This window comes from Hemiscyllium ocellatum, chromosome 4 (genome assembly GCF_020745735.1).
Source record: "Hemiscyllium ocellatum isolate sHemOce1 chromosome 4, sHemOce1.pat.X.cur, whole genome shotgun sequence".
NCBI classification, from domain to species: domain Eukaryota; kingdom Metazoa; phylum Chordata; class Chondrichthyes; order Orectolobiformes; family Hemiscylliidae; genus Hemiscyllium; species Hemiscyllium ocellatum.
The window spans coordinates 33,884,710-34,095,688 of NC_083404.1; the positions used below are offsets into that span (position 1 = coordinate 33,884,710).

General features: G+C 40.2%; 3 protein-coding genes across 5 annotated transcripts; 1 reads left to right on the forward strand and 2 right to left on the reverse strand.

The window, feature by feature from the left end:
• Positions 1-19,604: 19,604 nt before the first annotated feature.
• On the reverse strand, positions 19,605-57,195 carry LOC132815175 (serine/threonine-protein kinase DCLK2-like). The gene is made up of 6 exons (XM_060823988.1): positions 56,743-57,195; positions 40,891-40,914; positions 30,203-32,007; positions 24,386-24,518; positions 20,843-21,010; positions 19,605-20,132 (listed from the first exon to the last, which is right to left on the reverse strand). The coding sequence occupies exons 1-6, from the start codon at positions 57,077-57,079 to the stop codon at positions 19,915-19,917; spliced, it is 2,685 nt and encodes an 894-aa protein (XP_060679971.1). The 5' UTR covers positions 57,080-57,195; the 3' UTR covers positions 19,605-19,914.
• A 7,519-nt stretch (positions 57,196-64,714) lies between these two features.
• On the reverse strand, positions 64,715-147,561 carry LOC132812112 (TPR and ankyrin repeat-containing protein 1-like). Of its 2 annotated transcripts, XM_060822894.1 has the most exons (25): positions 147,427-147,561; positions 133,028-133,120; positions 124,514-124,653; positions 116,779-116,893; positions 116,010-116,160; positions 114,112-114,212; positions 112,250-112,336; positions 110,492-110,633; positions 106,960-107,100; positions 103,717-103,884; positions 103,450-103,620; positions 101,409-101,654; positions 101,039-101,212; positions 95,049-97,913; positions 92,375-92,574; positions 90,601-90,738; positions 90,162-90,302; positions 86,384-86,540; positions 84,460-84,548; positions 82,434-82,537; positions 81,021-81,153; positions 79,551-79,696; positions 71,405-74,445; positions 69,492-69,587; positions 64,715-66,981 (listed from the first exon to the last, which is right to left on the reverse strand). In XM_060822894.1, the coding sequence occupies exons 2-25, from the start codon at positions 133,043-133,045 to the stop codon at positions 66,860-66,862; spliced, it is 8,886 nt and encodes a 2,961-aa protein (XP_060678877.1). In that variant the 5' UTR covers positions 133,046-133,120; positions 147,427-147,561; the 3' UTR covers positions 64,715-66,859. The 2 variants fall into 2 exon arrangements, with proteins under 2 accessions (XP_060678877.1, XP_060678878.1); XM_060822895.1 differs by lacking the exons at positions 116,779-116,893; positions 124,514-124,653; positions 133,028-133,120; positions 147,427-147,561 and adding an exon at positions 114,561-114,611 and having other exon boundaries at positions 116,010-116,074.
• A 279-nt stretch (positions 147,562-147,840) lies between these two features.
• mlh1 (mutL homolog 1, colon cancer, nonpolyposis type 2 (E. coli)) lies at positions 147,841-205,655 on the forward strand. 2 transcript variants are annotated; one of them, XM_060822896.1, is made up of 19 exons: positions 147,841-148,041; positions 156,678-156,768; positions 158,931-159,029; positions 161,326-161,399; positions 162,122-162,194; positions 163,831-163,922; positions 167,960-168,002; positions 169,563-169,651; positions 173,875-173,987; positions 182,146-182,239; positions 182,314-182,467; positions 186,538-186,878; positions 188,466-188,614; positions 189,687-189,795; positions 200,126-200,189; positions 200,273-200,437; positions 200,763-200,855; positions 203,559-203,684; positions 205,444-205,655. In XM_060822896.1, exons 1-19 carry the CDS (start codon positions 147,929-147,931, stop codon positions 205,603-205,605), a joined length of 2,244 nt encoding a protein of 747 aa, XP_060678879.1. In that variant the 5' UTR covers positions 147,841-147,928; the 3' UTR covers positions 205,606-205,655. The 2 variants fall into 2 exon arrangements, with proteins under 2 accessions (XP_060678879.1, XP_060678880.1); XM_060822897.1 differs by having other exon boundaries at positions 205,447-205,655.
• Positions 205,656-210,979: the final 5,324 nt, after the last annotated feature.

The window sequence follows — 210,979 nt, forward strand, 5'->3', positions numbered from 1 at the left end:
TTTCATCATAATCCAGAATTGTGCCATATGGATGATGGACAGGCTTTGGAAAATCAGTATGTGAGTCACTTGTACCAGAATTCATAGCTTCTGACATACTCTTGTAGCCATATTATTTAGATAGTCAAAAGTGAGGACTGCAGATTCTGGAGGTTAGAGTCAAGAGTGTGGTGCTGGAAAAGCACAGCAAGTCAGGTAGCATCCAAGGAGCAGGAAAATCGATGTGTTGGGCAAAGTTTAGATGGCTGGTCCAATTCAATTTTTGGAAAATAGTAACTCCGAGGATATGCCATTGCATGTCAAGAAGCAATAGTGAGGTTTTCTCTTTTTGGAAATGGGTATTGCCTGATAATTGAGTATCACATATTGTGGTATGTGATGCCTCCCATCAGCCTGAGCACACTCAAAACATCAATTCTCCTGCTCCTTGGATGCTGCCTTGACTGGCTGTGCTTTTCCAGCACACACTCTTCGACTCTGTTGTCCATATGTTGCTGAATATAGGCACAAACTGGTTCAGAGCCTGAGAAGTCATAAATGGTGCTGAACACTGTCCAATCATCAGTGAATATCCTCACCTCTGACATCATGATGAGCTTAAGTTCATTGTACCAACTGAAGATGGTTGAGCCATCTTGCAGTTATGTATCAGACTTGAGCTCATTGATTTCCAATAGCCATCAGTGTCTTTCTTTGTGAACGGTATGAACTGAACCAGAGGGGTGTTCTTCCCCAGTTCCCCTTGATGCAACTTTTGCTAAGGATCCTGAATACCACTCAGTCAAGCACTGTCTTGATATCAAGGGGATTGACTCTCACCACCTCTGGAAATTGATTCTTTATATTCATGCTTAGTCCAAAGTTGTGATGAGATCAACAGCTGAGTAGATTAGATTACTTACAGATTAGATTAGATTAAATTACTTACAGTGTGGAAACAGGCCCTTCGAGCCAACAAGTCCACACCGACCCACCGAAGCGCAACCCACTCATACCCCTACATTTACCCCTTACCTAACACTACAGGCAATTTAGCATGGCCAATTCACCTGACCCGCACATCTTTGGAATGTGGGAGGAAACCGGAGCACCCGACGGAAACCCACGCAGACATGGGGAGAACGTGCAAACTCCACACAGTCAGTCGCCTGAGGCGGGAATTGAATAAGTAGCCCTTGTGGATCCTAAACTAGGTGTTAGAGAGCAGATCATTACAGAATAAGTGCTGTTTGATAAAATTGTCAACAACTCCTTGCATTATTTTGCTGCAGATCAGGTGTAGCTTAATGGAGGTGATAATTGGTTGGGTTGGATTTTAATTTATTTGTAGCCGTAATGCTGATGTGGTTAAACATTTGGTCAATGGTAACTCCTCAGGTGCTACTGAAAAATCAGAAGAGGTGGCAAGCCATTTTTGTCAGTGGTTATCATTACCTGGTGGTTATGCAATGTGAATGTTGTCCTTCACTTGACAGCCCTAGCTTAAATGTTGTCCAATTCCCGCTGTAAGAGCTGCTTCATTATTAGAAGTTTGCAAGCAGAGTGAAAAACTTTCAAATTGTTGGCCCCATTTCCAACATTTATGACTAAAAGATGGTTGAGAAAATAGTTGAAGGTGGATGAGCAGCAGATGCTGCCCTGGGATAAACTGCCATAATATCATTTAGCTGTAATGTTTGGCCTCTAACAACCCCAATCAATTCTTTTCTCATGGCTTGAAACCAGTCATTGGATAATTCTTGGCATAATCTCACCATTATGGGTTTTGCCAGAGTTCCTTTTTACCATATCAAATTCAATTGTACCATGAAAATGGAAATAGCTACTACATCATCAGACATAGCATTCAGCTCTTGCACCCAAATTTAAATCAAGGCTGCAATGAAGACTGGTGGCTCTTACAAAACCAAAATTGAGGTTATTAGTGATCAGGTTTGGCCTGATAGGATAATAGATTATCAAAAGCAAAGCATGAAGACTGGTAGCCAGGTATATTTTAATTCCCTGCCTGTTCTTTCATCCTCCCAATGAGCAAATAATCTCATCCTTTGTTAGTGTACGTTCTTGTACAAGACATACACTTAAGTGTCAGATAAATATATGAAGCAATTAGAAAGGAAAGTGATTTGTTGGCCATTATTTCAAGAGGCATGAAGTTCAAGTGTCGGGATCTCTGGCTGCAACAGTACTTCATTTTGATGAGACCACAACTGGAGAACTATGTAACTAGCTTCTTAGACATGTTTGATTTTACACAGTCCACCATTGGAGGCCATATCTTCAGCTGCTAAGAACCTGATCTCTGGAATTTCCTCTCTGCCTCTCATTCCTTGTTTGAGATGCTTCATAAAACTTATTTTTGGCCAATCTTTTGTTCATTCACTTTTAATAGAGCTTGGTATCAAATTTTATTTAATAATTACTTTGAATTGGTTTCCATCTTTAAAAGTGCTGTATAAATTTAATTTGCTTTTAATGTTGCATAGGACCTAGACAGAGACCACAGATATAAAGAAACTATGCAACAAGCTATCATTTCCAACAACGTTGCCTGTTAGCATGGTCATGACATGTTCATCTAGGGTCCTTTTAATGGCAACATTTGTGGTGGCTTACAGTGGGAAACAAACTAATTTATCAGTAATTGAGAAAGAAAGATACAGGACTTCTCAAGATGTCATGCCATATTTAACTGCTAATGACCCTCGTATGTTGTAATTGAAAAGCAAGTGACTAAAACATTTAATTTTCTTAATTTCAATTATTTTAATGCGTGAGTTGTTTTTTGGGTTTCACGGGATGGTTTAATTTTGAAAACTGTAGTATGTGCTGTATTGGAATTCATTAAGATACTCACATTTTCCTCTCTGAATAAACATGCAGATTAATCAGTTACATGCTTTACTGCCATTGAGCAATTTAACATTAATTTAATAGCTTCACTGCCGTTGTTCAATTACATGCATATTTACCGCATTTCTGAGAAATTAGAATTGTGGATAATGGACTCAACATCTACTGCATGTGCAGGTGGAGCACTTCTTCTGTTTGAAACCAGATCAGAGAGGCTACTGCATGATTATAATTGCTACAGAGTGGACACTTGAGGAGGAAGCAATTATATGAAGGTCAGTGTGGAAGTCTTTTAAGGTTAGTGTGTTAGAATATATGTGTCTGCATTTGCCAGCTATATGGTAGGGTGGGACAGAACTTGTAAACAATGGAAATGACCAAAACAAGAGACAAAATGCTTACATCCAATGTAAACTACATTACCTGGGATACAATCCGAGTGAAAAAATAAAGAACTACCAAAGTCATACATTGTAGGGGAAATTACATTGGAGATGTCATCACTATGTTTCGTAATTGAAAATGAATAGGTAGAAATTGGACCTTGTTGAGACCAATTTTATTGTGTAAAACAGGTGTAATTTTGGGCATTAACATTCTATAGCTGCTCAGCATATGTGTTCCAAAACAGCCTTATGCACATAGACAGGCACCTGTAATACGTGCAATAGTATTCAGAGAGCTGTAAAATTGCAAGGTGCCTCGCATCCATCTCTGGATATTTGCATTGAAATTGTGACCAATGTTGTTTATTTCTTCATGAGGTGTGGGTGTCACTGGAAAACCAGCATTTGTTGACCTTCCCAAATTTCCCTTAAAAAGAATGACATCGGTTATAGTTTAAAGAAAAGAGGTAATCCTTTTAGGACTGAGATGAGGAGAAAATTATTTACTCAGACAATGGTGAGTCTAAGGAATTCACTACCAGAGAAAGTGGTTCAGGCATAAACATTATCCACCTCCTTCTTGATAACATATATAGCTCTTGTGGCTAAAGAGTTCAAAGGAATATGAGGGAAGGATGGGATGAGGGGATTGAGCTCACTAATTAGCCATGATTATATTAAACACTCGAACAGACTCAAAGGGTTGAGTGGCTTACTTATGCTCCTATCTTCCATGTTTCTATGCTTGAGAATTCCAAAGAATGGTTAAGAGTCAATTACAATACCCTAGACCAGACCAGGTAAGGATGCTAGATTTAGCTCCCGAAAAAGACATTAGTGAACTAGATGGTAAAATTAACAAGATGATGGTTTTATGGTTACTATTTCTGACACTAGTTGTCTTTTGCAGATGTATTAACTGATTTTAAATTTCACCAGTTGCTGTGGTGGATTTTAGAATCCATATCCCTTGAGCATTTTCCTGGACCTCTGGATTACTAGTAGAGTTTTATTACCACAGCGCTAACATCTTCACTTTAATTCTTCAGCTGATGTATAACCTTTGCAATGGTAATCAAAGAGTAAATCTTTTACCACCTGTCCTGATTCACCTTTCTATTGCCTCACCTACAGATTGAGCTGAGGAATTATGCCAGTTCAAAATTGAAGTAAAGGTTAGAATTGGTGTCACAGTTGAGGTGTATGCCCCATTAGTTAGGTGCCTGAAAACAGGCTACACTCATTTTGTATAGGTATTTTTATTGAAAAAAAAGAACATTTTTAAGATATTTTACAAAATTACAAAAGTAATACAAACAATTATAAGCACCAATATAAAATTAAATAACTAAGAAAAAAGATAAATAATAACCAAAAAAAGAGAAAAACACCCCAACTAACTACTTATCTATCCTACAAACAACCAAAACGTAAAATAGAATATCATACATTACTAGCAGTAAATGACAAAATATTCAAATAACTAGATAACGTGCTCAAAATAGATTCACATCAAGACATAATAAAACCCGTATTTATGCGGGATTCCTCCTCCCGGGAATCCCCAAACCAGCCAGAACCATTACCACAGCTAGACAAAAGCCCTGGACAGTATGGCCGAAATATCTGTGTCGATACAGTTCAAAAAGGGCTGCCATGGGGATCCAAGATGGCGGCGACCCAGCAAGACTGAGTCCACAGTGCTCTACCCAAAACTTGGGAAAAGTGGGCTATCCACCCCCACCACACTCACTAAACCATTTATAATAGTTGTTAACCTTAAGTAGTTACCTATTAGTACATTTAAATAGTCTAATACTAGCTGGAAAATGAGTAAAGGGAAGGGAACAGGCGGCTCTAAGAAAGCAGGGACCCCTCCCCCACCCTCTCCCTCTTCAGCTGCAACAAAGGTGTCTTCAGCTACTTCAGGAGATTTACCAATGAAGATGAGCTTTGAGGAGATGTTTGCCAGGTGGGAGGCGAAGATTGATGCTTTTATCGATGAGTCTCGGCAGAGCAGAGAAGCACTATCAGCCGAGCTGCAGAAGCAGGGCAGAGACATTCAGGAATTGGAGTGCCAAGTCAGAGAGGTGGAGTCGAAGGCCGCAGCCTCAGAGACTGGGATAAAATCAACAGCCGACCACATCCGTTTTCTCGAGAATAGAGTCCAGAACCTAGAAAACCACATTGATGACCTCGAAAATCGATGTCGTAGAAAAAATATTCGGTTGTTGGGCCTTCCCGAGCAGGAAGAGGGAGGCCAGCTGACAGCATTCTTAGAGCATTGGCTGCCACAACTTTTAAATCTGCAGTCTGGATCAGGCCAGGTAAGGGTAGAATGGGCCTACCGGGTCACAGTACGTGGGCCCGGCTCAACCCAGCGCCCACGCCTGGTCCTGTTCCAGCTGCAGAGCTATAGGGAGAGGCAGATGCTCCTGGAAGCCTCAAGAAATCTGGGAAAAGATCCCCAAGCTATGACCCACAAAGGATCCAGGATCATGCTGTTCCAGGACTTCTCCCCAGCTTTGGTCCGAAAGAGGAAGGCATTCGATGAGGCGAAGAAGCGTTTAAGGGACTTAAATATCCAGTACTCCTTACGATATCCAGCGACGCTACGCCTTAGCCACGAAGGATCCATATATAACTTCGGATCACCGGAGAAGGCTAAGGAATTCTTGGACTCTCTTAAATAAGCTGTAAGAGATTGTGGACGCTGGTCTGCCTTTCCCATTATTTTGGTTTACATCCCTTCATCTTTTCTTATCTTTCCCCCTATGTGTGTATGTATATATATATGTTGGGGCGTTTGGTTAATGTTGATGGGGGGAGGTGGTTACCTTATTCTATTTTACTTCTGTTTTTAGGAGCGGGGTTGTTTTTCTTTCCCCTGTTATTTTGTGGTATTATATTTAAGTATTACGTGTTGAGATTGTAATCTTATAGTTATATATGGTATTAATATTCCCAAATATATTTAGATGTGGGTATGGGTGGGGGTGGGGTGTTCACTGTTAACTCTAGCTTTATATTATATTTGAATTCTCCTCATTTTATTGAGGAACACCTGGGTCAAGGGTGGGGCACTGGTTGGAAGAGGGTAAGATGGACTGTGGGAGAGGAAGTGACGCTCCCTGGGAACAAGGGAGAAAATCTCCAATTCGGAATGTTTTATATTTTTTATACTTAGAAAGAGTTTTTTGTTATATTGTTTTGAGTGTATCAGAGAATCTTTACTTTTGTAAATCTTGTATGCTCCATGCTCGGGATGTTCTAGATAGGGTTTCCCCTCCCGAGGGGTCTCGGATCTGTCCAGATGATTATGGCTGAACAGTCGGTTAAGTGGTGCACCTGGAATGTCAGGGGGAGTAATTCGCCAGTTAAAAGGAAGAAAATATTATCAAATCTTAAGAAGGAGAGAGTTGATATAGCTCTCCTACAGGAGACACACCTGTCGGATAAAGAACACTTAAAATTACGACAGGGCGGATTTGATCAGGCCTTTTTTTCCTCTTTTAATTCAAAAAGCAGGGGAGTCGTTATCCTTGTCCGGAAGAACTTCCCTTTGAAAATTCTAAATCAGATAAAAGACGAATCTGGACGATATATTTTGATTAAAGCCCTCATAAATGGAGAGGAATATGGGATCTTAAATGTATACTGCCCCCCGGCACACCCCTTTAAATTCATAACGGAAGCTTTTTCAAAACTGATGGCCTTTGGTGCCCGTCATACAATTAAATGGGGAGACTTTAATTGTATTATGGATCCGGAAATAGACAGGATTCCCAAGAGTGCCGCTGGAGTATCTCCCAGATCTAGACAACTGGCGGACCTGAATAAAGAATTAGGATTGGTAGATGTATGGAGATGTCTCCATCCACAGGGTAGAGATTTTTCTTTCTACTCTAATCCACATAAATGTCACACAAGAATTGATATGTTTTTTGCCCCATCAATTTTTCTAAACTCTATAGCAACCTGTAAAATAGGTACTATAGCAATCGCTGACCATGCCGCTGTATACATGGAAACTAAGGTAAAGAACAATGGGACATCTGCTCGGCATTGGCATATGGACCCCTTCCTGATAAAAGATAGCAAATTTTTAAAGTACTTCTCCCAAGAACTTAAAACTTTTTTAGAAATTAATACTGGTACGGCTAGCAATCCGTCAATGATGTGGGAGACCATCAAAGCTTATGCACGAGGTTTGATCATCTCCTATTCAGCGACCCAGAGGAAAATGAAGGGAGAGCAACAGCGTCTGCTCGAAGCTCGCCTAAAAGCAGCCGAAACAGCATACGCTGATAGACCTTCTATCACAAAATTGCAGAGGATTACAGCTCTTAGGACAGCTTTAAACACCGCGCTTACTCAAACGGCTAAAAGGGAAATATTATTTGCGAAACAAAGATTATATGAATATGGCGACAAACCGGGTAGATACTTAGCATTTCTTGCAAAGAAAAAGAAAGCCCCTCAAACTATTCCGACCATCAAGGAAAGTACAGGTACCCTGACTCATGATCATAAAAAGATCAATGCGACCTTTAAAGAATTTTATTCTGAACTATATAGATCGCAGGATTGTGAAGATAGGATTAGGAGGATGCAGTCATTTTTAAAAAATTTGACCTTCCCAGGCCTGACTCCGGAACAGGTGTCGGCCCTAAATACCCCTTTAACAGTCCAAGAAATACTTGAGGCAATTAGGCAACTTCAGAGCGGAAAAGCACCGGGCCCGGATGGTTTTCAAGCTGAATTCTATAAAGAATTTACAGGAATATTGGTTGACCCACTTATGGATATGTATAATTTTGCGCATAGTCAGGTCTGTCTCCCGCCCACGCTGAAAGAAGCAAATATTTCTCTTATCCTCAAAAAAGGAAAAGACCCAGAAGATTGTGCATCTTACAGACCAATATCCTTACTAAATGTAGACTTTAAAATTCTCTCAAAAATGTTAGCACTAAGACTAGAAAGGGTACTGCCATATATTATAAAGGAGGACCAGATGGGATTTATTAAGGGCTGCAGATCATCCAATAATATCAGAAGGGTCTTGAATATGATCCAAGCCTGTCATCAGGGAAAGATACCAGGAGTAGTAATTTCATTGGATGTGGAAAAGGCATTTGATAGGGTTGAATGGTCATATTTATTTTACACATTGGAAAGGTTTGGCGTTGGACAGGTGTTTACCAAATGGGTTTCAACATTGTATAATGACCCCAAAGCAGCTGTTATTACTAATGGATTAAGATCGGATAGCTTCAGTGTGGGTAGGGGCTGCCGTCAAGGATGTCCTCTCTCACCATTGTTGTTTACACTGATAATCGAACCATTAGCAGAAGCCATCCGGACTGATCCTAATATAATGGCCCTGAGGATTGGTACAGGTAAACACAAAATTACCCTCTATGCAGATGACGTTCTCTTATTCCTCAGTAATCCTTTAATGTCAGTGCCTCGTCTAATTCAAGTTATTAATACATTTAGTGCATTCTCAGGCTATAAAATTAATTTTTCAAAATCGGAAGCCATGCCAATGGGTGGTCTGGCTATGATACCCCACTTAATGGACGGATCCCCTTTTCCCTTCCGTTGGTCCCTGGAGGGCTTCTTATATTTAGGTATTTTTATCACGCCAGTATTTGATCAGCTGTATAGGGCTAATTTTGTACAATTAATGGAAAGGATAAGGCAGGACCTCCAGCGATGGAGAGACCTTCCGATTTCCTGGCTAGGGAGAATAGCATTAATTAAAATGAATGTTCTGCCCCGTCTCTTATATCCTATGAGAATGCTCCCGCTGATGCTGCCAAGGCTAGCCCTACGTAAATTATATGGCTGGTTGGGCTCCTTTATTTGGAACCATAGACGGCCCCTTATTAAGCTGAAGAAGCTACAGCTTCCACAGGCAAGGGGAGGACTGGACTTCCCAGACTTTAGGAAATATCAGTTAAGCTCCCTACTAAGTTACATAGCTGATTGGGTTTCATCTTATCCACAATCAATTTGGCTGGATATCGAAGCCTCCCAAGTAAAATACCCACTTATTAACCTTTTATTTTCAGATAAGAGGAAAATCATTATAGACCACTGTAAAAATCCCATAATATTAAACACAATTAAGGCCTGGAATATAATGCGGCAAAATGAGGGTAACTCACATAAAACATCCCCCCATGCACCAATAGTAGGCGCATGGGGATTCCAACCGGGGATTACAGATGCCACCTTTAAACTCTGGAGATCCAGGGGCATCTCATGCTTAGGGGACCTATTTAAAGATGGGATCCTGATGTCCTTTGAGCAGCTGCGTCTGAAATTCGGAATACCTAATGGGGATCTCTTTCGATACTTCCAAGTTCGAGATTATATACAGAGGAAGACTACATTAATAGATAGTCTTTATAAATCAGACAGAGAACGTAATGTCTTACGACCAGCGGGGGCATCCTCCGTTAGTACTATATACCATTTGCTACATGATGGAGTCTCAGGAGACATGGATGACCTGCTTAAAACATGGGAGCAGGACTTGGGGCTAGAAATCTCTGAGGATATGTGGAATGACATTTGGGAAAATGCTAGAAGAATTGCTATCTGTAACAGAACTCAGGCTATCCAACTAAAGATACTTCATAGGGCCCATATAGCTCCGGCTCGACTGGCAAAATTTAAGGCAGGAGCATCTCCAATGTGTCCCAAATGCAAAATAGAGGTGGGTACTCTTGTACATTGTCTGTGGACTTGTCAGAAAATCCGCAGATACTGGACTAAAGTGGCAAATACCCTGACAGAAATTTTAGGAACGGAAATTAGGGTGGACCCTGTATCTCTCCTTTTGGGCTTTTCGAACCTCTCATCTCTGGATATGCATGGGAAGACACTATTTTCTATTCTCTCTTTCTGTGCAAGGAAAAATATTTTGGTGAACTGGGTGGCTGAGGGCCTCCCTGGACTTTCAAATTGGCACAGATTAATTATGGAATATATCCCCCTTGACTTCCTCACAAATATGGTGCACCGAAAGACTGAATTATTTTATAAAATATGGCAGCCCTTTTTGAATTATATAAATGCAGATATTTCGGCTATCCTAACAAGGGCTTTTATTTAGTGAAGATTTCAGACCGGGCTGCTCCGGGGCCCCTTGGGAGAGGAATCCTGCGCGAATACGGGTTTTATTATATTTGATGTTTATACATTCTGAGCATGTAAGAGACTTAGGTATACACTCTGGTTAGTTATAGGTTAGATTAGTAGAAAGTTGAGTTTTTTTTTCTTTCTTTTTTCGTTTCTTTTTTTTTCTTTTTTTGTTTTCTTTCTTTCTCTTTTCTTTGTTAAATTATGACTATTGTATATATGATTTAATTGTACATCAATGTTTGTATTTGAGAGTTTTGTTTATTTTTGTAAATTTGCAAAAATGTTAAATTTCAATAAAAATATCTACAAAAAAAAAGGGCTGCCATGTTTTATAAAATAATTCAGTTTTTTGGTGCACCATATTTGTGAGGAAGTCAAGGGGAATATATTCCATGACTATCCTGTGCCAGTTTGAAAGTCCTTGGGGGACCTTCAGCTACCCAATTCACTAAAATATTTTCCTTGCACAAAAGGAGACAATGGCAAATAATTTTCTCCCGTGCATATCCAGGGAAGGAAAATCTGAAGAGCCCAGAAGTAGGGACACTAGATCCAATCTAATCTCCGTACCCAAGATCTCTGTCAAGGCATTCACTACTCTATCCCAATACCTGCGGATCTTATGGCATATCCATAGACAATGAGTGAGAGTGCCAACTTCTACTTTCCATTTAGGACACATTGGGCATGCTCCTGCCTTGAATTTTGTGAGTCGTTCAGGTGCCATATGAACATTGTGAAGTATCTTTAATTGAATAGTCTGAGTTCTATTACAAATAGAGATCTTTCTGGCATTTTCCCAGATGTCCTCCCACATTTCTAAAGAGATTTCCAACCCTAATTCTTGATTCCAGGTTTTAAATAATCGTTCCATGTCCTTCGACACCTTATTATATAATGAGTGATAAAGAGAACTGACCAAGAGCCGCCCCATTGACTACAGCACTTTCCTTTCGCTATCCAATCTGTAGAGATTAACTATCAGTATCTTTTGTATAAAGTCTCAGATTTGGAAATACTGAAGGAGGTCCCTGTTAAGCAGTCTAAACTTCTGACACAACTGCTCAAAGGACATCATAACCTCCCCATCAAACAGTTCTCCCAACTAGGAGATACCTCCGGACTTCCAAGTTTTAAATGTAGCATCTGTCAGCCCTGGCTGAAATCCTGATGCTCTCGCTATAGGGGTATAAGGGAAAGTTTTTTGCAGGATACTGTCATCTTGTCGCATTATCCTCCAGGCTTTAATTGCATTTAATACAATAGAGTTTTTACAATAGTCCATAATAGCTCTCATTTTGTCCATAAATAAAAGATTGATGAGGAAACATTTTGCTTGGGAGGTCTCAATATCTAACCAGATTGACTGTGGGTCGCAAGAAACCCAATCAGCTACACAGGATAATAAAAAACTCAATTCATGCCTCCTGAAATCTGGAAAGTCCAGTCCTCCTCTTGCTTCTGGAAGTTGCAGCTTTTCTAATTTGATAAGGGGCCGTCTATGATTCCAAATAAAGGAGCCAAGCTTACGCAACACCTGTCTCGGCAGCATCAAGGGGAGCATTCTCATAGGATATAGAAGACGAGGTAGAATATTCATCTTAACTAAGGCTACTCTGCCTAATGAAGATATTGGGAGATCTCCCCAACGTTGAAGGTCCTGCCTTATTTTCTCTAATAAGTGCACAAATTGGCTTTATATAGCTGACCAAATACTGGAGTGATAAAAATACTGAAGTACAGAAAACCTTCTGGTGACCACCAAAAGGGGAAGCAAGATCCATCTGGTAAATTGGATACACTAGCAAGACCTCCCAACGGCATGGCCTCCAATTTCATAAAAATTGATTTTATAACCTGAGAACATACCAAATTGATTGACCAATTGAATTAGGCGGGGCATAGATTTCAAAGGATCACTTAAGAAGAGGAGGACATCATCTGCATAGAGAGTGATTTTGTGCTTGCCCGATCCAACCCTTGGAGCCGTTATGGTAGGGTCAGCTCATATAGCTTCCACTAGTGGTTCAATCACCAGCATGAATAATAATGGTGAAAGAGGACATCCCTTGCCAACACTAAAGCTATCTGAACCTAAACCATTGGTGATCACCGCTGATTTGGAATCAGTATATAATACTGAAACCCATTTGGTAAATACCTCTCCGACACCAAACCTTTCCAGAGAATAAAAAAACATATGGCCATTCTATCTGATCAATTGCCTTCTCCAAGGAGACAACTAAACCCAGTATTGTTCCCTGTTGATAGGCTTGTATCACACTTCAGACCCTTTTAATATTATTAGTTGACCTGCGACGCTTTATGAACCCCCTGTCGGGTCCTCTTTTATGATATATAATAAGACCCTCCCCAGTCTTAATGCTAACATTTTGGAAAGAATTTTGAAATCCCTGTTTAGCAAGGACATGGGTCTACATCATGAGCAATTTTCTGAGGCATTTCCATTTTTAGGAATGAGAGAGATATTTGCTTCTCTCAATGAAGGGGGAGGTAGCCCTGACTATGTGAGTAATTGTACATAGTTATGAGTGGCCCGGCCAGTTCCCCTATAAATTCTTTATACAACTCAACCTGGAATCCGTCTGGCCCAGATGCTTTGCCACTCTGAAGCTGCCTAACTGCATCCAGTACTTCCCAGGTTGTCAGGGGGGCATTCAAGATCGACACCTGCTCTGAGGTTAAGCCTGGAAGGGTGAAATTTTTAAAGGAAGATTCCATCTTCCCAGATCTATCCTCACAGTCCTGCGATTTATACAGTTCAAAACAAAACTTTCTAAAGGCTTTATTGATCTTTTTCACAAATCAAGGTACCAACACTTTCTCTAATAGACTTAATGGCTTGGGGAGCTTTTTTCTTTCTAGCAAGGTATGCTAGATATCTGCCAAGCATGTCGCCATATTCAAGTAATCTCTGCTTTACGAATAGTACTTCCCTCTTTGCTGTTTGGGTAAGTGAGGTATTCAAGGCTGCCCTAAAGGCTGTGATCCTTTGTAGTTTAGTAATGGAGGGCCTGTCAACATACACTGTTCAGCTGCCTTTAGGCGAGGCTCGAGCAGGCTTTGTTGCTCTCCCTTTTGTCTTTTCTGGGTCACAGAATATGAGATGACCAAGCCTCGTACATTTGCCTTCATGGTCTTCCACATCATCGACGGGTTACTGTACCTGAATTAATTTCCCAGAAGGTTTTGAATTCCTGAGAAAAATACTTTATAAATTTGCTATCCTTCAATAAGAAGGGATCCATGCGCCAATGTCGTGGTCCTGTCCCATCATCCCTAGTCTTGACTTGCATATACACTGTGGCATGATCAGAAATACCTATTTTACATGACAGTATCAAATTCAGAAGGGTCGAGGGGGCAAAAAACATAGCATTTCTGGTATGGCACTTGCATGGGTTAGAGTAGAAAGTAAAATCTCTACCCTGGGGATGAAGGCACCTCCACACATCTACTAGTTCTAGCTCCTTATTCAGATCCGCCAGTTGTCTAGTTCTCAGAGATATACCCATAGTGCTCCTAGGTATCCTATCCATCTCTGGGTCCATAATATAAATAAAATCTCCTCCTATAATTGTATGACGGACCCCAAAAGCCATCAATTTAGAGAACACTTCCGTTACAAATTTAAAGGGGTGTGCCGAGGGGCAATAAAGATTCAAAATTCTATATTCCTCTTCATGTATTAAGGCTTTGATCAATATATACCATCCAGACTCATCTTTTATCTGGCTTAACATTTATCTGAATAAGAATGGCTACTCCCCTACATTTTGAACTGAAAGATGAAAAGAAAGCCTGATCAAATCCACCCTTTTGTCACTTTAAGCGTTCTTTATCAAGTAGATGTGTCTCTTGAAAGAGAGTTACATCGACCCTTTCTTTTTTAAGACTTGATAATATCTTTTTCCTTTTGATTGGTGAATTCCTCCCCTTGACATTCCAGGTGCACCACCTAAATGAATGGCTCATCATGATTGTCCAGGCAAGTCCGAGACCCCCCAGGAAGAAGAACCCCACCCAAAAGACCTTGAATAAAGACCATAGAAAATTCACAAATACAAAAATTCTTTAAAACATTTACACCAACACAATTAAAAACTAATCCTAAATAAAAAAAAACGCAAAACGTATTCGAAAGGAGACTTTTACCCTTGCTACCAGGGGCATAACTACCTAAAACTAACCCCATCATAACTCCTCCGAGCTAGGCCCTGCCCTCGGCACAGGTATTATAAATAGGAGTAAACAAATTCAAGTGTTTTATAAAACCAGAGTTAAAAGTGAGCTGTGGATGCTCAGTCATTGAGTATATTCAAGATTTAGATTAATAGATTTCTGTCGAAAGGTTTAAGAGATTTGGGATAATGCATGAAAAAGATGTAGAAATATAAGATCATCTATAATCTCATTGAATAGTATTGTAGGCTTACTGGACTGAATGGCCTATTCCTCCTATTCTTATGTGCTTTCTTATCTACTCTTTGTTGTTTGCAATTTGATTGAAGATTAAGAGTTGGATATCAATCAAACTGGCAATACCTCTATTAAATCATGAACAAAGAGCAGAGTTATAATACTGATTTTTGAGTTGTCAGATATGAACTGAAGGCTCTGATTAAAAAATGAGTGTAGCGCCCCCGCCCGGTTCTACTCTGACTCCAATGCGACAAAGAAAAACAAATGTTCCTGAAGGCACAATTATTCCCAGGTATTAGTTTGGCGAACCTTTGTTACACCCCCACTATGGCAAGTACATCTTTCCTGTGGTAAGTCATCAAAAACACCACACAATGCTCAGATTTTCCAATCCTCTTTGAAAAATGGTCAAAATGCCATTTGTTTGTATTGACTGCTTGCTGCACCTACATGTTAATTTTCAGTGACTTATGAACAGGGTCACCCAAGTTCCTTTAAGTTCATAACTTCCTATACTCTCACCATTTAAGAAATACACTGTATTTCTGTTTATCCAAGCAAAGAGTGAATAACCCCACATTTCTACACAATTTATTCCATCCACAATTTTTGCCCAATCACTTCGCCTCTCCTAATCCCCTTGAAGCAGCTTCATCTTGAATGTTGGGATGCAAGGCATGGATGCTGTGAGCATCCAGATGGACTCAACATGAATGAGTGCCAAGACAGCAAATGAACAGCTCACCATCGCACAATGGTCCAGTCAATGAGCTGGGTGAGTGTCCTTGAGCATCGAGTATTCTTGCTGCAGTATTACGATGGTAGTTCTCTTTGAAGTGTCAAAGCATCACTAGATGGATCAGAGAGGTGCCATGAGGTTTCTGTGTAATTTGCATGTGTCATGTGCCAATATCTGTGGATGTAAGGTGCAGAAACTAGTGTCACCAGCTATTGATACCTTTTGTCCAATAATGGGGCCCTTCGATACAAATAGTGAGCTGGAGTTGCCAGGTATCCGCTCTGACTTCCATGTCATGATTCTTTGCATATAGTTTGCTTGCAGAAGATGGTGTGATAGTACGTTTGATATTAGTGAAGTGAGATCTGCAATTAATAATGGCATTACCAAGCAATACTCCTTCTTGATAGGCAATTTGCCTAATGCCTGAACCTAGTTCCTGACATTGAGACAGGTTTTGCAGGACTGCTCATCATGGAAGTCAGAGGCTGTAACTCCAATCTTTTCTTGAATGCATAGGACATCCCACTGCCCAACAGGACTTCTTGTGCAATTTTGTCACATCTTGCCACAGTTCACATTTATCTGGGCACAAGATGCCACCTGATCTGCCAAATATTTGCTATTCACTTAAACTGACTAAATCCCATTATAGTTATGCAGACACTTTCTTCCCAACTATCTTTTCATTGTCAGCAAATACAGCTACAGTATACACAAACCTTTCATCCAATTCACAAATATTAAATCATAAATCCTGGAGGTCCCAGCATTATGCCTTACAAAGTTCTGGTTTGCGAGACTGAAGATATTCCAGTTACCCCAATATTCCATTTTCTATCACTTTGCCAATCCTCTTGCCATGCTTGTAATATATTTATCACATTGAACTTGTGAGCAGCAACACTTTGTACCCCTTATTGCATGTCTTTTAGAAACCCAAGGTACTATAAAATATAAAATACTAGAATACTTCTACCACCCTGCTTGTTGCATCCTCAAAGAACTCTAATAAATTTGTCAAAAAATTCCCCTTCTTTAAAATAATGTTAACTCTTCTTGATTGTATTCTGATTTTCTATGAGATACTATTTCTTCCATTATAATGGATTCTAACATTTTGTTAATGCACACGGCAGGCCTATACTTTCCTGCTCCCTGTCTCTCTCCTTTTTTTGAACAGGTGTGTTACATTTGCAATTTCCTAATCCAAAAGGAGATTTCCAGAATCTTGGGAATTTTGGAAGATTGAAAAGAGAATGTTTATTTAGTAACTTCCTTGAAGACTCTTGGAATGCAAACCATGAGGTCCAGGCATATAGTAAAGAAATGCTTGTTCTAAGACTACATTTTCCTTGTTTTCCATTATAAATTCCCCAGTCTTATCTTCAAAGTGACCAATATTTACTTCTGCTAATCTTTTTTTTGTACATCCATTGAAGCTCTAACTGTCTGTTTTTAGATTTCTTGCTAGTTGAATTATGTAGTTTAATTTCTCATGCTGGATTATTTTCTATCAATTCCAATTGTTTCGAATTGTTCATTGTTTCTAAAATGTTCAGCCTTCTGAACTACTCCTATTGTTCCCAAGAAATTCTTTCAATTTTATATCATCTTTAACTTCCTTATTTAGCCACAGAAGGCATCCCGCCCATCTTCTCTCTCATTCTTTATCAATACAATAGCTTTGAGAGTTATGAAATACTTCATTAAATGTCTGCTTCTCTATCATCCTACCCTATAATGCCTTTTCTTAATTCATTATAGCCAACTCTAACTTCATGCTATTTTAATATCCTTCATTAAAATTTCCTCTTGTTTAAAGTGAAGCTGGAAATTTTAAATCCTTAAAGCATACTTCACCAACTAGCAGCACCTTGTTTGAAGTGGAGGAGACTGGCCTCTCGTACTTGATGACCTTGCATGTCCAGCTGATTAATATCAGCTATGGGCCAGTTTTCTATTTGGTAGATTCTGTACTTTTCCAGCGCTTATAATTCCTTGTGGATATGATCTAACAAACTTAATTACTAGGAAGGAATTCTAAAGGTTTGACCATTTATTCCATCAGGGCAGGTAAGTCTAAAGAAATCTATTGAGGCTATATTGAATCAAAGACAGCATAAGTTTTCACACCTAATCTAAAATTTTGGCCATATGAGCTGTAAATTATGTTGGCAAGCAATCAAACAATATTAGGTATTAGATGAAATAAGTAGTCATTTATACTACTACAATCTGTGATGACTATAATAACTGCATTGAGCAAATGGCTCAATCCCAAAATCAGAGTGCACAGTTGGATCAGCTAAAAAGCTACTAGAAACAAGATATTAACTAAGCAAAATATCAAATCACTAATGATTACAATAACCAAACCAAAAGCATTATAAGTATCCCATTTTATTTTGTTTTCAAAATGACAAGAATACGTGTTCATCTTTAAATAAGGGGAGACACCAATCAGTATTAGTTGCTGAAATGAAATTTTTGTAGAACGTAAACACATTGTACAGTGACCACAGTGAAGGGGAATTAAACACAGGTGTCCTCAAAATGTTTCCTCAGAAAAGGTTTAATTAATTTACACATATAAATAAAATTGAATCCGAAGCAAACATACAGCAGCTACATTTATAAAAAATTCACTCATCGGAGTCGCTGGCTGGGTCATCATTTATTGTGCATCCCTAGTTGCTACTTAAGTGAAATAAGCCCCAACAACTTAATCAACATTCTGAAAAATATAACTTATTTGTGTACATTTTAAGTTGGTTAGTGCTACAATACAGTACAATTATGTACAAAACCCTGGAACAGTTTAGACATTAATATAAACATATACCACAGATTGACTTAAAATACGGATTTTGAGAGTTAAAACTTTCCAGCTAAACCATTTGATGTAGAATTTAGCAGGCCCATCAATCAACATATGCCCCTTTCACAGAAATGCCCCAAGATCCAGCCTATTATGAGCATAAGAATGGCCTTTCCTGGTGAGTCAGGTTGAGTGGTGTTTTAGGACAAAAAGTACAATAGTGATTTTGGGTGGGGGCACTGAGTGGGGGTGTGCAATAATGCAGATGTAGTGAAGCATGAGTAGTTATGAAGTTGCGAAGTATGAGTACGTTAGGATTTCAGTACCCTTCATGATGAGACAGGTCATGCACGCTCACTATAATATCGAGATTTCAATTGCCTCTTACCTGTTAATAAAAAATACTGTATCTTATCCTTGGGTCTTCGTGAGGACCAGTACTCTGAATACTACCAAGCAGTCCTCAATTTCAGTTGTCAACTGGGTGAATTCCTGACTAAGACTGATATCACTGATTAAAAAAAGGTGGCTGATTGGTTTGTATTTTTGTGTGTGCGCACAACTGGCTGCATGTTTCATGTAATGTTCTGAATTTGTTTCCAAATACAGCAGAATTCTTGCAATGATTTATTTTCAGCCTGAGTTGGACAAGGGATTTTTAAAAGTGTACTAGTTTTCCTGATGCATGATCCAGGTATTTGTGGATCAGGAGCATTGACAGTCATGTGGTTAGATTTGATGGAATAGCCAGTCAGCTTTTATCCATCATTTCTATATAGAATCATAGAGATGTACAGCATGGAAACAGACCCTTCGGTCCAACCTGTCCCTGAAATAACAGATAACTGCATTTTCCTAGTTTCAATATTGTTAAAAACCCACAGATGGTCATAGCTGTTTTACGTCATCAATGCTACACATACTAGAAATGAGGGGAGAGACCTGTTTCACCTCATGTCTGTCTCAGATTGACTGAAAATGTCCAGGGAACAGCATTGAGATCTTCCTTCCATTTGCTATTAGCAATGTTAGTTACAAATAAAATCTAAAATTTCTAAAATAAAATCCTAACAAAAAATAGTTTTCATGTTTTTTTTAATGTATAATTTATTTATTAGATTACTTACAGTGTGGAAACAGGCCCTTTGACCCAACAAGTCCACACCAATCCTCAAAAGAGCAACCCACCCAGACCCATTCCCCTACATTTACCCCTTCACCTAACAGTACGGGCAATTTAGCATGGCCAATTCACCTAACCTGCATATCTTTGGACTGTGAGAATAAACTGGAGCACCCGGAGGAAACCCACGCAGACCCACGGGGAGAATGTGCAAACTCCACACAGACAGTTGACTCGAGACAGGAATTGAACCTGGGTCTCTGGCGCTGTGAGGCAGCAGTGCTAACCTCTGTGCCACCATACCGCTACTCCGAATACATTCATTCATTCATGTTGGAAAATCAGCTGCCAGTAGACTTATTTTGTTTTTGATTGAAGCTGGGACATTTCAGAGTCAGCATCTCAGGCTGGGCCTCTGTGTTGCAGTGTTCAGAATCTCCTGTTGATGACAGCGCCTGAAATGTTGCCCGATGTTCATACTTACTTCCCGCTGTAAATTGTGGGTGCTCCGCTTGGCTGCTGACCAGATCCAAGCATGCTTGAGGACCTGCTGTGCAGTGTATCTATTTCTGGGATTCACTACCAGCAGCTTGCTCACAAGATCCTTAGCACCTGATCAAAGCAGAACACGAAACAATCATGTAAGTCATGCCACTAATGACTGAAGCACTGGCACAGAGTCAAAAGTAACAAGGAGACAGTTTTGGAAAGTGACTTTTCCAGTTGTAGGGTCCTGAAGTGGACAGACACCTACCTGGACTGCATGATAATAATGCAAATCACCCCACTGAAAATTTAAACACCCCAGATAATTATGTCAACTGTGAATGTGTCAGGACCTCTTCAGTCCTCCACCATTGACCGAACTCTGCTGGTTCTGGATCTCCATGCAAGCTGCCAATTTCCTGTTCCCTTCCCTTATGCCATAGAGTTACACAAGGAAAACTGCTAACCTATTTGCATAAAGCCAACTGGTGGATGACACCTTGAGATGAACATGTACTAGGTTTCATTAGATTCTTGTGCATGATTGACTTGATCAGGAAAGTAGGGCATACTTACATAAAGATTTAACGAGTCTTCATTGTAAGTGTATTAAAAGAAATAAACCAGCACAGGAAAGCGAAAGGCTCAACCCATCATAAACATACCACTGCAGTTAATCTCTAAATGTGAACCAGCTGTCAGAAAGCAAAATTCCAGTTCCCACCTCATTAAGTTGTCTTAATGTCACATTTCCCCAAATTGTCTGCCCCATAAAATCCCCAAATTCACTACCTATCTAATTTAACTGACTAGTCACAGCATAAAATGAATCTCACCATCAGAAATACTGTCCCAATACGGAGAGAGGAATTCATATTCTCCAAGTTGGATCATTTCAAATAACTCCTCTTGGTCTCGCTCCAGACTACGAAATGGAGGAAAGCCACAGAGCAGGATATACAGGATTACACCAGTGGCCCACATATCCACTTCAAACCCATAGCCTATGAAAAGAATGTAACCAAATGTTAAATAGAGTATGGACTGACTTCAGTAGGTACACAGATACTAACTGTAGTTGAAGGTCAAAACAGTGTTCTATTGAACTTAGTGTTACAAAAGGAGGAGTAGGTTGAGTGGAAGAGTTTCTCTTTTATACATTGGAATAGTAGAGACTAAGTAATTAAATATGAAGAAGGCAAATTTAACTTACTGCCCCAAAATGATATTAGTAACATAAAATTATAGCCTGAATAAAGCTGTATGTAGCACAGGGGTAAATAAATGGTTAAATGCCTATTTTATTGAAAGTTCAACATTTCACTCAACATTAATGCACAGGTATAAAATGCTATTAATCAAAAATAATAAATTATGAAGTGGAAGTAGGAACACTTCCATTGTACACAGCCTTAGTCACATCTCGGCTGCAGTAATGTGTTTGTGCACAGCACCTCAGACAGCCTGGTCTGACTTTAGAGGAGGTACAGCATAGATTCATCAGAACAGCATTTAAAGTGTTAAATCATACAGCTAGGTTGCATAAAGTTGACTGGTTTCCCTGAAATTTAAAATGTTGAGGGTAATTCTAATTGAAATATTTAAAAGTAGAGAGGTTTGATACTCTTGATGCATAAAAAATATTCCCTCTGCTGAAGGAATCCAGAAAAAATATAGTATAAAATTAGAGCTTAAATTAAGCAATTTGGCATGGAATCAGAAAGGACTGTTGCACACTGTGTGTACTGGAAGCCTAGAATTGTCTCCCAAAATACTGCGGCTGCTGGATCAATTGAAACTTTCAAGACTATAGATTATAGGCATTTGTAGTGCAGGGCATCAAGGGGTACTGATCAAATGAAGTTGAGGGACTCCGCTATGGTCTAATTGAATTTAATTCAGCAGGATGGGGTTGAATGGCTAATTCCTGTACCTCCATTTCTACACATAAGCACTGCATATGCTGAAGCAAGTTAAATCAGGGTACAGTCAATATGGGAAGGGAAATTCAGGGTAATGTGACTAGGACACACATGTGAATAATGGAATTCCACTTGTCTAGGGAATTAACACCAATTTGCACTGGCTGGTCATTGCAGTTTTGTATGGGAACTTCTACATAATTCTGAATCATTTCAGGGGATGGAAGGAGAATTGGTGAGATATTGGAAGTTCAACTTCAACATTACTAAGGAGCACTCCTGATGTATTAAAATCTAGAAAATTACTACATGGTGCAACATAAGATTCCCAGCCAGGAGGCAAGTTCTGGACGAGGTATTTTTCATTTGCAAGTATTTTCTCCAACAGCTTCAGTATAGAAACATCTTAAGCTTGCTGACCCCCAATTTATTCTCCTTATAGTTGATGCTCAGTGACACCAGTTAGTGGGAATATAATAACATTAAAATCTACTCTGTCACAAAGAAATAAATTACCCAATTTTCGGTTGTTGATTCTCCTAAACTGGGGTCAAACACATTTCTTCTCATGTCAGTAGCAAAACAAATTGTTAACATTTGGGAAACTTGTGATTTGAACTGAAATGTCAAGAATAATGCAACAGAGTGCACTAAATACAACTGTGTATTTTAATGAGGTCCATTACAAGTAACCAATAACAGAGGGAACACACTATCTAGTCTATGATGCTTAAATATTTATGTTATGGCAAATAGCTTTTCCGTTGTATGTGATGGCCATTTATTGGGGAGTTAGGATGGGGAGTTGTAGAATTTTAAGTTTCTGACTTGGTTTTGTAGCCACTATATTTATAATGCTGGTGCAGTTAAATTTGTGGTCAGTTATGACCCTGAAGATTTGATTGTGGGGGAATTAGAGATAGTAATTCTATTGCATGTCGTTGGGCAATAGTTAGATCCTCTTTTGTTGGATATGATTATTCTCTGGCACTTGTATGGAGTGAATGTTACTCAAACCTAAATATGATCCTGATCTTGCTACATATGACCGCAGGCAGCTCTATTATTTATGGGCAATGGGGCAGAACATCCAGTAATAAACATTCCTACTTCAGTTCTCATGATGAGGGAAGTTCAGTTGAAAATTTTTGGGTCCAGATGAATATCCTAAGGAAATCCTGAGCAACACGATGGAGCAGAGATCATTGACCTCCAAAAACCACACCATCATCTTTTGTGCTATGTAGGCTGCGAGCCAGTGTTGAGTTGTCTTCATAACTCTCATTAATTTCAATGTTACACCTTGATGCCACAGGGTCAAATTCTGCCTTGATGTCAAAGCCAGTCACCCTTACCTCTTTGAATTTATCTTTGTCTATGTGTGGATAAAAGCTGTAATGAAGTCTGGAGCCAGTTGGTCCCGGCAGAACCTAATATTCTTCTAAACAGTCTGCATCTGGCAGCAAAATTCTTGCAATTCTCTACTCAGATTAGAGTTAAAACTGCTACATCATTGGGTTGCAATATGCATATTTTAGCAAAAGGCTCGACATACTTTGGCTGGCAGCTTTCCTACCTTTTCCGAAGAGTTAGTAAAAATTGGCAACAGTGACCCTAGGTGGGTCACTGAAGGCTAAGTTACCCATTACATTATAACTATTTATGTGACCCGAGGTGGGTCACTGAAGGCTAAGTTACCCATTACATTTTAACTATTTATGAGCTTGGTAGGGTCAAAAATCAATCCATATTTAAGCATAATGAAATTCTTTCAAGGAAGAAAAGTCTGCAGGAGTACGAATCAGTACTTTTGTATAAATGAGTTGATAGAAAAAAAATCACTTTGTCCACAAACTGTGTCTGTATTCCCACAAAACCCTCAACCCACAGCAGGCCAGTGCCTACATGATGAAGTTTGCCACGATGGGTCTTGCAGTGCTTCAGTACAGAAGGTCTGAGCAATGACTAGTTATAAAACATTCTCTCCAAAAATCATTAAATAGGAAGTCAAACATCCACATTCAACTCCATTTTACACAGTGGGCTGAAAGAATTGGTTTTGTAAATCGAATAACCTTTGGTCATTCCAGAGCCTGTACATTTATTGAAAGGTACAGTCTGCCTTCAGCACCCAAGGTCTCCCATTTAAGTGGCACATGATGGTACTTCACTAACCACTTCAAGCGATGAAAGCTTTTTGTTGCATGAAAGAGATTAACAGATAATGGAGAACAGTACATTAGGTGCAGGACTAAAAGCAAATACAAAGCAGACAACAGAAGAAGCATTATCAAGGAATAACAAAATATGCTGCACAGCAAATAAATGTCTTGCAACACTCCTGTGCAATAATAGGAATAATGGCTAACACCAACAAACCAATGGCTAACACCAATAAACAAGTTTATAATATTTAATTCCTACTATTAGGATATATTTTCCAATTGTCTTTAATACCTTTTTCAGACAGGATTTCAGGAGCCACATATGTTGGTGTCCCACACACAGTAAATATGGGGCTGGTCACTTTCAAAGCGAGGCCAAAGTCAGCTAGTTTTAATACTGGGCTTCCATCAGCTTTATGTTGAACCTACAATTGGAAGTCGAACACTTAGAAGAAATAGAATGAAATAGTTCATGACCACAGAAAATATATTGTTCAATGCAAAGTTTGTTAGGAAGTAGATGCTTATCAAGGAGTTTACCTATATACAGTGTATAAACCCCTCCACATAGCATTAACATGTCACAACTGTTGTCTGAGTGAGATTTCTGACACAGCTATCCTGAGCAATACAAGATGGATTATTGATTTTCGTAGGAACATTATGGGCACTGTTATGTTGTGGCTATTCCCATTAGGAGTGGGCTTGGGACTATCTAACCGCACTTCACATACAGCTTTTAAAGCTACAAGTGAAGATTTTTGTTACACCTGTCTAAGCTGGATGGATGTGAACTTCAGCCTACAAGTGAAAGGTCCAATGCACTAACTAGTCTCTGAGCAATGTTTTTCAAAATTCACTACAAATTTCAATGTAACCTGATGAATTTAAATTTTACAGACTAGCAAAACTTTACATAACAGGAACAGGAATCTAGATGTACTGTTTCCTGCTGTGACCTCTCAGAATCATATTACAATACAAATAATTACATACATGATATAATGAAGGGCTTCATTTGACCATCATGTTTTTGCCAGCTCCTCTAGTGAATTTATTCACTTCATCCAATTGCTGGAAGTCAGTGCCTCACTGGGAATGTAAACTTTATCATCAACAGCCAGGGTCAAACTAACCCTTGGAGAATGCTGTCAAGTTTAAACTCCAAGAGTGAAATAAGGAGAGAGACATGCAGCTGCGGCACAGCCACTTCAAAGCAGATTCACTGGGTTTAGTCTTAAAAAGCAGTGAAAATCATAGAATCTTGACAGTGTGGCAACAGGCCATTTGACCCAACAAGTCCACACTGATCCTCCAAAGAGTAACCCATCCAGACCCATTCCCCACCCTATTACTCTACATTTAACCATGACTAATGCACCTAAGCTACACATCCCTGAACACCAAGGGCAATTTATTATAGCTAATTCATCTAACCTGCACATCTTTGAACCCAAAGGAAACCCACTCAGACATGAAGAGAAAGTGCAAACTCCACACAGACAGTTGCCTAAGGCTGGAATTGAACCCAGGTCCCTGGTGCTGCGAGGCAGCAGTGCTCACCACTGAGCCGCCATGCCACCAAATATTAGCTGAAATATGGGAAATTATTTTCAGCCAGTGAATGGGTATCATTTTTAGTCATGGAATGACTTCTAACTCAATTTGGAAACATTTCCATAGGGAAAGATGGACTTTTAATGTATCTTTCCAAGGGAAGTGAGCATCACTGAGAGGGCCAGCATTTGTTACACATCCCTAATAGCCCTTATAGTGAATGATTTGCTATATAATTTCAAGGGAAACATAAGAGTCAGTCATGTTGCTGAGGATCTGGAAGTACCCAGAGCAGAATGAATAAGGATGAGATGTCACCTTCCCTAGTGAACCATTTAAGGTTTAATGACAATTGATCAAAGTTTCATCATCACTAGTCATAAAACTAGCTTTCATTTCCAGATTTTATTAATTGAATTGGAATTTCACAAGGTGCTGTGACAGGATTTAAACCTTCATCCCGACAACATTGGCCTGTACTTCTGCAAAACTAGTCCAGCAACATTACTGCTCCACCACCATTTCCCCAGCTTTACAGAAATGACCTTCAGGAAATGTGACCAAGATCACAGAATCAAGATGAGATAACGATCAATGAATTACACAGGTATTAGATAGATACTCCTACAATAGCCTAATTAAGTGGCATAACTGCAAGCAATCATGTGACTGACACAAGAACTCCAATCACATAAAATCTAAAACTGGACTAGCGAAAAACATTTCACTCCATTATCTCTCCAACCAGTCATGATTTGGAGATGCCGGTGTTGGACTGGGGTGTACAATGTTAAAAATTACACAACACCAGGTTATAGTCCAACAGGTTTAATTGGAAGCACACAAGCTTTCCGAGCGACGGTCCTTCATCAGGTGATAGTGGAGGGCTCAATCGTAACACAGAATTTATAGCAAAAATTTACAGTGTGATGTAACTGAAATTATACATTGAAAAATTGAATGTCTGTTAAGCCTTTCATCTGTTAGAATACAGTGATAGTTTCACTTCTTTCATGTGTAAATCACAAAACCTTTTTTTAAAAGTTGCATTCTTGGGCTAGCTGTTAACAATGGTGATAGCTAGACAATATGTTGATCATATTGTCTAGCTATCACCATTGTTAACAGCTAACCCAAGAATGCAACTTTTAAATAAAAGGTTTTGTGATTTACACATGAAAGAAGTGAAACTATCATTGTATTCTAACAGATGAAAGGCTTAACAGACAATCAATTTTTCAATGTATAATTTCAGTTACATCACGCTGTAAATTTTTGCTATAAATTCTGTGTTACGATTGAGCCCTCCACTATCACCTGATGAAGGAGCGTCGCTCCGAAAGCTTCCAATTAAACCTGTTGGACTATAACCTGGTGTTGTGTGATTTTTACCTCTCCAACTAAGTTGACTGAGGTAATTAATTGATCTTCATTGCCTCACATAGTGTTACATCCTTCCTTCTCATACAAACTTATAGGCTGTTTCAATTTCAGTTACTACCTCTGGGGTCTCCTCAAATGACCGGAGGTGGTTTCTGACCTGGATGCATACATGGCAATTTGCCATTTGGCTTTGAGATTGGAATCTTGTTGAGTGGTCAGGGATCTGTGATAGTGAGAAACCTATGCTGCCTTTCTTTGGAGAAAATTTGCCAAACCACAAGCCAAGTGGGAAAGCCAATAATGGAATCAAGATTGTGCATGTGAATTCTCACCTACTGACAGCTGCTGACTAATCAGATGCCGACAAGTGTTGCTCTTCAACACACCACTGGATAGATAATTGCATGTTCCTGAAAGAGTTTACACTGAATCCTCTGGATTGCACTGCAACTCCATCCACATGCAGGCAATAAGGGGTTCTCCCCCACTTCTCAATGTTGTTCATTCATACTAAAAGAGTTTCAGTTGCTGGCAGTGCAGGAAGATTCAGATAGAGACAGCAAACTGGTTTCAGGTATGCCACTATCCTATCTAATTGAGTTCCTGTTCCTTTCTCTGCAAGCTTGCCATCAGAGACAGCAGAAGATTCTACCCTGTCATGTGCAAAGGGAGGAGGATTTCTATATTTATTGCAGGGACCTAAGGCTCTTATTGTCACTTGCTGGATCTGCCATAAACCTCAACATGGAGGAACCGGAAACCAGTGACAAATTGTAGATAGGTGGCAATTCTAATGGGAGAGTAAGGTTATTTGCATATTTCAGCTGAGTAATTAGCATTTAATGCCTAGTTGGCAGTCTAGGCATCATCATCAAAATTTTATCACATTGAAATCTGTGGTTTTACCCAATTTTCCACCAGTACAGGGCCTGAATATAGACAACTGATCCCCGGTCTGATGCAGACTTCAAAGGAATTTTGAAGAGGCAATTAATAAATGTCCGGCAACTCCAAATCATAACAAGTATCCTGTCCAAGTAATTAATAGTGCTGTGAAGATCTGATTGATCTTTTGGGACCATAAATCGCATAACTTGAGGATTTTCTACCTTTTCTTCTAACTATCTTATATTATTCACTGATGTTTCTTTTATAAATAATCAGCAGATTCATTGGACGGTCCTCAATATGCAGCCAAGAATAAAATTTCAATCATCATTACCGAGAAGCTTTTGACTTTTTTAATAGACCTACAAATTGAATCCAAAGTAACTGCTGTAGTCTTTATGGAGCTTTTCCTCTGCAAATCTAGCAGGTCCACTGACAGATGGACAAGTCATGAGAGCTTTACTGGACCAGAGACCTTCAAGTGGATAAGATGGCACACTGCTTTCATTCAGAGAGCTGTTTTCCATGAGTATGGCAACTGTATTCTGGCCTAGAATAAAAGTTTCTATTCAGAGTTGTCATAGATTGTTCTTTGTCAAGGTAGAGCCAACTCATCTGTTCTAGTGATCCATAAAGAATCTTTGTGTGCAAGTTGTGTTTAAGAAAGAATGTCATATTTGTGTTGAAAGTAATGAATGACAAGTATCAAAGCTAGGTTCCCCTGCTGTTTCCTCTGTGAATTGAAGAAACCAGACTCTCACCTACTGGAAAAATAATTCTTTTAAAATATTAACACTTGGAAATTGTGTAAATTCAAGCATATTGGACTGGTTTCTCAACAACAGCTTTTTCTTTCGTTTAAACTTAACATTATTCCCCTTTGGCTCTTTGGTCCTGAAGTTTTAAGAAGTCCAACAATGGTTCGAATTCAATGACCACTCATTTAGTGTCCTCAGAAAATGTACATGATTGGAAACTAAACTCAAAGAAAATGATTAAGGGCAACTAGAGATAGGCAAAAATACTGGCCAGTTTACATTTCGGGAAAAATCCCTTCATCAGGAATGCCCGAAACGTTGATTGTCCTGCTCCTCGGATGCTGGCTGACCTGCTGTGCATTTCCATCACCACACTCTTGACTCTAATCTCCAGCATCTTCAGTCCTCACTTTTTCCTAGTTAAAAATACTGGCCAGCTAGGGACGCCCACATTCTATGAATGAATTTAAAAAATGCTAATCCAGTTTCTGGGACAGAAGGAGGTGCATTAACAGTTCATGAATGAGAAAACCTATATTCCACAAACACCTATCAGTCCAATGAATAGAAGAATTAGAGTAGGATCCTTTCACTTTTGATAGCATCTTAAAAGTAAATTTTATAATAATAATGAAATGTTTCAAACATATCGAATAAAACTGTTAACTCACATTACATACTAAACCAAAGATTCATTCAAGCCAGAAGGGCAACTTTTACAAAGCATTAACTAATTTATGGCTCACATATTTACATTGTGTTCATCACTTTTGAAATAAATTGTAAATCTTACTGGTCCCCATTCTTTAGCCTCATATTCATCAGGCATTAATTTCAACAGATAGGAATGTATAGATAGGACACATTGGATCTATGTTTGAGCTTCCAATATACAATCCTGACATAAGCTCAACACCAAAATTTACTCCAAAATTTCAAAAGGGAGAACTTTTTAATTCAGAATCTGAAAGTTTTCTGACACATTATGAAACCTCATATAACTTTGCTCCTTGTTTATTACATGATCAGGTGGGTGCTTTCTAAATGATGCATAGACATTAGACTTCTCTGTTAAATTTCCAAGATATCTACAATCAATAAGTAGAAAGGGTAAGTTGAAGTTAGATAACATAATGAATTATATTTAAAGAATAAAAATAGCTATTGTTAATATTATAATGATATTCAAAATACCATGTGGGCAAAAGCACGATTTTCTCTAAAGCATAAAGTATGACATATATAGTTCCTTCAACATCCCAACGAACTCTCAGATAAAATAAACCAAGTCACCTAAGTTATCAGGGCAAGTAACCAACCTCTCAGTGAAATCCCAAGGAGGACAGAGATAAAGCGGATAAAGATTCTAAAAATTAAACTGCTTAGGACACAACCATTAACATTGGGATGAAGTAAATAGTGGATTTAACACTGTGAATCCACGAGTGATGGATAAATGAGGAAGAATGCAATATTAAGAATAGATACACTCTGTAGTGTAAAAACGACTTGTCAGTACTTACAAGAAGATTTTCTGGTTTCAAATCACGATGCACAATGTTCTTTCCGTGGATGTATGCTAATGCATCACAAAGGTTGTCCATCATAAGGGCAGCATTGCTTTCTGTAAACTTAACACTGTCTGTAATTGCATCAAATAGGTCTCCTCCATGAATGTATTCCATAATAAGGTATATTTCACCCTCTGTCTCAAACTCTTCAATGAACCTCACAATATGAGGGTGAGAAAGGCTCCTTACAATTGCAATTTCATTTTCAATCATGACCTCTTTTCCTTTTAACTTAGATTTGTCAATGATTTTCACTGCATATTCATATTCTGTATTCCTAAGCCGACATTCTTTTACTAAAGCAAAGTTACCATCTCCAATAGTTCTACCAATTTCATAATAATGCTCAATTTCTCTTCGAAGTTGTGATTGCTGTGGTCTTGACATCAGTAATTGTGTTTCTCTAGAGTGAATGCTATGGTCTTCTTTGATTAAGGGCTGTTCCATTCTGATTGTTTTCACAGGTTGGTTTTGAGCTTTTTCCACTTCTTCATCATTCCATGTTTGTTCTTCCTCATCCCTTGAAGTTTCCTGACCACAACAGCATTTTTTTGTATCTTCTTGCTTTGACATTTTACAGTTTTCATCTCTTAGAGCATGCGATTTATCTTCCGTTCTCCATTGGTGATCCTCCTTTTGCCCTTGTTGTCTTTCAGGCTTCACTTTATCCCATTTATCTGTTTCTCTTTCTTCTTTAATGCTCTTCTGTTCCCACCTTATATTCTTCATTGGCTGTTCGCCTTCAGTGTCACATTTATCTTCTTTCCATTTATTTCTGTTTCTTGCTACCTCTCTCCTTTCCATTTCCTTAAACTCATAAGACATTTTTTGTTTACTATTGGCTTCAATTCTATCTTCTTCCCATTCAGTTCTTCCCACCTGCAATATCTTCATTTCTTCCATTCTTTTGCATCCTCTTTCATATGTCTCTATATCCTTTTCTGTTCCTCTACTCTTCTCCTTGCTTTTATGCTTCTTCTCCTTTTTGTTGATTTGGTATTTATCCATTTCTTCTTTGTCCCTGTCCAAGTTTCCATCATTCTTCTGCTGTCTTGCTATCTCATCCAGCTCTCTGTACTCTCTTGCCCATCTCTCCTGTCCCCATTTCCGAGCTCTCTCTCTTTCTTGTTGTCCCACTCTGGTTCGGACTTCTTCCATCTTTTTGGCAATTTGTTTTTCGGATTGAGCAACTTCAGCATTTTTGAATCTTATCTCACTGCGTCTGTAGGGAGGTTTCTCAGAATGACACCAGTGTCGCTGGATCAAGCTCCAGGCATATGGATTCTTGGGATAGAGTTCTCTTAATACTTTCTTTATATCGCTCATAGTTATCTGCTCTCTGCCAGCAGCAATAAACACATCATCTCCTCTGTAAAAGTCTGAAATACTTCTCACTTCTTTCCCTTTCAAATTGTACAGCTTCTTCACACATTCACCTTTGCCATGGAGATGTCTCATAGCTTCTGCGATATCACTTATGAGTTGCTCAAATGTCTGCGTGCAGTATCTGTTCAAAAGAATGGTCACCTTCTTATGTGATTGCCCACTTGCTTTTATTATTGTCATGATCCTCGGTTTTGCAGGAATGTTGTCAGGGTGGATAGCATGACAGCAGCCCCTTTTGTGAAGGAGGGTATTGCGATTGGTCGCACCAGACAATGGCTGTCCGAAAGTACCCCGTCCTATGGGTGGATATATTGCCTTCAAGTTATCTTCCTGCAGCTCACTGCTTAGGTCATCAAACAAGGCTTGTTTCTCTGCAAAACAGAAGATTTAATCGTTTAGTCTGCCTAGTTACACCAGTTTTTTTCAAAAATTAAAACCAGAAAAGCTCCTATGATCAACATTCTCCAGCATGAGTGCACAATATGCAAGTGACTTACATAAGACTGAATTATTCCTTTGCACTATGCTAAGGATCTAAATAGGAGAGAGCTTAGATGTTGGTTGTTCTTTTTTAAAAAAAGAGTTCTCATTGACCTAGTCGTCATCAAATGCAATTCGTAAATGAACCACTGAGGGTCTGGAGACAACACTCACTGTGACACATTGTACATCACGTGTTAAGAAGCAATTTTTAATCTTAAATTATGATTAAGCCTCTCAAACTGGTCAGGAATTTTGCAACAATTAGTTTCTCCACTGCTACTTTATGACCCTGCCTTTATTTCCATTAACCTGTAAAGTCAACATTGCCTCAAAGGTTTAATTGCAATTGAATCCAAACTCAATTTAATTGTATTTCCCAATATTATACAATTTAAACTTTAATTCCTAAAGCTAAAAATGATATTCTAAAACACCAAAAACCATAAATTACATATTCACAACAATAGCTACCAAGGAAGCAGCACTGAAATTGGCACAGTGTAACATAAGTAGTGAGATCTATCAGTCTACACTCAACATGTCACACAGAGCAGAATTAAGCAGGTGTAAATCCTGAAGGTGTCCAGTAATTGACTGTATAGGTCCTAGCGTTTATGAAAATAACAGAGGTGCAGGCCTTAAGTCCTGGTCTTTCAATAAAAATGGTTCCTGTGTACCAGCAGTTGTTTCATCTGACTGCAAGGGAACGAGTGTAGCATGTGGGAAGTTTGCCCATGAGATGGTGGTGCTGTGCTAGTTCCTTGAATTCCTACCGTCTTTTTGATGTAGAAATGTTGTTAGAGAGGGAATTCCAGGATTCTGGCCCAGTGACACTGAAGAAATGGTGATGCATTTCCAAGTCAGGATAATCAGCGCCTTGGAGGGGAACTTGCAGGTTGTGGGGGTTCCCATGTATTTGCTGCCCTTGTCCTTCTTGATGGTCATTGGTTTCTAAGTTGCTGTCCAAGTGCCCTTGGGTGAATTGTTTCAGTGAATCTTATAGATGGTACACACTGCTGCTTGAGCATTGGTAATGGAAGGATGTGATGCAAATCTTTATGGATGTGATGCCAATCAAGTGAACTGCTTTGTCTTAGATGGTGCCAATCTTTTTGAGTGTTGTTGGAGCTACACTCCTCCAGGCAAATGGAGAGTATTCCATCACACTCCTGACTTGCATCTTGTAGATGGTGGACAGGATTCTAGGGTCAGGTATCTAGTTACTTATGGCAAGATTCCTACACATTAATCTTATTTATATTGACAATCCATATCAGTTTTTAGTTAATAGTAACTTCACCAGGATGTAATTAGTAGGAGAAAGTTAAAAAATCATACAACATCAGGTTATAGTCCAACAGGTTTACTTAGAAGCACTAGCTTTCGGAGCGCTGTTCCTTCATCAGGTGGTTGTCAGGCAACCTGGTGAAGGAGCAGTGCTCCAAAAGCTAATGCTTCCAAATAAACCTGTTGGACTATAACCTGGTGTTGTGTGATTTTTAACTTTGTCCACTCCAGATCAATACTGACACCTCCGAGTCATTAGTAGGAGATTCAGTGATAGCAATGCTATTGAAGGAGAAAGTGAGGACTGCAGATGCTGGAGATCAGAGCTGAAAATGTGTTTCTGGAAAAGCACAGCAGGTTAGGCAGTATCCAAGGAACAGGAGAATCGACGTTTCAGGCATGAGCCCTTCTTCAGGAATGAGGAAAGTGTGCCAAGCAGGCTAAGATAAAAGGTAGGGAGGAGGGACTTGGGGGAGGGGCATTGGAGACATCCATCACCAGACCATAGCAACACGACGGCTGGAGGAAGAGCGTCTCATCTTCTGCCTCCAACCACAAGGGATGAACTCAGATTTCTCCAGTTTCCTCATTTCCCCTCCCCCCACCTTGTCTCAGTCGGTTCCCTCAACTCAGCACCGCCCTCCTAACCTGCAATCCTCTTCCTGACCTCTCCGGCCCCACCCCCACTCCGGCCTATCACCCTCACCTTATCACCCTCACCTTAACCTCCTTCCACCTATCGCATTTCCAACACCCCTCCCCCAAGTCCCTCCTCCCTACCTTTTATCTTAGCCTGCTTGGCACACTTTCCTCATTCCTGAAGAAGGACTCATGCCTGAAACGTCAATTCTCCTGCTCCTTGGATGCTGCCTGACCTGCTGTGCTTTTCAAGCAACACATTTTCAATGCTTTTGAAGGTGAAGGGTCAATAGTTAGACAGTCTGTTGATGGAAATGGTCATTGCCTGGCACTTCTGTAAGTATTACGTGCTGCTCCTCAGTCCAACCCTGGATGTTATCCTGGTCTTGTTGCATTTGGAATTCTTCAGTATGAGGAGTCATGAATAGTGCTGAACATTGATGATTGCACAGTGAACATTCCCACTTCTGACCTTATAACGGAGGGAAGGCCATTAATGAAACAGTTGAAGATAGTTTGGCCAAGGACACAACCCTGAGGAACTTCTACAGAGATATGCTGGAACTGAGATGACCACCCTCCGACAATCAAAACTGTCTTCCTATGTATTAGATATCAACAGATATCTCCTTGATTCCCATTGGCTCCAGTTTTGCTTGGGCTCCTTAATTCCACATCAGGTCAAATGCAGCCTTGATGTCAAGGCAGTTGTTCACACCTCCCCTCTGAAGTTCACCTCTTTTATTCATGTTTCAACCAAGGCTGTAATTAGGTAAGAAGCTATGGTCCTTGGGCATCCCAAACAGGGTGGCAAGAGCAGATTACTGCTGAGTCGGTGCTGCTTGAAGGCACCTTTGATGCCACCTTCCATCACTTTACTACTGATGGGCCAATAATTGGGTAGGTTGGATTTGTCCTGCTTTGAGAGTACAGTATCCACCTCGGCAATCTTCCACATTGTTAAGTAAATGCAGTATTGTAGCTGTACAGGAATAGTTTGGTTTGGGGTATGGCAAATTCTCAGAATGTTGTCAGGCCCCATTCCTTTTACAGTATTCAGTGCCTTTAGCTATTTCTCGATATGTGGAGTGAATCAAACTGACCAAAATCTGGCATCTGTGTTGCTGAGACTTCCAGAGGAAGCCAGGATGGATCAACCATTTAGTACTTCTGGCTGGAGATTACTGTACATGTATCAGCCTTATTTTTTGTTGCTCTGAATTGGTGGGGCCTCCCATCATTTGAAGATGAGAGTATTTGTGGAGGCTCCTCCGACAGTGAGTTGTACATTTGTCCTCCACCATTCAAGGCTGGATGTAGCAGGACTGCAGAGTTTTAAACTGATATATTGCTTTTGGAATCACTTAACTTTGTCTATCACTTGCTGCATATGCTGTTTGGCACACAAGTAATCCTAAATTGTAGATTCTCCTGGTGAACACCTTATTTTAAAGCTATGCTGGTGCGGATTCTGGCATGCCCTCCCACACTCTTTATTGAACCACACTTGATGGTCATGATAGAGTGGGGTTTATGCCAAACTACGAGGTTATAGATTGCGTTGGAGTATAATTCTGCTGACGGACACTGAAATCTCCCAGAGAACAGTCTATGTCCTTGCCATCCTCCAAGTGGTGTTCAACATAAAAAAGTACCGATTCATCCATTGATGGTTCAGGTATGGGGAATGGAAGGTTTGGTCGGTAGGTAGTAATCAGCAGCTGATTTTGATCTAATGCCATGAGAGCTGTGGAGTCCGGAGTCATTTTTCAAGATTCCCAGGGTAAATCTCTTTTAACTGTATACTACTGTGAAGATACTACTGCCGAGTCTGCCCTGCCAGTGGGCTGGGAGTGGTAGTGTAGGGCATGGTGTAAGTCAGAAAATTAAAGTTTCATTGAAGCAAGAGAATGTAGTAATCATGGCGTGACTTCAGTCCACATATTGGACAGGTAAACTGAATCAGCGCCAATGCTATGGAGGAATTTGCAAGATGTAGATTTTTAGGTGTTCAAGTATTGGGTAAAGGATCAATTCGGCCACAATTTAATTGCATGGTGTACCTGACCTGAATGTTATGTGTCACTTTCTAGGCCAGGTTATACCCACACTCCACATTGAGCGAGCACAGACAAAAGCTAAAGTATCATCTGTTTACTCAATAGTACCCTACATGCTGAAACAATATGAATTATAATGATGATAAATATTGAAAAGCGTAACATATTCTGCCACTGGAGAAAGGAGGAGTTCTCCATATCAATCAGAGAAGGAAATGAAAGGCAGTCTTCTCTTTGATTACATCAAACAGCACTGAAACTAAGAAGCCAGCATCATTATTCTTTTAGGTCGGATCTCTATTTCAATGACAATAAGAATAGAAGATGCTAAGAATAATCAGCAGGTCTGCCAGCATCTGCAGAGAGAGAAAAAAAAAGGTAAAACCTGTAAGGTCTGTTACTTGATTTAACTCAGACCTGTTCTTTCCACAGATGCTGCCAGACATACTGAGTACTTTCCAGCATTTTCGGATTTAATTTCACATATCAAGCAATGTTTTGCTAGTTTCCACTGAATATACTCCAATTATATAGGTTACATTTTTACTGTTCCTCAACATTTCTTCCAAAAACACACACAAAATGAATAGACTTTCCAAACTGATAATTCTGCTGCTGTAGAAGGTAAAATGCTTGAAATTGACTTGCCACATATAGCAACAACTGAGTATGACACTGCATAGCTAATTCATACATTGGGGTAGATAGTAAGTCTGTGCTTGTTTTTAGCCTGAGATTCGTAGAACCTTAGCTACATACTTGGCATGAGCTTTCTCCATTAGCTTGATCTCCACAGGAGCTCAGTTAATAGGGCCCAAGCCACCTAAGGTGTGATCCAGGAAGACAGGTGGAACAGAAAATACTAGCATTTTCTATATATTCTGCTAACAATAATCATGTAAGATACTGCTCACAGTTCCTGCAGGTCCTTGTGCATCCACCTGGATTGAGTGACTGTGCAGACTTTGTGAGCTGAATGGCCTAATTCTTCCTCCATATCTTATGATCTTCAGAATCTATGTTTAGCTGGTGACTCGAAGATCCACTGAAGGATTATGAGCTTATCAGTCCACACCACTTTTTTAAAGGGGCCCTCTAACAGGTACTTGTGCTTTGAATTTGAACAATAATCTCATTAGTGGGACTTTATCAAAAGCTTTCTGAAAGTCCAAATACAACACATCCACTGGTTCCCCCTTATCAGGAGTAGGCCATTTAGCCCATGGAGTTTGCTCCACTACTTAATATGATCATGGCTGGCTGAACAATCATTGCCCATTACCCACACTATCCTGATAACCAGTTACAGCATTGGTAATCAAGTCTACTTAAAATATACTCAAAGACTGAGCTTCTTCAGTACTTGGGTTGAGAATTCCAAAGATCATAAACCTGAACTGAAAAACTTCATTGTAGTCCTAAATGGCATTACCCTTATTTTTAATTGTGCCCCAATGGTACAGAATTCTCCAACCAGGAGAAACATTTTACCTGCATCTACCCTATCCCTTTAAATATTCTTTTAGGTTTCAATGAGATCATCTCATTGCATGAGACTCTTAAAAAAATGCAGGCCCTATTTTACTAGTTACATCTCAAAAAACTCTATTAGATTTGCCTTTCCCTTTTATAAATCCATGTTGACTTTATCTAATCCCACTGGTATTTTCTTAGTGCCTACTAGCATATCCTTTATAATTGATTCAAGCATTTTCTTTACTACAGCCTGTAATTCCCAAATTTCTTTATTACTCCCTGTTTCAAATAGTTGGGTTATGTTTCCACCTTCACAATTTTGATGATGGTGCTAGCATTCTCCTAAGACTATGTGCAAGGCTGTAGGTATAAGTTCTGATTGTATGGTCACAGGAACTGTTTACAACAGAGATCAGGTAGGAGCCTGGGAGAACACAGCAAGGCAGGTAACATCAGGAGATGCAGAAGTCGCATTTCAGGTGTAACTGTTCTTCAGTACTGGTCCATGTTTCAGATGTAACCCCAGCAGAGACCAGTCATGTGAAACCTGAAAGAATATCGAGTGCTGATCTGAAATCTGCAATCAGCAGGTTAACTTAAGTGTTAATGAAAAGTATTCAATCTTATTTAATTATGTAAAAAGAATCCCAAGACATGAAAATTTTATCCAGGTCATGTTGAATTAATCTCCAATGGATATCCGACGATAGCAGAATTCGTAAGACATGCGTTCTTCCAAATTTATGTTGTGCAGAAAGTGCACCATGTGATACATTTTCATTTCACAAGGATTAATTTGAAAAGCGTAACATTGCTTAATCTCATTGCTAGATGGGGAGAGAGAGGATTTGCTGGAGTATAGGAGCAAGGACAGATGCACATGTCAACTTCAAGAATATTCAAAGGCTGTGGAATAAATGTTTTGATGAGTTACTGGAAAATAAAAAGCTACAGTGGCTGCCCTAGCCACTAAATGTGCATAAAAATAAATATGCTTTCTCATAGTCAACTTCTGTAAATCATAGAAACACATAAATTAGGAGGAATCAGCGCTTCAAGCCTGCTCCATTATTCAATATGATCATGACTGATCAACCAAATCAGTACCCTTTTCCTGCTTTCTCCCCATAACCTTTGAACCCTTAAGCCTACATATTTCTATAGCTAATTCCTGCTAGAAAACAAACAAATCAATCTACATGCATTAAAACAAATGAATTGAATAGTATCAGAAGAACTCCACTGAATCATATCCGACATTACAACTGGGACATTACAACTGGGACATTACAAGAAATATACTGTCCATTATCAGCCACAAAAAAAGGTCAGGGATAAAGGGCATTACTTGTGCTAAGCCAGGTACAGAAGTCCTATCAATCTAATTAAATAGCACATTGCTTCACACAGGCAGCATGGTGGCTCAGTGGTTCGCACTGTTCCCTCACAGCGCCAGGGACCTGGGTTTGATTCCAGCCTTGGGCGAATGTCTGTGTGGAGCTGCACATTCTCCCCGTTGGAAACGGTGCTCTGGTTTCCTCCCACATCCAAAGACGTACAGATTAGGTGAATTGGCTGTGCTAAATTGCCCATAGTGTGCAGGGATGTGTAGGCTAGATGCAGTAGTCAGGTGTTAAAATGTAGGATAGGGGAATGGGTCTGGGTGGGTTACTCTTCGAGGGGTTGGTGTGGACTTGTTGGGCGAAAGCACCTGTTTCCACACTGTAGCGATTCTATGATAACAGAATTCTGCCACAAACAACAGTGTGTTTAATAAAATGTCTAACATTTAATGTGATTATATGGGCAGATAGCACTTGCTGAATAATCCCAAGTATGCTAAAAATTACAGCATCAATTTAAGATTTTTAGTCAGGCTCAGAAGCTATACATATTCAAACACAGGAAAAAGCAACATGTCTGGGTACTTTTTTGAATTAAACAGCAGCAGAATGGCATGTCTGTCTTACTGTAAAACTTTGAAGTTGGGAACTGAACAATCTATTATTTTTAAAATATTACACAGTGAACAATAGTTTAATATGTTCCACAAGGCTTAACCCAGACAAGAAATGATTTGCAGTATAACTTGTTGTTCTGTTTGAAATTTGGCATTCTAGCACCTGTCTCGATCAGTGCAGGTCAAGCAATACTATAAAAATGATCTTTGAGCTGACAATTGTGTTGCAATTAGTGGTTTATTTTTAATCCTCCATTGATTGAAAACTGCATAGTGCTATTTTTATTAAAATAATAAGAGTTAGAGTTATGGTAAATCATTGTAAGTCCCAGAAATTATAATGCATGATTTTTTTTTAAATCTCGGCAATTGTCAACCAAATTTGTCTGTCTCCTAATTTCAGGAAATTTCAGAAAAGTTGTTTTTTTTTAATGATGCATCCTAGGATTCAATGGGCATAATGGAAATGAAGGCAGCACAGTGGCTCAGCAGTTAGCACTGCTACCTCCCAGTTCAATTCCAGCCTCGGGCGACTATCTGTGTTGAGGCTGCACATTCTCCCCGTGTCTGCGTGGGTTTCCTACGGGTGCTCCGGTTTCCTCTCATAGCCCAAAGATGTGCAGGTCAGGTGAATTGTATTTAGGGGTGTATACATCAGATGCATTAGTCAGGGGAACTGTAGGGTAATGGGTCTGGGTGGGAGACTCTGAGGGTCTGTGTGGACTCGTTGGGCCAAAGGACCTGTTTCCACACTGTAGAAATTCTAACTCTAAGAATTCTAACTTCACGAGAGGGCCTGTCCACACTGCACAAGTAATAGTAGAGGTGGAGATAAAATTCAATCACATTAAATCGTAATTTGCAGCAATCATTCTGAAAGCACTAACTATCTAAAGGCTCGTTTTACCAGCTCCCTATAACACTCGCTTCCTTCTTCCAAACCTGCTGCACAATCTTTTCTGCCCAGCTTGTCTTACCCAAATCTGGCTCAAATTACAGCCGCTGCTTAACAGTATAGTGGCAAACTGCAATTATCAAAAGAATACGGTGAGATCTATTCAATGCATAAAGTGTCAACACAGTTTATTTCCAGTTCAGACTATTTTTATTACAGAAAAGATATTTACAGAAAAGATTATTGGTAAAAAGCCAATTAGACAACAAAGAGAGCAGAAACAATTCAAATCTTCTGCTGGAAGACATCTAAACAATGAAAGATAAGCGTTCAGAAAGAAAAGTATCTACAGTGTCCAAGATAGTAGCCACACTGCTGTGGTCAGGAGTAGATTCTATGTGGTAGATACAACAATGGAGTTGAAGCTCTAGTTTGACTGTCCTCATTGCTCAACGACAACAAGGAACCAAAGTAATGTCTGCAGGAAATAAGAGGAGAAAGTCATGCAACAACGGTTGCAAACATGAGTATAAGGCTAACACAAACCCCACATTATAGACAGTTTGACAAATACAGAAACAAAGGATTGGAAACATATCCAGGTTTTAAAACTACCTTCTTTGATTAGAAAGTTACTGGCTAGAAATTTTACAGAGATTTCATTTAACTGGAATGACATCAGGTTAATTGTCCAATCAGAGCAGGAGACAGGTTCTTGAAACTCAAATGTCAATCCAGCTTCAGAGGTATAATAGGCTCAATTATAGTGCAGATAAACAAAGGGGTGCCTCTATATGAAGATGTGTACACAGCAAATTTTCTAAAAATGCAATTAGGAAAGAGAAATAAAAGCATCATCCAACATGTGGAACAAGGGAGTTGGCTCTGCCCTTCCTTACTTTGTACACCTCCTTCAGGTCCCCTTAGTCTTAGTTGCTTAAAAATCTCCAGCCCATAGAGTCTTTATCATAAATTCACTCAAGCCTAGGCAACATTCTAATGGATCTCCACTGTATCCATCTTGACTACAATCACAGCCTTCCAATCATGTGACAACCAGAACTGCACACATTACTCCTGCTGTGGCCCAACCAATGTTCTATATAGTTCCATCATAACCTTCCTATTCTTGTATACATTGGCTTGATTAATAAAAGGCATGTATCCCATATGACTTCTTAACCACCTTATCTAACTGTCCTGTTGCCTTCGAAGATCTATGGACAAGCACACCAAGGTCCCTCTGATCCTCTGTATTTCCTAGAGTGCTACAGTTCAACATGTAGTCTGTTGATTTGTTAGTCCTCCCAAAATGCATCACTTCACATGTTTCAGAATTAAATTTCATTTGCCATTGTTCGGTCCATCAGACTAGCCCATATTGTTCCGTGTTATCATCAATTTTCATGTCATCTGCAGTCTTATTGGTCATATCTCCTATATTCATGTCTAGATTATTAATGCACACAAGTTGCACAATGCTCACCTACACATCTAGTCACCTCCTTGTAAAATTCAAACAATTCGTTAAAAATTGCCGCCCTGGACAAAGCCACCCTGACTGTTCCTGAAACGTGTGACTTGGAAAGGAACTTGGGGATACAATATTCCTTTTGTTTATCCTTACACATGATAGAGATAATTAGTTTGTTGAGGAAGCTTTAATGTTGCAGCATATTCCATACATAGTAAGAAGATTGCAGCCACGTCCTCTTGTGGTGTGGGAGTTAATGTTAAAGATGCTGCAGTAGACCTTTTCTCTGATTTTGATTATTAGTCAATTGAGAAAACCAAAAAACTCTGTCCTACGTACATTTTTTTCCATTATGTGACGAGAGAGGTGGTATGAAAAATAAAGGGTGGTCAGGAAACTATGACTATTCTATCAAACAGGAACAAGGAATACAGAAGCAATGGTGACCACTTGTCTTTCCTAACTTCTCAAGCAGTTCTGCATAGGGCTTGTACTCCTTAGTATTTCTCAAACACTTCATTGACAGTTTTGGCACTTTGCAGTCCAGGTAAGTCTTTGTCAACTGCAGGTATTCAATTTGAATTTCCTTGGAACTAGTAAAAACATACTTTATCCATCTGTATTGTAAACACGCCTCCATTTTTGCAGAAGAAATGCTTCAGTAGCTTAAAGCTGGAAAGGGGGAGAATGCATCCCAAATCTACATTATTTCTCTCAGCTGCATTTGATGAGCATCTACACACCAAAACCAAGGTGCTGATCTTGCAAATTTATCAGTCACATAATATTTTACCTATTTGTATAAAAATGGGACCAAAGATTGGTAGGGGTGTTGTTCGAGATCTTCATCTGCCTGGGCTTGGAATGCACTTCCAAGTTTCCTCACTGTATCTGAAATCTGGGATCTCTTCCCTCCTTCCCATTGCTATGGTGACAACAAATCAACTGTTTCACAAGGCACTAAAATAAAATATGAGGGACAAGGAATTTTGCTTGTGGGAAAACAGTGAGAATTGGAACAAGTAATCACATTAGGAATAATGAGAAAAATAAAGAGCATGTATAAGGGCTGTTAATCCCATACAGAGAACAAAAAGCACAAGAACAGCTTTGAGAGGCAAAGTATTACACAGTGTAAAGCAACAGAAAAAGATGACTGCAGATGCTGAAGAAGTCAGAGTTGAAAGTACAGCAGGTCAGGCAGCATCTGAGGAGCAGGAGAGACGATGTTTCGGGCATAAGCCCTTCATCAGGAATGTGGAAGTGACATAGGCTGAGAGATAAATAGGAGGGTGGGGTGTGACTGGGGTGGGGGGGGGGGAAGGCAGCTGGGAAGGCAATAGGTGGATATAGGTGGGGGTAATTGTGATAAGTTGGTGTGGAGAATGGAGTGGATAAATGGGAAGGAGAATGGACCAGTAGGGCAAGTCAAGAGAACAGAGTTGGAAGGTTAGATCTGTGATGAGGCGGGGGGAAGGGAGATTTGGAAACTAGTGCAGTCGATGTTGATGCCGTGTGGTTGAAGGATCCCAAGGTGGAAGATGAGGCGTTCTTCCTCCAGTTGTCGGCTGGCTTGGATTTGGTGGTGGAGGCGGCCCAGGACTTGCATGCCATTGGGGTAGTGGAAGTGGGAGGGAGAGCTGAAGTGGTCAGCCACAGGGTGGTGGGGTTGTTTGGTGTGTGTGTTCCAGAGATGTTCCCCAAAATGCTCCACCAGTTGCCATCCTGTCTCCCCAGTGTAGAGGAGACCACATCGAGAACAGCGGACACAATGGATGAGGTGCGTGGATGTGGAGGAAAATCTCTGCTGGATGTGAAAAGATCTATGTGAGTTGAATGGCGAGTCTGTTAAAAATAAACAGATATTACATGTAAATCAGCATTTACTTGTGATCAAGAAATCTTTACAAAATAATCTATATAAAGCTTAATAGTTGTAAATTGAGTTTGGTGCAAATGGCTATTGAATAATTTAACTGATTTACTGGTGATGCATGTCACACAATTCTCATGCTTTTTAATGAACTGTTACTTTGTGGGTGTTTTACAACTTACATTGTCCTTCTTTGTTTCTCTTTCTCTCTTCCTGCTGTGTCTCTGCCTGTCCGAGAATGAACTGTTTGTAAATTGTGTCGAGATTAGAGTGGTGCTAGAAAAGCACAGTGGATCGGGCAGCATCCAAGGAGCAGGAAACCGATGTTTCGGGCAGGAACTCCTCATTCCTGATGAAGGGCTCCTGCCCGAAATGTCGACTTGCCTGCTCTTCGGATGCTGCCTGATCTGCTGTGCTTTTCCAACACTACTCTAATTTTGACTCTGATCTCCAGCGTCTACAGTCATCACTTTCATCTGTTTGTAAACTGATCCATGACATTATCAAACCAAACAACCAAACAAGGCAGCAAAGGCACTGAAGCAGATTTCCAATCTGCGTTCCTGCCTGACATGTCCCATTTCAAAAGCATACATTCAGAAAAATACTGAACCAACTTACTATCAAAAGCATCAACTGGAATATAATCTTCCCTCTCCATACAAGTTGCCAGGTCTGTGTTTGTTTCCAGTATTTTCTGGCCAGATTCCAGATTTCCAGCACTTGCAGTATTTTCCCAACACTTGCCATATTTGCCCTTTTATACTACAAAAGGACTTGGGTGAGCTATGCAACCTATGTCTAGTCTTGCTTCAAAAAATGCATTGGGTTGCAAGTAAAATCACTCCCGAACTGTTTAAGCTAGATAACCATGGCTCTGTGTACAGAAGATTGAGCCCTTTCTGAGGGCAGCAAAGGTACATGAACGAGGACATCCACCACTGACATCTCTGGAGGAAATACCTGGATTGAGACAGGAATGGTTTAACAGAAATCTGATACAGGAATCTCTCTCTACAGTCTTATTTGATAATACCATGGAACAATTTGCAAACAGCTCATTCTTGGACAGGCAGAGACACAAAATGAAGCGAGAGAGAGAAACAAAAAAGGACAATGTGAGTTGTAATACACCCACAAAATAACTACTGATCATTCATTAAAAAGCATGAGAATTGTGTGATGTGTGCCACCAGTAAATCAATTAAGTTATTCAACAGCCATTTGCACCAAACTCCATTTGCAACAATTAAGCTTCATATAGATTATTTTGTAAAGATTTCTCAATCACGAGTAAATGCTGAATTACGCGCGATTTCTATTCATGTTTAGCGGACATGTGCCAATCAAAACAGAGAGGATAAAAACTATCACAGACTATGAATAATAATTCTTACCCCTGTTGTCATGCGGATCTCAAATCCTTTTACTCACTTTCTATCAAATATCTATTTAATCACGAAAGTCCCTGACAAACATTGCCTCAATTATTTGATGCGGGAGTTCTAAACTTAACATTGCTTTTTTAGTTCCAAACTCTACGATCATTGGAAACATCTAGTCTGTCTTAGTCCTGCATAATTTAAACAACGCCATTCAGATCACTTTATAAAACTCATCTGAGAACCTAGCTGTCTGCAAGTATCCTACACTGTCCCTTGGAATTATTTTGAAGTAGCATTGTGTGGTACAATATTCTTGGGAATTGATGCTTTTTAGTTGCTATGGTTGTACTTCCCAGACTGGTTTGTCCAAAGTTTAAAATAAAAATCAGAATTAATGGGAAGAATAAATGCTCCAATTGAGTACTGCTCCAAAATGGATCACCAGTTTATAAAATCTGGAAAGGCGTCCTGCAGAGAGATGAAAAGCGACATTTGAAAAAAAATACCTCTCCATAGTGCCTCTAAGAATTATAATTGCCAAATAGACTTTCTGCTCCTGGGCAGAGCATGGAGATTTTTCCAGATGAAGTTACCATCTGGTCTAGTCAATGAATTGCCCTGAATTAGTATTTATCTTACAAACTGTTGCTTAGAAACTGGACTTTTTTTTTAGCATTTTTTCTCCAGTGCAGCGATCACTTGACTGTATTTTTATTCTCTCCAAGTATCTCTCTCAGGCAACATTATTGGAAAATAGAACTTAGAGTGGCCGTTTCCTGCTGCTACTTCCCCTAAGTAATTGCCCACAGCCATCCCATTATAAAGCACATCATGCTGCTCTTGGCTTGGCTCTCATTTTACACAAAAGTTTTGAGTAGGTTACTGGCACTGGCAGGAACAGCACTCTACTCCCCTTTTCGAATTGAGTTCAAAAGTCCTGACTCTAGGGTTTTTTTTTTAAAGATATTTTTATTAGAAATTTAATATTTTGACAGATTTACAAAAATAAACAGAACTTTCAAGCACAAACATTAATATAAAAATAGATCTTAAATATATAATCATCAAAATTCAAAGGAATGATACTAAAGAAGAAAGAAAAACAATGAAACTCAGTTAACTACTAATCTAATCCACAATTATCCAGAGTGTATAGTTGAGTCACTTACATCCTTCAAACAAGAGAAAATGTTCTCTAATACACTCATAACAGTATAATAAAAAGGAAACTATTTCCAAACAATAAGAACAAAAAAAATAAAACATGTTTGAATGGAGATCCTCCCCCTTGTTCTCAGGGGGCCTTACTTCCTTTCTAAAGGTCCACCATATCCTCTCCCAAACAGTGTCCCACCCTTGACCCGGGCGCTCCTTAATAGGATTTAGATATAATACCGAGCTAGAGTTAACAGTGAGCGCCCCACCCCCACCCCTCTCCACCCATACCTGAGTATATCTGATAGCATCAATGCCACGTACAAACACACATAACTATAAAATTACAACTCCAACAAATTACAGTTAAGTATAATAACATAGCAAGGAAGACAACCCTGCTCCCAGAAGCAAAAGTAAAGTAGAGTAAAGTATCCACTTCTCCCCACGGAGTGTGGAAGAGGCAAGCCAACATAAATTGTCTCTTACGATTTATTTAAACGAGTCTAAAAGTTCCTTAGCCTCTTCTGATGATCTAAAATTATACTCGGATCCTTCGTGGTTAAAGCATAACGTCGCTGGGTAGCGTAAGGTGTATTGAATATTTAAGTTCCTTAGACATTTCTTCACCTCATCAAACGCCTTCCTCCTTCGTGCCAGAGCCGGGGAGAAGTCCTGAAATAACATAATCTTGGATCCTTCATGAATCATAGCTTTAGGATCCTTTCCAAGATTTCTGGAGGCATCCAGGAGTATCTGCCTCTCCCTATAACTCTGCAGCCGGAACAGGACCGGGCGTGGGCGCTGGTTTGGGCCAGATCCGCGTGCTGTGACCCGGTAGGCCCACTCCACCCTTACCCGATCAGTTTCAGCCCCCAGGTTTAAAAGCTGGGGCAGCCATCGCTCCAGAAATACTGCTAACTGTCCCTTCTCTTCTTGTTCAGGGAGGCCCAGAAGACGGATATTCTTTCTCCGATTTCTATTATCCAGGTCATCCATGTAGATTTCAAAGGCCCGGACTCTCTGCTCCAGAGCTCGCACCTGTTCTGCAGCTGTTTGTGCTGCAGCCTCGGAGGTCGTGGCCTTTAGCTCCGCCCCCTCCACTCAGCCCTGCAGTTCCTCAATAGCCTGGCTGTGCTTTTGTAGCTTTTCTTCGAATGAGTTCCATCTCTGTCTGGATTCTGCGATGAAATTGACGAGTGTCGTTTCCAGCCTGGCAATCATCTCTTCAAGGCCTGTTTTTACATCAGCTGCAGCAGGAGGAGAGGAGGGTGGGGGAGGGGTCTTTGTTTTCTGAGAGCTGCGGGATCCCTTTGGTTTACTCATTATCCACTTAATATTAAACTGCTTAAATATAATAGTAAGCAGCTAATTAAGGTTAGAAAATGTTTTTGGGTGGTTTGGTAAGTGTGGTGGGGGTGAGTAACTCACTTTACTCAGGTTTTGGGAAGAGCACTGTAAACTCAGACTTGCTGAGTCGCCGCCATCTTGGATCTCCCCTGACTCTAGGGTTAACTCTAGGACTTTTCTTCTGAAAAAAAAAAGTGACACTTCGGACTCTTGCACACTTCAAAGGGAATGATTTTTAGGAGTATTTTGAAAAATCAGGGAAATGGGACTAGTTGGATAGCCCTTGCAGAGCCAGCACCAGTATAAGACACCACTTGTCTCCATTTATGCTCAGTTCCAGGCCATCATTGCAGGGGTTCCTCCGGAAAGTACATTAAGCTCAAATACCATTGTATATTTCATTAATAACTTCCACGCCGTTATACAGTCAGATGTGGAGATGTTCACTGATGATTATATGATGTTAAGTAACATTCACGACACCTCAGATTGTGAAACAGTCCATGTCCAAATGTAGCAAAACTTGAACAACATTCAGCCTTGAGCTGATAAAGGCAAGAAACATTTACTCCACAGAACTGTCAAGCAATGATAACAGAGAATGTAAGCATTGTCCCTTGACACTTAACAATATTATCACTGCTGAAACACTTATTATCAATAACCTGGAGAACTACCATTGACCAGAAACTAAACTGGACTAACCATATAAATACTGAGGCTGCTATAGCCAGCCAAAGGCTGGAAATTCTGCATGTTTAGCTTACCTCACCTCCAAAGCCAGTCCAGCTCAGAAAGGAGATGCAGGACTATCTTGCAAGAAGAGGTGCAGCTCCAAAAACTCAGAGGTCTAGCAGCATCCAGGAAAAATCAGTCTGCTGGATCCACCAAACTGAATATTCAGTCACTGAACAGTGAGCACAGTGACAACAGTGTTTACCATCTACAAGATGCCCTGCAGCAACTCACAAAGGCACCTTTGACAACACCCTGCTTGCCTGCAACTTTCACTACCTAGAAGGACAAGAACTTCAGATGCATGGAAACAACACTACCTGCAAATTCCCCTGTAAGCAGAACATGTTCTGACTTTGATCTATATTGTCCTTTCTTCAGTGTTGCTGGATCAAATTCCCAGGACTCTGTGGATGTACCTGCACCACATGGGCTACAACTGTTCAAATGACGGTACACCATTAACTTCTCAAGGCAATTAGAGATGTGTAACAAAGGCTGGCCCAGCCAGATTCTATAAAGGAATGAAAATAATATGATTCTATGTTGGTTGCTTATAGAGTGGTACAGCACAGAAACAGACCCTTGGGTCCAACTTGTCCATGCGACCAGATATCCTAAATAAATCAAAAGACCAAAAGCACTGTAAACGAAAAACAAAAAAACCCAGAAATTGTTGGAAAAACTCAGCAGGTCTGGCAGCATCTGTGAAGCGAAATCAGAGTTAATGTTCCGGTCCAGTGTCCCTTCCGCTGAAGGATCTGATTTCTCTTCACAGATGGTGACAGACCTGCTGACCTTTTCCAATAATTTCTGTTTTCATTTCTAATTTAAGCAAGTCCATTTTGCCAGCATTTGGTCCATATCCCTTTTTATTTGTGTACCCAATCAGTTGCCTTTTAAATGTTTTAATTGTACCAGCCTCTACCACTTCTTCTGACAGCACATTCTATAAATGCACCACCCTCTGCATGAAAATGTTGCCCCTCAGGTCCCTTTTAAATCATCCTCTATCTTCTTAAACCTACACCCCCTAGTTTTGGGCTCCCACACCCTGGGAAAAATACCTTGGCTATTCACCATATCTTTGCCACTCATGATTTTATAAACCTCTATGAGACACTCCAGGCAAAATAGCCCCAACCTATTCAGCTTCTCCCTATAACTCACACCCTCCAACCCCAGCAACATCCTCGTACCTATTTTCTGAACTCTTTCAAGTTTAACAAATCGTTCCTGGGGGATGTAAGATGGCGGTGATCTGAGAGGATCACACTGCAGAGCTTCGCATCGCAGCAGGAACAAGACGGTCTTTTAACCCACCCAACCCAGGTCATCAGGATTTCTTGGGGCGTTAGAAAGATTGTGGAGCCCCAAGAAACATTTAAAAATTGACTTACTTGTATTTCCAGAAATGCCTAAAAAGGGAGGAGGAGCATCTGAGGAGATTACTCTCCAGGACCTGGTGAACCAGCTCTCGAAATCGCGCGAGATTTTGGGGAAACAGATTGAAGAGAAGTTAGCTCCAGTCTCTCTTATGCTGCAGAAGCATGAGCAGCAGCTGGGAGACCTAGAGAAGAGGATGGATGAAGTGGAGCACAGGGTCATAATGGTGGAAGCTGATGCCAGTTCATTTAAGGAAGAGATCCAAGCCCTGAAGACGGAAGTTCACTAATTCGCGTGACCAAGGGGCAGGTTAAAAACTTTTGGATCATCGATCTGCCTGAGGGTAAGGAGGGTGAGCGGCCTGTTGAATTTGTTGAAGATTGGCTTCCGAAATTCCTTGACTTGGAGACTGGCATGAGAGGTTTGAAGATAGAGAGGGTTCACCGGGTCACAGCACGGAGGTCGGGCCTGGGTCAACGCCCTCGTCCTTTTCTGGTGCGGTTCCATCATTACCAGGATAAGGAGAGAGTCATGGAGGCTTCCAGACTCCAGGAGAAGGATCCAAAGGCCCTAATTTACGAGGGGTCTAAGATCATGTTTTCAACAGCGGTGATCCAGAAATGAAAATCGTATGATGGTGTCAAGACATGACTGAAGGAGCTTGGGATTCAGTACTCCCTGAGATATCCGGCAGTGCTTCTAATCATCTTAGATGGACCCATGCATCTCTTTGACACATCGGAGAAGACAAGAGACTTTGTGGACAAACTAACCTAATCTAAATAATTGTAGTATGTATAAATATTGTTGCTTGGGGATGCGTTTATCATTCTGTAAAAGAAATGGAGGAAATCCGGTTGGAGCTTTGTTTTTCCCCTTTTTTTCCCCTCTATTGATGATAATTTGATTCAAACTATGTCTGGCGGTGGTTAAGATGGACATTTTAAATTTCTAAGTTAGGACATACCAAAGGGTGGGTGAGGTATTTATTTCCCTCCTTTTTTTATATAAAAGAATGTTTTTTTTATTCATATTGATATTCTATGGGGTGTTTATTCTTTTTAGCTTGTGCTTGCGATGTGGCTCTAGCTGGGAGAAGTGAAGGTGGTTGAGATGGTTAGATGCCTATTTATGGGCAGTTAAGGATGGGTAGTTGCTCCCTCCAGGCAGGGGGTGAGTTCCCCTACTTAGCGCTATTGGCGCTTTATATGTTGGATTGTTTTCTGGTTTGTGCTGTTTTTTTATTTTTAATAATTTTGTATGTTTGTTTAATGTAGTGGTTTTAGTTTATGTAGTTTTTACATTTGGTGGATCATGCGACACTAAGGCTCAGCAATTTGTGGTTCGAGTTCCTCCTCTCTGGAATTTAAATATAATTGCAGAAGATTATGGCTAATGATTTGATTAAATGGAGTACCTGGAATATCAAGGGAAGTCACTCACCGATTGAGAGGAAGAAGGTACTTTTGAGTCTTAGAAAGGAGAAGGTGGATATTGCTTTGGTACAGGAGACACATTTGGATGACAAAGAGCTTCTGAAATTACTGCAGAATGGCTTTGACCGAGTTTATTTTTATCACTTAATACCAGAAGTACGGTTGTGGCTATATTGGTAAGGAAAAATCTCTCATTTAAATTGTTGGAATGTGTTAAAGACACACATGGGAGGATTGTAATTCTTAAAGCCTTGATAAATGGGGAAGAATATGGCATTTTAAATGTTTATTGTCCCCCAGCTCATCCTCTTAAATTCTTTGTAGATGCTTTTTCTAAACTGATAAGTCTCAAGTCTCGGCACATCATTATAGAGGGAGATTTTAACTGCCTCATGGACCCCACAGTAGGCAGGTTGCCTAAAGGTCCCTCGATACCTTATGCACAAACTAAACAGTTATTGGGTCTGTGTGGGGAATTAGGGTTGGTGGATGTCTGGAGGTGTCTCCACCCTAAAGGTAGGGATTTCACGTTTTTCCCAATCCACATAGATGTCACCCGAGGATTGATTTTTTTCTGACCCCTGCGGTAACCCTAGATCTGGTGGCATCCTGTATGATTGGTAATATTGCCATCTCTGATCATGGTCCAGTGTACCTCATAGTTAAAATTAAGGATGTTACAGTGGATTCAAGGTACTGGTGAACGGACCCTTTATTCGCATGGACAGCAAGTTTGTGGGGTATTTCTCTAGGGAATTTCGGGCATTCCTAGACATCAACATATGCTCGGTTGATAGCTCATCTGTTCTCTTGGAAACTGCCAAAGTTTATGCCAGAGGGTTAGTTATTTCATATTCCACAAGTAGGAAGCGGCAGAAGGGTGAGCAGCAACATCTCCTTGAAGCACAGTTGAAGGCAGCCGAGAAGGCTTATTTTGACAGACCCTCGTTGGTCAAACTACAGAGGATTACGGCATTGCGATCTACACTAAATTCCGTGCTCACGCAGATGGCAAAGAAGGAGCTGGCTTTTGCAAAGCAAAGGTTATACGAGCATGGTGACAAGCCAGGCAAATACTTAGCATACCTTGCCAGAAAGAGAAGTGCCCCACAAACCATTACAGCGATTAGGGAAGGGTCTGGGAACCTAACATGTGATTCTAAAAAGATTAATGTGGCATTCCAGTGATTCCAGTTATATCAGTCCGAGAATTGTGAGGAGGGGCAGGCCAAAATGGAATCCTTTTTTAGAGATCTGAAGCTCCCGGGTGTGACTCCCGAACAACAGTCCTTTCTCAATGCCCCATTATCAGAGCAAGAAGTGCAGGAAGCTGTGAGGCAGCTTCAGAGTGGAAAGGAGCCCGGTCCTGATGGACTTCCCAGTGAATTCTATAAGGAATTTACAAGTACACTGTCAGGCCTGATGCTGAATATGTTTAATGATTCATTCAGTCATGTTTGTCTCCCACCATCTCTGAGCGAGGCCAATATTTCACTTTTCCTTAAAAAAGGAAAGGATCCGGAAGACTGTGCTTCATACAGGCCTAACTCGCTCTTAAATGTGGATTTTAAGATCTGCTCGAAGGCACTTGCGTTAAGGCTGGACACTGTGTTACCCTCTACTATTAAAGAGGATCAGACGGGTTTCATAAAGGGTCGCAGATCCTCCAATAACGTTAGGAGGCTGCTTAATGTAATTCAAGCATTCCAACAGCAGTCAATACAGGGATTGGTGATTTCTTTAGATGCAGAGAAGGCACTTGACTGAGTTGAGTGGCTAGACCGGTTTGGTCTGGGCGAAGTTTTCATAAGATGGGTAAAGGTTCTCTACAGTGTACCTCTCGCAGCGATCATTACCAACAGGGTACAATCAAGCAATATTTCTAGGGGTAGCCAGCAGGACTGTCCCCTTTCACAATTACTTTTTACGTTGGTGATTGAACCGTTGGCAGAGGCCATTCGTGGGGATCTCAATATATCAGCTCCAGAAGTGGGGTCAAAATTACATAAGATCTCGCTGAATGCAGATGATGTTCTAATTTTCTTGACAAATCCAGCAGTTTCAGTGCCTTGCCTGATACAATGCATTCACGCGTTTGGTGCTTTTTCAGGGTATAAGATTAATTTTGCTAAACCAGAGGCTATGCCCATGGGTGGTCTTATGAAAGATTTGGCCCTTGAGAGTGACTATAAATTCCCATTTAGGTGGTTACAAGAGGGGTTTGTGTATTTGGGCATATTCATTACTCCAGTTCTGGATTGGCTGTTCAAAGCCAATTTTACTCAATTATTTGAAAAAATTAGACAAGATCTCCAAAGATGGGAGGCACTTCCAGTCTCATGGTTGGGTTGTATAGCACTTATTAAGATGAATATTCTGCCTTGTTTGCTATACCCTATACGGATGCTCCTCCTGATTTTCAATAAACAAACACTCAGGAGACTGAACAGTTTGTTCAGCTCCTTTATCTGGCACGGTAAACGGCCCCTCATTAAATTAGCCAAACTGCAGTTGCCTCAAAGATTGGGGGGGAGTAGACCTTCCAGACATTAAAAATTACCAATTAAACTTGCTTTTGGCCTATGTAAGTGATTGGGTTTGTGGGGACCCTTTTTCAATATGGCTAGATATCGAAGTCTCCCAAGCAAGGTGCCCCCTTACCAATTTGCTGTTTTTGGACAAGGTGAGGACAATCAGGGAATATTGCCATAACCCAATAGTCATCAATACTGTTAAAGCATGGAGGGCAATTCGGCAGAGGAAAGGTAATATTATTAAATTGTTTTCACCTTTAGTGGGTATGCCGAGTTTTCAACCAGGTATGATAGATTCAGGATTTAAACATTGGGCAAAGCTAGGGGTATATCTTGCATGGTGATTTATTTGAGGGAGATGTAATGATGTCCTTCGATCAGTCAGTACGGAAGTACGAGTTACCTAATAGAGACCTCTTTCGTTTTTTTTTCAAGTTAGGGATTTTATTAAAAAAAAACACACTTTTGACTGATCTATACAAATCTGACATAGAAAGAGGGGTACTAATAGCTAAGAGTACACTCTCTGTCAGTACTTTATATCACCAATTGGGGAGTGCCACCTCAGATAAGTCTGATCGACTCTGCAAGATGTGGGAAAGGGAGCTGGGTGTTGAAGTTTCTTCAGAGGCATGGGAGGATATTTGGGAGAATGCAAGGAAGATATCAATTTGCAATAGGACCCATGCTTTACAGTTGAAGATTCTCCACAGGGTCCACTTAGCCCCAGACCGTTTGTCAAAATTTACACCAGGGGTATCTTCAGCATGTCCCAAGTCAAGGTCTGTATGGGTACTCTTACCCATTGTCTTTGGTCGTGTGGCAGGCTTCAAACATATTGGAATGCTGTGGTGTGTGCAATGGAGAGGATTTTAGGTGTAGTGGTGGAGAAGGACCTATTTCGCTCCTTTTGGGCCTACCCATTGTATTTCCTGCAGACTCGCATAAGGAAAAACTTTTCAATATTCTTACATTCTGTGCAAGGAAGAATATCTTGCTTGGTTGGATATCAGAAAACTCCCAAGGCCTGTCAGGTTGGTGGAAGCATATTCCCCTGGATTTTCTCACAAATATGGTACACCACAAAACTGAGAATTTTTACAAGACATGGCAACCCTTTTTGAAATACCTGGACACAGATTTATCTGTCACACTAACAAGGGCTTTTATATAGCCGCAATAATTGTGTTTTATGAGTCCAATATCCAGGGATGAGGAACTGTGAATGTATGAGCGTTTTGTTTAGCTGGGCTGAGTTATTATTATTAGTTTGTTGTTATTTATTTAGTTAGTTAAATAGCTAGTTTAGTTTTTTTTTAAATTTTATACTTCTCTATATATGTTTATACATTCGTATAGGAGGGTGGGCTGGGGAATTTTTTTTATTATTTGGATTTAGTCTTGTATTATTTTTGTACTGTTTTGGATTGCATTGTTTTGTATTTGTTGTAATATTTAAAAATCTATTTTTTCTTAATTAAAAATATATTATAAAAAAAACCAAATCATTCCTGTAGTGGGCAGACCGGAATTGAATACGGTATTCCAAAAGTGGCGTAACCAATGTCCTGTACAGCCATGAGACGACAATCTAACTCCTACACTCAGTGCAAGGACCAATTAGGGCAAGCATACCAAACACCATATATAAAAGCAAATTACTGCGGATGCTGAAATCTGAAACCAAATACAGGGATGGCAACAAGTAAGGCAGCCTATTCAGATCATTCTTGCTGCAACATCATTTAAATCCATAGTTTGTCAATTCCAGACCTCTTGGTAAAATGTCACCTGGGAATTGTTAAATATGTAACCTTATTAATATTAAAACTAATGATGAAGAAGCCAAGTCCATACAATGGTCACCTTATTCCTAAATGTTAAATGTTCTGTAACAAAAGAGCTTTAAAAGCAGGAGTAACAAGGGCAGATTTTAAAATATTAATTCTGAAACACAGAAATAGGAGCAAACAAAGGTCTGGTTCTCAAGGATGGATCTGAAATTAAAGACTGCATACATGCTAAAAATAGATGCAATGACGATTGAAATTCCATATTTATATCCAGATATTAAAGTGAATCATGCTGCATTTCATGAATATTTACAATTGGTAATCAGGATCAAACTCAAAATGCTCACTGGCTTTTGATCTTTTGTCATCTTTGAATGCATGTTAAAACATCGTGACTTTTTCTTCATGTGTCACACAAGTTCAGTCACAGAATTTTAACTCAATACAATCAGATTATGTTATCTCTTTTCAAACCACAGTACCCAATGTGAAAGAAACAAATGATGTAGATGGTAAGGGCCTTTAGAATTTTTTTCAGAGATATTAATAAATTCAACAAGCGTGTTAAGCAAATGTTCCCTTTTTATTTGAATTTCTCCTTTCTTACATTGAGAATGCAGGGTGACAAGGCCTAACTAATCCTTATCACTGGTTGGGCTGAGTACTGCTGTTTGTACGTGATGTGGACAAGACTAAAGCACAAACACTCCTCAGCATAAATTACACTAAGAATCCAAAGTGGGGAAGAGGCAGAGGAATTTAAAACATCTTTAAACACAGGTAATGTTCCAGCTCCAGACAGTGAGAAGTGGTTTCCCAGGGTTTTTAGTAAGTCAATTGTGAAGAATGTTCACTGAGGAGCTAAGACACATGAACCCTGACAGGGAGAGATATTGGAATTCAGTTCCCTTTCCATTACCTACCTCAATACAAAAATACAAATGCAGCTTGCAAAAATCAGCTTCCATTTGTTCAAAGAGTATTCTTGAGAACAGTATATTTACAGCATTAATCTCCACTTAAAATGCAGAAAGCTTCATAAGGTATTAAGCTTCCAAAATCAATTCAGAATTGGGGTAGAACTTTTTTTCATAACTTGTACAGGATATCGCACCTACTTGTGGAAATATGATACATACAACCTTGCAGGGATGGGTAGAAGGGTAGAATCTCCCTCTCTCTCACCTGTCCCAGATGCGGCAGCTCCCGGTGCCTCCGGGCCGTACCAGCCGCCACGGAAGGGCTCGAAGGCGGCGCACACGTAGCCGTGTCCGTCCCTCAGCTCGGCCAGAGAGCGGACGGCGCGGCCGCCCCGGGGGCTGTACAGACGCCTGACGCCGTTAGCCAGCGGGACCCAGCGGCTGAGCTCTACCAGGAGAGCTTCCAGCGAGAGGTAGCGGCGGGCGGGGATCCGCAGCGCCTTGCCCCGGAACGAGCGGTCTCCGTTCTTGTAGAAGGTGACAACGCGGGGCCGCTGCCAGGGTTCCTCCGGGGGGCACACATGCAGCTCCGGGCTGGACATGGTGCTCTCTGCAACTCAGCCACGTCCTGAACTTGCTGCTAGCTCCTCCTGCTTTCACATCAGCAATCCCCACACCCTCCTGGCTACTCTCCCAAATCGGCAAATAACGCTCTCCAAACTTTTTTTTCCCGATGGAAACACAATCTGGGGATGCACGGAATTACTTTCTTGTTTTTTTTAAAAAAAAGCTTTTGTATCTGCACAACTTCTTTGCCACAAAAAGTTTCGCAATATTGCAGCAAGTGGATGGGGGTACAGTCGCCTTATTCTGGTGATTCCTTTCACTCCGTGGAAGTTGCCAGCTTTTGTTTAGCCATGCAGCTCAGCAAAGCGCCAGGGCACTCCTCAGTCTCCAAATCTCAGTTCAACTCTCGTCTCCTGTCGCTTCAGAGAACTATTTAGACACTAAGCGGCCCTCACGGGGCGGGGCGGTGTGTATCAACTGTCACCAACTTTCACGCTTTCACTCAGTGGCCCGCATGCTCGATTCAGGGCGAGAGCACTTGACTGACATGCAACTTGCAAATGTGAACTTTACTGAACAAGAGGCGGCAGCCCCCGCCACCGCTCTCTGATTCAGCCCCAGAGCACGATTTGGTGTGAATCGTGCAGGACTTCAGCTCTCTCGCTCTCTCTCTCTCCAGATTAGCATCGCTAGACTGAGGAAATCATTTGTTTGCTTTTCCACCGTGGATGTTTGAAGGCTGTTGCTGGGGTAACGGTCCTTGGAATAATAGGCTGAAAGAGAATATTTTAGGTTGATTTTCGTTGGAGAGAACACACATTTCATTTTACTTGGGCCAACTCGTTTCAGATAACGGATCACCCGCACGAACTCACGTCGACAGCTGAAACTTTAATGACAAGTATTTCCGTTGCAGATCAGGTAACTCTCCACTGTGTCACATCGAGTGGCTGACTACAAACTAAAAACGACCCACCTACAGGGACCAGAACAAGGGGTCCGCACTTTGCTGGGCGTGTTTAAAACAAACAGAAATAGCAATTTGTCTGAAATACCGTGTGTGTTGAGAACCGCCACAATTTGCAGCACGATTTGTCCCCATCACACATGAACAGTTAAACACAAATTTAACTCACGACAGAGAGTTAGGGCCGGTCTTTCAGGAACTGACAACACTTTCCGATGGCAAGACTTGTGTTGCTGCAAAGTCACTCAACCCCTGAAGCCAGAAAAGTAACATTCCTGCAGGTAAATTATTTCTAGAGCTTTTCAAATCGTCCATTGCTTCACACTTCTCATTTAAATCCCTTAACTTGAATTTAACTTGTTACTCCATCACTTACAATTTACTTTTCTACCTTTAAATTTCTCCCTTAAATAATTAGTTTAATGATCCAGTCATTCAACCCAGGTCACAGAGGTATACTTCCAGCATCTGCAAAACAAAGCCAATTGGAGTGTACAGGAGACTCCCGTATAGCACTCCCTCAAAATGTACCATCACAGGCGATTCTCGGCGAATAGCGCTTGTAATTTCGTCGATTGCAGTCAATGATGTCTATCTCTTAAAGCTACTGTTTATTAAGACCGTAGAAATAGCAATAGGAGTAGGTCGTTCAGCCCATCTAGTCTACTTCACCATTCAATAGGATCAAGGCTGATCTGGCACTCTTTCCCATTCAGGTTCCTACTTTTTCCCATGACCCTTGATTTCCCCCTACTAATCAAGAATCTGTCCATCTCAAACTTCAATATACACAAGGATTCTACCCACCCCTCCACCCAGCTTTCTGTGACAAGGAGTTGCAAAGATTTTCAAAACGTATGTCTTTAGTGATAGTTCACAAATCAACGGTGAATAACATTTAGTATATTAGTGTACACTACTCAGATCATATATTGTACATGTCAACATTATTGTGATATGCTAAAGTTTAACTGCTTAGATTTGAAAGAAAATGAGTGGGTGCTTACAAATGTATATGCTATACGGAACTATTCATAAATAGCATAGTGTAAATTTAAATAGTGTGATGTAAAATAGGAGAAAGTGAGGACCGCAGATGCTGGAGATCAGAGCTGAAAATGTGTTGCTGGAAAAGCGCAGCAGGTCAGGCAGCATCCAAGAAGCAGGAGAATCGACCCTTCTTCAGTAAGGGCTTTCCTGAAGAAGGGCTCATGCCCGAAACGTTGATTCTCCTGCTCCTTGGATGCTGCCTGTGATGTAAGATACACCTGTATATTGCTTATGGGCATCTTCTCGGGGTTTTCTTCTATCATGTGGTTGAATATTAAATATGAAGTTGTTTTGTAAATTTGCAGTTATTCTAATCATCCTTATTCTTCTGAGGTAAAATGTAATCACATTTCAATTCTGAAGGTCAGTATTTATTATAATATAGTGACATTTCAGTTGTAATTGGATAACCAAACTGATCTTTTTAAAAGACAGAATATGGTACTGCCTTGTTTCTGGGCCACTGGAGTCTGTTGCGCACATTTCCCTTTCTGGCAGTCTGTCCACTAGCATTTTACCTATCCCTCATACCTTTGGTTAATTTTAAGTTATGAAATGCTGCAATTGCTGAAAAGACAATGCATGAATCATCCAAGCCTAACTGCCTTTGAGAAGTTGAACCACTATGATTGTGTGGTGTGGGTTTGGTTAGGGAGAAGGCTCTAGAATTTTGACCCAGCAGCAGTAAAACAATGATGATGTCGTTCCCAAGCAGAATGATGTGTAATTTTGAGATAAAAATACATATGTTATGTCCATGTATCTGCTACTTTGTTCTTCGTTGTGGTAACAGTTCCCAAGTTTGTAAACCTTGCAAGTAGCAGCAGTGTGTAATAGTTCCATACTTGAAGAACTTCCCTTATAAAAATAGATTGGAGAAGTTAAGAGTTTCCTTAGAGAAAAGATCAATGGGAGATTTGATAAAGGTATTCAAAGTCACTACAGGTCTGAACAGAGTAGATGGAAACAAAAACTTCCCATTCATGAAAGAATGGAGAATTAGAAGTCAAAGATTTCAAGTCCTTGGTTAAAATAAAGCAAAGAGTAAAAAGTGAGGTCTGCAGATGCTGGAGATCAGAGCTGAAAATGTGTTGCTGGTTAAAGCACAGCAGGTTAGGCAGCATCCAAGGAACAGGAAATTCGACGTTTCGGGCCAGAGCCCTTCATCAGGAATTCCTGATTCCCCTCATTCCTGATGAAGGGCTCTGGCCCGTAACGTCGAATTTCCTGTTCCTTGGATGCTGCCTAACCTGCTGTGCTTTAACCAGCAACACATTTTCAGCTAAAATGAAGCAAAGCTCTTTTTCACACAATGAGTGCTTAATATCTGGGTTGCACTGGCTGAGTGTGGTGGAGTCAAATTCAATTGAAATATTCAAAGGAGAATGAGACTGTTTTCTGAGAAGGGATGAACAGGATTATAGGGAGTAGGCAGAATAATGGCATTTAATGAGTTTCTCAGTCAGAGAGCCAGCATAGACACAACGGGTCAAATGGACTCCTTCTGTGCTATAACAACTCAGCATAATTCTAGGATAATGTAGATTTTTCTTATTAAACCTTATTTTGTTATGCCACTTAGCCACCTCCTGTTGTAACTTTCCAATGTTGTCTCATGTGAACTTGGTATCTGACCAGATTTTGAAAGTGTAACGGAGAAAGGATAAAATCTGAGAGATTGGGCAGATATCACCTACAGCTTTTCGATCAGAGTGATGCTGGAAAAGCACAGGTCAGGCAGCATCCAAGGACCAGGAAAATCGACATTTTGGGCAAAAGCCCTTCATCAGGAATAGAGCCTCCAGGGTGGTGAGATAAATTGGGGGGGGGGGGGGGGGGGGGGGAATGGAACTGGGGAGAAGGTAGCAAAGAGTACAATAGGTGAATGGGGGTGGGGATGGAGATGATAGGTCAGAGAGGAGGGTGGGGGAAGGGAGCAAAGAGTACAATAGGTAAATGGGGTGCGGATGGAGGTGATAGGTCAGAAAGGAGGTTGGAGCAGATAGATGGGAAAGGAGATTAGCAGGTAGGATAGGTCGTGAGGACAAACTGAGCCTCCATGCTGCAATTTGGTGCTGTTTGCATGCTCCAACTTCCCAGACCTGGGAGAAACTCGGGAGGAGCTTATTAAGAGCTGGAGATTATTCCGAGACACAACGTCAGAGTACCATCTGGAAAATGAGATTGAATCACTAGGGGGTGAGCCCATGTTCAGGCATTCCAATTGAAATGACATTGGAGGTTGTTAAGAAGTCAAATCTTTAAGAACGAGAAATGAAATTCCACTGGAGAAAGACTGATTGTTGATAAGACTTTTGTGACTCAAAGTAATTATGATATCTAGCTGGGTTGCAAACACGTGCAAGGGAGTTTTGGTCACATCTGCCATTTAATCTGCACAGTATTGTGCTTGATCATAATTTGGTGGTGACTTTATGTCGCTTGCTGATTTTTGATGCGAGAGAGATAAATGTTGTAAGCTATTTACATTTTTGACTTGGGTAAATAAAGTTTATATTTAGATTTCAAGACCCTGAAAATCAATCGGCTTTACTGTAACAGTAAAGATTTGAGGTTCTCAAATATCATGTACTTTAAACAAAAAGTTATTGTTTTTAACTAGACCATAACCAAATTTAAAGGTCTGGTGCAAGATTGCAACAAACCTACCATTTTAAATACCTCCCTGTGACTTTAATAGAGCTAAAAATAATTTGTTTTTCTTGTGGTTTTCAGGATCTCTTTCTTAAATCTCATTAACTCCTTCATTGATTGATATAGTTACCAAGTACTAACACATTTTCTATTTGTGTTGGCATCTGATGGATTTGAACACAAAGAAGCAGGATTAGGAGAATTCACAATTCCTCAATATTTAACACTGTTCGATTATGCTTCATGCCAGACACACAAAGAACACATCAATTTTCTATCAATAAAATACTTGTTAAAAAATAACTGACACACTTGACACCAAATCTATCACCCTGAACAAACTTCCCACAGACTGGTGAGGCACTATTATATTTGGCCCTGACATGGCCATTGCACCTCAAGTCATTCACAGTAGGCAAGATTCTTTGAGATATGATTCTGTGTGAATACAAATCTTTACGAAATAAAACTGCGCAATATTAAAATAAGCAATTGACACATTCATTACAAAAATCATTCCCTACCATAGCTCCCGAACTCCTGTAGCACTAGGGCCAGCAATAAATACTGGCCAGCCAGTGATACCCACATCCCACAAATGAATAAAATAAATCTTTAAACAAGAGACTCTGCATATATTTGCAAGGAATACATTACCTCTTTTTGTGTTTACAGGTCAGATTTCATTTGCTGAAATGTTTCAAATTCGCTTCTCATTGCAGGCCCTTTCCAACATTTACAGACCCCTTATCCCTTTTCAAACTCATTCTGTCTTTGTGGACCATCTCCCTCTTTTGAAGATCCCTACACCCCTTAGGCTCATTTTGTATTGGGGGGAGGGGGGAGTGTTGGAAGTCTGTAGTGTGGTTGTGGATTTGCCATAGATTGTAAAGTTCTGGGTTTTAAGTGTGGAGGTCTTCTATCCACCAGAAGTCATGGGAGGAGGCTACTTTGGGTTGGGGGAAGGAAATGCCGTTAGGTATCTTGGAGTGCTGGAAAAAATTATTCAAGGAGATTGGGGGGGGGGGGGGGGCTTCAGGGGTTGTGCAGGCTGGGAAATTGCAATATGGAAATGGAAGGCAGGCAGAACATTTTTACATCAAACAACAAATGAATATTTAACTAGGTGCCAGGAAAATGTGAAAACCCCGAGGTCATGAATTTTTGGCAAATGAATGTGGAGTCTCAATGTTTAGGCTGATGATATTTTGAGTAGAAAAAGTGTGTGTCAGTTATATTGGGGAAAAAAAATGTTCCTGACTTACATCTATTGTCTTCTAAGAGTTTAAATAATGTCCTGTAGGAAATTTACATTTTCCATGTGCTCGGTGGCTTTAGCCGTAAGTCAGAAGTTAGGCCAACAGCCCATCAAGTCTGCTTCACCATTTGATCATAGCTGATAAGCTTCCTAACGCCATTCTCCTGCTTTCTCCCATAACCCTTGACAATCAAGAACCTATCTATCTCCGTCTTAAATACACTCAGTGAGCATTGAGGATGTGCATTCATTCTTCTACTGTGGGAGCATAAACACACCATACATCAACACAAATAAATCAAATATTAAGTTACTTGAATGAATTACCAAATAAACGAGTTTGTGAGTAATCAAAAGGAACCTCTGAAAACCAGGAAGTGACCGAAAAGTTACTGCTTATTATTATTCAGGACAAAGCAGCCAATTTCATCATTATTCCATTCATCAGCACGTCTGTATTGTGTACCTTCTACAAGGTTTATTAGATAGTGGTACTTATTGGTTGCCACAAGAGATATTCCTAATATGTTAGGCTCTTATTGCTCTTTTAATTGGATTTGAGGTGGACTGGAATAAAAAAGGTTGAATAACAAGGACAGTGGAGTAAGTAGTTGTATTTAGTTTCATAATGTTTTAGTAGTTCTGAGACCTTATAAAATGCAATTTTCAATGGCTCTATCTCCTTTCAAAATATTTCAACAAGTATTGTTCCAAATGAACTGCAGTAGGACTTTGTCATTTATATAAACGATTTGGATGCAAGCATAAGAGGTATAGTTAGTAAGTTTGCAGATGACACCAAAATTGGAGGTGTAGTGGACAGCGAAGGTTACCTCAGATTACAACAGGATTTGGACCAGATGGGCCAACAGGCTGAGAAGTGGCAGATGGAGTTTAATTCAGATGAAAGTGAGGTGCTGTATTTTGGGAAAGCAAATCTTAGCAGGACTAATACACTTAACGGTAAGGTCCTAGGGAGTGTTGCTGAACAAAGAAACCATGGAGTGCAGGTTCATAGACTCCTTGAAAGTGGAGTCGCAGGTAGATAGGATAGTGAAGAAGGCGTTTGGTATGCTTTCCTTTATTGGTAGAGTATTGAGTACAGGAGTTAGGAGGTCATGTTGCGGCTGTACAGGACATTGGTTAGGCCACTGTTGGAATATCGCATGCAATTCTGGTCTCCTTCCTATCGGAGAGGTTGTGAAACTTGAAAGGGTTCAGAAAAGATTTACAAGGATGTTGCCAGGATTGGAGGATCTGAGCTACAGGGAGAGGCTGAACAGGATGGGGCTGTTTTCCTCAGAGCGTCGGACGCTGAGAGGTGAGGTTTACAAAATTATGAGGGGCATGGATAGGATAAATAGACAAGCCTTTTCCCTGGGGTCAGGGAGTCCATAACTAGAGGGCATCGGTTTAGGGTGAGAGGGGAAAGATATAAAAGAGACCTAAGGGGCAATTTTTTCACGCAGAAGGTGGTATGTGTATGGAATGAGCTGCCAGAGGATGTGGTGGAGGCTGGTACAATTGCAACATTTAAGAGGCATTTGGATGGCTGTATGAATAGGAAGGGTTTGGAGGGATATGGGCCGGGTGCTGACAGGTGGGACTAGATTGGGTTAGGATATCTGGTCGGCATGGACAGGTTGGACCAAAGGGTCTGTTTCCATGCTGTACATCTCTATGACTCTAAATTAACCCAATCCTTAGTCTTTGAGAGAGTCAGTGACTGACAACACAAGATAACAGTGTGGAAAATGATTTTACTTCTATAATACAGACCAAATAACACAGGAATATTTAGAACAACTATTACAGACTTGATACCAAATAAGGCATCTCAGTAAAAATTATACTTCAGAAGGAACGTTCTCCTTTTGTACTCAAAATTACCTGTCTAGAAAAACTAAAGCTTCACGCAGTTCTTAAAACATTATACAATTTTTCAGAAAAAATTAATTGGTAAAGTATAAAATATACATATTTTAACATTCATATAGAACTCACCAATTTATTTACTCATTTTCTTGTCCTTAAAACTAGACTCCAGAAGAATTGAGGGAAGTTCACACATTGAACAACATTTTAAACTTGGAAGGCCACTTTTTCCCAAAGGGCGCAAAGCACACTTGACATTAATTTTGACTGCTGGTTTTGAATGCTTTGAACAGGGCTACTCCGTTTGACTGACAATAAAAAAACTAACGAGTGTGCAAGTATATTGACTTGTTGGCTTGATCATTTGTCATTTCAATAATAATGGATAAAATGGCTTTTAAAAAAAAAACAAAAAAACAAACTATATGGATTAACAATGTCATAACCTATGGTGTTCTTAGAAAAGGTTAAACCTTCAACAAAAGTCATTATTTGATGGGAGTCTTTTTTTTGTATCAAGTTTACAAAATGCTTTAGTCAATTCGAAAACCATAAGTCAAGCTATCCATTAACTCCTACTCAAGTCTTACACTAATAGAAAAAGGAACTGCCTCCTGTTGGCTATTTGAATTGTTTAATTCAAATCAATAGGTAATGTAGTTTTTCTTCCCTGACTAAAATGAAACTTTTATTAACATGAATAGACTTTAAATGCCTGTTTTTACGTTTAAGAAAATGAGCTTGAGTTGAGTTTTAGTAAGAAAAAAATTGGTCCAAGTAAGCTCATATCTATAAACAACTATTTCAAACATAAGCACAAAGCATTCAATTTTAAAACAAATGATTTAACTTGATAAAAAGTACAGGTATACCACATCCACATGGGTAAATGAAATATTACAATTATCTTACATTGGTTTTCTTCTTTGATCTGTTTTTTACTCAATGTAAAATTTCAAATTCAACAGCTTTTTATAAAGTGAGACAATAACCATGATAAAGAAAAAAATTTCAAACAGTCCAAAAAATGTAAGGTATATACTACCACTAGGAGGCACTAACATGTTGAAACAAGACACTGAATAAGAGGGTTTCAGTAGAGATCAGCTTCCCAAAATTGGCCAAGTTAAAAATGACTATTTAGTTATGTCTGAGCTGATTTTGTTCAGCAATGACCTTAAGAACTGCTTGAGAAGTTTTGCAGCTCATCAGCATGGTGGCTGAGTGGTTAGCACTGCTGTCTCAGTGCATCAAGGGCTCATACTCCATTCCACACTTGGGCGACATTCTCTGTGGATTTGCGGGGGTTTCTTCCGGGTGCTCCGGTTTCCTCCCAAAGTCCAAAGATATGCAGGGTAGGTGGGTTGGCCGTGCTGAATTACCCCACAGTGTTCAGGGACAAACAGGGTAGGTGGATGTGCCATGGGAAACGCAGGACGACACTGATAGGGTAGTGGGATGGTTTAGGGTGGGATGCTCTCTTTAGAGGGTCGGTGTGACATGATGAGCCAAATGGCCTGCATCAACATTGTAGAGATCTTATGAAGTTTGACCAGGAAAATGCCCTCCCATCTATCTAAACAATACTTTTCAAGTATGAGAAAGAAATAAATCTATGGTGTTTTCATTTTTTAAACTGGATATTAATAGTGCACATTCCTTTTTAATTCCAAGGACTAAGATAGTAATCACATAATGGAAAAAAACTGATCTGTAAAACAGTTGTATAAAGACTTGGAAAAATAACTATACTGTCTTAGAAAATGGATATTGTACCTTACTGTCAATATTTGAAAAAGTTTAAAAAGCCTGGTCTTTAAGGAGGGCTCCCCCAATGCAAATGTTGAATTCCATAAAAGTACAAAGCGTATGGTATATAATTATTGGAAAATACAAAATGATGTGTACATTCAATCAACATGATCAGAGGCACAAATGATAAATGAAAGCTGGTATACAGTGAAAATCTGATCTCCTCCTTTGTGTCCACTGTACAAGTTTGATTTCATGTTAGTGCTTTCGCTTTTTCTTGATACCCTTCCTCCTTTTCCTAGAGCGTAATTCATCAAAGTTTTCTTGCCTGTCTTCTAGGCCTTCTTCAAAATCAGCTGCACTCTGGTTAGCTTCAACTCCTGGCAAAATATTGTTATGTGTATGAGACATTTAATGGAACTAACAAACTGATAGAAATGTACATGGTAAAATATGCCAATAGTGCAGAGGGAGAGGTCTCCAGCCAGAGACATAGGGTAAAGGTACAACAAAAACATTCTTCTGAAGGCAACTGACATTTCATCGAAATTCTGAATAAAATATCCATCTACAGTTTTATGTCTGTGATCAGAGATGGATGATCGTGATACAACACACAGCTAAACTGTGAATACCAACCACAATCTGTAACGTATTAGCCAGGTAACACCCCATTCCATTTGAAAAACTGTTACCAAATGGAAGAGCAGCAGTCATGCAATATTTTGAGTGTATAATGTGATTGGCCTGATTTGAAGCCAGTTAAGTCAATTAATTGTGGACACGACACATGTCTTTGTTCAACGTTTCCTGTTGCTGTAACTTAAAGGCAATTTATTACCTGGAGTATGGAACTTAAGCACTGCTGACAAAGACACACTTGATATTTTCCACATGGCATTCATCTGGATAGATACAACACCACCAAATTTCATGGGGAGCAACAATTGTATGAAAATATGGTGCTACAATGGTTGTCTTGTCAACTGATCAACACAGTTTTCTCATTCAGTATAAATTGTTGCACCCTCTGCTGTTCTTGCAACTGTCCTGGTGAGTGTTAGACAAAAAGCTTTGACAGCAAATCTCTGTATCTCATGTTTGTGAAAACATCCCAAGTTAACAGCTAGTTTGCATGCAGCAAATTTCCACAAAAAGTAAGCAGACAAATGATAACTATTTCATTAAAAACTGCTCTTCAACCAACATTGGTTCTAAGTGTTAGTCAGAAATTTCTGTTAATGGTAAAGGAAAGGGTTAATCAAAGTTATTTGGATTTGCTATTGGAATACTATCAGTATGTTTCAAAATTTACTTTAATGCAACTTTTGCTATGCAGATTGGTATAATACAAGGTACATTTGAACGGACATAGATTATAGAACACTGGTTAATTTCAAAATAAACTTATCACCAACTTAATAAGGAAATCAACTGAAGACATGCTACTGAAGACTTTATAAGTATCCCTAAATTACAGTGAGACTGTGTAGCAAATAATATTTACAATGCCAACAACTACCTAGATAACTCACCTTTCAGTAGAGTTTACTGCAAGTGAGAAAGAGCTGAATTCAAACAGCACAAAATCAAAGATAAAGAATTTAATGGACCACTCGCTCCATCAGGGACAATTTATCTCTGGACCCTTCATTGCAAAGTAACTACTCACCTCAAAGGGCTGCCATACAATAAGATGTGAGCAGCTCTCCAGCACCATGAGCACATCTTAGTTGCAGTAACCATTGCTAGTAATGCAGTAGGGCCAATAAGTAGGATAGTCAATGGTGACCCTGAACCAAATTAATTTGTAGGGAACAGAAGAGGGATTGGGATCTATCAAGTACTGATAGGTAACGGGTGAGAGCCATTGCCTCTTGACAGTGCCTTTATTTCCATCGCCAGGTTCCACTGTTGAGCTCAGGTTCCCCGAGAAAAATGTCCCAACCAATTTTCTCCCACAAACAGCTGCAGGCCAGAATTTACTTGGCTGTTTGCCCACACAGTGTGGTCCCCACTCACTGATAGCAGTAAATACCAGTAAGTACCAGTGCTGATGGGAACGCTGTCCTTGACCCTTCTGGCACTGGAGCTAATTGGAGGATCCAAGAAAGTGACAGGGTCCCCACTCTGCCCCATTAGAGAAATCCTCCCCACCCATCACTGTGCGCCCCATATCCCAGTTCACCTCCGGGGAAGCATCAAGTTCGCCCTATATACAAGTAGAAGTTCCACTTCGCTGGAAAGCAATTATGTGTAACATCTGCAAAATATTAATACGATAAGGAAAGGAAGATACACTGATATCATTATCCCACAGGACAAAAAATACTTATTAATAACTTCAGATAATGAGGTGGTTTCTTTATTAAGGTAAATAAAATTGTCCTTATATGAAGCTGTATGTTTACTTTTGGTATTATGATGTAATGTAGGAATGTGCAGACTGTCATGTGGTTATGAGAGAGAGAATTCATGGGAAGTATAAATGAGTTTTTTTTTGTTTACACGATGCAGGTATAGCCCGACTTGGGCCAACATTTATTGCCCGTCGCTAATAGCTCTTGGGAAAGAGAGTATGGATTGAAAAGTGCTTAATCAGCTAAATTATTAAGACCAGGACTATAGTTCAATTAAATTCTTGACAAACCGATGTGGCTGTAAGTTGCTTCTCTGGATTATGGGTTGCATGTACTGTAATAAATTTATGAGTGGGGCTTAATCTGACTATTATAAGAATCTTACTGGTTTTGCTGAACATGTCAATAATAATATATAACAGCATCTAAGATAATTACTGTAAAATAAATATTTTGTAATGGCTATTGTATATAAATGTGCCAATACAGCAAGTTAGAATTACTTCTCGTGTTAAGATATTTAAACATACCATCATCAGTGTGGCAGAGTACTTGCTTCTGTCGCATGTCAGCATCATTTACAATCTCTTGAAGCATATAAATTTTCTCTGATAATATTTCTTCACCTAAAGAACATAAAAGCACAAACAATTGAATTATGTAGATGTCCCATATATCCAACACTAAATTAATGGTGAACAAAAACCTGAAAATCTTTGGAAAACAGAAATTGCTGGAAAAGGTCAGCAGATTGGCAGCAGTATGAGAAATTAGAGTTCACATTTTGGGTCGAGTGACCCTTCCTCAGAACTGACTAAATTGTCTTTAGGCTTAATTAAAAGACCAAATCAGGGGATATGTTACTTTCTCCAATTATCATGCGAGTATCCCTTAGACCAGAGGAATTTGGTGGGGGGGGGGAAAGAGAAGAGTGTTTGTTCCCAAGACTCCCCAGTACTACTCCAAAGCTGAGCATGCAGGCCCTCAATAGAACTCACCCAGGGTGATAGGCTCTGCCCTTTGCTCATCTTTCCCAATCTGCACTGCCGAATATTGCTACAAACTTTAATGTGAGAACTCAACGAAACACTATTACCAGGTGCACTACATAGCCGCAAATTCCAAGCTGAACTTTTGTGATAAAAATTTGGTGAGACTCCATCTGGAGAACTGTGTGCCATTCTGCTTCTCTTCTCCACCTACACCTCAAGGATCACAATCATACAAAGTCAATTACAATGATCCTTGGCCTATGTAATTTCAGCAATCCAGACTTTTGCTTTGAGTTTGGACAGAATCCAAGTCAGTGATTAAAATGATTAAGGGTAGCAAAACAACAGACAAGTTGATAGATTGTCTGAGATGACATGCCTTGAAGAAATACAGGCCAGCTACTTAAATTAATGAGCAGGAACAGAGGTTGAATATGTAGAATTTTATTTGTCTGAGAGACCTTTTTAATTTGAGAAGCAGTAATGAGCACTGACCTCTTGCAATCCTTCTACAAAACAGGAAATGGATTATTTTGGTTTACTTGATCATCAAGTTATGCAAAACAGAGGAAGGTAATTTGGCCTTTTGTGTCTGTTTTAGCTCCATAGAGGAATGATCCATGAGTCCGATTCCAGAGCTTCTTGCAGAGCCCTACAAACCCTTCTCTAAAATATACTGTATGTTTCCTTTTGAAAATTACAACTGAATCTGCTTCCACCAAGCTTTCAGAGAATGCATTCAAAAATCACAAACCTTCTAGTTTAAAAATCAGCTCATCCCCTCCTTTGTTCTTTTGTCAATTACCTTAAATCCAGGGTTAGATTATTAATCCTCTCTCAATAATACTGTAAAAGATCCTCTTGATTTTGAGCACCCTCTATTAAATTGCTGCTAAATACTTTACTCCAAGAAAAAAACACAATCATGCCTTCTCTCAAATACTGTTCCATATAAGCTATTTTAATCAGTGTGTGACAGATCTTGGGCAGATAGAAGCTGAACCTGGATTTGCTGGTCCAGAGGTAGGGGCATTATCACATTGCAACAAGATCTTCAATGGTGATTAACTTTTGCATAAATGGAACAGAAAACCTAGATTTAAAGTAACTGGTACACGAGCCTAGAAGAAGAGGAGAAAAATTATTTTAAGGCAGTGCATTGTTAAGTTCTGGAGCTCAGTCTTTAAGAGAATGAAAGAAGAATGATTTTCAACATTGAGATGTATGCACATATGAAAATAAAAAAATGCAGGGTACTGTGTAAAGTGCAGAGGAATGAGCCGGTCTTCATTGATAAGCCAAATGATCTTCAGATTCTATGTTTAAACTATAAGCACTAACTAGGAATCTACAAAACGGGAAACTAAGAAAAAATTCCAGTGGTCAGACCAATTGACTTTTCATGATTTTCATGAAAATACATTAGCTAATTTTAAAGAGAAATATATTACCGTTTATCCAGGCCTTCTGGTTGTAGATACCATCGATCAAATTTGCAACAACATGAATACTGTTCTGCAGCTTTCCAGACATCACTTTTGCTAGTTCTTTAGAAGTCAAGTAATCAGTTGCCATTTCTTCAAGAGAATGCAACATACTTCTGCCTTTGCTCATGACAGGCTCCACGGATCGTCTGAAGTAAGTCAAATAAGCATTGTAGGCAGCTACTTTCTTTATGTGCTCTTCAAGACGGATGTGGGTTTCAAAGCTATCGTACAGGCATAAAGTTTCACTTTCCTCTTCATCTTCATTGTCTTCCCAGTTTTCTGAGATATGGTTAGCAGCTTCTTCATGTTCCTGTTTTCGGCATAGGTCAGCATAGCTTTTAGATCCTCTAGAAAATCTCACTCCACAAATATCGCACTGTGTCTCATCTACCTGGGCCTCTTTGAAGTTGCTGGGAACCTCAGTCGTTGGTTGGACAGTATCATAATTTGTTTGTGTCAAGAATTTTACCAGGTATCTGCATGCGCTAATTACATGTACTACACACTGCCATTTCCGTCTCAAATTTGCTATCTTTTGCAATTCAAAAGCCATGTCCTGTAGGTGTTCGTCCTTTTCATCAAAGTACTGAACATTGTCTGGTACATCATAGTATTCTTCCGAGAGGAGTGCAATTTCTTCATTTCTTGTCCAATATTCATCACTAAATCTTTCAGCTTGAATGTTCTGAAAGTAAATACCCCGCACTGAACCAGGGCCACAGTGATGATCCCATTTCCAGAAGCAGTCATGCAAATACTCATCATCTCTTGTCTTCAGTAACTCCTGAAGGCTGATCACCACATCATTAACAGTTTGTGCTCTATTAACATTTTCAACAAGATTTACGAGTCTCGCTGGAACCTTCGATTCATGGTGATGACAAAGTTTTTTCAACTGTCTCTCTACTTCACAGAAACTAGATTTGATCATCTTTTCGATCGAACATTCCAAAATGTATCTTGCATTTATCAACATTACCACACCCAGAACTGCTGTCCTTTCAGCCTCTCCTGAAGAAGTATAATCTGGATCACGGAAAGCATCTAAAAGCACATTGAAATGTCCACTCTCCTCACCACACAAGACTCGGATCAGGTAAGCCAAATGTTTCTTCATTTTATGAATGACTCTGGGCACATCCTTTGGCTTGAACTCATTTATGATGCTAAATGCACCTCCAGGATTTCTGTTTTTGACATTAAATTTGAACATGAAGTTCCAGTAATGAATTAGAGCTATAAAACTCCTTGGGAGACAGACAACAAGGTTCTTTTGGAAATGCATGAGCATGGAACAACACAAAACAAACTGGAATTCAAGCATTGACACTGTATTGGCTATACTCGGGATGAGGAGATGAGCATGGGTACATCTCTTAATTAGTACATTCATGAACCGGAAGAAGTGGTGAATACATTCCTCTGGGTCAGCGTGTTCATAAAAACCCTTCATAGATGTGACTAGAAGTCTGAAAATACACAAATGTAATGTGTCAGTAGGGAACATCCCACGCTTGCCTTTTAGGCCTGTTCTCCTTTTGTCTCGATCACATGAGCCTCTTTCATATTTCCTTCGCTCAGAGTCATATGCTTGCTCTATTTTTGAAAGCAGATCTTCAATTTTCTTGGGGTAGTCACAAGTTAGAAGATAAACCTGTTGGGCCTGTACCCACAAATCTGTTGATTCCCTTCTTTCCTCTACTGTAGAGCATTGAAAATGATGAGATATGTACTCCCGCAGCACGGATTTGAAGCTGTGAAATTTAATCCCCTTTATTAATCCCAAAACCTCACGGCAAACAACAGGGCTTTCGGAAATAACCCTCTGGTGAAAATGTTTTGGGTAAAAAGCATTCAGCAGAGGGGTACATAAAGCATATGGGTCTCCAGTGAGAATATCTTCAATTTTCTCAGCTTCTGGAAAAGTTTCTTTGGAATAGAAATCTTTGGCTTCCAGCAATATTCCATTTAGAACAGTCAGATACAACTTGGCATTAAGTGAATATTTTGCTTCATATCTTTTCAAAGGCCTGTGATAATCTTGACAGGAAGGAGATTTACAAGTCAAACCACAGATAAACTTTGGACAAATATCTGGAGTATTCTGTCCCGCTGATTTGATTTTATCAGCGAAGTCACAAAGGTGAAGCAGAAAGTGCTTCTGTAGCAAGATCCTAACTTTTTTGATTTCACATTTGTAAAAACTGCCTTGCTTTTCACTTGGATCTAAGTCAAAATCCAGCTGCAAAATTCTCACTCCTTCGTATCGTGGAATCCTGCCATACTTGGCATCTACTCGTGAAATTCCAAAAAACGCATAGCAAGCTTTGACCATCTCTTTCTCTGCATTGTTCTGAGGATTGTTTAGCGCTTTCACTAACCTCATCAACATTTCCAAACAAGTCAATGATCGTTCAAAGTCTGACAAAGCCTCAGGGTCTCTCTGTAGTAATATGAAGAGGCTCTCCACAGCTCCAGCACTGTTATATTCTCTGACAAAAATATCAAAAGCTTCTGTAATCACATTTGTCTCTTTATTTAGAAGACTTTTCAAGAGCATGGCTTCTGCTACCTCAGACAACTGTCGTTTTCGGATTTCGAAGAGTTTGGTTGCTTCATCCAGCATATCCTGGACGCTTTCTTTTTCTAAGGCACTTATCTCTTCTCCTTTTCTTTCTTTGAGTAGGATCACTCGGGCTGCAGCAAGAAGGCATTCAGCTTGAAATTCTTTCTTATTCGAAAGTCTTGCTGCTTCTTGGAGCTTTCCGTGTTCCCGCATCAAAATGGCAGCTTCCTCCTCACGGTTCTGGCTTTTCAAGAGCTCAGCTGCTTGAGACAAACACTTTTTTGACTTGAGGAAAACTAGCTGGTCTTCAGGATCAAGATAATTCAGAGAGGCCATCATGTCAGTGAGTTTATTCTCATTCAGAAACATGGCAGCAGCCTCTAAACGAAACTGATCTGCAGTATATTTAAATTTTATAGAAGGCTGAAGGTCTTTGTATCTAGAAATTAAAAACAATGAGATTTATACATTAGCAATTTTCTTTTGGGATTTATTGGTCTAATGTACAAGAGGTATATGGTTAACATATAGTAAATGAACCTGGGGATGTCATCAGAAGTTGCTGCACAGTAAAGGAACTGATGGTAGAGAAATTGATATAATAAATGAGACTTTAAAAAGTTTGTAAAATGGTTGGTGGCACATAAACTGGAAATGTCACAGGTCAAGATGGATGCAGTTTAGATGGCTTGGGAAAATAAAGGTGATAGTGGCAAAAGCTTGGAGCATAATCTTCTGAAGCTCTTTGAATATGGCAATGATGGCAGAGATAGTATGGTTGCAATTATCAATGCCTTATTCAAAAAAAAAGGAAATAAACAGACAGTCTACCATTAGCTATTTAGAATCGCCTCAAGATGAACTGGAATTATTACTTAGAAGAACACTTCATACGTCTTAGTTGAAGACAAAATCAGTTCTGACTAACTTGATTTGAGTTCCTTAACAAAATAATGAGGGTTGATTTTGTGTACATGGATTTCACATGACACTTGAGAAAGTGGTAGACAATAGACTTGCCAGCAAAACTGAAACTCAAGGGATTAAAACATACAGTAGCAACACAGGTACAAAAATGACCGAAAGACATAAATAAAGTAGCATGCAGAACTATTGCTTTGCAGACCAGAGGATATATAATCGGGTTTCCAACAAAAATTGTTATTAAGTTCATTGCTTTTATCTATACTTATCAATAATATGGATTTGGATATCAGTGCAATGTTCAGAAAAGTCATCAACAAATGAGGGGAACAGCAGATTTCTGGCCAGAGTAATGAAATAAACAGACATATGGCAAATACATTATAATGCAGTGAAATGGCAAGTGATCATTTTTTCTGAAAGGAAGATTTAGGAGAAACAATATTAGCCAACAAGTTGCAGCTTTAAAAGGGATAAAACAGGAAACCTAAATGGGCATGAAAAACAAAAGTCTTTGCTCCTGAAGTAAACTAGTGCAGCTGCTGAAAATCTGAAAACAAAACAGAAAATGCGAGCACTTCAGGTGTTAACTGTTTCTCTTCACAATGCATGTTTCAGGTCAAATGTTGGAGGCTGCTGTGAAAAAAAAGCACATGGGAACATTGACTTTAGTTATAAAGCCAAAGTACAAAAGTATCTGTCAACATGCCTCTTATGTTGGTATTGTTATCTGCTTCCGCTGCCCCATCAGCAGCACATCCCAGACACTTAGTGCCCTCTGTGTAAAAAATAACTTGCCCCTCAATCTCCTTTAAACTTTCCCTTTTTTACATTATACCCATGTTCCATAGTAATGGACAATTCTACCTCGACGAAAAAAACTCAGCCAATCCAGGCCTTTCGTAATTTTGTAAACTTCTATGAGGTCGCCCCTCAGCCTCCAACGTTTAAGTGAAATCAAATTAGATTTCTCCTTGTAGCTAAAAGCTTTCAAACTCTTTCCTGCACCCTCTTCAAAACCTCCACAACCTTCTGTTGGTGTGGTGACCAGAACTGTATGCAATATTCTAAATATGATTTAATGAAGTTTAATATAGGTGCAACATAGCTTCCAAATGTTGATACTCTAGGTCCCAACTGATTAGGGGAAGCATGCTATATGCTTTCTTGACCACTTTATGTACTTGTATTGCAACTTTCAGAGAACCGTGCACCTGGCTGAGTCTAGATCCATCAGTTAATGCTTCTAACAGTTCTGCCATTTACTGCATATCTTCCTTCCTGTAATAGACCTTCTCAATGCATCGCCTCGTATCTGTGTGGTGTAAATTCCACCTGCCATTTCTCAGTCCAAGACTCTGTCTAACCATATCCTGCTGTGTCCTCTGGAAATCCTTCTCATTATCTGCAGCTCCTGTAATCTTTGTTGTGAGCAAACTTCCTACATTCCCCTCCAAATTGTTCAGATTTCAATGGACTCAAATCAAAAAACATGCTTCCGCTGTTAATCTGTCTTCTATGATCAAGCCAGTTCTGTCTCCACTTTATGAGCTCTCACCACTTATCTCATGTGATTTCACCTTCTATTACAGCATTGTCAAAGATCTTGCTGGAAAATGTCTACCGTGTCACCCTTATCAATCATCTGAGTTTTTTTTGAGGATATGGCAATCAAGTTTGTGAGACTAGACCTCCCCCTGCACAAAGCTATGCTGCCTATTGGCAATAATTATATATTTTCCAAACGCAATTCCGGTCCATAACAATCTTCTCCAATAATTTCCCTCCGACAATGCAAGGCTCACCAGCTTGTAATTTCCCTAATTATCTCTGTCGCCCTTCTTAAAGGAAGGAACAACATTAGCTATTCTTCAGTCCTCTGGGACTCGTCCTGTGACTAAAGAGAATACAAAGATTTTGTACAAGCTCACAGCAATTTTCTCCCTCAGTATTCTGGGTTAGATCCCATCGACCTTGATGCTTTTCAAAATACCCAACACCTCCACCATTTTTATATGAACATGCCCTAGAATATCAATATATCTCTAGACAAACAGGTCCTTCAGCCCAACAAGTCCACACCGACCGTCCGAAGAGTACCCCACCCAGACCCATTCCCCATACTAATACACTTAACCTACACATCCCTGAACACTATGGGACAATTTCGCATGGCCAATTCACCTAACCTGCACATCTTTGGATCCTCTGACTCCATGCATAAATTTCTTCCTTTGTCCAGGAGCAGACCTACCCTTTTTCCTCATTAGCCTCGACACCCTGGAGGCTGGTACATGGGACTAGATTTATATAGGATATCTGGTTGGCCCATAGTATCTGTCTCCCTTCTGGATGTCTCTATGATTCTACCGCATGTAAGTTTGCTCGCTGACCTGGAAGATATTTTCAGATGTTTCATTACCATATTAGGTAACATCTTCAGTGAGACTCCGGATGAAGCACTGGTTGTGCTTTCTATTTATATGTTTGTGTTTCCTTGGATTGGGGATGTCATTTCCTGTGGTGATGCCATTTCCTATGGTGAAGTCATTCCTGTTCTTTTTCTTACGGGGTGGTAAATCGGATCCAAGTCAATGTGTTTGTTTGTTGACAGAGTTCCAGTTGGAATGCCATGCTTCTAGGAATTCCCGTGCTCGTCTCTGTCTCAAGACCATCAATAATACCCTGACTGGCAGAGAATTCACTAAACAGGAGGAAAACAACAACAAACTGCCTTCCTAGATAATGCAGTAGAGCGAACAGCCAATGGAGAACTTCAAACCAACATCTAGAGGAAAGCAATACATACAGACCAAATATTGAACTACAGAAGCAATCATCCCAACACCCACAAACGAAGCTGCATTAGAACATTATTTCAACGAGCCACCACACACTGCAGCAAAGAGGAACCATGCAGAGCAGAGGAAAATCACCTATACAGTGTATTCATACAGAACGGGTACTCAATGAACACAGTCTGCCGATTTCTCAGCAATAAACTGCAACAGGTAGACAAAATATGTCCAGAAACCCTAGCTACTCTCCCCTACATCAAAAACATCTTGGAAATGACTGCCAGACTACTCAGACCCATTGGCATCATGGTAACCCACAAACCCAACAACACATAAAACAGCAGCTAATGAACTTGAAAGACCCTATACAGACAACAAGCAAAACTAATGTTATTTACAAAATACCTTGCAAGAACTGTAACAAACACTACTTTGGACAAACAGGCAGAAAACTAGCCACCAGAATACATGAACATCAACTAGCTACAAAAAGACATGACCCACTCACACTGGTATCCTTACATATAGATGAAGGAGGATACCACTTCGACTGGGACCACACACCTATCCTTGTTCAAGCCAAACAGAGACACACATGAGAAATCCTAGAAGCATGGCATTCCAACTGGAACTCTATCAACAAACACATTGACTTGGATCCCATTTACCACCCCCTGAGAAAAACAACAGGAAATGACATCACCATAGGAAATGACACCAATGACTCAAGGAAACCCAAACATATAAATAGAAAGCAGGCTACAACACTAGTGCTTCATTCGGAGGCTCACTGAAGATGTTACCTAGTATGGTGACAAAATATCTGAAAACGAACCTTCCAGCTCAGCAAGCAAACCTACATCCAGAATCTCAACCTCAGCTACAAATCTTCTCAACACTCTATGATTCTTCAAAAACTTGTGTCATTTTCGATAAATAGCTTAAGACTCTCAGAATTATGGTCGTTGCTCCCAAAATGGTCCCCCACTGAAACTTTGATCACTTGACTGCCGGCCTCTTCCCTATTTAAGACTTTTCACATACACTGCTTCAAGAAACTTTCCTGGATGTGCCCAACAGGTCCCGGCACCATCCCCTTCCAAGCCCCTGGCACTAAGGGAGACCCAGTCAATGTAGGGGAAATTATAATCATCGACCACACCAACCCTGTTGTGCTTACATTTTTCCATAATCTGTCCACATATCTCATCCTCCATTTCTTGCTGGCTATTAGGAGACCTGTAGTACAATTCCATCAAAGTGTCCTCCCTCAGTCCAGCTGATGTTCTCCCTAATCAGTAATGCAACTCCCCCACCACTTTTACATCACGACTTCCTGGGTGTAAAAAAACACGGTAGGAAAAGACAAAGAAAAGTTCATGTTAGACATCAAAAGCTTAATACTATAGAAACATGAGAGGAGTATAGAAAGTGCATGTGAAATTAGAAATGTAATTAGTAAAGATGACACAAAAACATTTTATCAAGTAAAATCAAAGAAACCCAAAGATGTCTTACGAAACAGCAAAGAGTAGAACTGCTCAGAAACTTTGGGCACCATTCTCAATTTTTCATAAAAGGGTATGGGTGAGTGGGGAAGAACAGCAGACAACTTCAGGAGGCAGAATGAGAGAAACTGAACAATGAATGTAACGAAGAAACAAAAATAACATTGCTTGGCATCCTTCATGTGGATAAATCATTGGTTTGGTTGAAATTCACCCCATTTAATAACACTATCTTTCTAATTTTAACTTCAAGTGAAATGCACATAGTTTACACTCAGGGGAAAAACATCAATTCGCGAATGCATTAACATTACCTTTCCACAGCCAGAGCGGCTTCATTGTAAAATCCACCATGGCAGAGCATTTGGAGTGCCAACTCAAATTTGTGCACTTGTTCATAGCATTTTGCAGCTTGTCTGTAACACTGAGCCTTTCTGTACGAACAAGCTGCATCTCCCACCTAAGAGATAAGGGAAGAGGATCAAATAACAGTCTGAACATTAAATTGTAGCACTTAATTGTAAGTCATTTTTAAAACATTTTAAGAACATAGACATCATTAAAAAAGAATGCAGTTATTGTGATTTCTAATTGCACTGGAGTAGGTGATGGCAAGTCATCATCTTGAACCAGCTGAAGGTGCAACAACAAGGAAGCAAACGTTGGGGCTTCCAAGAAACAGTGAAAGAACAATTGTATGTCTCCAGGTTGGGATGATGCCAAAGAATGAGAGTTTTTATAGCATGAAAAGAGGCCCTTTGGCCCATTGCGTCCATACTGGTCATCTATCTAGTATAATCCCATTTTCCGCATTTGGCAAATAGCCTTGTATGCTGTCGTGTTTGAAGTGTTCATCTAAACACTTAAGTATCTTAAGGGTACCTGCCTTCATCATTCATTTATGCTGTTAGTTCCATATACTCTGTGTGAATACATTTTTCTTTAAAACACCTCCAGATCTCTTGCTCCGTACCTTAAAACTGTGCCTACTGGTTATTGATCCCTCCATCAAATGGAAATGTTTCTTCCAATTTCGACCCCTCATAACTTTGTACACTTCATTCAGAATCCCTTTGGCCTTCTCTGATAAAAAATCTCCAATTTAGTCTCTTTCTCAGAGTCACTCCAGCCTATGCAACATCATGGTGGAGCTCCTCTGCAGTGTAATCACATCCTTCCTATAATGTGGCAATTAGAACTTTACACAGTACTTCAGCTGTGACCTAACCAAAGTCCCATTCAGTTCCATCATAACCTTCTTGCTCTTACATTCAATGCCTGGACACGTATCCCCTGAATTCTTAATCATCTTATTTGTCTGTCCTGCTGCCTTCAAGGATCTATGGACTTGCACACCAAGGTCCCTCTGATCTTTCATACTTCCTATTGTCCTACCGTTCATTGCCTTGTTAGACCAACCAAAATGCATCACTTCACACTTTTCAGAATTAAATTCCATTTGCCACTGTTCAGTACATCTGACCAGCCACCAATATCATTCTGTAGTTGAAGGTTTTCCTCACCGTGGGTGCTCTGTTCATGTCTTTATTATTAAAGTACACAAAAAACAACAAGGGACTGAGCACCAAACACTGTGGTACACCACTGCACACAGGCTTCCATGCTCTAAAACACCCTTCAACCATCATCCTTCCTGATATTAAGCCTATTTTGGATCCAATTTACCAAATGGCCCCGGATTCCACGCGGTCTCATTATTTGATAGAACTATTACTGTTCTATCAAATAAGACAAGGAATACAGAAGCAATGGTGATCACATGCCTTTCCTAATTTCTGAAGCAGTTCTGCACAGAGCTTGTACTCCTTTGCATTTCTCAAACACTTCATTGACAGCTTTGGCACGTTGCACTCAAGGTAAGTCTTCGCCAACTGGAGGTATTCAATCTGAATTTCCCTAGAATGAGTGGAAAAAGAAAGCTTTATCATAAACACACTTCCATTTTTGCAGAAGAAATCCTTCATTAACTCAAAATCTGGAAAGTAGGCAGCACCCCAAATTTACATTGTTTCTCTCAGCTGCATATTGATGAGCATCTGCACATTAAAACTACAAGGTGTTGAACTAGCAAATGAGGAATATTTATCAAGCATTTAATATTTTACCAAACTGTATAAAAATGTGTGACCAAATATTGATAGAGGTATTCCAGATCTTGACCTACTTGGCCATGGAATGCACTTCCAGGTTTCTTGTTGTATCTGAAATCTGGGATCTCCCCCATCCCTCCTATTTCTACAGTGACAACCACAGCTCCCAGCAACATGCTCAACTGTTTCACAAAGCAGAGACATTTCTAAAGACTCAAATACAACGTGAGGCACAAGGAATTTTGCTGAAAGACAGTGGGAATTAGACAAATGATCAATTTCGGAATAACAAGAGGAATAAAGAGCAGAATGAGGACTGTCAAGTCCCACGTGGAAAACAAAAACCACAAAAACTGCTTTGAGAGCAAAGTATTAAACAGTGTCAAATAGCCAGAACCAAACATGGCAGCAAAGGCAATGAAGCAGATTTCCAATCCATGTTCCTGCCTGACATGCCCCATTTCAAAACATACGTTCAAAAAAAGTACGGAGCCGATGTACTAACAAAGCTCTAACAGCTATCAGCCTGAAATGTTACTTTGCTTCTACACAAGCTGCCAGGCTTGCAGATTAATCACAATATTTTCCCACCTCATTTCAGATTTCCAGCACTTGCAGTATTTCGCTTTCGTACTACGAGTCATAGAGATGTACAGCACAGAAATAGATCCTTCAGTCCAACTCGTCCATGCCGATCAGACATCTCAACCCTATCTAGTCCCACCTGCCAGCACCCAGCCCATATCCCACCAAACCCTTTTTATTCATATACCCATTTGAATGCCTTTTAAATGTTGCGATTGCACTAGCCTCCACCACTTCCTCTGGCAGCTCATTCCATACACACACCACCTTCTGCGTGAAAAGTTGCCACTCAGGTCTCTCATATATCTTTCCTTCTCACCCTAAACCTATGCCCTCTCATTCTGGATTCCCCCACCCAAGGGAAGAAACTGTCTATTTATCCTATTTAGGTACATTATGAAATTTATGTCTAGTCTTACTTCAAAATTGCATTGGGTTGCAAGTAAAATTAAACAATTGCAATGAAACGCAGTAAAAAGCTATACATCAAGGATATCTTACCTCTGGCTTCTTTTTTTGACCTGTACATTGAGAACAGCATCATGTGCTAGTGCCAGTTTCTCTTTTTCCAAATCTCCACCTTTCTGGTAGCACTTGGCAGCCACCTAATAAATTAAAGAAATTTTTACAAAGCATATAGGAACCAGATAACTCGTGCAAACTTTGTTATAAACTGGCTTTATGTGTATCATTCCAATTTTATTAAAATAGCTATGTGCATTAACATGGGAGAAAGTGAGGACTGCAAATGCTGGAGATCAGAGTCGGGAGTGTGGTGCTGGAAAAGCACTGCTGGTCAGGCTGTATTCACAGAGTAGGAGAATCAATGTTCAAGCCTAAGGTCTTGATCAGGAATTTGCATTAACATACTCAACACTAACTGCTTCAAATCAGTAACAGAAACATTACTTCCTCAGACAGACTCTGGATCTAATTCTGTGGAGTGAACTGGTTGTTTAGCTGCCCACGACACTAATGAGATTACTCTTATACTTAAATCCTCTTGCAAAAAAGGCTAATACAGTACAACCTCGATTATCCAAACATCAATTATCCGAATTTCAGATTATCCAAACAAGATCTCAAGATCCCATTACATCAAAGAGGTAAGTGAATTTGGATTACTGGTACTGAAGAACATGTGAAAGCGCTGCCAAAAACAAAGAAACACAAGCACCTAAAGCAACAGCAACTGGATACTTATTTACAGCTGTTTGCAAAAAGAAGTGCTTTATTCCCGTCACTTTACTGGGACATTCATGAAAAAATGGCAGAGAAAGGAAATGCATGAGTAGGCAGTACTTCTGTTTTTCTATCACAACACGGAGTTCAACAGAAACTGACAAATGCTTTTGTGATTGTATAAGCTATTCGGGACCTTGTTCAATGCTGGGATTTCCATATTAATATGATGGCAAAGGTTTAGTCCGTCTCAGTTTAACCTGCAATTTGCAGAATACAAATACTAGTTTGTTTAAATAGCAGACTCATCAAAATTATAGATTTAAATAAACTATCTGGTAGAGCACAGTATTAGATCAGCATGGTTTCCTCTGTTTATGATCAGATCAGTTATCCGAACAATCAGTTATCTGAACAAAATACTCCCCGCCTATCTCGTTCGGATAATCAAGATTGTTCTGTATTCCATCAGTCTTCCTAACTACTTACTGCACCTGCCCGTTGACCTTCAGTGACTTAACAGTGACGCTCAAGTTTGTACATCTAAACTTTTCATATCCTTACCATTTCAGAGACACATCTGTTCCCCCAGCAAAGTAGATAACCTTACATTTCTCCACTATTGTTGCATCATATAACTGTTCAGGTTGACAGAAGGGGATCAAAATGGATCTAAGTTTTGTAATCCAATAATTTGTAAGTCTCTACAAAAAAGATATTAGCTAGAGAGTGTGACAGATAGAGCGTGAGAGTGTGAACAAGAGAGCAAGCGTAAAAACTGTCTTGGATACTTGACGTTGAAATTGGCCTTCTGAATGGGAGGCCAGAGCCTTATCCTTAGGTCTTTGCCTTTGCTTTATGTTTGAGCTTTTTCTCACAAAGGAACATCTCAAACCATGAGCTGCAGGGAGGCGGGGGGGGGGGGGGGGGGGGGGGGGGGGCGTGTGGTTGTCATTCCGATCTGCTGTGGTTAGGGAGCTTGGATGCTGTTAAATGTTCTCCCTCAAGGCTGTCCTCACTGTAACATTTGAACTTCTATAGGTCCAGGAAATCTGGCTGAACGCAAACAAGATTAGTTTGAGGCTTCTCACCTCATGAAATATTTAAAATGCCCACCCTCCTTCTGGGATATGGCTGATCACTCTCCTCAGTAAAATGCAGAAGTTGGGTGGCTTGGACCCAAATTCCTGACACCGTTAGATCTTTTGCACATTTGATCTTTCATGCATATCCAATCTCACCTGTTCACCCATAATGAATTTCATCCATCCCCCGCTTCCTGTGGGATTCTGGTCATCAGCCACCAGCTAGGTTTCATATTTCAATCTAAAGACTTTGATCTCACCTTCCAACACTGATGTTTTGCGAAGTAGTCACCTCTTTCTGACCATTCTTGCATCGTTGAGGCTTTTACAAACATGCTGTCATCAAGCTCTGAAAAAAGAACATGGAGTTTAAATAAATTTTAACTAACTTCATTCTGGTAAACTATACCTAATTCTGAATGAGCACAGCTATTAAAAAATGCAAGCTGCTGTTGTTGTAAAGTTTGCACTCTTCCATCTGAAATGAGCAATGCTTTATATTTTTGCTCTCTATAAATTGGAGATGAAATATTGCATTCAATCTCTGTCCTGTTAAAACATTACCATCATTTGCCACAAAATCACTATGGTTTGGTTGGTAGGGCTTTTGCTGTGGCCAGAGAGTCAAGCCCAACTCTAGGATGTAAAAAAATAACCTAACAGCCAATGCAGTGCAATGTTAAAAACTTAAATTTCTTACCATTTTACACTATAATCACACCACCCAAAGAGTTTAAACTGTTTGCAGTTATTTGGCTAGCTCACTCATGACCTGAGAACTGAAGCCACCATGACTGAGTAAAGACAGGAGCTTGCAAAGTAGGGTTTCTCTCTCTCTCTCAACTTTGTCAATTAATATTTAAAATGTCATAGAGTCATAGAGGTGTACAGCATGGAAACAAACCCTTCGGTCTAACCTGTCCATGCCAACCAGATATCCCCACTCAATCTAGTCCCACCTGCTAGCACCCAGCCCACATCCCTCCAAACCCTTCCTTTTCATTTACACATCCAAATGCCTCTTAAATGTTGCAATTGTACCAGCCTCCACCACTTCCTCTAGCAGCTCATTCCATACATGTACCACCCTCTGCATGAAAAAGTTGCCCCTTAGGTCTCTTTTATATATTTCCCCTCTCACCCTAAACCTATGCCCTCTAGTTCTGGACTCATCGACCCCAGGGAAAAGACTTTGCCTATTTATCCTATCCATGCCTCTCATAATTTTGTAAACCTCTATAAGGTCACCCCTCAGCCTCTGACGCTCCAGGTAAAACAGCCCCAGCCTCTCCCGATAGCTCAAATCCTCCAACCCTGACAACATTCTTGTAAATCTTTTCTGAACCCTTTCACGTTTCACAACATCTTTCCGATAGGAAGGAGACCAGAATTGCACGCAATATTCCAACAGTGGCCTAACCTATGTTCTGTACAGCTGCAACATGACCTCCCAACTCCTGTATTCAATACTCTGACCAATAAAGAAAGCATACCAAATGCCTTCTTCACTGTCCTATCTACCTGCGACTCTACTTTCAAGGAGCTATGAACCTGCATTCCAAGGTCTCTTTGTTCAGCAACACTCCCTAGGACCTTACCATTAAGTGTATAAGTCCTGCTAAGATTTACTTTCCCAAAATGCAGCACCTCGCATTTAGCTGGATTAAACTCCATCCGCCACTTCTCAGCCCATTGGCCCATCTGGGCTCTTCGCTGTCCACTACACCTCCAATTTTGGTGTCATCTGCAAACTTACGAACTGTACCTCTTATGCTCGCATCCAAATCATTTATGTAAATGACAAAAAGTAGAGGGCCCAGCACCGATCCTTGTGGCACTCCACTGGTCACAGGCCTCCAGTCTGAAAAACAACCCCCCACCACCACCCTCTGTTTTCTAGCTTTGAGCCAGTTCTGTATCCAAATGGCTAGTTCTCCTTTTATTCCATGAGATCTAACCTTGCTAATCAATCTCCCATGGGGAACCTTGTCAAATGCCTTACTGAAGTCCATATAGATCACATCTACTGCTCTGCCCTCATCAATCCTCTTTGTTACTTTTTCAATGTGTTTGAACAAGCTTTTGAATCTTTAGGTGCATACACTGACTATCTAAATTTTAACACTGCAAACTACCATAAAACTCTGGCTCTGTTCGGTACTCTTAACATCCCTACTTTCATACCTCTGTTCTCATCTGTTTTGACAACTCTGACAAAATCTCTGTTGATAAAATATTTGAAGGCTGGGTCACGTTTCCCTTTGTTTTCATCGAAGATCCACAAATTGACCCTTGCTCTTGTGAAAGCGGTGTACAATTGTTTGAGCTCACAATTCAGCAACTGATGTACAAAAAGAAATTAGCATTTTGATTAGAACTGACGCCAACATTCATTTTTGAGTCTGCACAGTACAACAGATTAGTCATTGTTTTTATTCAAATGTGACAACATAGTTTAAGATTTTAACACCAGCTTTAGAATAAAAATAGTTTGAGTTTTATTCCTTTCACCATGATGTTTTTCTGAATTGCTCAAGAATTGCAGGAGGTACAATTTAAGAAAATTAACTTCTATTTACTAATAGTTACATACTTTGAGGGACTTGCTTAAGATTTCAAAAGGTGACTTCACTTGTACTTACATTAAAGTCAGAAAACACAACGGAAGCTGTCGCTTGAGGATGCCAATTCCAATAGAAGGTGCTGAAGTGTTACAGCCTGCAGACCAATTATGCTGCTCTTAACATGAAGGGTAAAAAATGAGGTCTGCAGATGCTGGAGATCACAGCTGCAAATGTGTTGCTGGTCAAAGCACAGCAGGCCAGGCAGCATCTCAGGAATATTCCTGAGATGCTGCCAGGCCTGCTGTGCTTTGACCAGCAACACATTTGCAGCTTAACATGAAAGGGCCAGTCAATCTGTACAGACCGCTGCCTGAACTCTAAAAACTTGTTTGTGAAAGCAACTTCCTTGTTATAATCTACAAAAACCAGCGAGTATCCTATTCTTCAACTTGTCAACTTCTACTTTGTTTCTTTTCCAGTCTATTTACTCCTGCTCATTTGCAAAATGCTTTGCCCCATATATAAATACCGCTGTTTCTGAAGATGCAGCATACTATACACTGCATAACTTTATCCCTGCTAGATGGCAACTTGCTCCTACAACAGGCTGGAGAATGCAGGCAGAGCATGAAGTGACGATACTATGGCTTTAAGAGGTATATTTTCTCCTGGGCTTTTTTTTTAAAAAGAAATGTTGAGTGTAAGTACTGAGCAGTCTACTCAAAAGGCCATAAAATAAATACATTGTGAGGTTTGGTTTTTTAAAAAAAGTTGGAACAATAGAAGCAATGGGTCAGATCAAACTCCCCAGAAGCCACGATGTTTAGTTTTAGTGTTTCAGTTATAGTTGGTGGGGTCTTGAAGCTGGTTTGGAAGCTGCAGTAAATCTCTCCCTGCTCCTCACTCTCTCTCTCAAGAGTTTTCTCCTGCGCTGGAGAACTGCCTGTGAGACAGTCTATTTTTACTAAATTTGCCTCTGCCAGAGTGTGTATTTATGGGACGTTATTACATTTGAACATTTACAGTTTAGTATATAAAATAATGTATAATTCTGTTAAATTTTCGAACAGTTAATTCTTCCAATTTTTTTCTTTCTTTTGTATTTTAACAATAGCGTATAAATAAAGTGAGCTTTAAATCTGTAGGACGGCATGGTGGCTCAGTGGCTAGCACTGCTGCCTTACAGCATCAGGGACCTGGGCTCAATTCTATACTCAGGCGACTGTGTGTCACATTCTTCCTGTGTCTACATGGGTTTCCTCCGAGTGCTCCAATTTTCTCCCACAGCCAAAGATATGCAGGTTAGGTGGATCGGTCATGCTAAATTGGCCATGATGCACAGGATGTGTAGGTTAGATGCATTAGTCAGGGGACATGTAGAGTAATAGGGTAAGGAAATGTGCTTGGGTGCATAGAATTACATGCATGCATCATTGGGATGCTTGCTGTACTTGTTTAAACTTGGCAAGAATGTACAAAATGTATTCAGCTCTCTTGTAATACGGGTCCAAACACTATTTTTATGCAACAATGGATGGCAAACTGACAGATGCAAATTTCATACTGGTCAAGTCTTACTGTATTTAGACATAGACTACTTCAGTCACAAGTGGTGCTGAACATTGTGCAATCATCAGTGATCTTCCCCATTTCTGACTTTATGATGGAGCAAAGTCATTCATAAAGCAGCTGAAGATGGTTTGGCCTAACTTCTTGAGAAACTCTTGTAGAGATGTCCAGTGCCTGGGATGGTTTACCTCTAATAATCATAATCCCCTTCCTTTGAGCTAGGTATATCTCCAAACAGCAGAGAGGTTCCCCCCAGTTCTCACTGATTTTCATTTTGCTGGGGGACCTTGATACCACATTCTGTCAAATGCAACTTTGATGTCAAGGTCAAGCACTCTCATATTACCTCCATGTTTGATCCATTTCAGTAACTCTGGCAGAACACAACATGAGCAACAGTAAGCAGGTTATTGTTAACCTAATCTTCCTTCATAGCACTGCTGATGACACCTTCCATTTCAACTGAAGGTAAAGAGTAGATTCATACGTGTTAAATGTCCAGGTTAGGTTTTGCCTGCGTTTGTGTTCAAGACATGTTTGTGCAATTTTTCACATCTCGGAGACACTAAGCACTGCAGATGCTGGAAGCCAACATCAATAGATGTGGAGCTCAAAAAGCAGAGCAGATCACACAGTTTTCCACTTCACTGGGTAATGACAGTGTTGTAGCTGTGCTGAAACAGCTTGGCTAGTGACGTGCAACAGAGCACTAGTCTTTAGTACTATAGCTAGAATGTTGTTTTGGCTCATAGACTTTGCAGTATCCAGTGTTTTCAGCCCTTTCTTGTTATCATGTTGGGGAATTAGATTGTCTGATAATAAACATCTATGATGCTGGATCAAATTACCTTCTGTGACGAAGCTGCTCCTTTAACAACTTTATGTTGTCCTTAGCATTTTTTCCCCATGGAGGTCGTAAACGACAGACTTCAAAAAGTCTGGGGTGGAAGGGTCTTGGGGCCAATTTAATAATAGATAACAGGTACTGCATTAGGCAGAAGGCTTTCAAGTTTTATAAAAGAAGATCACTTGAACAATGAAAGGGGACTGGCCAGTTCTCCCAGCTCAGCTTTTCTCTGGTTTGGTTTGGTTATTCCCGTCGAAGGGCTTTTGCCCGAAACGTCAATTCTCCTGCTCCTTGGATACTGCCTGACCTGCTGTGCTTTTCCAGCACCACACTCGACTTTAGCACAGTAATGTTGTGAAAGCTGGTGGACCCAAAGAAGCAGGTCCATACTGATCTCACTCTGACTTCTCTCTTGTAAGACCCAATGTTTGATTTTACCTTTTGTGCCAAGGGGCGTTTATGGGGATTGTTGCAAGTATTTGGAACAGCATCATTAAGTCGGGATGATCTGTTGAGTTTTCCGATAGATTAAAGTTATTTAGTATTCTGTTCAATTTTGTGTGTGTTTCATTCAGTAATCTCGTAAATAAATTCTGTTTTGTTTAAAACTAAGTGGTTTGACCAGCAGTATTTCTCCTGGAATAACCACTTTACACCTGCTAAAAACAACTAGCAAAGTTAGAGTCTGGGCTACTTGCTTGAAGGGTTTCGCCTGGTCCATAACACCCTCCAAGCCACACAGCATCCTGATTCGGAACTATACCACTATCTTCAGTGCTGCTAGAACAAAACCCTTTCAGACAGCACAGAGTGCACTTGCAGCACAAGGACTGCAGTGGTTTAAGGCAGCGACTCACCACTGCATTCATAAAGGCACTGAGGGATTCCAATCAAGTTTACACTTGCCAGCAATGCTTTCATCCCACAAATTTATTTTTTAAAGTAAACTATTTTACTGCATTGTATGAGAAAAGAGTTTTACCTTATGCAGTTCCATATTGAATTCAAGAGGTCTGCTTTGTGCAGCAATGTCATCCATTGATTGTTCCAGTATTGGCCCATATTTTTCTTTTGACTGAGGTGAAGGTTGAAATGTGGAGATGATCCTCCATTCTTTATCAGCCTGAAAAGTGTCAAACATAGCACATTCTTCAAAAGGAATTTTCAATTAAAGCACTCAAAAATATTGTTAAAATTCATTTTATATTCTCCTCACTTCCCAATCTAATCCTACATTCTCTGCTTTCCAGGTTGGTACCATTCAGGCAAGATTTTTTTTTAAACTGACCTCACCGGCCTTAAACCACCAGATTGGCAGCTGGATGGAGGCAATTAAAACAACAGAAGTTATCTACCCCCATCCTCATAAAGAGATCCCCTTCCCTCTTAAATTAAAGCCTGTTCCATTTCTGAGCAGTTACCTCAGAATCGGTGAAGAAATTGTAGAGGAGGACATCATCGAATTCCAAACCTTTGGATTCATAAATTGTCAAAACCAGGGCCAGGTTAAGTTCTTCTGGAATTGCTTCCTTTGCCTTTTCATTCGTGACCAGAATAACCTGAAAGATATGGTGTAGTAAGGTTAAGGATGGTGATTCAATTTAACAAGATTATATCAATGATGACGCACCCTCAATGCAGATCATCTTGCAATGCTCACTTATATGACAAAGAAAGAAATGGAGCTGGCTTCGCTTTGTTCTTAATTCATTCTCTGGGTGCTGTTTCAGGATCTTGATCCAGTGATGGTCAAGGAATGATAATATTGTTCCATTTCAGGATAGCGTGTATTCAACAATAAATCAATTATATCAAGATAATGGAAAAAAAAATAACAGAATCCTTAGTGTCCAGGGAAAGATAACCATCCAAACTAAAGGTGACATGGCCTTTGAAGTCAAAGAGAATTATAGGAGTTAACCGTCATCTATATACAGTGCAACCTCAATCATCCAAACATCAATTATCCAAATTTTGGATTATCCGAACAAGATCTCAAGGTCCCATTCCGGCAAACTGTTTGCTCACCGACTGGGAGGAGAGATCATGAGAGGACGTGGTGGAGAGATTGCGAGAGGATGTCTGGGAGGAGTCACGGTGACAGGGGCCACACTGGCTTAAGTGACAACTGCCTGGCCCGCCATGACTGTGTGCATTGGGGACCTTGGAAACAGTTTGTCCCTCCTGCCCTTCCTTGCAAAGTACCTTGCCCGCAAAGCCACCGATCACCAATCGATGTCAGGCACCCCGACAGACAGCCTGATCTATAAACTGCCGCCGACAGCCCGCAAATGCACAGAGGCCCTGGCGGGAATGTGCGAGTGAAATGCCGAAGGGAGAAGGCACCTTGTAGCGGGGGTGGAAGGGAGTGTGATCAGTTATCCGAATGATCATTTATCCGAACAAAATTCTCCCTGCCTGTGTCGTTTGGATAATTGAGGTTGCCCTGAAGACAAATGGGCTTTCAGAGATTGACCTATCTGCAGTATTAACTCTTGTTTCTATTGAGAAGAGCTCCTGGTGGAATATCCAGTGAAAGGTGTAGTGGTAGGATTAAAAACGATACCTTCAAATCAGAAGACAAGTGGAAAATGACCGGTTTAGTGCGAGATAGTTGTTTCAGGTGTTGGGGAATCAGGTGACACAGCCACCTGGAGGATGGTTTTCTAAAATGGAATGTGTGGCAAAGTACTGAAAGTACTTTAGTATCAGGGACTCTGCAGTACCATTGGATTCCACCTCAGACTGTGATCACGAGCAATGCCAGAAAACTGGAGTTCTCCGGACCAGCCTTCATAAATTTGTGTCCCCTCAGTTTCTTTCTACTCTGTACAGACCTCTCACGATTTTGAATACCTCTATCAAAGCTCTTAATCTCCTTTTGGAAGACTGTCCTAACTTTTCCAATCCAGTTTCATAATTGAATTTTCTCATCCCTAGCTCTTCTGACTGGTGCTGAGTACAGTTACTCTGCAACATTACTATTGGAAATCATGTCAGTTCTCCCTATGATTTTCTGTCTCTGCCCAAAGGAACCTAAAAATATCTTGCTATTTCAATTTCTGATCCCAATTTTTCCTTCTATATGTTCTACAATTTTGTACATGGTCTAAACAGTCCATTTACACACAGAATACATCAAATGAATTTCCTAATTAAAATATACATGATCACATTAAATGTATATATACAAACCTGATGAGCACCAAATTCTATTGGCTGGGATTTCCGCTTGTTTCCCCTAAGCAAAATCGCCAAGTCACTGACACTGCAGGACTCTAGAAGGGAAGGTTTCGGTCCATCAAAGAGGCCAGAGTCTCTCGGTAAGCGATCAAAGGACTCTGGAAAATAGTACTGAAGAAGATCCACTACACCGGAAGCCAAATTCAAAATTCCTAAACATACACAAGAAACTTACATTAAACAACAGAAATCACACCAAAATTAAAAATGTTATATTCTGTTTGTCAACATCCAAAATAATGCTGTCTAATAGAGAGCATGGTGGCTCAGTGGTTAGCACTGCTACTTCACGGTAACAGGGACCCGGGTTTCGAATCCAGCCTCAGGTGACTGTGTGGAGTCTGCGCATTTTCCCAGTGTCTGCATGGGTTTACTCTGGGTGCTCAGTTCCTTCCCACCGTTCAAAGGTGTAACGGTTAAATGAAGTGGCCATCCTAAATTGCCCATAGCCTACAGGATGTTTAAGTTAGATGCATTAGTTAGGAATAATAGGGTAAAGGAATGGTGGGTTACACTTCGGAGGGTCAGAGAGGACCTGTTGGGCCAAGTGGCCTGTTTCCACACTGTAGGGATTCTGTGAAATTCTGTAAAATACTTTTGCCACAAGTGGTTAGGAGACTGCAAATGGGCCTAAATCTATCTTTAACGACTAAGAAAAAAAGTCACCAACATATATTTTGTTGATGTTATCTCACATTTCATATTTGCATGATATCTTTAATCCTTTTGTACATTCTTTGGTAAAACGTTATAATGAGACATTTAATGCCCAAGTGATTTATGATCATGTCTGCTTTTCTTCTTTAGGTTATTGTTCATTTGCTATTTACTGGCCTTATGGTAACACCAGCAACGCTGCATAAGAGGGAACTGTGATTATAGTCAGTTTGCCCAATTGGAATAACCACTCAAAGCCATTGCAAGGTAGATTTGTATTAAAATACCACATATATGCTATATACAGCAATGAGAAGAATGAGCAGATAATCTGTTTTAGAGACATTGATTGATATACAAATGCTGACCTAGACACGAGGGAGAATGTCTCTGCATTTCCTTGAAACAGGAATGTGGGAATTATACATCACCCGAAAAGTTAAATGTCTCAGTTGAGAAACAGAAACTTCATCAGTGTGCCCGAAGTACTACACCAGAGTTTCAGCAGAGATGCTGTGCTCAAATCCTTGGGGTTTGGCTCGCCTCCAACCCTTTTGAATTGGGAGCAAAAGTGCTACCACTGACAATAGCTTTCAATTCTGTCAAGTGCAATGAATAATAAGTAACTCCAAAAGGGCATGTCATGACAAAAAGGCAGGTAACATTCACTGATTAAATACAACACACAAGATGTCATTTGGCTCAGAGTCCTGTCAGCTTTCTGTAAGGGTATTCCATTTCTCTGCTCAATCATGTATGTTTCTGACAATGACCATTCAATTTTCTTTCATAATCACTGATTATCTTACTTTCCACCACTCTCATTGGTCGTGGGTTCTATAGTCGTTACTACTAACTTTTTAATAAAAACATTGCCTGTATCTTTTGTCGAAAATTAAATCTGTCTCCTCGTACGTGAACCAATAGCTCATGGAAATAGTAAGTCTCTGTCTACGATTTGGCTAATAACAAATGACAAAGTATTGTGACAATTGGAAAAGCATTGCCTCAGCACAGTACAATTATCATTCATATTAGCATGGTAGTTACCTTACTGCTTTTAGGAATCTAGAGTTATGGTTCAGAGATGTGAGAGTTCAAATCCCATTACAGCAGCTGAAAACATATGAAAGCATATTTGGGTAATACTTTTGATTTATAATCATTACAGTGGAGGTTGAGCAGATCAAAGAATTTGGACATAGCAGGACTCCACAATTTGTTCTGAGAGTGCTGATTGGATATTCTGATTTGGAGATGTTCAGCGAGATGAACATTATGAACCACATCCATTGTTTTGTTTAAAAATACCTTCATAGGACCTTTTATGTTTAATCGTGGTAACAGGCAAAGCTTAGCTTCACATCTTAGCTAAATGACAACATCTTCAACATTTCGGCACTCCTTCAGGACTAAGTTGAGAAGCATCAGCCTGCGTTATCAGCTTAAGTCTCTTGAATAGGGTTTAAAACCAGAAGATTAGATCAATTATGCAGATGAATGAGTTGTGGCAGATAGATTTGAGTGTAAATATGAACAATGCATACAGGTACAGGAAATGGGAATTGTACACTCAACAATGAAGTGAAATACTGCTGGCAAAATGTGAAAATGCAAAATGTTCAAAAGCAATCATCCATCAACTCTGGAAGCATTTGGTCACGGTAAAGCATCAATTAAAACAACTCAGAATCCGAGAGATAGACAGGTATATTAGACACAGGTACAAGGTGAAACCAGTTTGTAGCTTGGCATGTAGTTTGATGCCAAAAAACCTTAGCAAGACCTAAAACTTTCAGGAAAGAAGGGCCAGAATAATTCTAAATGTGAAGGAATTTGGTTACGACGTTGCCAATTAAAACGGCAAAAATATTTATAAAATTCTCGCCTTTTCTTTTTAATAAACAAAGATTTTATATGCTTATTTGCAGTTAATTAATTTAATCAAATAACAGACTGAAGGAAATACCTGAATGCGATCGGTAGTTCTGATGAAGTTGGTAAATTCTGCTAGGCACAGCTACGTTGCATTGTTTCTTTTCATTTTGATTGGAATCGTGGGCATAGTAAAACAGGGAACGCAGGTCACTGAAGCGGAAAGCAACCCCCTTCATTATGCTTTGAGCTGTGTCACCAGTGAGGAACATGGAATTTGGGTCATTGATGCTTTTCATGAGGGTGGCAAGCTCTGCTTGGGTAAAGTCCTGTATTTCATCCCCATAAAGTTCATGAATAGACCACGGCAGTACAGCTGATTTGGATAATCTCAGTGATATGCTGTACAACACATCCTCCTCATCAAAGTATCTAAACTGTGATTTTATCTGCTGGTATAAGCAGAAGAAATGGTAGATTTCAGATCTGTCTTCCTGGAAATTTGGTGCCCTCTTCTTTCCTAGTTTAATGTACTGTTCTTCTGTAAGGCAACCTTGAGGACTATTTAAAGCTTCAATTGAACCCTTCAAAAAGGATTTGATCTCTTTCCACACTAAAGCTGGATTAAAGTGAGATTTGCCTTTTACCATTTTAGGCCAAAGATCCCTTGCAAATACCTCATAAGTCACAAAGATGCGGGGATCAGATTCTTTGGTATGACTCTCTGCAACCCTACTTTCATCATCCAGAAACTCTCCTTCATTCTCCTCTTCTTCATCCTCGTCACCTAAATCTGGTATTGACATATCTTCTTGAACAGACCAACCCACAATTGTCCGTTTCAGACTGCCGTCTTCATTTCGAGGGAAAAAAGGGTCTGGTAAGGACGCGTCAATTAACAGCAGTAATTGCTTGGAGGTTAAGAACAGGGGAAAGTTCTCATCCTTAATGTCCTGAAGTCTGTAAATAGTAGCTTCCAGAGGTCTGAAGTGGCTCGTAGCTTTGGTAGACTTGCTAAGCTCTATAAAGTTTTTCAAGACTTCCTGGCACAACACATGGTTTTTGGTAACAAAGATTTGATGAAAGTGTTCAAGTTTATCAGCATCACCTGGACTCACTTGCATTCCTTCATGGTCATTTGTCAATTCACTGCCACAGCCGTCAAATGGCACTCCATTCAGATCCGAATTGCAGCTTTGGACCACGGATTCAAAATCCTCCTTGCCATTTACATAATCACAGGAACCTGTTCCATCATTTATCATTGCTGATTCTTTATCGTTGTCATCCATCACCCCTGTTTTCCACTTCTGCCATACCTGTCGCACCAACCAGGGATTTCCAATTGGTGTTTTCTCCCAGTAAAGTTGGAAGTGTTTCCAAAGTCTGTAGAGGCAGCAAGTAGTCTTCCCTGTTCCACTTCGGCCAATCAGAATGATTGCCTGTAATGGTTTTGGGACAAGGTCAATTATTGCATACTCCAACTCGCCAACTCTAAAAGGGTATTCAACTCTTTTCTCCAGATTAGTAAGGATATTAAGAGCCATATTGGTGCTAAAGCTATGAAATTTCATTATATTGTACTCTGTTTCCACTGCACTAGCAGGTGGGAAGTATTCAGGTACTTTTTCCTTTGGTTCTTTCCAATCGATACATTCTACAAAGAATAATGGGATTCTTTTTTGGACATTTAAATTTGAAGTAAGCACAGCTTTGTTTATTCCTTTAAGTTTCTTGCGGAGGATGCAGTTTTGTCCACGGTCATATGAACTGCGGATCATATCCAATGCTCGGTTGAGTTTATTGTGGTCTAGAATGATATCCCAGATTCGAATGATCTCACTATACACCCTTCCTGTGACTCTCTCTTGAGGATGAGAAGAAAGCTCAGATTCAAAAATTTTTTCTGGCTTTTCACTGCAACGAGGTGAAAAATCCACTGCGAGTTCCCAAAGCATTCTTGCTCCTTTGTCAAGTTTAGCTTCGTAAAGCTTGATGGGGCTGTTCAGATGTTTGAGTGGCTTTTGGAGGCTCTGAGTCCATTCTCCATTTCCAAGTTGCTGAATCACCTTTACAATTTTTGTTTTCATCTGCTGAGGTACATCTCTGCAACTGAGCTTTTTCAATAACTCTGATGTACATTCAATCTCCCATGTCATATTGTCAAAATCCAGGTCTTGCAAATCGGTCACTTCTTCAGGGCCTGAATCTTGCTGCACAGAACAGTTTGAATGCTCTGTGGTCTCATTTAACATCACAACTTCAGTATTGTCAGTGTTTTGTGAAGGACTAGTTTTGAAAGCTGAAGTTGTCGATTCCAAAGTCTGAGCTGAATCATTGAGAAAAGTATCAGAAGTGGGTAGTTTGGAAGAGCTTGCTTCTATTGGCATCTCAACCATATTAAACTCTTGAATCATTTTTCTAATTTCATTCACTAGGACTTCTTCCACAGTCAAAGCAATGCTTGGTTCATCCCTTGATTTCAGTGGATGTCCTTCTAATTCCACTTTAAAAGTTGCTTCAAAGGGACCGTTCATTGGTGTTTGTCCGTCACATTGTGAACTCTCTGACTTCTCGACCTTTTGCTGAGAAGGTCGCTTTCTGCTCATTGCATTCTTCACATTTCTTGAAGTTCGTGACTTCTGGCTCTGGTCATTTTGTTCTCTCTTCTTTCGATTTTTTGATATTGCTTTATTCCACAGGATGAAACGTGGATCATCTTTTTTAATTTTGTACGTACATTGTTTCCCTTCCTTGTTTTTTATCTTGCTGTTGATTTCAAACTTGCTTAGAAGATCCATTATTTCTTCATGATTTTTAGAGTAAGGTTTATGAAATATAATGTGCAGCAAGGTATTTCCATTGCTATCCTGACAGCTGGGATTTAGATATGGATAATGAGCTGCATCAGAGCTATACTTTTCCAACAGATATTTCAATATATGCAAACCAATCTCATCTGCAAGCAGAAAAGAAAAAAGATAACGAAGATAATTTAAAACTTAACAATGCAGAATGCATCAATATACATCACATTATAGCACAAGATGGTCTGCAAAAAGGTCTGCGCCGATATCATTCACTCCTAAGTACTCTGAACTCATTCCAGTTCACAGTCCGTACACTTTTAAGGATTGTCATTTTAAAGTAATTATTTAATTCTCTTTTAGCATTTCTGGACTCTACTTCAACAATGCACTGTGGCAAGAAATCAAAATTCTAAATATCCTCTGTGTAAAGGGATTATCCTTTCCATTTAATACTTCTTGTGGTCGATCTTAAACTTTTGACATTCAATTGAAATTTCATTAACCCGCCAATGAAATCCAACACTATTTAATTTATTGTGATTTTTAAAATAATCTTGAAGACTTCTTCCAAGTTACCAGTTCCAGTAAAAAAAATCCTTGACTTCTTATCATCACTTCTCATAACAATAAACACTTAATCGTAGCAACAGTCACAGGAACTTGTTACAACTTCTATCCTGTTTATATTGGAGAATCTAAACTTACAAAAAGTCTGAGAATGGCAGTACTGCTTTGCTTCATATGGATGAGCAGTAATCTGTCAGGGTTGGGTCAGCCGTGTCCTGAAAGTCAACATCCTTCCTATTTCTTCCAGACAGTGCTACGACTTATACCACAAATAATTTATGGAAGAGTGGGCCGGATGGTTGTGAATGGGAGGGGGTAAACTTTCCCATACTGTTTTTAAAGAGAGTTAACAAGAATATGGTGAAATAATACATCAATTTTTGATTGAAAGCAGGAATCTAGTGAGCTGGTAGGTAAGGTAATGCCATGAACAATTTCCCCGAGTTAGTTTTTTGATTTAATGTTCAGTCTTTCTTGATATAAATTCAAGGGTTAAACGTGTCCTGGGACTGTGATGAAAAATTCCCCAGAAACAAGATTTGAAATATCTTATTAAATGCATAGTAGGAAAATGAATTTTTCTGAATGTAGTCACACTTTTGTGGTGTGAACCAAGTTCGGCCCTTTCTACACAAAAGATAAATTCCCCAGATGTTGGAAGTCTGAAATAAAAACAGAGAATGCTGGAAATACTCAGTAAGTCAGGCAGTAGCTGTGCAGAGAAATACAGAGTTAACATTTCAAGTCATCAGAACAGAAGACAAATGGAAATGAATGAGTTATTAAACCGGTGCAAGAGAGCTGGTGCCAAAAAGAACAGATGAGAAGTTCTGTGACAGGGTTAAGACCTCAGGAGATTAAACAACAAAACAAAACAAACAACAAAACGGCGTTCAAACAAAATTGTAACGAATATTGGGAATAAACGCTATGCACAAATAAGACATGAATTGCAGCATAAAACCATCTGAATGTGACATGAAGGGATCATGGCTAACACAGCAAAATGAAAGAAAAAGAACAGAAGGTGATGGAAGCAGTAGTTATGATTGAAAGTTATTGAACTCAATGTGTACTCTGGAAAGCTGTAGAGTGCTTAAGTGAAAGATATAATGTTACTCCTTGAGCTATGCTCAGATTCACTGGAGTACTGTAGCAGGCTATAGACAGAAGGGTGGCTTGAGAGGAAACTAGAGGATTAAAATGACAAGCAACCAGAAGCTTAGGGCTGTGCTTATAAACTGAACAACGTCTTCTGCAAACAGTTCACCCAATCTGCATTTGTGCATGCAAGTTACAGTACATTCAATTGAAAGAGGTAGGAACAAATCACTATTTCACTCAGAAGGAGTGTTGAGACCTTGGACAGTGAGAAGGCAGGAGGTAAAAGATCAGGTACTACAACTTCAATTGCAGAGAAAAGTGTAGTAGGAAGTGCATTAGGTCTGCTGGTGATGTCCGAGGAGTAGACTAGGGTATTATGAAAGGAATGGACTCCACAGAATGCTAAAAGAGCAGCTCAGGGGGAAGGTATGTTTGATAGTTATGTCACTGTGGCATCAGCAAAAATGGTGGAAAATAATCATTGAATACAGAGGGCAGAAGGGAAAGATAATGAGAACTCCAACATGGCTCTGAGAGGGAGGAGAAGAGGTAAGAATAACAGTGAAATCCCAGATATTGAAAAGCAATCAAAGCATGCAATAACATACCAATATCTGACATGTCTTGCATACTTCAAAAAAGTGGAGGTCTTAGTATAATCAGTTCATTCATTTTGAAATATTGCTGGATTTCGCTCTGAGAAAATGTTCAGGGACCATATTTACATCTCTTTAAATCAAAGAGTTTCTCCAATGGAAGCAAAAATATAAGGTTCCAGAGGTTTTTATTTGGTAGTTTAGGCTAGACCAGCAGAACCTTGAGAAAAATGGCAGAGATTCAGCGTGTTCTCCACCAGAGTAACTCTGCAACCAAATTTCAGGGACATGAGTGTTTAGAAGTAGAGGGCAGTAAATGCAAATCTAGTCAATTCTGAATTGTAAAATCAAGCAAGAAACAAAATATTATCACTGCAAACAATTAAACATACACAATAATTTAACTGTAGAATTTTTTGATAGATAGCAAGAAGGCAATTCTCACGTTTTCAAAACATCTGCATTCAGGTAACAGAATCATTATAGCACTGAACGAGGCCAGTCGAACACTCGAATCTGTGCTGGTTGCAATTCACTCAGCCCTACGCCTGTAAGCACTACTATTTTCTTCATAAATACCTGTCCAATTTCCACCTGAAATTACTGACTGTCTCTGCTTCCAATACCTTTATGGGCAGCGTGATCAATGTCATTAGTATACCGTTCTTAATACACACTTCCAAATATGGTTTCATCAGACAATTGCAAAACTTTACTCAGAACTTATCCAACTTGTTTATATGCAAGAAAAGAGGCAGGGATCTTAATGCTGACCCTTGGAGAACATCACTGTCCATAATCTTCTAATTTTAAAAATAACTATTCACTACACCTCAGGTGCTTTCTGTCTTTAAGCCTGCATGAACCTCAATTTGGTACTTTGTCAAACACAATGTGGTTTAAATTCCTTTAAATGTATTTCTGCATTTTATCAGAAGTGATGAAAAGTTTGTTTTCATAATTCTTGTGAAGTAGACTTAATAGTAAGTTAGCATTAGTAGTGAGACCTTTCTTGTCGAGAACAATACAAACTGCTGCATGCAGAGGTGTGTCGCCTGGAGTGAGTGAAAGATCCTGCGGTTTCGCTCCATTGATCAAAAACAGATGCACAAGTACAAAATCCTCTTTTTTCAAAGACAGGCATATTGGACTTTCTTTAGTGCTAACTCCACAGGGAGAAGCTGCAAAAACAAATGCAAGACTGGATTAGTAAATGCAGTGGAAAAGTTAGAAAGGAAAGACACTTAAGTTTATATTGGCTTTTTTATGATGTTAGGATGTTCAATGCATTTTATAATCAACTAATAACTTTGAATATTTATCAAAGTTCTAATGCAGAAAGCTATAGAATAAAACTATGCCTGCAGCTTAACCTACCTCCATAGTCCATTAAATTCTGCAGAAGCCATTCTCTATTCTCATGTTGGTCAAGATTACGAGTGACAGTGCAAAGATCCAGATCAGAGAGGTCACATTTCAGAACTGGTTGTTTGCTTTGCTTTTCATTGCAACACCCAGTCAGTAACAGCAAAGTATCATGCCACTTATGACGGCGAAGAAGCTCTTTGATTAAGCTGCTTGCAACCTTGCACTCAATATTCTGTAAAATGGCCGTGTTAATCTCTGCAAAACAACATAAACGCTATTCAACTGGAAATAAGAAACAAAATGCAGCTATTGCAAGATCAAAATACATTAGGCAAAGTGTCAGTTCCATAGTAGTTGGGAGGTGAATAAAATGGACCAATGTTTTCTGGAATTTAGGTCAATGAGACATGATCTATTCGAAATATCGGATGTTCAGTGTGTTTTTGGCAGGGGAGGTGCAGATTGGTTGTTTCCCTTGCATGGGAATCTAGAAAAAGGGGCACTGTCTCAGGAAAAAGGGGGTTAACCATTTAGGATAGAGATGAGCTGAATTTGGTTTTATTCAAGGTGTTCAGAGTATCTTTGAACCCACAGTTCTGAGGGCTGTGAATGCTCTGTTGATAAGGACATTAAGGCTGAGTCAATAGACTCATCAGCACAATACTTCCATGATACCATATAGTTAAATCCAACAGCCAGAGTATATCCAACTAAGTTAAAAATCACACAACACCAGGTTGTAGCCCAACAGGTTTAATTGGAAGCATGCTAGCTTTCGGAGTGACGCTCCTTCATCAGGTGATTGTGGAGGGCTCGATCGTAACACAGAATTTATAGCAAAAATTTGCAGTGTTATTTTTGCTATAATTTTTTGCTATAAATTCTGTGTTACGATCGAGCCCTCCACAATCACCTGATGAAGGAGTGTCGCTCCGAAAGCTAGTGTGTTTCCAATTAAACCTGTTGGACTATAACCTGGTGTTGTGTGATTTTTAACTTTGTACAACCCAGTCCAACACCGGCATCTCCAAATCATATATCCAACTAGGTTGTGCTCTGTGGATTTGAATAAGGTTCTTCCCAGCTCTCTACTTATTTAAATATCACAGTAATAAATCTTACTTTTTGCACGACTGGAGGGTTAGATAGGGTGATACTACAATAAATGGGTTAGTTTGCTCATTTGTACAGATACTTTCAAAGAATTACATTTATCTGTTGCCTTAAAAACAGACTCTCTCCACCATTGATGTATAGTGAACAGTGGTGCATACCATCTACATGATACACTTCAGCCAACTCATGATGAAATCGTTGTTAACAGCAACTTCCAAACCCATGAACGCTTATCACTTATAATGACAAGGCAGCAGACACTTGGAAACAGCAACTCTAGTAAGTTCCCCTCCAAATAACATGCCATCTTGATGTGGAATTGTGCCATCATTCCTTCACTGTTGCTGGGTCAAAATCTTGGAATTCCCTCCCTATAAGTGCTATGATATACTTGCACCACATGGAATGCAGCAGTTGAAGAAAGCACCTCACCACCGCCTTCTCATGAGCAATTAGAGATGGGGCAATAAGTGCTGACCTTGAAAGCCAATCTCATAATTCAGGAATAAAGGTTTACTTGAATTATCAGTAGGTTCTACAGCAGCACGATATTAAAACTTCTGCCATCACATGAATGGATTCTTAGCAGGTCCGCGAACATTCCAAGCCCCTATTCTTGCTAGCAGATCCAGGATTTCACAATTACAAAGATAGGGCCAGATCACTGGGAACTCACTCCTGAAGTTTCTTAAAATCAAAATTCTTGCCAGATAAAAACAGTCAATAATCCTAGCTTCAGCCACCAAAATTTTATAAAACATGGAAGAGAAAGTGTGAAATAACAGAGCAAGAGAATTTAATCTGCTTATCCTAGTTGCTATAGGTTCTGAATTTCCCACAGTCACAAAGTTTAAATATTAGATTAAAAAAGATTGTAATTCAGTTTAGTTTGTTTAGTGTCATGCTTAGTTTATATTTAAAAAGGAAGTCCTACCTGTCATGGTAGACAGCTGTTGTAGAAACACCTGGACTTCGGTTTGGGCCATCAAGTTTTTACAAGAGTCCTCTCTTTCTGAGTTGCAGAATTGTACAAACTGCTCGACAGCCTCTTCAAATGTAACAGCACCACTAGCAGATTTACCCTCCTCCATCTGGTTTGCTGATTCTACACAAATATAATTTTTTGTAAAAGATTGAAAATTCCAAATTGCGCTTACAAGTAATTTGTGTGGAAGATAGGAGGTATTTAACAATTTTGTACCTTGGGATGCTGCATCTGTCTCCATTGCTGAATAATGTTTATTGATGAAATCAACTGCTTTAAAGTTTTTGTGTTTCTTTAGGTAGTAAATTGGAACCTTGTTCCTATTATCATGAATATTGAGATCAGCTCCTAATTGTAGGAGATAACGCACATCTTCAGTCTGAACTATGATGAAAAGAACAAGAGATTGGAAACAGTAAGCATTTCTGAAATATTGCCTCTGGGTTCCAAAAACTGTACCTGACAGGATAAAGGAATATTACATCAACTCCAAACTACAAAATCCTTTAAATCACACCTGACAAAAGTAATTCCACTGAGTACCCAGAGTTTTTGACATGCAAAATTAGTCCTGGAGAACAGAACCTGTATATTTCAGATATCCTCAGCCAGGATACATTGCACTCCAGATAAAAGCTCTTTCTGTTTAGCTCTAACAGCTTACCTCAGCACCCAACTCAGAAGAAAAGTCAAGAGATAAATTTTCAATTTAAAAAAAAACTCCACAGTGACCTCCTATTGATACTCCTAACAAGTGCCAAGCATTTTCTCAATGCTTATTAGGACACTGGCCAAGATCAGTTTGCACAAAACCTCACAGAAAATTTCTTCAATAACCGATACAAGATTTTAAACCCATCTGCAAGGACTTGATTTGAACTAAGAGATCAAAGGGGAATGTGTAGGAAATAAAACACAGATACAAGGCATTCAGCCCAACCAGTCCACGCAAATATTTATGTTCTATTTCAGCCTCCTCCCATCTTTCCTCATTTAAATCTATAATTTTATCTCTCTCTCTATTCTGTTCTCCTTCATACAATTACTGAGCTTCCTCTTTCATGCATCAATATTCAAAATTTCATCTACTCCTTATGATAGTGAATTCCATATTTTCTTCATTGTTCAAACAAAGGAGTTTCTTCAGAATTATCAACTGAAGTTCTTGGTGACTATCATATTAAGGGCCTCTAATTTGCTCTTTCCCACAAGAGGAAATGTTCTCACTGCATTCACCCTCTCATTACAGCATACTGAATATCATTTGGAAAGCTAGTCATAAAAAGCAGTGTATGTGCACAATGCACTGGAGATTCATCAGGTAGGTCAGTACAATCAACATTAGAGTTAGACCCAGCCAGAAGGGATACATTGACAAGTATTGTCCTGAAACTCATTTGGGGCACAGGAAGTTAATTAGCAGTTTTTCTCAATGCTTAACTCTCCCCAATCATTCTCACAATAAAAACTCACTCTAATTGTCAGTTCCATATCATAGAATCCTTTAAAGAAATATATCTGTTTTAGTGGTGTTGAAGAAATAGAATTCTGATGCACAAAACCAATTAATTTATTTATTATAAAGAGCTTAATGGTGTATTTTTCCTGTCAAGAGTGTAGATTAAACTCCAAGGTTTGCTCTTCAAATAAAAACATTGAGATGCCTACTGAAACATTCCTAAACGTCTTACTTAAACAAAAATAAGCTCATTTTTAAAATCAGGTTGGACACCTTCATCGGAGTTTAAAAGAAATTTGCAGGATGAAAATTTCCATTCCAAGGAAAGTTTAAAGGAAGGAAGACTTTTCTCCTTAGGACAAAGAAGTTCAAGGGGCAATTTAATAAATACATCCAAAATAATAATGGTGTTTGACACAATAAGGGGAAACTCTCCCTGCTTGAAGAAAACAGGCAAGGAGAAGACACAAACTTAAATGTAATGCCAGAGGAAGCAGAAAGTAAATGGGGAACTGTGTATTACCTGAAAAAGTGGAGAAAGCAGATCTAATACTAATCTTAAGGGAACTGAATAAAAAAGCTGAATGCAAAGGCAGGATGGCTAAGACTCCAACGCATTACAACAGTACTCAAGAAGCCAGCCACAACAGCCTGATAATTTGGTACACTGAGTCACCTCTTGGGCAAATTTTGCCTCAGAACTTAAAAGTTTCATATAAATGTGCTTTCTTCAGAAGATCAGTTCTGTAGCATCATGACAATAGCAGTTTTTCACTGAAGTGGAAATTTCAGGTTTCAAGACAGGCCTTATGTTATCATAAATTATACAAATATAATGGAACATATTATAGAAAGGGACCCAAGGTATTTTCAGAGGATCTTTCTAGATTGGCTGGGAACAGAACAAGATTGTAAAACTAGCTTCATTGCCATGTTGCAGTTTTACTTTACTTTTGGAATTTGAAGTCTTAATACAGTGGATCTGTTGGTTGAAATGGTAACTTGATTTCAGTGAGACAGGGAGGAGAATCTGGTTTGTTTACATAAGCTAAAAGTAAAACTGAGGTAGTATCTACTTTCTACCACTGGGCACCAGAGGAAAATTTAATTTATTTTGTAATGTAGAATTTAAGTGCAGTCAGGGCAACTATGAAGAAAATGTGATCTTGGCAGATCGTTGTCAAGCAAAAAATAGTCAGAGGAAGACACCATTTCAGGTTAGAATCCTCTGCTCCTTATGGTGGCAGGAAGGATTCTAGGAAGAGTGGTGGTGTGCCCAAAGCTTTTCGCCCTCCCCATAGAATTAAGTCTGGGAGGGAAGGTCCGCAATTGATCCTCCTCTCCAGCTGAATTAAGTCAGAAGTAACACAGCGCTCCGAAAGCTTATGATTTCAAACAAACCTGCTGTACTATAACCTGGTGTTGTGCGAATTCTGACTGTGTCCGTCCCTGTCCAACATTGACACCTCCACATCACAACTGAATTAAGTTGTGAATGAGAAAGTCTGTGGTTGATCCTCCTGTCCAGCTGCCAACTTACACCTCCGAATGGCCAATTAAGGACCATTTCTGGGGCAGGGCATGCCAGTGCTGGGATTCTGTCACCAGGCACCATGCCCTGAAAGGTCAAACCCTGTGGCAGCTTGTCAGCTGGAGGAGGAGTCCACTCAATTGAAGACAATGTGTCTGATTGAGGGACTGGATAAGGGCTGAGGTATGTGGACATGGGTGTACATGATTACTGAAAGCCATACTCCTCTGCCCTGCAATCACAGAGAGCTGAGACCCCTGCAATCCTGAACATCCTTTCAGCAGCAGCAGTAATAGCTTCCTCCATACCACAAGAGGAGGTGTCATACCATTTTAAACAGGACCTTCACCATAAATATCTGAACGGAGAGTTGAGTATGGACCACAACCTGCCACAGTATCAGAGATAACTGAAAGAAGAATTAGAAGAGTAAAAAAATGTGTTGATTCTTCAACACCTGTTCACTTACACTTATGAGTATATCCATCCAACCCATTCTGCCAGGAAGCCACAACATGTAGAAGGGAATACCCATTGTCATCCTGTTGGTTAACTGTATCCTGTAGATATGGTTTTCGTGAGAAAATCCATTTAAGAAGTTTCCTGTCATCTAAAATGTAAGAAATAGATTAGTGCACACAGCAGCAGAGCATCCAATCTCATCTCTCTAATCATCTTATCTGCAAATGACATAAAAACATGAAAGGTGCAGGTGGCGGTGATTTGCCTCTTCCCATTTGCTCTGGCATTCAATACAAGTGTGGCAAATTTTCTACCCCGACTCCACCTTCCTACACTGTCCTTGTATCCCTTAACTTGCTTTGAACCAAAAAGGCTACCAGCCTCTGTCTTAAACATAACCTTCAATCATCATTCACAGCTCCACTGGACAGAAAAAACTCAGATACTTTGATTGAAGGAAGTTATCCTCATCTCAGCCCTACGTGGCTGATACCCTCATTCTGAGACTGTGACCCAAGTCAGTCCCCAGCCACAGGAAACATTTTCTCGGCAGCTACTCTATTAAGCCCCAAATGAATTTCCTGATTTTTAATTTGAACATCTCTCCTTCTTTTCAACTCCAGGCTTAGTCTGCTCAACTTTTCCTAATTTCTGGGATCAGTCTACTGAATATTTGCTGCATTGGCAAATATGTCCTTGTTGTGTTGCTACTTCCTTGGACGAAATGCTACCGATACTAACTTCATTAGTTTACACCCACAAGAAACGGCTCAAACAGAAGCAAAATAAACAAATTTGTAACTATGCTTTGAAAGCACATCTTTGACTGTCAATTAACATGTGAAATAAAAGGCACCACCTAATTGCACATTTGTTGTCTCTCACCGACAGCGCATATATTTCATTTAGGCTACATTAATCACATCAACACATGCAATGTATACGGACAAATTGCATTTATATAGCGCCTCCGGACACCATCCCAAGGTGCATCAGAGGATCAGTACAATCAAATACCAAGCCACACAGGAGATGTCACCAAAATTGGCAAAAGAGATAGTTACAAGAAGCATCATAAAAGAGGAAGATGGCAGAAGGCACAGGCACTATTGCTGAAATACACAAAAGGCTGGAATTGGAAGAATGCTGATGTCTACGTTGTGTGAAGTGCCAGAGGGTGTTAGAGAGATAGGATAGGGCGAGACTATGGAAAGCATTTGAAAGCAAGGTTTAAAACTTTTAAACTTGTGGGGACGTAGACCCTGAGTCAAAAGTGTGGTGCTGGCAAAGCACAGGTCAGCCAGCATTCAAGGAGCAGAAGAATTGACATTTCGGATATAAGCTCTTGATCAGGAATTTGATGACATAGACCCTGAGCCAATATTTTCCTGGGGGACTGTTGAGGGAACTAGTTTCCAGTTACTGGCGGCGTACCGCAAGGGTCAGTGTTGGGTCCACTGCTGTTCGTCATTTTTATAAATGACCTGGATGAGGGCTTAGAAGGGTGCGTTAGTAAATTTGCAGATGACACTAAGGTCGGTGGAGTTGTGGATAGTGACGAAGGATGTAGTAGGTTGCAGAGAGACATAGATAGGATGCAGAGCTGGGCTGAGAGGGGCAAATGGAGTTTAATGTGGACAAGTGTGAGGTGATACACTTTGGCCGGAGTAATCGGAATGCAAAGTACTGGGCTAATGATAAGATCTTGAGAGTGCAGATGAGCAGAGAGATCTCGGTGTCCATGTACACAGATCCCTGAAATTTGCCACCCAGATTGACAGGGTTGTTAAGACGACATACAATATTTTGGCCTTTTTAATAGGAGGGATCAAGTTCCGGAACCAGGTTATGCTGCAGCTGTACAAAGCTCTGGTACGGCCGCACTTGGACTATTGTGTACAATTCTGGTGACCGCATTATAAGGAGGATGTGGATGCTTTGGAAAGGGTACAAAGGAGATTTACTCGGATGTTGCCTGATATGGAAGGAATGTCTTACGAGGAAAGGCTGAAGGCCATGAGGCTGTTCTCGTTAGAGAGAAGGGGGTTGAGAGGTGACTTAATAGAGACATACAAGATAATCAGAGGGTTAGATAGGGTGGACAGGGAGAGCCTTTTTCCAAGTATGGGGGACAACAAAAATGAGGGGACACAACTTTAAAGTGAGTGGAGATAGGTACAAGTCAGAGGTAGTTTCTTTACTCAGAGAGTAGTAAGGGTATGGAATGCTTTGCCTGCATCCGCCAAGTTTAAGTGCATTTAAGTCGGCATTGGACAGGCAAATGAATGTACGTGGAATAGTGTAGGTGGGATGGGCTTCAGATTAGTATGACAGGGCAGCGCAACATCGAGGGCCAAAGGGCCTGTACTGCGCTGTAATGTTCTATGTTCTAGACAGAAGTGAGTTTAAGGATGTGGGCTGTAGAGTTAATACATTGAAGTTTATTCAGTGTGAAAGATAGGAGGCCATCCAAAATAGCAATGGAATAGTCAAACATAGGAAGGAACAAAAAAAAGGAATGAAGGATTCAACTTCCGATTAAGTGAAGCAGAGATGGAGACCGGTATATATTGAATGTAATTAGCAATGAAATGGACATGTGATCCATAAATCATCTCAGATAAATGGTCTGGTACAGGCCTAGGCAGCAGACACACTATAGAATGTAAATATTAATAAGAAAGTCCAACCTCAAGAAAGTTCACTGTATTTGAAACAAGGGAAGAAATTGCATTTACCCACATTTTCAACAACTTCAGGACTTCCAGGAATACTTCATAATCAACATGTATTTTGAAGTTCAGTGACTATTGCATAACGAAGTGGGTATTTAATTTACACACAGCAAAGTTTCACAAACAACAGGATTATGAAATGCGAAATGTTTGAAGTTTCTGTTACTGACGCTGTAATTATCTGACATGATGAATGTTTAATAAGGTTGGAGGAGCAGCAGTGTGTATTCAAAGAAGATTTCTCAATGAGTGTTCTTTTTCTCAGCTTTTCAATAACTGCCAGACTTAGGTGAATTGACTCTGTACTGAGTGGATTCTCTGAATGGGCATGGAAGGGTGATGGAGTACATGAAAGAGGCAAAGAATGCCTGGAGTTCGCACAGGGAGAAAGTGGTTGGGTGAGGCATCGAAAACCTAACTGCTACTAAGATAATATTGATGAAGGCGCAGAGAATGGAGTTGGATCTTCTAACCAGCCTGCCTCAGCTCTGAAAACGCCAACCCCAGTGGCAAATATGGTCTGCTTCTGGGATCAATATGCCTGATTCAATCCCAGCCCAGCCTATACACAACAAACAACAGGCCTTTTTAAACCAAAGACAGTTTGACAAACTGGGTAATTTCTTCTCTGGTTACGGAAATTTCACTCAGACTGTCAACCTAAATCACATGCGTATCTCTTTACAAAAGTGTTGAGCCCGTGATCTTCGAAGTGAAATGTAGAAGTGCCACCACTAAGACAAGGCCAACACCTGCAATGAATAACTTTAATGAAACAGGTTTATTAAAAATAGAGTTACTTACTGGTCCTTATGGCAAGTTTGAGGATGGAATGAAGTGGGAATGGTCCAATGCTTTCAAGCTTTACACCATGAGACACTAAGGTACGCAACAGCTGTGTTATCCAATCTCTGTATTGGAATGGTCTACACATAGGAAGAAAATTCTGGGGGAAAATGGGGGGAAAGAAATAAAAGGGGAAAAAGAAGCATTTGAACATAAACTTTTCAAGCAAACTTATGAACAAAAGTGAAAATACTTTGGTTAAAACAGATGGAAAAAATTAATTTCCAGAGACTTTTGATACCCAAAATAAATTCAGTATGGGACAAGGAGTCAAGGTTAAAAAGAATCCAACAGTTTTAGCAAACTTTGTTCATCAGGTATACAGAGAAATTGCACAACAGAAAGTTGGTGCTCATGCATCCAAAAGCACCCTCATTGAAGGCTGAAAACTAAGGATTATTAGCAGAACCTCCCAAAGATGATTAATTCATCTTAGGACCATGACCTATGTTGCAATAGGGAAGGCTTTCAAAGCTTTTAAAGCTAATACACCAAATGAACATAAAACTCAAGTTAGGATGTGTTAAATGCAAGCATAGGTTTAAAATTCAGTGATAGTTTTGTGCCCATCAAACTAATTTTAGCAAAGGAAACCAACACAATTGAACAGGAACTCCAGGCTATCTTCTCAAACCACATGTCTTTAGAAATGAAGATTCAGCCGAGTTTCTCTAGCACTTTTCTGTCTTTATTCTATTTCTCCAACTCTGGTATTATTCCCTTCACATGTATAATTGAAGAAAGACATCTTTAAATCTTGCCTCAAAATGTCTTGTAATAAGGGCCAATATGCCACTGAACATCTTAATCATTTGCTGTATTTACAGATCAACTTTCAGTGGCTCATAAACAAGAACACCAAGGTTGCTATGAAGTCTGACACTTTCCAACCTCTTATCATTGAAGAAATACTCTTTTTGTTTTATCTGCCAGTGAGTCACCTCAAATTTATCTACATTTTAGCCTGGTGTCAGCTTTGCCAAGTTTCTCCAGCTCTTTCAGTTGCCTTGAATAATTTGTGCAATTATGGTCACCATTTGCCAAGAGGGGTGCGACTAAAGTAATTCTTAGAATGGGTGGAATTGTCCCCCAGGGCAAGTTTAAAATAGGCTGGGCCTAAATTTTCAAAATTCCAGAGGAGAAAGATTATTTCAATCAAATGTACAAATGTCTCACAGGAAATCAGCAGAATAGATGCAGGAAGGCTAGGGGTCTAGAACCAGGAAGCAAAGTGTCAAAGTAAGGGAATGAGATGAGAGTGAATCTTTTCACTCAGAGGGTGGTAAACATTTCAATCATATCCCTTCTCATCTTTCTAAACTCCAGTGAAGAGAGACCCATAACAAATGTAGAGATCTCTATACCTTAACCTGGTCAATATTTATCCCACAGTCAACGTTCTAGAAACAGATTTCTTGATCATTATTATACTAGCATTTGTGAGAGTTTGCTGTCTTCAACTTGGTTGTTTTCCATACTTCAATGGTGACAATACTTCAGAAGTAATTACTTGGCTGCAAAATGCTTTGAGATGTCCTATGGTCATGAGAGGTGCTATACAAATGCAATTTTTTTTTCTGCTGCCACATCAGATCATGTTGAGTTTTTTTTAAAATATAAAAGAAATTCCCTTACTTCTTTCAAGTAAAGCTACATGAAACAAAATCAGCAAGCATAATACATTTCCAGTGATAAATTCCACATTGAAATACATACCACAAACAGTTCTTTAAGGGAGATTTGTGCAGCGCTGTATTCATTTCCAGGCATCAGTTTCAAATCACATAGAACAATATAAAGAGCCTAAGAAGGAAAAGGTATAAAAAATATGAAGTCAGTTCCCAATAAACCCGACAAATTAATTACCGTATCACTTAATATAACCATGGAGATATGTTTCTGTTTATTCCTTTCATAATACAAGTGTTTCTTTTTGTCTTCACCAAGAAGGAAGAAGGAGAAGCAGCACATAGCCTACCCTTTCAAGCACATTTATCATTAAATTATTAATACATTACAATTAGACTATCAATAACACATCTGCAATCAAGGTTATAGACACCACATTACTGCAACCAGTCCTCACAATTCAATGTAAATTGCATCACGAGAAAGGGAAATGCCATGAGGAAGTTGCAGAAATAAATTACTGAGACAATAGCACATGGTCTTCAGCAGTTCAAGAAGACAGCTCATCAGCACCTTCTCAAGATCAGTTAGGGATTAGCAATAAAGTCTGTCCCAGCAACCAGCGTCCACAAGTGAGTATAAGAAAATTAGCAGATTTGAGGGGCTTTGGTTATGAACAGAAATTGCATTTCTGTTCATTAAAACAGAGAAAACAAAATGGAGATTTAATAGAAGTGGTCAAACTATTGAAGATTTTAATAAATTAAAACGGGAAAGCTATTTCACTATCTGGTATTTAGAGGCTACAAATGTAACCCTCGTTAAAAAGAATAAAGGGTAGTATCTTTTTTTCCAATGCAGGATTATTTATCAGGATATGCATTGCTTTACCAGAAACAGTAGTAGAAGCAGATTACAGAATTGTGGAAAGTCATGAACTATTTGAAAAAAAGCTTTCAAATGATCGAAGGAAATGGCCGCATATGGAACTGATTGTAAAACTAACCTGGTCTGCCAGGTTGACACTTTATTGATTGGACTATTTGACCAAGTTTAGCCTTGAACGTACAAATCAATGTTATTAAGCAATTTAATGAGTCCTGTCATGGCCTAACAGCGTTTAGAAAACTAATTCAGAGTAGGAAAACATCTGATTACATATCATCCTTCTTAATTGTACCCACCTGAAATGTTATCTCTGCTTCCCTCTCCACAATGCTGCTGAGTACCTCAAGCATCAATTATATATTAAAAAGGACTATACCAAAATTTCTAGTGCAACACAAAAAAATCTTGACAAGTAAATAAAATTAAAATTATTGACTAGATACTTCCCCTCACAGTTTTAACTTTGTATAATAATGAAATACAAAAATATGTGGACTGTTATTTAGAAAGTGAGAGAAATGGATAAACAAGGACAATTTGTAAGGAGTGTTTGGATTCTTAAAAATGTAAGTTCGTAAGCTTGTAATCATAACATGCTTCTATCCCCAAACGATCAGGTGCAGTTTCTAGGTATGACCATTAACATGTCTGATCAAGAACAGGGCTTAGGAGAAGGCAGGTGGCCATTTGAACCCACTTTGCCACTGGATTATTTGAAGTTTCAGGGTGTCACCTCAACTTCACTTGCTTGTATTTCTGCCATAGACCTCGACTCCCTTGTCTACCAGAAATCTTGACTAATGCATACGTTGTATTATTGAATCTATGACCCTCCCGACTTCAAATGTTCAACAGCTTCATTGAAATCTTATGCTAACAGGAATTAGACTGATTAGATAGTTCTAACAGAGCAGCTACATAGGTACGAAGGCTGAATGGCTTACTTCTGTGCTTTAAAATGCCATGATTTGCTTTCTACAATATATTAAAAAGGTGCTTATTCAAATATTTGGTTCAGACAAGTTTCCATTTGAATCAGTGTTACTTGAAGTGTTGCTTACCTTCCATAAATTTTTCTTTGCTGCTTTTTCAATAACAATTTGCCAAATTGTCGCACTGTAGCCTTTCCATTTTAGGATTTCAAGAAAGTTGCTGTCAGTCCCTATGAAAGTTTGATTAACAATTAAAATAATGATCTAAAATTCACAAATCCTAAATTTGTCATTAATATATGTTATCATGCAAGCATAATTGGTTTGATTTGTATTAGGTAGTGCTAGCTGGTGACAATACAATATTGATACTTTGGCAAGTCACTGTATAATAGACTTGAAAGGAAAACCCATTGAAATCACAATAAAAGAAAACAGTTAAAGGTGATTCATTTCAACAAAGTTGCAAGAAGTAATTCAACAAGTAGATCTGCAGAGGCTGTGGGAATATAATAAGTGAAGTCTATGTTTGATAATGCTTAATCTGCGTTGAGGAAGGCATAAAGACACAGAATCACCTGAGTTCTTTTCTGGTCAGGTTAACTTTTTGAGGAGCTTCAGGAACCTCTCTAAACAGAGCAAACAGGCAAAAACTAAAATCAATTCTTTAAAGATCTCTAAACTTTGTCAAATGCAGTTCTGTTTATTTCAACGCTCAATAACTTTCTGCTCTTTAAGCAATAACATAAGAGGTACAGATTATGAACGGCTTGTACAGCACCATCATGATTGCAAAGTGCCTGCAAACATTGCCTACATATCAACGTTTGTCAGGACGGACCAAGAACAATCAAAAACGACTTATTTCCCTTATTTTATGCTAATGAATCTTCTTTCTGTCAGGCACAGAATTTTTTTTTTAAATATCTGGAGCCAAATGCTCGGTCTGTTGTCTTTCCCTTTCTGTCCAGCCAGTGCTTCACTATAATCCTAAACATCACATTGTCCAATGCTCACTTCTACCCCACTTTTTCTTCCATCAAAACTCCTTGTTTCTCTCCCTCTTGGTCACCTCTCCTCACTCCCACACTAACAGCGTGGAAGTGTGGTCGAGGCAGATTCAACTAAAGCAAACGAGAGGGCATTAGATGATCATTGAAACAGAAACAATGTGGAGGATTATGGGAAAAATGCAAGAGATTGGCACCAAATCAAAATGCTCAGTGAGCCTGTGAAGACACAATGGGCTGGATGGTCTTTTCCTTCATCCTAACAATGCTGCAACTCACTAAAAAGATTTGAGTCAACACACACATTATTTCTGCTGGTCAGTGAATCTAAAACATAGAGGCAGTGTCTCAGGACAAAGGAACTGTTAAGTTAGTATTGAGATAAAAAGGAATGATGGCTCTCAAAGGAATGCAAACACACGGAATTGTCTACCCCAGAGGATTGTGCAAACACCATTGTTGAATAGATTCAAGGCTGGGATAGGCAGATTTTCGATCTCCAGCACCTCCCTCCCCACTTGTCTCTCTCAGCTCCAAAACCAAATCCACCCTTCCTCTCCAATCTCATCTTTCCTCTCTCTTTCTCCTTCTCTAATATCCCCTGTTCACATTTCCCACCCGTACAGTTGTCAATAGTTTTGAATCAATAGCTCTAGTTATGGACTCAAAACTTCTCCAAATCTTGAAAACTACTTAAAGTCATCATTAACTTCTCTTTCTGAGGAGAACTGTCCAAAATAGGTTACTTTCTCCTCGTAACTCAAGTTCCTCTTCCTTGATAAAATTCTGGGAATCTTCTTCTGTATCTTTTCTCAGGCCTTCAACAATTTCCTCCAGAAGAGTCTATAATACCCTAGCCAAGGCCCAGTCATGATATATGAATAATAGAACAGAAAATATATATCATATTTAATTAATTTATGATTTGTTACAAAATTTGCTATTTAGTAAGTAGTGTGTCCCCAGTTAAATCCATGAATAGAGACTTTGGAGAATACTACACAAGATTCAACACACCACATGTCAGTATTCCCACTATGAAATCTGCAATTTGATGATGAGACTGGTCCCGATCTGTGTCCAGGATATTTAGCCCTTCATAGAAATACTGATGTGCTCCAAAATAATCATGCATCTTCAACAAGGCATTGCCAGTCCAGTAGTAACCCTATGTTAGAAACAAGATTTACGTGAGATATCAGCAACACAAAAATGTAAGGCAAATCCAGTCCACTGAGAATGTAGGCTAAATAGAAATATTGATTTCATTCGCACTGTTTTTAAAGCATCAGATATAAAAGATACCTAAGGGGCAGCTATTTCATGCAGAGGGTGGTGTGAGAGTGGAATGGCCTGCTGGAGGAAGTGGTGGAGGCTAGTACAATTGCAACATTCAAAAGGCATCTAAATGGGTATATGAGCAGGAAGGGTTTGGAGGGATATGGGCCGGGTGCTGGCAGGGGGGACTAGATTAGAGTGGGATATCTGGTCAGCATGGACGAGTTGGACTGAAGAGTCTGTTTCCGTGCTGTACATCTCTATGACTCCACAATACAAATGACTTGAATGTGGCAGAGCTCCTAACAGTTTTTGTCTGATTACACTTCTAAGAAGACTCTGAAAATGTTTTCACACATTTAACAGTATTATCAGGTTATTAGGAAACACAGAGAACCACACAACCTACATTAACAAACATGTGCATAACACAGACACCCTACACACCTCATAATTCAATGCATGCACAACGATCAATGCTTTGCGATAGTAAGAAATACATATTTACCTTGATAAAAGTATTGTCGACAGCAATAGCATATTGTGCAGAATCAAAAGCAAGTTTCCACAATTCCAGGTTATAAAGGGCATTTGATCTGTTGCAGTACAGCACAGCCAATTCCCTATAAACATAGGCATTTTGTTAAGTTTGTCCAGAACTTTAGTTTTCAAATGCGTAAAAATTACAATATGCAAAGAGGTATTTGGATGCAATTAGCCTGTATTGAAACAAAAACAAAAATTGACATTGCTGGAAAAACTTAACAGGTCTTGCAACTTTTATGGAAAGAAACCAGAGTTAATGTTTTGGGTTCAGTGACTTTTATTCAGAACTGTGTTAGTAGTTCTTTGTGTTTTTTATTAGACTGTATTGATATTTATTCTCTATAAAAGCAGCGGTCCTATTACCAAAAAATAAAACAAAGAACTATGTACGCTGGAAATCTGAAACAAAAAAACCCAGAAATTGCTGGAGAAACTCAGCAAGGTTGGTGGCATTCATGGAGATAAGACAGAGTTAATGTTTCAAGTCCAGTGACCCCTCAGGAAGGGTTACTGGACTTGAAATGCTAACTTTGCTTTCTCTCCACAGATGTTGCCAGTCCTATATCCATTTTTCCTGATCGCTTCAAACTGTTTACTTACCAATTCTTAAATATTAACAGAGTTTTCACTTCAATCTCCCACTCTAATACAGCATTCCTCAGCCTCAAAAATATACGTAAAAATTGTTGCTCTGGCACTGTTCTAGATCTCACATCTGTCACTTCATTGTAACCAATCTATTCCCAAACATACAGCATTATTTCCTTTATAATTTCACATATGTCTATCAAATCCCTTAATCTCTTCAGTTGTAATGACGGGAACAAGAGATTGGCAAGACAAACTGTAACTGAACAACGGGTTACTTCCAAAGAAGAGATGGCTCAGGTAATCAAAATGTTTTCTCAAATGCGAAGGCAGGACAAAAAATCTAGAGATCTCACAGTGACAAGAGAGACAGAATTTAACTTGAAGAATTGGACAGGCGTCAGCTCAAAAATAAAATTTGAGAACCAAGAGGAGTAACAAAGATTGAGAAGTGTGGGTGATGGAGGGAATGGATCTTTGTGGATGTGGTGCCAATCAAACGTGTACTGGATAGTCAAACCTAACTGGAGCTGCACCCATCCATGCAAGTGGAGAGTGTTCCGTCACCATCCTGATGGTGCCTTGTAGATGATGGCCAGGCTTTGGGGAGTCAGGAGGTGACTTACTCACAGCTCTATTGCTAGGCTCTGGCCTATTCTTTTAGCTAGTATTTATGTGGTGAGTCTGAGTTTCTGGTCAATGGTAATCTTAAAGATGTTGATAGTGAGGGATTCAGTGACGGTAACATTACTGAATATCGAGGGATGATGGTTAGATTGTCTCTTGTTAGAGATGATCACAGCCTAGCATTTGTGTGGCATGAATGTAATTTGACTTTATCAGCCCAAGCCTTGATATTGTCCAGAACTTGTTACATTTGAGCATGGATTGTGTTATGAAGGAGTGTACTTTGAGAGAGTGAAAGGTGGCAAGCACCTAGCAGGCACAAAGTGTATTGGACAATTGAAAGATCTAACATTTTGCCAGTAACCTAGATACCTCATTAAGTTTGTTTTCACAGCAGTTCAATCAGTTTAAATTTTGCCACAAGATACTGAAACTCAACCAAATTTGAATTTTACTGTTTTGACAACATCGAACCAATGAGAGGATCCAATGTTTTGGGGTATAAAAAGCAGGCATTTTGGACAGTTAGCCAGAGAAAAAGCACCACCTGCCATTGTCAGACAAACTGCTTGAAAACCCTCTCTCTAAAAAGGTACCTTTTTCACATGAAACATCTTTGCAGCAGAAGACCGAAGATGACCCAGGGAGATCAACAAACAGAAAGATCACCACTGAAGATGGCAGCTGCTGTCTAATTTTGAAAATTGATTTGCTGTAAAATTAATAGGAGCTTTATTGGACCAGTATATTGTTAAAGATTTGAGGGTAGATGACAAATCTCTAGGAGAAAGGAGGCTAAGAGTTGTAAATAGTTGTTGTTTAGTGTTAAAAAAAATAAAATTGATCATTTTTTGTTAAATAGTGGAATTTGGGTAGTTCTCTGTCACTCATCCTTTAACACATTGAGGCGAGGTGAGCTTTTCTGTGTGTTTGGTTTCATTAGCAGAAGAGTTTACCACCACTTCTTAACAATTGTTTCAGTATCTGATGAATTGTGAATAGTGCTGAACATTGCATAAGCATTGGCAAACGTCCCTACGTATGACTTTATGATGGAGGGCAAGTCATTAATGAAACAGCTGAATGTGATTGGGCAGAGGATATTACCCTGAAAAACTCCTGCAGGGATGTCCTGGAACTCAGACGACCGGCCTCCAACAACTGCAAACATCTTCCCATATGGCAGGTATGACTTCAACCAGGAGCGAATTTAACCTGAATACCCACGGTTTCAGGTTTTGCTTGGGCTCCATGATGCCACACTCAGCAAACACGACCTTGATGTTAAGGGCAGACACTCTTACCTCATCTCTGGAATTTAGCTCTTTTCTCCACATTGAACCAAGACTGAAATGAGGTCAGGAGCTGAGTTGCCCTGATGGAACCTAAACTGGATGTTACACAGAAGGTTACTGCTGTTAGCATTGATGACACCTTCCATCACTTTATTGATGATCAAATGAAGACTGATGGGGCAGTCATTGACCAGTTTGACTTATCTTTTGTAAACAGGGCACACCAGGGCAATTTTGCTGGTGCTGTAACTATGCTGGAAGCACTTGGCTAGGGGAATGGAAAATTCTGGAGCAGTACTATTCAGTCTTCAGTGGCAATGTTCTCAGAGGTCATAGCCTTTGTTTAATCCAGTGCCTCCAACCATTTCTTAATTGCATATGGAGTGAATATGCATTTGAAGAGTTGGTGCAAATGTGATGGTTTAAATGGCCTCCTCTGAGCCACAAAACTATATTCTGTGAGAAAAAAAAAGTCCTTGGAGGAAGTGAGGAGGTAGCTGTGGGAATCTGTGAGCTTGCTGCGTACATAGGTGGGTAGCATTTTACAAGACAGGGAAATCAATGAAGGATCATGTGAAGTTGAGGGAAGGTTGGAAACTGAAATCAAAATTTACATAATTTTGCAGTTCAAGGAAAGTGGCAAATGGCATTGACATACTCATCAGTGCATCAGACAAAGAGGTGAGGGAGTGTGCAAGGGAGGAAGTCATATCTGGCTCCAACTGCCAAATGGCCTACTCCTGCTCCTACTTCTTATGTTCTTAGGTCAATTTGGAGGAAGTTATTCAACGTGAGAACATGTGGAGGGGGTAGTGGTGGATGGATATTGATTCATGGAAGAGGTAAAAAGCCCTCACACTGTCTTCCGAGAGGACCAAGATTTAGAGAAATAAGACATACTTATAGCCAAGAAACTGTTAAAAGTGACATAAAACATCAGAAGAGTCGCAGGTGGTGATGGAGAGACTGGAAAAGGAAGAAAATAAGAGTGGAGATACAAAGATTTAATGAGAATTACATTAATGATCCTCTTATTAGATCAGTGGAATTTACTTTGTTTCTTACTAATTGCTAAAGATGTTTTTATTTAAACAATAAATTATTTTTAAAATTTCCTTTTCTTCCCTGCCAGTTATAAACAATGCTGTTCAGCTCACTACAGAAAAGAAAGTCAAATATTTCATTTGGGGCTTGGGGACATTGCCACATTCAAAGTATATGCAATAATGTTTGTAAACAGTGGCTAAATATCATATGATCGACAGTAATTGGTTAAGCATCACATGAGCGAATGCGATGTGCTCAAATCTCCAGGAGTACGTTCATCAGCGATGGCAACACTAGACTGAGGGTGGAAACAGAAGGTGATGCACAAGTCATCCATTAGATGAACTGGAAGATATGAAGTGATGGATGGGAATATACTATGGGTCTTAAGAATATAGCATAGGCAGAGAGGGACAGAGTCATTTTTTACTGCTCAGACAAAAGGACAGTTCTACAATTCTGATACACGGAGCGGCGCTCCGAAAGCTAGTGTGCTTCCAGTTAAACCTGTTGGACTATAACCTACTGTTGTGTGATTTTTAACTTGGTATACCCCAGTCCAACACCAGCATCTCCAAATCATAAAATCCTCATTCTACTAGTTAATTGAAAGTTTAAAAAAATAGTTCCAATGTTTGTATGCTACAAGGTTGTTGCCATTTACTGTATGGATAGTGTGCCAGTTATACGAAAACAAACTTAAAACAGAACACAGACAGGAGTTGAACAAGCCTAATCATCTGATCACGATTGAGTAATTATTGCTGCTGCATGAAGAGATTTCATTCACAGAGCCTCAACAGGATTTCTGATAACAGAAAAAGTCATAACTAGACTGCTGTATTTATCATAGTTTATACAATAGTTAACCCAAGAATGAGTTCATAGCTCAGCTGAAACAAGGGAAACACCAAATCTGGATGTAAAGACCTAATTTGGATCTCCTTCTAAGTCAGTTTTTTTCATTCTTATTTTAAAAGAACATATCGATTTTAAAAGATAAATGTTAAATGAGAAACGTTAGGCCATTTTTGGGAAGCAGGAACTACTGAAACTTTGGAGATTTTCTGCATGGTGCGGAACAGTTGTTAAAGCACCCAATCAATGGGAGGGTGTAATTACAATACAACAAGTTTTGAAGACATAGGAATTTATCATGGAAACAGTTGGCACAAGATTCTATCAGAAGTAAGAGAATGCAAAGCATGATTCTGGAGTCAAAAAGTGTTAAACTTCTAACATATTAAAAAGGTAAATGTATTTACTAATTGTAAGTATAGCAAACTTTATTTTAACCGGCACCTAATGAACTGACACTCTCTATAAACCAGCAAAAATTATATACATGAAATACCAGAAGTTTACAGTATTATTGAGATCTCCGTGATATCTGTGTAGTCAGTTGAGGGTGCAAGTGAGAAGATTCTCTGTTGGCAAGTTTCATTTAAGTATTTTTTAAAGTGATTTATGCTGTAAATAAAATATAAGTGATGCATATGCCCCTTGGATTATGTTTCTATTACTTAGTGTGTGTTTTTACATTGATTATGTGGACCGCTTAATCAACTAGAATATTTGATCAACTAGTATGTTCTCGTCCCATTCATTTTCCTTGTACCTTTTCTCCAGTGATAGCTGTTGCATTTATATCCCCTCCTCCTTTTGCCCCTTGATTACTTGGTAATTTGGGAATGCCATCAGCGTTTTTATGGCTAATGCCATCAGATGCCAGTTAATAAAAAGTTTACTGTACCGTATAAAAAGAGAAATAAGGAAATGGGAGACAAAAGCAAGCACATTTAAATAAATATACACCGTGGGAATTTGTAATTAAAATGCAACATTGTTCTTTGGTCAATTGTTTGTCTTAGTTAAAGAACAGCATCTGTCATGTGCTACAGCAGGAACTGTTATGTGATTATCTAATCTTTTCAGAGCAGTGTTTCTCAGAATCTACACAAATTTTCACATGACTAAGATAAGCTTCATTTTAATGGGGTTATATCAAATTTCACCCAAAGGTTCACGTTCAAATTCTTGAACAACACATTCTTGAAGCGTATAAACCTATTACCATATCAACCTCTCCATCTTTCTGGAATATTTGTGTTCCTACAGTAGTGCACCATAAAGATCAAATTCTGAGACAATGGAGGAGGAAAAGGTGAACAGGACACACCCAAAAGTGGTGAGATCAGAAAATAGTGGAGGCAAGAATAAGGCTGGCAAAATAATAATGAGGAACTAGGAAATGGCAGAGGAGTTGAAAAAATACTTTCCGTCACAGTACAAGACATTAATGGCATTCTAAAATTACCAAGTAAAACAAAAAAAAAAGAGGGGGTCAAAAAAGGGAAAAGAGGAAATAAATACAATAACAATCAATAAAGAAAAAATACTGGGAAAGCTAATGGGGCTAAAGACTGATACATCTCCTTTACTCAATGGGCTGCATCCTAGGATATTAAAGGAAGTAACAACAGACATAGTGGATGCATTGGTCATAATCTTCCAGGAATCCTTAGAATCTGTGAGAGTCCCAGAGGATTGGAAAACTGTCAAACCAACACCTTTACTTAAAAAGGGGAGGAGGAAAAAACACAGGTAACTATAGGGTAGTTAGCTTAATGTCTGTTATTGGGAAAATGTTAGAGTCTATTAGAAAGCATATGACAGTAGAGCATTTAGAAATACATATGATCAACCAAGGTTAGCATAGATTCATGTAGAATAAATCATGCCTGACAAATTTACTAGAATTATTTGAGGGAATAACAAGCAGGATTGCTTAGGGAAAGCAGTGGATATAATATATTTAGATTTCCAGAATGTTTTGATAAGATACCAGAAGTTACACTACTTAATAAGATAAGGACCCATGATTTTGGAGATAGTACATTGGCATGGTTAGAGAATTGGCAACAAATAGCAGATAATGAGTTGGAATAAGGGGGTCATTTTCAGGACGAAAATCAATAACTTGTGGAGTGCTCCAGGAATCAGTGCTGGGGCCATAATTGTTTTCTTTAAACAATATATACTAATGACTTGGATGAGAGGAATGAATGTACTATAGCCAGGTTTGCAGTGAACACAAAATTTAGATAGGAAGGCAAGTAGTTAGGATAAAGCAAAAAAAAAACCTGTAGAGGGATATAGACAGATTATGCGAGTGGGAAAGAATTGGCAGATGGAATACAAAACTGGGAAAGTGAGAAGTTATGCCTTTTAGCAGGAAGAAGAGCTGAATATTATTTAAAATGGATTTGGGAATCCTTTTGCATGAATCACAAAAAGCTAGCACCCAAATTTAGTGGATTATAGTGAAGGCAAATGGGTTGTTGACCTTTATTTCAAAAGTGAAAGAAAATAAAACTAAGGGGATTTTACTAAATCTATAGAAGACATTAGTTAGGCCTCAGCTGGAATACTATGAACGGAATTGCGACCCTTATCTCAGCCAAGATACACAAGCGCAGGAGATAATTCAGAAAAGGTTCACTAGGCTAATACTGAGTTTGGAAGAACTGCTATGAAGAAAGGTTGAATAGAGTGGGCATATAGTCATTGGAATTTAGAAGAATGAGGCAACTTTGTTGAAGCATACAAGATTCTTCGGGGACTTGACAGGGCAGATGCAGAGGTTGTTTCCTCTCATGGGAGTGTCCAGAACTAGAGAGTATAATCTCAGAATGTGGGAATTCCCATTTAAGACTGAGACAACTAATTCCTTCTATCAGAGGGCAGTGAATTATTTGTTTCAGAGGACTTTGGAGGCTGGGTCATTAAGAATATTTAAGATAGATTTTTTTTTCCTAAGGGAATCAAGGCTTATGGGAAAAAGCAAGAAAAATTAGTTCAGAATTATCAGATCAACCATGATATAATTGAATAGCACAGCAGACTCGATGGGCTGAATGGCCTACTTCTGCTCCTATGTCTTATGATCTTAAATGCATGTTCCAACTCCTATTTCACACCTAAACAGGGACTAACTCCAATATAGAAATCACAATACTGGAACCCATTTTATATAGGCTCTCCTCCATACTCCTGTAAAACATTCAAGGAAATACTCTTGGGAATAGCTAAACTGCAGACAACATTTGGAATAGTTACAAACTGAAATTGATCGTTTACCTTCTAGTCGGCTGCAAACCACGTAGAATGCTCAAAGCTTCATCATATTTCTGGACTGCAATACGATAACGCCGTTGTTTAAATGCTTCATTCCCAATTGTTTTCAATTGATGTGCAATCATGTTATACTGCTCCATGCTCTAACAGAAAATAAATATATTTAAAACTTACAACTGTGACATATCAACCTCCTTGACTACTAAAATAAAGGTCTTGCACACTCAATACTCAAGGCATGTAGTGGTTCTGCTGGGTTCCTGAATATGTATCACACAGCTGAAAATACAACTGACAGAACTCTCAAAAACTCTCATTCCCGATGAAGGGCGTATGCCCGAAACATCGATTCTCCTGCTCCTCAGATGTGCCTGACCTGCATATTCTACTCAGCACCATATTTTACTCTGATCTCCAGCATTTGCAGTCCTCACTTCCCTCCCTCTCAAAAGTTAGTTGTCTGGGAGAGCTGGTGGATACAGTTGAAGGTCCGATATAAATACAAGCTGTTGTATTTTCTTTAAACCTTTAATCTTTTTTGAATGGAGATGAATTGTTCAGTGAAATTCACTGTGAATAACCACTGGTAATGCGAGCCACAACGTGTGAGAGAGAGAAAGAGGAGAGAGAGAGAGCGAGAGAGAGAGAGAGAGAGCGAGAGAGAGAGAGAATGAACTGCAACTTGCAAAGCCACCTTGTCTCCTCAGAAAATGCAAAACCACTTCACAATGAGTTTCTTTTGAAGGCTAGCCATTATGTTACATGGGTAAACATAGCAGTCAATTTGCATGCAGTTAGATTCCACAGAGGCAAATGACCAGTTAATCTTTTAGTGGTGTCAGTTGGTGGGTAAAATGTTTAACCGGAACCAGGTGCAAGGTGTCTTTGAATGGTCATGGAGAGATCAGATTTTGCTCAGACAACAGAATTTCATCAAGTATGAAATACCTTTCTCAGGTTTCAAAGTTGATGTTTGAGTTCTCAGCCTACGCACTTAACGGCAAAAGCACTATCTTTGAGTCAAGACTGCCAGACATCAAGAGAAGAGTTTGGTTACTTTCCTTACTTATAAAAAGTATGAAGTACTGATGCATTATTTTAAATTTTAAAGGAAGTAACCTAAAGATTTGGGTTTTAGGATTGTTATTGTTGGGACGAAATAACGTCCAAGCGTGTTCTTTTAAGGAGAGACCACACTTACCCTATTATTTGATATAATTGGAGGTACATTTATTTAGCTGCAGATACTTAGCTGTTACAGCGAAGCACGAAAGATCGAATGGTTCGCTGGAGAAAATGTACAAGTTCTGAAAATCTATCGATAAGCTCCGTTAGTTATACTATTTTCTAATCTCAATTCATGCAACGTGATCTTTCACAAACAAAAGCCTTCTTCAAAATGGTATAATTTGCAAACAAAGGTTCTATATATTCTGGAAACATTTTTACAAAGGCTTTACATATATTTGAGACATTCTATATCATAGACACAAAGAATTACTATGATCGAGACATTTTTCCTAGTCTTATTATCACATAGTTTACCTTAATCTAATCACTTAGTTTAGCAGGCAAAATTGACCTTGCTGATGTTCTTTCATTTGAACATCAGCTTTGTTAGTTGTCATGGCAACAAGCCCAGAATTAAAATTACTTTGGTCATCATTTTAAACTATAGGTTCACAGTGCCCCCCAATGTCCTAAGAAGTAACTACATCTCGATCCTACCTAACATTATGTTCTGACAAAGAGTCACTGGACTTGAAACATTAATTCTGCTTTCTTCCCACAGATCCTGCCAGATTTTTTTCGCCAGTAATTTCTGTTTTTGTTTCAGATCGCTAGCATCCACAGTTTTGTTTTATTTTGGTGAAGAAGGATACTTATTATGGGATGTTTGCCTTCATTAATTGGGGTGTAGTATATATAAATAAGGAAGTCTTGTTACAACTTTATAAAACATTTGTTAAGCCACAGGTGGAATGCTGCGCCGTTCTACTGGAAGAGGCTTGATTGCAATTGAAGAGGGTGCACGGGAGATTCACCAGGATGGTACGACAAGTCTCAGCTATGAGGAAAGATTGGATAGGCTGGGTTTGTTTTCCCTTCGAGCAGAGGAGGTTAAGGAGGGTAACTGATTGAGGTATACAAAATTATGAGAGGCATGAAAAGAGGAAATTATGAGAATCTTTTCCACATGGCAAACGTATGTTTAAGATGAGAAACAAGCAGTTTAGAGGTGATCTGAGAAAACCTTTTATTAAAATCTCATAGGACGGTAAAAATATGGAACCTGCTTGAGAGGATGGTGGGAGGCAGATACCATTGCAATATTTAAGTATTCAAATGAGCACCTAAAATGCCAGGGCGCAGTAGATTATGGACCAAATGCACATAAATGGGATTAGTGTAGTTTGGTGTTTCTTGGTTGCATAGACAGAGTGGGCCGAACGGCCTGTTTCTTTCCCATTTGACTCTAAAATTTTCTTTATGCTAAAGTTCCAAGCCCGAGGATTCCTACATTTTAACTTGGAGAAGCACAGTGGTGTCGGTTTGGGTTGGCTTAGGAGACCCATACAATCAACCGAATACATTAAGGACAAGGTTTTGCATGGCTGGAACATTTTATGGGCACTCAGACAAATATCAAAAGGACTGTGAATGCTGAAAATCGGACACAAACGGAAATTGCTGGAAAATCCCAGCATGTCTGGCATCATTTGCGCTGAGAAATCGGAGTTAATGTTTTGGGTCCAATAGCCCTTCTTCAGAATGGGTGGCAGCGAGGGAAAAGATTTTTTTAAAAATACAGAAGATGGGGTGGGGAAAAGAGTAAACAACAAGTGGAGATAGAGCCCAAAAAGAGAGAGAAAAACAATTGGACAAAGGAGTAGTTAAAGGTTAGCCTGAAGAAATGAATAGCTGCTAATGGGGACAATTAGTGGCTGACAATGTGTGGTAGCAGACCATGTAAAATCAAGACCAGGTGTGAGGGGGTGAGGGAAAGCATGGGGAAAGGTGCTCAAGCTTTAAAATTGTTGAATTCAATATCAAGTCCTGAAGGCTGTTGGGCTCCCAAACTTAAACTGAGGTGCTGTTTGTCTAGCTTATTTTATTTCTCCTGCATTGTGTTCCGACTAGTGTACAAATGGACTTGCAAACAGACTCATGAATGGAACCAGTTCATAACTAGGGACTGCCTGTTCAGTAATCTTATAAAACCTTATAATTGTGCCAATACACTACAGAGTACAGTCTAAACAACATCAGCTGCAGAACATTCCATATAATGTGATAAGTCAAGGACACGATAATGAAGACCAGAGTTGTAACTGGTTTTAAGAATTGCTTTTTGAATAATGACTCCCTCTTTCCTTAATATGATCCTGAGACAAACAAATGTTAGATTAGATTAGGTTCTCTACAGTGTGGAAACAGGCCCTTCGCCCACCCAAATCCATTCCCCTACCCTATATTTATCCCTGACGAACACACCTAACACTGTGGGCAATTTAGCATGGCCAATTCTCCTGATCTGCACATCTTTGGATTGTGGGAGGAAACCGGAGCACCCGGAGGAAACCCACGCAGACACTGGGAGAATGTGCAAACTTCGCACAGACAGGCGGGAATCGAACCCAGGACCCTGGTGCTGTGAGGCAGCAGTGCTAATCATTGAGCCACAGTGTTGCCCCGCTAGAATACTGGTGTCCCCTTAATCATGATAATTTACAATATGTTTATACTTACTCAATGTAACTTCCAAAAAGAAATTTTGTTACTACAGAATATTATGTCCATTTATTATTTAGGACCTATAGACAGGAAATATGAGAGAAATAGTCGAACACCATAAAATTACACAACTTCCCTTCAAACATGGGCAAAGAGCAGGCAAACAAAATGGCAGGATGTTTTTGAAATTTAAGTGATCACTGATATGCTATGACAAAAATCATGCATTGGTATGCATTTCTGGTCAACTTTTTTTTTAAGTTCCTATGTTGACATTTATAATGTGAACTGTCACGTTGTAATTTGCTTCACATTTCACTGAGACTCCAGCGGCAGTACAAGTATTCCCCATTTAAAGCACATTCCAATGGCACGTTTGCTTTAGCACAGTTTGTAAATAATATAACTTGCACAAACAGTGCTATCATCATTTTTATTTCATAATGGTTGTGATGCATATGCCAGGACTGCATTGTAATTGTGCTAATTCAGTCTACTTATTTAAACAACTCCAGCTCTGCATGCCACCCCTCCTGAACTCCTGGAACTCTCCTACTCATTAGTCCTTCATTTCTTTCTTCCCACTCCTTGGTCTCTCCCACTTTGTCATTAACCACTCCCAGCCTCCTGCTCGTTACCCGATTGCTCTCTCTTGCTCTCTGGCCCCTCCTCGAATGCCTTGTTCCACTCTCCCCTGACTCCTTGTTCCTTCCCACTCATTACCTCTCACTTTCTTAAACTCCTTCTTCCAACTCATTTGCTACTCCTCCCTGTTCATCACACCTCTCCAAACCTTCACTGCTTCCCTCTTCCAACCCTCCTGCTGGTCACTTCCTCCTCCGAGTCCCCTCACTACATCCTGCTCACTCTTTACCAGATGCCATCTATCTTCCCATCCCTGGTTGCTTTGCTCTGGACTACGTGTGACAAATGGATGTAGCCAAGGATCTGGAGTAGGGCAAGGTGCAGGAGGGAGCAAGTAAGACAGCGAGTAGCAGAATTGGATGATGGAAGCACAGAGAGGGGCAGTTAGCAGGATGGAGTGAGGCAGTTAGGATATGGATGCAGTGAGGAGCAGGAAGGGAGTGGAATAAAACAGTATATAGAAAGAGAATTTTTAGGCCAGTTAGAGGTTGAAAGCAGTACAGGTTTAATTGTAAAAATTACAGATTAGGAATGCAACCCACTTTAATTGTATGATTTCTTATAGGAAAATGATTTTCTGTTAAAGAATAAGAACAGCTTAGGACAATTGGCACCACATTCAATCCCTCTACCACCAGCACTCAGCAGCAGCTGTGTACATTATTTACAAGATGTACTGCAGAAATTCATCAAAGATCCTTAGATAGCACCTTCCAAATCCAGGACTACTTCCATTCAGAAGGGCAAGGGTAGCAAGTACTTGGAAACACCACTACCTGCAAGTTTCCCTCCAAGCCACTCACCATCCTGATGTGGAAATATACCGCCAATCCTTCACAGTCGTTGGGTCAAGATCCTGGAACTCCCTCCCTACCGGCATTGTGCGTCAACCCACAGCAAGTGGACTGCAGCGATTCAAGAAGGCAACTCACCACCATGTTCTCAAGGGCAAATAGGGATGGGCTATCAATGTTGGCCAGCCAGTGACACCCAAGTCCCACAAATGAATTAAGAAAAAATTAGGAGAGCAAACAAGAGAGAGAGAGTTGTATTGTGCACATTGTCTAGTAAATGCTGTGACACAGACAACAAATGGGAAATCAAAACCAAAAATTTGTCTCACGCACAGTTAGTATAGCTCATGCTTGATAACTCGCCTCAAAAAAGGATAAGTGAATCTTTAACAGAATTTCCACAAAGAATGATATATTTTGAAACAAACTACCTGTATTCTCATCAGGAATACAAACATCTGATTACTTTGTTAAAAAACAAGTAATCAACATGAATCAAAAGAAATTCATAAATTAGTGACCAGCCCTGTGATTGGGGGGGGGGGGGAAGGAAAGAGAGAAGGAAAGAATCCATTAGCTCAGTTGGCTGGACAGCTGGTGTGACACAGAGTGACACCAATAGCATGGGTTCAATTCCTGCACTGGCTAAGGTTACTACGAAGATCTGCTTTCTCAACCTCACCTCTCTTCTCTGAAGCTTTGTGATCCTCAGGTTAAACTTACCACCAATTGTTTCTCTCTAACAAGAGAGCAACCATTTGATCCTTTGAGGTAATAACAGCTTTGTCTATTATTTGATAAACTATTTTGATTTACTCATCCGATTCAACCTCTCATGATCCCAGTGATAGTCTCCATTGCTTATATACCAACTTATAAAGATTCTATCCACTGAAGATGGTACTTTTGTCAGGCTGAAGCTAAAAATAAGTTCTATTTAGTTAAGCAGAAAAGTTTACTGACAATGTTTACAGAATTGTGTGCAATTCTGGTCTCCTTTCTATTAGAAAGATGTTGTGAAACTTGAAAGGGTTCAGAAAAGATTTACAAGGATGTTGCCAAGGTTGGAGGATTTGAGCTATAGGGAGAGGCTGTTTTCCCAGGAGCGTCGGAGGCTGAGAGGTGACCTTATAGAGGTATACAAAATTATGAGGGGCATGGATAGGATAAATAGACAAAGGGTGAGGGAGTCCAGAAGCAGATGGCATAGGTTTAGGGTGAGAGGAGAAAAATATAAAAGAGACCTACGGGGCAACTTTTTCACGCAAAGGGTGATACCTGTATGGAATGAGCTGCCAGACGAAGTGGTGGAGGCTGGTACAATTGCAACATTAAAGAGGCATTTGGATGGGTATATGAATAGGAAGGATTTGGAGGGATATGGGCCAGGTGCTGGCAGGTGGGACTAGATTGGTTGGGATATCTGGTTGGCATGGGTGGGTTGGATGGAAGGGTCTCTATGACTCTAATAATGACAAGTCCAGAGAGAGTAAGGGGTGAAGGTTGCTAAATTAAACACGTACAATCTGATCTTGGTGACCTTTTAGAAAGAAGTTTATTTACCAAACTTTAAGCTCTTAGTTGAATTTTTAACTTATCAATTGCTAAAAACTTAGTACAAAGAACTGATCTGCAGAACCTCCATTGAGATTTCAGAATGAAATAAAAAGCAAAAAACTTAAAGACCGCTATAATGAAATTACTTATCAGTTATCCAACCTCACCCCACTGGCTCAAGAAGAGATAACAAATGCAAAGTTTCTTCAAATACACCATTCTGCCTGTTCGTGCAGCCTGTGTCGTGGAGCACCTTCTCCACAAAAATGCTCAACATCGGCATCCTGCAAGGATGTGTACTCAGCCCTGTGGTACCCCCTGTACATTCATGACTGTGTGGCCAAATTTCATTCAAACAGCATCTACAGGTTCGCTGACGTCACCACAGCTGTTAGCTGGATACCAAACAATAACCAGGCACAATAAGGAAGAAGATGGAACGATTGGTGACATAGTGTAAAGATAATAATCTCTCCCTCAATGTCAGCAAAACTGAAGAGCTGATCATTGACTTTAAGAAGCAAAGAGGACACGCCCCAATCTATATCAATGGAGCTGAGGTGGAGAAAGTCGAGAGCATCAAGTTCCTGGGAGTGACGATAACCAAACTGGACCTCGCACACAGATGTGACAGCTAAGGCAGCACAACACCTCTTCTTCCTCAGGAGGCGAAAGAAATTGAGCATATCCATAAGGACCCTCATCCTCATTTTACAGATGCACCACAGAAAGCATTCTATCTGAGTGCATTACAGCTTGGTACAGCAACTGCTCTGCCCCGGTCTCTAAGAAACTACAGAGAGTTGTAAATCCAGCCCAGATGATCACCAAGCGAACCTCCCAATCACTGACTTCTACCTACACTTCTCATTGCTGTGGAAAATCAGCCAATGTGATCAAAGACCCCTCCCACCCCAGTTATAACCTTTTGCAACCTCTTCCATCAGGCAGAAGATACAAGAGCTTAAACAGATGTACCAACAAGTTTAAAGTCGAAAAGTGTGGTGCTGGAAAAGCGAAGCCAGTCAGGCAGCATCCGAGGAGCAGGAGTGTCGATGTTTCGAGTATGAACTCTTCATCAGGAGCCTGACCGGCTGTGCTTTACCAGCACCACACTTTTCAACTCTGATCTCCAGCATCTGCAGTCCTCACTTTCTCCCAACAAATTCAAGAACAGGTCTGTCCCTGCTGTTATTCGACTGCTAAATAGACCACTCAAATATTAAATCTAATGCTGATCTTGCATTTTTGTACAACTTTCTCCCAGCTGTAACTTTGTATTCCTCGCACTGTTCAATCACCCGATGATCTGTAGGTCCTTCTATGTTATAATCTGCCTGTACTGCATGCAATACAGAACTGTTCAATATAGTCAGGGTACATGTGAGAACAATAAATCAAACCTTTCTCCTTCGGAGGCTATTCTCTAGGTTCAAATTAAACTGTCTCCCAGTTTCCACTACTAACCTATCTCTTAGGATACCAAAAATATAGAATTCAAAAGTTTATTCAGTCTTCCTCTCCTTTAATTCTCAGGCAAATTTACATAAAAACAGCCTAGCATTGCAGTCACAACTTCCTAATTTTTCTCACATTACTAAATTTGCATTCAAAAGCCCTCAAAACAAACCCTGCATTAGCAAAGATCAATTGGCATGCATGTCTTCTCCCTCCTCTTTACATTGCCCTGTCTCCAAACATTAGGTCAAATATGACAACCTGCAAATGTTTTTAAGAGAAATGCCAGACAAATATTTACACAGTAAAAAATATGAAAATTACTTACCTTAAAATCAAACGCCATCAGTGTTCCCAAGGGTTCTGGTCTTTTTAGCTTCTGTTCTTGTTTGTTGATTTACCCAGTTTGACTTTCCCGAATCTGAAGAATTTGAAGTGTTGTATTTAGCACTGGTGGACAAATCCCTAATCAAATAATGCTGATATCTTTCCATATTAACAACCAAAGATGTTTGAAAACTAAGGTCAGCAACAACATAACTTTTAATGACCCAGGATTCAAATAAGGGGAATACGAAACAGTACAAGCTCTGAATTTCCAAACAGTCCCCCATTAGGGAGGGCAATTAACTTCACCAAACCCTCTCAGCAAGTTCCCAATGTTGAGACTGAGTGCATAGATTTGAAAATATGGCCCCAAGAAAACAAAACAAAGAAGAAAAATCACAGGAAACCAGCAACTCACCAGAACAATACATGTTACAATAGGCAGGGATTGCTTCAAGGGGAATGACTGTTCCTTTTCAACTGGACCAGCACTTTACAAAATATTGAGCTCTCCGACAACTAATAATGAGAACACTAGGGGCTGCTGAATGCCTCCTGGCCTTTCTATATAGTATAGTACTGTTTCTATCTGTCTCTCTCTCTCTCTCTCTCTCTTTCTGTGTCTCTGGCTCTCTCTTTCTCAATGTCTCCCTTCCTGTCTCTTTCTCTCTGTCTCTCCTTCTCTCTCTCTTTGTCTCTTTGCCTCTTCTCTTTCTTTGTACCTCTCCTCCACCACCATCTCTCTCTCTCTCTCTCTCTCTCTCGTTTCCTGTGAGCTCCTCAGCTAGGTTTCATCAAAACTCCTGCAGCCACGTCACTGCTAGGAAAACAAAACTGAAAAAACAGTCTGACACCAACAAACTACACGTGCAACTTTCAATTCCAAAATACAAATAATTAACACCACTCCGAGGCAGCTGATTTCTTGAAACTACTGCATTTAATCTGGACAAACAAATCCTCACAAATTCAGAAACCAGTTTCACTTTCTATTTCCTGCTCCAGACACCAGTCACAAAAACACCAATAAAACTGCTCAACGTATTGGTATATAAAAACAATTGGAGCAGATATCTAGCATTTGTTGTTTTCAGTGTCTTCATCACATAATCATTTTACAAATAGCACAAAATTCTTCCCTCTCCCAGACATTTTTAGGGAAATACGCCCCAACTAAAAAGTACTTCCACTCAATTGAGGATAGAAATTTTATTCATCTCATCATGTTACTTGCATTTCTCTCACATTTTCAGCCTAACACAAAGACTGAAGCAGCTTCACAGGCGTGTTATAGAATTATATTTGACACCAAGCCACATAAGGAAAAATTACAAAGTGAGAAAAGGCTTGGTGAAAAATGCAGGTTTCAAGGAAGATCCGAAGAGGCATTGAGCTTTGAGGAGGAAAACACCAAGGCACCTGAAAGCATAGCGAGACTGCTTCCTGAAGAACATCTATTTGTGAACAACTTTGCATTAAAGAGTTTACCTGGAAATTAAATTTGTTCAGCATTGCTGCCTAGTCTGCAATGACAGTTAGGTGGAATGTGGCACCTCTCCAAGGGAACTCAGTTCTTTCTATTCTATGTTACGCTGTGTGTACACAACAACTGGAGCACTAACAGTACTGCTTTGAGTGTAATTGCAGGCTTAAAAGTCACAGGAATTAGAGTGCAGGCACACCTCAATAAACCACTTGTATGACTTGCTTTATGTTTCTAGCATTTTACCTTCTATTCCATCCAGGAATGTAGATGGCACAGAGTAGGGCTAGCACATAAAGAAATGCAGTATAGGTATAACTGGGAAAATACAGATAAGTGGTTAAATTCAGATATGTTTAAAACATTACGCTGAAAAGATAATTATTCAGTTTGTACATGTAATAACAAAGCTCCTCTCATCCCAGTGTCTCAGCTGGAATGTACACATTTTAAAAACTGGGAATTCACCTTAAGGTTAAACAGGTCTAGAAAACAAAAAGAGGATAACACATATAGTTCATTAAGCAGTCAATTGTTCAGACTAGCACCTATGTGAAGTAGCTTTCTTTCATTAAAAGAAATTCTTAAGACACAAGACATGAGACAAGAAACCTACAGGTATCTCCTATAAATAACAAATGTTGTGTGATACTGACTGAAATCATAGAATTCCTACAGTGTGGAAGCAGGTCATTCGGCTCATCGAATTGACACCAACCCTCTGAAGACAATCACAACCAGACGTACCACAACCAGACCTACGCCATCCCCACAACCCTGCATTTCCCATGGCTACTGCACCTAGCCTGTACATCACTGGACACTATAGGACAATTTCCCATGGCCATTCCACCTAACCTGCACATCTTTGGACTGTTGGAAAAACCAGAGCATCCAGACGAATCCCATGCAGACACAATGAGAGCATGCAGCCTCCATTCAGCCACCTGAGAGTGGAATCAAACCTAGGTCTCCAGCACTGTGAGGCAGCAATGCTAACCACTGAGCTCGCACAGTACACCTGCATTGTACTGAATGAGGGAAAAAAAAAGTTACCAAGTGATCTTTGTTTAAAAAAGGGGCTTTTATGAATAAAATCACAGCATTCTCACTCTAAGATGTTATAAACAATTTGAACAGATAAAAGTTTGTACTTTTATCAGGGGCTTTTTTCAAAAATTAAATAAAATAATGCTAAATATTGCAACCTCATACAGGTAGGGAATGAATCTATGCAGAGAGGTAATACCCACATTTACAAGGTACGATTTAACGATACTCAGTATGAACATGGAAATCTAATAGCAAGAAACTCAGATGTGTTGGTCTTTGTCGAGCAACACCTCTTGTAAGGTGTTTCCTTCTCATTATTGAGAGAGAACATCTTAATATTCATTTGGAAAATCTAAGGGAACTGTTTACTTTGAATTTTAATAGTTATTCTAAAACAAATGGCAGTAATGTTAGATTTTTGGATTTTATGCTAAAAAAAAATTTTTGTTTTCCACCTTTGTGATCACTTGAAATTGCTTGGAAACATAGTCAAACCGAATGAATTGCAGATGCAGTAGATCAAGAACGAAAACAGAAATTGCTGGAAAAGCTCAGCATATCTGGCAGCATTTGTGGAGAGAAACAGTGTTAACGTTTTGGATCAAGTGACCTTTCCTCAGAACTGATGATAGCTAGGAAAATATCAATTTGTATGCAGAAGATAGAGTGGTGGTGGTGGTGGTGGTGTAGAGGTGGGGAGTTACCCACACTGGCCATTCAGATACAGAACTGGCTCAAAGATAGAAGACAGAGGGTTGTAGTAGAGGTTTGCTTTTCAGACTGGAGCTGAAAATGTGTTGCTGGTTAAAGCGCAGCAGGTCAGGCAGCATCCAAGGAACAGGAAATTCGACGTTTCGGGCACAAGCCCTCCATCAGTCTTTTCAGACTGGAGACCTGTGACCAGTCCTGTGTCACAAGGATCGGTGTGTCACAAGGATTGGTGCTGCGTCCACTGTTTTTTTGTCACTTATATAAAAGATTTGGATGTGAACATATGAGGTATCAGTTGAAGAAAGTTACCTCAGTGTACAATGGGATCTTGATCAGCTGGGGCAATGGGCTGAGGAATGGAGGATGGAATATAATTTAGGTAAATGTGAGGTGCTGCATTTTGGAAAGGCAAATCAGGCCAGGACTTGTATACTTAATGTTAAGTTCCTGGGGAGTGTTGCTGAATAAAGAGACCTTGGAGAGCAGGTTCATAGTTCCTTGAAGGTTGAGTCAAAGGTCAATAGGATAGTGAAGGTAGTGTTTAGTATGCTTTCCTTTATTGGTCAGACCATTGAATAAGGAATTGGGAGGTCATGTTGCAGCTGTGCAGGACAGTGGTTGGGCCACTTTTGGAATTGTGTGCGCAACTCTGGTGTCCCTCCTATCGGAAGGATGTTGTGAAACTTAAAAGGGTTCAGAAATGACTTACAGGGATGTTGCCAGGGTTGGAGGGTTTGTGCAACAGGGGAAGGCTGAATAGGCAGGGACTGTTTTCCCTGGAGCGTCGTAGGCCGAGAGGTGACATTATAGAGGTTTATAAAATCATGAGGGGCATGGATAAGGTAAATAGATAAGGTATTTTCCCTGGACTGGAGTCCAGAACTAGAGGGCATTGATTTAGGCTGAGGGGGGGAAGATTTAAAAGGGACCTAAGGAGCATTTTTTTGTGCATGGAATGAGCTGCCAGGTGAAGTGGTGGAGGCTAGTACAATAACAACATTTAAAAAGCATCTGGATGGGTACATGAATAGGCAGAGTTTAGAGGGATATGGGTCAAGTGCTGGCAAATGGGACTAGATTAATTTAGGATATCTGGTTGGCACGGACGATTTGGACAGAATGGTCTGTTTCTGTGTTGTACATCTTTATGACTTTTATAAATCAGTTCTGAAGAAGAATCACTCAATCCAAAACGTTAATTCTGATTTCTTTCCACAGATGCTGCCACATTTGTTGAGTTTTTCCAGTAACTTCTGTTTTTGCTTGGAAACATAGCTGCTTTTGAAAACACTGATTTTCCCCATTTTCACGAAGCTACATCACTGCATTTCAGAAAGATTTCTTCTCTTCCATGTTGTATCGCCAACTGAGTACTTACTGCACCCTAGCTTTGTGTCTCTCTCACCAAACCCTAGCCAGGTAACAACAGTGAAGCCAGTCAAACCAATGTTATGGTTTCTTATAGAAACTCAGCACCAACAGACCAGAACCAGGAACATTCCTCACCACAACGGATATTTCAGCACTCTACACCAGCATCCTCTCGATGACAGCATCATTGCAAACTCAATATCAACAACTGCCAATTTCCTGTCATCCTAGAGTCCAATATCTTCACCTTCAACAACCAGTTCTTCATCCATCCACATGGAACAGCCATGGAGAGCAAATTTGCACCCCAACATGCCAACATTTTCATGCACAAGCGAGAGCAAGACTTCTATGTTGTGCAGGACCTCTGACCAATGCTGTATACCAGATACATCAACACCATTCTCTTCCTTTGGACTCATGGCGAAGAATCAATGAAACAACGACATAGTGAAATCAACAAGTTTCATCCCACCAGACATACCATGGACTACTCTTCAGAATCAGTTTCATTCTTGGACACATGTAACTCCATTAAGGAAGGACACCTCAGTACCTTACTCCATCGCAAGCCCACAGATAATCTCATAATGCTGCACTTTTCTTTCTTCCAACCTAAACAGATTAAAGAAGCCATCCCCTCTGGACAAGCCCTGTGTATACACAGGATCTGCTCAGATGAGGAAGAACGCAACAGATACCAAAAGATTTTGAAAGACGCTCTCATAAGACTGGGATACAATACTCCACTCATTGGTCGGCATTCCGACATGCCACAACGAAAAATAACAATGACTTCTTCAGAAGACAGACACAGAATAAGACCAATAGAGTACCCTTTGTCGTCCAGTACTTCCCTGGAGTGGAGAGACTATGCCATGTTCTTCGCAACCTTCAACACATCATTGATGATGACGAGCACATTGCCAAGATCATCTCTCTGCCTCAAACAACTGCCAAATCTTAACACAGACCATTGCTCGCAGCAAACTACTGAGCCTTCACGGCAACATCAACCACAACATCATGTAACGCAGGCATGGCAACCGTTGCAGGGCATGTCAGATATCGACATAGATACTATCATCACACTTGGCAACATCATCCACCATGTACATGGTGGATACTCATGTGACTCAGCCAATGTTGCCTGTCTCATACATTGCAGAAAAGGATGCCTGAATATATTGGCGAGACTATCCAGACACTATGACAACTGACGAATGGACATTGTGCAACAATCACCAGACAATAGTATAGAGGAACCTTGATTATCCAGCATTTAATTATCCAAATATCGGATATCTGGCAAGATCACATGTCCTGATGTTCGGCTAAACAATGTTATCTGGTATTTGATTACCTGGAATTCGATTAACCGAACAAAATACTCCTGTCAGTGTCCTTCGGACAATTGAGGTTCCCCTGTATTCCCTCCCAGTCAGGGAACACTTCAGCCAGCAAGGACATTCAGCCTCCAATTTTCGGGTAAGCGTCCTCCAGGGCAGCCCTCGAGATGTATAACAACTTAGAATCACCAAGCAGAAAACTGATAGCTAAGTTCCATACCCATGAAGATGGCCTGTATCATGTTCTTGGGTTCATGTCACTCTACATGTGAGCTCACCACACTGTTCTATATCTGTAAAATTTTCCTTACTGTCCTATCTTAACACCATCATAAGCTGATGCTCTCGCTACCTTAATATACAGCTTTGGATTACTCATTACTTTGGTTAGACCCTCTGCATGAAACTCTCATACCTATAATGTTATTCCAGTCACTTGGTTTATCTCTAGCACCACCTGACTTTAAATTTTTGGTAATAATAATCTCCCTGCCTCATTTAATCAGATTAGAGGTCATCCCTTTGTCGACCCGTTTCCCTATCCCCATATCAGTCGAAGCAAAACGCTCAGAGACACAGTATGTCCTTACCACCTCCACCTTTATTCTGGGCCCCGGAGGGAGAGAAAACAATTGCCCATGTGCACAGAGACATGAGTTCACTGTCCTCTCTTGAACAGCAGTTTCTTAAATGAATTATATAGTCTTAAATGAATAATAATATATTATTATATTCGAGAGCAGCATCCAGATAAGGCAACATTCATATTGATTGAGTGACGGTTACAATCAGCGAATGTCAATAGTCAAGATTAAACCATCTGGTGTTATACAAGGAACAACTGGCCTCATATAATGAATGCTTTTCACCTTGTTAATTGACTTTACATACTGAATTCTTCAACTTGTTAAAGGGCTTTACATTATGAATGCTTTTTCACTTGTTAAACCACTACCCTTGCCTCCAACATTTCATTGTTTACTGGAAGTTTTATCTGAGCCAAGTCATGCTAACTGAACCTTTGTTTCACAAAACCTAAAACTTAACTCTTTCCCTACCTTATACACTTTCTTGCCTTCACTTTCTACTCAGCTGTTGACATTTTACTCACACCATCTGACATTTATGATCACCGAGAAGAAAGTGAGGACTGCAGATGCTGGAGATCAGAGTTGAGAGCGTGGTACTGGAAAAGCACAGCAGGTCAGGCAGCAATTGAGGAGGCTTCATCGTGCTTTTGCCTGAAACGTCGATTCTCCTGTTCCTCAGATGCTGCTTGACCTGCTGTGCTTTTCCAGCACCATATTCGCGACTTACGATCACCTGCAGAGACTTATTATTCAACACTCAACTGATACCATTTGTACGATCTTTTGATCTTTCTGCCTCTAAATTCTGTATCTGTATCTCTCTCGCTTCACCTCACAAAGAGGCTACACTCTGAAAACTTGAGATTTTAAATAACTCTGTTGGATTATGATTCAGTGTTGTGTGACTTATGACTTTGTCCACCCCAGACCAACACCAGCATGTCCACATCATGAACATTCTCCAATGCTGCTTATTGCTGTGGAACTGCCTTTGTGCGACTTCATTATCTCCTGCCTACAGTGAGGTTATTTCAAGAAATAAATTTTCCTTGCTCTCGTGCCTTGGAAATCCTCAAACACAAAACGTATTTGGCTCATTGACTGAGGGCTGATATATTAAGGAGGAGAGTCAATGTTCACATGTAGGCAAACATTCTTTTTCAAGCTCACAACAGCCTAAGATTAGTCTGACAGTCCCCTTTTGGGTCCTGAACAAATTACAATAAATCAGAGATTGAAACCTTACTTTGTACTGGTTTGGAGATGCCGGTATTGGACTGGGGTGTACAAAGTTAAAAATCACAACGCCAGGTTATAATCCAACAGGTTTGTTTGGAAGCACTAGCTTTTGGAGTGCTGCTCCTTCTTCAAGTGGTTTTTTTAGATTAGATTACTTACAGTGCGGAAACAGGCCCTTCGGCCCAACGAGTCCACACCGACCCGCCGAAGCGCAACCCACCCATACCCCTACATTTATCCCTTACCTAACACTATGGGCAATTTAGCATGGCCAATTCACCTGACCCGCACATCTTTGGACTGTGGGAGGAAACCGGAGCACCCGGAGGAAACCCACGCAGACACGGGGAGAACGTGCAAACTCCACACAGTCAGTCACCTGAGTCGGGAAGTTGTTGTGGAGTATAAGATCGTAAGACACAGAATTTATATCAAATGCTTACAATGTGATGTAACTGAAATTATATATTGAAAAAACCTGGAATGACCATGTTGGGTTCAGTTCTTTCATATGCAAATCCCAGAACTTTTTTAAAGTTACATTCTCAGATAACACTTTGTTGGGCTATAACCTGGTGTTATGTGATTTTTAAACTTACTTTGTATTCACTGTGTACACTCCAGTTCAACACCGGCTCCTCCAATTCATTCAGAAAGATGAGAGATTTAACAAACAATCCAGTCTTTTTCAAAACATAATTTCAGGTGCATCACATTGTAACCTTTTGCTATAAATTCTGTGTCTTATGATCTAATACTCCACAACCACCTGAAGGAGCAGCGCGCCGAAAGCTAGTGCTTCCAAATAAACCTGTTGGACTATAACCTGGTGTTCTATGATTTTTAACTTTGTACACCCCAGTCTAACACCAGCATCTCCAAATCTAATCTACACTGCTCATGTCCTCAAACTGAGGTACTCATTTTCAAAATGAGAATAAAATACTGTAGATGCTGAAAGCATGAATTACAGTAGGACAGACTAGAAACGCTCAGCACATTTGACAGCTAGAATGACTCAAATCAGGAACATACAAAGCAAATGACACTAACTGCACGTTGTGTGTCACGGAAACAGATGGTCCTGCAATCTTCGGTTGAATTGTTATGATGAGCCGCACCTGATCTCAGTAAACTATAAGATTAAAGAGGTTTTAAGGAAGGTTGAAGATAGTGCTTTTTAAAGTGTGCACTGCGTAAGAAAATGACTGCCAGAATTAGAGTCTAAAGAGTGGTAAAGTCCAGCACTGTGAGAGCCATCCTACAAAGCCAAATTATTTGGACTACAGTCAGACATTGACATTCTCAAGGCCAGCATTGAGAGGCATGTAGAGTTTTGACAGAAACAGGAAAAGTTCATTTAGAAAGTTCAGGTGGAGAAAAAAAAAGGATACAGATCTACATCATTCCAAAATGAAACATTAGAATGACAGCACCGTAGCTGACTGAAAGCAGAGCAGGGCATCGGGTGGCATGCTGAAAAATAGTAGATGATTAATAAACTGTAAGCAGAGGGAGGCCCCAAACCTCGATTTAAAACTTCAACAGCACATGCTCCAATAGAAAAGAATGATAGTGCTAACTAAGTTCAGACAACAAGTGAACAAACATCACAGTCAGAAAACGATTTTCAGGAAACCAATAATAAACTGCAAGAAATGCAGAAGCTTTCAAAAGAGAAAGTGTAAATAGTATTACTCCGCGAAATGGAGTCCATTGAGTCTCAAAGTCAGACTGCCACTTGGCATATTCTTTTCACGTTAACACTCAACTCCACATTTCTAAAAGGAACTGGGACATTGGAACCCAGATCCTTCAGAAATGCAGAACATAGCTGAAATCAATAGCTCCATTCTTTCCCAGGCAGGGAAGTAAGTCAGGAGAAGTCAAACCATGGCTTTATTTTCAGCTAGCTATCAGTGCTGTGTTCTGGGATTTAAATGTCCAACAGGACAACCTGATATTTTAACAGCTACTGTGAAAGGGGAGTGTGGAAGGCAAGTGAGGAGTTCTGGTGGTAGCTAAGCAATGGAGAGCTTGGGTTAGCTCAGGGTGAGGAAGTGTGTGTATTGAGGTCAATGGCAAGGAGAGTGGGGAACATTATGGCCAGTGGAGGAGTGAGAGATCCCGGATGCCCTGGTGCAGGGAGTGGGGGAGGTAACAGGGCTGTCTCATGTGTCAAGCCAGTAATGTGGGGTGAGGGCAGTGAGGGAGGAGAAAAGGACAATGTTAGGTGGTGTAGTTGGAACTGGTGGGGAATTTGTTGCTTGGTGGGGCATGAGGGTCAGGTTAATAGTTACCCAGGAGTTGGAAAATTGAAACTTACTTCCAACATTTTCTGGGCAACTATTATCTTGATGGAAGCCAAACTCACCAAATTCTCTGATGTTAAGGGACGTTTTCCAGAGAGTTTCAGATGATGGGGAATTGCCAATCAGAATTGCCTAGGCAACGTCCACGGAGTCTGCTGTATCCAGGATTCCACAGGGTCTGGATGTGCCATTGGAATATTTGGAGAGGACCACACCGAACTCAAAAGGAAAATGGTTGCAATTGTTGGAGATAAATCATCTCAGCTCCAAGGTACCTCTTCAGGCAACCCTTGGCAACCACCTTCAACTGCTTCAGCAATAACATTCTTTCCGTTGTAAGGTCAGACGTGGGCATATTTGCAGATGATTGCACAATGTTCAGCATGATTTGTGACTCCTCAAATATTGAAACAGTCCCTGTCCATCTGGAACAAGACCTGGACACAACACCCTAGCTAATAAGAGGCAAGTAATACTGGCTCCAAATGAAGAACGAGAAATAATCATCTCCAACAAGACTGAATGCAAACATTGCTCCTGACTTTCAATGACATTATTATTGCCAAATCCCTCACCATCACTGATCTGGGCGCTTGCCGGTGACCAGAAACTAAGCTTAACCAGCAGTACAAATGCTGTGTTTATTACAGCAAGTTAGAGGCTAGGAATCTTGCAATGAGTAACTCATCTCCCATCTTTCTAACATCTCATCATCAACTACAAGACACAAATCAGGAGTGTAATGGAATACGCTCCACTTGCCTGGATGGGTGAAGCTCCAACAACATTCAAGAAGTTCAACACTTTTCAGGTCAAAGAAGCCCATTTGTTTGGCACATCATCTACCATCTTCAATGTACAGTGGTAGTAATGTGTACTATCAACAACATGCACTGCAGCAGCCCATCAAGGATCCCTCAACCGCACTTCTAAACCAAAAACCTCCATTACCTAGAAGGACAGAGGTAGCAGATAAATGGGAACACTACTATCTCCAAATTCCCTTTTAAGCCATATACCATTTTGACTTGGAACTATATTGCCGGTCTTTCATTGTTACCTATTGTGTAGAACCCTGCCACAAGGGTTGCAGTGGTTCAAGACGACAGCTTACTAGGCAACAAACGCTAATCAAGCCAGAACTCCCCAGATCCCATGAGCAAAATTTTTTAAAATTCTAGGAAGCCAAGTAGAGCAGGAACAGTAGGAAGCTTGGAAATCTGTGGAAGACTGACACAAAGTGGTTGAATCAGAAAAATAATTGACATAATCATAATGTAGTCGAAAAAGCATGGTGCTTCATCATGAAGAGTTTATGTTCAAAACATCGACTCTCCTGGTCTGGCCGAGTCCATAACGGACTGCATGTTCCATTATAGCTTAGAAGAAGAAAAACATATGACCATATAGCTGATAACATTATTCATGTTAGTTGAAAAAAGAAAACAAGTTATAAAAATTCTTAAGATTTCAATTTAATTATGAAAGCTCTTTATCAGTCACCATTCTCGTTTATGTCTAAACTAATGCTGGAATGGTTATATCCCTATGTAGAAGCATTACATTTTTCTAAAAAAAATGTATCACTATATTATTCCAATATGATTTTGGAGTAGTGCTTAGTTTACAGATATTTAGACACAAGAACTCACTGCTGCAACACTATCTGTGTATTAAATAACAATGTGTCTACACCTGATGGGATGCAACCTCCAATATTAAAAGTAGTAACTGCAGAGACAGCGGATGCACTGGGTAGCATACTTCAAGAATCATTAGATTCTGGAAAAGTCCCAGAGGAATGGAAAATTGTCAATGTAACACCTTTATTTGAAACAAAGCTATGGAGACAAAAACCAGGTAACTATAGCCCCATTACTCTTTAATAATATTTAGCTCCTCAATTCTTTCTTCCAAAGTGTATAACTTCACATTTTCCGATAAAATATTCCATTAGCCAAGTTTTCCCGACTCACTTAACCTGTATGTATCCCTCTGCAGACCCTGTCATCCTCACCACTTCACTACCATCTATTGTGTCATCTGCAAACTTGGCTATTGTACATTCACTCTCCTCATGCAAGTTATTGATAATCATAAGTTATAAATAACTGTGGTCCTAGCACCAATCCCTGTGGCACTCCTCTAACTGCAAGTCACTATGCTGAAAGTGTCCCCTTGTCCCAATTGTCTGGCTTCTTTCCATTAGTCAATCCTCTATCCATGCCATCCTGAATACAACCTCCAAAACCATGAGCTCTTATTTTATTAAATAGCATAAATGTGATACCTTCTCAAATACCTACTAAAAATCCAAATATATTACATTGACCGAGTCTCTTATCTATCCTGCTTGTCATGCCAAGAAATCTAAAAAATTTGAGGCATGATTTTCCCTTCATCAAGCCATGCTTTGTTTGATCATATTATGCATTCCTAAATGGTTTGGTATAACATCCTTTACAATAGACTCTAATGATTTCTTAAATGCTGGCAGGTTGGACTTGCTTAGTTTGGGAACATGGTCGGCATGGACTAAATGGTTTGTTTCCATGCTGTATGACTCTATGACTCTAATAATGCAGAAGACAGAGTTGAGAAAAATTTCTTTTCGCAGAGGATAGTGAATCTGTGGAAATTATTACCACAGCAGGCTGAAGCAGGATCATTAGGCATATTCTAGACTCCGTCAGAGTTTTAATTTCTAAGGGAATCAAGTGGTATGGGAAAAAGGCTAGAAAATGGAGTTAAGGATTATTAGATTAGCCATGATCACATTGAATGGCAGAGTAGACCTGATGCACTGAAAGGTCTACTTAGTCAGCACCACAAGGAGAAATATATTTGATGAAGCTCCAGCATTTGTCTGATTTGTGAAAACAAGATATAACTCAAGGTAAACACTGAAATGTAAAATACAAACATAAAATGCTGGAAAAATCATTTGGTCTAGCTGTATCTATGAAGATAGGTACAAAGTTTACGTGTCATGCCTACATTTTCCATAAGCGTGGTGCAAAACTCAAAAACACAGTGTGGCAGAAATTGAAACAACAAAAGAATTAATGTTCTGATACACTATGAAGGCTTCACTTAGAAATTTTGATGAGAATTTCAAATCCTTGGTGGAGCTGAACTGGCCCAGCAAATAAAAAGTGCAACTTCTCCTTTGAAAGAAAGCCGGTATCTGAGGAATTGTATAATGGTTCTGAAGGGGTTTACGTTCATGTTATATTGGCTCCATCCATTCTACAGTCATCACAGTATGGGGATGGAGAAGGGAAGTTCTGCTGCAAGGTTTGAGGATAGCAGATATATTTGTTCCAGCTTCCTAAGTAATGATGCCTGACCAAACAAATGTACCTAAGTAATGATGCCTGACCAAACAAATGTATCAATCATGCAATAAATCTTTGTTATCTAAGAACAGTAACTCCTTTGTATAAACTCAATGCATCCTCTACCAATAACTACCAGATAGACAAAGCAAAGACCTTGGTAGCAACAAACAACCTCAAATGACAGTATACCCAGCAATATATTCTGAACAGTGGCAAACATCACGTGGTACCGGGAGTGGCCATGTGGGGAAATACCACCAAGATAATCAGACAATAAAGCAGCAATTCCTTTTGGAGAGATGCCTCCAAAACTGTTTGCATCATTCTATCTTGTCGGCAAAAATTTGCAGATCCACATTGGTCTACAAACTCAGTAGATCCCTTTCAAACACCCAGATGAACACCTCCTCTAGTCAGGAACAAGAGAACATTCTATAAAAGTACAGTTATACACTGAAAAGGGAAATTAAGTTGATAATCAGATCAACCATCATCGTATTAAAATGACTTTGCAGGCTCGATGGGCTGAATGGCCTATTTCTGCTCTTACATGTTGTAAGTGTCTAATTCTGATAAAATGTGACGGATACATTTGTAAAATTGCCATCTCTGAAGACGGTGTTCTCCTATTTAAATCATTTATTTGCACTTCATTAGTGGCTTAGCACACCACGATGTCTTGTGACACAGAGAGGAGCAGATCAACGCTTTTTTTTTCAAAACGCAAGAGTGAAAAACACTTCCATAGGACTGTAAATCACACTGAATAAGAAATTCTCTGCTCCTCGGTTTGTTTCCCGTCGCTTTTTGTTTTCCCTTTTGCAACATGATCGCCACGATGCAAAGTATGATTTTTGCAGCAGGGACATTTCCAAGGAAAAGAGTCTCTCTCAAGCTTTCCACTGTCAACAACAATAATTCAGACGCCTAAAAGAAAGATGCTCTGGTTACCGTAACTCAGTGATTGCACTGGGATATAAATCCTTTGCTCAGTCTCTCAGCCATCCACCTCTTCCGACGACAAACCCGTGCCATTCGGTCGATCGCATGACTCCCAGGGCCAAGGGCCCGGGGTGACGCGCGCGATAGAACTGCAACTGGAAGGGAGGACTCTGCACGGGGGCCAATGACCGACAGCTAGATCCTCCAATGGGCACCGTCCAGTCATTGTGATTGGCGGCCTCAATATCCAATGGATACGACGCAAGGCCGATGGTTGACGGCCGCTTCGTCCAATCAATACGAGACTTGTCATGTTGTCGCCGGGACGAATCACCGATGTGGGCGGTCGCAATTTCGTGATTGGCAGCTGGACGCACGGGGGTCAAAGGGCGGGACGTCCTGCAGTCTACGCGCGCGCGCACAAGTGAGCGGTTGGACGGCGGGTGTTGTGGCAGTGGCTTTGCGGCTGCGTTTGAGAGGGTTTGTGTTTTTAACCTTTCAACGGGACAGTATGGTGACCCCCGGGGTGATCCGCAGGCTGGAGGAGACGGTGGTGAATAGGATCGCTGCTGGCGAGGTGATCCAGAGACCTGCGAATGCCATTAAAGAGATGGTGGAGAACAGGTGGGTTCATCTTGACCTGGTCAATAGAGCACATGATGGCAAGGCAAGTGTTTTCAGTAACATTGAGTGCTTCAGGAATTGGAGTAAGAATCAGTACTTTAATCTGAAACCCAGTCAGTACAAAAGGGTCCAGTTTCCTGACTGGAATTCAGAGGGGTGCAATGGAATTGAATGAGCTTGCACTGACATTACAGGAGGTGTTGAACACAACGTTGCAGATGGCATTTTGACGCTGGTAAATGTGAAGTGCCACACACAGTAAAGTAAAATCATCCAGCTCACGCCCTGTGCACAAACGTGTTTGCAGGTATACCTTTTTCTATTCATTCTTGGGCCGTGGGCGTCATTGGCTGGACTAGCACTTATTGCCTATCCCCAGTTGCTTTTGCTAAAGTGATGCTGTTTGTTATGACACTGGGACAACAAGCCAGATCAGCTTTGCAAACACTGGATATTGCAACACAGAAAAATTAAAAGATTCAGTGGCCCTCAATTGTTTCAAATAACAGATGTCAGACACCAAATTTATATTTGAATAAAAAACTTAATTTATTTTAATAAGCATCATGGTGATCTACTTAATACCAATGATCTAAGCCCAATATGCTTTAAACTCCATCCTCATTTGCATACAGATGAACAAACAAACAGACACAATTAAGAAAAAAAAATGAGAGAAATCTAAAATATTGTAATTGCCATTTCAGTGTTTCATGGTAGGTACTAAACCTTCAAAATGCTTGAATTGAGTTGTGTGTCAGGCACATAGAAATGTATCTTGCTTGAATTCCAAAGTCACTTAATTATGCAAATAACTTAGGCAGTTTGTTGGAAACTTTTACCTGTATTTTACAAATTGGAGTTCTTTTCAATAATTCACTAACTAGAAAGCAAGCAAAACTTCATCCAGCAACTTTCAAGCCACACTGCTTTCTGCCCAAAACCCAGTCGAAATGTGTTTAATCTACAGTTTCTTTCTTCTTTATGAACATTCTTTCTTTGACTGGGCAGTACCAGCCCCACTTTGTTCATCCTTTTTAACATCCAAGCACCTGCCCCACCTCCCTTCAGCAAAACACATCTTGAATGCCAAAACATCTGCAGTGTTCGTAGAAAACAATTCATTTGCAATTAACTTTCCAAGCTAGTTCTCATAAACAAATTTCAGTTTCTTTGTTCATTTCCTTTCTATTAAAAAAAACTACTCAAAATCTAAAGTTCAATTCTCAACTTCAGCTCAGAGTTCCAAACCAAAAATGAGAAACATAAAGCAAAACAGTGGTGATCCCAATATATTAAACTATGACAATCCCTTTGATGACTGTAGACCCACACTGCTGTTAGATTGAATTCCAGGATTTTGACTCAGCAACACTAAAGGATTTCCCAGTTAGGTTTGTGAGTGATTTGGAAGGCAACCTACAGGTGGTGGTGTTTCCATCTACTGTACTGCCCTTGTCCTTCTAAATGGAAATGGCCATGGGTTTGGAGGGTGCTATCTAAAGAGCCTTGGTGAATTTTTGCAGTGCAACTTGTGGATTGTACATGCTGCTGCTAAATGGTGGAAAGATTGAATGTTTGTCCTGGCTGCTGTCCAGTTTCTTGAATAATGTTGGAGCTGTAACATCAACTTCCCTGCTCCTTTGCTGCTTGGCCTGCTGCGCTTTTTCCACCAGCTGGACGCACGGGAGACAAAGGGCTGTCCTCACTATCTCCGTGATGCTGTTTTCATCCAGGCAATTGGGGAAACTTTGTTCTTCCTGGTATCTTAGGAACCTGCACTCTTGATAAACCAGCAAACAATTATAGCCCAAATACTGCAAAGTTACTGCGTTATTCTGTCCATTTATTGATAGGTATTTAAATTTATTTACCCCAATTTAAATATACTTGTCAGTCAAATTGCCATATTCAGTTAAGTTGTCACGTGAAATATCGACAGTTAATTCAGTTTCAAATCATTTTCTCCTCTAATACCATTTATCTACCTTGATGTCCAAGTAGTCAGTTGAGGGTGTGATTGAGAAGGCTGCCTGCTGGTAGTTTTATTTAAAACCAAGTTGCATTAATATTTTAGTATTTTATGCTATAAATAAAGAACAATGGTGTGTATGTCCCTTGCATTACATTTCTATTGCTTAATGTGTGTTTTTACATTCATAATCTAGAATATTTGATTAATTGGCACAGTCCTAGTCCCATAGGTACTGAATAATAAAAAGTTTACTGCACTTTTAGTTGGTGGACAGACTTTAGGAGTAAGAAATTAATTACTCGCTCCAGGATTCCTATCTCTGATCTGTTCTTGTAGCTGCAGTTTTTAATATGGCTAATCCAGTCCAATTTATGATTAGGTTAGATTAGATTACAGTGTGGAAACATGCCCTTTGGCCAACAAGTCCACACCGACCTGCCGAAGTGCAACCCACCCATACCCCTACATTTACCCCTTCACCTAACACTGTGGACAATTTAGCATGGCCAATTCACCTGACCTGCACATCTTTGGACTGTGGGAGGAAACCGGAGCACCTTGAGGAAACCCATGCAGACACGGGGAGAATGTGCAAACTCCACACAGTCAGTCGCTTGAGGCAGGAATTGAACCTAGGTCTCTGGCGCTGTGAGGCAGCAGTGCTAACCACTGTGCCAATTTATGGTCAATGATAATCCCCAGGATGTTCATAGTGGGAGCTTTAGTGATGCTGTTGGCATTGAGTGCCATAAGAGAGATGGTCAGATTCTTTTGTTGGAGATGGTTGTCTGGCAAGTTCTGTGCCACTTGTCAAAACCTGGATATTGTCTCGTTCTTGCTGCAATTGCACATGGACTGTTTCAATGCTTGCGGAGTCACAAGTGGTGCTGAATATTGTGCAATCATTAGTGAATATGATGGAGTGAAAGCCATTGATGAAGCAACAGAAGATGGTTTGGTCTAGGACATTACCTTGAGAAACTTCTGCAGAGATAGTCGTAGATGTACAGAACAGAAATAGACCCTTCAGTCCAACTTGTCAATGCCAACCAGATATCCTAAACAAATCTAATCCCATTTGCCAGAATTTGGCTAATGTTAATCTAAACATTTCCTATTCATATACTTATTAATCTTCACACGAGACTCCAACAGCACTGATGATGTTCCCTAGCCAGGGAACAAAACGTTTGCAGCAAAAACTTCCAGCTCGGCGAGCAGAACCACAACAACTTATTAATATGCATTTTAAATGTTGTAATGTTACCAGCCTCCACTATTTCCTCTGGTAGCTCATTCCATGCATGAACCACCTTCTGCATGAAAAAGTTAGGTCTCTTTTAAATTTTTCCCCTCTCGCCTTAAACCTATCACCTCTAGTTTTGGACTCCCTCATCCAGGGTAAAAGATATTATTTATTTACACTATTCATGCCCCTCATGATCTTATAAACCTATGTAAGGTCACTTCTCAGTCTCTGACACTCCAGGGAAAATAGCCCCAGCCTATTCAGCCTCTTCCAAAAGCTCAAACCCTTGAACCCTGGCAACATCTTTGTAAATCTTTTTTGAACCCTGTCAAGTTTCACAACATCCTTCTTATACCAGGGAGACCAGAATTGCATGCAGTAATCCAAAAATGGCCTAACCAATGTCCTGTACAGCTGCAACGTGACCTCCCAACTCTGACCAATTAAGGTAATCATTATAAACACCTTCTTCAGTATCCTATCTAGCTGTGACCCCATTTTCAAGGAAATATGAACCAGCATTCCAAGGTCATTTTGTTCAGCAGCACTCCTCAGGACCTTACTGTTAAGTACCTGCCTTTCCAAAATGCAGCACCTCATATTTATCTAAATTAAACTCCATCTGCCACTCCTTGGCTCATTGGCCTTCCTGAGGTAATCTTCTTTGCTGTCCACAACACCTACAATTTGTCATCTGCGAACTTTAGTTACCATCTCTTCTATCCTGTAATATACATGGGCTAAAATTTTGGACAGTCAGGTAGTGATAAATGATAATCTGAGTGAAAATATTCAGTGTTTTTAAGTGAGGTCAAACTGTGCAATCAGACATACTTGTGATGAATTTTTAAGGGAAAGGAAGTTCCATCATCTCGTTTGCTAATTCAGTTTGTAACAGGAAGTGGACCACTATCTATTACTAGGTTCAGATGAGCTACCTCGCTACCTGGACAGAATGATTAAATGACATAAAACCAAAAACAGTGAAGCAGGCTGCATTCCACATCAATTGGTAGCATGAATTGTATTAAAATGTAGAATTGGATGAAAGTTGGATTTTAAACACAGTAATGTTTTCAATTACTAAAATAAAACTTCAGATTAAAAAGCCTTCTCTGAGCAGACAGTGGTCCAATGATTATTTCATTTATTGTAATTTCACTATCACTATCTGGTTATAATCACAAATAAACATTTCTGCCTACCTGCTAACTAATAGAGCAACCCTACACATTTCCCTACACGTGTACTTCCTAAATCATCTGTACCCTACAACATTCAGGTTTCAATCCATGTTGTCCTGTGGCTTTGTCTCTGTAATCACCATTGGATCATTTATTTCTAGCTATGCTCTCAGTTCACCTTTTTTTTTGGAATGTTATGTCCATTGAATATTTATGCTTATTCTTTTATTGTTTTTGTAACCTCCACCTTGTTTGTCAATTTACTCACAGATTTATACTCTCTCCCTTCCTCTCACTGCCTGTTAATCATTTCCTAAATTAATAATTCTCTTTTGCCTTAAATTTACCCTTTACTTTACCACCTCATCCCAAATTTGATTCCTTGTCTACTGTATCGTTTAAAATTCGCTCTCTGTCCCTAGTTATGTAGCTCATAGTAACACCAATCCCAGCGTAATTCAGATGGAGGCAGTTCCTTGAAAGTGGCCCAGATGCTTTGCTTTTACTTCACTCTGTCTCCAATTGACAGTACTTTTTAACTTGCTCAGAAGTTTAGCCATATTTGCAGGGTTTAAATATCTTTTCACAGGGCAATGCCAACTGATGGCTCGTCCATGATTTCATACTTTAGTGTGGCCTAACTTTCTCCAATTGATTGTTTGGCTGAGGCATATGACAATTGCACAACTTCAGCCAATCCAGAGGTACTAGTCCAGAATATTGTCTCACTGTGAGTGCCCTTCCTTTGAATTTCCAATTCTGCCTGTGGGAATAGCTAACTACTTCACCGCAACTGGAGTTTTGGATTATTCATATTAGGCTTATACAATTAATGATAGTACCCTTGATGGTGTCATAGAAAAATAAAGTGAGGACTGCAGATGTTAGAGATCACAGTCGAGGAGGGTGTGGTGTTAGAAAAGGTCAGGCAACATCCAAGGAACATGAGAATTGACATTTTGGTCATGTGCCCCTCATCAGGAAACTGATGAAGGGTCTGTGCCCAAAATGTTGATTCTCCTGCTCCTTGGATGCTGTCTGACCAGCTGTGCTTTTCCAGCACCACACTCTCGACAATGGTATTGGAGAAGGGTTCAGGTACAAAATTCTTTGAAATTTGTGTCACAGGTAGTCAGTATGGCTAAGGAGGCATTTTGCATGCTTACCTTCATTGCTCAGACCTTTTGAGTATAGGATTTGGGACGACATGTTGAGGTTGCACAGGGTGTTGGTGAGGGCTCCTCTGGTCGCTCTGTTATAAGAATGATATTATTAAACTGGAAATGATTTAGAAACAATTTACCAGGATGTTGCAAGGAATGGACAGTTTGAGAATAAAAATAGACTGGAAAGACTGATACTTTTTCACTGGGGTGCAGGAAGTAGAGGAATGACCTTTTGGATATGGGATATAGGCCAAGTGCTGACAGGTGGGACTAATTTGTCTTAAGACCATAAGACATAGGAGTGGAAATAAGGCCATTCGGCCCATCGAGTGCACTCTGCCATTCAATCATGGCTGAGGGGCATTTCAACTCCACTTACCGGCATTCTCCCCGTAGCCCTTAATTCCTTATGACATCAAGAATTTATCAATCTCTGCCTTGAAGACATTTAGCGTCCTGGCCTCCACTGCACTCTGCAGCAATGAATTCCACAGGCTCACCACTCTCTGGCTGAAGAAATGTCTCTGCATTTCTGTTCTGAATTGACCCCCTCTAATTCTAAGGCTGTGTCCACGGGTCCTAGTCTCCTCGCCTAACAGAAACCATTTCCTAGCGTCCACCCTTTCCAAGCCATGTATTACCCTGTAAGTTTCTATTAAATCTCCCCAAGTTTGAAACGTAGTTGGACCAAAGGATCTGTATCCATGCTGTATGACTATGACTCTTCACAATTTCACTGTAACTTGAATTACACCAGTAGAGGCTACAAGCTGATTCCTTTTGAATGGGCCAAATTACCTGTTTTTGCAGGTGCCAGAACTCAGGGATGTGCTGCCTCAACAACAGACTCCTCCCCCTCCCCCTCCCCCTCCCCCCCCCACCACCCCCCCCCCCCCCCCCCAAGCTTATGTGTTTTAATTTTGGAAGGGCTTTTGTCTCCTGGCTCCTAGTTCTGTAATGCTGCAGATATTTAATTTTCATCCCTTTTTTTAAAAAAAAACATAGTTGCACCACAATTCTCTCACCAGCAGTGACAATTAAGAGACCATGAAAATTGATAATCCCATTTTCTTCTTGAGTAATGGAATGTTAGGTAATATGGGATATAATTATACACATGCATTGAAAAAAAAGTTACATTTTCGTTTTGTAATGGAGGTGTCAAGGTGCTAATATCATATCCTCTTGTAAGTTCTCCTCCAAGCCACTAACATTCCTGGCCTGGAAATATCTCGCCATTCCTTCACCGTCACTAGGGCAATATCCTGTAATTTGCTGCTTAGGGGCATTGTGGGTTTATCTACAACATAGTGATTCACAAAACACCTCACCAGCACCTTCTCAAGGGCAACTAAGGGTGGGCAATAAATGCTAGCCAACCAACAATGTCCATGTATGCTGAGTGAACCAAAATATTGTTCATTTTGATAGGGGCACTTTGACTCATGTAACACCGTTAATGTTCAAGTCTTTCTTCAAAACACTGACTCAAGATATGGAGCACAATGAGAAACCCAAGTCAGTACAAATACATCAAAATAAAAATTGGAATCAGGTTTGTAGTTTTTGAAAAATGAGCAGATAGATTAATTTTTTTTTCAATGTAGCAAAGCTAAGTACTCAGTGGAGATGTGTAAAATAGCTGCTACTGCACTCATCAGGTAGACAATGACAGTTCCAATCTTCAAGGTTTGGGAAAGACCTGTTTCCTCAATTTCTGCAGCATCTTGAATATATTCATTGTATTCACAATTATATTTAGATTATTTTAAAATGTGACTCGTAGTAAAAGCTGCTTGCTTAGAAATGTATCGTACTGTGCATAATTCGCTTTCTTCCCATCCCTTGTGTACCTCTCTAAAAAAGTTGCGAATTCTCCATGTGATCAGCCAAAAGATACTTTGTAGGTTTGTTGAGTTCCAGTTAGCAAGCCCTGAAGATGCCATAAAACAAGAAGGCACAAAACAATATCTTTTATTCCTCAGTTCGGTGTTAAACCACCTGCAAAACTGAAAATGCTGTTCACCCGCATAAATCCAGATGTTAAATGGATAACTGGTAAACAATTTCACCTATTTATGTTTGAATGAAATGGCACGATTCATTGATCTGTTTCCAAATTTTGAGTGACTTGTTGGATTCCTACTCAGCGATTTAATCAAAAGCAATTGCTTTCTATTAAAATAGAGTCTAGATTCAAAATTGAAAACTGTTAATGTTCAAGTCTTTCTTCAAAGCACTGACTCAAGATATGGAGCACAATGAGAAACCCAAGTCAGTACAAATACATCAAAATAAAAATTGGAATCAGGTTTGTAATTTTTGAATTTCGGGCATAAGCCCTCCTTGATTCCTGAAGAAGGGCTTATGCCTGAAATGTCGAATCTCCTGTTCCTTGGATGCTGCCTGACCTGTTGCGCTTTTCCAGCAACACATTTTCAGCTCTGATCTCCAGCATCTGCAGACCTCACTTTCTCCTCTAGATTCAAAATGTTAACTCTGCTTTCTCTCCACAGATGCTGCCAGACCTGCTGAGTTTATCCAGCAAGTTCTGTTTTTCTTTCAGATTTCCAGGATCCGCTGATCTTTGTTTTACCTCTCTGTACTACTCTAGCTTTATGTTCTGCCCTCACCAAGGTATCTATATGTTAATCAAATGAGTATTCTTTACAGCCTGGTGAAATAGTTAAAGTAGCCCTGTAGTTAACCTTGTGTGCACACTGAGTAACAAGAATTCAGATGAATGGAATTGAAATGGATGCTTTGAAGAACCATACAAGCTTATGAATGTTGTGAGATTCTGTGTAGATTTTGTTGTTTTGAAGTCCTCAGATAATTATAGAAACAGTTATCTGTTTTTTTTTGTAAAATGATACATTGTTTGATATATCCAGCTTTCTTGTAGGTCTTGAATTTATTTGTACCTCAGTCTGGTAAAAGAAAAGTTTGTAATTTACTTGTATTGTCTTGGTATCTTTGCATTCTGTAAATTAGTTCTGCCCCGAATTAACAAAATACCTTCATGTGATGTGATAACAGGATATTTGGCTTTGTTTTGATAGTTTGGATGCCAAATCTACAAGTATTCAGGTTACTGTAAAGGATGGTGGGCTGAAGTTGATTCAGATCCAGGATAATGGGACCGGCATCAGGGTAAGACATCATAACATGTATGCCAAAGATGTTGACTTATGTTTAGAGGCTTGAAATTTCACAAATCTTTGATTAAAAATGTCAGGACTATGAGGTAAGCAAATATGTGTCTTTAGTCCCATAAGGCCCTGTGCTGAGTAGAGTTTCCGCATTGAAAGTGTATCAGCTGGCTCATTCTACGGTGTATAGATCTCAGACAGATGTTGTTATTGGGGTCCCGAAAGGAAATCTGCCTTGACAGGTCATTATTTTTTTCATCTGTATTAATGAGGTGATCTCTCACTGAAACATAAATACTCAATATTTCAGACTTCGGGGGATTTTAACAATGAAACAGAAATTTAATTTGCAAAAGAAATGAAGATACAATAGAATAAACCAAAATACTTATATACATAAAGTAAATTTAAAAATTGAAACAATGATTAAAAATATGATCCCATCCATCCGAAAAACATACTTTTATGGATCTTGAAACACACTTTTACAGACCCCAAAAAAGCACCTTTAGAATAATTGCACTAGTGAGAATCTCCTTCTGTCTTACCTCTATAGACTTAATTTAACTGTGATTTCAATTTCCAGTCTGGAGAATCTGAAAGTCTTTCCTTAGAATCTTCATACATCTGAATTTAAACTTTCTCCGCTTCAGATAACTCCTTCAAAGTTTCCTCCACAACTCTTCTGGTCTGGAACAATTACTAACCTCCTTACTTGGAAGTAATCTATTTTAACAAATCTAAAATACCTTCTCCCTTTGTCAGAAGCAACTGCTTTACATAGCTATCTTCAGCTAAGATCCCTGCAGAGTTGCTCAGAAACTGAAACTAAACCACTTCTGTAACCCTAAGAGTAGTAGTTTTCCTCCACTATGATCAATGCTGTGTCTATCAATCTACATCAGGGTCAAAGAACGGAAATATTTGAAAGTTTATCATTCTAGGACCAATGCCTGTCCAAACTCTGCTGCTGATTACTTTCTCTTTCTTTTCATTTCACCCAAAATACTAATTTTTCTTGTCTTTGTATTTTCCGACTTTTGATTGTGTAGTTCCTTGTTCATTTTCTATTTTCACTCTTTAATAATCATTTCAGGATTTTTGTAATTGTAAACTGACAACTTTTTCTCTTTACTAGGATCTCCCAACTGTCACCTACCCTCATTTCTTTTCCTTTTCCAGTCCATTCCCTCGTTTGTTCCTCAAACCATTGAAAATTTAATGGGAATGTTGGCATAATTATAGAAATCCCAGATGATTGTTGTGAATACATTTTTTTTTCCTATTTTAATGATAGATTTCAGATATAATTAAATGTCATCACTGAAACTGTGGTCTCAGTGTAAGTTCAATTCTAGCATTTGTTAAGGTTGTTAATTGCTGGTGCTGATGATACTATTTGTAATAGCATAAAGATTAGCACGTGGACAAAGTTTGCTTTATGCACTGTTGCTGTCTAAAGCCAAATTGTAAATGGTTCAAATAAATGTGGTCATTTGGGGGAGTGTTTTGCATTTTAAAAATTATTAAAGCTTAAATAAGGCAAATGTCATACAATGCAATAGATCAGGATCATACTCGTATCCCTTTCTACAGTGATTTCTTAACTTGTCACAAGATGTTGAAGAATGGATTCTGAATTATATCATGCTCTGTCAGAAAGAAAAGCCAGTGCACCAACTCTAGAGGGTTAGTTTTGGCAATATCTTTGTCCCCTGGAGCTGGAAGTTATATATGAAAATTACGGCAAAAAGTGGAAAGAAGGAAATTTTACATAAAAAAGATGGTATACACACTTGTGGCACTTATTAGCAGAAAGGAACAAGCAAAGGCACTTCACATATATTGAGCAAGGAAATAAAGTCAAGTTGTGACAGGGAAAGATCAAGATGGAAAGGTTGATCAGAGTGAGGGACTTCTCGAACATTTTTAAAGTTTGAGATGTTGCAAAGTCTAGGGAGGAGTTTTGAGAACAGCTTGTAGAGCTGCTCATAAGAGTGAGAGATGGTTCTTGTCATGTTGCCGTCTTTTTTGTCTTATAAGCTGACTCAGAAGTGTCTCAGTTTTGTCCTGTATCCTATTCTACATAACTTTCCAGATGTCAACGTAATGTGTTTTTTGTATGGTTCCCCCATTACCAATTTATCTTTTATTCATAAACAGAAGGAAGATTTGGAAATACTTTGTGAAAGATTTACTACAAGCAAGTTACAGAAATTTGAAGATCTCGCTAGTATTGCTACTTATGGATTCAGAGGAGAGGTATGTATGGAAGTTGATAGTTCTTTTATGATAATTTTGAAATGAATTTTAGTTGTACTGTCTACAGTCAGAACAATTAAAATAGGGATTGAAAAATCCAGTTTAAGTTATCGAATTAGTTTCTTAATGGCCCATGAAAAACGTGCACTTCCAAGACATCATCTTAATATGTTTACCTTTCCTGATGATCACCATTAAATGCAAGTAAACTTGAAAGAAACCAAAACTTCAGGTATTTTTAATATTTGGTGTAAAGTACCTTTTAATGTTCCATAAACTATTCAATCATAAGTATAAAAATTTATTCTGCTAAGCTCGGTATCTTGTTTTCAGTCAGACCTTCTTCCAATTTTTCAAAATATTCTGTTGAGCAGAACTTTACATTGAGGAACGTTATTTTCATCCTTATCAGCATTGCCACTTCACCCATTGGGTTTGTAATTAATTAAACTTAGTCCACAATTTGAACAGTTTGCCTTTTTTTGTTGAGGCTAACATCTGGAATTGTACAGGTGATACAACTTGCACCTTAAGAGAGATTAAGCTGTCTGCCATTTTATAAAGATTTTTTTTAAAGAAATGTCTTGAAAGAGCAGACGAAATGTTACTTTGTACTTAGCTGTAATTTCTGTGCAAAGTCTCCTTAATGATTATAGGTTTCTTGTGTGTCAGGTGTAGCACCTTTTAGCTGACAAATTAAACTGAGGTCCCACTTGTCTATTCTGCTGGATGTAAAAGGTCACAGGTATGACAGATAACCTCCTTCCTTCAACTAGCGCTGCTAAAAACAGACCAATGTTCCTGGAAAATGACTGCTGTGTTTTTACCTGCAACAGTGATGCCACTTCAAAAGTAATCCATCAGTGGTGAAGCCTTTTGAGAAATGTTGAGGATTTGATGTAGTTTCATAAAAATATACTTACACTCCTTTTGTAGTGATGTGAAATAATTTACTTTAAGCATTTAATAACTCTACCACAGACTTCACATTTCTGTCGACATCTGCAATCATCTCTTAGTTTTGTCGTTTTGATGAGCCTTTGATATTGTAATTCTCAGGCAGACACTGAATTATTCCAGCTCACTAAGAGGAGGGGGCAATGTTTGTCCTGCCCCCTTGTCAAAGTCAAGTTTTGGAAGAAGTTAAGTTGTTCGGTCTCAGATTCTTCAACAACAAAAACAAAAATTGCTACAGAAACTTGGCAGATCTGGGAGCATCTGTGGAGAGCGAAAGCAGAGTCAGTGTTTCAGTTCCACTGACTCTTTATTAGACATCCTTCTTTTTTGCAGAAGGAGGTATTATAACTAAGTGGTCAGCACAAGCTGAGTTAAAGGTGTCTAAAATAAGCTCTGATGCACAGTCTGCCATAAAACGTGTTTTGTTAGCTCTCTGGGGTAATTGATTTATCTGTTAAAAATCATGAATGTTTTTGATAGGATGAAAAAACATTGTTTTGATTGGCAGAAAGGCAGAGGCAGATTTAAGGTGAATGAAAGAACTAGTCATGGCGTGTGGATTTTTTAAATGCAGCAAGTTCTTGTAATTTAGAATACACTGTCTGAAAGGATACTAGAAACTGATTCAAATGAGAATTTGATAAATATACTACTTAATAGCCCTTAATTTTCCATTTAAGAGAGAGCAGGGGAGTGGACTAATTGGGCAAAAGAACCAGAAAAAGCATGATTGGCCAAATTGCCATCTCTTGCGCACAACTCTGATGTACAAACAATAGTGATGTGATTAGTGCTACAGTTAAGCAAATTCATGTTCACCTTCATTTCTTGTATTGTTTTGGCATAGCTACCCGTGTCTCGGGAGAACCAGCTGACTCAACTGCTTTCCTGCATTTAACTATTTAAAATGTAGCATGTACTCTGGCAACTTTAGATGCATTTTCTTTCACTCCAAATCTACTGTATAACCCTGTTAATCTTGCATGTTCTGTCCCTAAATCTATCTACTTACTGTAATTCTTTTGTTTCTGTGTGCCCATACTGACCATTGTAATTCTCCAAATCCTCTAAACTCTTGATGCCAACTGTCAATAAAGTTGTAAACTTTAATCATGAGTTGGTAAGTGTTTGAAGTCTGTACTCCACTGCAATCTTATTTACTTTTTTTTTAAAGAAAACCTTTTGATCACCTGACTCTGGAATAACATGGACATTTAACCCACTGAAAAATTCAAAGGGTGCCTGATATTAGCAGTTGAACTTAAAATTCTTTTTAAACTGCAATTTTACTGTATGGAAAGCATTTCCTAATGGAATACTCTACTTCCTCGCTTTTTAGGCTCTTGCCAGCATAAGCCATGTGGCACATGTCACTGTAACAACCAAAACTGCTGATGGAAAATGTGCATTCAGGTAAATGTTTTAATAATTCCCTTTCTTGGATTCAACTGATAAATGAGTGCCCTTTTGAGTTATTCTCATCAAGAATGGCCAGAATAATCACTGCAGCTTCCCAATATGTGATCTGAGGACACCAAGATCTGCGCATTTAATCTTCACAACATGTTGACCTGAATGCAGCACCTGAAAATGAGAATGTGGTGATGGCCTTTTTGCAGGACAGTTTCCTGCAGCTACTGGGATAATTCAGGTAGGTTGATCAACAGTGCCTTAGGGCATTGAAAATCCCTATACTTTCAAAAGGTGAAGAGCTATGCTGCATTATTGCTTTCCATAACATCTGTCCTTAAATCTTCATTTTCTTAAAGTTATACCATCTAGTAACCTTTAGTTTTAGATCTTGATTGTTGGAATGAATTATTTTTCTTTATATCTCGTTAGACCATGAAAATACGGCAAGTCCGAGAGGAGATTAGATTTTAGAATTGACCTTCAGATTTTGAGCTTTAAATAGCACTGCAGCTTCACGTATCATTGGGGGGCATGTGGACTTCGAGAATAGTGTCATATGTACTCAGCTGGTTTAGATGTGTGCGACATGCAAGGATTGACAAGATATGTCCTAGCATTTTTAAACCATTGTTTTGGTTGAAAAATTAAACAGGATGAGGAAAGTGGTTCAGTTGAATGCACTTTTAAAAATACATGAAGCTTACGTTATGTTTATTCTTCAGAGCTAACTACTGTGACGGGAGGTTAAAGGCTCCTCCAAAGCCATGTGCTGGAAACCAGGGTACACAGATTACCGTAAGTTCTTTGATATTTTAACTTTTATCCTCTCATTCTTGATTGATCATCTGGTTGTTTTAATATTCATAACCCAACCCAGCACTTCTTCCCAATATGCAATCTCCCTTTCCAAAGTCTGCCGGTCACCTCCTAAATCCACATCCATTTTTCTTGCAGCAGCTCATTTCTGTCTTTCCAATCAAGTTTCAGTCTCTGCCTTGACTCAAATCAAACACACATTACATGCAACCTAGTGAATTTTGTCTTCCAGCTTGGTTCTGCATCCATGTCCATCACATTTTCTTGCAGAGTTAGATTGCTGTTTCTTGCTTGTGCACTTTTATTTTTCTATTTAATTGTAATCAGAAGATCTATTTTTCCATTCAAGAAAGAAAATTGGATAAGCTATGAAAAAGTGTTGGTTTGCTGTCATCTAGGAAAGTGTATTAGCGTTATGCTCTACTTGACTCCACATTGTGATAATTCTTATGGTTCCACATTTAGGATAGGTACATATATATAAATATTTGACACTGTTTTGTTAACTGCCAATGCATCTGCCTTCAAGTTTCTACCTTCTGCTCTGTTCTGGTCTGGTACATTTGTTGATAAAGCTAGTCCTTAAATTTTCTCGCATTGTGCAAAGAACATTCATTTCAGACACACAGCGAACTGGAGCGGTTACAGCATGAGTACATACTTTAAAAGTAATTCATGTGAAAGTATCTTTAAACAAACCCTTTTGTCTCTCAAGCTCAGGTATTTTTTTGCAAGATTAAGTTAGATAGAGATTCATCCCAGTTGCAAATGTACAGAAAGCAGTCCCTGGCATACTAATCATTTTCGAGGGATCGATAGTGAGAAAGCCAGTTGAAGTATAGGACTGGAGGCAATATTTGCTCCAGTTTTAATATTTATATACAGTTAAACATTATAGGCATTCACTTTCTAACCCAGTATCCACATTTTGGTCTGCCAGTTTGAGGGACTCAAGTAAATTCTGAGTTAATACTTAATTCCTGTATATAATTAAGCACAATTAATGTACAATTGAAAGAATTTGTATTCATTTAGTGTCTTTCATGACTGCTGGATGTCATAGCACTTTAAAATCAGAGCAATACTTTTGAATTGTTATCACTGCAATACGTTTGAAATTGGCAGGTAATGTATTTGTCTTAGTTTTGTATGAGCAATGAAATTTGTAAGAATTCTGTACCATGAACCTGTAATGTCATTCGCTTTTATCAAAGCTAAACTAATCTTTAAATTCATTTATCTGTGTTTGACTCATATATCCTTAAGGAGAAAGTGAGGTCTGCAGATGCTGGAGATCAGAGCTGAAAATGTGTTGCTGGAAAAGCGCAGCAGGTCAGGCAGCATCCAAGGAACAGGAGATTCGACGTTTCGGGCATAAGCCCTTCTTCAGGAATTCCTGAAGAAGGGTTCATGCCCGAAACGTCGATTCTCCTGTTCCTTGGATGCTGCCTGACCTCCTGCGCTTTTCTAGCAACACATTTTCAGCAGATATATCCTTAAACAACATAGAAAAGTAAAGTATAGTATCGAGGGTTTTGGTTGCTGCAGTGGCCTTAGCTCTGCTTGACTGCTGGATTTTTAGTGCAGTGTTCCTGACGTTTGCATCTGCTTTCAGGTGGAAGATCTTTTTTACAATATTGCCACAAGAAGGAAGGCTCTGAAAAATCCCAGTGATGAGTATTCTAGAATCGTGGAAGTTATGAGCAGGTAGATGCAGTTTATAAAATATCTATCAACCACTTTGATTACAACTCTGCTACAATTCTTTGTGAGTGTCATCAGTGCCATTTCATATTTGAAACTGAACGCATCGATTCTATTAAATGCCAATTAAGTGGTTAAACAAGAGGAATATTGATGGGGATGGAGCAGCAGATTAGAATTCGACTAAGTGAGTAAGGAGAGGCAAATGTTTAACAGAGACTAGATAGGCTGAATAGGCTGTGTGTATGGTTGAACTTTTTATTGTGAATCATTAAGATCATGTGTGTGTCTGTAATTGTCTGTCATTAATGAGCGAAGTAAACCGAACAGCTCCTAGCTAAGGGCAGTTTACAGTTAATTGGTGGAGGGCTGTAAGAAGTAATATTCATTCTGTATATTAAAATGGAAGTATTTAAAGATGTTTTAATAAACTCAAAGTTATATTGCAAGGAAATAGTGCCAGCATTTGGCCTATATCTATCTAAACTGTTCATTTTCATGTACCCATCCAGATGCTTTTTAAATGTTGTAATTGTACCAGCCTGCACCACTTCCTCTGTCAGCTTGTTCCATGCACCCATCATGGAATGCTTACAGGATGGCTATTCATGGAATGCTTACAGGATGGCTTTTTGGAACAGTTTGTCATGGAGCCCACAAGGGAGCAGGCTATTCTGGACCTATTGCTTTGTAATGAACCAGACTTTATAAAAGATCTTAAAGTAAGGGAACTTTTAGGAAGCAGCGATCATAATATGGTAGAGTTCAGTCTGTAGTTTGAAAGAGAGAAGGCAAAATCGGATGTAATGGTGTTACAGGTAAATTAAAGGTAATTATGACGGCATGAGAGAGGAACTGACAAAAATAAATTGGAAGCATAGCCTAGCAGGGAAGACAGTAGAGCAAAAATGGCAGGAGTTTGTGGGTATAATTGAGGACACTGGACAGAGGTTCATCCCCAAGAAAAGAAAGATTAACCGGGAGGGATTAGACAGCCATGGCTGACAAAGGAAGTCAGGAAATGTATTAAAGAAAAAGAGATCTTATAAAGTGGCCAAGAACAGTGGGAAATCAGAAGATTGGGAAGGCTACAAAAACAAACAGAGGATAACAAAGAGAGAAGTAAGGAAGGAGAGGATCAAATATGAAGGTAGGCTAGCCAGTAATATTAGAAATGATAGTAAAAGTTTCTTTCAATACATAAGAAACAAACGACAGGCAAAAGTAGATATTGGGCCACTTCAAACTGATGCTGGAAGCCTAGTGATGGGAGATAAGGAAATAGCAGGAGAACTTAACAAGTACTTTGCGTCAGTCTTCACAGTGGAAGACATGAGTAATATCCCAACAATTAAAGGGAGTCGGGGGGCTGAGTTGAGTATGGTTGCCATTACAAAAGAGAAAGTGTTTGAAAAGCTAAAAGGTCTTAAAATTGATAAATCTCCTAGCCCCGATGGGATACATTCTAGAGTTCTGAGAGAGGTGGCTGAGGAAATAGCGGAGGCATTGGTTGAGATCTTTCAAAAGTCACTGGAGTCAGGGAAAGTCCCGGATGATTGGAAGATCATTGTTGTAACCCTCTTGTTCAAGAAAGGATCAAGACAAAAGATGGAAAATTATAGGCCAATTAGCCTAACCTCGGTTGTTGGTAAAATTCTAGAATCCATCATTAAGGATGAGGTTTCTAAATTCTTGGAAGAGCAGAGTCTGATTAGAACAAGTCAACATGGATTTAGTAATGGGAGGTCATGCCTGACAAACCTGTTGGAATTCTTTGAAGAGGTGACAAGTAGGTTGCACTTTGGCAAAAAGAATAAAAGCATAGACTACTTTCTAAACGGTGAGAAAATTCGTAAAGCCAAAGTACAAAGGGATCTGGAAGCGCTAGTCGAGGATTCTCTAAAGGTAAACATGCAGGTTGAGTCCCTGATTAAGAAAGCGAATGCAATGTTGTTATTTATTTCAAGAGTTGGAATATAAAAGCACCGTTGTGCTACTGAGACTTTTACAAAGCTCTGGTTAGGCCCCATTTGGCGTATTGTGTCCAGTTTTGGTCCCCACACCTCAGGAAGTACATACTGGCACTGGAGCGTGTCCAGCGGAGATGCACACGGATGATCCCTGGAATGGTTGGTCTAACATACGAGGAACGGCTGAGGATCCTGGGATTGTATTCATTGGAGTTTAGAAGATTAAGGGGACACTTAATAGAAACTTACAATATAATACAGAGCTTGGAAAGGGTGGACGCTAGGAAATTTTTTCTGTTAGGCGAGGAGACTAGGACCCGTGGACACAGCCTTAAAATTAGAGGGGGTCAATTCAGAACAGAAATGTGGAGACATTTCTTCAGCCAGAGAATGGTGGGCCTGTGGAATTCATTGCCGCAGAGTGCAGTGGAGGCCGGGACGCTAAATGTCTTCAAGGCAGAGATTGATAGATTCTTGATGCCACGAGGAATTAAGGGTTACGGGGAGAATGCTGGAAAGTGGAGTTGAAATGCCCATCGGCCATGATTGAATGGCGGAGTGGACTCGATGGGCCAAATGGCCTTACTTCCACTCCTATGTCTTGTGGTCTTATCACCCTCTGTGTGAAAAAGTTGCCCCTTGCATCCCTTTTATATCTATGCTGTCTTACCTTAGATTTATGCCCTTGAGTATTGGACTCCCCGACCCTGTGAGAAAGATCTTGGCATTTCACCCTTATGACCTTATAAACCTATATAAGGTTACCCCTCAGCCTTCAACGTGCCCGGGAAAATACCCCCAGCCTATTTAGCCTCTCCTTGGAACTTGAACTCTCCAACCATGGCAACATCCTTGTAAATCTTTTTGGTACCCTTTCAAAAATAATGCTAAACCTCATAATTTAACAGGAAATACATTTATACTTGAGATTTGTGTTCCGACCAGGATGGGATGATTGCACTGTCTTTCTCTCATTCCTCTTCTTGGGTCACACATTTGTTATTAAATGATGCCATGATAACATTCAAAATTGTTATTATGTAAAAGCAATAAAAGTTTGAATCAGGATCACTTTAATCTTAAAAACAAGTGAGTTGGACGCATACAAATCTGTACAATGTTTAGAAATCTCAAACCCAACTCTAATCTGTTCCATGTTTAATAGAAATGGGATAAGAGCTGGGAACGAACCAGTCATGGGGCAAAACTGCCTGTTAAATGCTAAGATGAGGCTGGAAACCTCTGATTAAACCTGTTTTTCAGATTTGAATATTATCCTTCCTTTCAAGTCGTTAGTAAATCAGATGGGTTTTCGCAACAATCAAAAATAGTTTTGTGCTCCCCATTGCAAATAAATGTTTCATAATTCCAGATTTTATTGGCTGATTTCAAGTTCCACCAGCTATCTAGGTGGATGATACCTGGCCTCTGCCAAAAAGGTTCAAAGGAGGAGAGGACGGCCTTGAGGACACAATAAATGCCCTTCATTGCTTGTGATTCTGATGACCAACCACCAGTGCTAACCATATTGCTTTCAGAACCCGCGCTCTGCCACTACCATCATCTCCGGGATCCTACTTCACAGGGTTAAGGATTGTTACTCCCTGCTTCCACAAATGTGGCAGCAGATTCCTTTCCAACTTCTGCAACTCCTTTGAGTTCTTCATAACAACAGTTACCCCACACACTCCACCTCCACGCCATTGAGAACCGATTCTATCAAACACCTATCTGTTTAGAAATCTCCTGCTGATATCAGTGGCTATCTCCTTCAAGTTTAAAACCTAATCTTCACTTGCATGCCCAAATTGTACCATGAAAAGAAATGAAGGATGATGCAGCAATCCAATTTTTTGAATTGGACTTAACAGTTATACTTGTTGGTGGATGTCTGGTTTGGGATAATAAGATAGTTTGCGTGATCTGTATTTGGTTGAGGAATTCTCTGCACTTCCATCAGGTGATGGGAAATGGTTATCCTAAGTAATGGGACACCAGGTAACGTTTTACAGCATTTTCTATATCACATTGCTATATTTTGTTGTCATAGTCCACAATCTCTCCTTCCAGGTATGCAATCCACAATTCAGGAGTGAGCTTTGCTGTGAAGAAGGTGAGTTTTTTGTGGGATGATTAAGTTTTTTTCTTCCTGAAATATTTCCTTTGAGTTTTATGGGGTTTTTCTACCTAAAGGGAGGTTCTGTTGGAAGTATTGACTTAAATGCTATGAATTTCTGATCCAGGTGTCAAGCAGCACTATCCAACCTATCGAATAGGCTGTGCTTCTGCGGAGAGTTGTTTTCTCTCACTTGGATTCCTCACTTTGCACACAAGGTCACACCAAACCCATTATGAACCTTGATCTCTGTGGGGTGTGACCACATTGGGAACAAACTGTCTGGATACCGCTCCCTTCCGTTGTATGTCCTGTTATCTCAAAGCCACACGTTAACTTGTGATTTTAAGCTGGCAACATTCAAGTGAGAGATAGTTGTGTTCACTCAAGATAATCTTGCTGTTCTCAAAACTGCAGTCTACCTACAGCTTGATAAAAAGATTGTGTAGGTAGTAACCATAGTTCTAGAGAATTAAAGCTGCTTTCTCATTCGATAAAGAATTACCATGTCTCAAGCAAGGAGAGAGGTTGAGATGGTGGGATTCTTACGGTTACCTCAGTCAGCACAGGAGTTGAATTTGCACAGTTGGCATCATTTCATCACAAACCAACTGTCCAGCCAACTGAGCTGACCAACCACAGTCAATAGATTATTTCTATCATTCATAACTGTGTCTTTTGTTTATAAGGTCTTTTCTCGTTCCATACACTAATTTGCAGTATGTATTTGCAATAATGTTTTGAAAAAATGTAAATGTCCCTGTTAAACCATCACCTAAACTTACCAGAAATACATGCAAACGTGTGAATTAGGAGCAGAAGAAAGCCCTTCAAGCCTACATCACCAAACAGCTGATCTATTTGTTTTAAATTCCATGTTTCCATCTATCTCAGTAATCCTTGATTCTCTTACCTAAGAAGAATCTGTTAAGCTCCGTCTTAAAAATATTTAATAACTCTGTCTCCACCTCCTCCTGAAGCAAAGTTTAAAGTTGCAAAACTCAGATAAAAATCTCATCTCTGTCCTGAAAGGGTGATCCCTAGTTTTGGACTGACCCATAAGAGGAAACACCCTTCCCAACTCCAACTTGTCAAGAGCATTCAGGATCTTATAAACTTCCAACAGGTGACCACTCTCTCTTCTGAGCTCCAGTAGAAGCTAACTTATCCAACCTTTTTCAATCTGCTCATTCCAGATATCAATCTAGTGAATCTTCTCTGAATTGCCTCCAATGCATATAACTCTTCCTTTAAATAAAGAGACCAAAAAACAGCACACAATCTCATCATTGTCCAATGTAACCGAAATATATCATCCTACTATGTGCAATTTTAATGAAATAAAGAAGAGTATCTCTCTTGACTATGCTCTGTTCCTGCATACAAACCTTTTATTGCTCATACACCAGAATGCCGAAATCTGCACCTCTGAATTCTGCAGTTTTCTTTGTTTGAATACCTACATAGGCCACTCCCTCTATTGAACTGAGGTCACTTAAACAAACTTGTTCTAGTAATCACGATTTACTTTGTTTTGCTTTGCTTTGTTGCTTCTAGCAAGGTGAAACTGTTGCTGATGTGAGAACATTGCCTAATGCCTCAACTCTGGACAATATTCGAACAATATTTGGGAATGCTGTAAGCAGGTATGATCAGTTCCAAATGCACGTTTATACCATGGGTTTTAAAATAGCAGTGATAACAGTGAACTAAACATCCACAAAGGCAACTACTTGTAGCTATTGGAACTTTGAAATGAAGTCAAAAAATTCTAGAATTACTCATCATCTGTAGAGAGAGTAATGAACATTAAAGATATGGACTTTTGTGTGAGAGTTGTGGAGTAGTAGGGAGTACTGGGCAGTAGGGAACGAAAGGCAGCTTATAGTTGGAGTAGGGCAAAGTCAGTAGCTTTTATCCCAGTCATATATTCTGATCACTGGGTTTAATCATGACTCGAGTCAGTTAATTTAAAAAAATGTTGCTGCCGTCTCAGGTGAGAGTTTAAAAGTGTGTATGTATGTTCCTGTCTGTGAGACAGAGTTTGCTTATCACTGCAACAAAAAAATAGTGTGGGAGTGATTGGGGAGGAAAAGCAGGAGTAAGAGCTTCTCTTTTTATTTTAAAATTTAAATCTCTGATTTTTCAGTACTCATTGACTTTTTGACTCGGAAGGAAGCATTAACTAGAATATAGGTTTGTAACCTTTCATTAGATATGTTTTCCTAATATAGGTGACTAGATGGGACAAGTGCAGAGGGTGTAAGTATCCTGCCATCAACTCATTTGCGCCAGCCTTAATGGGCTGTGAAGCACAATTGCTCATGATTAAAATTACTTAAAGGGCAAAGTGTGTACTGAGCTCATGGCAGATTACTCCACAGCTTTGTTGAATTTATGGGAATAAGAGATGTTACATGTGGTGCTAGGGTGGTATGGCATGAAATGATGAACAGAATTTAATGGGGCCCTCAGGAGAGAGTTGGAAAATGGAAAGTAGCCATAAAATAGCAATTCATTGCTTGGGGTAGAGTGCCTGATGTCTTGGAATTTCATCAGTGGTGGTGAGGTTGGTGAGCTTTTTCCCTTTGAGGCCTGTTGAGGTCCTTAAGTGGAAAGTGAAAGGCCACATTAGGCATTTTACAGCCACCATTGTCATTGTACCACAGATGAGTAGGTCTATGATGTTTGAGGAGACCGCGTCGTAAATCCTGGCAGCTCCTTGCAAATTAGGAATGTGATTTTCAGAATGGGAGCTGCTCCTGATTGGTTCTCAGAGATCCCAATCCTTAAGGATGGGAGATACAAAATCATTTCTTTAAGCTCCCTGATTGCCACAGTCTCTAGCTGAAGCTTCCTGAAACAGCCAGATAGTGTTGCCCCAAGTGTCCAGCTCATCATGAGGGGTGCCACCTTCAAGAAAATATTTAGCCTAGTAAGTGAAATTCTATGGCTGATAGAACATGATGACTGACTCAGAGATCTCTGTTCCCTTTCAGATCTGTGCTTCCTGCAATTAACACAAGCAACACAGACTGGCAGTGCTGGTCACTAAGAAATGTTGGCCTTTGCTGCAATGTTGTTATTTTAACTCTGATTGTAAGGAAATAACTGAAGCACTCAAATAGAGGATGGGTTTGAAGAACAAATCTGTCCCACAGCAGATCATATAAAGCCCAACACCAGTTCAAAGAAAAATCTCACTTTTGGATTTTGATTCCAATTTTTGGAAGCTACTGAGAAGTCCAATGCCTGTTCTTAGCAATGGCTACTGCACCTTCCTCAGCAATCAAAAATATGGAGATATAAGCATTTGATATTACCTGTAGTTCATGTTGGATAGTGTTTGATTAGTGCTCAATATCATAAGCCTATACCCTGGCAGAGAACATCAAACTTTGAGAAAGCTGCAATCTTCAGTAAGAACAGCTCATACATATCCCTTCAAGTGACTGCAATCATGGATTTTAGGAGTTCATCACCCATTCAAACAATCACAGATTTAACAGCAGCAAATTATTTCTCAGTATTTCAGTCCCTAACACGAAGATATTTTTAACCAACATGTTCAGATGTGTGATGACATACCTTGAGGAGGTAGGACTCAAACCTCTTGGCTCAGAGGTACGAACACTGCCAATATGCCATAAGAGCTTTCCCCACCACCTAGATAGTTTCTAATCAACCTGTTCAGAGACGGTATTACCAGCTGCCTCTCTTACCATACAGAATTTACTAGTTGTTGTTTTCATGTTGGTAGACAACAGATGTTATTTGAAAAATATTGTGCCCCCTTTACTGATTTCACTCAGTTGGGTCTTTCAGCTTTGTTTCACTGATTTAAAGCTGCCTGGAATCTGTTATAATCCTTTCACATTGGTAACAGGAGACAAAAATGTGGAGATGTCAACCAGTGCCTAAGTGTTACTGAACACACAGTTACCAACTGTGGAAAGAACTGCACTCATACAGAGAAAGAACTTGCATCCATCTAGCACCTTGCACAATCTCGGGGAATCCCAAGCATTTTATAGCCTACCAAATGCTTTTTAAGTGTAATTAACATCAAAATAAGGGTAAATATGGCAGTCAATTTGCACAGAGCAAATTGCATTAACCCATTATCATTTTACAGTCCACTTTGTATACGGGCAGGTTAACATGAATGCAACTGCTTTTTGCAATAGAAACCTCGGTCCTGTGGAGGCAGTGCTAAATCTCCCAAGTATCTGTGGATTTTGACACCAATCTAAGACAGTATGAGGGCTACAGAAAGATGTCTTCAATGATAACAAAGATGTGAGACATCGTGTTAATAAGCAGCTAGTTAAACATGTGGTTGAGATTAATTGATTCAGTCAATGACTGAGTAGATACACAAGGGATACAGGTGGAACTGGTGTATGGAAAAAAACTGTACTCAGTAATGGATCCCTCTTTTGGTATAGTGGAAGAGATCCTACCTCTGGACCAAGAGGCCTGGGTTCAAGTCCCATGTTCACCTGAGGTATGTAGCAACACCTCTGATTAGAAAAATAGGGTAAAAATTAGAAAAGAAAACCTGAGTAATTGGGTCCCCTTGTGACGCAGTGGTAAGGTCCCTACCCCAAATACTGGGAGGCCCCGGTTCAAGTCCTGCCTGCCCCAGAGATCTACGATAGCAACTTGGAACAGGTTAATTAAAAGTACTTTGGAACAGAGTGGTGCAATAGGACCATGTTAGGTCTATCTCACAGAAGGCGATGGATGAAAGCCGTTTTCACACAGGAATGCAATTAGTGTAAGGGCACTTCACTGATCAACATTTAGGTGGTGTCATGGCTTAGTATGTTAAAACACTTGCCTGATAAGCAGGAGATTTGGGTTCATACCTGATGGTGCCTATTTTAGGAGGCCCTCTTTTGGCACAGTGGACAAAGAAGCCTGGTTTTCAAGTCCCACCTGCTGCAGAGGTGTAATAGCATCTCTGAACAGGTGAATTTGAAAAATAGTTAAATAAATAAAACAAGTAATAGGGCTGTTGTGGTACAGTGATAGAGTCTCTACCTTTGACCTAGGAGGCCTGGATTCAAGTCCCAAAAGCTCCAGAGCTGTGTAAGTAAGACATCTGAATAGGATGTTTAGAAAAATAAATCTCAACTAAATGGCAAGGACACCATAACAAAAATTTTAGGACAGAGTAATAGCTGCTGACTGCTTCACTTCCAAGGCTATATATGTGCCGGAGTGCCCTTGGAAAGGACACGTGATATCCACCAATATTCTCAGTGCCTTTAGTGAAGGTGAGGACCACATCTGCCTCAGCATTGATGGTTTGTATTACCACAGGCTTTGCACTTCAATTACTCAATTGGAAATACTCAATGATTTACTGGTGATGGTTAATAGATGAGAAAATACTGTCGGTAATTTGGTGATGGAGGAAAGAAACAGTGCAGTTGTATGGAAGAGCATTCTGGATACAATAAAAGATAGTTTTAGGGATCTTATAGTGCATTAGTAATGTCCCTACCTCTGAGTCAGGAGGCCAGCATATCATGTCTGAGTGGGTTAATTAAAATATCTAAAACCGAATCACAGCAGGGCCCTTGTGACACAGTGGTATGTTTGGGCCAAAAGCTTCTGAGGTGCATGATAACATCTCTGAACAAGTTGATTAGAAACTATCTAAGACTCAGTAGTTAATAAACTCAATTTCTGTCACATTGATTTGCTTGTAACACATGACTGAAAATAAGCATTTCCTAATAAAATAACTCGTGGCATAGAACCACAAGACTGCAATGTTTAATTAACCAGTCAGGTTGATTCCTTTGATAACCTTTTAAAAGACAATCAATTTAGTGCCAAATTTTTATTTCTGCTGCAGGGAATTAATTGAAGTATGTTTTGAAGATCCAAAATTTGCTTTCACAATGAAAGGCTATATATCAAATGCGAACTATTCTGTGAAAAAGTGTATCTTTTTACTTTTCATCAATCGTAAGTAAACGTTTCAATTTGTTTCTTGAAATGGTTCATTTGGTGTCCTTGTTCTACCACAAGCTTGCAGTTGAGTCCCTGTTCCCAGCATGTTTTGCTGGAGTAGAGTGCAGATGAGAAAATTAAATAAGGGAATTGCAGATCTCCTAAAGTTTTCATTTGATCCAAAAAATAGTATCCAGTGAATTGGGCATGTATGTTTTCACTGTGTCTTGGTATGGTGGCAATGATTGGTCTTTGCACTGCAATTTTCACCCATTTATTTCCTGGGTCAGTCAGAGACATTTGGGAAATAAGCAGTTGCACTATTTGGTGGTCACGGTAGGAAAATTGTTAGTGATGTAACTGGTGACACTGGGTAAAGCTTGGGAACCTTGAAGCTGCTGCTTTGCCTTCAGATTAGAAAAAGCAGTACAGTATTCAAAATTTAATTTCTCCTCTCAGCAACATTAGATGTCAGTAGCTCTCAAGTGTTAAGGAGCATGTGGACGGAAATCTATTGCATGATGACACAGCATAATTTACATTCTATAATGGTGCTCACTTCCATATTTGGGCAAATACATTCAATGCTCAACAGCAGGGTTCAGTGAATAATCCCTGAAGTAGTAGAAGATCCCTTTCTGATTTTCTTCACTATTCTGTTTGCCTGTCCAAATTGCACTTGTTTACCAGATGAGTCTGAGCAGGAAAGCCAGCACAACAGCCAAAGTAAAACGTTGAGGGAGCAAGTGACCCTGGATTGCTTTTGTTTTGGGTGAAGCAAAAACCAAAAAAGAAACAAAATGAAAGTTTTCAACATGGCCACCATATTGTGTTTCCCTTATTTCATTTCTCTCTCTACATCCATTGCACGTAACCTATTGGATGATAAGTTCTGCTGAGATTTTTCAGAATTTATATTCAGAATGTAATGTCAGAGAGTTGTACAGCATGGAAACTGACCCATCAGTCCAACTGAACTGTGCTGACCAGATATCCTAAATTAATCTAGTCCCTTTTGCCTTTATTTGGCCCATATCCCTCTAAACCCTTCCAATTCATATACCCACCAGATGCCTTTTAAATGTTGTAATTGTACCAGCCTCCTCCACTTCCTCTGGCAGCTCATTCCATCCATGCACCGCCCTCTGTGTGAAAAAGTTTCCCCTTGGGGATTTTAAATCTGTCCCCTGTCATCTTAAATCTGTGCCGTCTAGTTTTGGAAAAAAGACTGGCCATTCACTCTATACGTGCCCGTCAAGATTTTATAAACCTCTAAGGTCACCCCTCAGCCTCTGACGTTTCAAGGAAAACAGCACCAGTCTGTTCAGCCTCTCTTGATAACCCAAATCTCCAATTCTGGCAACATCCTTGTAAATCTTTTCTGCACCCTTTCAAGTTTAACAACATCTTTCCTCCAGTAGGGAGACCAGAATTGAATGTAGTCCTGAAAAAGTGGCCTAATCAATGTCCTAAACAGCCACAGCATGACATTCCAACTTCTATAATTAAAGTACTGACCACTATAGGCAAATGTAATAAACACCTCCTTCACTAATCTGTCTAATTGTGACTCCACCTTCAAAGAACTATGAACCTGCACCCCAAGGTCTTTTTGCTCAGCAACATTCCCTAGGGCCCTACCATTAAATGTATATGTTCTGTCCTGATTTGCCTTACCAAAATGCAACACCTCACACTTAGCTGAAATAAACTCCATCTGCCACTCCTCAGCCCATTGACCCATTTGATGAACATGCTGTTATATTCTTGAGATAACCACCTTCACTGTCCACTGCATTGCCAATGTTGGTGTCATCTGCAAACTTATGAACCATTTCTTCTCTATACATAGCCAAATCATTTATATAAATACCAAAAATCAGTGAACCTAGCACCATTCCTTGTGGCACATCGCTGGTCGCAGACCGCCAGTCCAATAAACAACCCTCCACCATCACCCTCTGTCTCCTACCTTTAAGTCAATTTTGTAACCAAATGGGTTCCATGTAATCTAACCTTGCAATTAATATTCTGCAAAATCAAAATTAAATAACGAAATAACATTTTGATGCAGATATCTTTCTCACCATTATAAGGCCAGAAGCAGGGTTATTGGATTGCACAGTGTTCAGGTCTTTTCACAACTCCCCAAATACTGAAGCAGTCTGTCCATATGCAACAAGACCTGGACAATATTAAGGCTTCAGTTGATAAATGGCAAATAACATTCATGTTACACAGGTGCCAGGAAATAACCATTCAACAAAAGAGAATCTAACCACTTTCCTGTGACGTTTAGCAGTATTACGAGAAAGTGAGGACTGCAGATGTTGGAGATCAGGGTTGAAGAATGTGGTGCTGGAAAAGCACAGCCGGTCAGGCAGCATCCGAAGAGCAGGACAGTTGACGTGCTTGAAACGTCAACTCTTATTTAGCAATATTATCGCTGCTGAAATTCCCCAACATCCTGGGGGTTATCTCTGACCATAAACTGAACTAACTGAGCAAGTCAGAGGCTGGGAATTCTGGAGTATTTCACCTGATTTTTCACAACTTTTCCACCATCAAAAGTGCATGAATCAAGAATATGATGGAATGCTCACTATTTGGGGAAATGCAGCTCCAGTATCACAACAGCAAGCTCAATGTCATCCAGGATAAAACCGACTACTTGATTAGTTTCCATCAACCACTTTAACATTTTCTTCCTTCAACACTGACACAATTTATATAATACATTAGATGCCCAGTCTTAAACCTCCTGTAACAGTATATTCTAAATCCATGATTGCTATCTTTTTGAAGGACAAGGCAGTGGATGTCTGGGAGCCCCGTCATTTGTAAATTTACCCTCCAAGCCATACACCATCCTCTTTTGAAACTGTGCTACTAGGGTCAAAAACCTGTAGCTCTTCAATGATATTGTAGGTGTATCTACATGACAAGGACTGCATTATTTCAAGAAAGCCTTTTTGATGGTTATGTGGAATGGGCAACACTTGCTAGCCTTGTCAGCAACACTCATGTCCCATCAAAGAATAAAAGAAATCTGTGGTCCCTGGGGCAAATTGTAGAGAGACTGAGTAGGTTCTTGTTCAGATGTCTGATATCTCTGCAATTCTAGACCCTGCTGAGTTTTCAACATCCCCCCCCAGATCTCCCCCTCACTGAGGACGAACAATCAGTCCTCAGCAAAGGTCTTACATTCATCCCCCTCTGTCCACACATCAACAAATTCAATAAGCATTATGACGTCGAACACTTCTTCCCCCGCCTCCGTCTCCAAGCTTACCTTTTCAATCAGGACTCACACCCAGCCTCCGAGGACCCCTTCTCCCACCTCCAACACACTCCGTCCACCTGGTCTATTACCACCCTTGATCTCTTCATTTCCAACTGCTGCCAAGCCATTAACTGCCTCAACCTGTCTACCCTACTCCAACATCACACCCTCAATGCGCAGCTCTCACTCCCTCTGCTCCAATCCCAACCTCACAATCAAACCAGTGGATAAAGGAGTGCAGTGGTAGTTTGGCACACTGATCCCTACATCTCTGAAGCCAGGTGCCAACTTGAAGATACCTCCTCCTACCATCCCCTCGACCATGACCCCACCCCCCATCACCAAAGCATGATCTCCCAGACCATACAGAACCTCATCACCTCAGGAGATCTCCCACCCACAGCTTCCAACCTCATAGTCCGGGAACCCCGCACCGCCTGATTCTGCCTCCTTCCCAAAATTCACAAGCCTGACCCCCCTGGCCAGGGGTCTCAGCCTGCTCCTGCCCCACCGAACACACCTCCACCTACCTTGATACTGTTCAAACCCCCGGTCCAGGAGCTCCCCATATACGTTTGGGACACCACCCACGTCCTCCATCTCCTCCAAGACTTCCATTTCCTTGGCACCCAATGCTTCATCTTCACCATGGACATCCAATCCCTCTACACTTCCATCCGCCATGACCAGGGCCTCCAGGCTCTCCGTTTCTTCCTCTCCCGTCATCCCCAACAGTATGCTTCCACTGACACCCTTATTCATTTGGCTGAACTGGTCCTCACCGTTAACAATTTCTCCTTTGAATCCTCCCACTTCCTGCAGATGAAAGGGGTAGCCATGGGCACCCACATAGGCCCCAGCTATGTTGTCTCTTTGTCAGCTACATAGAACAGTCCATCTTCTGTTGTTACACTAGCACCACTCCCCACCTCTTCCTCCGCTACATTGTTGACTGCATTGGCGCCACCTCATTCTCCTACGAGGAGGTCAAACAGTTCATCAATTTCACCAACACATTCCACCCGGACCTTAAATTCACGTGGATCAAATCTGACACCTCCCACCCCTTCCTGGACCTCTCCATCCCTGTCAACGATGACCAACTCAACGCTAACATTTTTTACAAACCCACCGACTCCCACAGCTACCTGGATTACACCTCTTCCAGTCTTACCTCCTGCAAAAATCTATCCCAATTCCTTCGCCTCCGCTGTATCTGCTCCCAGGAGGACCAGTTCCACCACAGAACACACCAGATGGCCTACTCCTTTCAAGACCGTAATTTCCCCTCCCACGTGGTTGAAGATGCCCTCCAATGCATCTCATCTACGTCCCACACCTCCACCCTAAAACCCCACCCCTCCAACCGCAACAAAGACAGAACCCCCCAGTCCTCACCTTCCACCCCACCAATCTCCACATAATCCGCCCACATTTCCGCCACCTAAAAACGGACCCCACCTCCAGGGATATATTTCCCTCCCCTCCCCTATCCGTTTTCCGCAAAGACCGTTCCCACCGTGACTACCTGGTCAGGTCCATGCCTCCCAACAGCCCACCCTCCCCTCCTGGCACCTTCCCCTGCCACTGCAGGAATTGCAAAACCTGCACCAACACCTCCCCTCTCACCTCCATCTAAGGCCCTAAAGGAGCCTTCCACATCCATTAAAGTTTTATCTGCACTTTCACAAATGTCATTTATTGTATCCGTTACGCCCGATGCGGTCTCCTTTACATTGGGGAGACTGGATGCTTTCTCGCAGAGCGCTTTAGGGAATATATCCGGGACATCCGCACTGATCAACCCCACAGCCCCATGGCCGAACATTTCAACTCCCCCTCCCACTCTGCCGAGGACATGCAGGTCCTGGGCCTCCTCCACCACCGCTCCTCACCACCCGACACTTGGAGGAAGAAAGCCTCATCTCCCGCCTCAGAACACCTCAACTCCAGGGCATCAATGTGGATTTCACCATTTTCCTCATTTCCCTCCCCCCACCTTGCCACAGTTCCAACCTTCCAACTCAGCCCCATCCTCATGACCTGTCCTACCTGCCAATGTTCCTTCTCACCTATCCACTCTACCCTTCCCTCTGGCCTATCACCTTTATCCCCACCCTCATCCACCTGTTGCATTCTAGGCTACCTTTCCCCCCAGCCCCACCACCTTCCCATTTATTTCTCGACCCTGGAGGCTCCCGGCCCCATTCCTGATGAAGGGCTCCTGCCCGAAACGTTAATTTTCCTGCTTCTCGGATGCTGCCTCACCCCTGTGCTTTTCCAACATCATTCTAATCTTGATCTCTGCAGTTCTGTTTTATAATGTAATATGAAGCTTTAACATAGACAGAGATCCTGAAAGGAATAAAGATTTAGCCCTTTTGGAGTAGCAGATAGAATTTCATTTGGATTTTGAACTTATAATGGTGTGGGGTTAGGGCAGGATATTCTGGTCTCTTAGTCATGCAATTTTGAGAAGCTGATGCACATTTTGGAAAGTCTTGCGCCAGAATAGCTCCCCAACATATTCTTATCTCAAAGTGAACTTGTTAAATGTATGTTGACTCTGGCATCAGACACCTGCTCAGCAGCAGCATTAGTATCTAATCAGTGAATAATTAGATGCCCACTTAGGAACACATTGGTGAAGCTACTGGGCTCTTAATTTTTTTTATTATATTCTTTAATGGCATGAGGGCATAAGTTCCTCCTGCTGAAGTCTTCAGCCCAATAAATGGTTGGAGATGCCTTCCCCAGAGATCTAGCCTCTAATCTGATAATCTTTTGCACTAGCTTAAATGATTATGGAAACTCAATTTATACTGAACTTAATGTTTGCTTGACATTTCTGGATCCTCTGCATTGAACTGATTGATTTTGGGTGAATTGGTTTTGAGTTTCCACAATGTGCTGGGTATCAGAGAAGTGCTGTAAGTCATCAAGGAACAAAATGATGGTTGAACAAGACGTCGCAATGGATAAGATGCAGGTAGCACGATTATGGAAAGTTTGGATTTTGATAGGAGAGTCTGAGAGGTGACAAAATTATGGTAAGGATTTTAATTTCCCCATGACATTTAATTAGCATTACTATCACTGATATCAACTCCTGTCAATATCTTGGGAATTACCATTAACTAGAATATAAACTAGACTAGCCATACAAATACTGTAGCTACAAGAGCAGGCCAGAGGCTAGGTATCCTCCAAACAATAAATTATATCCTGCCTTTGAATGAATATTTTAAAAATGTTTGGGATGTAAAGATGGAGGAGAGGCAGAATATTTCTCCACTTCTACAAATTAGTATTTATTTTTATTTAAGTTTAGATGGGTTTATGAAATTGATTTTTGATATGTTTCATATGCAACTATATACAATTTACCTGTGATACTAAAGTTGCAAGTATGATGTAAATGAGACCATCTTAGTCTGGCACTTTCATTTGCTTTCTTAAAATTATATTTCAGCTTCTTAGCATCCGTAGAGCCCTGTTTTGGCAATCTGGACCTGGGTTTGAACTCCAGTGTTAAATAATTTGGTGCCCAACATTCATTCGCAGAATTTACATGATCATTGTCTGAATCTCCATGGGATAGTAGTGAGTTCTTTCTCCTCTGAATGGGTATCAAGGCACCCTTTTCCAGTACAGTACTTTCAAGTGAACTTAGTTTTCCAGTTCTTGCATAACTCTTACTCTTCTTTGCCAAGGCACTTACTCAGAGTGGAAAGGAGGGGGTATATTTTTCAAATTTGAAGAGTCATCAACTGAGAAAGAGAAGCTTTCAGCACAGTTCCCACATTCCTTCCTAGTAGAGCAAATTCCATTCCTTGCAGCTGACTTTGTTGGTTTGTGATGGACCTTGTGTGTCATATCTATGTTAATCTTAATTTGTGAGCATTGAAAACGCATTGTCAGTAGTTTGCTGGGTATTGCTATGTTTCCAGAATCTAAATTTTAATTTTTGCCTCTTGCATTTGTTGTCATTTATATCTCTGTTGTCTAGATAGTTCTCATTTTTCTTTAGTTAAATATATTTCTCCTGAACACTTTCATCACATTTTAATTATTTCCCATTGTTTTTCTGTCTATTTTGTCAATTTTGTTTTGCTGCTTACCTTTTCTTCACCTCCTCAGACTTCAGCCTCTTTCCATTGATTTACTTTGAACTTCATATTGTGTCTGAAACTTTAGTACTTTGTGATTATAATTGTCTAGATGTTTTCCACGTTGGCTTATTTCATCTAATTTATTCAATACCCATGACTAGTTTCAATAATAAATACTCCCTTTTAGATTCAGCTTAAAAGAGAAATTCTTTATGCACATAAACTGCATTCCCTTTCCCCTGTTTCCTTATGTCATCTTACCTGTTTACTTATGAGTAGATGAAATTCCCTATGTTTATCTTTTACTTCTCTTGTAAATCTCAATGATTAGTTTTTATGACCCGCTTGAGGTCCACCACTGCTGGTGTTGTAATAGGAGTTAAATATTTAATCAAATTATTGAAAGTCCTTAAGTGGTGCCTGATGAACTCCAGTTCATCTGACCAATTTTCTGCACTTAACTTCTAATAAATAGTAGCTGATTGTTCATAAGTTGCAACTGAAGCAGACAAAATAAGAGTTACCAACTTGGGTAACATCTGTGGAAAGACTAACAAAGTTGACATTTCAAGTCCAATGATTCTTCTTCAGAACATACGAGAGATTGGTGCCTATTTCACGTTAGCTTTCACCGTAAGCTAATATGCTGTCTAATGATGGTTTGATCCTGGAGACTTTGTTGCGTTTGAATGTAGTTCTGCAATTGTTTAAATATTCAAATATTCCTGATGGATGTCGTGATTCCTCACATCTAATTTTTCTTTCAATTATTTTGAAGATCGCTTGGTGGAATCCACTGCTTTACGGAAGGCAATCGAAACTGTCTATGCAGCCTATCTTCCTAAAAATACACATCCCTTCCTGTATCTGAGGTAAGTATGATGGATTGCAAAGGACAGTTATTCTCATTGTATCTGCTGTATTTAGGACTATTTTTCTTTTCAAGCCTTGAAATATTGCCACAGAATGTTGATGTAAATGTTCATCCCACGAAGCATGAAGTACATTTTCTCCATGAGGACAGTATCATTGAGAGTGTGCAACAACATATTGAAAGTAAGCTACTTGGTTCCAACTCCTCAAGAACCTACTTCACACAGGTCAGTATTGTGCTTACAATCATTCTCCAAATAAATATGGCCATGTTTCCTCTACCATATATTCCTAGAGGGGGCATAACATTATCATTGTTCTCTGAACAGGTTTATCTTAATATTAGAACTTCTTATCATTCAAAATCTCCATTCATTTGCTTTTTATGGTGTTTGAACGTAAGAATGTTTCAGCTTAAAAATGAGCTGTTTGTCTGATGCAATCTACACTGGCGTTTTATCGAAGTGCTCTCTAAGGTTGTTCTATTCTTTTTACTTAATGTGTCCCTGTAATGTTCCTCTTTGGGAGTCCGTTAGCTCAATTGATAGGAAAGCTGGTTTGTGATGCAGAGTGATGTCAACAATATGGGTTCAATTCTTGGAATGGCTGAGGCTAATGTGAGGGACTTACCTTCTAAATCTTTCCTTTCTCCTCGGGCATGGTGACCCTCAAGTTGAACCGGAAAAATGTGTTGCTGGAAAAGCGCAACAGGTCAGGCAGCATTCAACGGAGCAGGAGAATCAACGTTCCTGCACCTTTGATGCTTCCTGACCTGCTGTGCTTTTCCGGCAACACATTTTTCACCTTTGATCTCCAGCAACTGCAGTCCTCACTTCCTCAAGTTAAACCACCCTCCATTGTGTCTCTCTAATAAGGGAGCAAGTTCTTTGGTCTGGGCGATTATGGTGACTTTTAAAATTCCACTTTGTTGAGCATCTGTTCATATCCCTTCTAGAGGAATTTTTGGACTTGTTTCAAAAACAATCGTATCTCTACAATTTATTCATTCTCGACTATGGTTGTACCTACTAGAGAGTGCAAAACTTGACTGACTCTTGGGAAATAAGGCAGAGGTGTCAGTGGGGGAGCATTTTGGGGTCAGCGGCCATAATTCTATTAGATTTAAAATAATGATGGAAAAGGATAGACCAGATCTAAAAGTTGAAGTCCTAAATTGGAGAGAGGGCAATTTTGATGGTATTAGGCAAGATCTTTTGAAAGCAGATTGGGGGCAGATGTTCACAGGTAAAGGGAAGGCTGGAAAATGGGAAGCCTTCAGAAATGAGATAACGAGATTTCAGGAAGTATATTCCTGTCATGGTGAAAGGGAAGGCTGGTAGTTATAGGGAATGCTGGATGACTAAAGAAATTGAGGGTTTGGTTAAGAAAAAGAAGGAAGCATATGTAAGGTATAGACAGGATAGATTGAGTGAATCCTAAGAGTATAAAGGAAGTAGGAGTATACTTAAGAGGGAAATCAGGAGAGCAAAAAGGGGACATGAGATAGCTTTGGCAAATAGAATTAAGGAGAATCCAAAAGGTTTTTACAAGTACATTTAAGGACAAAATTGTAACTAGGGAGAGAATAGGGCCCCTCAAAAATCAGCAAGGCAGCCTTTGTGTTTTCCCACAGAAAATGGGGGAGATACTAAATGAATATTTTGCATCAGTAGTTACTGTGGAAAAGGATATGGAATATATAGACTGCAGGGAAATAGATGGTGACATCTTGCAAAGTGTCCATAATACAGAGGAGGAAGTGCTGGATGTCTTGAAACAGTTAAAAGTGGATAAATCCCCAGGACCTGATCAGGTGTACCCTAGAACTCTGTGGGAAGCTAGAGAAGTGATTGCTGGGCCTCTTGCTGAGATATTTATATCATCGATAGTCACAGGTGAGATGCCGGAAGACTGGAGGTTGGCTAACGTGGTGCCACTGTTTAAGAAGGGTGGTAAGGACAAGCCAGGGAACTATAGACCAGTGAGCCTGACGTCTGTGGTCGGCAAGTTGTTGGAAGGAATTTTGAGGGACAGGATATACATGTATTTGAAAAGGCAAGGACTGATTAGAGATAGTCAACAAGGCTTTGTGTGTGGGAAGTCATGTCTGACAAACTTGATTGAGTTTTCTGAAGAAGTAACAAAAAAGATTGATGAGGGCAGAGCGGTAGATATGATCTATATGGACTTAAGCAAGGCGTTCATCAAGGTTCCCCATGGGAGACTGATTAGCAAGGTTAGATCTTATGGAATACAGGGAGAACTACTATTTGGATAGAAACTGGCTCAAAGGTGGTGGTGAAGGGTTGTTTTTCTGACTGGAGGCCTGTGACCAGTGGAGTGCCACAAGGATCGGTGCTGGGTCCCTCTACTTTGTCATTAACTTAAATGATTTGGATGCAAGCATGCGAGGTACAGTTAGTAAGTTTGCAGATGACACCTAAATTGGAGGTGCAGTAGGCAGTGAAGAGGGTTACCTCAGATTACAACAGGATCGTGACCAGATGGGCTAATGGGCTGAGAAGTGACAGATGGAGTTTAATTCAGATAAATGCGAGGTGCAGCATTTGGAAGAGCAAATTTTAGCAGGACTAATACACTTAATGGTAAGGTCCAAGGGAGTATTGCTGAACAAAGAGACCTTGGAGTGCAGGTTCATAGCTCCTTGAAAGTGGAGACGCAGGTAGATAGGACAGTGAAGAAGGCATTTGGTATGCTTTCTTTTATTGGTCAGAGTATTGAGTACAGGAGTTGGGAAGTCATGTTGCGGCTGTACAGACATTGGTTAGGCCACTGTTGGAATATTGCGTGCAATTCTGGTCTTCCTATCGGAAAGATGTTGTGAAACTTGAAAGGGTTCAGAAAAGATTTACAAGGATGTTGCCAGGGTTGGAGGATTTGAGCTACAGGGAGAGGCTGAACAGGCTGTGGCTGTTTTCCCTGGAGGGTCTGAGACTGAGAGGTGACCTTATAGAGGATTACAAAATTATGAGGGGCATGGATAGGGTAAATGGGCAAAGCTTTTTTCCCTGGGATCGGGGAGTCCAAAACTAGAGGGGATAGGTTTAGGGTGAGAGGGGAAAGATGTAAAAGAGACCTACAGGGCAACCTTTTCACACACAGGCTGGTATGTGTATGGAATGAGCTGCCAGAGGAAGTGATGGAGGCTGGTACAATTGCAACATTTAAGAGGCATTTGGATGGGTACATGAATGGGAAGAGTTTGGAGGGATATAGGCCGGGTGCTGGCAGGTGGGACTAGATTCGGTTGGGATATCTGGTCAGTATGGATGGGTTGGACTGAAGTGTCTGTTTCCATGCTGTACATCTCTATGACTCTATTCAAGATAAAGCACTCCATCTGACACTCATCCCATGCACCACTTGAAGCACTTATTTCCTAAATCAGTGGTCTATCGTGACTGCAAAGTGTACATGTGAAACTATGACAGCATCTCCAGAATCATATCTACCACTTGCAAATTCCTTTCCAAATTTAACACTATCTTGACTTGGAAATATAATGTTGTTTCTTCATTGCCACCGGGTTGAAATTCTGGAACTCCCTCCCTGACAGGGCAATGGGTGTACCAATCAGTTTAAAGAGGTTGGTTCACCACACTAATGACGGACATTTAGAAATGGGAAATTAATACTGGCCTCACCAATAATACAAACTGAATGGAGAATTGGAGGAATTAATTGCCTGTTATACTTTCTCTTAATGAAAACTGAAATTAAAACAAGAAATAAAACAAAAAGAAAACCTAGAATGAGATGGAAGCAGAGGACATAATGTAAAGCAATTGAACTCAGTCAAAAGATTGTACAGTCTAATAGGGACTTTAAGAGAACAAGGAGATCTTCTGAGGCCAGTGAGAGGTAAAAGAGTCAGGATTGCTTCTGATGGGCCAGAGGCATTGGAAACTTGGCCTGCTGCAAATATACCACTTGAGGAGGATTGCACCTGTTAAAATCCTTTGCAACTTGGCTGCGTTCCAATTGAGTAATAGAGTAAATATTATTGTTGCTAAAAAGCAAAAGCCTGGATCTCTAATTATTGTTTACCTATTTAAAAACATTGATAATACTGACTTTCAGTTAAAAATAATTGTCAGAAACATGTAACATAGCATGGACAGCTATGAGCTCTCTTTTGAGAGTTTTATATGGAAAACTTAGTTCAGTTGATCATGTGCTCCATTTCCTTGAGTGACAGCAATAAAATAAATGTAATAGCATAATAAATTTTGTATATCTTACTATATAATGGAAATTTCTCTTTTAATCTGGTTAGACTTTACTACCTGGCCCAACCATAACCTCCAATGACTTTATCAAGCCTTCAGTAGCATCAGCTACACTTCCAAGTTCGAGCGACAAACCATATGCTCATCAAATGGTGCGCACGGACTCCAAGGAACAAAAAATTGATGCCTTTCTACAACCAATCAACAAACCACAGGAGGCACTACCCACTACTGTTTCTGTTGATGGAGGAACTGAGTGTCAGGACTCTGAGATGGAGGACCTAAGTGATATTGACTTACTTGCTGCGGAAAAAGCTGGGAGCTCAAGTATGAGCATTCAGAAACCCTTGCGTCCATGCAATGATGACCCATCCAGTGCCCCAGCCAGGTAAATGGTAATTGTTAATGTAGAAAGCCCTTGAATTTCTGAACATTATTTTATGATTTTTTTTCATGGACTAGTTACAGTCACAGCACAGGAAAAAAAAGGCATTTTGGCCCATCGATTGTGTGCCAGTCAAAAACAAGCTTCTTGGTAGGCTAATCGTATTTTCCAACATTTGGACCATTATGCCTTGGCATTGCAAGTGCACATCTAAATCCTACTTAAATATTAATGAGTGTTTCTACTTCTACCACCCTTTCAGACTGTGAATTTGAGATTCTCGCTAGCCTCTGGGTAAAAACATTTTTTCCTCTTTTTTTCCACCTTCTCAACCTTCTGCTCCGTACCTTATATCTGTCCCGGTCCTTGATCTCTCCATCAAAGGATAAAGTCTCTTCTTGTCTATCCTATCCATGACTCCCCCACCCCCATAATTATATTTATCTCGATAATGCCCCACCCCACACCCAATGTCCTCTGCTTCAAGGAAAACAGCCACAGTTTATCCAGTCTTTTTTCATAACTGAAATTTTCCGGCCCAGGCAACATGTCTAGTTAATCTCCTCTGCATCCTTTCCAGTACAGTCACATCCCTGTTATAACTTGGTGCATAAGGAGGTTGCATAAAGTGAGGGAGTTGATAGAATTAAATTGTAGTTGGAGCTCACAGTCAAGATTTTCCACACTACCTGAAAACCCTTCCCCTTAGTAGCTGTGGTGCCTGCAACATCCTTGTCTGTTTGTCACTTGTCACTAGGTGATATCCTAGAGTGGCATAGGGTGTATCTTATTGTTTGTATAAAAGTGACTGACAGTTTCAAGCTACTGAGTTTAAAATTTTGAAAACATTACTAGTTGTAGGGGAAATTGTAGTGCAAAACTAAGGGACTAACTTTCTGTTGACAGGGTGGATGGAGCAGGTGTGCAATTGTTGGTGTAAGAGCATGTCACTTCTTTTTTTTTCCGGCAATTCTTGTATTCATCCACTTGGTTAAGTTCCAGTAGACTGATTTTTAAATGCTTTGAGTAGCTGCTCAGTACAGTTTGAGTTTAAATTTGCATGATTCTTGGTTTGAATGAATAGGTGACAAAAGCTGTTCCCAGATGGTCTGTATACCACTCTACTTCTGGTTGTGGAACACTGAAAGTGAAGCTCAACGGTTTGAATACATCTCTAAACTGTAATTGAGATCCAAATTCATTCACTACTTGATCAGTAAACACTGTACAATTTATTGAGCACCTTTTGTTAAGCATGCTCAGATTACTGGTGAAAAAAATTAAAACTTGCTTGAACCTTGAATTGTTTTTGTTCCAATAAGTGGAAAAGAAAGATGGTTTTAATCTTTTGACTGAGCAGAGGAAAACAATTTTGCATATCCTTCAAATAAATGTTATCTTCAGTTTAGTTTAAGGCCGACTTATTTTTGTTTTGAAGATAGTGATATAAATAAAAAGATTCAAAGACAACCAATAACTGAAAGTGAATGACTGGATAAATGAGATTAATATGTTAAGAAGTTGTCAGTGTATAAATCTAAAATAATGCATCTTGGTACTTATGTAAGGCAAAATCTTGTTTATTCATAGGAAACGATCAAGGGTAGATTCACCAGGTGAGATAAAAGAAGCGAACTCCAGCCATGAGATGACAGCTGCCCATCTTCCAAAGAGGAGAATTATTAACTTAACCAGTGTTCTCACCCTGCAAGGGGAGATCAGCAGTCAGAACCATGCAGGTACAATCTATTTTAATGACTTAAATCAGGGAAGTGAATGTACTACTGTCATGTTTGCAGTTGACACAGAAATAAATGGGAAGGCAAGTGGTGAAGATGAGAGTCTGCAGAGTGATACAAATAGGTTAGGTCACTGGGCAAAATGAAATATAATGTGGGAAAGTAGGAAGAATAGAGATGAATAGTATTTAAATGGAAAGAGATTTGGGAGTCCTTAGTGTATAAACCATAAATGTTAGTGTACAGGTTCAGCAGGTAATGGGTAAGACAAGTGGACTGTTGGCCTTCCATTCAATGAGAATGGAGTACAAAATTAGGGAAGCATTGCTGAAACTATGTGACACTGGTCAACCACATCTGGAATAAAATGAACATTTTTGGGTGCCAAAACTAAAGAAAGATATGAGGGCATTGAACCTTTGCTGGAATGTATCCAATCAGTTAATCCTGAGTCTGGAAGCATTTTCTTACGAGAAGACATTGAGTAGATTAGGCTTGTACTATTGGAGATAAGAATAAAAGGCGACCTTATTGAAACATGTGAAGTTTTTAGGGGCTTTGACAGGGTAGATTTTGGAAGGTTGTTTCCCCTTGTGTGAGTCTAAAACCACAGGGCATAATGGGTCAACCATTTAAGACAGAAGAGGAGGAATTTCTTCTCTCAAGTATATGAAAATGTGGAATGCTGGATTGTTAAGTATACTAAAGTTTGAGAGAGATTTTTAATCAGTAAGGGGATAAAAAGTTTTTTTGGAAAAGGCAGGTAAATCGAGAATGGCAGAGAGACTCTATGATTCGAATCATCTACTAATGTTCCTAGGTTTATGGTCTTGGGTTAGAGGTGCCAGCTATTAGATATGTTACTGTCAGAGGAGGAATAGATGAGAGGCAAAGTTCATGTGTGTTGGTTTTGTGTGTATATATTGCCATTTCTTGAAGATGGATTAGCCAAGCCATGATCCAGCGTTTCTCAGTAAGTGAGAATGAAATCAAAATTGGACAAAACAAATACAATAAGATGGCATTATTGTGGTCAGGGTACTAAATTTATTGCTTTTTTTTTGTCTCTAAGGCCTACAGGATATGTTACAGAATCATTCATTTGTTGGTTGTGTAAATCCTCAGTGGGCACTGGTGCAGTATCAAACAAAACTTTACCTGATCAATACTACTAAACTCAGGTAATTCATATATTGTTTTGATCCCAGAATAGACTGTGAATTTTGTTATCTTGGGTGATGCCAAGAAAGTATGCAATTATCTGGTTACGGGCCAGTAAGCTTTCATTTTTCAAGTAGACAATATGTGGTCCAGGGAACATACTAAGTGTAAAGTTACAAGCATCAATGGTATTGAAAAAAATAGTTCTTACTATACAATTCTATGGCCCAGAATTATGTGGTAGACATGGATAGTACACTTTGACTGAACACCCCACAATGCATATTTGTTTTTGCTCATTAATGGAATATGGGCACTGCTGGCACAGCTAACATTTATTGCCCATCCCTATATGCCCTTGAAGTAATGCGAGGTGCTGCTTTGAACTGCTGCATTCCATGAGCTGTCGGTAGACATTAAGGAGGGAATTCCATAGTTTTGACTGACTAACTTTGAAGGAACAGTGATATGTTCCCAAGTCAGGATAGTGAGTGATTTGGAGGATGCTTTCAGATAGTGATACTCCCATGTATTGATTCCTTCCCTGCAGGGCAGCTAAAACAAAAATCAGCATCCATACAGAGTCCATTCCTATCTCAGTCTCTACCTTCAACTGTCTGTCATTGTGGACTGGCTGTCAGTGACTCCTAGAATTGAACTGAGTGAACTATTAAAAATCTTGCAGTAAGCCCTGCTGCTATCTCAGGGCAGAATTGAATGTCACCACCAACTGCTCATGGATCTCCTCTTGTGTACCCCTGAATTCAATCATGTTGCTATTTTGACAGAATTCACAGAGAATGACAGAGAACTTTTTAAAAGAAGGATTCACAACATCATCCTTTTTAAACAGGACCATCTCTGTTCTGGGAGCCTATTTGATTATTATCTGTACCTCAGTAATGATTTCAAGTCCATCTGTCGAAGTGTCCTGTGTAGTACAGTATTAATGTAAATAGTAGACCAAATTAAATAAGTTTCCTTAAGCATTCGCAGTTAATTTAAAAAAAATATACAGTGGTGGACAGGAAATTACACACTGGACCATTCAGCTCACTGTAGACAAATTTAATGCACATCTCACAGGCAGCAGAATTAGAATTAGGTTCATTGTCACATGTACTCAAATACTGGAGTAAAGTGAAAAGCAAACAAAGTCACCACTCACGAGTGCAATCTTAAATGCAAAAGCACAATTTTTTTTTACAAAGCAAATAAATAGATACAGAAACCATTGAAGTTACACAAATTAGAATTAAAACAAAAACACAAAAGTAAAAAAATGAAGACAGAAAGTGTTCAGATCCAAATCTTATTTTTCTAAGGTAAGAGGGCTTTTTCTCTCGAGCCTCGAGTCTCAGGGCTGTCTTGGGCCCTCTGAATGTGCTCTCACAGCAGGACCTCAGAGCCCGCTCCCGCACCACTTCCACTGCAGGCCATTGGAACCATCTCCTGCTGTTGGTTCTCAGCACCCGCCCCCACTCCCGTCGTAGGCCCTTGGTACCTGCCCGCACTCACTCCCACTACAGGCCTTTGGAACTCACTCCCGCGTCTGCTGAAGGCCCTTGGTCCTGGCTCCCACTCCCCCTGTGGGCCCTCTGCATCTGCTCCTACTTGTACTTGGCACCTGCCCCACTCCAGCTCCCGCCGTAGGCCCTTGGAATCAACTCCCACTCCTGCCGGAGAACCTCGGTTCCTGCTCCTCCCTCCATAGCACCTCAGAACCCGCTCCTGCCCCGGGCCCTTGGAACCTGGACTCGCTCCCACTATAAATTCCGTCGTAGCCCCTTGGAACCCGCTTCCGTTCTCGCTCCTACCACAGGCCCTTGGAACCCACTCCCGTTCCCACTCCCACCACAGGCCCTTTGAACATGCTACCACTCCCACCACAGGCCCTCGGTTCTTGCACTCGCTCCTACCATAACCCCTCGGAACCCGCTCCCACTCCCGTCACGACCCTTGGAACTTGTTCCCGCTCCAATTCTAGCCCCTCGGAACCCGCTCCTGCTCCAGCCACAGGCCCTCTGAACCCGATCGCACTCCCAATTCTGTAGTTGCCCCTTGGAACCTGCTCCCGCTCCCACCACATGCCCTCAGAATCCGTTCCCGCTCCCACTCCCACTCCCGCCACACGCCCTCTGAATGCGCTCCCGCTCCTGCCGCAGGCCCTCTGAACCCGGTCCCACTACTACTACCACAGCCCCTCTGAATCCACACCTGCTCCTGGCATACCCCTCTCAGAACTCACTCCCACTCCTGCTGCAGACACTCAGAAACTGCCTCTGCAACAATTCTTGCTGTAGCCTCTCAGAACCTGCTCCCACTCCTGCCGCAGGTCCTCGGATCCCACTCCCACTCCTACCCCTGCCGCAGGTGCTTGGAATCCTCTCCCACTCACACCGCAGGCACTCGAAACCCGCTCCCATTCCCGTCACAGGCCCTCGGAGCTCACTCCCACTCCTGCTGCAGGACTTCTGAACCTGCTCCTGCCACAGGCCCTCAGAACCCGCTGCCACAGGACCTCTGAACCTGCTTCCACTCCCGCTCTCCGCTCACACTCCTGCTGCAGGCCTTCTGAACCCCACCCAATCCCGTTTCCGCCACAGGCCCTCTGAATCCGCTCCCACTCCCGGTCCTACCACAGGCCCTCTGAACCCGATCACACTCCCAAACCTGCAGCAGGCCCTCTGAACCTGATCGCACTCACAATCCTGCAGTTGCCCCTTGGAACCTGCTCCCACTCCCACCACATGCCCTCAGAATCCGTTCCCACTCCCACTCCCACTCCCGCCACACGCCCTCGGAATGCGCACCCGCTTCTACCGCAGGCCCTCTGAACCCGGTCCCATCCCTGCCACAGACCCTCGGAATGCACTCCCATTCCTGCCACAGGCCCTCAGAATGAACTCCCACTCCTACTCCTGCTGCAGGCCCTCGGATCACGCATCCACTCTTACTCCTGCCGCAGGCCCTCAAAACCCGCTCCCAATCCCACTCGTGCCGCAGGTCCTCAGAACCCGCTCCCACTCTCGCCGCACTTCCTGGGAACCCTCTCCCACTCCTGCCGCAAGCCCTCTGAACTCACTCCCACTCCCGCTTTCCTCTCCCACTCCTGCTGCAGACCTTCTGAACCCGCACCTGCTCCCGGTGCCACTCCAGGCCTTCTGAACCCGCTCCCGTTCCTGCTCCTGCCGCAGGCCCTCAGAACCCGCTCCCGCTTCCACACCTGCTGCAGGCCATCTGAACCCGTTCCTGCCACAGACCCTTGAAATACGCTCCCACTCCGGCCACAGGCCTTCAGAACCTGCTCTCACTCCCACTCCTGCTGCAGTCCTTCTGAACCCACCCCTGCCACAGGCCCTCTGAATCCACTCCCACTCCCGACGCAGGCCCTCGGAACCTGCTCCCACTTCCGTCACAGGCCCTCGGAACTCCCACTGCTGCTGCAGGCCTTCTGAACCCACTCCTGCCACAGGCCCTCGGAACCCTCTACCACTCCCGCCACAGGACCTCGGAACCTGCTCCCACTCCCAATCTCCACTCACACTCCTGCTGCAGGCCTTCTGAACCCAATCCCGGTCCCGCCACAGACCCTCGGAATCCGCTCCCACTCCCGGTCCTGCCACAGGCCTTCTGAATCTGATTGCATTTCCAAACCTGCCGCAGGTCCTCTAAACCCGATCGCACTCCCAATCCTACAGTTGCCACTTGGAACCTGCTCCCATTTCCGCTCCCACCACATGCCCTCAGAATCCATTCCAGTTCCCGCTCCCACTCCCGCCACACGCCCTCGGAATGCGCTCCTGCTCCTGCTGCAGGCCCTCTGAACCCGGTCCCACTACTACAACAGGCCCTTGGAACCCACTCCTGCTCCCGGCATGCCCCCCTCGGAACTCACTCCCACTCTTGCTGCTGGCCCTCAGAAACTGCCTCTGCAACAACTCTCGCCGTAGCCCCTCAGAACCTGCTCCCACTCCTGCTGTAGCCCCTCAGAACCCGGTCCCATTCCCGCCGCAGACCCTTGGAACCTGCTCTCAATCCAACAACTGCGACAGGCCCCTGGAACCCGTCCCACTCCTGCCACAGGCCCCTGAACCTACTCCCACTCACGCTGCAGGCCCCTGAACTTGCTGCAGCTCCCATTCCTGCCGCAGGCCCTCGGAACATTCTCCCACTCTTGTTGCAGGCCCTCAGTACTCACTCCTCAAGTCAGTTGCTGCTGCCGAATCGTGAAACGTGCTGCTCCTGACTCATTGCTGCCATTCTACTCTTGCTGTTGCTGATGCCCCACTGAAGACACTGCGGAATGCAAAAAGAAATATAAATGTCACAAAAATGCGACACTCTTGTCAATATTAGGGTGCTGATGGTGAATATCTGAGAAATTCTTCTTTTTACACAGAACATAGAACAATACAGCACAGAACAGGCCCTTCGGCCCATGATGTTGTGCCGAACATTTGTCCTAGCTTAAGCACCTATCCATGTACCTATCCAATTGCTGCTTAAAAGTCACCAATGATTTTGACTCTGCCACTCCCACAGGCAGTGCATTCCATGCCCCCACCACTCTGGGTAAAGAACCTACCCCTGACATCCCCCCTATACCTTTCCACCCTTCACCTTAAATTTATGTCCCCTTGTAACATTCCGTTGTACCCGGGGAAAAAGTCTTTGACTGTCTACTCTATCTATTCTCCTGATCATCTTATAAACCTCTATCAAGTCACCCCTCATCCTTCACGGTTCCAATGAGAAAAGGCCTAGCACTCTCAACCTATCCTCGTACGGTCTATTCTCCATTCCAGGCAACATCCTGGTAAATCTGCTCTGCACCCTCTCCAAAGCTTCCACATCTTTCCTAAAATGAGGCAACCAGAACTGCACACAGTACTCCAAATGTGGCCTTACCAAGGTCCTATAAAGCTGCAACATCACCTCGCGACTCTTGAATTCAATCCCTCTGTTAATGAACGCTGATACACTATAGGCCTTCTTACAAGCTCTATCCACCTGAGTGGCAACTTTCAAAGATCTATGAACATAGACCCCAAGATCCCTCTGCTCCTCCACCTTACTAAGAACCCTACCATTAACCCTGTATTCCGCATTCTTATTTTGTCCTTCCAAAATGGACAACCTCACACTTGACAGGGTTGAACTCCATCTGCCACTCCTCAGCCCAGCTCTGCATCATATCTAAGTCCCTTTGCAGCCGACAACAGTCCTCCTCACTATCCACAACTCCACCTATCTTCGTATCATCTGCAAATTTACTGACCCACCCTTCAACTCCCTCTCAAGTCATTAATAAAAATTACAAACAGCAGAGGACCCAGAACTGATCCCTGCGGAACTCCACTTGTAATTGGGCTCCAGGCTGAATATTTACCATCTACCACCAATCTCTGACTTCGACCGGTTAGCCAGTTCTCTATCCAACTGGCCAAACTTCCCACTATCCCATGCCTCCTGACTTTCCGCAGAAGCCTACCATGGGGAACCTTATCAAATGCCTTACTACTGCTCTACCCTCATCCATATGCTTGGTCACCTCCTCAAAGAATTCAAAAAGACTTGTAAGGCAAGACCTACCCCTCACAAATCCTAAATTTTTACTTTTAGGTCTTTTTTTTCCTACCTTTTCTAAGAGGTGACCTCCATCTTAAGCAGAGGCAGGTCCAACTCACGTGAAGAATTCAGTAAATCAGCACATGCCACACATGCTGTTAGAGGTTTTCTATTCTCTCAAAATCAACACTTAGTGTCATAGCACAGAAACAGATCCTTCAGTCCAACTCGTCCATGCTGACCAGATATTCCATCCTAATCAGGGCCCACTTGCCAGCACCCAGCCCACATCCATCTAAATCCTTCCTATTCATATACCCATCCAGATGCCTATTAAATGTTGCAGTTATACGAGCCTCCACCACTTCCTCTGGCACCTCATTCCATACACGGACCACCCTCTGCTACAAATGTTGCCCCTTGGGTCGCTTTTATATCCTTCCCCTCTCATCCTAAACCTATGACCTCTAGTTCTGGACTCCCCCCACCCCAGGGAAGAGACCTTGTCTATTTACCCTATCCATGCCTTTCATGATTTTTAAACCTCTACAAAGTCACCCCTCAGGCTCTGATGCTCCAGGGAAAACAGCCCCAACCTATTCAACCTCTCCCTATAGCTCAAATCGTCCAACACTGGCAACATCTTTAAATTTTTTCTGAATCCTTTCAAGTTTCACAACATCCTTCTGAGGGCAAGGAGACCAGAAGTGCGCACAATATTTCAAAAGTGGCAGAACCAATGTTCTGTACAACTGCAACAAGACCTCCCAACTCCTTTACTGAATAATCTGACCAATAAAAGAAAACATACTAAATGCCTTCTTCACTATCCTATCTACCTGTGATTCTACTTTCAAAGAGCTATGAACCTGCACTCCAAGATCCCTTTGTTCAGCAACACTCCTTAAGACCTTACCATTAAGTGTATAGGTCCTGCTAAAATTTGCTTTCCCAAAATGCAGCATCTCGCATTTATTTAAATTAACTCCATCTGCCACTTCTCAGCCCATTGGCCCATCTGATCAAGATCCCATTGTAATCTGAAGTAACCTTCTTCGCTGTCCACTACACCTCCAATTTTGGTATCATCTGCAAATTTACTAACTATACCTCCTATGTTCACATCTAAATCATTTATGTAGGTGACAAAAAGCAGTGGACCCAGCACCGATCCTTTTGGCACTCCACAGACCTCCAGTGTGAAAAACAACCCTCCACTCCCATTCTGTCTTCTTCTACCTTTTGAGCCAGTTCTGTATCCAAATGGCTAGTTCTCCCTAGTGTTCCATGAGATCTAACGCTGCTAACTAGTTTCCCATGGGGAACTTTGTTGAACGCCTTACTGAAGACTATATAGATCACATTCACTGTTCTGTCCTCATCAGTCCTCTTTGTTACTACTTCAAAAAACTTGAGACATGATTTCCCGCACACAAAGCCTTGTTGACTATCCCTAATCTGTCCTTGCCTTTTCAAATACATGTACATCCTGTCCCTCAGGATTCCCTCCAACAACTTGTCCACAGGCTCACTGGTCTATAGTTCCCTGGTTTGTCTTCACCACCCTTCTTAAACAGTGGCACCACGTTAGCCAACCTCCAGTCTTCTGATACCTCACCTGTGACTTTCGATGATACAAATATCTCAGCAAGAGGCCCAGCAATCACTTCTCTAGCTTCCCACAGAGTTCTAGGGTACACCTGATCAGGTCCTGGGGATTTATCCACTTATGCATTTCAAGTCCTCCTCTGTAATATATGGACGTTTTGCAAGATGTCACCATCTATTTCCCTACAATCTATGTCTTTCATATCCTTTTCCACGTAAATACTGATGCAAAATGCTCATTTAGTATCTCCCCCATTTTCTGTGGCTCCACACAAAGGCCGCCTTGCTGATCTTTGAGGGGCCCTATTCTCTCCCTAGTTACCCTTTTGTCTTTAATGTATTTGTAAAAACCTTTTGGATTCTCCTTAATTCTATTTACCAAAGCTATCTCATGTCCCCTTTTTGCCCTCCTGCTTTCCCTCTTAAGTATACTCCTTCTTCCTTTATACTCTTCTAAGGATTCACTCCATCTATTCTGTCTATACCTTACATATGCTTTCTTCTTTTCCTTAGCCAAACCCTCAATGTCTTTAGTCATCCAGCATTCCCCATACCTACCGGCCTTTCCTTTCACCCTAACAGGAATATACTTTCTCTGGATTCTCGTTATCTTATTTCTGAAGGCTTCCCATTTTCCAGCCATCCCTTTACCTGCGACCATCTGCCCCTAATCAGCTTTTGAAAGTGTTTACATAATACCGTTAAAATTAGCCTTCCTCCAATTTACAACTTCAACAGTTAGATTTAGTCTATCCTTTTCCATCACTATTTTAAAACTAATAGATTTATGGTCGCTGGCCCCAATGTGCTCCCCCACTGACACATCAGTCACCTGCCCTACCTTCTTTCCCAAGAGTAAGTCAAGTTTTGCACTTTCTCTAGTAGGCACAGCCACATACTAAATCAGAAAATGTTCTTGTATACCGTTAACAAATTCCTCTCCATCTAAACCCTTAACACTATGGCAGTCCCAGTCTATGTTTGGAAAGTTAAAATTCCCTCCCATAACCAACCTGATTTGGAGGCACCAGTGTTGGATTGGGTGTACAAATTTTTAAAAAATCACACAACACCAGGTTATAGTCCAACAGGTTTATTTGGAAGCACTAGCTTTCTGAGCACAGCTCCTTCAGGTGGTTGTGGAGAAAAAGATTGTAAGACACAGAACTGAGAGCAAAAGTTTGCAGTGTGATGTAACTAAAATTATATCTTGAAAAAGACCTGGATTGTTTAAGTCTCTCATCTGTTAGAATGACCATGTTGGGTTCAGTTCTTTCATATGTAAATCACAAAACATTTTTAAAAAAAAGTTACATTCTCAAGCGAACTTTAAAAATTGGTGTCTTGTCAGCCCTGATAATGTATTGAAGGTGTGAGCTTCCCTGTGTGAGGCTGTCTGTGCCACAATGGCCAGACGATTGTAATCTAAACACTCCAAGCAGAGGCTACGGCAACGGATGAATGGACACCGCACAACAATCAACAGACAGGAGTGTTCCCTCCCAGTCAGAGAACACTTCATCAGTCCAGGATGTTCGACCTTGGACCTTTGGGTGACCGTCCTCCAAGGTGGACTTCAGGACAGGCAACAACGAAAAGTGGCCGAGCAGAGACAGATATCCAAGTTTGGTACCCGTAGGGATGGTCTCAACCACCTGATGAAGGAGCAGCGCTCCGAAAGCTAGTGCTTCCAGATAAACCTGTTGGACTATAACCTGGTGTTGTGTTTTTTAACTTCATAACCACCCATTTATTCTTACAGATAACTGAAATCTCCTTTATATATTTGTTTCTAAATTTCCTACTCATTATTAGGGGATCTATAATACAATCCCAATAAGGTGCTCATCCCTTTCTTCTTCTCGGGTCCACCCAAAAATCTTTCCTGGATGTATATCTGGGAATATTCTCCCAAAGTACAGCTGTAATGCTAATTTTAACAAGAAGTCACTCCCCCTCCTCTCTTGCCTCCCTTCCTATCCATCCTGTAGTATTTGTATCCTGGAACATTAAGCTGCTCGTCCTGCCCATCCCTGAGCCACGTTTCTGTAATTGCTGTGATATCCCAGTCCCAGTTCCTAACCATGCCCTGAGTTCATCTGCCTTCCCTGTTAGGTCTCTTTCATTGAAATAAATGCAGTTTAATTTATCCGTTCTACCTTGTTCTCTGCTTTGTTCCTACCTGCCCTGACTGTTTGACTTGCTTCTTTTCTCAACTGTACCAGTCTCAGATTGATCTCTTTATTCACTATCTTCCTGGTTTCCCCCACCCCCCCCACCACACCTTACTAGTTTAAATCCTCCCGAGCAGCTCTAGCAAATCTCCCTGCCAGTATCTTTGTCCCCTTCCAATTCAGATACAATCCATCCTTCTAAGGAGCATTTGCTTTCATTGTCAGAACTGCTGTTGAAGGGCCAACGGCTCATTTGGAGTCATCATAATAGGCCAAATAGAGTCAAAGGGAAGACGTGTTTAATCAGGAGGCAGTGATTAAGTAACATCGAGTTTAGATTTTGTGGCAGGAATGAAAGACTGAGAAAGTTAGTATTTCCTAGCTTTAGGATGCTACAAAGAGTAATTTAGACCTATTCTAACAATAGGACAAATGTTTACTCCAACTTATCCAAGCAGCAGAACAGAATTGAACATAGGCCTCCCGGTGTTTATGCTACATTGTTATGAAAATATTGAAGAACTAGGGTGTTTTGAGATTGGAAAGGGGTGACTCGTGAACATTATTCATAAACTGTAGTGGGAGTGAGGTCTCTTAAAATCTACTGATTCAGCTCTATGGGAACCTTTTTGTTTAAAAAAAAGTTTTTAAAAATCCAAGAGATATTCAATAAGCCAGGCAAATTCAATGGAAAAAGTAAGCTGATATTTCAGCTCAAGAACTTTTTGCTGCACTAGAAACAGTTTCCAATGCATTCTTTCTTAGAACTGCTGCCAGATCTGCTGAGATTCTCCAGCAATTACTGTATATTGCTTTTATTCCAATGAACATTAGCTGTTTCTCTCTACTGATGCTGCATATTCTCAGCATTTTCCTTGTATTAATAAATATATCATTGTTGTCTTTGAACCAACTGTTGTCTCAAAGTGTTTCTGACTTTGTAAATGCCATATTGTTTATAAATAATTTTTGACTCCAAGTTATGCTTTTCTTTCAGTCAGGAATTATTCTACCAGATCTTAATCTATGACTTTGGTAATTTTGGAGTGTTGAAGTTGTCGGTAAGTGTGTGATGTTATTCTTTGTCTTAGTAATTTCATTGCTAGCACAGGACACCAAATTTGTTTTTCTACCTTGTGTTCAGAGCCCTGCCCCTTTGTATGAACTGGCAATGCTAGCATTGGATAGTCCAGAAAGCGGCTGGACAGAAGAAGATGGTCCCAAAGAAGGATTGGCAGAGTATATTGTTGATTTTTTGAAAACAAAATCTGAAATGCTACAAGATTACTTTTCCCTTGGTATTGATGAGGTTAGTATACTATTTAAGGTGACTGAAAATTGTTGGAATATGGAATGTCCTGCTCAAATAGTCTATCTGTTTCTTGGTAAAGATGGACAAAGAAATAAAGTGCTTTGTCATTGCAGTTACAGCTGGTCCCTGATTTGCAAACATCAGACTTGTGAATGCTTGTACTGAATACAAAATAAAATAGTTGTAAATATGTTGAGTTCCAACTCTCATAAAAATTGACTTAGAAACCAACTCAGAAGTTGAGCCCATTCATAATTTGGGGACTGCCTGTGACACTCTGGAGAAAGCCATTGTTAGAATTATTCACTGTGCTCATTCCTAGGAAGGAAACCTGACTGGATTACCTCTACTCTTGGAAAACTATGTTCCAGCTCTGGAGGGGTTGCCAATGTTCATCCTGCGTCTCGCTACAGAGGTGGGTAACTTGTTACTTGTATCTATAAAATCAAATTGTAGAGGATTGATAAAAATCATTTTGGATTAGTTGCCTGGCCCCAAAATTCAAAACTTACAACACCAAGGTCTTTGCATCGTAGACACTGAGAATGAGGTGATCTTATTGAACATACTAGATTCTTAGGGAGCTTGATTGGTTAGAGCTTAGGTCTTTTTGGAGAGTCTCTACTAGGAGGCATAAATTCATATCAAGGGATCATTCTTTAAAGGCAAAGATGAGGGATTTCTTTTCTCACAGGGTAATGGATCTGTGGAATTTTTTTACCACAGAGGCCAGAGGATACTGGGTCATTCAGTGTATTCAAGACTGAGAGTCATTTTTATTTCGAAAGGAAATCAAGGATTATGGGGAAAAGATAGGAAAGTGGAATTATAAAATCAGCCATTATCTCATTAGATGGTGGAACAGACTGGACGGGCTGAACAGTCTCCTTCAGCTCCTATGTCTCATGATCCAATCCAGCTTCTCCTTGAACTAAGTCTCTGTTATCATTACATATCATTCAAAAGGACTACATCATTCAACTCATCAGTCTTATATGCTTTACTCCATACATGCACGTATATGCAGTGCATCCTTGATTTAGAATGTTTTAATTTTCCCCTTGCTTTGATTCTACCTATTAATTAACTATTCTGTATTCTGGAGCTTATCTGTTTCTCCCATTATTATATGCACCATGATATTATTCTTCCCTGATTTCTGCAACCCTGCAGAGAAAGGTCAAAGCTCCCTAAACAGCATTAGCAAGGAACTCTGTCTCAGCTCTGTTCAGACACAAACCATGTGGCTTGTACAGGTGGCCTCTCTCACAGAACAAGTTCAAGCTTTTGAAGTCTTCCTTTATAATTTTTCCTGCAGCTGTACATTCATCTATGTCATCTTATTGCTTCTGTCCTCACTTTCACAAGACATTGGGAGTAATACCAAGATTACTCCTTTTGAGGTGCTGGCTGGCTGCTAAATTCTGACTGCAGGATCACATTCCCCTTTCCAACTATATTAATTGTAGCAAAGTTTCACACAGTTGACCTCCTACTGGCTCTCTGACCCTTCTTGTACAGTATTTTAACTCCCAGTATTTTGGAGCTGACTAAGTTGGAAAAGGAAAGGAAAATCTTTTCCCTCCCCTCCTCACCAAGCTTCCTTCCTTGCCAAACTCTCAGGTTTACACTTTGTTTCAGCAGCATTCTGTTACAGCTTCATTCAGCATTACAGAGACTAGTTTACACTTCATTTATTAGTTAGTGAATTTAAATTTCATTAGCTACTGTGCTGGGATTTGAACCCATGTTTCTAGTGCATTAGCCTGGATGTCTGGATTACTAGTCCAGTGACACAAACACCATGCTACCATTTCCACTAGAAACCATAAACAAAATACACCTGATTTTCCAGATACCATATTAAAATAATACAATGTCCATAATTCCATCTTGCTTCCTTATGGACATGACATGTCTATCACAGAGATCAAACATATGCTGGATGACTGCTTTGTGGAATACCTGTATTCGATCTGTGCTTCCTGTCATTAGTCACTTTAATTCTCCACCTCACTCTCATTCTGACCAAATTGTCCTTGGCCAACTACATTGGTCAAAATAAGTGTGATTTTAGTTTTGTGAACAGCATCACATCTTTCAACTCAGCACTGTACAGACTCTTGGACTCAACACTGAGTTCAACTGTGTTAGATTATAACCTCTATCTCCGCATCTGTTTTTACTGGATCATTTTTTTTCACTTCTCGTTTGGAAATATATTTTTTCTTTGTCTCATTACCCTTTAGTGTTTCTACCATGAAAGCTTATTTCATCTAACAATATGTCCTTGCCTTTACCCTGCATCAGATTTTCCATTTATTCCTCTTCATTTGCTTGAAACCCATTACACTCCTATATCTTTTCTCAGTGTCAACCTGAAACATTAACTCTGCTTCCCCCTTGCTTTCTGGACATGCTGAATATTTCATGAATTCTGGATTTCCAGGGCATCTGCAGTATGTTGTTTGTATGTGTGCAGTTCTCACCTTTTGTGGGTGGCACGGTGGCACAGTGGTTAGCACTGCTGCCTCAGTGCCTGAGACCCGGGTTCAATTCCCGACTCAGGCGACTGACTGTGTGGAGTTTGCACGTTCTCCCCGTGTCTGCGTGGGTTTCCTCCAGGTGCTCCGGTTTCCTCCCACAGTCCAAAGATGTGCGGGTCAGGTGAATTGGCCATGCTAAATTATCCGTAGTGTTAGGTAAGGGGTAAATGTAGGGGTATGGGTGGGTTGCGCTTCGGCGGGTCGGTGTGGACTTGTTGGCTCGAAGGGCCTGTTTCCACACTAAGTAATTTAATCTAATCTAATCTTTTCGATTCAGAATAACTGCTTCAACAATCCAGGTTCCAGCTTGACTTCCTCTCTGATAAACTAGCCAATTTCGAGTGCAACCATATCGTAATTCACACTTGATCATGGCAAAATCTCATTTGACCAGGCATTGAAATAATACTGACTATTTTTAAACCTTACTTCAACATTCAGTATTTATTTTAAATTATTGTATTTGACACCAAATAACAATACAAGATGCAAGTAGTTTTCATTGTGTCTAATCTTATTGTGCCTGGCATCTTTTGTGATTATACATACATCATGTTCCTCTCTTTATTTAGGTGAACTGGGATGAAGAAAAGGAGTGTTTTGAAAAATTAAGCAAGGAATGTGGTATGTTTTACTCCATCAGAAAAGAATATACACTGGATACAGAATCTCAGGTGTCACCAAATCCGAGTCAGCAGGTATAAATGTGATCAACTGTTTTATTGTTCTTAAGGTCAATAGTAACTGCAAGCGTCCATTAGATCAATGTGATATGTCACTAAAATAGAATCAATAATAAGAACCTCTCCCTTATCGATAAGCCTAATATTGAGGACTGCTGGATGGGATATGTCAGATAGATGATTGACAGCAGATTGCTGCAGCAATTGCTGTACTCAAAACTTGTTGCTGGCAGGAGATTAAAGGGAGGACAACATAAATGTTTTAGGGATGTCCTCATGGTATCTCTGAAGAGGTCAAACATCACCAGTGAGTCATGAGAGATCCTCTCGTGACTGATCAAAATGGAAAAGTTTCACCTGGGAAAGCACCAAACAGAGCAAGACAGATTGTCAGGCACAGATGAGAAGTTGAGTTTGGATACAATGTACAACTCTCCAAACCATGTATGTACCCAACTCTTAGAACGCCATTTTCGTGCACGTGACAGAGTCTGCAGTTTGCACATCGAGGATATTTAAGGCATTTTAGAAACCACCCAACCAGCATGGAAGGTATCCTAGATCCTGAGGGACTGTCTAAGGAAGAGAGGATTGAAATAGATTGATAATTGCTGTTCTGTGAAGGACAAGCCCATGAATACATCTTGGAGTGACTTGATGCCATGGAGTAAATCCAGAAATAATCAGAGACCAACAACATCCCGCTTCCTGTTGTCTCTTGTCATTTCACTTGCTTCTTTTATATCTGAAGTGTTTTTGGATCATATGCATCATGCTGCAGAGGCTGTGAGAATGCAATAGCCTTCAACCTAGACTTTGAAAAGGGGAAAAAGGGGGAATTGGCATTGAGCCAAGCCTCAGCCTTTTGTGAACAAAAAGCAGCAGGTAGGTGTCACTCAGTTAGCATTGATTATTAATTCTTGTGCTTTGGTTTGAGGTTGCAAAACATTGTGAAGTGCGCATAATAGTTTTGCATAACTACTTTGTTCCTTTAACTGACAGACTATCTTAATCACAGAAAAATGACAAAACAATCAGACCTTGTTTTGTTTTACAAGTGGATATAAAATCTGTAAATGGATTGACTTCGCTAAGTCATGTTCTAAAGAGTCAAATGGATAATTTGCATAGGTTTATATTGCTAAGTGCATATGAATGCCCTCTAATTTTGAATGTAGCTAAATTAGATCACACAAACAACAGAGAAACAAACGTCATGCTTTTGTAAAATCCCTTGATCATTATGGATGATGGCGACCTGGGTGGTGGAGTAAAATTTGCTCCTACTTTATTAATTTTTACCAGTCCAAACTTGAGAATAATGAAACAAGTACAGTTCATTCTGCTATAATGTACGTTTTGTTAACAAATTTGCCGTTAGACAATTGATGAATTGGGGATATTATTTCTGAAGTGCAACCTTTTTAAAATGTGTATTGGCTGTAACGTGATTACATCACCATCACTTGAATCAGCAAATCTATCTGGATCCCTGCTCCTGATTGCAGGTGACACTGTTGGTGGTAGTTGTAGTTGTAGTTCAGTTCAGCTGTGATTCCACCTCACCACCTGCATGCTTGGGCTTTTGGCTGACAGCCATATATGGAGAGTGACCTCTTCGACTAGGGACCAGTGACTGGTGTTGAAGAAGTCAACTGTTTATGGAAAGGGAGAGATCAATCCTGGAAAGGTTTTTAAATGCTAGCGATGTATTAGGTTTAATGCATTACTTATTGACACTTATATAGTGTGCAACTGTCTTTTTCTTTATAAGCAGGAGTTTGGTAGTGACAAGCCCTGGAAGTGGACTATAGAACATGTTGTTTCCAAAGCTTTCAGAACTCTCCTCCTTCCACCGAAACACTTCGCAGAGGATGGATCCATCCTGCAGCTTGCCAATCTGCCTGATCTGTACAAAGTATTTGAGAGATGTTAATTAATTCTTGGAATGTGACCACAAACTGCATAAAGACAATATTTTGTTAATTCACTTCTACAAACAGTTGTCTTCAATTTTGCGTCACTTTTATTTTTCAAAATAAGAATATAAAACCAATTTTTGTAAGTATAAAATGTGAATAGTATAAAAGGCCCAAGGTTGAAGCTTTGTTGCTGGGATTCAATCTTATTTCATGAGTAAATCTATTCAGATAACCAGACTTGCATCTAATACAACTCTACATTGATAACACCATCTTGCAAACCTACTCATAGACTAAATGTAGAGAAAACCTGTATTCTCTTGGGAGTGAAAAATCCAAATTTCTAGGTTGCACATAATTTTATTTAATAGAGATGATCTGGTGTTTTCAAAATTTTAGGTCACATGGAATTTATTCAAAGGACAAACACTTGCTCTGTTTTACATCAAATAAAATTCTGCTATCGTCACTAAATTTCCGACAACAACTTTGATTTAGGTTTTGGTCTTACCTAATTAGACATGCAGAGAGTTACTTCTATGCAGATGGATCAGGGGATTATTTTATCACTGTTTTTAACCAATGGCCAAAAACTGATTTAGACCACAAATAAAACACCAAAAAGGCTGATATATATGCAAGCATCTTGGGATGTTAATGTGGACACAACCTTAAAATTAGAGAGGGTCGATTCAGAACAGAAATGCGGAGACATTTCTTCAGCCAGAGTGTGGTGGGCCTGTGGAATTCATTGCCGCAGAGTGCAGTGGAGGCCGGGACGCTAAATGTCTTCAAGGCAGAGATTGATAAATTCTCGATGTCTCGAGGAATGAAGGGCTATGGGGAGAATGCGGGTAAGTGGAGTCGAAATGCCCATCAGCCATGATTGAATGGCGAAGTGGACTCGATGGGCTGGATGGCCTTACTTCCACTCCTATGTCTTATGGTCTTATCTTTGCTGTTTAGGGGCTAGAGGTTGATCTATCCTTACTTCTTCCTGAGGTCTACACATTTCAAGTCCTTACCCAATTCTATTCACTTCAAATGACATCAGTTAATGGCTGATGGGTCCTGACAACAGCCTGGCAGTTTTAAAATCTTGTCTACTAAAGTACCAGGCCATGACTACCTTCAAGCAAGAGCAGGTTTCCTCAATTCCATCGTCTTTCACTTATTAACTTCCCAAGAATTCCAATAAACTTTAATGGATCATCTAATAAATGATGTGGTGAATAACTTCTGATTTCCCCCCAAAGCCTCTCCACTATTGGGCACAATTAGGGCTACTTTCCACTTGCCAGGATGGTACAACTCCAAAAACACAAAGATCTCAACAGATTCATTCAATCTAGTCCAACAGACAGCAAACTCCCATCTTAAACATTCACTCCCATCACCATTAGTGGTCAGTGGCAGCAATGGGTACTCCACAAGACACTCCACAGCAACTTGCCTTGAATCCTTCAACAGCACTTTCTAATCCATGACCTCATCATCAGGAAGAACAAAGGGAGGTTATACACCATCCTGATTAAGAATGTTGTTGCTGATGGGTCAAAATCCTTGAACTCTTCCTGAAAAGTATTGTGGGTCTGTCTGTAGTACGTGATTGCAGTTGTTCAACAAGGAGTTCACCACTACCTTCCCAATTAGGGATCGGCAGTAAATGCTGGTCTTGCTAGCAAAGCCCACATATCCCAAATGCAAAAATCTAATTTTAAAATGTGATTTGAGAATGAATAATAACATGCACATTATAAGTTTAACTGACCATTTCACATTGAAAAACCAATGTCCTTTCGTTTATATATAGATAGTTAAAGGGGTGCAAGCAGAGGGTGCTGCTGCTGAGTGACCAAGAAGGGATTCTACATACAGAGGCAGCAGACCAATACTCTATAAATACTTGATCTGCCTTTGGCAGCAGCATCTTTCTTGGTAAAGTCAGTAGTTTACCAACTGCTTCTCAGATGCTGCCTGAACTGCTGTGCTTTTCCAGCACCACTCTAATCTAGACTCTGGTTTCCAGCATCTGCAGTCATTGTTTTTACCTAAATTGCTAAAAATTAGTAGGAGAGACCAGAGGAAAAGCAGTTGGACTTAAACTGAAGTCAAAAGCACCTGGTGGAATTCAAGAACTCCAAGGCACGTAAGGATGGAAATTAGATAGAATTAAGAACAGTAGGCTATTCAGCCCTTTGAGCCAGCTCAACCATTCAGTGTGATTAAGGTTGATTCTTCAGTTGTATCATGTCCTATTTGTGTGTTATTCCTATACCCTTTATTAATCAAAAAAAAAGTCTTGAATATATATTCAGTAGCTTAGCTTCCACAGCCTTCTGTGGAAGAGAATTCCAGAGGTTTATTACCCTTTAAATCAAGAAATCCTATGAGTATATCCTTGCCATGGATCAAAAGTGCACTGTGAAAATACCGGTTATAATTAATTCTCCTTTGATACGAGAGTTAGTTGAAAATGAGAAAACTGCAAATGTTTTTGAACAAGGATGTAAGGAAACGTCCAGCAGCTACAGGTCAGTCGGTATAATTTGTGTAGGAAAGTTGGGACAAAATTAATAGATGCTTAAAACTGTGATTTGGCATACGTGGATTTCAAAAAGGTATTAATGAAGTGCCATGTAAAATGCTTATCAGCAGCTTTTAAAGCCCAGAGGATTAAAGGCTACAATGGTAATATGGATAAAGGTTGACTGAATGAAGGAGGCAAAGAATAGTGGTGATCAGTTTGTGTTGAAAGCTTTACACCTATAATGTGTAACTTCATATAAATTAAAATAAATAGGTTAATAATTATAGATAAAAATTTCAAAAGCTAAAGCAGAAAATGCTGGCAGTACTCCACGTCAATGGAGAGAAAAACTGAACTGTCATCAAAACTGATGGAAGTTATGATTGCAATAAAACTAAGGTTTTCAGCAAATGAAATGCTAGAGAGAAAAAAAAACAAAAAAGGAAGGCTAGTTATGGAGTACATGGCAGGAGAATGTTTTTAAAAAGCCAAAGCAAATGGCAACAAGTAAATACAAAAGATAAATCTTGACAAATCATAAAATCCCTATAGTCTGGAAGCAGGCCATTTGATCTATCGAGTCCACTAAACAGGATCCCATGCAGACCCACATCCTTACCTTATCCCTGCATTTCCCATGGCTAATCCATCCAGCCTGCACATGCCTGGACACGATAGACAATTTAGCATGACCAATCCACCTAACCTGCAAAATCTTTGCACTGTGGAAAGAAACCCATGCAGACATGGAGGAGAACATGCAAACTCTCACACTTCTGCGAGGCTGTAATTGAACCTAGGTCCCTGGTACTGAGGCAGCAGTGCTAACTGCTGTAGGAATACTGCCAAACTGCCAGTGAAACACAAAAAGACACACAAAAAAGCCAAAGTTGCAAAAAAAAGACGGCAGAGATTCTGATCTAAGATTATTAAAATCTGTTGAATCCAAAAGGCAGTAATGTTTTTGGTCAAATAAAGTGTTGGTCTGCAGCTTGCATGAAGCATCACTGGAGCACTTTAACAAAGATTAGTGTGAGGACAGGGTGGTAGATTGAAAGGACAAGTGACAGAAACCTTGGGGGTCATGCTTGCAGTTTGAAAGGCAATGTTACACTAAGCACAAATGCATTTGATTTCTACGATGTAGCAGAGACCATATGATGAACAGTGAATTCTTGCAGTTAATCACACTTTGACTTGTAAAGGAATATCTAGGGCTTGCGTGGCGAGGAGAGGTAAAGGGTATCTTGACTGTGTTTGTATGGTTGGTTATTGGAGGGAAAGAAGAGAGTATGGAGGGGTGACTGAGGAAGAGACCAGGGTGTCACAGAGGAAACTTTTTAGAATGCTGAAAGGGTGTTGTTGGTGTGGTATCATGTTTATGATGGTACAAATAGTCAAGAATGATCTGCTGAATATAGAAGTTCATGGGGTGGGAAATAAATCCGATTTTGGCAACGAATGTGGCAATTTATGGACTGGCATCCAAAAAATTACAATGAAACTAAAGGATCTTGTAAAAGGATAGCTAATCACCTGCCAATCTTACCTAGTCTACATGTGACTCTTCTGCAGGCACTTTGAAATATTAAGAACAAAAATATGCCATTTAGCTCCTCGCCATTAGTCCGTTCATCTGCACCTCCATTTATCTGTCTTTTTTCCATATCCTATCAGCTGTCACAACATAAAAACCTACCTTGAAAGTCTCAGCCAAAACCTACAGCCTTTGGGAAAGAGAATTTCTCTTTTTGTGGAAGAAGTTCCTGATTATGCTTCTGAGAACCTAAATCCTAACTTTAGGATCATAGCCCCTTACACTTGATTTCCTTAAAGGAAATAATAGCTTTCACCCATGTTGGAATGTCAAACTTCTCTAACATTTTAAACTCAAGGTTGACTTGTAAAGCTCACAGATGAAAGCTGCCAAGTAGCTGTAAAGGCATCCAAAAATTGTATTATCTTACAATTGTAATAGCCACAGTTCTGAAAAAAAGTCACTGGACTCGAAACGTTAACACTGTTCTCAGAGTTAAAAATCACACAACACTAGGGTTATAATCCAGTAGGTTTATTTGGAAGCACTAGCTTTCGGAGCACTACCTGATGAAGGAACAGCACTCCAAAAAGCTAGTGCTTCCAAATAAACCTGTTGGACCATAAGCTGGTGTTGTGTGCTTTTTAAACTTTGTACACCCCAGTCCAACACAGACATCTCCAAGTCATGACTGTTCTCAGATACTAGATTAGAGTGATACTGGAAAAGCACAGAAGGTCAGACAACATCCGAGGAGCAGGAAAATCAACGTTTCTGGCAAAAGCCCTTCATTAGGAATTCCTGATGAAGGGCCTTTGCCTGAAATGTTGATTTTCCTGCTCCTTGGATGCTGCCTGGCTTGCTGTGCTTTTCCAGCACCACTCTAGACTCTGATTTCCAGCATCTGCAGTCTTTATTTTTGGTCTAGTTCTCAGATGCAGCCAGAGGGCCTGTTTCCACACTGTAAGTAATCTAATCTAATCGAATCTAATCTGTTGAGTTTTTCCAGCAATTTTTGTTTTTGCTTGTTACAGCCATTGGAATTTGATGACAAGAGGTTAACAAAAATATTTTTTGAATTAGACAATAACATGCATAAATTTGGTTTCTAGTAAGTCAGCAGAAATAGGACCATAAAGTGTGATGCTGGAAAAGTACAGCTGGTCAGGCAGCACCTGAGGAGAGTCGATGCAAACATAAGCTATTCATCTGGAATGCTACCTTTCCTCACTTTCTGCCAGAAAAAGATCCCTATTGACTCGGTCTACTTGTAATATAAATGGATTGGACCAGATTTCTGAGTGGTATTTGAGCCTTGCTG

Excerpts from the sequence above, each read along its gene's own strand:
- mlh1 (XM_060822896.1), top strand. The coding sequence starts at position 147,929 with ATGGTGACCCCCGGGGTGATCCGCAGGCTGGAGGAGACGGTGGTGAAT. Across the intron at positions 188,615-189,686 it reads CAGCAGTCAGAACCATGCAG|GCCTACAGGATATGTTACAG; the intron begins GTACAATCTATT and ends TTTGTCTCTAAG. Across the intron at positions 200,190-200,272 it reads TTGGAGTGTTGAAGTTGTCG|AGCCCTGCCCCTTTGTATGA; the intron begins GTAAGTGTGTGA and ends CCTTGTGTTCAG.
- LOC132815175 (XM_060823988.1), bottom strand. The coding sequence starts at position 57,079 with ATGTCCAGCCCGGAGCTGCATGTGTGCCCCCCGGAGGAACCCTGGCAG. Across the intron at positions 32,008-40,890 it reads TACTTTGGTTCCTTGTTGTC|AGAAACAAGCCTTGTTTGAT; the intron begins GTTGAGCAATGA and ends TCTGTTTTGCAG. Across the intron at positions 20,133-20,842 it reads TTGGGACAGTATTTCTGATG|GTGCTAAGGATCTTGTGAGC; the intron begins GTGAGATTCATT and ends TGCTTTGATCAG.
- LOC132812112 (XM_060822894.1), bottom strand. Across the intron at positions 110,634-112,249 it reads CCCTTAAAGAACTGTTTGTG|AATTTTCTTCCTATGTGTAG; the intron begins GTATGTATTTCA and ends ATTTTCCCCCAG. Across the intron at positions 82,538-84,459 it reads CAAAACATCAGTGTTGGAAG|GTGGCTGCCAAGTGCTACCA; the intron begins GTGAGATCAAAG and ends TTAATTTATTAG.